General features: G+C 41.3%; 2 protein-coding genes across 9 annotated transcripts; one reads left to right on the top strand and one right to left on the bottom strand.

The window, feature by feature from the left end:
• The first annotated feature begins 10,741 nt into the window (after positions 1 to 10,741).
• MAPK8 (mitogen-activated protein kinase 8) lies at positions 10,742 to 59,492 on the top strand. 5 transcript variants are annotated; one of them, XM_052798992.1, is made up of 12 exons: positions 10,742 to 10,846; positions 36,686 to 36,852; positions 39,513 to 39,642; positions 40,923 to 40,981; positions 41,157 to 41,295; positions 46,181 to 46,346; positions 51,291 to 51,362; positions 53,359 to 53,541; positions 54,372 to 54,496; positions 55,476 to 55,539; positions 57,473 to 57,550; positions 58,553 to 59,492. In XM_052798992.1, the coding sequence occupies exons 2-12, from the start codon at positions 36,731 to 36,733 to the stop codon at positions 58,696 to 58,698; spliced, it is 1,284 nt and encodes a 427-aa protein (XP_052654952.1). In that variant the 5' UTR covers positions 10,742 to 10,846; positions 36,686 to 36,730; the 3' UTR covers positions 58,699 to 59,492. The 5 variants fall into 5 exon arrangements, with proteins under 5 accessions (XP_052654952.1, XP_052654953.1, XP_052654951.1 ...); XM_052798993.1 differs by lacking the exon at positions 10,742 to 10,846 and adding an exon at positions 10,911 to 10,933; XM_052798991.1 differs by lacking the exons at positions 10,742 to 10,846; positions 51,291 to 51,362 and adding exons at positions 21,356 to 21,380; positions 50,867 to 50,938.
• Positions 59,493 to 67,689: 8,197 nt separating this feature from the next.
• ARHGAP22 (Rho GTPase activating protein 22) lies at positions 67,690 to 225,950 on the bottom strand. Of its 4 annotated transcripts, none has more exons than XM_052798981.1 (10): positions 225,843 to 225,950; positions 206,410 to 206,609; positions 192,206 to 192,293; positions 108,657 to 108,785; positions 87,526 to 87,733; positions 83,228 to 83,360; positions 78,456 to 78,529; positions 76,472 to 76,593; positions 72,754 to 73,657; positions 67,690 to 68,446 (listed from the first exon to the last, which is right to left on the bottom strand). In XM_052798981.1, exons 1-10 carry the CDS (start codon positions 225,874 to 225,876, stop codon positions 68,218 to 68,220), a joined length of 2,121 nt encoding a protein of 706 aa, XP_052654941.1. In that variant the 5' UTR covers positions 225,877 to 225,950; the 3' UTR covers positions 67,690 to 68,217. The 4 variants fall into 4 exon arrangements, with proteins under 4 accessions (XP_052654941.1, XP_052654940.1, XP_052654942.1 ...); XM_052798980.1 differs by having other exon boundaries at positions 108,609 to 108,785; XM_052798982.1 differs by lacking the exons at positions 192,206 to 192,293; positions 206,410 to 206,609; positions 225,843 to 225,950 and adding an exon at positions 154,198 to 154,288 and having other exon boundaries at positions 108,609 to 108,785.
• Between the last annotated feature and the right edge of the window lie 17,117 nt (positions 225,951 to 243,067).

A 243,067-nucleotide genomic window follows, 5' to 3' on the forward strand; every position in this document is an offset into this window, starting at 1 on the left:
ATGGTCTAAGGCAGTGAGTGTGTCTTTTATGAGCAGCAAAGTTCTTCAGACTCAATAAACAGTGTGGATGAGATTTTGATGGGTCTGTCTGGAAGAAAAAAGAACTGAAAGAAGGGAATTTGTTTTTTTAATATTACTCAATCTCAAAAATTCTGGTTAATTATTGCAGGGTGTAGCTGTGCTCAGAGCAGGGCAAAGGGGGCTCATGGGATGCTGTAGGGCAACTGTGAGCTGGGCATAAGAAAGCGAAGAAAAAAAAACACCTTAGCAAAACAAAAGAAAGTTCTATTGGGCTTATTCAATAAGCTCTTCACATTAATTGTTCCTCCATTATTCCCAGCTCTGTTTCTCTTGGCATTCTATTTTATTCCTTCCATCTTCAAAACAGCTTTCTTTGGGTTTAAGCTAAATAGAAGCCCCTTTGCCTCCAAAAAGTCTGAATTCATTCACTTCCAAGTGTTTAAAAAAAACCCAACAAAACAAACGGAAGAAATTATCAAAATGTATGTTATGTATTGCAATGGCAAATATCCACTTTTATGATAATGTTAGTATTCAGATAGAGCAGACAAAATTTTATTTTTAAAGAAGACCCTCAAAAATTGGATGACACAACAGAAAATATGGTATCATACAAAAGGCCAAAAGCTAGAAGAAAATATTTATATCAGGCAAGCATCTCTTTTGCTGTCCATGTCTATGGTAGACACAAGTCAAGATTATTTTACCATCAGAAGCTGAAATCATCATTACTCTAGATCCTCTTACTGTTTGATTTATCAGCTGACACTCCGCCATGTTCTTCTTTATGTCTTGTCCTTCCTTGTACTGTAGGACTGTCTCCACTCCTGATTCTTGTCCTCCATAAGTGCTCTTCTGGATAGCAGTTGGAGGATCCTTCACTTTCTCCCTCCAGCTTTGTATAAGCATTCCACAAAGCTGCATTTGTTTACTCTTTCTCCCTGTAATTTGTCCCTGAGCAATGTGGTTTGCAAACGCAATTTCAGCTACAATCTTTATGCCAATGCCTCACAGATGTCTCCATTGTAGATTTCTTTCCTGACATCCAAATGAAAACCTTGGATTGTCCCTCTTTGCCTAACTTCATGCACCTAGTCATTTAAGTTCAACATGGCCCCCCAAAAGCCCTCTTATTTCCATATTTCTCACTCCTTTTTCCTTTCTTAGTCACTGTGAATGATGCCACTGTTATCCCTAGCCCATACCCTGGGTTTCACATTCAGTTTGGTCTTCTTCCTAGGTCAACCCTTCCACTGTATCTGGATCTTGACGTGTGCTTTTGAATAAAATTTACAAGCTGTGGTCTTCTTTATCTATCTTTCAACAAAATTTATTCAGGCTTTCATCATCTCAATTGCTGCAAATCCCCCTCTTCTGACACTGACAAATGCAATATTGCCTTATCCAAAATGTCACTGAAAACATCCATTTTGCTGAATTCTCACACTGGGCACATCACCCATCTTTTTGTATCCCTTCTCTGGTCCCTTTTCTTTATAGCAGCAAAATAAATCTATTTTTTTCTAAATTTGGCCTTGGTCCAAGAAGTCATAAATCTGATCTGAAGGGCAGTCTGCCAGGAATGCAGGCAGGAATAAAACTAGGTAGAAAAGTCTCACATCTGAGATGTCTCAAACAGAACATTTTGGAATCAGCAAACCATTTACTGACAAATCTTACCAACTGTGCAATAAAGACTATTTGTTGACCCTTTGCCTGTGATCACTGGGACTGATACTGCTCTTCATTTTTTGGATTCACAGATCCAAATACCAACAGATCAGCAAAAGGCTGTTGATGATAAAAAGAAACTCTGAGCACTGATGCACCTCGGGATGTGTTCAGCCTGATTGTGCAATACAGTCATGCTAGCAGGAGAAACGCACCACAGAAGTTTGTGGCTGTTCCTTCCCCAGGTAATGAGTGGGGAGGAGATAGGAAGTTATTTATAGTGGTGCATTTGTAGCTACCAGGTTTGATTTACGTAGATGTGTGTATAAAGCAGTTTGTGGAGTTAATAGGGCATGTGGCTTGTTGAATCATTTTGCTAGAAATAATGTGTTGTGTGAATATGCTCCCATTAAATCAGGTAGAAATGTTGATTTGATTAACTAATCAAAGTTCCTAAATACTTTATGCTCTATTGCTTTAAGAAAAGACTCAATCATTCTTCTCATGAACACATGGGCCCAATGCAAACTTGTGGTAGTTCTGTTGGTGTAAGCAATGGTTCCAGATTTGTGAAATCAAATTCTCACTCATGGTTCTTTCTCTATTCTAAATAGTCATTGAAAACAGCCATTTTAGAAAATTATTCACATCATATTGGTCTGAACTGAAGTAGCATTTTAGACTCATAAACTCAAAACAGACAGTATGAGAGCTTCAGTTGCATTCATTCTATTCACCTATTGAATCCTTCCTGTGTACAGATGACATGTATGTAATTGTCAAAAAGTTTATGTAACTAGATCACTATGAAGGTTAACAAGATGAAAGACTATTTATCCCAGTGAAGGAACTGCTGGATGGAGGCTTAGGATCTCCCTTATGTTCCATCCAGCTTTCTGAGAACTGGCAATGGTTAGAATCCAATTATTCTCTGACATTAATGCCTTTTCATCCCACAGAAGCTGAAGTGTGGGAAGCTCTTAAAGTTTACATAAAGGTGAGGATTATTATTTACTTCTCAGCTGACAGTGGTATAAGCAGGCTGCCAAAACTACAACCACATATCAGGCATGGGGTTTCTGTTAAACAGAGAAGACTCACAGTGCTTCTGTTAACTTTTAAATGTTTTTAGTTCAGAGTCCTGTGGAGTGGATCATAAACTGCTTGAGTTATTAGAGCTAAATGGAGATTGCTTGAGCTTTCAGAAAAAACAGGGAATCTCCCTTTTTGTTTGAGGTCTGCTCAAGTAATGTAACAGGACCTAAACACTTCTGATAGTCAACTTCCAAGCATCATCCCTATGCCCAGTATACATACAAATTAAAGTTTTATTTCCATAATGGTTTCTAAGCAGATTGGAATTGGTCCAGTCATCTATATTTAGCTTAGCAAAGTAAAATAAGGATGTGAGTCTATGCTCTTGTTCTGGTCTTTGCTGTCAGGGGTATTTCACAGCACTATCTTCTTGGGAATCACATCTGATTTGTATAGCCCTGATCTCAATTTTGAAGAAAAAGAGAAGAGGCCAATATGTAAGCAAGACGTAAAGAAAGGATCTATGTAATGAAATTAATTTCAAATTAATAGCTGAACAAACATATCCGAACAGCCTGTTTCCCATTAAGTAATAATTCCAAAGTTAATTAAAAAAAAAAACAAACAACAAACTAACTGAGAGTGGAGGTGTTTTGGGGTTTGTTTTTAAGTTTGTGTTTGAAGGGGGCAAGAAGGCAGCATAACTTACCTGCCACTCACGACAGTAACCAGTTTCCCTTAAGAACAATAGTTGGCAAAGGCTGGATCAAACCCCTGGGAGTTTCTAAATCTTTAGAAAGTTCTATGAATGGTTGAGACCCAATTAAAATACCACTTTTAATACAATCTGTTTAATTTGCTTTTGCTTCTTACGCTGCTTTTGAGATGTGATGTGAGGCAATAAAACATGAGGGGACAAGTAGCTCATGTTTGTGATACCTGATTGCAGCTCTGCTGATCCCATAAGTAATTCAAGGAGAGGCAGTATTCCTATGATACATCCTCCAATGCATCTTTCTAGGACACAGGAAGAGAAGGTGTGAAGCAAGTAATTCATGATATAAGGTACAAACTGGCACTGTTTAATGCCAAATGCTCTGAGACATAATGGAATTACTCTCTAAATAAGAACTGTAACTTCAGGCCATTAGTCTTAAGAAAGAAAGAGTGAAACTTCTTTAAAGGTTTCTGGAATATGGTGATGGAATTCCATGTGTACACTCCATGTATAGTTTCATTAAAAATAGCCTTTTTACCCAACAATGACATGGATGCTGGTTATAAGCAAAAAAAAAATCTCTTTTCTCTCTTGGAAAAGAGATTTTATATTTGGTTTGCTCTTGGCCACCACAATGAAACCGGAATACATTCAGATTTATTTGTGTATATAAGATTAACACTTTGCTTATGGAGTGAAAATTTTTCTCTACAATAGGTGAAGTGATCAAAATATATCTTCATTTCAAAACCCTAAAAGGAGTGTACATAAGTGGTCACAAGGTAATTATTCCACAATGCAGAGATGTGTGCAGGCAGCAAACTAGCACAAAGAGGTACAGTTTCACCCAAGGGGAATAATTTGCTATTGCAGTTATCCTCCTTATTCTGCCTAGTGTAGTTTGCTTAGTGCTAAGTCGTAGTATTGTGCAGTATAGTCACAACACACACTATTAATTATCTTCAAAATGCTCTGGTCAGTTCATAATAAAATACCGACTCAAAAGAGATAAAGCTAACTTGTCTATATTCCTCGACTTGCCATTTAGCTCACAGTCCCCACATTTAGTTGTTTTTCAAAACTACATTCAGAAGTTATTAGGTTTTGGATTGGGATCATCATATGGAATGCTAGATGCAACTAGCATTTAGACAGGGTGTCAGATAATTGGTGTTGACCAATTTCATTTGAAATGCAGTCATTTTCTAGCTCTTTTCAGAGATAATGTATGACACATTATCTAACATGGGAGAGGTGTTAGCGCTTCAGAGTTGAAATTAAAAAACTCTGACAACAATTGATGCACTTCTGATGTGTCTTCTTTTTTTAACCAGAAAGATGCATTGAGCAAGTTCAGGGCTGAAGAACATTGAATGTTGGCTGGAGAGAACGTAATTGAAAGTTTGCCTTCAGTATCCCCTGAGTTCAGTGCCAGAGTTGTCAGTGCTATTGTTCAGTGCAAGCTCACTAAATTTTGGTCAACTTTGAATAGTCCCATGTAACAGAAACCATGAACAGAGGATGGTACAGGGGCTTTTCCAACTATGAACACCCTATAATGACAAGGGAGAAACAGCTGATATAAAAGTCCCTATGGCCTTGTTCTGAATCCTGGAAATGCCTTTTACTCTGGAATTATTCTTAGAAAGCCAAATACAAAGTCTTCATTGATAAGGGTGCAGGAAAGGAGATCATGCTCGTCAGTATGTAATTTAGAAAGACAGGAGTGTGGTACAGATATAAGTTAGGAGTATGTTTGGCAGATTGCTGGACTAAACCCCACAGCTGAAAAGCTGCACAAATTTACAATCAATCTTTCCCCAGTAAGGAAACCACAACGACTTGGTTGTAACTTAGGTAGACTATATTGCCACAATCCAGCCCAGTGAACCCATCGTCTAATGTTGTCCTCAGATAATGCCAAACCCCAAGAACTTTTCCTGAATTTGCCCATGCAAAATTTCAGTTGAGTAGTAGTATAAAGAACACCGTATGCTGTATTAATATCAGTGTATAGAAATATGAGGCATGTGATACCATAAACATGGTTTTCTAATAGTTAAACTACACTTCTCTCCACAATTTGCAGTTGACTGAGTATGTCTAATGATTGTACATACTTTGATGCCTATTACTCGGTGTACCTATTAATATAAATTGCCTGTACATGGAATTAGGGCAGCTCAGAAAGAACTTTGTGGGATCGGCAAAGAAGGGATTAATTATATTAATGACATTTCAGAGAACACAGTTCCTTGACTCCACATACAGAAATGTCATTTTTACTGAGCTTCAGTATCCCTTAGCCATGAACATGGGCCTACCTTCATGTTCACATTTATAACCTGTCGCATGGTGCCCCATGGTGGCTGCTTGCTTTCTGTTACATTTGCTCAAGCCAGCAAGTGCTCAGTTCATTTTGTTACTACTAAAAGAAATTTTTACCCCAGTTCACGATTATTTGCTAATAGTCAGAATGCAAGTGCAAAACATTTGGCAATTACTGACTGTTTCTAGTTCCATTCAAAGAGGGAATACAAGTCCCTCCAGCTAGTTACTTGAAGTTGGTTTCATACTGCTTTTCAAGACATAATTAAATAAAAAACCCTAGCTGTTACATTTCTTTTGTTAAGTTCTTTATCTATTTCATTATTAAAATGAAACATTTCAACATCAGCTGCATTTATCAACAATTAGAATGTGTGATTCTTGGTTCATTTTTCTTTGTACACTTTTTTAGGCTGTAATATGTCAATTAATTTGGGGTTTGGTTGTAATTAGTTTCTAGCAAATTTCCATTTCACTTTGTTAGGTGAAACGCAGCTTCTGTGCCACAACCAATGGTAAAAAAATGTTTAAGAAAATATATTATTACCAAACTGCTTTGTTTATTTCACATAAACATTTGTATTACTTCTGGAATTTTCTAAAATGTTTCAAAGCCTGTGTTTTCTTTCCACATATATCTCCCTTAGCAAACAATATTTATCAATCTGTTTTCATAAGAGGACATGGATGTTGATCCTGGCTGTGACTTAATCAAGCTCTAGCGTGGAAAATCTGGGTACCCACAATTCCTGATGATCTCTTCTTGATGAAATAATTAGTGAGGTGAGGAGAGGGTTTGTTAATTTGGTTAATTTCCAGAAGGCAGCTTTCACTGCTGCAAGGTACCTAGATGCCTATGTGATGATGATATATAAACATCTAAAATAAATAAGTGATAGAATTCCAGTGGCTGCATGTTTGCACAGGTGGCTCAGCCTGAGAAGTCCCATGAAATTCCATTTTTGGCAATGCAATCTATTTAAGACTGCTTAAGGAAAGAAAGATTAGATGGTCCGTTCTTGCAAAGAAAAATTTTTAAGTACATAACTAAAAGGATTTTAAAAAAATCAGCACACGCAGTTCTTTTTTTGTCTAAATGTTGATATCCTGTAGTTACAACACATGCCTAGAATATCTTGTTTCTATTTTCAGCTTGTCTAAAAATGACTGTAGGCATAATCAGATATTTACTTGAAAAACAGCTATTGTGGTTTAAGCAGTTACCACCTTGTATCTGTTCACTACAGTCCCACTCGGCTGAAGCGTATTGAGTTACTATATGTATTATGCTAATCCATTTTGGTGCAAAAATAAATCATTACTCTTTACTGTGGATGTTTTGTGGGCAAAAATGACTACTCCATATATCTTTGGGCCTGTTATTTTATGTTATAGTTTCTAATTTTTGACATTTTGATTTTTGTGCATCAAAATTTGGGTCAGAAACTCAGATCCGTTGCCTTGACTCCAAAGATTTCAGCCTGAATGGTTTGCTTTGCAGTTTATAAACATCAATATGTTAAAACCGTGTTTACCACCAAGAGTGTGGTAATTGATAAGAACTTAATGAAAACATTAAAAAATGACAAAACTACATTTTTAATGTAATTTCATGACTGCTGAATCCAGACGTTTTAATGTGATGTTCATAAACATATTTGTATACCAATGTATGGGAGTGAGAAAGCTTGCAGTATTTTGACATAATTCAGATTTTACTGGCACTTTTTAATCAAAATATTTATAAAACACTCAACAACTGCTTATTTTAAAGCAGCAGTCCAAATCCAAGACTAACATGGACACTGAAACTGAGGAGGTAAGAGAATGATGATTAACAATTATGCGTAAGCAGAGGATGATTTTCATGCTCCAGCTTGTTCATGAACTTAATTTTGGAGCTTCTATTATTAAATAAAACTGATCATCAGATTATCCTTATGTATAAAATTCCATGTTTATTTTGGAAAGGAAAATTCAAGTTCTGAGGTTGGTAATTCCTATTATTTTGCCAAACAGACCCTTAGCAGCTTTCAGACTTTCTCATGGGCCACCATGCGCCTTTATTGTCAAACCTGTCATTGAAAATCCTGTCGAGTTATGTTGTTCTGTGGCCTCAGCAGGGCTACACTCTGAGAACCCTTACTGCAAAGACCTTGGCCCCTGCCAGGTAGCCACGCTTCCTTGTGCAGTCTTCTCTCTTCTTATTGTTCTGCAAAACTTTTTTCCCCTTCTGCTACTGATCCTCTATGAACAAATATGAATCTCCTGTATATTTGCCAATATGTTCTGTTGTAATGCATCCATACTCTTGCTCTCTACTGTATTCTTCTAATCTTTTAAGAGGTCCAGAGAAAAATGCTGGTTTTGCTGAAGTTCGTTGCAAAATACCTGTTGACTTTCATGGAGATCAGGACTTTAGTTTTGTATTTTCTTGGATATCAGTCAGGACAATCCAAAAAAGTTTCCACCCAGACATGCAATATATGAGTATAGCCGTCATGCTTGTAAGAAAATACTTCTGCAAAGCAGTTTCAAAAACAACACTATAGTGGTGCTCAATGACATTCTCAAAGTTTTATTTTCTTATATAAGGACTTGGTTTTGAAAAATTGATTATACACACAATCAAAGAAACCGTCGTCCTTACTTACAGAGGTATTATTTCAATGTCTTGTAAATTTTGCATAGTGTACAGGAACTTTACATCATATCTATCATATTATCTTTATTTTTTAAACCATTATACTGGTAAGTAGCAAATTTATGGTATGAAATTCTTTTCTTCCTTTCAGTTTTCCTTTATAGAATCTTTACATATTTTGGAGCCCCTGTTAAAATATATAATGCTCCTTCATCATGCTTTGCAATACCACCAAACCGATCTTTTTGTGTAATTTCTGCATCATTATTTCTGTTGCTTATCTGTTGCTCTACATGCAAGATGGCAATAGATGCTGATGGCATACAAGGTTGTGAGGACTAGTTTTAAAAAGTCACTTAGAAATACATCTTTGTTTAAAAGTGTCAACTTTGTAAACTATAAAATCTTAATGAGAATTTGATTATGCCCTGAAGAAGAAATGTGACAAATCTGGATCCTAAGCAAAACACCATTTTATACTTTAAAGGGACTGTTGTCCTCCTTCACTTGCAAATCTCAGTGCAGTCTTACTTCAAATGGGATGATCAGGAACAATAACCCTCCTCAAAAGTTTAGGAGTAACATCAGTGATCTGTAAAGCCACGGGTCTTGTTGCAAATAACTGAACTAGCTGAACATGATGTCACCCCACCTGTTTCTTGCTGTGCAGAGGAGACCTGAGGTTAACACTGGAGGCCTATTTGCCAATAGAAACATCTGAAGGTGCTATGACCTGCATCAGCCAAAATCAGCAGGGCTAGTTTAATCTGCTGGTGAAGATAAAAAAGACCTACCCAAATTAAATTTTGTCTGCAGTGTATTTTGGGGATTCATATCGCCCCTTCTGCCAGCTGAGCTTTGCCTTTGGCATACATAAACATGGAAGGGAATGCAATGTCTAGCTGTAATGTAACATACTGCAGCAAGAAAAAGCCTCAAAGCTAAAAACTGTCTAATTCAGTTCTGGGGCTGTCCCACGGAAACGATCAGAGGTGAGGTGGGAGGTATGTCTTAGAAATACGCTAGAGCCCGGTGGCATCTCAAGAGGACTGGGGATGGAGTCTGAGCAATAGTTGTGGTTTGGTTTTTTGTACAGATATAAAGGAAGCATCATAGATCTGCCTGTGGGGATCTGCAAAAGAACCACTTCTAACATAGGGACTGAAAATGGGCTTGCTTAAATTGAGAATTTTAAGGGCAGAGAGTGCAGAGATCTCACTAAAATGGGCATATGAGTAGTATATGGACAGCTTTATGGAAGTGAAGCTTTAAACACCAAGGTAGTGGGCAAAACTGGGATATTCTGAAACACCACCTTTACTATGTAAAAATCCATGCTTACTACAGATGGATAAAAGCTGCTAGCAGCAACAAACTCAATATAATCTTTGGCATCTTAAAAGACATGGCATAGGCCATGCAAATGTTTGACAATGAATTAAATGTGAAATGTCCGTTTTCACAGAGCCCCGTGCCTATCTGGCAGATTTTAAATATTTTTAAATACTGCTCATAAGGCCTTTTTTGTACTGTGTAGTAAAAATATACAAAGGCTTGCTTGAACCATATTGATATGGCTTCAAGGCGCTGAGGGACCTCCTTTCGTCTCCAAGCAGGGACATTCCTGGGAAAAAAATTAAAAAAAAAGACAATGATATACCAAACAAAATACTGAAAAATCAAGGAGAGATTGCCAGGTGCCAAGAGCCAAAGGCAACGGTAATGAACAACTCGAAATCCCACAAAGAGGCACTGAAGATTTAGAGGAACACCGGCGCCAAAATAGATACAGAACAAGAAAACGTTACAACACTCCAGACACCCGATAATGAGATAAAGTGCTGCCATGCCAGGCATGCAACGGGAAGCCTGGAGCTGCCAAGGCCGTGGAAGACGTCTGGAAGCAGCAGAAAAACCGATGCCAGAGCGTGGCGGCTGGGTGCCAAAGCACTGGCGGAGAGCACGAAGGCAAAGACCTGAAAAATGCCAATTTTCCATGAAAGCCCCAGCAGGAAGGGAGGCCTGGCGGAGGGGCGTAATTCAGGAAAGGAACTGCTCCAGGGGAAAGGGTGCGCAGGAGCCAGGGCGATGCTGCTGCCGGGCGGGGCTGCGCGGACCCGCCGGCAGCCGGAGCCCCGCAGCCTCGGCGGGGACCGCGTCGGGGCCGGGAGGGACCCGCCACGGCGGCGGCGCCTGGGCCCTCGGGCGAGGCCAGGCTGCGCTGAAGGGCAGCGCTGGCGCGGGGCCGAGGGCAGCGGGGCGGGCAGCGACGGCGCGGGGGCCGGGCCGGGGCGGGGCGAGCGGCGGGGGCGGGCAGCCGCGGCGGGGGCGGGCAGCCGCAGCCGCGGCGGGCGGAGCGCGGTGCGTGTGCGCGGCCCGGCCCCGGCTCATTACTCAGCGGCCGAGGCAGGAGGCGGCGGCGGGAGGCGGTGAGCGCGGCGCCCGGGGGCCGCGGCCCCGGCCCCGCTGGAGCGGCGGGCGGCGGCGGTGGGGGGAGCGGGGCCGAGCGGCGCGGGGTGCGGCGCGGGGTACGGCGCGCTACGCGGGCGAGCGGCCGCGCCGCGGGGGCGGGGCCCGGGCCCGGGCCCGGCCGCTTTGTTTACGTTTCGACGGGGCAGCGGGCCGGGAGGGAGCCGGAGGCGGCCCGTGCCCTTGCCCTTGCCCGGAGGCGGTGCGGGGCTCTCCGGTCCGGGACCTTCCGTGTCTGCTCGGCGCCGGGGGAGTGGAGGTGTCTCGGTGGATAATGGCGGGGGCCTCTTTGTTGGTGTGGCAGGAGGGGCAGGAGGCTCGGCGCGGGGCTCCTCCTCCTCCTGGGAGCGGGGGCACCCAGGGCAGGCCGGGCTGGCGTAGCCTTCCAGCCCGGGCTCCCGCTCGGCCTTCGGGGGAGGAAGGGTCTGCGGTCGAGGAGGTGGGAATGCAGCCCCGCGAGCGAGCGAGCCGCCTGGGTGGTCAACTTCCACGACCTTGCTTTTAAAAACGCCTCTTAAAGCAGACAGTACTCCTTTGGGATCATGCAACTGCTCCAGATATAGGGGCTTGGGGGAGCCCGGCAGTGTCTTTGATTCTTTTGCCTTTTAATTCGTATATTTCTTGCAAAAGGAGTGAGCTGTCTCTTTGCAGAATTTCTTTGGCTCTTTGGTTTCTCTGTGTCGTTAACAGCATCCAGTTTTACTCCTAAAGCCTGTTTCTTTATGCCTGTCTGGAGTGGTTCCACCACTGAATTTTGACCTGATGCACCGCTAACAACCTACAAATACAAATCCCACTTGATTATTTATTCTCCTCCCCCCCGCTACAATAATGGTTTTGAGCATATAGCGTGTTTCTGAATTTCAGTGTTGGACAGAACAGGCTTGCAGAAGCCTTTCAGACAATCGAAAAATCCTACATGCTTTGGCCTATCTGATAATAGAAACACAAAGGGTGTTATGCTTGTTCGGGGAAGGAAAGTATTACTTGCCTTAGGGCGTATGCATGTGGAATTGAGCAAGCTTACTCGTTGCAGCTGGGTTTTCCTTACAGGTGTGGAGACTTCTAACCAGTGATGGTCTCACAGGTCACGTGAGACTTGGTCTCACTTCTAGAGATGCCAACAAATGCACTTCTAGGGCAGAATGGTATATGACATGCATCTTTATGTGTTTGCAGGTATATCAGGATATTAAATAACTGGGAGATGGTTTAAACTCTAACATGAAGAGAAACTGGGCCAAACCTAGTTAAGGATACTGTCAAAGTGAGTTCACTGACTTAATTGAGCATTCCTTGTATATAATGGAGGGAAACTCTTAATTCTTCTGCTAGTAGTTAAGAAAAATAAATACTGAATTTCAAATAGTCCCCTCCTTTGATCTCAGTCTGTGGGGGCAGCCATCTTGTCTTTTTTCCCACTTGTTTCAAAGATGTGTAACATTGACTAGTTTGATGGTGGGATGCAGGTATGGAGTTCTGTGGAACGTGTGATGCCAGTGCAGGGACCAGACAAATTGCAGACTGCCTGTCAGATCTTGACAGTTTTCAGGGCCAGCTGGGCAAAAGTATGATAGGAGAACGGGGAGAGAAAGAAACATCAGCTGAACAAGACTAATCCAGAGTTGCAGAGGGTGTATGAAGTTTTGTCATCACCCTGAAAAAGGAATTTTGGCGGTGTCTTCCAGTGCAGAAGTTCTCAAGCTTTTTGGACCATTGTCTCGTATGAGTATTCAAGGTAATCTTGTGGGCTACCATATACTCCGTGGAGACTTTGGAAACGTTAGTAAGATGATCTAATAAGGTTCCGAGTCCTGTAGTTTTGGACTGCTTGTTCTAGGCAGAAGTAGAGTTGCCTTTTGTGTGTGTTTTTTGTGTTTTAACTTTTAACCCTGCTCTTTAGGGACCAAGGCCTTTGCTGGCTTTATAGATGTGTAGGTATAACCTCCTTTGCAAAGGCTTTAGGTAAACTTGTTATATTGGTGAATTGTTATGCAAATATTAGGCAATAAACAAGTGTTTGGAGATTCTAACAACAGAATTTATTTTCTGCCTTCTACTTACCTGAGATGAATCGAAGTGTGTATTTCATGTTTTGTTTGTTTTTTTTTAAACCATGAGCTAATGGGATAGTATTTGAGTTTATAATGCTACCTATTTATTTGTTCACTGTATATGTGTTTTCAGTTTCTTTTTCATCCTTCCTCAACTGCCTAAATTGTTTGAATGCTTATTTTTTAAAAGATGCATGGAAAGTACATGCTTAGCTCCTTATTTCTGAGGATTGATTCAGTATTCTGGACAAATACAAATGTCCTTCTTGGTAGTCTGCTGCAAAGTATGGTGTGCTATTTCTTAAACTTCGTTTCCCAGTCATCTGCCTTGGGGGGAAAAAAAAAGTGCTCTGTGTGTATATAGCTTTACTATATATTTTTAATATATATAATTTTCATTGCTGTATCACTGTGGAAATTAGACTAATCTGATTTTGATCCCAGGTTTTTAAATAAAGGCTAAATGTATTTTATTGCTGTAAATGTTTCCTTTATAAAACCCTTTAGTCCTTAATTCAAAACCTGCAGAAACAGGCTTTTGTTTATGTTTTGGAAGGATCTCTTGGATTTTGAAGGCTCTTTAAAAATCTGGTTGAGACTACTTATGTTGTTTGCCTGCTGTGAAATTCACCACAGTTTGGACATGGATTCTGAAAAACAATTTTTACTTTAAGAATCTGAGCATCTAGTTTTCCAGTCTTTCAAGAATCCCCGTGTTTAAATGGAGATGGAAATTAGTCTTTAAATTTGATAAAGGTCCTTTCTGGCTAACCTCATGAAAAGATGAGCTATATGTAGAGGCATTCATTGCTCCATTACAAGGTATATTTATATGAAAATACAGCAATAGTTGCTTTTATTTGCGTACATACTTTTTGACAGTGACTATAGTGTCAGTGAAAGATACTTGGTTGATAAAGTCCTTGAGTTTTCAGGGCAATTGTGTTTATATTTCTGTAATGTCACACCATAGTTTTGTGTTCAGTGGCTACCTTGCTTGCCTGCTTTTCCTTCTTGCCAGTTGCTGTGTGGCAAAATAGATCAAGGAGCTAACTGATCCAGCTGAAAAAAAATATTCCTCTTGGACTATTTTTCAGCCTGATTAATTCCCTTGTGTCTGAACAGCTATGCCATTGCAAGGTTGGAAGACAAGGAGGCTGCTTAGGTGGGGATTGCTATCAGTCATGCATATGCACAGAGGTATTCACAGACCAAGTAGGGGTTGCTGGAAGACTAAAGTGATGGAAGTGGGCAGACCTCTTTTATGTTGAGAAGTGCTTGTTTAAAAATCTGTTTGCAGTCTTGGTCTTCTGCTGCTGTTAGTGAAAAGCATTCTGAACAAGATGGTTATTTTGGTTTCTTGAATGCACTGTAGAGCCCAAAATGAATTGGGGATGAGTACCCATTTGTTAATGAACGTTGATGTAGAAGTTTTGAGTCTAACTTTGCATGGATGGACATCCTCTTCCAAACCTAGCTGTATTAATCATTTCAGAGCATATGTGTAGTATCAATAGTGGCTGTTAAATAAAACAATCTGGAAGCTTTTGGACTGAGGCAGGGCAGTGAGGCAGAATATGCATCCTCACAGTGCTGCTAACTGTGTTTTCCACTTTCTTTAAATACTGTGTTTGTGGAGAAGAAAATATTAACTATTTTAGGACTATATTTTATATGTAAGAATGCCAATGCTCATTTATCTTTTGTGGCGCTTCACAAATATGTAGCATTTATCTTTTAGGTTATTTTGCTTGGTAGGGGCAGCTTTTAATTCAGTGTTCAAAACTTCCCTTACTATAGCTTTTCCTAGCTTATTATTTCTCAGTAATACATGAAGTCTTCAGAAAAAAGAGCTTGAAATACCCTACTCTTTTTCTGTCCCCATTCTTATTCAAAATATGGGACTGCAGATGTAGGTCACTGAGTAGTTTCCCAAGTTGTTTGTATTTACCAGATACTTAGTGGATTTTTATTAGTTCTATTCATCTGTACAAGTTAGTCCTGTGGCAAAACTGTAGCCTTCTTAGTGAATGGTGATATTTTTAAGAAATGTGTTGTCTTAGAAGAATTTGAAGGTGATGTTGAGAAATTCATGATGACTTGGTGATGGGTGGAATAAGTTGCCAGTACATTGACTTGAAATTTTTGGGAAGTAAATAGCAGTAAGTGTAGGTATGCATGATATAACCTTTACTTAAGGGGAATTAATACTTGAATTTGAAGAATTAAGTCACAGAAAATGAAATCAAAACCAACTAGAAATGCTAGATACTTTTAAAGTGTAACTTAAGATTTCCTTGATGTAAACTTTGATGTATAAGCTCAAGGAACACACTGAGCACATGGTAGTGGGCCTCCTTTTGTGAGCTGGAAGACCCTTTCATTCTGTGTAGCATAAGGAACACTCCAGCTTGATCATACAGCCAACGGTGGATAGCAGTTTGCTTCTGCTATAGATTTTTACAAAACCTATGGGTGAGAACTCCTCCAAGAGACTGGAGCTGACTGCATCAAATTTTGAGAAAGAGATCTGTTACTGATGTTGGATCAGATCAGCGTGGAGAACTGCCCAACCAGCTGTTTATGTAGTACTGTTACCTTGACTGTTATTTATTTTGTAAAATATTTTTGTAAGGTTTTCTAAGGCCTGCATTTTTCTTGATGTGAGATAATGATCTTGGCGTACCAAGCTTGTAGCTAATAGCAACACATTTCTTCTTAACTTTAGATGCTTTTTTTTCCTTTAAGTGATTAAAAACTAATCCTTGGTTCTTTTTCTGTCCAAATTGATTGCCTGTAAGCTTGATACTAAAATAAACCTGATAGTTGTTGCCCATATTGTCACTTTTATTGTTGGATAAATGCTGCTTGATATGTGAACAGACGGGATGCTTATTAATCACTCAGTTGGATATTGTAGACTAATGCTAAAATGGTGACTGGCAGAAAATATACTTTAACTTTGTGGTCATTTGTGTTGCAAACAAAGCAAATACTGTATATGTGCTCATGTGTGTACACTTAAAATAAACAAAAAGGGCAAATGTTAATTCTACAGCGCTGCTGGAAAGCCTATTCACTGTAATTATTGATTATGAGTATTTAAAAAAAAAAATCAAAAAACAACTCTGACAACTTCCCATTAGTTAATTATATTGGCATTATACCAAGCTCTTTTTTCCACTGTAGATCTTAAAAGCATGCAGGAAAATGTCTGAACCCAATATTTACTCTTTTAATTACAAACTACGGCTAAAATGTGTGGTCCCATCATTGTTTGAAGAGACACAGACTACATTTACCTTGTACCTTAGTCTGCTGAACAAAGCCTGAAAGTCTCTAGTCTGGTGTTTTGATTGTTGTGAAATAAGAAGAATGAACATTAGGTATCATGTTTCTCACTGTGATCTCAAAGTCATGGAAATGCCTAGCTCTGTAAGCATGCATGTCTCTATGCATGTAGGTGCATAAAATGAAAATGATTCTTCTGCTGTCAATTGCTGGGAGCTGCTGACTGGGCAGCAACTCTTGCAGAAGAAGACCTGGGGCTCCTGATGAATGAGAAGCTGACCAGGAGTCAGCAGTGTGCGTCTGTAGCCCTCAAGGCTAATTACTTACTGGGCTGCATTAGAAAGCATGGCTAGCAGGTACAGGGAAGGAACTGTTCCCATCTGGGGGGTGGCTGTGAAGCTCCAGCTGCAGTGCTGCCCAGTAGATCACACATGTATGCACCCTGTGTGAGAGAGACAAACTGGAGGGAGTCCAGCACTGGGTTGCTCAGATGGTAGGGGATTGGAGCACCTGAGGGTGGAGGAGGGAATGGGTTTGCAACCTGAGGAAGAGAAGGCTAAGGGAGAATGTAATTGCTGCATTTAACCATCTTTAAGCAAGGGCTTATAGAGATGATGGAGCCACTTTCCCCTCAGAAGTATACAGTGAAAAGATGAGTCAATGGTCACAAGGCATAAGAATAGAAATTTTGGTAGGACATGAAGGGAATGTCTTGACGCATGGGAGTGGGTGAGTGCTGCACCAAGAGCCTGGAGGGGCCACAGAATCTCCATCTATGGAGACTTTCAGCTGGACAAGGTAGAGAGTAGCCTGATGTAAATACAAGTTTGAAGTTCTACCTGTTTTGAGCAGGTAGATGATCTCCAGAGGTTGCTTTCAAGCCATATTATGATTCTACTGTTTACAGATTTTTGAAATTTTATTTTCAAATTAGCTTGAGGAAGTTGGCAAAAAAAAGGCATGTTGATGTAGATAAGCAAGGCTGCTCAGAACTGCGTTAGAAGTTGTGGAGGGAGAAGTAATGAGATGTGATAAGCATCTTCATTCAAGTCTGCTGGTGGCAATACTGGCATTTTTCTACCCTCCATTGAACTTTCCAGCTGACTAGGCCAGAAGTGCTTGCAGGCTAGCATAAAGGACAAAAAAAAAGGGTATGGTACCTATCATGCCTGTGATCACTGTGATGAACAAAAAAACCTATCTCCAAAGGAACAGCCTGCAGCAAGCAGCACGGTAGCCAGCTGAAGTGTGTCCAGGTCTTGCCTTCTGTAGCGGAGGAGCATGTTGGCGGCTGCTGCTGCAAGGCTTTGATCTTCTGCTGGGTGGGTGACAGTTCCTTGCACTTAGCTGGAGTGTGGTTGCTCCAGGAAGTGGCTTCATGGAGCAAACCAGCTCTGATTTCCAATTGATTACAATACTTCATGACTGCAGAGAGGTGGTGGGACTAATAGCAGCTGGGAGAAAGAAAAAGAACCATGGCAGATCCATAAATTTTTCAGTGCTGTTGTCCTTAATGGTTGTGCTGCCTTGAGAAGACAGCATCCAGCAGCTCATTTGTTTCTGTTAATCCTTACGTATTTGTCCATTTAGTAAAGTTAACCAGGAATCTTGAGGAAAGGGAGGTGAGCAGAATAGAAAGTTACAACCCAGAGTGACTTTTGCATCTTAGCAAAGCAGCTGTCCTGGGGTTTGAACCTGTAGGTAGTTAAATATGTGAATACAGCTGCTCATGTGTGACTCTTAAGATAGAGTTGTGTGGGAAATCTGGTGTTGGGGATGGCACATCCTTGAAAGCCCTAGATATATTCTTTAATAGCTTTAATGCCTAAGATTATGTCGGAGCAAGGTTAACAGTAGTTATGATGCTTACTTGCAGGATCTCGGGTATAAGAGTACAAATGTAGTTTTGAGCATGTAATCCTAATTTCAAGTTTTACTATGGAAACGGTAAAAGTGCATACCATGGTTGATGTGCCAATCAGCGTAAATCTTTATAAATTCTTGATTGTTCATTGTGTGAATGTTTTAGATGGTGAGAAACATCCTGGTCACCTTCAGAGTAGGAAGGGTAGTAACATGATATCCTAAAAAGCTTTATTAGAAAGGTATGGGCTAGGTTCATTTGTTTCATTTAGTGCCAAAAGTGAATACTCAGGAGACACACAGTAACAGGAGGGTCCTTGTGCGGGGCAGTGGTTCATTTAATGAGCGGTGAACCCTTCCAACAGTGAGTGACTTTTCATTTGCATGGTTGCTGCAATGCAAAACTCCTTGTTGAACAATAGCTGGGGTTTCTTTTGCTGTTTTTTAAATTGAAGCATTACAAGATTGTTGTGCCACTTATGTGTCGAGATGGGGAAAAAGCCAACAGTTCAGTTTCTAATAAGATTATGTTGCACATAAAAGGATTTCATTAATACTAGCATGGCATTGTGGGGAAATCAGAAAATCTTGATGTGACTAGACCTACTTTATTCTCCCCCTTTTTTAGTTTATTTGAAATTCTTTCTTCATAGTTTTCTTCAGAAAGTTTCTCATCACAACTCTTCATGTGCATAGCCACTAGCACTAGTGTACGGTGCACAGCAGTGCTTCTGAAGGGTTTTTTTGTTCTTGTTTAAAGAATGGGAATTCTCAGACTCTTCCTAGTTTGGGAACTTCTGTCTTAGTAATTTTTTTGCTAGGACAGAACTCCAGGCACTACTGGAGTCTAAGAGAAATGGGACAACAGAACTGTTGCTGTTAGTAATGAATCCTGTAGATTGGTGTAGTTTCCTACAAACTACCTACAAAGTAAAGCATTTATTTTAAGTGTACTGCCTGCCTTCCCACCCCACTCTCAGTAAATTATTGTGCAAAGTACTGTACTGCATTACAGGAGGTATCTGTGAAGGAATTGTCAGTGCTGAGGTTCTAATATGTTTTAGAGTTTTTTGTTCCATTCTAAAGCTGTTATTACTGAGGTACTTTATGCCAAATACTTTAGACAGAATTTCATAGCACATTAATCTGCTCGTACTTAACAGATAAATGCATGAATTAGTGAAAGTAGCACATTCATAATTGGATTCTAAGTTTTTGTAACTAAGATTTAACATTAAAATGTTCTAAGATTTATGTATTTTTTTGTGGAACTATTGATGTGATTCTTAAATGTAGTTTTAAAACATTCTGAAAACTTTTTCTCCTAGCTGTTATGCAACTCCTTGCTTCCTCTAATGGTCTATAGCTATTATCTTATTCATCACTGATATTTAATGAGTATTTTAGGTCATTTGGTGTCTTTTGTTTGCTTGTGTCCTTTAAAAGAATTAAAGAATCTTTTGATCTGTTTCTTCTGCTGAAACATTTAGCTTCCATATGCTTCATCTTTCCCTACAAGAAGAGGTTAAAGAACAAGCATTTCCTCCTACCGCAGAGTAATCCTGGAATGGGATTTCACTTCTAACCTTGCGTAGATCTCACTGAAGTACTGAGTAGTATTTACTGATTTACTTTGCTGATGCTTTGCTTATTTATTCTATATTACTGCTTTGCCAGCTGTCATTGGATGGACGGAGGACTAGCATATGCAGGCAAACTTTTGTGGTATGGTTAGAATTAACAGTCCCTTAGGTAGTTAGCTGAAACAGTATAGTGCCAATACTCTCTTCTTGTGAATTTCAAGTTAGATTACGGTTAAGCTTTTTCAAGTACCTGAATAAGTTGAATGGGCCATGACATACGATTCTGCACAAAAGGGAAGTGTATAAAGCAATATGGAATAGCATTGCCTTGAATGCAGTAGTCCCAGTCATTTTGCAGGATTATGGTTTAACTGAGATTTTTAACCTGTTTTCTGGGTCCAGCAGCATGCATTCAGATTGCATTTCTGAGACAGTTTAATTGAGTACTTAAAATGGGACAGCTTTTTGAAGTCTGGCTTCACCAAATTTTCACTGATTTCAGATTTTAAGAACATTGTTTAAAAAAAAATAAAACTGGAGTGACAAATAATGCCCTGCTATAACCCTTAATATTTTAAGCCTTTTAAAAAAATGTTTCCCTTTATTTTCTCCCCATCTACTGTCCTTTTGTATAATCTTTTATTTGAAAAAGGATTAAGGAATTGGAAGATCCTTGCCTTATCCTATTATTTCTGAAAAAGAGTGTTTTGCTAATAATAGTCTTTTAATCTGCTGTCATAACAGCTTCTTTGCCAAACTGTTGAATTACACAAGTTTTCTTTTGATGGAGCCATTCTGGTTTATGATTTCTGTGGCAAAACTGACCTGCAAAAGACAGTTGGCAGTGTTACTTCGTATGTTGTGATAATAGGATTCATTATGGAACCATCTGTAGTGGAACTTCATGTGACATTACACTGAAGAAACTGTAGAGATCTCTTCTATCAAATGTAGCACAGCAGAGAGTTTGCAGAATGGTAATTTTTTTTGTAGATGTAGCACTATTCATTCTGATAATGCTTGTTCTAGAAATATGCTGCCTATTAAATCTTTCTGTGATTAATTAAAGTCACAGTTCAGAAGTCCATAAAAAAAAAATTGAGAGGAAAGGTAGGACGAGAATCTTCAGCATTAGAAATGCTAGTTTACAGGCTGTTTAATATTGCATGCAGCAGCCTATCTGCCTCTTCATTTACATCCTACTAGCTTGTGAATCTAAAACCTATTTTAAAGAGGAAGGAAGATATTTATCTTAAAGAATCTCTGCTGACGGCTAATTGCTTAAAAAAAGAATGGTTAAGAATAGAGAAACTCTGCAGTATATTCCATTACAAATACATAATTTCACTGTGCAACTTCATGTGTTGATGTCAGTGTCATATATACCCTTACCACAAAATACAAAACCCTGGAAAACTTACAGTATGGAATACCATATAGTAGCAGAGCGTCATTGTAATAAACTAAATCAGAAGTGATTTATAACTTGGTGAGGATAGGTATGTTAACTAAGTGCTATTGGCCACACATGGTGACTTTCCAGGGAGGTGCACTGGTATTGCAGAGCAGCTGTGTTGATTTACTGGTTGTGTTACAGGAACTGACTTGACCATGAGAAGTGCTGGGAGGTTCTATGTGCTGCTGTCTTACTTGTTGCTGATTTGGATAACCAGGGCTGATGTGACTATCACCAAAATCTCCTTGTAAGCCTCAGATAAACTTTGGGTGAATCTTAAACTTCATAACTCTTAGTACAGTTTTCAGGATGTTTTAAATGTTTGTATTGGTGGCTCTCTAGAGATTGCTTTGTGTTCAGAATATGTACCTTTTTAAAAAATACATTCCAGAAACAAGGAAGTCTGGATAGCACCAAGTGTTTGATATTCACAGATGATGAAGTAGTGTCAGGTTTCATCTGCCCTGCCACAAACTGGCAGACATCTCTGCTTCCTTAGAGGAGAGGGAGATGGCTGAAGGAATGGTGGATAAGCAAGCACAAATTTTCACATCTTTTCATGGAGCCGATAGCATGCATTCACTTAACGCTTCTTTCTTTCCTTGCCTTCAGGCTACTGGAAGTCTGATTTTTAGACTGTGCTATATATTTTGACTTCTCATTCTTCTGTTTTCTGAATCTTAATTTTGTTTTTTACTTCGGCTTCTCATGTTACAAAGTTAGAGCTGCTGGTGTCCAGAATGTGTTTTACCTAATTGCCAGGCAGGGCCTAAGCCAACAGCCTGTGGACAGTTTTCTTCCTTGACCAGCTGCTTTAGTGACTGTTGTGAAAGGGAGATAAAACTGAGTAACACTGAAAGTGCTGGAGGTGAGGTCAGTTATCTGACTGGTTTAGGTAATATGAGTGTGTAGAAGATAAACAGAAACATGCAGTCCTGTGTGGTTTTTTTTCCTGTGCTTTGTGGCAATCTCTTATTGTCTTTGTGCTGTTAACAGTACCTTAACTCCTCATTAATGACGACTACTATGTGCTAGTATTTTTTGTAGTGGAAGGGCTGCAGCTTATGGACTGGCTTTATGTGACAGTATTTTAGAACGTAGAGAAATTGAGGTGCAAGAATAGGAAGGTGGATTAAGTGAAATCTTCTCAATAAGACCTTTATTGATACAAAACAGAAAAACATATGTTTTGAAAAGAGAGTCACTGCAAAACTTATGGCAGTTGTGAATAATTTACTGTGTGTGTGTGCTATTTGTTACTTGGTTCTTCATTTTCCTGCTTGTGCGAGGTATGTGGTGTGTTTATCTGACTGTAAAGAATTCACTTCTCAGCTGAATTTGATTCGATATTAAACAAAACAAATGTTTTAGAAGCAGCAGAAATTATATTGATTGTCTTATTTGGATGTTTTGTAAGAGATGTTTCACAATATGAGAATTCTCTTTAGAAATGTGCGCAGCAGTTTAATACTGATTTTTATATACAGGCTACTCAAAAGTTGTGAATGCAGGTTCAGCATTTGAAGTTGGTGCTGTTGACCCCCGTTCACGAGTAGCATTTTCTTAAACCGCTTTAGAAAACATTGCTGTTTGATACTTGGTTTGCATAAATGCACGCTTTGAGTTTCTGAGGAAAATGTGATGTGGACACATTGGCCTTGCCTGCATTCCAAAGGGAGCAGTGTGTGAAATTGCTGTTGGAGCTTTGGTGGTTCTGTCTATGCCAGCTGGCCAAGCAGTGCTAGGAAATGGTTCAGCTGGAGCAGTGTTTAACAACAGGAATTGGTTTTGTGGCTTTCTACATGTTTGGATGTGATCTTACACTACCTGATTCTAGACAAATGCCCGTATCTCTGTTGTGCTAGTTACAGTCTTCATTTTGTTGCTGCCAGTCATAGGTCTTTCCTTACTGTTAAACAGCCTCTGAATTGTTAGTTACTTCTGACATTATATCAGACTGTTTGAAGTTACTTGAAACATGGAAGCGGAAAAGCTTAAGTTCCAGTTGCCTAATACAAAAATCACTGAGTGCTGCTCGCTTTCTCCAACTTCAGGTTTTCCCAGTTTCAGATTCAGCTGTTAACATTTTGGCACTGATGACTGCAACCTGTGACTAATTGCTATTTCTGGCTACCTAGTATTTGAACATAAATTGATGCAGGGAATTCAAGCACTGGTGCATAAAACATAGTGTTGAACATGATCTGTTTGAGCTCATTCCTGGTTTTATTATTAACCTTTTATTGTGGCTTGTGAAACATTTGGGGTGAGGTTCCCAAAAGGACACGCTGCTTTGTGGAAACATCTACTTTTGGCTGAAATGCCATGGTATTGATCAGATAAGTCTGACAGGAGCAGTGCTAGAGAACATGCCAGCTTCAGGTTCCTGCCTGTATGACTAATCCTGCAAATATAATCCCTAGGGGGTCCTAGCTTCAGTGACACTGCAGAACGTGTCCTCAGCCTTGGTGAAATCGCGTTGTTCGAGAGAGGACAAGGAACAGCATGGAAACGGAAAACTCAAGGGGCTGGGTTTGCTAGCAGCTGCTACTGAAGAGCTCTGCTTGGGAAGGAAGTATATTCCTCTTCCCTGGAGAAATCCTTGACTGGCTGCCAGTAGTAATTCTCCTCTCCCTTTCCTCCCTCCAAAGCAAACAAGGAAGCTCCCATGTGTTGGTGGTACTCATAGGTCAGGCTGCTTACCTGCTCTCTGCCCCTGTTCTGCAGCTGCTGTCACAGCCCCTCTGTGGGGGTCATTCACTAACTGAAGTGACTACAAGAAGGAGCAGGTAAGTTTAATTAAGATGAAAAATGAAACATGCATTTGCTATCCTTATTTGTGTATATATATACTTTTTTTTTTTTTCTTTTAAAAACTTCTAGTCTGCCCCTAAGCTGGAAGCTGACTTTCAGTAGGTGTGAAATTTTATGGAAGCATTCTGCCCCCTTCCATAACACACTGGAGTTATTTTTATTCAATGGATAACACAATGTCTGGCTTGGGCATTACAGTTAATAAAATGTGTAAATATTAGGCTGGGAAAGATTTAAATTGCAGGAAGCTCACTGAAAGTAATGGGAAAAAAAAAAAGTTGCTGGTTGTGTTTCTATGAAGAAGTTTTCTCCTTTCCTGCCCCTCAAATTCTGCTATAATAGCATTAAAGATAAAAGTTCACCCATTTTTGTGAGAGGGAAGAATAGAGGGCTGTGCCTGGGTGTCTGCTGAAGAACTTCTCTGAATGACTGAAAAGTTAACTAGCATTTAGCAGCAGCTCTGGAGATAGCCCTGGTGTCCCCCTAGAAGATTAGTTCATCCTCAGTGCGCTTGGCTTCTGGTCTCCTGCCTCTTCCTCATGACACGTTTTACAGATGGGGAAAAAAACCCGCCAAATCTTCCTCTGTTAATTCAGGCTCCTCTTTGTTGTTCTTTTTGTCTTCATATTATCCTTAGTAAATCTTAAATATGTATTTCTGCTTTGATTGCTTTGTTTTTGATTTTTAAAACTGCAGTTTTTCTTCCATAATCCAGAGTTGTAACTGGCAGTGAGAAAGATGCCTATTTCCAGGGTAGTCCAGGCTGCCTTGACATTTTTAAAGAGATACATGGGAGATGTGGTTTCTTGCCTAAGTGTGAAGTGCAAGGTCTGGAGTTCGTGAGGATTCAAGGAACTGCCTGTGCTGTAAGGAAGCACAGGAAAGCCTCTGCTGGAAGCTGGAAATGGGGGAGGTTGGCCCCAAAGCTGGACTTGCTGGAGTATAGGATGCAAGTATTTTTGAGACGGAAAAGGAAATAAGGAATGGATGGTGCATGCTGTTATGTCTGTGGAGAGAAGTGTGGGATTAGAGAGCAGAAGCAACCCAAAGACTGGAGAGATGTATGTGTTGCAAGAAGGTGGCCTGATTTAGAGCATCTGAGAGTACCTCATCTGCAAAAGGTTCTCTGAACACTGAAGTGCTGTGTGTACTTAAGCATGTAAAGTCTTAAAAATGCTTAGTTTTCTCTGTTTGAGTTCCTACCTTCAGTCACTACTAATCTGGGTGAAGACTCAAAGCACCTCACGATTCTTGAGGTCCTTTATGCTGCTTTTATACTTACATCTGGAGCTGGTGGTTGTAAGAAAGCTCCCTGTATGTGAGGTATTAGGATTATTTGTCTGTTCCAAACAAAACTGGGATTTGGGGAAAGACATCAGTTGTGGAGATTAAAATCAGATTTGTTTTGTGAGTGCCTCATTCAAGATGTGATAGCAGGTCCTTGGAATGCTCTTGTGTAGACAACATGAAGTATTGAATTTAGCAGAGTTTTAGATTTTACTAAGGGAATTTTTATTGACAACTGATAAAGAAATAAGTATAGACTTTTTATTTACCACGTTAAGAACTTAGAACAAAAAGTTGAATTTTAGATATTTTATGAGTAGCTTACAAAACTATTTTTATGTAAATATTCTTTTCCAAGCAATGTAATTTGTTGATCTTCCTTGTCAAAGGGAAGACATGCTTCCTCCTTTGCTTAGAGCCTTTTCTGCTCCCAACCATCCCACATACAGATTGTGTTGTATTTAATAGTAAAGCCAATGTTCGTTTTAATTTTATGAATTTCTTTATTTTACTTTTCTATAGATGGGAGAGGGGCCACTGTGCAGGTTTGAATTGAAATTCAGTATGGAGTGTGGGTGCTGTTGTGTGAGCCTGTGCTGTTTAAGTGGTAGACAGCTCCTTGATACTGACTGGGGCTCCAGGTGATTTTTGGAATGCAGAATTAAGTTCAGTTCATTGCAATTGCCTTCAATTAGGTGATCTTTTTATAGGAACCGTAATAAGGTGAATATTGGCCAAGAAAAGGCTGCTGGAGTGCAGAAGGGGGTGGTTTACTTCCTTGCTTGTCTTCCCCTTACTAGGTTCCTGAGATTACAGTTACTGTCTTAATATTCAGATGAGATGACAGGAATATGAAGAAAACTATACCTAGTTTTCTAGATGACTAGAAAAAGTCATCATGTGATCCGGCTGGAGCATGAGGTTAGAGCCACTATATGAACCTGTAAACTGCAACATTAAATCACTGGAAAGATTGCATTAGTATTAATGGATTTCATGCATTGTTAATTTAGGACTCTGCGTAGCTGTTTCCTGTAAAACGTACCGAGAACAGAGTTAGTTTAACAGAAAGGGCTCTAAGTCTTCCTAAGAGATTTATCAATCTGGCAATGATGTTTGCTGAACCACTGAGGTAATTTGTTGGTACAAACAGCCTATATTATAGTCTCTTAAGTTTCATTTTGCTGTTACATACTCAAAAGTGTTTTGCTTTAAAGCCATGTTTATTTTTCTATACCAAACCTGCCATCTTTTCTGAAATTACCATCTTTAGTGGAGAAAGCTGTCTATTTATTGTTAAATATTCAACAGGTTCTTGGAAATCAAGAAATTGGCTTTGAATTTTCTGTAAAAAATCAGTATTAAAAAGAAAACATGACAGTCCTGAAGTTTAAAAAAAAAAATGCATCTTAAATCTCTTGTTTTCATGCAAACCAAAGTGACTTACCCTTCTCTGTTTGAACTTGAAAGCAGTAGGCAAGTCATAACATAGAAATCTAAATGTGCCCTTGTTGCGTTTATGCAGGTTTCCCCTGCCTCAGTACTTCTCTTCTGGATGAACACTGAGATCTGGTGTCCCTCTTTGTTTTACTGAATCTGTAACTAGTGAAGTTTGACTTTGTGGTGGCCAAAAGATACGTTAAAATATGCTATATTTTAAGAAATGTACCTGCACTGCACTTCAGACCTGCGGTATGTAAGAATCACTCCGGTATATTTGTGGTTTTGTTTAATAGTTGCCTGTAGAAAATAGCTCCTGAGATCAAGCTGTAGACTTGAAATTTTGTGCTGTGCCACTCCTCCTGTGAGTGGTGTAAGCCACAGGACTACTATAATGCAGACATACATTAGATGATGTGTGAGGCACTTCCATATCAATTACGCACAAGCTAGAAACCTCATTAAACGCATGTCAACATTAGGACTAGTTTAGGCAATTGTGTGGAAGTTGTTCAACTTAAAACGATCTGATTTGTGAAGGCGTAATTTGAAAGCTATGCAAAATGTTAGGAAGATTAATCCTATAGTCAACAATAAGAATATTTCATTTTAGAATAAGCTTCAGTTTTTTCAGACATCTTTAGCATTTATAATGGTCTAGTAATATCTTGCTGCAGTGTTCACCCAGCTAACGTTAACTCCTTTTTCCGAATTCCTTACCTGCATTAGCATTTAACAGAGCTGGAAGTATTGTGAAATAAAACTTTCAGTTTCAAAGGCAGTATGGAAAAAGAAAACATTATTAAAACCACAATTACTTTTGTGAATAATTATGAATAGTTATGAAGGTAACTTTAAGAAACAGAATGCTTTTGTTCTTTCATTTCCTAAATTTGAGCCTTTGAAGCATTTGTTTTATTAAGTATCTGAAAACTGGGCTCTATTTGCAATATCCATTTAGCAGATGTCCAGAAGCCTTTAAATGTGACAGCTGAAAATTAGACAAGCATTCACAAATGTGATGCATACAAATCAGCTCTGTGTGAACTGTATTTTCACAAAGAAATTAAATAAAATTCATTCTTGCAAGAGCTTTGTATACACTGTGCATTTGTTGTGCTTTCAGTAGCAATGTGGTATATACTTGAAATACTGTTGGCTTTCTCTAGGTCAACCACAGATTCCTATAGAATATTCATTTCAATAGTGTTAGATCCCCTTCTAAATGGAGTTACTGAATCAACATTGATAGGTAGCTTATGTCATTGTAATGGTGATTGTATTACTAATTAATGTGTTAATGTATGCAATTGTTTTATTGAAAGATTGTCTTTTTCCATTTCTGTATCTCTTAACTGTCATGATTTTCATCTTTTGTCACCCTACTTCTGAGCAGCTACTGTAGTAATCTCCTTCCTTAATTATAAAACAGTTTTGCCTAGGAGCCCCCAGTCTTCAGCACACGTAGGTAGATCGCTGTCTTAGCTGGTATTTGTGTTTTACCTAAGGTATGTCTTGCCCCAAAGACTGCTGGCTTAGCATCCCAATTTTCTTCTAAGACTAAGCCCATTTATGCTTGCTCTGAGGAAAGGATTGCTTTAGAAACCATGGACATGAAACCCAAGTCTGATTCCATGCAAAACTTGTAACTAATGATGGTTGTTGCATCCTATGATTTTTCTCATTTCTTATATTATATTACATTTCAAGCTATTAGGGTATGAAAATATCTTCTCAGCTCTACTTCTTCACTGCAGTAGGAACAAACTGAATATGTATAATTTCTTACATAAAAGGATACTTAGGGTAATGTATTGTGCGCTGTAGCATGGGATGCATCCTGGATTTTCATTTCATGTTGTCTAGTAAAGGTAGGAAAAAAGCAATTAACGAGCAGTCTTAGAGACTTAGCTGAACAGAGCATATGTTTCTCCACCCTTTAAGTTGGTAGTATTCTAGCCAATTCTATTTCCATGTCCCTAGTGGGAAAATTATCTCTTGGGTTCCATTTCTTTGTCTGAAAAGAAGAGACATCTCTCAAATGTATGCTTTTTGTCAGTTTGCAATGCAACCTTTGAAGCTTTCCTGTTAATTGTTACTATCTCTAGTGAGGGAAAAGCGCAGAAGAGGTCATAAAATATTTTGTGCTCTAATGTAAACTGAGAGATCCTTTCTTCCACAAAACCTGTTCCATTTCTGTTCCTGTGTATGCCTGGAATGCATGCATTCAGGTCACTGCGTGAGAGAAGTAACATTATGCATAATTATGTGTTGTTTTTGAAGTGATCTCTAATTTAAAAAGCATAGACTTGTTGATGTGAAGGCTAGCAGGTGTGATAGCCAAGAAAATATTACTTGATAGCAGTGCTGCGCTGAAGGTAAATACTCAGATGTCTAGTTGAAAGCACATGGTTTTCCAATTAAACTCTAATTGTGGATACATAAACTTGCTGTGGTTAACTCAGGCGTACAACACTTAGGGCCCATGTGAGCTGGGCAAGTTCTTGTAATTGCCTGCTGTTTTAGCTAAACTTCTCTGAGTCCTCACGCAGATGAGCCTGGATTGATCTTAAAAGCAAAACGTGAGATTGCCCCCAAATCCAGCCATAATGACATGGTGGGTACAGGTCTGATAACCTTGTCTGTACCATAAGCTCCACATAGCCATAGTCCTCGACTGAGCCACACTGGTGCCAGCTCTAGTTTGAACACATTAAGTTCATTTACAGTTTGGAAGTATGCTGTTTAGAGTTGAAGCTCTGTTACTTTGGAGGCCCCTTTATAGCACTGTCCAGTGGTATAGATCATAGGCATAAAAAGCATTAAATAAAATGGGGTCTGGAATGAGCATCAAGTCATCTCTCTCTGCCTTCTAAAGAAATCAATTTACACACTCTGCAAAGGCAAGTTTACCAAACATATTGCTATTGTTTATATGATTTTGCATTGGGAGTTTTTTGTTTTATCTATATCTAAGTCCATCTGGCCATTTCTAAGGTTTTTAATGCACCTGCAGTAGGACTTCTTAAGTGAAAGCTTTGTGAGCAAAGGATTAGCTCATCTCTTTCCCACCCCACCTTTCTATGCCCAAACCCTCTGTTTCTCCGATATATTTAGGCTGTACTAGAAAAATATTTTAATGTATGCTGTCCATACATTGTCCTGCACCTTGATTAATAAATAGAGTGCTTTCTGTATTAGAGACAAAGTTTGATATTAGTATTAAAATACAGCATTATGTTATCTTCCAGATACCTTGAAGTCAGCTAGTTTATATAGAAGTCTTTTCGAGAAATGCTAATGTACATGCCTTTCTTTAAACAGAAGTAAATGGCAGATGTTTGCATATTTGTGTATAAACATTGCTATACATAGTTTCTTTCATTCTAAAATCTTACTGTTGTTTTAAATGTGCTTATTTTAAAGCTGGGTGAAGAAATTTGGTCAGTCTTCATTATCAGTATTATTCACTTGTGGAGGAGGAGGAGAATGGGGTGTCAGTGAAACACTTTTATAAATGTCCATACTTCTTAAGGTTAGCCATAATATTTACTTTCATAGATATATGCTACTTGTCTTTTAAAGGAGCTACAAGTTCAATGCGTCCATGTCCAAGCTTTTACAACTTAAACTTTATCAGGCTGTATAAAGGAAGTGATGAGTGGAAATTGTTGACCATCTTAAGTCTCCTGCAGGACTATTGAATTCTAGTTGCTTTTAGTGGAATCAGACTAAGACTTATGCACAGCCTTGGGGGTTCCCTAGGGGACTTTCACTGTATGAATATAGTGTTATTTCCATTTCCAACTTTTTTGTTGTGCTTCCTTGGGTAAATACTACTTATGGCAATCTGAAGAATTAGTAAGTTAATATGCCAAACCACACCTTACTACCTTAGGGTTCAGTTTTGGAGTATCCTTATCTTGAGTAGTTGCAGGCTGCCACTAAAAGGTTGCCATGTATTGAAATTTGCATAGGCAAGGTATTTTTAAGGAAAAGCACAATAGTTGATGCGTGAAAGGAAACTGAAGTGTTCTGTGGGATTCTTCCCCTGCCGACAGTTTACAGCATTCTGGCAAGTTGACAGTTAATGGGACAAATGTATTATTAGTTTCCTCATTAATAATAGAAATCTGGAGTCTGCATCCTGCCTTTCTTCCCATATGTGTTTCTGCAGAATTTCTAGAAAATGGAACAAAATGTCAAATTTCAGGCAGGCGAGTTTATCTCGTATAGCTTAATCGTATTTTAATGAAAGACTTTGCAGGCATATGTTGTGTAAGAATCTTGAAACTCTGATGGTTTCTGAATTTAGACTTAGTTTAATATTTAAAGACTTAATACTTTTGGTGTTGTGGATCTTTGAAGCTAGACTTCATAAGACTAGTCATCAGTAAATTAGCAGATAGGAAAAAATGAAGTCTTTGGCTTTCTTCTGGGAGCTGTATTTACAGAGCTGGGCAATACCAGGCACTTCTGAGGATGCTTTTGTGAGAGGTAAAGAGACAGGGAGCACAATGGGTTCTGAGCCAAGTGGGTGCAAAACGTTGGGTGGAAGTAAACTTACTTGTGAAATGAGAGGCTTACACTTTCCACGGTTGATGGACAAAACTGTGTAGAAGTTATAAGAGACTTTGAGGCAGTGGGCACAGAGGAGATGGATGTCAGGGCTGGTTCAGGCTGAGGAAGCTGTAATGGCTGGATGAAATGCTGGAGAGTTGGAGGCAAGGGCAAAGAGTATGTAAGTTCTGAGACCTCTGTCATCTGTGCTGATCTGAGCGCGTTACATCCAAGTGGCTTATTTACATCCCACAATAGCTCACTGTACAAAATGTGCAAGAAATGGCTTTTCTGAGAATTGACTTCATTTCTTCTCAAGCTGAATAAGTCAGTTTTATGCTAGAAGGGCAAGCATTTAAAAGTGAAGAGGTAGACTATACCTCTTGCTAACACAGTAGAGGCTGATAATTTTTGATGAACAGCAACATGGGGCTGCAGAAAAAGGAATGATAATTTAGATGCAAGTGGAGATAGTCCTACTTCCTCACTCCAGGATACCTCTCCCTTCTTCCTCATTTATTCAACCCCTCTCTCTTGCTATCCCTGTTTAACTGATGTCATTTCTCTATTCTATCTATTGGTGTGGGGTGCTTTGAATTCTTTCTCCGCTTCAGCCATTATTATAAGCCTATACTTCAGTCTCCTGTGAAGCTTATGGGAACAAACCTCATGGATAATGGGAGAGGAACCAACTACTATGATTCTGGTTGCATGTGCTTGAGCATATGTTTAGCTACATGAAAATTTTTCAGGCTTGTTTCTAAGTCAATTGGGCAACAGGCTAATGTATGTGTTCAGCTAATCTGTTTGGTATCTTCATCCTTCTCATGTTTTGAACTGTGCTGACTGTCAATAAATACTCTGAGGAATAGTAAACAAGAATATCCTAATCTAAAATAGACTTTTTGGGGGCGGGGGGGGTGTGCACATTGGGATGCAAGACATTACATATATTAGTCTTTAAAAAATATGACATTAAATTTGGAGTGGTGCTCCAGAGATGCTGTATGCAAATGTATATTGAAGTACGAAAACTTCCCAGTTGTATCCGAGTATTTGTTTTTCTTCTGTGTTTTGACTGCTTTTACTTGTGTTTTACACCTTGACTTGAAGTTTCTCAGGAGTTCTTTAAACTATTTTTTCAGAAAGCAGTCCCTTCCCTGAAATAGTGCCTTACTGAAAGTGCAGAAGAAGTTTGGTTTTGCTGTATGGAAGAGCAGGGCTGTCTGTTTTTACTCGCTTCCTCCTGTAAATAGTTACTGCAAAAGCAATCTTTGTACTGCAAAACCCATCTCCTCAGTCTTGCTCTTTACTCATTTCCTAGGACTTGGAAATATTGCCAAATAGTGGTCTGAGAAACTTTCAGTCTTCACTGTTTTGCAAGCCTAGTGATGTATGGGTCAAGGTAGCAGTGGGGTGTTTGAGGCATGGTTCAGGTAGGTCAGATCTCTTACCCACAGCTATTATAAAGTACATCTGTTATAAGGAGGAGTTACTCAAGTTTCATGACTAAGGGGGAAGCATTCACTGAAACTTTCTGGTAATTTATTTTGTAAAGAGTTAACTATGCATCAGCAACTAGAAGACAGGTTTTTCAACTGTCAGTAGAAAGATACAGTGCATTGTAGGCTGTTCAGTATTATTCATATGCAATGTATGGCATGTTTTTTAACAGCATTGTGAAGAGTCCAGTAGCAGGGAAAACCTTTTAAACTGTAATCTGATAGTGCTTTTATAGAATGTTATGTTTTTTCCATTTTATTTCTTTATTCTTTACTAATTGGGGTTTTTGTTTGGTTTTGTTTTGGTTTTTTTTTAATATTAAGTTGTAAGTGTCATGGCTGACATCAGTTGGTGAATTCTTCAACAGGGTAGAGGCACATTTAATTATATTTGACTGTCACTGAATCATGTCCCTCAAATACTTAGCTCATTCTTTTTTAAGTAACCGATTATAATTAAACCATTGACAGCAGGAGTTTGTAATTTGTGTGGAATTAAAATAGGAATGTAATAATTCTTGGGACTAGAAAGTTTAGCAGATTTGTTTTTTTTAATTTTCTAACTGTAACTCTTACATTGTATCACAATTCAGGGCATTTTATCTACAGTATTTTGCTTTAAGAATCTATGTTGGAATAGTTCTTTTAAAAATTTTTGAATAGCTACTTAAATAGATTTAAAATATTTGAATTTTTGAATGTAAATTTTTTTTATTGTTGAAGTAGATGTTATAGATGTTTCCTTTCTCTATTTAGGCAGTCGAAAGAAACTTTGTCTCTAACTGATTTCAAGCTTAGGGAGCAAAGCCATCGTGTACTTACTCTGAGGCTTGAAAAAGCCTAGTTAGACATATCTTCTTTAGATAAGCCTGTTTTTTTCTCTATGGGTATGAAAGGGCAGGTGAGGACACAGCTCTTTGAGAGAGGTGAGCTTGCTGTGCCTCATGCACAGCAGAGAGTGGAAGTGGCAAAACCAGAGAGTGTTGAAGAAGGGGAGACTCAGCCTGCAATGAGCGAGATGGTAGGCTGGCGCCAGGCTGGCCTCCTGCATGTTGTAGTCCTGACCAAAGCTGTCTATCAGCCAAATATTTTGGCACCAATGCTCATGTATAGGCAAAACTATTCTTCGTGCTTTCTCTTTGGCCAGTGGATAGATTCCCCATCTTCCCTGGAGGCTTTGCTTTGGGAGACACCTGCAGAATACGGGGGCACGGACCATGAGAGCATAACGCTTCATGGTGATCTCCTCTATCCATGATACAATCACGGGCTAAAGCGAAAGAGAGAATTTACATACCAAACCTTATCACAAAGTTGATTTTTTTTTAGGATCAGCATAGCTACTCTAATAGTCCAGAGTGTGGGCTTTTCAATTATGAAGCTTAGACTTAGTGTACAAATGGTTTATTATTTTTTTTTTTCAATTATCTTTGGAGCAGAGAGGGGTAGACTAATTGGTTATAGGCAGTACCTAGGTGACTGCAAAGCTAATATATTCAGAAAGGAGTGAAAGCTTTATTACAGAAAGATTACACACAGAATTCTTTTTTTTACCTTAGTAAAAATAAGCAAGGATTTCTTTTACGTGCTGATATATGCTAAAATACTATTGTGAATTATAAAATTATTAGTAAATACAAGTTTCCCAGTACGTATTGCCAAGCACATTTTACAGTATTGAACATGTAGCAAATGACAAAGCTTTAAGGCAATAAAATTTGCTTGGTAATAATACCATGTACAGTATACATGTAAAATCTGTTAATATAAAGGAATTCTCTTCTAAGAGAATAGTTTCTCAAGATCCTTTTCTTAAACTGTACTTGCTTTGTTTCACCCTTTGATCCTATGAAGTTTACCAAATTGAAAGAAAATTCAATTAAACACTTGGCTTTGACTCTTCAAAGTATTGACCTTTAAATGGGAAGGGGTCAACATTCATCTGAAGACCTTGCATGGAAAGTAGCAGTCCTTCCTGCATTTGTTTCTGAGAAATTACCTAAAGTAAAGTATTAAACTTTCATTATCTTGATGCTCATACCAAACAGCAGAGCTCTATCTACTAAGCTGTTCTGGCTAATCCTACATTGTTCAATGTCACTACATCTTAATACAGTTTTAATGGATAAACTCATTAGTACTTTTTCTCAGCTGATGATGAACAGATGTAAGATTGTGTGAATTACTGTCTTCATTCTTTGTTTTCTGTTTTCAAAATTTTTTTTGGCTGATTTCATACCTTCCACGACAAATTTTCTCTCTCCTGTTTCAGGGAGGGGGGGGTGTGTCATTATGTATTTGTTGGGCATCTTTATCCCAAAACTTTGTGTGAGTACATCTGTGAAGGAAGTGTCGAGAAAGAGGCAGTGTCCCAAGATGTGGTAATAAAAGGGATAGGGAAGAAAGAGCTGGGGATGGTATCATGTATTGCAAAGAAATGGGGCTTTTTGTCTCCCTCCAGTAAGCCTACCTCCACCCCATAGAGCTACCATTTACAGTCTGGATCCCCAGCTTGTATACAGTTTTTCCTGTGCTAGGCAACAGTTCTTGTCCATTTATGACTCCCTTATCAACTGGAGAAGGTAGCCTTTAACAATACTGCTAATGTGCTGATACAAGTTCCTTTGGTATTTAGTTAAGTCTTTGTGACAGAAACTCATTTTTTCGACAGTGTTTTGGAAAAGGGGCTTGTTTATTAGACATCTCTTTTGAGATAAATGCCAATTAAGGCAGTGTGTTTTTGATTTCTAATATATAAATAAAGATGTGTCCTTTTTAGAACTTCAGAGTGCCTTTTATTGCACCATCGTGGCTGAAATGAATACAGGTCAGCTAGTTGAAAGTGGAATTTGGTGAATTTACAGATTCTTAAAAAGAATTCTACTTGTACAACATTTGTGATTATTTGTGGAGGCTACATTTGCACTGTCTGCATTTTCAAAGCTTGTTTAAAATTTAACAAATGTATAGTGTCATGGTGTACAGAAGCTAAGAATCTGTTTGGGGCTGTTGAATAATGATATGGGAATGTATTCCTTAAGTTAGTAACAAAGGAAGACAGCATGCTGTTGCTCTTGAAGAAATGAAGGAATTTCTTCTTCTAGTCAAACAGGAATTTGCACTACTAGATAACTATTACAGCTACACCCAAAACCCATGTAAAGAGAAAATTAAAAGTGCACAGTTAACATCAAAGACAAAGGAAATGATACAGTAAAAGCCACCATGCAGTTTTATTTTTTTCTCCTGTGGACATGTGCATTGAGATGTCGCCTTTCTTTTTTTAATATGAGGGGGTTTTGGTGGAATATACAACCTCTTTTCCTACTCTTATTCTCTCTTTCCATGATAATTACTTTTATTCATAGGAGCTAGTATGTGAGATCTCTGACAAGGCCAGTTTTCCTTTTCTCGCCTAGATTGACTGTATATTTCCATATCAGTGACAGGTATTCCTAGCTGTTGTGACCAAGAGTACTTTAATGATCGCAATGTCTGGAAGACTTGTTGATGTTTTGTCACTCTTGTATTTACAGAGTCGTGCAACAACTTAGGTTGGAAGGGACCTCTGGAGAATGTCTGGTCCAAACACTGCTCCCTTGCTGCATGTGTGTGTGTGAAGGGATGGCAGCACTCTTGGAACTCTCTGGATGACATATAGCTTCCTGCCTTTTGATCTTCTCTCATTGCCCTTTTAAGATTTTTGCTACCATCCATTCATTTTTGTTTTTCTATTATTTTTGCCCTTCTAGAATCCTATCTTAGGAACATTCCTAAAAATAAAACATTTCAGACACATGCCATCTCATTCCTGTAGACATTAAAAAGAGCATACATTTGCATATGGGTCTTACTTGGGAAGTGTCTTCTGCATATCAAAGAATTTTGCCTTTTGTCAAATTACATACAGTTGTAAAATCTTAGTTTGTCAAATTTTATTTCTTTACAGGCCAGAAATAAAATTTGGATGAAGCGATCTAACTGAGCTGCCGTCATGAGTAGAAGCAAGCGTGACAACAATTTCTACAGTGTTGAAATTGGAGACTCTACTTTCACTGTATTGAAACGGTATCAAAACTTAAAACCAATAGGATCAGGAGCACAAGGGATAGTATGGTAAGGTTTCTTTAGAATTTAAATGTACTTTTAGGTTCCTTTAATAGAATTTTCTGAGTCCTTTAACTGGTTTATGTTTTTGAGTAGGAGTGTGGAGAACTACCTGTTACGTGCAAAACAGCAATAGTAATTGTTGGCTGTTTTTCCTCAGCAAGGGCTGTCACTGTTGCTTTTTGACCGTGTCCTTTCCTGCTTCCGAACTGATGCCCTTCTGTGCAAATTCATCCAGCTGTGCTGAGTCCCATAAATTAATGGAGGGAAAAAAACCTGGATAAAGAAACTAATCCTAATCCTAAGCCACACTGTTTACAGTGAAACAAAAGCCAGAAATACTCTATATAATATTTGCTGTTTATAAATGCTTTTACTTCTTGAAATGGTTTGTTGGGGGCCTGTTCTACTTAGTTTCATAATCTAAGTAGTTCTTGATACCGGTTAGTGAGCATTTGTGATGCTGACTGTCATTGTAATATGTGAATACCTGATGCAGTTTAGGAAAATGACTTGAAAATATTTCTTTGAATAAGAGCTCTGCTGTGTGGACTGAAGATTGTCTGAACGATTTAAGATTGGTGGCAACTAGCAGCTTGTAGGCACTGTTTCCTGTGCAGTGATACTGTCCCAAAGATAAATAAGCTTCCTGCGAGTTTTTTGAATGTTCAAGAGAAGGATGTAGATAGCACAGGAACTTGCAGGTTTTCCAATTTATTGTAACTCTTAAGATGCTAACCAGGGGCATAAAAATACAAAAGAAACATCAAGGAAGAGAAAGGTAGGGAAAAGCATAATCTTCTCAAGTACTTTTCCCTGTAACCTCTTTACTACCTTGCTCTTGTCTTGATCAGTGTTTAGAGAATGTGTGGTATGGGTCTGGTTTTGTTTCGTATTTGTGTTTTAGCTGGGTTAATAATAAAAAAGTGTGCTTAGTGCAAATGAAATCTTGAAGGCCAGTACTCTAGAAGGAGTTGTTTTTGAAATGGTAACTTCTGGAATTAAGATCATTTGGTCTGTAAGTAGCAGCAGCAGAAAAACTGATCTGAATTTTGTTTGCATGTGTGTTAATATAATGAGGACAGACAGTTGTTTGACTAGAGTTTGTTTACTTGCTACACAAATGCCTGCAAAAGCTTTAGATGTTTTATTATTGTCCTTCTGATTTCCAGTCATATGTTACTGCCTATTTTCCAAATTTACTACCCCTTCTAGAGCTGAAATCCAAAACCTGACCATGTAATTACTCTAGTGTCATTCTGTAATTGCTGCTAGTGGTAATTGAAACCTTTTTAGTTAAACTGCTCTGATTACCCTGAGGAGGATGGGAGTGCTCATGTGGTTAAATCTTGCCCATGTCTGGAGGAGATGGGGCGTAATTCCTGTGATTTGGGTTGGGGTTTGGGGTTTTTTTTTGTTGTTTTGTTTTGTTTTGTTTTTTAAAAACCTGATCCAACTTGATTTGGAGGATTATTAAATAGATGGCCTAAAGGCTCAACTGTATCTAGTACTGAAACAGACTCTAAGGCTACAATTATGTACTGGGGATGCCGAAGTTTAAATACTGGTACAGGAGTCCCATGTTGGCAGTCTTGCTTGGCCACCTCTTTGCTGCTCTTTCATAAGATATTCCTTATCTTGGGAGTAGGTGGGGGAAATTCCAGATAGTTGAAAATGTAAACCAAGGAAAGTTACCAGTATATGTTGTTCCCATTTTTTCTTTCTTCAATAGTGACTAGAGATTTTGATGACGTAAAAAAAAAAAAATCGTTCAAGCCTATATACTACGTAGACAACATGCTTTTTAAAGTAGCTAGTTAGATTTAGTAGGTGCTGACCATTTACTGGCAGATGTTCTTCATTAGGTTTGTGTACCATTCTTGATAAGAGACAAGAAAACAGTATTTTCCATGCTGAGGCTTTCTTAGTAACTGATAAATATTTCCTGAGTCTGCATGGTAGTCAGCTGTTGTATTACCTCTTACAGGAAACAAAATCTGTGCCTTCCTGTCATGGAAATGTGATATGGGAGTTGTCCCCAGTAACGGTCTTCATCAGTTAAACAGCCTGTGTCACCGAATCATATGACAATCTTGGCATTAGCGTGCAACAAAATGTTATTCTTTCTTTTTACCAAGTAAAAGCCAGTGATACCAAGATGTTAAAGCTTTCCTAACATTTTTTTTCATTTTATCTTGACATTGATGCTCTCATTGTCATGAGGATATTAAGCAACTGCATACGTGAAAGCATGGGACCTTTATATAACCTACTTTTGATCTCCCCTCCCTAGCTTTCAGTGTGAAGATTTTACATAAAATTGATGTGCTTTTTATGTTTGAAGTGTTTTGGATCTTTTTAGGCAGTCTGTTCTTGAGTGCCAATGAATGGCAAGAAGTCAGTATCTTTAGAGAGACACTTTAGGAAGCAGAGATCCTGCATTATTTTGTGGAGATTGTCATGTGTTAATACTTTGAAGCTGGGAAACATTTTAAATGTTGAATCGCTCAGCATACAAGAGCATTTTGCTATTACACTCCCTAAAGCTGAATAATACTGGAAATTTGGTTTATCTGCAAACATAATACAAGGTATTTGGAAAAGGTGGCAACTGCCACAGATTAAAGGACCTTGACACTGAGATGTAATAATGTTATTTTTAATTACAGTGCAGCTTATGATGCCATCCTTGAACGAAATGTTGCAATCAAGAAGTTAAGCCGACCATTTCAGAACCAAACCCATGCTAAAAGAGCCTACAGAGAGCTTGTTCTTATGAAGTGCGTTAATCACAAAAATGTGAGTGCAGTGTCCTGCTTTAAATGTTAAAGAAATAACTAGAAGGTTATTCTTTGTAAAAGTCTTAAAAGTGACTTCAGAGGATGGCATCCTTTGAAGATTATAAAGATTTTCATTGCATGGTTGTATCTCTGTGATAAGTACAGAAGGATCTTTCAGAAGAGCTATTATTGACTAATTTTAATACCTGCCCAATCTTTAAATGCCCCTTTCAAACTAAGGAAGGGAGTTGGTGTTACATTGCTATGTTTTACAAGCAGCTGGCAAATAAGAATGCCATGAGTGGTAAGTGCATCCTTGTTTCTGTTGCTACTGCTAGACAAATAGGAGAAAAAAGGCTGTATTTTTTTTTTTTTTCTTCCCCTGGTGCATGAATGAGTTAGGAATCTTGTGTTGTGACAACAGGAACTGTCTGATGCTTAAGAAGCTGTGGAGTAGACCAGACCACAGAAATGGGGAGAGAATAAGTGATAAATTTATCAGCATTGAACTACAGAAGACTGGTATTGGCCATTTTCTTCCTTCAGGCACAGCTGTGTGCAGTCTTCCTCACTTTCCCTCTTAATCCCCCTTCAGCAAGATAAAATTCCCCCTGGCTGCTAGGGAAGAAGGGAACCATAGACGACTTACTCTGTCTTTTAGCTACTTGGGAAAATTTTGTATTTTTTCTAAGACAGAGATGGTTTATATGTGGAGTCTCTGAAGGATGTTTTACCTAATAGCATAATTTGTATGATGATAAACTATTGCAAGCATGCCTGACTCTTGATGAGTAGTAGCTTGACCTGTTCCTGCACATCCCATCCATTCTTAGCAACTGGGAAATGTCCTAAAGCAGCTCCAAGAATCTGTTTTTCTCTTTGGGCGGAATTGTTGCTTTACCTCTGTCAATGGCAAAGTGGTATCTCTTAGGTAGTCTTTGTCAGTTTTTAATTTTGTTTTTCCTCATATGCAATAAAAGTCTTACCAGCTCTCTTCAAACTGAAAGTAGGAGGCAGGGGAAGACTGATTAACTGCCTTAGGTTTTAAGCTTTGAATATTATCTTGTTAATGCACACAGAGTGTCTTTAGATTATGTGATTTGTGGAGGAAAAATACTCCTCCTAATATCATTAGCATCTGTTACAGCATGTTAGGCCTGGTTGAGCCACTGAGCATCTTGAGCTTCAATGTGTACCAGGAGGTTTGCATCAGAATACTGGGCATTGGTTTTGAAATGTTGACTTTGCAACTTTGCTGTTGCTGTGGTGCAATTATACTTCCTCTCCCCCTTCCTACAGATAATCGGCCTACTGAATGTGTTCACACCACAAAAATCCCTGGAAGAATTTCAAGATGTGTAAGTCTGATTTGAACTAAAGCTGAAAATTAATTTCAAAAATACTCACGCAGAAAGATGAACAAGGGAAAGAATACAATCAAATGGCAGTATTATCTGATTATTATTCTTTTTTTTCCTCATAAATCAAATGGCAGTATTATCTGATTATTATTGGTTTTTTTTTCCTCATAAGCTACATAGTGATGGAGCTCATGGATGCAAATCTCTGCCAAGTGATTCAGATGGAGCTAGACCATGAACGAATGTCCTATCTTCTTTATCAAATGCTGTGTGGTATCAAACATCTTCATTCAGCGGGAATTATACATAGGGTAAGTGAACTTCACTGTGTATATTTTGCATTGCACCTGGTTTTGCCTTGAGTATTTAAAAGACAAAAAATTCAGAAATAGGAGCGCAAAGGGTGATTCATAGCCTGTCCCACAGGTAGAGAGAGAAAGTTGAAAGGAAATCACCACACTTACCTTTTCCCACTGTAATTCTGGAATGAATCTTTTGAATATTTGAATGATTTCATAATAATCTGCACAGAGCAAATAAAAATTTCTGCAGTGAGTTACATTACCTCCTCTAATTCTGTTAATGTTCTACTTTAGTAGTCATGACAGGAAAGAATATCTGAAAGTGCCTCTGCCTTTATTGTTTTGGTAACCAAACCTGAAATCCCATCTTTTGAAAGAACTGCCCATTTTATTTCTGCTCTTTTACTAGCAGAGTAATGAATAAATACCTGAAGCCTCCAGATAAACAGATGATGATAAAGACCTGTAAGTGGAACTTTCATACACCTGTGTGTCACAAAGCATTCACTCAGACTGCCCACAGGCAAAACTGACTACTGCTTTTTAAATGGCCTGTATGTTGCAGTCTAGTCAAGAAATTCAGAATTTAAGGTTGCCTGTTCAAGTTGAACATATCATATATATTTGTACGTAGCGTAAAGATTGCTTGAGATTGTCTAGTTGTAACTTTTCAGATACAATCTCTGCTATTTTGGGAAATTGTAAGCTTGTACAGTGCTACATTTTTCATTGTAATTTTTTTTTAGAGAGTTTTAGAAGTTTTCATTTCTGAAATGATGCAGAAGGTATGATTATTCATGTGTGATACTTTCAGTCATTACTACATAGTCTTCCTCATGGATGATGTACCCAGCAAAACAAATCACGAATGGCAATTCTGAGTGCTACGGCAGGAATTGCTATGTTAGGATGCTTGTCCAGTTCAGTAATCCACCTCATTGTGACTGGGGTGTTGAATGGCCTGCAAGCTGGATCTGGCAATATGACACTCCTGTTCAGTATGCTGGTTTTTTTCCTTCAAGGGAACTGGGACAATTGTTTGACTAGAGAATACGGTTTGAATGGCCAAACACTGCTTCCTTTTGCTCAGCTAGTTCTAGTACTCAGCTGTCTCATTCCAGTGAGGAGCTCGGGGAGGGAAGGTGAAGGCTTGCTTCTTGCATGCAGTTTGCCCTGAACTGCTGTGTTTGAAAGAGATGGATCAGGGAAGATAGGCAGAAGCATGGCCTGCAACCAGACATTGCACCCTGTGCTTCTTGGTCTGCATGTGGGCACTGAGACAGGTCAATGGGCTTCTTGCATTATTCTGGGAATGCTAGGCAAAACTAGGTTACTTCACTTACCACAGTTGTGGTATTACATTGCATATGACTGATATTATGCAGCCATTTGTGTCCTAATGCATGCACCTGAGGGATTGAAATAATGGTTTTGTACGCAGCTTCACATTTTCTGGTCTCTTCAGTACTTAGGTATGCAAGTTTAATGCTGTGGGTTTTCCTAGGTCTTTTTTATTTTTGGAAAACTGCATATTGTATGGATGTGCTAGAGTAGGTAATGTAAAAGCGTCTCATTCTGTGGATGTCAGCACAGGCAGAAGGGAGCTTCTAAAACTTCACTTGCTTCAGGGGTGGTTCGTACTCTTATAAAGCAGGCATCAAACCATTGAGCCTGTAGAAGTGACGGATAAATGTAAACATTCATACATTTATAGAAAAAAAAGTAACTACTTGGGTAGTTGTTGGGCAGGAGTAAAGACAGCTTTGAGAATAGAATTCCTGCCTCTGTAAATATGGGTGAAGTCTTTGAAATGCTTCATATTGTGCAGTAATATTAAGTACAGGGATAACCTATTCCAAAGAGACTGTAAAGACAATTGCTATGTAAATAGTAACATATGTATGCATGAATGCTTTTGAAGGACATGGGCAGATGCATTTCACTTGCATGCCTTAATGGTAGATTTCCCGCTGACAGCTTCTCAGACCTTGTTAGAAGATTAAGTGTGTTCAGGCAAAACATTTGCATTACCTACCTGCTGCATGCGTTACGCCTTTATACTTCAAGGTGTAAAGTATCAAAATCCTGTTTCTCTGTGGAACAAGTTAAACAAAATCTCAGGAGACAAGGACGGCATGCTTGAGAAGGGACATATTTCATATAAACCATGTGGCTGCAATAGTAACTGGTGATACCACTCTTCTGGGCTTTCAGCACCACTGTCCTTAATGTCTAAAGCTAATTATTTTGTTGAAATTAGTTACTCCTTAAATATAGTCTGCACGACTGTGGCTGCCTGTGAAGCATTCACACTATGAATCTAGTGTACTTCTTTAGTGTCCTCTAGAGCTTTAAGCTTTTTTTGGTGTTGGTAGTTTCACATGGTTTTTAACCGAGTTCTTCAGCTTCTAACACAGCTGCGATAATCTCAGCATCTCAGTAACTTTTTCAAAGCTTGCTGAATGACTGAAATTACAATGTGCCTGTAGCACTGGATACTAGCTGCCATAGAAATAAGTGGGTTTTTCATAGCAAACTAGGGGCACAGAACAAGGCAGAGATCAAACACAAAGAGTTTCAGACAATTTCACCTGGAAGCTGTAGAGTGCATACTTAGCTGCCACAACAGTGAATAAAGATTTGATCCTGGTAAAGAACTGACTATAGCTTTACACCAGCTCTAACAGATGTTGGCAAATGAACATTACTGTGCTCAAAGCATTTTGCAGAGATGGAGTTTCCAGCAAGTGTAGAAGTACACATACATTTATATTTCACAATCACACATTCATTTATATTTTGCAATCTGAGGAGAATGAATGATCAGCGTTGCAGAGTTGTGCCTCACTGACTTGCTGAAGGACACAAAGTGTCTCATTAGTCTTGCATGGAGGTTATGAAACATTGTATTCTGCCTGATTTTGAGCACTTAACAAAGGTGCCTAATTATGGAAGCCCGTCACACAAATCTTTCTTTAGAAAGGGAAGAGCCCATAAAAGCCATGAATTATCCTCCAGAGATGCCCTTCTCTCCCTGTCTGGTTAATGGGGAGACAGCCATGAATAATCTCTGATTTTTAGGCACTGACACTTTACATTTTTAAGGCTAGGTGAGATATCTTCTGCTATAGGTTCTGAATATGTAGAGCCTAACTAACTTGATCACTCTTATAGCTTTTGAGTCCTTTAATGTTTATGTTTATTTAATACATAACAGGTATTGGTTCTGCATAAATTTCGATGCAGTGTAAGTCAACTCTTGCCTCCATCATTTTGAAGGACAGTTCTGTATTCCGAATTACAACATGTTCCTAGGCTTCATGACAACTACATGATGTTCAGAAATTAAGGATGGACAGTACTTTGTAAGCTTTTGCTTTTTGTCCTCGTAGTGATTTTTCTCTTGCAAAGGGAGGATCTCTTAACATTTTCAGTGTTAATCCTGCAGCTTTGCGGAGGATGAGTATAGTTAATACTATGAGCATACACCTGGGATTCTGCAGTGAACATCCTCCAAATAATAGAAGTGTGCAAAAATAAAGCTGATAATGAACAGGATTGTAGCAGAATCTGAAGCGTGTGTATTAAATAGCTGGAATGCCTTATAATACTTGAATTCATTCGTGGCATTTGAGAATCTTCTAAGCCAAAGTTGTCTGCGTAGTCTTTGTGTGTGTGATTTGGAAGTGCATGTGTGAATATCTAAGTATGAAAACTTTTAATTACCCATTAAAATTCTGTTGTTCTGGAACTGGTTTTTGTGGTTTCCTCTCTGTCTTTAAGGCAGCTTTCTTAGCTTTCTGAAGAGTTTGCTGAAAGCCATACAAGTACTAATGAAAACTGCATATATCTTGCAGATAGCCACTTTTAAGTCTTTATGAAACAGTGAAAGATAGGGCTACTTATCAAATGCCTGCAGCTCCAGTGCTGGAGTCTTCTGCCACATATCAGGGTTTTCTCTCATCTTAGTAGATTGTAGGCAGAAAGGATCCAAGCCTTATCTATGTCAGCCTGTGTGCTATGAATCATTTTATGATGGCAAAGTTATACTGAAGTTACCCTGTTTGTAATATTTGCTCTGTGACATTCAGATGTGTGTAAGATCCTCCTGAGATAATGACCGAGTATGCCTGTGTAGTGTCCGTATAGATGTTGTAAAGCCAGTACTGCCAATGTGGTTTTAGGGTTCGAGTGAAGAGAATACAGTTGCCATATTTCTAAGATGATCTGAAGCTGTATCAGAGCATTTTCCACTCCAATTTAATGATTATGTTAATTTCTGGCAGTTTTTCAGTGGTGCCCTCTTGGGTTTGGTCGCCAAAATCAGTATAAAACCAAATCCTAAATGGGAAACTAAATTTGTGTGAGCATGGGGATTTCTTTCCTGTTCAGGGAAACATGTGCATTGGTTCAAAAGAGGTAATGCAGCCTCAACTAGCAAAGAAACCTTTTACTTTTTACATTCGTGTTATAATTTTAATAATTCTTGCATCAAGGTGATTATTGCATCAGATTATTTCAGCAATTGTCATGTTACTTGTGTTCTGCATCGTAGTAATAACCATTGTTCCAGCGAGCAGTTTCTAGACCTTTCCTCAGAGCTAACATTTCTTACTAACCTCAGTTTATTTCAGACATTGCTAACATATCTTGTAACACTGGTTGTGTTTTCCTTCTTTAATTGCTATATAAATCTATGAGCACAATAAGGGAATTAATTCTGTAGTCTGCTGAATGCACATGAATTAATGCAAGGGGAAAAGAAACTGCAGTTATAGCCATAAATTAGTTGTATATGTGGCGTTTAATGTTAGCAGTATTCTCTTTTAAAAATGTGAACCACAGAGTACTTTGTGCTTGTCTTAGCAGTCATGTATGATGTTTCTTTTTAAAGGATTTAAAGCCCAGTAATATAGTAGTAAAGTCAGACTGCACTTTGAAGATTCTTGACTTTGGACTGGCCAGAACTGCAGGAACTAGTTTTATGATGACGCCTTATGTAGTGACTCGTTACTACAGAGCACCAGAGGTCATCCTAGGGATGGGATACAAAGAAAACGGTCAGCAAATATAGTCTTTCTTTGGCATAGCTTTATTTTTTTGTTTGGCACACCACATTTTACATGTTAATGTTTTTTTTTTCAAGCTGTAAAAATTTTATAAATTAGCCTTGTGACCAAAATGTAGATTCTGGATACGCCAATTTGTTTGTTCAACTCAACCCATTAGAAATGTTTGCATTTAATAGGAGAAGAAATTGAGGGCCTTGTTTGTTTAAAAATTTAAATAACTTGCTTGGTAGATTAAGTTTAACTCCGGAAGAACTGGAAATATATTTTCTTAATATGTGGTATGTACCTTGATATACCTTCACCTGACTTTATTCCTGATAAGGATGTAAATTGTAATTCATCAGTAAATGTGTGTCCTAAATTTAATTTTTAAATAACTATTCAATATAGCCTTTCGGGTTGTAGGGAACTTAAAGGCTGCTGAGGAACAAACAAGCTAGAACTACCTACCATGGCATTACTTTTTATTTAAAACCAGCCTACTTTAAACCTGTCACACTAAGTTCTTAATTAATGTTGCTGAAGAAAAATTCAGCAATATACTTGAGACAAGAATGCAGAGAGTACTGTTGGGAAGCATCACAGATTCTTTGAGGTTCACGACGAATTCTAAGGAAATTTGTTTACTTTGTCCCTCTGCTTGCATGCATTTCCCTCCTTTTTATATTTGCTCTGTGGCCCTTCCCTCAGTGTATTCTACAAGAAGATAAGGAAAGGATACAGCATTTGTGGGAAACACAATGAAGTACATTGCGTCTTCTGAATGAAACAGCTAGTATCCTTTAGGAAAGCACAGTAACATGTCATTCCTGAAATTCTGTTGTAGCGGCCCCAATTCTGCTGCCATTTCGTTGATCCGCTGTCGCAGTGGTCAGTTCAGCTCACTTGGTGTTTCCACTTCAGGCAGGCACAATGCACAGAGGTCACCGTTTGCTGAAGGTATTTTAAACCCTCTATTGATTAGTCCTCCAGTAAGGCCCATGAGATGCTGTGATTCTTGAGGCTTTGGTAGCTGTCTCCTGGTGACGTGAGGCATGGCTTCTCAGGTTACTGACACAACTGGGGCTTGCTCTGCTTTTCAGGGTTCTTAATATAGTCTGCAAACTTGCCTGGCAGCTGCATACCATTACAGCAAGTGACTTCAGGTTGTGTGTAAAGGACAGCTGCTATGTGCATAGAGAGTTGATTTTGTTGTCGTTTATAAAAGCTGGGAAGAATAAGGTCTATTGGTGTTGACGATGAAAGAAGCCAGCTCAAAGGAATGAGAATAGATCTTTTTTGCAAGGCTGTGGTTTTTATTTCTGTTTGGATCATTAGTGTACATGAGAGGATATACGTTCCTTCAAAAGGCCTCCATGGTTGGCTATTTTTCCTATAATTTAGAAGTCAGAGATTGAGTGGAGCAAGCTTAAAGTTATTTTTTTTTAACTGCTAAAGTTTTGTAGAAAGCATATATTTAAGTTTGTCATTCTCTTTTTTCCCAAGACTTTACATTGGCCAGTTAAGAGACGCTAGATAAAGGAACCTAAAGCTGTAGTCTTAGTTGTGCAGCTGCCTCACAGAAGGAATTGATACAATGGAAATCACAAGTTTTCTGACTTTGCTTGCCTAGTTTACATTTTTCTCTTAAATACTAAACAATTTTGAGTTGCAAAAGTGCGAAACATTCTTTCCACGAAAACGTTGCTTAGGTTATTACTGGAGTTGAATAGATTGTGTTCTAGAGCACCCTGTCGTGCTAGTGACAATCCGGTTCCTTAAGCAAGCATGAATTGTGTTGTGCGGCAGAATATGAATAAAAAATTATTTTCATATGAAAAACTATCACGTCTTCCAAAGTCAAATACATAGTCTTTGAGTTGAGAATGACACTTTTGGAGAATGTAAAAGTAAATCTGTGGGCTGAGTCAGAAGACAATTTGCATTTCCATGTGTACTGTTGTCATTAAAAAGCTATTTACATAAACTGTTACTCTTCTCAATCACTGCCTGATGAGTTCCTCATAGTGGAGCTCCCCTGACAGGGAGGCAGGTATCAAGGATGTGCTTACAGTAAGAACCATGGGCTGTCCAGGATCCTCACCTGTTAGCATTGATGCCTATTTTAGACTTTTAAACACATAGTTAAATTAAAAGTTAACTTAGTTTTGAGTTAAATATTGAAAATTGGCAGCTAACTAATGGTTAACATCAACATTTATTTTAATTGAACAGAGTCATCTGGCAACTTTATGTCATTTCAGTGCCCTGCTGAACTTAATGTGGGAGGATTGCAATATATGTTTTGATGACTGAGATATGTACTGCAGAGTAGTATTCTTTTGGTACTATACTACGCGTATATGAAATCTTTAATTGTTTTAAACTAGCAAAGATCTCAGACAAACTGATTATAGAGTTAACTATTACATAGGTTTTAATACTGAAGGAGATGAAGCACATTTGGGTATACTACATTAAGAAACCAGGTGTTGCAAACTCAGAACTGAAGGACACCAAAACTGTTTGTGCACACATAGCTTAACATATTGAGATTTATGTGCAGTTAGGTGCATGATTATCAGGAAGGAAGCACTGAAAAGCAAGGAAAGCCCCAGACCATCTGAAAAAACTACTTTTAACTTTCCTAGTATGTACAGTGGGTTTGAACTTCATTTTCACTTGGTATTTTTTCTCTTAGCATTATAGAAAATAGTAAGTTCACTCCAAACAGGGTTTTTGAGAATAAAATACAGTCTGTATGACAAGCAGTAGATTTTTAAAAAGATTTTTTCAAATCTGTAATGAGATTTTACTCAGTCTTCTATAGAAGTATTCACAGGAGCAGTCCTCAGTGTACAAGTTAGTCTAGCTTCATAAAAAAGTTAGAGACCTGTAAAGTACAGGTTTTGTTTGATTAATGAAAGCAGCAAACCAAAACATCCCCAAATGTCACAAGTTTGGTTTTGTAGGGTGACCAGGAGAATGGTTTCCAATGTTTTTCTTCGCCTCTGATGTAATTTGTTGTCTGAGGCATGAAGGTAGGTCATTGCCTTGCATTATTTCTGTTCCCAGACTTCTCCATGCAATGATAGGTGTTGTTTTTATCATGTTGGGCACAAACTAATTACAACAGATTTGGGTATATTTTAGTTTGTGATGGCAGCAGATTGTTTTGCAGGTGAAAAAGTCAACATTCAGAATTTTATTTTAAATGTCAAATGCAAAACTTGGCTTCAAATCTTTGGGTCTTTAAGCCAAAGAATATATACTTTTCTTAAGTATTTGAAAAGAGTTTTTAAAGAAAAAACACCACTAATCATAAAATGTTGACAATAATTTTTTAAATGAACCAGGCCCTTAATTTTGACCTATTAATATGTACAACTATGATCTCCTATCATATGATTTAGATACTATTTTAGAGGAACTTGTAGATAAGGGGGAAGGAATATTTTCAGTAAGCAGCAATATTGTTTGCTTGACATTGTTGAGCTCCTTCAGAACTTTTACATATGATTTTTAGTATACAATTGTTCTCATTTAAGTCCACTTCTTATCTGCTTAATTGAAATTCCAGTGTCATGTTTGACATAAAAGTATTCATAATAATACAATTTCATTATTATGACTTCAAGAAAACTTTTGCATACAGAGTTAACAGTATCTCTGAAAGCAACCATTAAAGAAATTGGCATACCTGTAAAAGAGTAAATTTGTGCATCTTTGAGTATGTCTTCCAAGTAATTTATTTTAAGGTTATGTAGAAAATGTGTATTTCATACCAAAACAATTTGCTTTTGAGTTTTTCTTTTGTGTAAGATGTTATTTCAGCATAACTGAAGAAATATTTTTAAACAAATAATTTTAACTGAAAATCTTCTAGGAGCATACTGATATTGTCATTAACTGATCCTCTAAAATTCTAAGTGATCTTTTACTGATTGTGTTTGCTTTTTATTTAAAGAGAGAGAGATGCATGGTAATCTGATCTATAGGAAATACTTGATGGCACATTTTAATTCCTATGTAATAACCAATTAATTCTCCTCCTAAAAGTGCAAACTGTTTAGATACACAGTATTTTTAAAGGTCAGTTTATTTTGCTACTTTTAAAATTATTCCTACAACTACAATGGAATTACTTTCAAGAAATAAAGTGATCTTTGGTGCTCCGATCTAGTCTATTGCCAGAGGTAGCTTTGCAAGCCTCCGAGCTTGCAGAAGGGCTTTACTCTGCTTGATTCCTGTGTATCTCTCTCTCTCTCTCTCTCTCTCTCTCTCTCTCCTCTAGCTCTTGCTCTAGCCCTTTGTTAAACAAAAGGATGTTTTTCTGCCTTGTATTTGAGACAGTTAAAAGCTAATCCTTATATACAGTGTATTTTGAAGTGTTTTCATTGATTAATGTAAAGACTTGCTCTTCTTCCTGTGCTGTCTCTGCAGTTTATAGGATGCAGTCATGTTATGCTTCTTTTAATTTTAAATGACCGTTTGCTTTGCTTTTCCTTCTTTTTGTGCTACAAACATAGTGGATTTATGGTCTGTGGGGTGCATTATGGGCGAAATGGTTTGCCACAAAATCCTCTTTCCAGGAAGGGACTGTATCCTTGTGCTGCTGCAGCAGGTTGAATTAGTTAGGAAGTGATTAACCTTTTTATTGATGTTGTGTCATGCAAATGCATATTGTACAAGTTTGTTGTTTTTTTTTTTTATTAAATGAACATGGATTTTTCTTGTGATAAAAAAAAATTAAGAACTTCATTTATATTCAGGCTGCACCTAGCAGTAGGACATAGTCTCTGCTGGTCCTGTAGTTAGCATACATTCACCTTCACTCATTTTCATTACACACGCTTTTTATAGTCACTTCATGTGTGTGTGTGTCTAGATATTTTTATTTACTTTATTTTAATAACTATCTTTTATGTTAATATCATTGCATTTTGTTTTCAGTTGACATTTGGTCAGTTGGGTGCATCATGGGAGAAATGATCAAAGGTGGTGTTTTATTTCCTGGTACAGATCGTATCCTTACCTTTGGCCTAGGATGTAGTTGTAAAAGGTCAAAAGATACTGCAGCAATATAGTTCCAGATTAAGGTGGTTCTAATCTTTAAACTACTGGTTTTAAACTGCCTTTTCAAAATACAATTTGTAAGTTCATTATTTTGGTTCCAGGAAGCTGCAAAAATGTCTACAGTTATACCATTTAAAGCAAAACCACAACACGGCATTAATGTGTATGACTGTCTTTAGAGATTAATACTAAGCAAGATGAACAAAATACCACTTGGGCAAACAGGCTTCTTTTTCCTTTTTCCTTTTTTTCCTCTTTTTTCTTTTTCCAATTTAATATAGTGTCTATCCATTGCTTTTGGATGTTGTCACATTTAAGACAGATTTTTTTGTTGTTTTGTTTAGGTGGTGTTTTACTGGTTCACATGCATTGATTTTTGCTTTGGAGATCATTTTTATGTAATAACTTACTAATCTTTTTTAGTACCTGAGCATGTTAGCAGTTATTAGTCTTTACGTTTTGTAGGAAATGTTTACAAAAAATTCCTAACCGGCTTAATTAGTTACACTCTGGAGTTCTATATTTTTGTATGCAGAAATGATCCTGCAAACAGCTTTCAGAAATATCTGGCACTTCTGTCTTTCTATTCCATGAATGGCTCGGTGGTATCTGTATGGGTTGTCCTGTGAGCAATACTTTAGACAAAGGGTCTGCTCCATGCAAATAGAACTGAAACCTCTGGATCATTGCTGAAATTAGTGGATCGAGTTGGAGCTTGGCATCTTTTTTGTTTTACTAGTAGTTACCCTCTGTTTTTTTAGATGCCATCAGAAATCTTTCCTGCTTTTGCTGCAGGTTAACTGTTTAATAATTGATATAGTACCATTTAGGGGTGCAGATAGGGTGAAGATTTTGAGGCGCAGTGAGGAGATCCAGGGCGTCCTTACTTTCACACAGCTCTGTCATTGCATGAGCTGCACCATGCTTAGCTTTATACATCTGGTTTGATAGCATGGCTTTTCAATTTAGGCTCAGTGCCATACTATGCAAATACTTTTTTTTTCCAAGGCCTGTACTAAAGCACTGTAGAGCTTGCAAATCCTTATATAAAGGTCTGCTGTTAAGTTGTAAGAACATAAGAGGGGGCCTGCTACATCCGAGTGAAGGTTTAGGTAGCCCAGTATCCAGTCTTTGGTGGTAGCTGAAAAAAAAAAGTTGGGGAGGATACATGAATGAGATAAGCATATATAAAATTTTTTATCTGAGCTCTCTCCTAGTATCTAAGCATCTTCAACTAGGAATTCCTGAGCCAAACGTTGCTTTTTTTTATTCAGTAACATGTACTAAATTATTCTGCCGTGAATTGGTCAATCTCCCCTTTACCTTATGTAAACCTTAAGTTCCTTAAGTGTCCTTGAAACTCTTTAACTTCTGCATTCAAGTCTCTGACAAAGTTGTCATTGACCTGTGTGGGCTAAGATTTCATCCTTTGTATGCCCACTGGTGCTCAGTGTTGCATGTCGTTAGTGAGAGGTCACTAACTTGGGACTGTCTGGGACTGGGCTGAGGTATCAAGATGAGAACGAAGGACGAAGCACTTTCACAGGGTAATCCTCACAAGTGCCTTGGTGATATGTAGTAGCTTGACTACTGTGAATACGTGTTCAGATCAGGAAGTGAGTTCTTCTCCAGAACCCAAACAACGCCTTTATTTAAATTCATTTAATACATTTTGTGAGTCTTACAATTTTCTCTTGTTTCTCAGAAGTATATCTTTTGCTAATTAATTATGATTTTGAGTAAAATACATGTTGCCTTGACTATGCTATCATCAAAGTCTTGCTTTGTTTCACTGTTTTCTCTAAGAAGGTAGTCCGAATTAATGATGAACTTGATATTTTATTATAATTTTCTGTGTTCTCTCTGTTGGTTATTTCATGTGGTTTTAACATAACTTTCTAGCTGAAAAATAGACACAGTGTTTTTCTTAGCTGCATAACCTTAGATATTGATCAATGGAATAAAGTTATAGAGCAGCTAGGAACACCATGCCCTGAATTTATGAAGAAATTACAGCCTACAGTCCGAACATATGTGGAGAACAGACCTAAATATGCTGGATATAGTTTTGAAAAACTCTTTCCAGATGTCCTTTTCCCAGCTGACTCTGAACACAATAAGCTTAAAGGTAAGGTCTATCTTCTGTGTTCTGTATACTTTAAAAGTTTTAAAACTGTGATATATTGAACAGAAATGTACCTTGGTTTTGTTCACTATAAAATCATCCCACTAAGGATTTAAGTATTACAGTATTTCTATCATGGGAGTGGATGAACGTGCTGGTGTGTGCTTACCTCCACTTTCTCACTTCTCTGAAACAGCTCCTATTCTGGGGATACCTTTATAAAGAAAAGTAAATACATATATACTCCTCTCAATCACAGATGCCAACATGATTTAGAGAAGAGTGGGGGGACAGTGGAATAGAAGTTGTGTGGACAGAGCAGATCTTCTTTCTCTAGGGGTGAAAATAAAGGTTTTATATTCATAAAACATATATATCCTGTAGTTACTGAAATAACTTACTGGTTCTAAGTGTCACCTACTCAGTGGAGTCACAGACTTATCATATTTTCTGTGGCTAACAGTTTGTGACAGTTTTTCCCCCCTAAACTGTAAGAGGGGGGTAGTAGGTGTTTGCCCACTGCTATTCCAGACAAGGCTGTACTGCCAACTGAGTTATATTTCACATCAGGATGTCACACTAAGGAGCACTGTGTGCTGAAAATGTATAGTGAAACATGTCCAACCCCTTTCCCACCTGTGTTAACTCTCTTCAATTTTTTTTTTTCCCCCATCAAATGGACCACTTTCCTAAACCCCAAATTATGTGAGGATTGCACAGATATTAAACTGGAATTTGTTTGCTTCAGCTCTCCTCTCCTTATGAGCTTTGAAATACTGTATTATGTGCCCTATATATGGAACTAGTCTAAATAGAAAATTTCACTTTTGCAGCCAGTCAAGCAAGGGATTTGTTATCAAAAATGCTGGTTATAGATGCTTCTAAAAGAATCTCTGTGGATGAAGCCTTGCAGCACCCATACATCAATGTTTGGTATGATCCATCAGAAGCAGAAGCTGTAAGTTCTTGTTTTAGGTCTCTGATTAGGAAGGTACTGTACTAAAGCAAATGTGTTATGATGCTTGATATAACTGCTGAAAGAAGATTATTGCATGATCTACATATTTCACTAGAAGCTTAACTGAGCCGTAATCATTTTTATTGACATCGATAGACATGTTTATTAGAAATGGTATTAGGAGGGGGCACAAACTGAAGTACCTATATGTCTGTGTATGTGTGTGTTCATATATAATTGCATATAATCTCCTGGACATATAGTAGTGTATCTGAAATCTTTTCTATGGGGTTCTAATTTATCGAGCTTCAGTTGTTTCAGTGTGGTTTGATTGCCCTTGATAGGATTCTGAGGTATTTACTCCTGGGCAAGAGAAATATTTTCATTAGTTGTAGCAATTGATAGTACTCTTAAACTAGAAAATAAGTGTTTCACCAAAATCTTGAGTACAAGATCTTGAGCTTTCAATTATTAACAATAATGAACATAGGGATTAATTGAAAAGTTTTCTTAAAAAATCAATTTTGGGACAGTTTCAGCTTATGAGAAGTGTCAGTTTTTTAAAAGAAAGGTGGTTGGTGATGGCCCACTAAGAATAGAAAAAAATGCTTGATGTAAATGGTGCAATTAGAATTCTGCTGATCTGTAATAGCTAGAGGGAAAATATAGTAATTAACAGTAAGTAGGTAAAAAGGGCTGCTTGGGGAGGAGACTGCTGCACTTAGGAGCTCTTTTACCAGACTGTTCAGTTTCTATTTTAATTATTACAGTAATGTAAGCAAATCTGTTAATCAGAAGAACTTGAAAACATGTAGCAGCATCTAGAAAATAGGCCAAGTCCAAGTATGAGAGAATATGTGACCATGTAAATACAATCTAGTTAAATCAGGTTCATATTAAATGCTTGCTTTCATTTTTCATTTATTCTGGTTTTGTATCCCCTTTGATGGCTTTATCATGAGTTAGTTTTGTTTTTCAGCCTCCACCAAAGATACCAGATAAGCAGTTAGATGAGAGGGAGCACACAATAGAAGAATGGAAAGGTAAGAAGGGCATTTTAAGTATAATAAGGCTTTTAGGAGCAGGCTGGGCCCCAGCGATTACTGTTATTAAGGTTGTTCTGAGCAACCTAATAGTATTTACTTAAACTGCTTGGAATGGCAAGGAAATAGATCATTGCTTCACAACATCTTAATTGTTGGGACACTAAAAATTTTCCTGCGAAGGTGCTGATTAAGACCTGTTCATTTCGGTCACCTTTTGCAAACCCTAAGGCAGCATTTTTAGGGAGGGTATCCCTTCTGGACAAACTGCTACAGTTGATAAAGATGGAGGAGTTTGAGCAATGTAAGTCTGAAGTAGAAGCACTAGTCTTCAAGTGAAGAGGGTATTAGCCATAACTGTACTCTTCTAAATCAAGCAGAGGATTTAAAAGAAGAAGCCATAGGGAGTGTTAGTAATGGGTGAGATAGTGAGGTTACAGCCGGTGTGGGAGATGCTGATGGTTATCAGCTGTGGCATCCTGAGAAAGTAGCTGGGGTTGAGGTACGGAACGGACTGTAGTATGACATAAGACTTGTACCTCCAAGAGCATGATCTTTAGTGTTCAGTACTGGTTTAGTATCTATATTTCCTGGTCATATATGAGGTGCAAAATGATAAAGTATAAGGGGAATATCTTTGTTACTTGTAAAGCTTGTGCTTTGTTTTGAAATTGCTTCTAAAAGGTGTGGTATTATTGCAGAGGTTCTAGTGCTGAGAAAAAATGCAGATCCGGATTGCTCTGCAGGCTATAAATGTTGCATTTACGCAAGAATTGAGTGCATTGAGCAGTCTAATACTTTGTACTGAAAAGGTCTAGGAAGGGATATTAGACCTGTATAAACTTTTTATCCCCTGAGGAAAAAAAGCACAGAAAATGTTTCATGAATCATTAGTGACAGTTCATTGTGTTGGCTGGTAATGGACACAAGTCTGTAAAATCTAGTACTACTACGCTTTTAAGTCGCTTTCTATTAGAAACTGAGTTTTAATTGTGAAGGCAGAGATAGGGAGAATTGTGGAAATTCTCTTACCATCCTCCTTCCAAGCAAAGTTACTTCCCTTTTGAAGTGGGTGTGCTTGAGGATATTTCAAACAATATGGAGTTTACTTTTGAGACTCCCACATTCCTTGAAATTATAATTTTTAAATGTTTTTTTTCTTCCAAACTGTTTGTACGTTGCATTAGTTTGCCAGTGACAGATAAGAAGTAGTATTCCGACAGTCAGCTCTTATGAGTTGCATTTAACATGTTTAGTCCTTTTCTTCTATTGTTACTTCTGTAGATTCACAGCTGAAGTCTTTTCTGGGTAATAAGCTGCCATTAGCCTAGAAGCCTTCTGGCCAGTACACAGGGTGTATGATTGATTCATGTTACAAGCACTTCTGACCTGTTAAAGGATGAGGAACTTCTGTAACTGGAAGATTAATTTGCTGCTTTCATTTGGAGTGGCTACTTATATGCCAATATTGTATTCCATTTCATGGTGATCTGGACCTTTAGATGTTGTTGCTGAGGACATTTAGTGGCAAATGTGTGTTGGGGGGATGGCAATGCTGTTTTGGCTTGTTCCTACCTGTTCCTTTGAAGACTGCTGATCGAGTTTTATCTGTACCAAAGAAGCCATTGATAAAAAATGAGTGGTCATTAAGACTCGGTTTAACCTCAGGTCCCCAAGCAGCCTGGACAAGAGTCTTAGAGCAATGTCAATGTGTTCTCGAGAGTGCCAGGCCATTGTAGGTCCAACAGGAAAGAATTTTACATTTTTATATCACTTGCCAGTTGTTCTGTAGCCTACAGCCTGTTGTTCAAAAAAAATTCTGAAAAGTAATAAAACTATGAAATTTAAATGCACGTTTTAATAGGAGATACATTATCAAGCCGGTCTTGGGTTTGCAAATTCATTTTATGCCTTCCCTTCTCTGCATTTTCAGAGTTGATATACAAGGAAGTCATGGACTTGGAGGAGAGAACCAAGAATGGGGTTATACGTGGACAACCAGCCCCTTTAGGTTGGTTACAATAAAAGCACAGTACATTGAGTTGTAGATCAGGAGGGAGTAAAGCTGTTCAAGACATCCAAGAGTAACCTAACTCAAAAATATGGCTCTTAAATGACCAGTAACATCTTGAATTCTCTTTGAGATATTGCTTATTAGAATGAAATGTATGGGGTTGACATCTTTTTTTATTAATCTGGTAAATTCCTCTATTACTGTCCCCGCGTAACTGATGCTTCATTCATTTCAGTCCTCAAGAAGCACCTTGGTATGTACTGGTACTCTGTTGCCATAATCTGGTTAGATGTGTAGCTGGTACAGTTTCAAATAAAGCTACAACCACTACTTAGATCTATTAAGTAATGAAACAGGATTTCTAGGTTGGAAAATTGTAGAATGCTTTCAGAAACTGTTGCTGAATTTTGGAGCAAAATGTGCCCATTAACTGACTGTTGATAGGACTCCATTTGCACTGTTGAAAAATTATGGCAAAAGTTGGGCAGCTGTTGCTGATTCTGCTCAGAGTTCACTGAAGTCCAGACTCTGAAAAACCATTGCATATCTGAGATTGAATGTATGTGATGTGGCTGGACACCAGCTATTTCCCAGCTTGAAGGGGGGATCTGATGGGCAAAAAACCACACCCCTTCTTTCTGTATCAAAATACATAGATGTATTCTAGCTTTGGGTCTCAACATTTCGTAGGGTATCTTGGCTCTGGCTTTATGAAGTACTATCTCTGTTTGTGATTTTTAACCTTCAGCCATTGGCATTTACTGTAATTTGACAGGTGTTGTGCCATGTCAGTTCTGTGGTTCTTGACATACCATTCATTAAGCCCCACATTAAAGACTTGAGGGTTTTATTTACTGTGACAATGGATTAAGACGCATCTCTTCAAACTTGCCGAAACAGGGGAAAGTAATGACTACTAGGAAGAGACAGACTAATGCAAGTACTGAACCGTGCAACTGTATCTGCAACTGATTTGCTGTTTTGTTTCTCATAGCACAGGTGCAGCAATGATCAATGGCTCTCAACATCCATCTTCATCGTCATCTGTCAATGATGTGTCTTCAATGTCAACAGATCCAACATTGGCCTCTGATACAGACAGCAGTCTAGAAACCTCAGCTGGACCTCTGGGTTGCTGTAGATGACTACTTGGTCTTTTGGGGGGTGGGAGGGGGAGTCCTTTTAGTCATTAATAGGGCACCTTTAAAATTCGGTGGTATTTTTGAGTGTTTTTTCAAAAATAATCGTAGAATTCATCATAAAGTGCTGTAATTTTAAACTGTAAGTTGTGTTAAAAGCAGCCACTTTTTTTGCTGTAATTAACTGTAAGATATTAAACCTCATAATTTTTATTGTGGTTTTAAAATCTGCATATTTGCTTTACTATTATGCTGCTGATCTTTTTTTACTGAATTTGTAAGATTTGTTTTATCAAAGCACATATTAATGTTGTGGTCATTACCATATAATGAATTATTTAAGATTTTATAGGTTTTCAATTTTTTAATTAGAATTTATTCCAGATGTTTTGTTCATGATATCCTTCAAAGTTTTATGCTTGGTCATATGTCTGTGTCCAGGTGGAGGGGGAGAGAATTCAGTGCAGCCAGCTGTAGTTTTGGGCATACTACTGTGGTGCTGGCAGTGAACAAAATCCTCTTTTATTTTGGCCACTTGCCTATAACACTTCAGCAAAAGCAACAATTAATGAATTTTTTTAGAGAAACAGTATACAATCCTTTGCAAAGTAACCTCATCTGAATGGTTTTATGAACTCAAGAAAGCAAAGCATATCTTCAAAGCTGCAGAAATATCTAGCCTAACAAAGTAATGTGATGTTTTCTGCAGACTTGTGGCATGCCAAATCTTGTGATCACCATAAAACATGAGGATACTTCATGAATAATACATTGCAATGCAAATAAACTGTTTACTTCTAGCTTGTAGCCTGTTTTTGTACACACAAAGCGAAGTGTATCCGGGATGTCTAGACTGCCAAGAGGGAAAACGAATATGCTGTAGCTATACTTCCATGTAATATGTGATTTGTGGGAGTTTTGTTTCTTACTAGTTTTGTCTACTAAGGTGAGTGATTTTGGGGGTAGAAGAGGGAATGATGTGAATGCAGTAGGGGCAAAACTTCAGCTATTCTTTCTCCACCAAAAGTAACTGATTGCTAAAAACCATTAAGTGGTAGGAGAACCTCAGGATTTCTGTAGCTAATGCATTAAGTGAGCAATATATGCCATCCAAAGGAGGGAGAAGTAGTGCTGTATAAATTAATATTTATCTCTTTCATTTCACCATGAGACCAGTGTAGCAGAAATCTTAATAATGCTTCATTTTAAGTCATAAATATTCAGTAGTTTTCAGCACTGAAGCTCCAGGTTTCAATACGCTTTTTAAACAAAAGATATATTGAAATATATAGAACAGTTACTAAATAGTCATGTAAAATGGTGCTGCTCCTCACAGAAGTATTTTAACTGTTTACATTTTATATTACAGAATGATTTATGTATAACTGACTTAAGTTTATGTATGAGTTAAACAATCATTCACAATTTATTCCTTTGGAAAATGCAGATTTTTAGTGAAGCTAGGCTGTATAATTGATTGCCTTGTGTAGATGCATATTTTGTGTAGTGAATTAGAATGTGAAGAGGAATTTAAATTAGTAATGCTCACAAAAATGAGCCTTTGAAAATACAGAAGTCTTGCCAGGCACAGAGCATAAGCAAATAATATAACTGGCTACAGAGGTCATCCAGGAATGACTGATACTCTTCATTGTGGTTCCTTCTGCTTGTTGGGTTAAATAGGTATCTTTTTGAAGTTCTAATTGAAAGAGGAAAATTTGTCTTTGTAGTAAGTTTCAGAAAAATAGAAGTGATAGTAATGCTTTCAATATCTAACATGTCTTTTTAAAAAAACATACAGGGTTACAAGGAATGGTAATGTCTCAAAGATGACTAAATTGATAACTGCAGTTGTTTTCCTGGCCTGGCTAGACTGCTGGTAAGTGTTGTGTGCGTGTAATTTTGCTTTCCTCACTTGTATCTAATATTTCAATATTGCCTTTCTAAACCACATTTGTTAAGGCAATTCTTTTTACAGGATCCTGCCAAATTGTATATTACCTCAGAGTAGGCAGGGCGTGTTTGGATTCATCTAGCACCAGAACATAGAAAATCTGCTCAAGTTGAACAGAGACCAACAGAACAGTCTATTTTGTAATTTTTAATCAGAGTTTAAGCTGTGAATTAAGCCAAAATTTTTGGTCATACAACAGTACTCCATTGTTATATAGGGTCAAATGATAGTCTGGTCAACCGAGTGTAATGAAGTTAAGACTGACAAAATCAACTTCTGATGCCTGTAAGTGCTGTTAAGAACAGAATTTGGTAAATATAATTCCTATTTAAATTTATTTTGGACCCCTCTGGATTGCAGTGGTGATTGAAATATTTTGAAACTTTGAAATCATTTTTGCTATCACTTTCCAGTGTCCTAAAGAAAAATTGCTTTTAAAATGAATATTGAGTGAAACAGTTACTAGGCTATTACCACAGTGTGCTATCAATAGTACCTTCACTGAGTTCATAGCTCTAAGGAGAATTGAGCTTTTCTTCTTTTAAGGTGGGGTTAATGAATGGGCGGGACTGTCCACTGCCACCCATTGCAGTGTGAGTGAGCTATGTTTAAAGGCATTATTTCATTAAGGTCAGAGTTTTGCCTGTGGGAACCTAGAGTTCACTTTTGGCACCATCTTCATAACAGTAGTGCTTCCCCTCCCCCTGCCCCCCAGTTGCTTGCATTTTAGGCAAATTAAAGTGATGGCAAATTTCAAAGACAAGAAAATCAGATTCAGTAACCAAATTATCACAACAACATCCTAGTCTTAACTTCCCTTTTTATTTGCTGAAATATAAAAATATTTCAGAGATAGTTGTACACTGCCATAGATAAGCAAACAAATGGGTAGCTAGACTTCAGCTGTGTCTATTGTTATGTTGTTAGATCATATGCTATCTAATACACTGTACAAGTTTATCCTTAAAGTATTATTAAGCTTTATTTTCGCCTGTGATCCAAAATCTTCTCATGGCAACAGGCTTCACTAAAGTGCATGCAACTTTCCTATTCTAGGGCCGTTCCAATCCATTCGGAGTTGGTAGGGATTGAATTACAGGGAGCTGTCTGATTTCTTATGTCAGGTGAGGTTAAAAGTTGGGCAATAATAACGAGATTAATTTCTACCTTCTGTGGTCAGAGATGTGGCAGGCATCAAGGATAGAATAGTTCCTCTTCTTTTGTAGAAGTAGGTTCTTCAAGACTTTGGAATAGAATTGGGGGGGAAATTAGTACTGTTACTGTGTGCTGCATCTCTGCTCTATGAAGTTTTTTGTTGATGCAAGACAATGGGGTCAGAATTGAGGGGTTTATGTGTTAGTGTGTGTGTGAGAAGCTGGACTGCCAGAGCAATACCCATCCATTGGACAACTTCGACCGGCCTGACTGACTAGGTCACCTGTGTTGCGTTCATTCTGCTAAGCTGACCAGACATGGCACTTTTCCCTATGTTGCTGCTGTGTGGCTTGGGTTTTTAGTTTTGAAGAACTTTGCTATGCTATATGCAGTAGTATCTTTCCAGATATGAATTCCAGCTAGATACAAAGATACATCAGCATAAATTGGTGAGCCCACCCCACCAGCACAGGGGTGTGAATTTAGGGGAGGATAGGGTGAGCTGGATTTGAGGCGGCTGTGGCAGTAGCACCCTCTGCTGCCTCCGGGTCCAAGCAAGTGGAGTGTTACTGATGTGGGTTTGTTTTATGGAAGATTGCTTCTCTGAACACAGGCTATTTCGTTAGAGAGCAAAAATTAAGCACCTTGACAGGCATTTGCATGAGTATAATGCCCTGCGTTAGTGTATATGGCATTCATCTCAACATTGCATAAAGAAAAATGATCAAAAAGCTGGTACCGGAGGATAGTTCCTACCCAGCCAATGATCTGAAGCATGTGACATTATTAAATGTTTCTCACTTAAGATCATGGCGTAAAGGGGAGAAGATGGTTCATCTTACACTTGGTCTCACTGTTTCAAGTAGCTAAAGGAAGTGAATTACTGTTTCTAGATATGTTTTTATTTGCTGTTGACAGCAGTTTGTCCCTGCTGTTATATTTTATGTTCCTATCAATGTTTTGGTTCTTACATATTTAGTTTGAGGACTGGAGTTGAAGGAGAGCTGTCTGCATTTTTCAGTAGGATTAGAAAAAGGGTTTTAATGAAGAAATGTGATGACACTCTACTGCCTACCCAAATGTTCAAATCATTTAATTTAATCTTAGTTAAGGACACTGGATAAAAGTGGTATTTTAAGTGATCTCTTTCACTCCCTTCTCCTCTTCTTCAGCTATCTCTGCATTACAGAAACATGTTATAAATCAGATCACATTATGTTTCTACTTCTGCAGTTAAAAATTTAAGCTAGGTTTTCTTGAACTACCTCACACAAACTTTCTACGTTTCTTAAGTAAGCAAAGCTAACCCTTGCTATTGGAACTACACTGAATGTGAATAGAAAAATACACTTCCTTTAGAAAAATAAACCTATTGGCCAATGTTGAGACAATATCAGTAAGTATGTTTCTTATATATTTCACGTAAGATGTTCATGTGTAATATATAGCTTGTGTACAATAATGTACATCTAGAATATTGTGTTAGCTGTAAATCGGTGATTTTATTATTGTAGTCTGGTTTTGTAGGTAAAAATAGCTTACTAGTAATGTCAGCTCATCCTTTACATTTTACAAAAGGAATAATTCTTGGTAAGCTTTGCATACAGATGAATTAATTTTGTAGGCCCAATATCTAGTCTATTTTTGAGAGTTCTTTAACTTTTATTACTAAAGTTGAGAAAAAAACCCTAATTATTGTGATCATTCCTTCTGCCCCTTTTGAAGTATATTCTTAATTTTGTTTTGTCCCAAGAAATATGAAGGGGAAGATACACCATTAAAAATACTGGGGAAAACTGTAGGTTTTTTTCCTTCCCCGCATTTGATACCTTTTCCTGCTTTTCCTTTATTCCCTCCAAATAAGCTGTTGGTGGGGCATTACTGAGAACATTGTGGTTTTTTTACTCATTCATGCCATAGGTCATTACATGTGCACCACTGGAATGTATACATTGTTATCTAGTATGTCAATTGGTTATAATGATATTTTAAATAAAAAAGAAAAAAAAAAGTTTGACCACAATGCATTTAGTGTTTCTTCATTGCTAGGCCAGAATGGATTTCATATGGATTTCATGGATTTCTTCTTAATAAGGCTGCAGGTAGAGTCTTATTAGCATCAGTCCTTCCTGAGAATTCATCTGTTTTTAATGATACTTAAAGTCCTGTCTTGTGTGTGAGCTCACTTGTGGGCAACGTGACCTGTTTCTTCCATTTCTCCATTCCCGTGGGCTTTGGATGTGGCACAGACTGTAATATCGAGTGTTTTTGCAACCGCTGGGAATCCATTCATACTTCCTTGCTGCCAATTCTAGCTGCCCTCTTTCCTGGAAATACAGCTGCTGAGACCCTGCTTTGCAGGAGGTGAGCCATGGGCCATCTAGTGTATGAAAGGAGGGCCTAGTCCCTGTGCACTCAGGAAAATCCTTCTCAAAACTGAGAAGCCTGAAGGATCTGACTTCTGAAGAGCTCTTACTGGAGAGGTAACTTGGGTGCCAGGACCACTTCCTGCACTGGCACCTCTACTGTGGGGCTAAATCCTAACATAATGCATTTCATTGCCTTCATTTCCAGCAGGGTCTCAGCGTTTCTTTAAACAAAGACTCAAGATGCCCTTGAGTTGTGTTTGTCTGTGTGCTGTTATGTTGTCTTTGTGTACGTTTTTAAGGGAAAGGTACTGTGACCGTGGGCAGTACGGTGTGGCCTACTTTGTTTCTCTGGACCAGCAATTTGTGAGGTGTTCTTCTAGGACTGTGGTGAGACTCAGAAATGCCCTTGCTGCTTTGTGTAGGTTAGCATAAAGCGCAGCTGATTGATTGCTAGTAATACATTATTATAGAGCAAGGCCTGAGACAGTCTTAGCTGCCAGGGATTTGTCTGTGGGTGACTTGGGCCCGGAACTGAAACACTCCATAGCGCTGCTGGTTTGCATGGAACTTGCTAGCAAATGTAGATAATTCAATAAGCTATCATTATTAATTTTCCTTTTCATATTACAAATGCCATGGAGACATACAGAAGCTTTTGTTATTCTGTAATGCTGCTGTTTGGCTTTGGTTTGGTTTTTTTTTTTTAAGCATATGGTTGTGTTGGGTTTCTTTCACTAAAAATTTTTTGCACTTTTTTGCCTGCATAATACTGGAAGGGATGTTCCAGGCTGGGAAGATTGCACAGGTAAAGCTGTGGTAAAAATGTACCTACCTGATTCCAGGAGCCTTTTGTCATGTCTTATTAATACTAACAAACCTGTATCTTGTAAATGCTTGCTAAGAAAGCTGGCACTTTAAACTGGGGTCTGTAATAAGCAAAAGGTCTGTAAAACACAGAGTGCTCTCTTGGATCCATGAAGTTGGCAAATGAAGGGGTGGGAAAGGGAGTACAGAAACAGGAGTTAAAGCTGGGAAAGAGTGTTTCATCTTCCTCAAAGGCATAGTGTTTGATGAAGTTGTGTACAATAGCACAAGTGTGTTCCCATTTCTTGCATAATTGCCTATGATGGGGAATGAACATTATGCTCCTGTTGCTGTGCTTTAGAGTTAACATCCTACTGTGGTGCATTTTAGCATGAACTGGGTAGTTTGCAGCTTCTTGCAGGCTTTATTTACTGCAGCGGATCATCTTCAGAAGGACCCTGGAATTTATTCCTCATGAACAAGAAAATTGATGTTGCTGGACCACAACAGTCTACTGGGAAATCGTTAGTTCCATTAATTGGTTTGAGTGGATACAGTTTCATTTGTGATACTGAAAAGAAGAATTAATTTTATCCTGGATGCTCCATTAAGATTATGTAGTGCTACATAGCTGACAAGTGATCCTATCCTGGAGCTGAAGATTTGGGATAGGTGGGTTTGTTCCCCAGTTCCGCTATACATGTAGCGGTACCTAATTTTAAATACTTACAGAAGATCTAGAATTCTAGCTATGTTTGATTTCACTGAGAGTTAGCCAGCAGTCCTGTTTAGTGCTTGTTGTCTTGCATATTTGTTTTTTAGGCTCCCAGTCACCATAGCTCAGTTCCTAAGTAAGTAAGTAAGTTTGTAGTGTGCCAGAACTAAAGGGAGTAGTCTGCACTTGATTGATACAAACACACATAAATAGTCTAAGGGATGTGGGCTGTCAGGATGGGTATAGTGAATGTTACCCATGTTGGGGGTAGGAATAAAAGAGGGCATTAAAGTAAGTAACCTGGTAGCTCCTACTACTTGGATTGAACGCCTCAGTAGAAACTTCCTTTTTACCAGTCCTGATGTCTTAATTGCAGAGAATTACTTACAACCCAGTTCAGGCCACTCTGTAATATTAAGGTTTATTTTGTGATAACTAGCATGGTACTTAACGGTACCTACCCTGCTGTGCTGTTCCAGCTCAAAATCATTGTTACAACGGTTGCTGCTCACATTATGCATCTTAATGCTGCTGTTTAAAGGCCTGTCATATTCCTCGCGGGCTCACTTGTAACTATCAGTAATAATACAAAGCAGGGGCATGGAAAAAAGGCAAGGGTGATGCTGCTGCCTGCAGGTGGCAGGCTGCTCCTGCTGCACACTCTGGTACCTGCCACACTGCCTCATGCCAGGGGCAGTCAGGAATCCAGCACAGCTGGATAAAGAAGGGAAAATGTTTTGAAATTAACTGAATTAACCTATCCACATGGCTTGCTTTACCACCTTGCTTGACTTGTCTTAACCAGGAAAGATAGGTTAAAAGGGTTCTTTTTGCTCACTTTAAGTAGTTTACGTTTCTATAGGAAGGAGAAGCATTACAGTGAGGTAGAAACAAGTTAACTTCTAGATGTTGAAATTGAAATACTTGGATATCTGCAAGATGATGAGGAGAAGGTCAATACTGAAAGGTGTACTATCTGCTGGTATGTTTAAAAGCCCATTCTAAGGTTATTTCCAGACAATCAGTTATATTCTTCTCTAGTAAGAAAAGACAGATTCAGGTCATTTTTCTGCAAATACTTAAATAAAGCAAGCACCTTCACTACAGTCTATACTTTCCCTTTAGCCAGTTCATGTTGTTGTGGTACTTTTCTGTTAAAAGTCTTCTCCTCTGAGACACCTCAGCTGTCAAAGATATGTGCCAAGAAAGAGTGAGTGCTGGGCTGGCAAGTGGAGTTCAGGCTGAATCTGGTGAAACAATTTTCTGTGTGCAGGCTCTGCATGGCTCAGGGCACTACAAATGCGAGGCAGAACTTCTCAAAGTCATCCCTTGAAGGGGAAGTGAGGCCTGGCAGCTAGTTACTGGAAATTACAACTTCCTTCTAATGATTTTTCTTCAGTAGAAGTCATGAACTTAGGCTGCTGCGTTGTTTGTGATATACTTCTCCTGTCCCCTCATCTCCCTCTGAACTAACAACAAAAAAATCAACTTGTCATGAGAAATGTTACAAGGCAGCTAAGTGTAAATTGTCCCAGGAAGGTTAAAGTTAGATCCCCACCCTTCCCCCTTTATCTACAGCTCCTCCCCCCCCCCCCAATTGCACTAATTTCTCTTACCATAGGTTTTGCTATTAAAGTTTTATAGATAAAAAACCCTCTGCAGTTGGATGTGTTTTGATGATAAGAATCTTTCTTCTCCTACCTTGATGCCTGATCAGTACATATCAACTCATGAGATTTTTTTTCTTGCAGCTAATACTGCTCTATTCTTGGCTCAAAACCCCCCCAGATACCTAGGGCAAAATGTGCATATTTAAAGTTCCATGGAGTTTGTGTGGCCAATCTGATTATTAATCACATCCAGTGTTTCACAAAAATGCAACTTACTAAACTGTAACTGCTTGGTTGGTAAGGGACAATTTTAGTGAATTGTCAAGATTTTGGCATCTTCACCTTGTTTGTAGACTTTGTTTTCACGTTATCTTCATAAAATAATGCCACTTTATGGAATAAGAAATCTGAACAAACTTTATATACAAGTGGGGAGAAAAAACACCTCATTGAATCCATATGCTAAAGCACATTGAATGTGGTGCCATACTGGAATTGCCATCTTCCCAAGCGCAAGCGTAGGAGGCCCTCAGCTCCGGGTTCAGCCTGTCCATCGGTTCTGGCCATCCCACCCACTTTGCAGGACTTTCCACTGTCCTTGAGCCAGCAAAAGGATAGTGCAGTAAGTCTGAAGATGGCAGCAGTAAAGCTATGGAGACTAGTATCTTTTGATTTCTGGATAAAAAGGGTGCTCACTCTTTCTTGACAATCTGACATCTAAACTTTCAAGCATTATGTTTAGCAGTCTTTCCCAGCTGGCCCAAATACTACAGCACATGTAAAGACAATGGAGCAAGTGTCACCAAGACTATAATCACTGTAGAATAATTACTCATGATACATGAGTATACCAGAACAATGTGCAGTTTCACTGGTTTTGCCAGAACTAGAATTTTCTGTGCTGTACATCAGCTTGTTCTACTTGGGGAGTTTAGCACTTCGACTCCCAACAGTTAAACACCCTAATGTTGAAAAAAACTCTTCCATTTCCTTCTGCAGGAGGTGATTTCTCTTCTCAGCATCTTCACGAGCACGTTCAGAATTCCTCAGCTTGATCTCCAGCATCGTGTATTTCTTTCGTTCTTGGTCCAGTTCTTCTTCTAACCTAACCACTTGTTTCCTCAGGTCTGCACTTGTTTCTTCAATTCTTAAAATCAAAGGGGAGAGAGAGGGAGAAAAAAAAAAACAGAAGAGGTTTTTTAAGTGGCTGGATAAATACTGATTGATAGCTATAATAAATGTAAGTTGTTCCACTTAAGATATTTTAGTTCTAATTCTAAGGGAAGTTTTAAAGGAGGTTACTAATTGCCATTTCATTAATGTTGAGTTTAAGAGCAGAGACTCCTTGAAAGCTGGAGCCTCCTCTATTTGTATCTTGAGAAAATATGCTCAAGTCTTACAAAACAATGCTTACTTTTGGGCAGCAGACTGAATGGCTGAGGAGATTAACTAACTCCTCAGGCTGAATTCAAATATGTAATTCCACAATAATCTTTTAACCTCTGTTTTCATCTTGATACTGTGTTTCCCTATATGGATATCCAGTACAGAGGAACATCCTTGGACGTCAGGTAGGAATGAGGTCGTAGTCCTTCCTCACCATCCATTTTAGGGTATTTTCTGTAAAGTTTGTCACTGACAGTGGGGTAGGGGAATAAAAGTTTTTCATACTGTACAAGATTTTACAAACTCCAACATTTCACATGAGGAAGAATCTGGAGATTAGACCTTAAATTTATCTGTGCACAACACTCTAATGCAAGACTCAGAGCTTTTCTCTAAGGAGGTCAAAAGAACAAGGTTCATCATGTTTTTTTGATTTGAAACAAGCGCAGAAGGCACATCGCTTGCTGTCTTCCCCATCATGGTTCCTAATTGCAAGACAGAGTAGTGGTGTTAATACAGAGGAGGGAGTATATCTAGATAGGAAGTTCTGATCACTAGAATATTCAGAAAGGGTGATTTTAAAAATTAGGCTTTTCCTAGGAAAAGTGTCCCCCCTCTAACTTTAAAAAAAAAAAAAAACAACCAAAAAAACCCCAGCCACCATCTCTTAGGCTCATTGATCAGTATAATACCCAACTGTGAAGGTGGCATGCCTGGCTTCCCTGTGAAACTGTGAATGGGTTATTTTTAGACAAGGTAAATGAGATGCAACAAGGGCATGCTACAGCCTCTACAACAAAGAAGAAAAAAGGGGACATTTGTGACAGTCCCAGAAGGGTCTGAATTCCATTTTGTGACCACCAAGAGGCAATCATGCAGGCAATGCAATGCATCCCCTTAAACTGTTCCTTCACATACAGCTAAGAATGGCAATATGATAATCTCCACAACAAATTAGAAAGTCAGTCACACACAGGCACACTGATCACCAAGTCCAGCAGACCAACAGCTGCACTGATGAGAGTACACATTTCTGTTCAATGTCTGTCAAAAACTCCCCGTAGCGATGAAGGCAGACTTTTATCACTTTTATAGCTATCTTCTGTAATATAAGAGGACTCTCTTGAAGCTAGGATGCTTACCCAAACACACACCCCCTTTATAATATTTTTGTTACATCCTACAGCTCTGAGCTACCAATTAAATTTTTCCACCCCAAAGTTTAGGGGTCAGCTACAGCAGCCTAGACTAGCTGTCCATGTTCTGAATTACATAGGGTCACAGTACTTACTGCATTTCTACATATACAACATAACAGTCCTCTCCAAGGTACTTCCAGTTTCTTAAGAGTCCCAGGTGGTAAACATCAATTACTGAAACTCAACCGAGAATGCCTGATAATTATACTAACCTCAAGGGAGAAATGCTCTGGAACAGACTAGTTACAGGAAGGCCATAAAACTTGCCTCCCTCTGACTAAGAGAGAGAAAATGGGCAGTTGATGATGATAAATAACAGTTTTTCCATCAGCAAGTGTTCCTTACCTCTGCCCCAGGCGGGTACTGACTCTGCTTTCCCTCCACTTATGTATGTGCCAACAAAAAGCTCATATTCCTTCATTAAAACACGCCCAGCTACACACACTGAGTTCTGCAAACCACACAAGCACACATACAATTGTAAAGGAACTAATTATTACTTTTGGGGACTAAATTATCTTCAATAAAATAAAGCTAGTCAGGCAGCCCAAAGTTTTCCTGCTAAGCAGCCTCCCTTCTTTGCTAGTTAGTTCCTGTCTTTCTGCAGGAGCAGACTTTCATGCAGTCTCAAAAGGAACATATTTTTCACATGTAAATTGCTGCAGATGTAGTAAAAACATTGCAAAATTTTTGAGAGCTGAAAAACTTGGCTTGAAATTCTTAGACTTGACAGCAAGATCCTTCAGGCTGTAATCCTGAACAGCTGGAGTCATCTTGTTTAATACAAAAAGGCAGTGATTGCATCTTGCCTGGTTTTAAGAAACTATTAGCTCATTAGGCATTTTCCTCTTAGCTACTTTGCCCTGTGAGACCTGGCCAATTTGTAGTCCTCCCCTCCAGCCACAGTGCTCTCTGTCCCTGTCCAGCTGAAACTGCTCAACAGCTGGAATGAGGAACAGGTAGGTCTTCCTGGATGTCCCCAGTGTCAACAGCTGAAGGCCCCATTGGAACAGTTTTACTGATAAGAGGTGGAAAGCCATCTCTTCCCCTAGGCAGCAGGTGAAAATGTGCAGATACACATTTCCAAGTTTTGCACCGTGGTCTCCTTTCTGTTTATTACTCTCTATCCCTGCAACAAGGCTTGCCAGGGCAGCTGTGCAGAATTAAATGCAAGGCACATACCCTCATTGCCCTCCCATTTTGCATCAGTAGGGCACCTAAAAAAAAAACAAGCCATGGACTACCACCGTCATTCCCAAACCTTTTCCAACACACCATGCTAGCAAGTGGTGGTGGTCTCATCAGCTCTTCTACCTGGAACACAACGAGGTGGGGGTAAGCTTTTCTCCCACTCTGCGGTGTTGGGTAGAAACAGAAATGGCGACATGGCCTGATTCTCCTTCCAGCTTCACATACCAAGGCAGTGCAATGCAAGAGACAGAAAAGCTGCAGAGGCTGGCACGCCACTACCATAGGAAATCATAAAATAAAGCAGGAAGGTAGCAAGTGAAATTCCTACCTTAACAGCTAGGCCACTGGAAGCGATCACAGTTCAGAAACGTTTTTGAGAAATTACTTCAACAAAAAAGAGGCAACAAACATAGCCTGAAGCTGTGCTATACAATTTCTACAGTCATATGTGCTTTTGGTACTGTGTTTGGGAGACTGATTGGAAATTGAGGCATGTAAATGCTACCAGAGTTTTAATAATTGAAGGAGTATAACATTAACACTTAAACACACAAAAAGCTGAGAACTCAACTATTTGAAAGAAATGGGACAACAACCCTTCTTCAGTGCAAAGTACCAGTGCTGCTGAGCCCAGGCCAATGATGATTCTTCTGTATTATAACATGAAATGCAATTTTGCATATGGCTATGTATTAAAACATATCTAATTCCTTTAAGCAACAATATTTCATGTGCATATTTCCCTGAGTGCTTGCCTGAAAGTCATTCTGTTAAGCACTTGCACTCATAAAACTGAATGTACTAACTCACACAAATGAATAAATATGACTTCCTAGTTAATAATACTTTCTACTTCCTACAGCCCCTGCCCTCACATCTCTCCTGGAAACTTGAAGGAATTTTTCTGAGCACAGATCTAAAGTACAGCACCAGCAGTGGCAGTTGTGCAAGTAAACATCAGAGTGGGCAAAGAACTACACAGTTCACCTATCTGCTGTACAAGCAGCACCTTGTTGCCACTTTGAGTCAGTGCCTGGCCATACAAGCAAAGGACCGCTACAAGTACATCAAAAATCAAAAGCGAGGTTTCTAGAAGTTCAACACAAAAGGGCTGCTGAAAAAGTTGTAGTAGCTGAGATGCAGTCCCACCACCACCACCACCACAAAAAACCAAACAAAAAACAATCCAGAGAATAGTCAAGATCAGTTTCCTGAAGAATGTTTCTGTTGGGAAAAGCAGCAAGAAGCCCTCAATTTCAGACTGATTTGGTACAAATTTCAGCACCTGCACAGACCAACGGAGTTCCTTGTTGGGGCCTGACCACCCTGTGTCCCAATCCCTCCCTCCAAGGTGTTTGCTTTGCTGTTTCTCCCAGAACACTGACAAAGAGCAGACTTTGGCATTACCTGTGCAGTTCTTATTCCCAGGGAAAACATAGAAAGTGAAATATTGGAATTCCCTGTGTGACAGAAATCCCTTTTTTTTTGATCCCCTCTTAGATCAGAGAGAGAAAAGTTGGATTCAGAGAGCAGTGAGGAAAGAGCAGAACCAAATCTGCTGTCTCCCAGACCCAAATTCCAGGTCTGAGAACCTGATATGCTTGGTAGCCCACACCCACGTGCATACAGGGGTAATGCTGACAGACAACTTCCTTGTCCCCGCTGCAGATGATGTTACCTTTTGATACTAGTCTCATACTCAGTCCTCTGTTTGCTCAGTTCTGTCTTTAGCTCCACCACCAAGCTCTGTAAGGCCCTAGAGCATTTGACAGAGTCTCTGGAAGCTGCAGCCAGGTTGCTCTGTTCACTGCTGCTGCTGCTGCATGCTTCAAACCTGTCGATGCTGTTCTCCAGATCTGCAGTCTTGACCTCACTCTGAGACAGTGAGCCCTGAGTTATCCACTCGGTTTTGAGAGAGCTTAGAGCGGAAGAGTCACTGGCCCGGCAGGCTGGGCAGCTGCTGACCGAGTCCATCACGGAGATTTCACATGATGATGTAGACCACGTGGTGCTGGCCATACTGTGTGTGCTAAGGGAGAGGCTGGACGAAGGGACGTTGTCGTAAGTAGAGAGCCTCTGGGAAGAACACGAGTCTTTAACTCGTTCCCCAGAGACTGTCCGGCGGTGGCCTCGGAGGGAGTACAGTCCATTCATCAGCCAGTTCCCACTGGAGGAGAGGTTGGGGATATCTAAGGATGAGCTGCCCAGCTTTGGACTCACAGACCGTGCTCCCTGCTGGCGGAAGGAGTATTTCCATGGAGGCAGCGGCTGCACTCTTTTATTGGGGCTGGTGGCAGGCTGAGTCAATTTGCCACTGTGCTCTGAAGGAGTGTTTTTCACTGCAGGTCCGGGAGTGGCCTCTAGTGCCACAGCACTGCTAGAGGGCAAATCAGTGGGGCTGGGAACACTGTTCTCCGACCTGCTGTCCTCCCCGTCCTCCTCAGAGATCCATTCCACAGTACTGCGCTGACGCACAGGCCTGATTTCCAGCTGGCTCCCTGGCACATCTGCCTGAGGAACTGCAAAGATTCGCCCCTGTTCACTTATCAGCACTGTCATCAGGTGCTGAACTAGTGAGGTGCCTGTGGGGAGGAAACAAAAGGCAAGCAGTTGATGAGACGTGGAAGACCTCAGACGCTCACTCCCTGTCTGTGAGATGCCCTGGGAGCTCCTTGTGAGGCAGGTCTGTGGCCACCATGCACTGCAATGGGTCTGCACAAACAGCTGCTCTGGGCCTTTCTGTACAGGACTACAAGGGACAGGAATCCATTCCCTTTGCTGGAAATGGGGACTGTGAAGGATGCAGGTGTCTGGCTCATGAATGTAGCTGACTAGCAGAGTACAAATGATCACTAGCAATGATTAATAAATTGGCCTGCCTAAGGACACCATTGAGGATGACAGAGGAGGAGAACACCTAGAAAACAGGGCATGCCTGTACCACACCAAGGCATGGGGTTCAGAGCCATCATCAATCTCCGTGTTTGCATCCATGCAGGACAGCATAGCCCTGTGCAGGGATGCATGCCGGATCCTGAACGCACTAACCTGTTTGCTGGGATGGAGCACCTCTCTGCCCAGCTTCCAAAACCAGCAGGTTTCCACAACTACATTGCACCCAGTTTCATAGTCTTAACAGGCCCAGAGCTAGTGTTTATTGAAGAACCAGAAATTTCAGCTCAGGCCTTCTGCTGCACTCAGTGTATAGAGAAACTTGCAGAAAGTATGACATCTATATGATACACATGCCTGCAGAAGGTGTACAGCAAGTACAGAAAGTACTTGCAATTATTTAAATCCACAGAAATGAGTTGTCATTGTTTTCCAGTAGAGGAGTAGACCATTATGAACTAATAGAGACCACCACTTACCAAACCTAATACAAAGCACTTTCTACAAAAGAGGAAAACCTTAAAAAGAGCAAATATGTAATTCTATCTTTAAGCATCATCTGAAATAGAGAATAAGACTGACATACTCAGGGGTTCAAGATAACAGCCTGAATTTAATAACGAGGTTTCGGCCTGATAGCAAGGGGTACTGAGCTCACCTACAACTTTTATTTTATGTCTGTGAATGCAGGGTGAGAAATAAACCTCTCTGGAGATAAAGGCATTTGTAACAATTTAGCTGTCAAATGTCAGATATTTCTATTTGAAATTCATGGTTTAAATTTGAAGAGAAACACGAAGTGCTTTTTGTTAAGAACCGGCAGCAGTATTTTTCTGTATCAGTTGATTTAGCAGATCCATCTTATCCTGAATCTAAAAAAATTTTATTGAGACTCTTCCTCCTTCTCCATTATTTCTATTTAACCAATCTTCTATCCTCCACTAACAATAAAACAAAACATTATCATTGTTGTTGCTTATGAGTATAATGGTGAAGTCTAAAAATCCAGTCACTGGATCCCCATTTTTCTGCAGTTCAAGTCTGTGGTAACACAGAATTCCAGGTCAGGTCACTATAGTGTGTTTATATGATGATTAGGAGAAACTATGAGACCACAGCATCTGTGGCACCTGTGCACCTACACACAGTACAAGCACCTCTGCCACCAGCTGAACGACATAATGAAATGCCCGAGGTGAACTGAACCCAAACTTGTCGTCTGGACCAACTGAATAAAAAGCACATTGTTGGCCAAGGCTGTTAGAGTCTTATCAACACTGGCCAACTGGCCACTAGGGGAAGGCACAGCATCACACAACAGACTGAGGTTTCAGCTATCCCCACCTTTGTAATACTGAACAATCCAGCATCTGCTCCCGCACTCCCTTTTTCTCCTCCCCACATTTTTGTACCTTCCCCGCTTCAAGGGGAAGGTCTCAAATCTACCCTTAATAATATGGCCCACATCTCTGTGGCAGGCTTTGAGTCCCTGAACAACTATAGTATGCCAGGCCACGCTCTGAACTTGGCCCATTACCTTATAGTGAGTTGCCATCTGTGGGGCACACATCTGCAGTGCCTTTCAGAGGTCACTTGTGCAGAACTAAAGGCACTGCTGCTGCTAAGATGTGATAATGCTGGCATTCTGTGAAGGATTTCCATCACGCAGAACACCATGTCAGCTGTACCCTACAGCTAGGGAGCAGTGCCAGGGCTGAGTTCAGACATCCTGGGCACAGCATCTCCATCTGTGCCTCATGCTGGATGAACCCATCAATTCTTTTTGCAGGCTGGCCAAGATCCCACAAAACTTCATGCAAAGACCCTGCTAAAACCTGTATCACAGCAGCTGTGCTCCAGTGCCACCTGGGAGAGGGGCTGTATCCCAGCCCTAGTGTCAGCCAGCCAGCGATCATGCCCTGGGCATTTCCTGACGCATATGGACATAGGTTATTTTCAAGCTTCAGATTTTTATGTCCAAAATTAACAGTGATTTTCAAGTTATTCCTTAGGTTCTGTGAAGTTCTGACCCATACACAACCTGCTTAGAAGACAGCACTTCTATGACACCTAGTTATAGCCACTGTGGGACAGCAAAAACTACAGTACCTCTTTCATTGTGGACTGGATGTCCTTTAAAGGGAGCTGTCTAACCACTGAAGTGCACCAATACTAAATGGTAGCAGTTTGTTACTTAAACATGGTCCTTCTGAAGAACATTCGAGCTTTCATTTTAGCAGTGGGTTCAAAAAGAGTTCACATAACTTACAACAGGGCAGAAGCATCTCCATATGGTGGAGAAAAGAGACACTCCTAGGCCAGTAGTGAGTGGGATAACAGAGGCCAACCAGTACATATCCTCATAGGCACTGATGAAAGGGATTGCTTGACTCATTGCTGACTGTGCTCTCAAGTGATACAGCTACCAACGAATGTTGGCTTTCAGCATACTCTTACAGCTCCAAAACACAGGTGTTGTGTTATCTTACAAGAGTAGTACCTACCTTCCATCATTGTCACTGGATCTTCCATTTTGGGCCGTAATATGTTTGGTCCAAATACTGTAGCCAGGTTCTGGACACTCATCTTGTTAATGCTGGAGTGAGCCTGAACTTCATCAAGGAACCTTGAAAAGCCCCCCCAGAAAAATCAAAGGAGGAGAGGAATAAGTAAGTCACTTCTCATACTTAGACTGTAGGCATTCTGGGGCAGGAACAGTTTTGTCCTGTGTTTATACAACCCTGATTCCTGAAACGCTTCTAGGGATAACACAGCTTAGATACTCAGTAATAACCCCAGATCCCTCCTAGTGTATGAAACAAGAGAGGACAGGATGGCTTCTGCCAGAAGTACCAGCCTACCAGGGATCCAGCCTTCTACTGGGTATGAAAGGACAGATTATCATATTTTTATGGGAATTCTCCAATTACACAGATTAACTTCTGCGAGTTTTCACTTACAGATATAACAGAAGTAAAAAGACATTTCGCTCATCTCCTCGTCCTAGAACTAGAAGCCTGTGGAAAGAGCTTTGTGGCTTGAATCTAACAAAATACAGAGAAGGAGGTAGCCCAAATGCTTCTTGTGAATGCATCAGCTGGGCAAACATTGACACAAGAAAAAGACCATGCAAGCCAAAGATAGCACATAAAGAAATCCAGACAGACTGGCTATCCATATGTATAAGCTGAAAATCAGCAGAAAGTTTCTAACAATTAATGTTTTTGTAATTTGGAACAGCCTCCCAATAGGAGTTGGAGTAATAGAAAGGCTGTAACAAACACCTAAATAGCTTGTACATCATTAGCCAAGTTGTAAAAAGGACTATATGACAAGCAAACCTACAATAGCAGGAAACAGGACTCAGTGGCCACAAAAGTGAGCAGTCTCTCTGTCTGTACTCCATTTGCTAAACTATTGTTAATTTTTGGATGATTGGATGGGCTTTGGCAGGGAAAAAGTTTCCTTGTCATTCTGCACTACTTGGCAAACTTTTGAATGCTTCTACTTGCAGCATGACTTTTCTAGGCACTCCCATTTTTTCTGTGGCTTTGCCCTGTGGTGGACACTGTGCTTAGACCCCAAAATCCTCAGTTTTCTTCACAAAGACAGAAGCAAATTCTACTTGCCTTGCCTTTCCTCAGTTCTTCACTTAGAAACATGTATAATTATATTCCCCTGCCTTAGCCATTCATGTTTTGAGGTGCTCAGATATTAAAACAAATGGCTATAGAAGCACATAGTGAGGCAAAATAAATTTTTTAAAGCATTCAAAAAACACATTTCAGAAATGCTATCTGTCTGTACACTTGCGAAGGGCTTGACGTCTCTTGAATAAGTCATGGGCTTCATGTCAGTGTTTGTGTCTACTGCCTGCTCCAGATGTGCAAATCCCACTTGTCATAAAGGGACTAACTACCACAGAGACTAGAATACAACATAAAGTTCACTACATTGTATCTAGGGTAACAGTCCATTCCAGCTCCCAAAACACATTCCAGCCCACTTCGCAAAAACTGGGAGAGTCAGCAGAGAGATGAGGTGAGACAAGGCTGCGGAGTCACTGGTACTCCAAGAGGAAGCCACTCCCAACCCCACTTCCAAACCAGAGCTGAGGCCAGACGGGCTGTTCTGACTGCATCTGCTACTCAGCTTGGGTCATAAATCTTCCAGGTGCACAGTACCTGGAAAAAATGCCTTTCTTTACTGGTCTTTAAGTGCTTCTGAAATAAACAGTATAATATATGAGTATCATTCATGCATGCTGCCAAGACTGTGGGTGACAGCACTTTGCTTGGCTGATTCTCTTGGATAAACCAAGAGCTTCCTTCAGGCAGGCTGCACATTCACTTCCACATGTTTTACAGGAGCAGTAACTTACATATAAGTGATGTTTGAATATTCATACTTTCTGAGTAAATTATTTGCATATAAGACCAGCCTTACAAAACTTAGTGACTTTTCCAAGTGTTAATTAATTTCACTTACTTGCATATGTATTTAAGGAGGTTGTAGTTGGGTTGGGGCAAATTCTTCACCTGTTTAACCAGTTCCTGGGTACCCTGAGGGACAGGAAAAACAAGGAGAGCTATTAATATAAATGATGCAAAACAGACTTTCCTTCAGTACTATGAAGTCCTCTTTCCAGAGTCAAACCCCTGAACAACAGATGATGACACAAGAAGGCTTTGCTTTAAAAAAGGTGTCATCCAGTGTGTTGTGCCTTATCAAAAAGCCAGTGTCCAGAACTTGATTCAGTTCTCAAAATCAGTGGAAATCCTCCTGTGAACTTTAATGATTGATGTAGAAGTGTTCAATTAGTGAGGCCTGCTAGTCTTCAAAGTCTGCCCACTAGCATTGGTATAAATGTACCAGCAAATGTGCCTTTTCAGCACCTGGCCTATTTGAAACGTTGAGGCATTGAGTGTAGTATAAATACATTGCAGTAATGCTTAACTGAGCAGAGGAGAGTTTTTTCTTAAAAAGTCTGAACGACATTCCAATTCAACTACCTCCTTTTTAACTACTTACTTCCATTTGCAGTCATTCTGAGCTGGGACATACTTCCTCATAAAATTTCTGTCTTTACATTCAAACGTAAGATGAGACATCTGCTGGAGGAATGACTTAAAACCCTGAAGCTACTTAAATCACCTAATGAAAACCTCTGACTCAGAAGACTATTGTCCTTCCACAGTCCCAAGCACCATTTGCTTGTTCCTGTCAATGCTGCAGTCGCCCTGGAGATTTGCTTATATTTTGAGACAACTAAACCTTTTGTGGGACAATAGATACCCAAGCACATTTGGGAAAAGTGATAGCTGCTAACTAATGATGGAGGGCTGCTAACGGAGAAATTCCAGAAGCAGCTGGTTCCAAGCCAAAGAGGTGCAGTTGGACATTCATTTCAAACTTTCCTTGATTTATTAAGGACTGTTAGGGGGGGAATTCTGTTGGCCAGCCTCTTGCAAGATCTTCCTGATTTCTCTGGTCCAGACAAGTCAGAAAGATCCAGAGAGCAGTCTGTATTCCTGCCTCCATCCTTAACATCCTGAACGTATAGATACTTTTTTATTCTGTATGTCCCAGCACAAAAAGAGTCCTCTAATAAAACCCTAAAACTTAAAAACAATAAGTCCTTTTTAATTCCTTAGCTTAAAAGTTATGCTGCTTTAACAGTGACAACAATGGAGAGACCAATAAAAGACCAGTCACTTTTGAAAATCTCAATCCTCTTTTTTAAACTTCTGAAAACTTTTGAATCAAGGACAGCTGCTACTAATGTGAAAGTTAAGGTCAGCTGTTCAGGTCATCCAGCTTTCAAGTGAGGAGTTTGAACTAGAAATAGGTGAGCTAACAGACCTAATTCCCTCTTGAATTTTGCTCTGTAACCCAATTTATTTCAAGTACAGAATTCAGGATGGTATTTGGCACTGTATTTCAAGTGCTCTGAATTAAAATACCATGGCTCCACTGGATGCAAGAGGGGGCTTTGGAACAGAAACTGCAGGCAGTTGTGAACAGCTGGAAACATGACCTAAAGGTACGAGATGCTGCCTGAAAGAAAAAAAAGGTTCTAAAAATTTATCATCCGTGCTCTGTCACAATGAATCACAAACGTGGTATTACATAGAGGATATCTTCGTATTCGTCAAGGTACAAACACTTGCCAGGTTAAAAAAAGATTTCTCTCCTGCTGCAGCATTTATCAGGTCTGCCAGAGATTTGTACCCACCAACCACCTGACCAACAGATGGCAGAAGGCTGAGCCTAGTAACACCACAGGGAAAGTGTAAAGGAAAACGCAAGCTAGAAACTGCTGCATTATTAACAAATAGCACTGATTGTGCTTATGACTGCAGCCTAGCAAGCAACAGAGGCACTGCACTGTCATTCATCATGGTGTTTTGCAGTAATAACTCTTACCTCCTCGAAAATCCTGCATGTCTAATTTACCACACATGCGTGCTTTCCAAGGAGTGATCCCAAAACCAAGGATTTTGCAATGCGCGTAACAGATGAGCAACAGTTAGGAGCTTCTAGCTGAACGGGAAAACTAGCAACACTTCAGATGTTCACCCAGATTCAGACCCCCCTAAAAACTCAAAGCCACGTGCTTAGCCCACTGAACCACTGTGTGCATCTCTAGAGTACAGGCAGCAGTGAAGGCTAAAATACTACCATGTCAAGTCAGCTTGGACTCAAATGAGGTTTTAGAGATTTGAAGATCTTTCATTCATTCTTACTCTAAAATTGTTTTTCGTTTTCAATCCCTCCTCCCAGCCAGTTGGGATCAGAATCAAATCTTTTTTAATGCTGCGGTCCTGCTGAGATACCTGAGAGGCCTCAGCACAGCCCAAGGTCTCTGCTATGTTTCTGTTTGCATTCCAACACCAGAGATTAGTTGGGTGCAGAATGAAGATGAACCACAATCTGAATGAAAAATGGAAAGCTTAGGGCAGTGCTGGAGGTTTTTTTGCTGCAGACGGAGATGAGGCCAAGCGACTATCATAATAATTCCTAACTATGGTCACAATGTAGCAGCATGAGGTGCCAACAATTTTATCTGAAGACGTATTTTTTTCTTAAGTGCTTCTATTTTTATTGTGGGGGAAGGAGGGTACAAAACTAAAGAAAATTATATTTTGAGTCCCAAAGTCTAATTCAAAACTTCCAAGTGAAAAATGAAAACAAAATAGTACTTCAAATTAAAACAATAGATTGCATTTTGTTTCCAAATACTTTTTCAAAATGAAATGTTTGATTTTGAAATTCCCTGCTTATCATTTTGTGCTAAAAAATTATGGTTTCAGTGAAACCACATTTTTGAGCAGGGGGATTTTCCATAGCGGGGGTGGGGGTGGGGTGGGGGAGTCAGGCCCTACAGGCTTGGTATGACTTTGTGCTACATTGTGCTCTGCGTGCTACTGTGCATGCACAGCCTCGCCACCCTTGCTGTGTGTACTCCACCTTCCTTTCTGAAAAAGTAAACAGCCCTTTTTGAAGTACCAGATTTTCCTGACAAAAACAAATGCTTATGTTTACAACAGCAGCTTAACAAGACAACTTTGTACTATCAGCAGTACCGTATTTTTGTAAGCTTTCATGTTGGCTATTTAGTGCTCCTCATCGCCTTTCTAATACAAAGAGAGTGCTGCACTACAAGTCATTTCAGTCTGGTCTTGCTTCCACAAAACCAACACAGATGTTGCTTCCCAAACCACTGCAGCCTGTGCAGGCAAAATCAGGCAGACTACATAGTTAATAAGCTGAGCAGTGATATACAATTATGTTTACCCAACTTGGCAGTGTCTCTACTCTTGTGCAATAGTGCTTAATGGATCCAAAACTTCCCAGTCTGCACATCTTATGACCAAAATGAAATGAGCCCCACTGCCTTAGAAATGCTGCCGTTTCTTGTGAAATCAGCCATTGTGCTGTCTGTAACATAGCACCCTGCAGAGATGCCTGAGTTGACTGAGGATAAGGCAGAAAATGAGCAAGTCCTGGAGCTAGTAGCACCTGTACCTATGAAAAGACAACACTAGTGCACTGACACACTGATGTGGCTGTGCCCAGGATGCAAATGTGCATCCATGTGTGGTAATATGCTGTGTCACGTACAGAAATTTGCTTTCTCAGAGATGGCTAGAGGATACATCATATGAGTACAGGTAGTAGCAAACTTGCCTTTTATCTGTAAAAAACCGACATTACCAGATATGCTACATTTGATGCATGCAAACAAGCATCTCTCTACGGGCATCATGAAGGACTGAATCTCCCCAGAGCCTTCTGCCACTTGACCTAAAGGTGAACCCCAGGCTCTCAGTAAAGAACAGTTTTTACAATCTCCACCAGAGACAAAGATGTGAGCACACTCTTCAGGCCACACACAGAAAAGGGATGGAACTGTGGACTGTGACTTATAAGCCCTCAGGCCTTTGCTTCTTTAGCTGACACTAGTAACAACCCTTACAGCTTCTTTAAACCTCTCTTTTAGAAGGTGGCACAGTTCCACCCACATTAGACCAGATCCAACGTGCCTTTACAGTCAGCAAAGAGCTCAGGCATCACCACGAGAGGAACAATATGGATGAAACAGATCAATCAATCATATTGTAAATTATCCTGCTCCTCCCAAGCAGTGAATCAAAATTTCCATGATTGCCACAGACTTGGAGGTTTTTGTCAGCCCCTTCCCTTGCCTGGAAACCAAAGACAGGAACATCGTAAGAACATTCTGGCAAAGCATTCATAGCATTATCTCCCCCATTTTGGGATAATATCATAGCCTGCCCTTTTGTAGTGCCTCTCCTCTGAGAAATACAAAGACCATCGCACTGATCAATGTCTCACCCACCAAAACCTTTGGGGAGCAGAACATGCTGTTCTATGAAACTGAAAACACGGAAAAAGGGAGTGACTTCATACAGCTTGCTAATGAGCCAACAGCAAGGCTGGGAGAGGAACTCAGATCTCTCCTACCTTGCATCTCTTGCTGATTATGCTACAGAATGGCTTTGTTCAGCAGCAAGAAGCACCAGGCTTCAAGACTGACTTCAAAAAAGCTCCTGCTTCAAGCAGAAGCCTGTGATACTAATGCCCAATTCACAGCTTCAGGAAAATTCAGGGGAAGGTTCTCAGGAACTTCATTGATTTGAATCAGGACTGAAGAGTGATGAGAAGAAAGCTGTACTACATTGAGTCTTGGGAACAACCTTCGAGGTAGGAGGAGGCAGATTGGAAGGATCACTAACCTCTCCTTCATCTTTTGAGAGTAGCTGTCCGCAAGAAAGAAAGTCTTCGTATTTGGCAAAGGGGATGACAGGCTCTGGCAGCTCTCGAAGGTAAAGCTTCAGGAGGGATGCCACAGTGTGAACATCTGTGTTGCTGCAATAGAGAAGAGGGAAGGAAATTTAGAAACCCACAGTACCCCAAAGCTTGGTGCCTTTCACGAGGGTGCATCAAGGTCCCTCTTAGGGACAGGGACAAAGTAGGCACATGGAAGGAAGCTGTTCTACCAGATGTTTGTACTAGGCAGGAGGGTCTACCTGGGAACAAGGAAAATTTCCTACTTTGTCAAGATATAAATGCATCTCAGGCAATATAGGCAGTGGAAGGGATATGCCCATGATACTGCTTAAGGTAGGGTGGTGCTGTGGTTCCTCAGCCAATGTGGATCAGGAATGTGAGCAATACAGTCCAGGCAAGTGCACAGTGATCACTTAGCACTGACAATAGAGCTCTGCATCCTTGTGCAATCAAACATAACCTCTGATCCTCTCACTGATCCCTCCTGCCTGATACTCTCCCCAGCCAGCACCTACCTGCGTCTGATGAGCCAGGCTCCCAAGTGTCCGTCTCAATCATTCAGAAAAAAACGGAGGAAGATGTATTTCCTCCAGGCCCTCTATTGCCTTTTGGCACACTGCCCAGCTTGTGGGTCACATCTCCTCTCCCAGGCTGGGGTATCTGGCATTTCCTAGCCCATCTGTTATGCTGGGATACCAGCTTTTCTTTTCTCTCCCACTCCAGGAACTTCTTTTTCCTCTTCTCTGTCCTTTGCTTTAAGTTGGGGATGAGGTGTCAGATCCCATGATGAAGATGCACCTGGTCTTCCCTTTCCATTTCCTATCCAGCTTTTGATGCATGGCAATACCTCTCCTTCATTCCAAGTCTCCTGTTGTACGACTTAATCTTTGCAGATGATCTCCTTAAAGGTTTCAACCATTGGAAGTCTAAACAGATTCTGTCACCAGCTCCCCGCTACCTACCATTGCCCTGACAGTCTTTAAAGAACCTGAGAAAAACATGGGGCAACAGAGCTTCAAATCCTCACCTCTATCTAAAAGCTGAATCTCTTCTGCTTAGTATGTTTTTAAACATTTTTGGAACACACAGCTAAAACAGGAAAAATTACAACAGGAAGCTGCCAGCAGCTACCACTTGCTACTGATCCTGATAATGCTATTCTTATTAAACAGCTCCGCCATATTTGAGAATACCACAGTTTCGCATAGTGGTTTTCCTCAGTTGATTATGAATGCCTTAAAAATGAGGTCAGTACCCTTATTCTTTTTTATTTTTTTTAGTGTGGAGTTTCAGGCTGGGACAGTGGATATGACTATCACTCAGAAGCAGAGCCCAGAGTACAGCTTCAGGTCCGCTGGCTGCAGTTACTGTTTCATCCACAAGGCCATGTGAAATCCAGCCAAACTTTCGGTGGCATGGAAGTGCAATAGGAGCAGACTGCTGTAGATGCTTCCAAAACAGCAACACCTGGCCTTTCATAAGAATATACATATGCATTTAAAACCCAAATTGGAAAGGCAAGCCTTTTAAAAATAAATATTTTAATTATCAGTCATCACAGAGATCTGATCCTCCATGGGCAGGCAGGCTCTAGCATTTGGAACATCACTGTAGATAGAAAAGACATCTAAAAGCACTGACTGCAACTAGGAAAAAGAAAGGATATTCCTTTCACTGCACCTGATTTGGAAACAAGCATATGGATTTTGCACTTGCAGAAAATACTTGCTGCTGCCTAGGTATCCTAGGCCATACATGGATAGTTTTAGTTGCACATAGAGAAAATAATTCTTGCTAGGAAGAGAAGCATTTCACTTAGCCAGGGTGGAACTCCCTCTCCCTCATCGCTGTCTGTGACTATACATATCAGAGAGGAGAAAGTTGGGCCTACAAGTGGCAGTGGACATGGTGGAAAGAGCAACAGGCAATGACTGGGGGGCCCACAACTGTCACACTACTCGGGTACCCCTAGGCTTGCCTCCTTTAATTCTGTACTGAACCTTCAGTTATCACATTTCAAATCAACTACCCAAAAGGCAGGCATTCCTTCATGGAGATCTTTACTGCCTCTGTTAAAGGTGAGACTTAGCACTGATCTATTTATCCAGTACAAATGCCTATGGAAATAAAGGTGCTTTCTGCTTTAAAAATGCTGGGGGAAGGCTTGGCTTGTCTTCATAACAATGAAGTTAGTATGGATTAGACTAAAGTAAAACATGAAAGTGAAACTGTCATTCCTAATTAATTCCTTCCATAGATACTCCTGTTCCAGAATATGAGCATTTTCCAAAATAACTTTGTTCAATTCCACACGAACTAAGATAATTCTAATTCTGAATTAGAACGCCCAGACATTCAGTTAAAAATACAAAGGTTTTGTTTAAGAGATGATGAAGTGAGACAATCTGATGATTTCAAACTTTATTTTTTCATGAAAATATCTCTAAATATTTGACACTTTCATTTAGGGAGCAAATACTGACTGTGGTTAAGAATCAAAGAAAGGAGGATGGGTGATCTGGGAAGCTGAGGGGAGGGAAGAATTAGAAGAATGTTCCAAATAAACTCTAAGGATATATATACTTCCCAGGATGAGACCAAACACTGTGCTGCCCATACAGCAGAGTGCTAGCTCTTCCTGCAGCAGTAGGCAGGGACGCTATTGGCAATGTCGAGGCTGGCTGCAGGTCCAGGGGAAGTGACCTCCTAGGTTAATGTGCTGGCAATATACCAGATGCTGCCTGCATCACCTGGGAAAGTGGTGCCAGTGAGTTCTGGCAAGAAACGGAGCCAGGTCTCCAAGCCAAGATCCCAGATCTGATCCCACTTCTGGACCTGTGACAGAGATCAGGCCAGATCTATACAATGGCCTTGGATCCAAATATCCCTGGAGTTCCAGGTCTCTGTTAGGGTCAAGGCCCATTTCTCAAAGCATTGTTTAGGTTAGCACAACGCCAACCTTCACTCTGGGTAGCGTGTACATATGAGAGAGGGAAGGAAATGTTAGTTGCAGAGTACGGACAGGATTTGGCTGCAAGGGCCCCGAGAGCATCTGCCCTCTTGATGATTTGATTCCCTGGGCTCAGGGCCAACGTAGAGATAGCACAGCTGAGCGTTGTTCCCCTTCCCTTGCTGACCTTGGACTAAGCACTCCGAGCCAGGGCCGACACTCTTCCCATGGGAGCCGATACTAAGCTAAGCCTCTACTGTTTATCCTGTGTCTGAGCTACAACTCCCACTGCCTCACTGCCATGTCTGTGCCTGGCTACAGATCCTGTTGATCTGGACCTGGACCCTGACTCATGGACGGCCTACCTTCCCTGATCTTGGACCTGCCTTGTCACTATGGACTTGCCTGGTGATCACTGGACTGTGTCACTGCCTCTGCCAGCCTTGTTACCACACTTGGCTCCTGGCTCACCTTGCTTTGCGGAGCAGCTGGCCCTTGCTCCTCCCTGACATTGGCATGGTCAGTAGGACAAAAAGGCAGCTATAGCATGTCTTTGTACCAGGCAAGGAGTGATTACGGCAACATTTTTATACTGGGAAGAAAAATGCAAAATTGCTATTTTTATTTCAGAAACATTTGACTCAAGTTTTGTTGAAAATCAAAATATTTTCAAAATCAAAAGATCAGTTTTGAAATAAATGTTCCATCTCAGCTGCTGAAATTGTAGACCAAAAAAAAAAAAATTTGGCCAAGAATTCTTCTGGGGTCAGAAAGTGCTTTGTTATGACATGCTGACCAATTCTATACATAGCACATATAACAGCCAGTGAAGATGTGTGAGATGGTGGTGACTATTCTGAAACCTGGTGACGAAGAGGCGAGATATTGCCCCTGGGCAGATCTGCTGTGGCTGCTGCAAGGGAGAACGCAACATCTGAAAGCAGTAGAACACCTAGTTCACCTCTGTCATATCCATTTCTACGGTGGGATCCCACCAACTGCTGAGCATGCCGCACCCAAACCTAGCATTGCATTTCATTCAACATGTGCTTAAGCTGAAACACTAGAGTAGCCCCACCTAGATTAATGGGCTCAATTTCTCCCTCTGCTCAAACACTTAGCTGAATGAAGGCCTCGGCACCCAACACCATGCAGGAGAAAGCCCCAGCGGCACTTTAAGAGAACGATGGTGTGGAAAGAACATGTAAAACTAGGATAGCCACTGCAAGGCTATTCCTGCCAGATTTTACATGCCACAGGCAAACCAGCCTGTATTTGGTGATGTCAACTCACCTGTCAAAAAGGGGCTTCTCTCCACAGTCAAAAGAATCCTGCAGATCTTTGACAAGGTTGGCTTGGCCAGGCATTCGAAAGAGCCCCTCCTCTGTAAGACCTCGCTCACGAATAAAATCCACACACTGTTCCACCAGCAGTGGGGCCAAGCGCTGGCCATACTTCCTCTCGTACTGTACGGTGTCCTCCAATCGCTGTCCAAAGATCCCTGTCAACAGAGAGCAAGAGAGACAGCTGGGTGTCAGCTTAAACTCTTTTTGAGCTATTGCTCAGTGCATACAGTGAGGGAAACTTTCACATGGAGGGGGTGAACATGTGTGAAGGTCCAGTTTCTAACAGACTCAGAAGAATAAAATTATTTTTAAAACTAAGAATTACATGCCAAGTGACTTTTTTCCTTAAGTGCTTCAAACTGTCGTCTGCCCTAAGCCAGTTTATATCTCATTATACACAAGGAAGGTGGGGTTAAGATTATGTTCATGGTTATCTGCAGCTGTGCAGAATCTGGATTAAGCAATTATACTTCCATTGCACGTTCTGTCCCAAGAATGCCAAAACATAGGCTACATTGACTTTATGGGACACGATTCCTCTCTGCACGCACCTACCTCTTAGCTGTCACACAGTTACCCTTCATTACTTTGCAGCTGCCCAGCCCAACAGGTAGCAATCCCGCTAGCAGGAGATTGCTAACATGACAGAATACAGTTGTCAACATTAAAACTAGCTATTGTGAAAATGGCCCACCATCCTGCAAGCTTTTCATTTCTATTTCTTTTGCTTTAAATAAAATTGCTGAATGAAAATTAAAGCACAGAGTAAAACACATGCAAAATACATTGCACTGCCCTTCCTACTAAAACATGTGTGCTGTACTTCTTGCACCTTGAAAATATCAGAAGCACCAGATGCTCTAAAAACAGACTGGCCTAATTAACTCTTAAGTCAGATCTATTACGTATCACCAAGTATGAAGCACTGTCTCTCTCTCTGGGGAAACTGGAGTTCCTGGTCTATACCAGCTGCTGAATGCCACTATTAGTACCAGATCTTTTCAACAACACAGAAGGGGCTCAGGCTGTAAGACCCAGAGGTCTCAGTTCAATCCCTGCCACTAGGAGACGACTCCATCTAAAAGGACAGCTACTGAGTTGTGTTCCGAAACCCTAATTCTAGCACCTTGCAAGGTGTGGTGGAATCAGGGAGGATAGCATCTAAGTTAACCATATTTTGGTAATAAGAATTCAGTGAGAGAGAGAATCCCAGAATCTACTCAATTTCAGATGAGACCAGACGATAGCAGATAGGAAATTCTATTCAAAGATTTCTCAAAGCAACAGGAAGCTTTCTACTGATACCGAAGAGCTTTGGATCATGCATTCAGCGCTTAGTTAATCCTGCTGGTCTGAAAAAAAAGCAGCATGCAATACTGAAGTTACACTGTGTTTACAACCAATAGCCAGAAGCAGTGTTTAATGGATGCATGCATGTGCTTATACCAGGCCAGGGAATTTGGTCATTTCTTAAGGCTCTACTTACCTTCCTGCTAGTAACCACATTTTCCATTTTTATTTTAGTCCTATATTCATGGGAAGCTGATAACTCCTGGCAGGAAGTTTCCTAACCACCATTCACTGTCCCTCATGGGACACATCATGTCAAACCATACCTGCTTTCTATATTCAGTCCAACCCTGCTGAATCCTCAGTGAAACAAACCTTTCACTACCAGTTTCAACTCCCTGAATGAAACACGCAAGAAGGATCCTGAAGTCCAATTTCATTTTCCTGCCAGTTTGTTATACATCAGAAGACAGAAACCTTCCTTACACCCCAGCCTACGCAACTGCATTACGGTATCAGAGCTGGAGGGCCATGAAGAGTCTTGAAGGAAATTCCCTCCTTATCCTGGCAGGAAGGCATGCCCTGGAGCATGGGAGTGATTTATCTTTATCACTGGAAATATTGCTTTTCTTGCAGAGGAAAGATTTTACTAGTTCTTGTTTCTAATCTGTTTGAATTTTCACTGAGATGGGTGTCTCTGAAGTCACATTCTAGGACAGGGAATCTCTTCCTGCTTTTGCACAGGTTGCTTTGTAATCTCATCATGTAATCCTTGCTGTCATGATGGGGCACAGCAGAACTGCTTGGTATGTGGGGCTCAGCATTGTCCAAGGATTTCCGGGGCACTTACAGCCATGAAAGAACAAGCTTTTCAGCCCAGTTTCTCAGATAACTTCCAAATCCAGATCACAGCTGAAAAAGTGAAGTCTCCGTGGCCTGTTCATCTCAGCCTCTCTGCTGATCCTGCTCACAGGGGAGTAACTCGCAACACTACATATCATAGAAATACACACAGGAATGATCCAGGTAACAAGAGTTGCAAGCTACAGTACAGGCCCTTCAGCTGTGAAAAGCTGAGCAGAAACATGTGTCCTGTCTAACCTCCCTCATGCTATTCTGCTAGTGACCATTTCTGCCTCTTCCTCTGACCTCAATGTTTGATCCTGGGCCACAGGCCAATGCAAACCAAGGTCCTTCAGCATTAGTTATGGCAAGCTTGGGTCAGACCTCAAGCTGTGCACCTTAGAGACAAAAAACCTCCATATCCTATCATCAATCTCTGAGCCAGGCTTCCTCCCACCAAACCCATCTATTTCCTTAAAATGATACATGGCATTGACTCTTCTAGATGCAAGACAGAGAGGTTTAGGGAGGTCAGGCTGTGGTGGATGTCAGGGCAATTACAGGATAGCAGCCCTGTTTTCTCAAATCTCTACTTGTTGAATCACAGCCCTGCTTCCTAAAGGGCCTGTCTAGAGAAGGCTCTGGGAAAGAGGTAAATGCTCCGCATTCCCCAGGTATAGAGCACAGAGAGAATGTTTTTCCAGAAGCTCATGTTCTGGTGTTCTAGACTTAACTCAGAGCAAGGACTAAAGCAGTGCCAGACACACATGTATGCAAGCACACAGAGAACAACTGCACACATTATCTCCACTTGCAGTGTGAAGCTTTATCTACATTTCCCTAGCTTTGGCTGGTCTATGGCCAGCAACATGCTCTAATACATTTCAGGCAATATCAGTCCTTGCCTTCGCAGTCAATTTGGATCACAACAGCAGTAGCTTTCTGTAAGTACAATCAACCCATCAGTGACTCCTGGGTAACAAGTTGACTGCAGCCACACACAGACCACTGATACAGTGGTTAAGGAATGTGACCCTAAGATAACAGTGATAGAAGGGTGACCTGCTTTGAGATTCAGAAGGAGCAGCAGATGGACCTTTCACAAGCACAGTATTAACATTACTATGGGTGTCTGCTGCAGAACCAGATGCTGGGGACCCTGTCTTTCCCCCTTCTTCAGGCATGGAGGTTGGTAACACCTTTTTCTCCTGGATGGAAACAGCGATCTTCGGAGGAAACAAAGGCACTGTAATATTCTTCTACTGCAATACTGCTCATCTCCCTTCACACCATTTCAAATAGGTAACAAGAAAAATCAGCCATGAAACCAAGACTGACATGAGTGACGATGAAGCTGATCTACCTATCATATGATGAGTGAAAGGAGCTAGCACAAGCATGGGTTTCTTCTTGTGTGACAGTGTGTGCCGAAAGGCTGTGTAGGTGAGATCACACAGCCCTCATGGGTAATTTTTTGCTGAGGGGAAGAAAAGACCCTGAAGCCATTGCCAGGGTGAAAGACTTCTCTCAGCCCAGCTCTCTTGGCTGCCTCCCACCTTAGTTTGGCAGCCCAACTCCAATTGCAGATCTATGTTTTCTCTTTCCTTCAAACCTGAACCCTAATCTTCCAGGGAAGCACTAGAAAAGGTCACCAAGCATCACGCAGACAAAATATTTCACCCAAGCCAAATCTATTTGTAACTGCAACTTCCCTTTGCAGCCCCAATTACACTGCAGCTCTATGCTTTTTCTTTCTCTCTATGCTAGCCCTAATTTTTTTTGCTGAGCTGTAGACAAGGACCCCCCCAGCCGCTGCTTAGAAGAAAGACTGCTCCCAGACCAAGTCTTTTGGCAGTAAGAGCATTAGGGCTGGGGTTTAGAGAGAGAAAGCACAGAGCTGCAGTTAGAGTGAGGCTGGAAAGTTGGCCTTGGAGAAATTGTTCATCTGTGCAGTGGCTGCAGAGCTTGTCCATGGCTTAGAAAAGGAAATTAGTGTTAGGGTTCAGAGAAGGAGCAAGCTAAGAGCTGTCTTTGGAGTGGGGCTGGAAAGGGACTGTCAAAGGCAAGTTAGAGTTGCTAACAGTTCTGGGCTTGTGGAAATCTTTCATCTGGGCATCTGCTGGGGGGCCTTGATGAAGTCTACCCTCAGGAAAATTACCTCTAGGGCTCTCACAGCTACACTGACAAGAGACATAGCAGATGCACTTACTTCAGTCTCCCAGGGCTAAACAGGGCAGACTGAGGAGGTGGTGTCCTGCTAGCTCTGTAAAGCTCATTTCACTTCAGCTAGGTCTCAGAAGGGCTTGTAAAACTGATGTTGTAAAATGTCCCTGAAACTACCAGGATATCACAGCATCGCCAAGCTAGACAAGGACTGCCCTGCCTTGCAAGGAAAAGCTAATATGGAGCCAGTCACACACAGCCTCATCTGCTGGCTCCTCAAGGCACAGGCCTGTTTTTAATCACTGGGGCCTGCAGCTCAGGCTGAACTTGGCAGCGGTTCACTCCATTTGATGATCCTGCTGGAAGACATTAAAGTTTTTCTCTTCATTCAGAAGGGGAGCCAGTGCCATCCAGTCACACAGAGTTAGGCTGGAAATAAAGCCAAAGCTACTAGCAACCCAAGCGTTAACTTTCCTTGTCATATCCTTATCTATAGCTAGGCCCTTTTGTTTGGTTTCAAAGCAGAAAAAAACCCAGCAGGCCTGGGACCACATCCTTAATCTCAGAAAGATTCAAGAGATACTAAAAAAACTGGGCTAGCAGAGCTACAGAATTTCTTTCCTCTACTGCAACAAGCTGCCACTGTTCTTTAAAGATTTAGGTGGCTCTTTGTGGAAAAAGCGAGCCAGGAATGATGTACTAAGACACAGACAGGCTCTCTGTCCTGGCCTAAATAGCTCACCCACCAGCTCCAGGCATACAAAGCCTATACATTCAGCTATGCTGTCCAGACACGCAGTGCGCAGGAAAAATATATGCTCCCTGCTTCATTTTTCCTCATGAGAGCTCTGATTTCAACCAAAATAAACTAAAGACAGAGATAATAAAGTCAGTTTTTGAGTAGATTTTCTTTACGGGGAGGACTGAGGACTCCGTATGTGCTTAAAGTGGGAAAAGTCCAGACACACCTACGTCAGCTGTATGTACAGCTTAGTACACACACGTTAAAAGATGTGCTGGAAGATAATCAGGCACACACCTGGATGCTGCTATACAGCAGTACATACACCCGCGCATGCATGTGGTGCCTCACAGACAGGCAGTTTACGGATGCAAAGACTGTGTACGTGCTCACCTGCACAGGTAAGTGTCTGCTTTTACCTTCCCACATTCGTGCTTAGGCTCCCATTTATCTGTCCCTCTCACACATGAAAGCACTGAGAAAAAATCATGGGCAGACATTCAGAAATGCATATGCTTCCACAGCACAAAACACATACAAACCTATAACTCTTGTTTTCCCTCCCCTGGCCCACCCAAGCACATACTATGTGGATTACTGCAGCAGCAATTGAAAAAGGAGTTCCATGTTAGGAGCTGTACATGCCTAAGAAAAGATAGTCTCTAACAACTAAACAATCCGGCCAGACAAAGCATGCAAGAACAGGGGAAAGGAAAGGAAGTGACAGATAATTAGGAATCAAGAGAAACTGATGAAGTAACTTGCCCAAGGTCACACAAACGGGTCTGTGGTAGAACCTGGTGTCTTCTGATCCCATTCCCCACAAAGAGCAGCCTCCATATACTGGGAGCTGAGTGCTCTCAGCCACATACAGCCATTTAAATATTCTATGTAACAGCAAACAGAAACAAACCTCCCCAGAACTATCTTTAAATGCTAGCTCGACATCCGGTAGTATTTTGGCCATAGACTGGATCCTTCCCACTCTTTCCCACTTTGTAAAGCCAGATGCTTTTTTAGATTCTTAGCTTCTGTCTGAGGCTAACCTCAAATATCTGCTTTTCATCTAGGAAAAGAAAACCATATACAAATCTAAACTCTGGAAAATCATCTCATACCTCTCGTTCTTGTGCAGCACTCCGCTACATGACAGGCGCTGAGCTTCAAGCAGAAACCAGGCAGTGTCAGACAGCAGGAGCGGCAGAGAAAGAAAGTCCTGACTTCAGGCATCAGACACATTCTGAGTCCCAGCACTGGCAGCTTTCCATTCACCCAGCGCTACAGAGCGGAGAGCAGCCGATCTGCCCTGGGAGATAATCTCAGCAGCACATCTGGTCTTAGCTCCGCAACTCAGCATTAATTATGACTTGTGCAGAAAGCATTTGAAATATCCAATGAGATGCAGAGCTCCCCAGCTCCCTCCGCATGGGGAAGGAGAGAGGAGAAAGACAGGCAGGTAGGGTCTTGCCCACCCTCGAAGCTGCCGCCAATGTAAACAGCAGCTAAGTATGGGTCACAAGTTTTAACAAAGGCATCCCCCATCGGCTCTGTAATATATTCATGCTCTAATTGCTTGTCAGATCTATTCTAGATAGCTGGAAAAGCTGAGCAACAGTTGCTGTCTGCATGCCACGCTCTGGATCCCTTCCTGATACAGGCAATGTTAGTTGTGCTGCAGGCAACCTGGTGCCCTGGTCTGGCCTCTGATCTGCTTGCAAAGCACCAGAAGCAGAAACCTCATTTTGGAGGGGAACATCCCCCCACCTTAGCCTTAGTGTGCTCTGAGAGCATCTTCACAGCTCTGAGACATGTTGGAAAGTTTTACACAGCTTAGGAAAAGCTACAGTCTTTGATCTGTGCAGGTTTTTGTGCTTACAGCCTCTGCTTTAGCCCTTTACAGAGAAGTTGCCTGATAATGAATACCTCAGCTGAATAACTGGTAGAGGAAGGAACTACAAGCTCCTTACATGTGAATCAATCCCGAGGACTCACTTGCAGGAAAACATTCACCCCCCCGGCTCCTGCTCTCAGGGTAAGAAGCCTGTATTTAAGAAAAACACTTATCACACAATGCCCCATGCAGTTATACAGAGGCCAGCCCTCCATCCCATTTATAAAATGCACTCATGACTACAGATCTGCAGGAATCACCACCCAAAACTTTTGCACCAAGCTTCTGGGGATTTTTATCAAGCTTGGCTAACTTCATCTCCCTCTACAGGAGAGGGGAGAAAAAAAAAAGTTATCCCTGTCTGCAGCCACTCATCTGCTTCTGTTATTAAAATATCATGTCTGTGGTCACTGTATAGACCACACTCATCTGAACTTAGTGGCCCACCACTTCCTTAGCTACAGTTTGGCTCAGTTTGAACACACATGTCAAAGAAGATACTGACCCAGTAGTCAAGCTCTGAGATTGCAGTCACTGAGACAGTGTTGTCCTGCAACTCAGGAAACTTGGGATCAAACTCTGTCTCTACATTCTCTGTTTTGATCAAAAGCTCCTGAAGAAATGACTGTCTCTCACTACAGGTGAAGGCAGTACCAGGATCGAAAGCTCCAGTTCTTGAATGGCAAGGTAGTAAGGTATTCCTTAGCTATTCAAGGTATACCTCGAGAAGCAAGGTATTGCACAACTAGACACCAGAATCCCAGACAATACACTAGACAGTATTTAAAGCCCACTAAAGAATATTTGGAAAGCGATGGAGATCCTTAAACAAAAGGCACAAATGCAATCCAGGGTATTCTTCACCCTTTTATTATCCTCTCTTCCCTTGTGGTGAACACAGCAGGCTGCAGGTTGGGGAGAGACTGCCCACAGTGCTAACTGGTGAGCAGGACCAATCCTCTTCTGAACGGCTGAGACACCATCAGGATTTTTGGCACTATTCCCTGGAACAATGCCTCAAAATGTGTCATGTCTGCTAAAAACATTATGGAGCCTAGGACTCAATGTTTGGGATGGGAGCCCAGGAGATAGAAAATGCAGACTTTTATTCTTCCATTCAGTTCTCCATTTCTGTTTTCTGTCTCTCAAAACACAAGAACAAGGAGGTATCCAATGAAATAGAATGTCATGTTGTTTAACATGGATATTGTTATACCCAAAGTATAATTAACCCGTGAAATTCACAGCCTCTCTATGGCCAAGGACACAGCATGACTCAAAGCATGATTAGACTTCAGCATAGCTTGTAATACTGTGAGTAGTACAAGAGATGACGAAGACAATGTAAACTCTTCTCCAAAGAAAGTGCAAACACAGCTCTCTGGTGAGAGAAAAAAGCAGGAGCACATGCTTGCTTGCTCACATGAGCATCACAACGAAAGCATAAAATGGCAGCTGCTTCAGTGTTGTTCCCTACACATGGTAACTCTGCAGTTATAGGTGTCCTGTGAGAAGAATGCAACATTGTGCTGCGTATCTACACACTCCACAGTTAACACCTATTTCCTTGTATGAAACAATTCTCAATCCTTTTCAAAGCATTGTGTTAAAAATCATGACTTAGACCACAGAATATGATGAGATTGGAATAAAAATCACTATATATATATTTAATTTGTCTTCTGTGTTTTGAATTTCCAGGTCACACTTGGATCCTGCTTTCTCTGTTAACTACATTTCTCAAAAATGAAATCCAAGATTCACACATAATCACTGGATTGCAGGGGCTGCAGACTCCAGAAGTATACTTGATACTGCAAGAATAGCAATAAAATCCAGAGAGCTGGCCACATTGCCTATAAACTACCACCAAAATTTTCACCTGGAGATCTCCCCATACACATGTGCCAAGGAGAGAAGAGGTAATGGAGACTCAACTCCCTCTTTCCCCATTGGTGTCAATTTGTTTAACTGTAGAGAAGTTTACCACTGAGCAGCTCTTATTTTCCTAAAGAAGAACTTGGGTTTCTAAAAGTGTTTAGTGAGTAAATCCCCCATGATCTTGCTGCTGGGGAGCTGGAGGCATTTTCTTTCCTGGTGTCATTGTATGGAGAGAGTCCTAGTAATATTCTGATGAGCTAGAACCACTGCAGTTATTCTGCTGCAGGTACCAGAACAGGGAGAAAGCATCCTGCCCGTACATGTCACTACAAGCCTTGAGACTGGCTGGGAAGTTCACTAAAGCTCGCACAACTTCTGAAAATCCAGGCATGTCTCAGGCTTGGCATCTACCTCAGGTCAAATTCAGTCTTGAATCTGGTAGCAACAGACAGGAATGGTGAACTCGCATGAACTCAGAAAAGATTCCTCCTCATCTCTGATTGTGAGCAAACTTGTTGGCTTGCACAGCTCTAGCAAGTGCCCATAGGGTGTGGGTATTTTTAGACACTGGCTTAGAGTATTAGCTAATATACAGGTATACTCAAGCGGACCTGTCTGAGGGAGCTCAGATCTAGGAAACTGCTTCGTCTATTTGTACAGAAAGGGCCTAGCATTAAAGTTAGAATCAGAGCTGAAGTTCCCTAATTTTCAAGTAAATTAAGCCTTGTACAGACTCATTTTTTAACCCAGGCAAACATGGGCACTCCTTGTATCTGTTGAAAGTTGGCAGTGAAACGGCTACAGGTGATCAGTCACAGGGCTGAACCCAGCAGGAAGGACTTCAACAGTATGTTCCCCGTATAGAAAGTTTCCCTTCCAGTTTCCTCCCTCTCCAAACATTTTGGACAGATCCTTCTCTGAACAAAATGCTGTCCGCACACACCTCCCCTGCTCTGGGTTGGGGTCTTAACCTTTACTGGTAAAATGAAATCTTTTGAGAATAAACAGGCTTCAGCTTACTGGCTGATAAACCAGTTCACCCTGGGTTAAAGGGTTAGCAAATAGCTATGTTCATCCTTCTATCACAGTAGATTCTTCCTAACTTTTGTGAGGTGTCTTCCCATCTCTCTAAATTATGTCAAGAAATGAACTGACTGAGCAGCACTATAAATTACCCTGCTGTGGACTCTGACCAGTTTATGCTCTAAATGGAGACTGTAACTATTTGCTCACAGAGAAAAGATGATAGAGACCTAAAACATCACTTAACCACAGCATTCTGAATTCAGAGCCAAACCCCTGTGTTCATTGGTCTATTTCTCTCTAAACAAAGGCAAGAAATGTTTAGAGAACTAAACATCAAGAGCAACAAAAAGTGCCTTTTAGCAAGCAGTGATCTGGACAAACGTGCCCTGGAAAACCTCTTGCTCCCCACAACACAAGAACATCTTTTACAGAACTTTTTATTTACTGACTCTTGCACATGCCTGTCTACATTTAATAGATAGGTTCCATAGATGTGACTGAAGCTATGTCTGTAGAAAGCATCTGACCAGCAGATCTTCTCTTTCAAGTGTGCTGCATGTTGATGCCCCCACTGTACAGAAAAGTTTTAAAAAAATTCTGGGTGTTAGTTTGTAAAAAACAGTTATGACATAGTATAATTGTTGCCACCAGTATCTCATCACTAGAGAAGGATGACAATTCCAGCTGTGGGTTCAAATGCAAGGATCACAGAGTCTGAAACCTGTTGCTGATCCTCATCTCTAATACAGAATGAAATGAGCCACCTGGAGTTCTGGCCATCCTGGAACCTGGCAGGGCCTGTGATCTAGATTCACAACCAAAAATTAGAAGACCAGCCCCTTTTGTCCATTCAGAAAACTGAACAAGCTTATGTCCTCAAGCCTTCCCATGTCCCAAGCCTGAGAGGCTGATAACCTAAGAACAATCAGTCACTGAGAAGCAGGCAGGATCAACATTGAACACATGGGTGCTTATCCAAATCAAAATTCATCATAAATACCTCTGTCAATCTGTAACCTGCAATTGTAAAACTCACTACTAGGTAAATTGTATATGGTTTCAGCTTGTTGTTTCCTCAAACTCAATCAATGATGAAAATCTGTTAGCTAACTCCCACACATTTACCTTTATCCTCCACTATCCAACTAAATCCTCAGTCAATATAAAGCATAACTTATACCTTCACCACCCAAGCATAAGGTCATGGTCTAAGTTCTAGCAACAGCTGAACCTGACTGGCTGTGCTCGGGGAGGGGGTGGCATTTAGCTCCAATTTGTAAAATGGATAAAACATTTCAGTAAATCTGATAGCCTTTCAGGAACACTTCTAGAAGAAGTCAAGGGCTGCATATGTTCCCTTCCCTGACCTGCAACTCAGAAGGTAGGAAGGGGAAACTGCAAGCCTGATTACGTGATGATGGAGAAGAAAAAAGGAGCAACTGTAGGGAGTAGAAGGGTAACCTTTAGAAAAGAAATAGGAAAAGAGAGACAGGGTGAATTTCTTTGTTCTCAGCTCCTAAATGGTTAAAATTGCAACTTGCAAGGAGCAGGCTACCATTCCCCTTCAGTAAGCACATATCCTCATAACATTCATCAAAGGACTAATACAGAGAAATTAAAATACTTGCCTGCAAGCTGAGAAACACCACAGGAACATGTTTGTCCCATTAATCATACACTGCCAGGACGTGCAGTGAGAACCATCAGTGTTTTAAAGACTGTCAGCTCTCAAACATCAAGCATGAATCTAATGATTACAGGAAAGGTCTCACTGAGAAACCACAGTGTAGGAGGCAGTACTGGTCAGACTATGTACTACAGGCAGTAGCCACCAACAATATAACAAATGCACAGCCACTATCACCTCTCCATGGCACTTAACTAGCTGAAGAGAAGAGGAAAAAAATTTGTTATTGAAGCAAACACAAGCCCCACCATATTTCATGTAAAGCTGGATTGCTCTTAGCAATACAAGGTATATGAAGCTAATGACTCCCTCCAGAACTTTTTCTTTGATAGCCCAGGTGGACTGATCTTCTATGAACCCATCTAATTCTATTTTGAATCCATTTATTATTTTTGTTTCCACATCTGGTGACAGTGAGTTTCATAATTTAATTGTGCACTGCATGAAACACTTTTTTTCTTGGTTCAAACCTCATGATTGTGCACTGTTCAAATCCTCCTTACATTTGTAATTTCATGCATCAGACCTTCCTGCACTCTCCTCTTTTCCAAGACCCTTTTCAAAGTCATTTTTTTGAGGAAAGGGCTTAAGTTGGATAGCTTTTACATCTTAATTGCTTACACAACCTCTGGAGTACAAGACCAATTCAGGGCAGAGCTTGTATTAAAAATTTTACCCTGAGCTTGAAAAACCTTTCCTAGCACAAATTTCATCCAAATGGAAACATTCCCATGTGATGTTTCATTTTATCAGGCCAGCATTTACCAACCAAAAAACATTTCATCAAGCAAATCCCATGAAAAGCTTCACCCTGCTCACCGGCAAATGTAATAGAAGTCATTTCTAGTTGTCGTTTTTCTCTATCTGCTATCTAGTTGAGCAGAGGCACTGAGAAGGATTCTTGCTCAGCTACCTGTCATTCCCCAGCTCTGGATGCCTGCTCTTTGGTGCCCAGGAGTGTCCACACTAACAAAGTACTACAAATTCATTCACCTGATGCCAAATGGCATCATCCTTCAGAAGCCACTGGAACTAAGCTGGTTAATGACAGCTGGAGATACAGCATTACAGTGCAGAACTTCGGCTGCTGCCTGGAGTTTTTGAAACCAGTAGCGGGGGACTTGCCCCTCTGACAAGCCCTGACACAGCACTCCAAGAACACCTATTTCTGCTCTGTGATGGCCAGGGTACTGCATGGTCTCCACTCAGAGACCAGATAAGCTTGGGCACTGGTACTGAATGTCACTTAAGGCCTTTAGCCAGTAGCTTTAAAAATGAAATAAATGTGAGGAGTGAACTAAAGAGATGTGAAAGTTATGAATTTTATATAGAGGGGAGCAGCCATCTAACTTCTAAAGGTAGGATCTTCAAAAGTCAGTAAAGAACACCTTTTGCCCTTGACATGCTTTAGCTTTGCTTTTAGTTTTACACCCTTCCATCAACTATTTATACACTGTGATAAGATCCACTCTGAACTTTCTCTCCTCCAGGCTAAACAATCCTAGCCTTCTCAGCTTCTCTTCGTATTTCACTTGCCGCAATCCTTTAATCATCTTAGTGGCCTTTTGCTGGACTCACTCCAGTAAGCCCACATCCTTCTTGTCCTGGGGAGCCCAGAACTGGACAAAGCACTTGTGCTGGCTTTGGCTGGGGTAGAGTTAATTTTCTTCACAGTAGCTAGAATGGGGCTATGTTTTGGATATGTGCTGAAAACAGTGTTGATAATTCAGGGATGCTTTCATCACTGCTGAGCAGTGCTTAGACAAAGTCAAGGCCTTTTCTACTTTTTACACCACCCCACCAGTGAGTAGGCTGGGGGAGCACAAGAAGTTGGGAGGCGACACAGCTGGCCCCAACTGACCAAAGGGATACTCCATACCATATGATGTCATGCTCAGCATATAAAGCTGGGGGAATAAGAAGGAAGGGGGGGGACGTTCGGATTGATGGCGTTTGTCTTCCCAAGTAACCATTACATGCGATGGAGCTCTGCTTTCCTGGAGATGGCTGAACACCTGCCTGCCAATGGGAAGTGGTGAATGAATTCCTTCTTTTGCTTTGCCTGCATGCACGGCTTTTGCTTCACCTATTAAACTGTCTTTACCTCTGCCCATGAGTTTTCTCACTTTGACCCTTCCCATTCTCTTCCCCATCCCACTGGCAGGGAAGTGAGCGAGTGGCTGGGTGGTGCTTAGTTGCCAGCTGGGGTTAAAACCACGACAGCACTCCAGACGTGGTCTTACTAGTGCTGAGGGGAAGGCTCACCTCCCTCAGCATGCTGGCAATGCTCTTCCTAATGCAGCCCAGGAATCTGTTGGCATTCTTTGCCACAAGGGTGCATTGCTGGCTCATGTTCAACTTGTTATCCAACAGCATCCCAGGTGCTTCTCTGCAAAGCTACTTTCCAGCTAGTCAGCTCCCAGCATGTACTGTTGCCTAGGTTTATTCATCCCCAGGTACAGGACTTTGCATTACTCTGTTGAACTTCATGGGGTTCCTGTCCACTCATTTCTCCAGCCTGTTGAGGCCCCTCTGAATGATGGCACAACCATGTGATGCACCAACCATTCCTCCCAATATCATCTGCAAGCTTGCTGAGGGTGTCCCATTATCCAGGTCATTAATGAAGCTGTTAAACAGTACTGGCCCCAGTATCAGCCCCTGGAGTGTACCACTAATGACTGACCGTCAAGATGGACTTTGGGCTGCCGATCACAATCCTTTGAATGCAGCAGTTCAGCCAGTTTTCAATACACCTTACTGTCTATTCATCTGGTCTGTACTTTATGAATTTGTAAAGGAGGATATTACAGGACACAGTGCTGAAAGCCTTACTAAAGACAAACAATAATCACTGCTGTTCCGTCATCCACCATTTTATCATAGAAGGCTATCAGGTTGGTCAAGCAGGACTTCCCCTTCATAAATCCATGCTGACTACTCCCAGTCACCTTTTTGACCTCAGTATGTTTGGAAATTATTTCTGGGTTTGTTTGCTCCATCACCTTCCCAGCAACAGAGGTGAGGCTGACCAGCCTGTAGTTCCCTAGGTCCTCCTTCTTGCCCTTCTTGCAGATAGGAGTCTTCAGGGACCTCCCCCAACCACCATGTCTTTTCAAAGATTATCAAGACTGGCCTCACCAGTGGCCAGCTCCCTCAGCACTTGTGGATGCATCCCATCAGGTCCCATGGACTTGGGTATATCCATTTTCTTTAAATGTTCTCTAACCTGATCATCCTCTACTGAGGAGAAGCATTCCTTGCTCCAGGCTTTCCCACTGGCTTCAGGGGCTGGGGAATGATGAAGACAAACCTTACCAGTAAAGTCTGAGGTGAAAAAGGCATTAAGGACCTTGCCCTTTTTTATGCCCTTTGTCATCAGGTCTCCTGCCTCTTTCAGTAGTCTGTCCATATTTTCCCTGGTCTTCATGTTGTTGATATGCCTGAAGAAGCCTTTCTTGTTGCCCTTCACAGCCCCCACCAGATTCAACTCGAGGTGGGCTTTAGCTTTCCTAAGTCCATTCCTGCATGTTCAGACAGTTTCTCTATATTCCTCTTAGGTCACCTGTCCCTGCTTCCACTTCTTCTATGCTTCCTTTTTAGGTATGAGCTTTGTCAGGAGCTCCTTGTTCATCCATGCAGGCCTCCTGCCACCTTTCTGTGGTTTCCTGCAGATGGGGGAGGACTGTTCTTGAGCTTGGAGGAAGCAATCCTTGAAAATCAATGAGATCTCTAGGACGCCTCTTTTCTCCAGGACCATATTCATGGGATTCTTCCAAGCATATCCCTGAGAAGGCTGAAGTCTTTTCTCCTCGGGTCCAGGGTTGCGATCCTTCTATTTGCCTTGCTGAATGATGCCTTCAGAGCAGCTCTTTTACAGATAGTCATTGGAACCTCAGGCAAGTTACTTGATTGCTCAATACCTCAGATTCCTCCTTTACAAAAAATGAGGACAATAGCCTTTGCCTACTTCAAGGCTGCGTCATGTCGGTAAAATATGTTGGTCATAAAGCAGTAATAGAAGTCCCAAATATATCTGACAGAGATAAGCTAGAAAAAATAACTTAATCAGATCTCAGAAACAGATCTTAAAACTTTCTCTGTTGTAAGCAGTTTCGGCAGCAAGATCCACTCCTAACTTTAGTTCTAACTCTGTGTCTCAGTTTCTATACCCACAAGTGTAGTCTCTGCTTGTGATACCTTTGCCTGGGGCAAGGCTAACCACTACCTCCTCACAGGTGATTCATGCATCCCCTAGTCCTGGGCAGATATCTGAACTCATAACACCCATCATCTTTCTTTTCATCTTCCCTTAGCTGGGCCCATCTCCCAGCATGAGACAACACTGAAGAGCAAACACTGATAAGCTGCATTAGGCACCAGCCATCTCTGCGCAGAGATAACGGCACATATCAGGCATAACAAACACCCAGTGTCACTCCCCACACACCTGTGGGAGCCTGCACAAAGGAAGCCCACCCTGCCACGTAGTGAAAGGGATCCTCTTGGCCCAGCCAGGAATCCTACTTCAGACTGCCACTGTGGGGGAGCCCTCCAGCAAGACAGGGAGCAAAAAGCTCCTCTCTGTCTTCACACTGGGCAGATAACAGAAGCCACCTACCTCTTCTTCATTACAGTGGTATCTTAGCATCTTAAATTCACTGATATGATTCTATGCTCATGATGCTCTTTCTGGAAAATCCCCATCTTACAGGTGAAGAAATTAAACCTCAGACTCCCAAGACTTAACATCATATCCTAGCTCCTAAACAGTCTGGCATCCTGGTGGACATGCATCTAATACCAATACCTGACCCTTCAAAACAATCATGTTTTGCTCTCATGCAGATGTTATCTGAAAGACATTTACTCATCTAAAACAGGATCCCTAACTAGGCCTATGTAGGGCTATTCTTCCATTACCCATAATGACATTAAGCCAGGTATTAAATTATACCTCAGAGACTTGTCCCCTAGTTTGCAGCTCTCCCCTAATACAAGACATGGTCTGCACAGGGCCCTTGTTGCCAGCAAAAACATTCTCTGCACAGTTTTGTTGGCAGAAGAAAAAGAATCCACACATCATGGTTTATCTTTATGGAGAAGAGGACTGGAATTAATGATAGCAGAGTGGCTTCCTCAGTGGACACTTCTTCAGAGGCCACCAGTTAAAAAGTGACTATTGCTCCTGAACAGAGAAACCACTTGTGGAGCTCTTGCAGAGCAATTACTTTGTCACAGGGTAAAGCTCTCCATGTTTGCCTAAGGGAAGCACATCCCTTCCAACTGCTTCACCTCCCCTCCATCAGAAGGAACTGATGAAAGCTTGGGATGAGGAGGAAGAGAAATTAGGATAAAGTAATGGAGAAAGAAAGGGGCTGTGACATGCATTTCTGGCAGAGGAGCAAGGAACTGCTCATAGCAAGAAATAATACGTAAACAAAAGAAAACACACACAAACATAACACCAGATTAACACAGAATGATTCTGTCCCCATGCAGTGCTGGTCGTGTGCTGAGCTGTGAGAAAGAGTTATGCCACTCGGCTTTCAAATCAGGCACCGAAAACCTCGGCTTTTGTACCTCATGGCCCAAAATTCAGTCCTAGACACAGTATGTTTTACATCTGATGCAAGACAAAAAAGCCCACTGAGAGGTGAACAGATGGAAAGAGATTTCCTTAAAGTAGCTGTATTTCTTCACCCTAGAAGTACAGCCCCTCTGTACATGTACAGAGTGAAGAATGACCTCCTCTCCCCGCGACTACACCAAACACTTTCAGTGCATCCACCTACAAAGGACACTGGCAGGCTCACTCTCACCCAAGCCTATGGCCACAAATCCTTTGCACTATGGCACTGCTACAAGCTGCAGCTGCAGAACTGCGTGACTGTAGGGCACAGAGGGACTCTCCAGATAAACTTTCAGTGATGTAAACTCAGAGCAAAATTTGTTCGTCATGGAGGTAAGAAGGATCATAGGGAACAGTTTTAATCACCCTCTGCCAGAATGTGTTCCAAACCTCACTTTTATCAAGCCACTGTGACAAACTCTATTCTTAAGGACATGAACAAAACATACAGAGCACTCTCAAATCTCAGTTTACAAAATCTTCTGCTCTGAATGAGATAGACTAGATTCAAGAATTCAGGAGCCTGAAACTCAGGGAAACTTGTTAGAAATTACTTTCCCCATAAACAAGACAGCTCTTCTTCAAAACACTTAGGAACTCTAGGATTTTATTTTAAGGCCACATTTGAAGTTTATTTCAAAGCACACATTCCACATGGTTTTTAAGCCTGAATGTGTCTCCTATTAACAATTTGGGACCTTCAGCAGCTTTGGGGAGTTTTCTGTTTTAAGAAGCCTTTGCTTTTCACCTTTAACCACAGTTCATGTGCCCGCATCAACACGTAAGAAGATACCCTCAACCTTTTTGATTTATGTTTTTTCAATACATCAGCAAAGATTAAAGTGTGGCTAAGCCTCCCCTTTTATCTTGGCATAATTCATTTTTATACCATATCAACCTTCTCCAGGGCTGGATATTTACATACTAATAATGAAGCCTGCTTTTTAATTCCTCCCCCCATCCCTTTAGCTTCATGTATTAAAAAGTGTCGATAGATAAGACTTGGCTCTCAAATTAGTGGTGGTAGCAAAGCAGAGTTCAAATTATTCAATTAAAGCACAGAGACAGCTATGTTTACTGTCCTCCCACATTGGAGCTGAGCTGGGATTTCACTCAGAGAAATTGCCCTGCTCTGATTCTGATGGAGGAGGAGTAGGTTTGATCATTTCCCCAAACCAGCTAAAACCATTTGGAAACAATGGTTTGAACACCTTAACTATTTCCTAGTTATTGACATTCCTATAAATACTTTGTGAAGTGCAAAGAGACTGAGGATACAGCTCCATTGTTTCTTTAAGCCAATTTATGTGTGGGTTGCACTCAGAATGAACAAGCATGCTCTCTTCCACCCCATTATCTCTCCTTCACCCCGTCAACTCTCCCCACTGTCCTCATTGTGTTGGAACTACTAGTCCTGCAGCTGCACAGCTAGCAGGGCCAGGGAGACAATCCACCTACTAACTAATCCTCCTCGCTTCTTTTTCCTGCCAGGTCATTTCCTACTGCGCAGCTGCATAACCACTACTATTAGCAGAATGAAACGTCGTGGGAACACATGGTTGCAAGGTGGGAAGAGACCAGTCCTGACAGCAGCTAGCACTTCAGTCAGCTCAGAGAAGCAATGAAACCATAGCATAAGAATCTGTTCATGCAGCTTTGACTACAAAGAATACATAGCCAAGCTAGCTTTAGACTGATGCATCTGAGTATTAGGGCAGAGAGCTCAGGCCAGGCTGACCGCCCAGGATGCACCCATGTTCTTGGGCAGTTTTTATCCACAGAGAGAGGAAAAACATCAATACACAATTGCAATTCTTTCCAACTCTGCAAACAGCAGTGCTTCTCTTCTACAGGGCTTAAGCCAGCTCTCACCAACAGCCAAAACAGCCTTTACATTGACATTGATGGAACCAGATCAAATCTGCAGTATGTAAAATAGCAACAAACAGCAGCTGCTGTATTCCCCCCTGCACTGCCCTACTCCCACATTCTCATGATTTTGTTCCATGTTTTTTTGATATCTCATAAAGCCCAAGTTCCTGGAATCAAATGCAATAGTAAGAGTATCTGCCTTATTTAAAGGAAAGCCAAAATGTTATCCAATAGCTCTGCAGAGAAGTTTAGAGGTACAGAAGAAGAGCAGATTAATTAGGACAACACTGCCCCCATAAAGAAACAAACAAACAAAAAGAAATCCAACCCTATCTTTATGCCATCCTCATGTGTTTGTTTTCAAAAACTTAGGATTTATAATTATTTATCATTCTAATACTTTAAAAAAGATGCTTGCTCTAGAACTATTCCAAGAGACTGACAAAACATGAACACTAACAAAGAAGCCAAATTTGCATTGATACCAGCAGTGCTGACAACACCACACCCTAAAGGAGGTGGCTGTTGCTGGAACGTGTACCATTTGTCATGACTGAATGTTTCCTTTTTCCTCACAGTATTTATTTGATGCAGATAGCAAAGCTGTAAAATACACACTATAAGATCAACTACAAATGGCCACAGAAATACCACCTCTGAGATTCTGAGACTTCTGATGGAGGAACTGCAGGGACCTGCAGTGAGCTCAGAGTCTAAAAGACCCTTCACTGTGGACTGGACTTGAGAAGGAAAGCAAAACAAGCACACACTCATGTTTGAGGAGAAATCATGGTAGACCAGTTTCTACTAGTGAAAAGGGCTTGTTCCTCCCACAGCACAACAGCATCACACACAGCCTCAGAATCAAGTACAAGCTGCCTTTTGTACGTACACCCTTTCTGCTAAGTGAAAGAAGGACCTAGGAAAAAATTACATCATCAGTAGAGATTGTACCTCCTCCAGACAAACCAAATGCTGCTACACAGAGACTCAAAATCATAAGAGTCACTCAAAAGAAAAAAAAACAAAAACAAATAAAACCCACCAGGACAAAAGTTATTACTGTTATTACCCACTGTTTAGTGGGTCTTAGTGACCTTGTGGTATTTGAGCCTCCCTTAATTGCATCAAGGTCACTATTTCCTCCCCTAGATCCAGGAAAACTAGTAACTTCATTTCAGCAAAAGTAATTGTATTACCTAACCCTTATCTGGCACTTTTTTATCTGTACCTCTCAAAAGAGGTTGATATCACTATCTGCACACGATAACACTATTTGCATGAACTTCATCAGTAGCACACACAAGTCACTTCAAAGCATAGAGTGTCCAGTACAAAGCCAGTAGCTGCTGTCACCAACAGTGAACTGAGAAGAAAACATCTGTGAACCCTGTGCTAAAGCACAAAACCACCTCCTATCTAATCTACTGACTTGAGAATTTGAAGATTGTGGTATAATATCAACGCTGAGAGTCTGGATTTTTTGTTCATTTTAACTACAGGAATTGTCAACAGCTGTATTACCTTATAGGTGTTTGTTCACTCAGCCTGACCCTGTTGTTCTTCCTCATGCTACACCCCCACTGAAGCCAGTGGAAGCTTTGCCTTCTCAACTGGGCCCTACATTAGCTGGATGAAAAGTTCTGCTGCCTCTGGCTGTACAGAGGTTAAAGATAGGCATCTGCCTTTCTGGTAGAAAATTGAGATAACTGGACACACTCCTTTATGTCCATAAGGATAAGAAAGGTCCACAGAAGAGTTGATAATTAGCTGTAAAAAACAGAGTACTGACAATAGTGATATGATTATTATTGCCACCCATTTCTGAGTCAGTTATACAGTTTGGATGTGCCCTCCCCCTCCCATTCCCTTCCATCCCCTGGCAAAAAAAATCAACCCAATCCCCTTGCTGCAAAACACTTCAGACAATCAAGAGCTTATCTAGGCATCTCAGTGATTTTACAGTGTTACACGTATCCTAGTATCACAAGAATATGTTTTACCTTGAGGCAAATGTTTTAATTTATGTGCATGTGAGCTATTTGCAATACCTCCACCAAATGGAGCCCATATAACCCGTCGGATAGCTTTCACCCAATCTTCCATTTCATTCTGGGAATTAGCCATGAGCAGGAAAGCCTCATGATTGACAGGTATCTTTTCCCGGTCCCCCGCACCACCTGAAAGACAGAATACAAATCTCTTTTAGCATCTAGTTCAGAAGAGAGCAACCAATGTTTAAAACCACCAAAAGTCTGGGTCAAAATGATGAAAAAATGATGAAATTATTATTTTAATTGAGCAGTTTTACACATAATTCCTACTCATGTGCTGCAGCACCCACAAAGCACAGGTTGGTAGAAGATCAAAGCAGAAATGCAAAATGTGCATTTCCAGTGTGGGAACCTGGAAATTGGTTATTGCTGGGACAGCAGGTACAACAAGTGAAAGTGCAGGCTGTAGGACCCTACAGGAAGAGTATGAAATGAATTCCACATACCTGTGCTGAGGTATTGAGAGACTATTACCCCAAAGGGGGACCAAGTGAATCACAAGACATTTTAGCGCTTGAGATGCAGAAGTCACAAGATCATCATCCACTTTCCACAAGTCCCTGGCAATTTCTAGTCTCAATACAGAAAGAGACCCATTCTGATATTGGATCCAATTCAGAAGGAACATTTTGAAGAGGAGTTAAGACTTGGGGATATGAATCTGACTATCCCACTTGAATTAAGAACTTTAGGAGCTGTTAACATTGGCACGCAATATTTCAGGAAAGTAGTGACCAGAATATCAAATGCATAGAATATCAAATGCACCCAAGCTGTCATATACATCTGTCACTTGTGGATACTCCAAGACTTACATTTTCGCCCTTCTTTTCCCATTTTCTTTGTAGGTCAGCACCCACTTCAGTCAGTTTAAATCTTTCTCTCATCCCTCATTTTATGTTCCAGAGCCAGATACAACCTAATGAGGACTGCATAAACATGTAAAAGCTTTATTGGAGCAGCCTTTGTATAAAAAGGCTACTGATCCTGTCCAACACAGCAGCTGCATCACTAGCGCTCTAGAGCTTCTCCATCACCATGGAAACTGCCTTTGGCTTTGCTACGGAGATAACAACTTAGCCGTTGTGTCACTGTCATTTCCACGCTTACAGGGCTTTCAGTACCTACTGGCAAGCTAAAGCTGCCAGCCAGTGCTGAGCAGCTGAGATTGCCTGTCCATGGAATTCAGAGATAAGAGCAGGACGATGGTATGCTGTGGTTTCTGCAGAACTGATTTAGTGTACACAGAACGTGTGCCTCCTAAATCCTCGCTAATCTGTGGAAAGGAGCAAGCTGGAAGCTGCCTGCAAGCCAAGGAAGTACTTTTACTTACTATTAATTGTTTCCTGGCCTAGACACACTCATGGATCATACACTGATTTGCAAAACAAAACGGGTAAAATGAGATGTGTTGGGAAGGATTTTGTGGCTCTCTGAGATGCAATTCACTGAACTGAGAAACTGAGGCAGTCTTTCAGTAAAGAAGAGAGACCACAGCCACCTGAGACTAGGCATGCAGCTTAAGAAACAAAAGCCACGATGCTTTTTCCCCACATGTATCCAAATTCTGCTTCTTTCCTCATAGCATCCTCTCAGACAGTCTCCCATTTTTAATTTACTGAGTGATTCACATTCTTTAAGATGTATGAAGCAGGACAGCTCTCTAGCTCAAGGCTAGGATGCAGGCATCTGAATAGAACAATGCTCTACCATACTCCACTGCAAGGAGGACATACTTCATCCTTTACATACAGAACTGTCAGAGCAGGAAATCACAGTCTGTGAAACTCCTGTCACAGCCTAATTCTTTTACCAACATAGTCAGCCTTATGGTGAAAGCAGAGGTCACGAGGTCTAATTCTTGTACCTTACCTGGCAGACATATTGCCGTGCCCTTTCACATCTTACAGGAGATACGATAGCAAGAAAGGGGCTTTTCACAGTCCTCCGCACACATCAGAAACAGGGGTTCAGGATCTGGCAGATAGATGGCCTGAGCTCAAGCTAGCTCTTCAAAGGAACGAAACAGTCTCAAAAAAAAAATCTACTGTGTGGGTCACATCACCAGTAATCAACTGAGCTTGGTCAAGGTAAAACATAGATCCTGTTCTTAAATTTAAGGTACCCAGCTGAGTTCTTGCCCACCCAAGCCATGAAGGACAAGACCAGAATCTTAGCTTAGAATTAATTACAGACTGCAAATTTAGTCAGAACAGCTAAACTAACCCATACAAAGATTACCATATGAAGCATAATAAACAGAGAAGGATGAAGATGACTTCTTACTGGACTTCTGCAGAAATGGTGTCTCAGCATCTTCCCACTGAATCGCTGTACCACAGGGACTTGACTACAACTCCCCTTCCCTTAAGATGTTACTTTGGACCAGCCAGCTGCCTTCTAAACCTTCACGGGCCTTTTTCACACAAGCATTTAGGGAAAAAACATTTATACTTCTATTTGAGTATGTAAAAAGTAAAAACAGGATGGGGGAAAAAAAAATTCCTGTACATGCTAGAGACTCTGCCAAAAACTACATACAGCTCCTCCGTGGTTGGCTTTCCCCACTGCAACTTTAAATAGGAGCAAGGTCATGACCCTACAAGCTGCCTGTGGGAGAGTTAGTAGTGACTAGTCACATAAGTACAAGCAAATGAAGACAACTCGATGCATGGAGGCTAGTTTAGAAACAAGAATGCACTTCAGAATTGCTTCTTAGAGAAAGCCTCCTATGTTAGCTTGACACAAATACGCAGTGGCAGAGCATGCAGACCCACTTATAAACGAAATTTTTTTTTTAAATAACATTTTAATCATGTTCCTTTCCACACATGGCTGGTTCCTTTCACTACATCCTTGAGGCAACAAGCAGAAGTAGAGTTCCCTAAAGGGCAGAGTTCAGACATGTCTCTACGTTGTTGTAACATTCAACAGGTTTTGAGTCTCAGTAGTCACAAGAATGAGAAACAGCCAAATTCAAATACATAGTTCTTCTTAAAAAAAAACCAAGGAAACAATGCCACATACACCTTCTTCAGAAGTCCAGAATTCTACCTGAAATTCACAGATGCTTTCCTTTCCTGGGCTCAAACCCAAACCAGGATCTTGTTACGGGTTTAGGATTTGAGTTGGCAACACAAACACTGTATCAATTCAAACACCCTAGTCTTTAGGAACTGTTTCAGGAAAACGACTTTAAACCTTCCTGCCTAGAAACACTTTGATATGGAGTCTTAGTTTTGTCTCTCACAGCAATATGAAGCGAGCATTCAGATACTGCATTCAAACATCTTCTCTACCACTAACAGAGCTCCAGCCCTTACTATGGTTGCTGTTAGACTCTAGCCCTGAAGCACACAAGTGCTACTTCTGCTGCACAAATCAAACAGAGCTCTGGCTACTCAGCACCATGACAGGGAGGAACACTCTGCTAACGATTTCAAACACAGACAAGGGCTTTTCATTCCCTTGAACAGAACTTCTCACTCATCTTTAATCAAGCTCCTATACAAGCAAGACTGGCCCTCAGAGACAAACTCTGCATAGCTCAGGATTGCCACAGGCAGACATTCCAGTCCTTCTGCTCAAAGCTGCTTTCATCTCCACACCAGAAAAAAAATAAAACTGTCCGCAAACACAAACAGAGTGCAAGCACCTCAGTAGATGTGGCAGAAGCAGGGGGCTTAAGTTTGGGGATGAACAGTCCACCTGCTTCAGCATTAACTTATGACCAGGGCATCCTGCATTCAATCACCTGCTCTGCTGCAGATTTCCAGCGTACGTTGGACAAGATGCACTGGATTCCATCCCTATCCATAAAGCAAGTTGGCAGCACTACTTGCCTCCCTCCCAGGTGCACAGAAACTGAACAACTTCAAGACCAGGAAAGGTGATGGCAACCATACAAGTACTTCCAGTAAATGTAATAGCCTAGAAAGATTAAGGGACTTGTTTTGTTACTGCTTACCATCAGAAGGGCTGCAGGTCCCAGCTGACTTCAGTGCTTTGCCACCCCTGTCTCAAGGTATCTTTGTCAAGTTGCTTTACATACACTGGTAGGTATCTTTGCCTGAAGGGAACAGCATAGCTGCAGGCCCCTAGCTGCATTGCATGAATGCTCTCTCTGCCAGGCCCAGACTAGTTAAAGCTGGCAGAATTGCTCTCATATGCTGTCTGCTCATGTGGTTTGTGCAACTGCATTTCATATGGCCTTGGAGCCATCTGCTGCTGATGTCAGCTGTATAGCATTCACCTCAGAATAACATGCCACCTTCTAATCCTTAATAACAGTCCTCCTTTTAGCTCTCCCCTATGCCCCACAACAGGGAAGATTAAATACTGAAAGACTGGGGCTAAGTGACTTGCTGAAGGTCAGATGGAGAGCTGCGACAGCAGCAGGAATCACAATCCACATTTCAAAGCCCTATTTACTGAAAATTCTTCCTTTTGACCATCCTTAGTCTGGTATGCGTTCACTGGAAATTGCAAAACATAAGGCTGCCATTATGCTGTATTTACGTGTCTTGCGCTGTGTTCCTGCTCAAAGAACCTGTAACAGACATTCAGTTGCATCTCTTCCTTTACACAGCTGTTTCCAACGAGGAAACACGGCAATTTTTTGTTTGCCTTGAACTTCATTCACTCAAGCTTAACCTTCTTAAGATCAACATTTGTGAAACCAAGCCTTAGATCCCCTTTGTCTGTATGGAAACAGAAGTTCAGGGGGAACAGGACTGGACTTCCTAATAGGAGATGTTCCTGCCCCATTGCACGTAAAAGGAGGAACTTTTCTATTCTCAAGTAAAGCTGCTGTCAGGTTCTGCTGAAGTTGGCAGCTTCTTTTTTTGTTCAGACCATTTCCCTTTCTTCCACCCCCCCATCTCGTTTGCCTTTCACCCATTTCTTGCATCATTCTGCTTACTGATGTGCTTGTGTATTGTCATTGTATCAACTCTACTGAAAATTTACACAATTACAAAGGCTTGCATGTGTGTATATATTTACATGTTTGTATTGCTTTGGTGTGGATAGTAGAGTGGTATTTTCAGTAAGAGTGAAATTTAGTTGGCCATGTGCACGCTGCTGCAGCAAGTAGGGAGGCAAATGGCAGTTCAAGGCTGAATTATGAAAGGGGTGGCTGGTGGGTAACGCAAGGCCCAGCTGACATGTTTGCCCTCAGTACTAAAGCAAGTAGTGACAGGAAGCCTTTGATAGCAGACAAGCAGCAACAAAGATCTTGACAAATGGACAAAAACTAGCACCCACAGCTGAAAAGAACAATTGCAATGATTCATCTTTCCTGACCTGCTCTTCATGATTGTCTTAAAGGTATCAGATTCAGGGCTCCAAGATCTCCCCGACAATGAAAGAAGGTGAAAAATGAGGTAGATTAATTCTGTCAAGATTAAGGGCAGCTTTATTAGGGGGACTCTTTCTTTGCACAGCAGGAAAAAAACCAAACCAAAACAAAAACAAAAAACAAAACCCCAGTCTTAAACTTTGGATTATGAAAAGAGACAAAAGAAATATTAGTGAGTAAGCAAAAGGTCATTAAAAGTGCTTGGAATAATCACTTGAAACCTAATTCCATTTCTTCGATCATTGATTCTGGCTAATGCTGAACCTCTATCCTGAGCACTCTCCCCCGCAACCAGAGTTTTCCAAGAACCTGAATGCTAGAGATAGACCCTGTCTATCATACCTGAATCTTAGGTTAACTTGCCATCAGCATGCAGTTTAAACTTGACTACAACCAATAACAACTCTACTGCTTTTCTGCTGTTTTTTCCAGATGATCCTTTAACAGAAGGGAAAACTTGCTGTGAATACAAAACTGATCTTGAAATGCTCCATTTAGGCTACTTGAGAACAGAAAAAACAGCAAGAAAAATCTGTAGTAGTCAAGGAGTGACAGATAAAAATAAGGAAAACTGACAGGCTCTACAAGGGTATGATCAGTGAATAATTGAGCAGTACAGTAAACATTGATGTGTGCTTGCCATGATTTTTGTATTTGTATCTTATCTATATCCACCCACCCATCTATCTATATATGGGATATCCAAGTTGGAAGTTGATTTGGAAGCTGAGAGAGTAAACTCATGATCACACTTTAAAAAGCTTACAAAATTAAGAAAAAAATGAGGTTTGGGGATTTAGTATCATACGGAGCGAAAATAAAAGAAACAAGCTTTGAATCAAAAGAAATTTATTATGTCTCAGTTCCAATGGACAACATACTGGCAATTTTTTCCTAAAGAAACATGCACCTTTGTAGGTGAAGGGTGTTTTACTTCCACAGTTTGGAAGGAGTTTGAGGGGATTCTAACATTCAACTTTCATTGGTTGTGTCAATGAGGAAAGTGAAATTTTAAATACCTTTTATTGTACTAAGTTCAGCTCAAATTGACATGGTTCAGATTTTCTTAGGGCAGGATTTACAAGCAGGCACTAAAATCTCATTGACTTTTCAGTCAAATGTAATGCCTAATTTCCTTAAATGCTTTTCAATCCACCAGGTTTAATGATAGTTATAAGTAGAAGATGATAAAATTTTCAACTAAAAGTCCTCGCAGAGGATTTCTGTGAGTCCCTAAATGATTTTTAGATCCCAGATCTCAGACCTCATCCCAGAGAATAAAGCAAAGGCAGGCAAACACTCTAAAGCCACTGCCATCTATGAACTAATCCAAAGGCCCTGTGATCTGTTCTCCCCTCCCATGCCTTCTGTGGTTTCAGACACCATTAAAGTGCTTTTAAAAAGCACCAACAAAGAGATTAGACCTCAGAACTGTGGTTTCTTATACAAAAATTCTGACAAGATTTAACATGAACAGAGGCACTACAGCTTCTCTGTACTGGTACACAGACTACAGAAAACCCTTAAAAACCTAAGGCTAGTGCTCTATTTCAGTTGTCAGGATCAAGTGTATGATTACTAAAACTATATGCAAGAAATGAAGATTTGGTTTAATCTTTGGCCTTTATACATAAAAATTGTATCAGGTTAGTTTGACTCTCCTTCCTGGAGATGCCTTTCTTGATAATGTGTGTGACCTGTATTACTCTAGATTTATCTATCAATTAAACTGAAGAACTGGTTAATGCTACCAATCAGTTTAAATAAACCAAAACCTTGAAAATAAACAAACCCATATTCCAGGTAGGTGATGTCACACTCCAGAAATTATGGCAAACAGAAAAAAAGATGCAAGATAAGAGGAAGGGAAAAAAACAATTTCAAGTACTCTTAAAGGAAAAGCAAGTAGCATTGTACACAAATGCCACCTTGAACACGTGCTTATAAAACCTGCTTACACATGTGTTCAGTGCTTTGTAATGTTTAAGTCTACATAAGCTGATTTATTTTTTTTTTTTTAATGTGCTTTATCTGCCTTAGGCTGAACTGTGAGAAGTTTCAGTAAAAAAGGTTCAGTCATTTTTAAGTTACACTTCTGGCATTAAAACATATTTATTGTAATAGTACTCCAATGCTCTCATGCCTCCTTGTTTTCAATTATTTGACATTTCAGAGAGGAGACTACTATGCTGCCTGGGATGTGCTGCTCACTGTGGCCATAAAGTACAGTTTAACTTGGCTAAGGTGAATTCACAACTGTGGGAAGGCCACTCCTACTGCAGCAGCCCAATATTTAGGGCTGAGATGAGCCCAGGTATAATATGCAGCTGCTAAGTACATTACCTTTTTTCAAGGACATAACAACTCCCTTGTACCAACACAGCTCAGGCACCATTCCCTCCAGCTTCTGCCCACAATTACTTTGCCCCATAAAAGGAACAGCCATTAACAATGATCACGCTGCTGCCTCCCTAACTAAAGAGGTTTCAGGAGCCTGTGAAACGTGCCCCCAACTCTGTATAGTATCCCTACAAGCAAGCTGTATTGTTATTGCTTTGGGTTTTGTATCAGCTTCTGCTAGCTAGCAGCAAGAGATGAAATCTCTCCAACGTGGTCACAGCTAGTTTAGGATGCCAGCAGAACTATTCCAAAGAGGAATCGATCAACAATAACTAACATGAGGAGCAACTACTACACCAGCAATTGCTAGGAGCTCTATGACACCACTTCGCCAGTGCGTTTCATACTGAGTGTGAATTCTAGAGTTCTGATACTCTAATTATGTCCAACAATGCCTCAGGGGTTAGACTGTCAAGTGACAGTTTTCTCAATTAAACCCTTGTGGCTCTTGACTCAAATGTTTCCTGATAGGGGGTTACTGTGGAAACTGAACACGTTCACTTCAAAACCTAGATCATAACAGAGATAGCAGCAGCTTCTTAGGTGGAGCTCTCGGTGTGCAATGGCACGGTCACTGCCTCTGATGGCAGTATCTGCTGACAAAGTAGAGAAATTCAGGGTATGGTGTTGCCTCTGCTGACACCAACACTGTTTTGCCTGCCAGGCAACAGGTATCTGCCACCTTGGCACCAGCTTGTCACTGGAAAAACAAAGTTCCTACTGGAAAAGAACCTGAAGGTGTTGGGAGCCCAGGCTTAGTTGTGGTTCAGCTTCTTCATTTGCACAAACTTGAGCCCCAGAGCTCACAAACCTTTCCTTCAAAATCTACCTGGCAGGTCACCAGCTCTTAGGGAGCTGTTCACCTCATGAAGTGTCTGCCTTAGAATGACAAAAGGACAACTTCTGTCCCTCTCTACAGGTGTGCTGGAACACAAAAGAAGACCCTAACCTTGCAACAAAAATCAACTCTGTGGTGATGATGGCAAGTAGGGATGACAAAGGAGAGAAAGAAAAGGTTGCACAGCTTTTTGCCCAGCATGTTTCATAGACAGCCTTGTAGCAACAGCAGGCTCCTTTTCCTTACCCTCCTTTCTTTCACTTCACAAAACTAACCCTTGCAGTGTTTCCTCAATGTCTTTCAAATCTAGAAAGTTACAATGAGCCTAGCTCTTAATAGTGTTGCAGCATGGAACTGTCTGGGCTATGCAGAGCTCCTGGTCATTTCACTGTCCTCTGGTTTGGATGGAAAGGAAATGAATTTTTCTCAGGCCAGCAGAAGCCACACACTCACAGGGAAGCGATTCAGGCCAGCCCACTGGCAGAAGCTGTGTGCCTGCCCCTACAGGGCACACTGCAGGAGAGATCTAAATTAAGGCAACTATGAATTTGAGGGTACAAAAAAAAGTTACAAACGTATGTACGAAAGACTCGGAAAATAGTGGCAAAGCAGGCCACACGTTTCCATGTGGTTCTTCAAAGCAGCAAGTGCTCAACACTTCTGAGGAATGTATCAAATTATATATTCCAACTGTGGTTATGTTTACATGCTATTATAAGGGAGGAAATTCCTTCCTGACCAAAGATGATGATACTTCATGCTTTGAAATATCTGAATGAAAATGACTGGATAATTTTTATGCATTACCATGCAACCACAGGCAATTTTCTAATTCTCATAAATTTCCTCAAATCTTTAACATTGAAGACAAGAATTGAGGGAAATTTTAAATCCTGACAAGAAATTACTTATCATGACATCAGAATGGTAAAGTCTGATCTATTTTTCTTTAATAATTTCATACTGGAGAGATAATATCCAACTTCTGCATTCTTCTGGAACTGTTATGCTCACATTTTCCAGGTCTGCTCACTGATAGGAACCAAGTGGTTCTCATGCCTTCTAAATAAGTCTCTCTACAACTGTCTTCTCCTCCTTGACCCTCATAAGCCCATTTTTAATTCCCCCCGTACCTAGTCCACCATGAAACCAAAGACATCCTCACTGTATTTTTAAAGGACTACATGTCTCCCATCTTAGCCAATGCCCTGGACTTTCAACTAAGGAGAATGGAAGTGAAGCCATCTGCTGCTACAACTTAGGCTGTACAGACCAGAGCTTTTAGCTGAGCCTGTAAAGACTCTGATTCTCTGTAGACTGAATACAGAGTTCCGTAGAAAGTCAAGCCAACCAATTACAAACATTATTATTTTCTTCAGTGAAGTGACTGAAGCTTTACAAGCAGTTTTGGCAGCAGCAAATAAATGAACTATCATTAAGGACTCAACAGTTGCAGACTTTGTTTTCACAAAAATGAAGTTATTTGTTGCATTAATGCAGAAAAGGGATTGAAATGCAAAAGAATATATACTGCAGGCCTTTGGGAATGTGTTGGCAAATTTGGAAAAAACCCTTGCCAGTATTAATGATAAGACAATGTAGATGGAAGTACTACTGTTCTAAATCCAAACTTGAGAGCTCACGGATATTCTGATCCAAGTCCATTAGTCTTGTTATAGTTTGCACAGAATAGTTTTATAGCAGTCTCCTCCTGTATCTGGCTATGCATTGGGTAACCAATGAATCTTCTAAACATGACTGTGTAACACAGCACTCTTCACTGTGCAACAGTGCTCTTTGGCAAAAAGGAAAGTTCATACTTGTCACTTGGGCTCAGCACTGTGGCTGCTCAGAACACAACCAGGAATGGCTAATAGACTCAAGGTTGCGCCGATGCAAAAAGTGGGGCCCTCAATTCTTTGCACTTTAGGACAGCTGTCAGTGAACCGCTAGCAGAACAATGCCTAGAAAAATCAATTCTAATTCTCTCCACCCATTGGCAATGGACAAATTCCTCCCAGTTAACAGCATTATCAGAAAGTCCATAAAAGTTCCTTTGAAGTGGTTAACCATTAGCAGATGTAACCTCACTTTTCAAAAACATGCTGATTTAGATCAGATTTAAACAACAAATGAAAAGATCCTGTTAGGTAAACAGCTCATCCTGAGAGACATCTTCAGCTGGTGGACTTATTCCCACTGAAATTCAAGGGACTGCTGTACAGAATGCTTTTCTCTGAGACTCAATGGATTTCCCAGCAGAAGTCCAGTCTGCAGCATTCACTGCCACTATAGCATACTCAAATACTACAGATGTACCCTTCCATTGCATCCTATCCCATCTTGCTGCTTGTATGTCTCCTCCACGACAGGCCAAAGGCCTGCACCTAGGTAGTGTCTCTTCTGACAAGTTAAGATATTCACCTTTACATTGTAGAGGCAGACAATAAAGCTCAGGTGCATATCATTAGAGTCCACAGCGCAGTTCAGGATGACTGCTTGTAGAAGCACGTTTATAGTTTGGGACTATTCACTATTTTCATTGCGCACAGCAGAACTGCCTCAAGCATTGCCTTGCAAGCTTCCACTCCCACAGCACAGAAAGCTCACCAGCACCAACGCAATCAGCCACTGACCTGTTGCTGTCCAGCTCCTCCAGACAACAGCAACCTGCTTCTGAGCTGGTACAACCTTTCCTATCTGTACATCTCAGTACTCATGGACTGGAGCAAACTCCAGTAAAGTGACATCCTTCCTGCAGAAATCCTTGAATGTCTGCTAGTCTTCCTAGATCTGCATGGCACTGTAGTCTAAGTATTCTGTCCTGGTAGTCTACCTCCAGAATGGTTAGCTGGCAGAAGGCAAATCCTTGCATTTGAAAACCTGGATCAGGTTAGAAAACCTCCACTACACCAGCATGCACAGCCTCTTAGCAAAGCACACTGACACCTACTAAGGGCTACACTATACTGCCAGAAGGTCCTTCAAACCATCTTATGCTCTTTGATAGTTTACAGTCTTTGTCATGCTTCAAGCAAAGGCTGCTGACCAAAGCTAGATCACAGTCCTAGCCAGATAGAGTCTCTTTACTAACAAGGCAAACTAAAACAATTTCCACAAAGGAGCACAGAAAGGAGACAAATGCTCAGGAGACATTACAACTCACAGGAATGTGCCCCAAAATTCCTGAAGTCCCACACAGGTAAGTACAGCAACCAAGTGTGATAGTGTAACTTTCTCCTGGTGTGACAGTGCATTTGCAGCATGGATGTTCACACTGGCTAGCCAAACTCTAAATACACTCCAGTTATCTCTAGAGCAAGAAAAGTTACCTTATGAAAAATCTCCACTTTTCCTAAGCTTAGAATCAAGTACCAGATAAAGGGACAGAGCAGGTTTACCACATGCAGTTTACACATGCCAGTTTAGGACCCACATATTCCGGGGAAACCCAGCCACCAATGTATTTTATGATGTTCAAATACAGAAGATGAAGTTCTTATCCCATGGAACAAAAAAGCTTTGCTCAATGCACATTGTGATATACCACAGATACATTTAGCCCAGTTGGTCCACTAAGAAAAATGAGAGCAGGAAATAGGGCACATGAATCTGCCTTGTGAGCCTCCTCCCTCTCGTCACCCTGCTCCTCTCTTGAGAGCACAGAACTGTATGCACCTATCGCAGGCAGCATGTGTTATAAGAATTTTTGTCTTTGCAGTGAAAGGCAGGATAACAGCCAGAAACCAGGATCTGCTCAGCCAATGACATGGTATATTAAAAAGCCTTCCAGCTTCTGTTTCAAAACAAAGAAATCTTGACAAGCCTGAAGCCAGCTGCTGCTGCCAGCAGCATGCTGCCTTCCTTACCTTGGGGACACCTGCTGAGCTGCTGCCTGTTTAATATTACATTAAAACAGCAGCTTTCCAGATAATGAATTATATATCTGCAGTGAAGCTGTGGTACGCAGGAAGCTGGGGAGGACAAGGTTTGGAAATGGAAGAACCATTTGGGTTAATGGTCTGCAAGGCTGGGGGGGGGGGGGCGAGGAATCACTGATGGCTTTATGATTTGTCTGAGCCCCAGTCAGGTAACAGAGGGAATCGGGGGAGCATGGGAAGTGCCTCCTTCTCCTCCCTTCCCCATTTTTTACTGACAACAATCAGGTAAGTTTGAAAGTCCCTAAAAGGGCATACAAATCTAAGGTGAGGGGAAAAAAATGACAGAGCTATAAGCCTGCATGGCTTGTGACTGCAGCCTGTTTTACTGTCCTAGCATTAAAGACACAGAATATTACCTTTTACCATTATTTTTGTTTAAATGGTCCACAGTGTGAAAGCAAGAACCCAACACAGCAGTAAACTATTGCCTTGAAAGTCTGATCTCTGTCAGTTAACTCTCTTTAAGAGAGAACTCAATCTATAGTCTCTGAAGCAAATCTGCAAGCCACTTGCCAGACACAGCTCCTCCATCCAGCCTTCCAGAAAGGAGATTTAATAGTTCTCTTGCCTTGTATAATTTAAGTTAGATGATCAGGGTACCTAGGCACGAAACCATTACACAAAAATGATCATAAGGAGTGAGCATATATGCAAATGCATAGTCAAACATCTGTAAGCCTTAAATGCTCCTGTTTGCAGATATTCTAATCCTGTCCATGTTAGAGTCTAAATATGAGTGAAGGCTGATTCTAAGGAGGCAGCAGATGGTAAAAAGACTTATCCTAAGATCAGCTTCATCCAGTCCAGTTCTGTTACTTCTCTGTCCAATTAAAAATGTCCAACACAGCTCAGACTGCCTTTTTCAGGTAAGGAATAGTCACACCACAGTAACTGCAAAACAATCTTATGACAAGTATATGCAAGTGAAAGTGATTTCAGAGTATGCTCTAGCTATGAACAAATAAATTAAAAGAACTCAAAAAAGACGTTCCATTGCTGGAATATGCTTGTCACATAGAACTAAACATTAGTGGTTCCGGGGAACAGGCACAGAGAGGTTAAAATTACTTTCCAAGGTTATATTGCGCATCAATGGGGAAATGCTTTCGCTGCATTAAAAAGCCTTCAAATTCCATAGTGAGAAATTCCTACATACCAGTGGAGAACTGAGATACAAAGGCACTCAATGATTTCCAGTATGATACCGACTAGCAACTAGCAGAGCCAGGAATGAAAAACAGAACTACCACATTCAGGCACCCTGGATTAATCAAACATTGATTCTCATAAAGCAAGCAATACTGTTTGGAAGGTCAGTCGTGTGCAACTGCAAAGGCAGTGCCTGCCCTAGAAAGCAAAGAATGAGAAAGAACAAGCTGAACAGCATGAAGATGTTCCCCCAGCACAGGAGAGAAAGCAGGCCACTTTCTTACCAAAGCAGTGCTCTCAAAACGGGAAAGCCACATTAGAAATAGGAGCGTATTGCGTCCCAAAAAGCTGTTCCTTCGCTCGGCAGCCCCAGTGGTTGCCTGGCACCTCCTCTATTTGGAGAGGTTTAACCGGCGAGCTGAAGTCACCGCTCTCTCAGCAGCATACACATGGCTCATTGAAAGGCACAGCAGTGTGTTGGCCAGCTCTGCCTCTCGAGCACTACGCTTCTTGGCAGCGCTGGCCTCTCTGGCTGCTGAAGCCCAGAGCCCTGTGGAGAGTGGCCTGGATCCCACAAAAGCCTAGATAGTGGTTGGATAAAGCCCCAGTTCCACTCAGATTTTAATACTGATGGGGGAGATTTGCACCAGAGCCACATGGCTCTTCAAGTCATTTGTTGAACGACAGACATGTCTCTGTGGTGCCCTGCCAGCTCCTTTCACATCTCCAGGCCCATGGAGTCCAGCACACTGTTTCCTGGAGTCTCCGACCGCTCAAAGCAGGAGAGTATACAGCCAGGATCCAGACTGCCTGTGGGCTCATCCTCTACTCAAATGCCTTGCTTTGATCCCAGATACCTCACTGCAACATGTTTGCACCTTGCTGCAACTGAAAGCTATGGCATTAATTTCTTTTGTAGGGGTTTGTAAGATTGATTTCTAGTGGAGCAAACAGTCCTAGAAAATAACACTCTTACCAGCTCAAGGGGTAACATAGTTATCCAGCCCCCTTTTCTGCCTCATCATGAAGCTTTTGTTTTATTTTCTGCACTGGAGCATCCACTAGGTATGTGGATAAGGAGTTTAATAAAACACAAAGGGTCAGGTCACACTGCCTGGGCTTCAGAGCTGGAAGTAAAGCAACACACCACCTCAATTCCTAGGTCCATCTAATGGACCTAGGTCCATCTAAACCTCCCTGCTAGATTGAACTGGTGATGTATGGTTGACTGGACAAAGTATTAACATAAGAACAAAATCACAATGGCCCCTTTTCAACGCGACTGTCATAGGTGCAGAGCATCTTCATCTCCAGTCCTGGCCCTTATTCCCCTCAAACCACAGTGTTGTATGGATTGGATGCTTCCTTTCACTGAGGTAGCCTCTCTCAGCTTCCCTAATGCATATAAAACTGCCCACCCTGTGAGCACATCAGAGGAGAAAAACAATCAGGCGCAGACAGAAAGGAGCAGGAGAGGCAACAGAGCTCAGGCCCAAATCCTGCCTTTAGCATGACCAGCCCTGGATGTCCACACAGACAGAAGCTCTGAGCATACTAAAAGCAGACACTGAAAGTCTCATAGGTCAACATCATGCAAAAATGACCTAGTCGGCAGCCATCAGATATCCTGAGGTTGCTGGGTGTGGGCTACTCTTCTCAGGCAGCAGCTAACAGACTCCCTCCCAGGAGTGGCAGCCACATCACTTGTCTGCTGCACATGGCATTTTCCCCAGCAGCTCTGTTTGCTGAACACAAAGAGTGAGCCCACAACATTAAAGAACACCCCCCTCCTTTGAAGCTGAGATTGTTTGGCTTGCCTGGCTACAAACTAAAACTGTGCCTTAATCATCCAGCTTTGAAGTCCTGTAAATCTACAGCTGCAGCAAAGTAAGGACCACTTGGCAATAAAACATTCATTATTAATTTTTTTGTATTAAAGAGGAAAAGGCTTTGCTGGAGCTGAAACTTTCTTTTTCCCCACTAGAAATCAAGAAGCAGGTGAAAAACCAATGGTGACTTGCCAGATCAGAGACAATTCTGACTGTATGACATTTTATAGCCCAATTTTGAGTAGTGTTGAGCTAGTGCTCAGTGAATGGCCAAAGGAAAACAGAAATTTTATTGTAGGAAGGCATATGAGAGAACAGTGGGTTTTAACAACAGACTGCAGAGGTTGATAAATGTTCTTCGTTGTTTTGATGCTTTACTTAAGCTGGGGGTGGAGGGGAGTGTAACTGATAGGAATTTGATGGTGCTAGGTAACAGGAGAAATAAAGGAGCCCTTACTTGTATCTTCCAGAATCTGCTGTAGGTTTTACCAGAGGGTAAGAGTAGGCTGAGGATACATCACCAAATGAGACCTGAAGGAAACCTCCACAGGCACAACAGTCTGCAAAGCAAAGGATGTACAGCAAGAGAGAACATTGTACTTCAGCTCAGCTGTTTCATTTCAGGGGTGTCTGGAAGCTCTCTCAACCCCCACAAAACCAAAGAGAGAATTAATCCAAAATGCAGTGTTGCCTGGCCTAGAATACCAGTGAGAAGATAAAATGGAGCACGGTGAGAATAAAGCTCAACTGGGGAGAAACAGGCTTCACCTACAACTTGGTACATTGTCCAAAGAGCTAAGAGGCAAAACCCTGCACTGCCTGGGATTTCAGGCTGTAAGACTTTGGAGAATCAGGTCCCAGTTCCCAGCTCTGCTGGCCACTTCCTGCATTAATCTGGACAAGTTCCCTCTCAGGCTGCATCAGGAGTGTTTACCTGGGACTTTTCTCTCCCATGTGACCAATATTTCTGGCCATGAACTTGTCCACAGCCCAGCTCCTGTCCCTAGGCCATGTGAACCTGTAGGAAGGAGATCATACAAAAACCTCACTGCTCTTGCTGGCTTGCTCCTTCCCTGTTCAGAGACACAGAGAAGAACAGCAAGGACAGATCCCTTGGAGCCTGTGGCTACTATAGTTTTTATGCAACTGCACTTTTGATGCTATGCCTAGGACACTCTGTAATCATCTAATGCCTTTTAATGACCACATTTACTTACTGGGAAGGATCTCCTTACTCAGACCACAGTAAAAACCTCTGCAAATGAAGTGCTTTCTGGAAGGGAGCTAGAAGGGATTGCCTCAAGTAACTGGATGGAAAGTGGTTCAAAAACTGGCAGGAGTCCAGGCTCTACAAAGCAAGATTAGCAACAGGTTGATGTTAAACAGCTCGTGGAGATGCCCAGCTACCTCAGCACTCCCCACTCAAATACATAGGTTCTCCCTTCATGCTTTGGCACTTCCCTTCCCAGAATGTCCTGGAAGCAAGAGGAGAAAGGTTAGCACAGAGCAGAAGAGGCATCACAAGGAAGCAGGATCCCTACCCTGCTAATGTGCCTGAAGCAGGAGGTATTCTGGACAGCTAGATGGATTTCACAGATCAGATATATTTTGGCAGAAGCAGGCTCAGAGAGGCAACACCCTCTACCCTCTTTGGTGTACCAAGATGCTTTTAGGGAAAAGCTATTTGGAGTGTTCAGTCAGCTGAAAATTTTCACATTGGTAGTGACTCACTAAGAATACAACTGCTTGCTGTTGGCTGAGCTTTCCTCAGTCATCTCTTAAAGGCCCAGGTTATGCTCATGTTGATTCTGGTCTTAAATGGTCACTTCATAGCCCCCTCTTGCTTGCATAGGCTTTGCACCAAGCTACTGCTCCCAGTTCCTCACTGCCTTCCTATGCGTGCAAGACTTTCTTGCAAGGCTGAGCCCTAGGGCTAGGCAAATCACAGCCACTGCACTGTGGCACCGACCGTGGCTCCCAGCAGATGCAGCACCACCAAGTCTAGGCCTGTAGCCACAGCTCCTGCCCCTGCCTGCTGCTTCTGGAGACTTAGCCCCCTCCCATGCCAGCACAGCATCTGCCCGCACAAGTGGGAATGCCAAATCATAGCAAGGCAGCAACAAGGATCAGCTGACTAGGCAAAGGATTGAGCAGTGAGTGACTGCTCCCCACCTTCAACCTGTAACCTTTAGAGGGTCACACTGAACCATGCTGGATGTCTAAAGCTGGGCTCCAACCCTAAAGTGGCTGCTGTGCATCTAATAAATCACAGCTTCTTGCCACAGAGGGGCAGGTATCGAGCAGGATGCACACAGCCTGCTCTCGTAGCAGGCATCAGGGCTGGGCGAGTTTACCTTCAGGTGCACCTGTCAGAATAGCCTTACCTTTCCTGGCTGTACCACCAGCCCTTTCCTGCAATGCCTTCCACAGACGGAGGTAAGGCAGACACCTTTCCTTAGTATCTGTCTAGAGAGACAATCCTACCGTGGCATATGCTATAAGGGAAAGAAGCACTGGTCAGCTGAGTGCCCCTAGCAGATGAGCAAAACAAGGGAGCAAAAATTGTTCTATGCCCCCTTGTAAAGTGGCATATATATGTACACACATACAACTCTAAAAAAGAACTTAGCAAAACCAAATAAAGATTTCAATTAAAATCTTTTCTCCTTCTTTCTAATAAAAACTTTGCTGACATGACTCTATCCTTAAGAATTCCTGAATGATTGTGTAAATCTGTGTACATGCGCACACATTTTGCTCAACAAAATACCAAAAAATTGGTACCAGCAGCTACAGGTCAACTTAACTCAGTTCTCACACCCCAACTGCTAGTTCTTGTTGTGCAATCCCCTTCTAAAATAGGAACCCAGTAGGAAACACAAAGGTAGGTTAAAGAAAGCAAATTTCCATTTCTTCAAAACCTTTTCTTCAACTTTAAACCTGTGATGAAAACCTATCCAATTCTACCTTTTAGCTATGCCTTAGAAACAATTCATACTCAAACAAGGAGTTTGGAAAATGCACATATAATGCTTAGCCAAGTAAGCAAGTCAGATTCCTTAGATCCCCTGGAATTGATGCATGTCCCAGCTACAAGAAATCACTGCCGTTCGCCTTTATGAAAAACCCACATCTGGACTGCTGGCTAGATAACAAATGTCACAATAAAGACACATGCAATGGAACAAGAAAAATACAAGCAATGTGTTTCTCTATTAGGAGTTTATTATGTTGTCAATTTTTATAACGCTAGAGGCAAACTACTCTCATTAAGAGTTTTACATCTACCTGGAGGTAGAACAATCACATTTCCTGGAAAAGCCCACACAGCCATTCTCAAAGCAAACCTCACAACAGTGAGCTGAAAATCTACGTGGAATCATGCACTCAGGTAACCCTACATAGGAAAGATGCTAAGAGGAAATATGCTTTTCCGTCACTTGGTATGATTTATTTTAAGTTATTATTTCAGTGCAGATTTTTTTAAAATGTTCCTTTCAGACAAAAGAAACAAAAATACTAGAGCATTACTCAGCTGCCTACCTAAACTTATCTGGAAAACAAATATATACAGTCATTCTGTTGCTGTTTTGTTCTGTATTAGGAATTCCATCCCTGTGCAAAACATATGCTCCATGTTTAAAGGGTTAAACATTCTCTCGCTTAGTCGGCTTTACTGAATGTGAAATGCGAGATAACAACATACACTGTATCTTGAACCAAAAATGCACACAGCATAATAAAACCCCCCGTGCTAACCGACCAGCAGTATGAATAGATCCATTCCCACTGCTTGTTAATTCAAAATAAATTCTTTACTGTGATTTAAAGCAAAACAGACAACACTAAACACAGCAAAAATATCATGACTTACCCTTTCGGAGACACTTGCTTTTCTTAAGATATTTGGCAGTAAAAAACGGCATGGCTGCAACACTAAGGTTTCAGCCAAAGCTGACCTTTTATTACCAAGTGCTGAAAGCAAAATGACTGGACCAAAGAGAGAAAGCAAATTATTATACCAGATCTTTAAAATGCTCAATGATGAGCAAAGGGAATTCAGAGTGGGATAAAGTATGTCAAGTTGCACGGTGGGGATTGCAGATATCTTTCTGCTCATTAGCACTGCTGTTCTGAGTTATTTAAAGTGTGCTCGGGGGAAATGAGGACAATTTCCATGACAATATGTACAGTATCATATAAGGAGGAAACATTTTTTTCAGGCAGAACTTCTGCATTACTCAGCTGCCACAGCAACTAGCAATATGTTGAGAAGGGAAGAAGAAAACACATCAGGTTTGGATAACGTAAAAAACCTGATTCTATTAACCAGTTCTTGTCTAGAGTAGAAACTGTATCACTATAAACCTCTTATGTCAAGTCATCGGGCTATCCACTCATTTTCTTCTTAGGCACTTCCGGAAAAAAGGAAGCCTTGCTAAGCAGTTAAAGAAATCATCAGGAGGTTTTTATTCCAGACAGTCATCCCACTACCCTATGCCTCAGTTTCCCTGTCTTTCAAATGGGATGACGATATGGCCATGCTTGTATTGGTAAAAATCTTTGAGGCTTTTGGGTAGTAGGTACTAAAAGAACAAGTGCTTAACCCCATTGCTTTGCCCTCCATGATTACGGCTGTTTATTTTCCCCTCACTCTGCCATGCTGCTTTTAAGACCAAAGGCCACCTAAAAATCTCTTGCTTTTAGTCAGCCAAGATGATCTGATCTGGAAATTCAGCCCTATTCTTGTTGATTCTGCTGCCTCTCTGGAAAACTTAAGACAGTTTTGTACAGACTTCATATCCTTTGTAATTCCATAAAGTTGGGACAGTACATTTAATGGCAATGACATTTATCCACATACGCTTCCTCCTAGTTATCTACCTCTAATTCACTCAACCACAGCATATTGCTTGGGCAGGCAACACCTCAACCCTCACTCGTTGGAATATAAAGGACAATGCCAGAAATTTGACTATGCAATCTTGGGCACATCAGTTTCTCTATGCCTCAAGTCTTCCCATGTATAATGACTAGAAGATGGGACTCACTCTTTTAAAAGCTCATGGACTTGTAATGGAAAACACGTAAAAGCAAAAGATCTATACTTCCATGGGTGCTTTAGCTCTTGGCTTTTACTGCTTCCAGCCTTTGGGATACTGCCAAGTCATCACTGCACGGAGGTGCAAGTAGGCCGTTACCTGAAAGGGAGAACATTTACAACCTACAACCAATAACCTATTGACTGGCTGGATTTGAAGTCAGCTTTGTAGACCAGCAAACTAAGTGATCCAAATGAAACTCAAACTATTCTTATGAAGTAAAAGACTACACAATTCTATAATGAAGACTGTATAAACTAGGGGTATGCTCTGCAAGGTAGAAAGCTAATAGCAGGGCCTTTTCTTGAATAATTTGTTGTCAGTGCACAAATATATATTTTTTTTTAGGAAAGCCACGTTTCATGCTCGAGGTAAATCCATTCAGCATGCAATCTGAAAAACTTCACCATAGTTTAGTATTCATAAATCCTGCAATGCTCAATAGGATACCACCATACAAAAAAAAAAATAAAACAAAGCAAAACAAAACCAAGTCTCTGCTCTATCATTGACAGTTTGTAAATCAGCTGGCAAGCTTTCAGACACACAAAGAATTCTTCCATAGCAAACTTCAAGCTAAGCTCTGGTTAACTTAATCACATTAACCTGTTTGAGCAGAAGGGTACTTAAGCATATATGGAGCAGAGAGGAACAATAGAAAGGAAAGAGGTGAGAAAAGAGTCCATATGAGTCAGTGACACAGGCAATTGCCACCTGTGAACCACTGCAGGCTGTGGATTGGACTTGGGGAATTCACATGATCTTGGAATGGACGGCCAAGCTAGTTACTGCACTGCCCTTGGAGATGGCCCAGTACCATCTGCTTCAGAAGCTGGAAAAATCTTGCACACGTTAATGTGCATGTACCTACTACATCTGTTCCATCCATGATCAGACTGGCACACATCTCTCCCCCAAAGACTGGGGGACACCACTATGTGTGAGTATGGAAGGAACTGGCCTAGCAAAACCTATCTACACCATTTTTAATCTGGAATCAATGCCTGATCCTAATCTTATGTCATCAAAGACAGCTCAAACTTTCTCCCAGGTCTAACACAATTTATGGCCTCACAAATCCTTCCACAGATATCTGGAAACTTTTGGGTGGGGCGAGCACTTTCCATCACTGCTAATTCCTTCCAGAAGACCCCAAACAAAGATTTACACCAGAATCTGGTTATTTTGAAAGAGAAACTCAGCAGTCAGGATGAACTCTCTGAGTTCATCCCTGAACCTCATGACACTTCCTCCTGCTGTCACTGTGTGGTACATGGGAAAAGATGTCATGCCCAAACAGCCCTTGGAACATCCCCTTTATCCTCCAACTTCCTCTTGCGAGCAGATATGCCCCCCACACAGTGACACACCAGGCGGGAGTTTCTGCCGAAGTCAGTCTGCCTTTTTTGCTCACAGTAAATTAAAAAAAAAAAAAAAAAAAGAAATACCCAGTAAAACCCAGCACTACAAGGGAATTCCCTTCTCTGCCAGTTTAACACAGGGTCAAATTTAGACTAATGCAGTAATGCCTTCCAGCTGCCTAAGAATCTGGCCCTTTAATGACCTTGCACAAAACCCTACTGCTTTTAACTCCAGTATCCCTATATTCTGCCTCATTTCCAACTCACTCTGCCCTTGGAGCTAAAAGCAGAGGTTGCCCTCCTGTTAGACTTGCAATTTCCAGCGATAACTTTGAACTTAAGCAAACAAACATTTGTGTCTCTCATCCAGGGTAATGAAACACAGGCTCCTTCTCTTTCACTCCCCACCTCCTACTGTCACAACCTACTTTGAGGAACTCTAAGACCTTGTATCTTCATGATGGGGGAACTGTTTATTCTTTATCCTTTAGTATTTTTCTGTTGCTCAGGCATAGCTTTCTTTAGCCAGCCCTCCAAACAGACAGAGATCAGGTGAAAATTTCTATCCTGACAAAAATCTGCAGACACCAAGAGTAGACTGAATTGGATCAAAACACTTAAAACGTTATCATTCAGCCAGCTTTCAGTCCGCTTCCTTTAGTAATGCTTTTAGAAAGGACTAGATACAAGCAGGACTGCAAGAAATCTAAATATTTTTCTGTTATGTATCATCACTCCAAAAACGCATTAACACATAGTTATCAGGTCCTTCCTCTTCTGATCCTCCTCCTTCCCCCAACTTCAGATCCCAGTTCACAAACAGAAACTGACTGCAGAGTTCACGGAGCACAATCTGTGCCCTTAGCAGCAGGCTGGCTAGTGCAGAGAAGAGCACCGATGACTCTTAATACTGCATTTTCTGTAACAAGGTTCAGTATCAGGTTCCAAAATGCTTTACTAAGAAAGTCAGCATCATCTTCCTCATCTTACAGATGGGAATTGGAGAAAGGGATCATGACTTCTGTACAATCACCACAAGATTACAAAAGGGAATAAGAGGGGGATTTTTCTGAATGTGAGTGATCAGCATATAGTATTTTGGTTCCCCTTCTCTTCTCCTGTGGCCCAAGAGGATTTTACCACCTTAGAGGAACAGTGGAGTGACTGACAACAGACATGAAAACTGCTGCTTTCTATTAAAGGTCGTTAGTTGTGGCCACATGTTAGAATTTTCCACTGAATTACAGCCTTGTGGGACTTTCTACTGTTATTTCCCACCTGGGCAAAGTCAGCATGAAACTCAAGAGAAAAAGGCAGTGAGACTCTACCTTACTGTTAAAGCAACTGATCACAGCCTATGTGATAAGACTACATGGCTCTTATAGCCCTTGAATGCAGGGGATGCCAGTGACTGGTGGGAAGGAGGAGGAGCGGAGGTGGAGCAGTTGCCCTCCATCACCCAGTAACATGATGCTCTAGAGTGGCAGGCAATGGAGAAGCAGGCACTCCTTCCCTAACTCCACCACCATGTCCAGGCTGGAAAGGGCCAAGGCTCTGCAGCCCAACGTGGTAAACGAGCAGGCAGGTGGCTGTCAGAGGATGGCATGGCCACATGCCAGGCAAAAGCTGCTGTGCTATACAAGCCCTGACACAGGAGGGATACAAGATGACTGCAGTAATACTCAGCCCAGCCTGCTGCCATACCCCCAACTTCTATTTTATCAGATGGAGAAAGCATGCACTCAGGGTACCCATTTAAAAAGATTTCTCTCCCCACCCAAAGTGACCAGGAAAGATTTCCATCTGCTGCTGATTGGGCTGATAAAAGCAGCCTTTTTTCCTTTCAGCAGTTTAGAACTCAGCCTGCCCTAAAACAAGTAGGGTCATTTTAGTCTGTGACCACATACATAAATTGTATCTGCAGAACAAAGGAATCTCAGGTCAATTAAAAAGATCCTGTGGCTACAATATTCTTCTGGGAAGATGCCATCTACATATGCTTATTACAGCCAAATAAATCCCACCCCCTCACTTGCCTCGAGCAAGTAATTGTCTTTCAAAGCAAGCAAAATAATTATTTTTCCAACATACTTGTCATCATTAATTATGGCCAGAATAGCCAAGTAGGAGCTCATGCCCGGGCTTTTAAATGCTTGTAGCTAGTTAGCATGGCTGCCTGTAACTTTACAGCTTTTTTTTCAGTGTTAACATTAACATACTATGGCTTCATTAAATCAAGGCACTCACTGATGAGCTAAGTATGATTCATCTGCAGAACACTAAGACCCTTCATGCTTATCTGTCCCATAGCAAAAATGGGGTTTAATTTATGCCTACACTATGGGTATATTCAAGCACCGCTGGCTGTATTCCTACCATCACATTCAAGCAAACATGTTCCAATGAAGAAAAGATTTTCACGAAGACTGGAGTTTGCAGGAATTAAATGCCAGAAGTCCACTGAGTTAGAGGCATGTTACTTCTCTACTGGCCACCTTTGCAAAGCTCTGTGGCATTAGTCTGTGAACATGTGATATTAACTTCCTAAAAACCAGAATGCAAACTTTGACCTGGCTCCCATACTTCTCCCTGAGCCAAGTCTCCCACTGAAGTTGATGGGACTTTCCCTGCATAAAGGCTACAGAATTTGCCCTACTATTTTTTTTCTAGTTTAGCAGGGTAGGGGGTGGGAGGGGAAGAGATGCTATTTCCCTAGTATGTCTCTGTATTTCTTTATTCTGCTTACCAGGACCATTCTAAACTCCCTAAGCTGAAGAGGGTGATGTGTTGAAAAGCCACTTGACATAGAAGATTACAATGTAGTGTGCAGTCCACTGATAGCTTCCAGAAGGCATTTTTATCTTAATTGATTTTTAAATGACATGTTTCTAAAGTAACAGTGACTTTTGTTTGTCAACCAGCCTGCACACAATCTGGCTTCTGAATCATTGCCACTCCAGGCATTCACAAATTTCAGGTCACCCCACCAAAATCAGGAGACTGGCTTCCAACCAATGGGAATTTTTCATTATTATTTATCTTCTGTTTTCTGAGCCTTTACAGATCCTACTTGGATCTTTATTTTAAGTCCACAAGCAGTAAGAGACTTACTTTTTATTACTGGAAGCTACAAGTTTTACATAATCATAGTATTCAGAATTAGGGCTTATTATGTGTTTCCCCTTAAGAGGCAGAGCATATGAATTCAGGCCTACATATTTCTGAATGGGAAACCCCACAGCCTTGTTACATTTTTCTTAATTCACTTTGGAAATGAAATAAATTAAATTATGTAGGTACCTAAACCAAAATGAGGACAGAAATGTACCTATAGCACTAACATAGCAGAACAGGACAAAGTGGTAAGTCTACAGTGCCTAGTTAAAAGATACTGATACAGCAAACTGATTCAGTAACACATTTTTACTGCTGGAACTGAGTGCAAAGCATGGCTTTTAGTGACACATAGGGGACAGAATAAATCCCTGTAAACCTGCAAGCATTATGAGAGCAGGGAAGGAGCCTTTCCTTATGTCCTCAGCACAGGAAATAGGTGCAATTTTGCTTCTAGTCCTACTAGCAAAAAAGTTTAGCAGACACCTGTCCTCTCCACCACAAACAGGATAATGAAAATTAAGACAAGGACAGAAAGATGGGAGCCAAACAGAAAGACCGCACATGCAACATAAGCTAGCAGCACAGCTTCTGTGGGGTATCCTTACCAGCAGCTCCAGAACCACTGGGTACAATCCCCTGACAATCCCCTCCAGCACTGCTAGTAACAGAGGGTCACAACCTTGCCCCAAGTGTGCAATCAAGAGGATGAAAGCCCCCAGGCACCAGTTAAGGGAAAAGTTTCTTTTTCTCCCCAGAGTAAGCTCTGATTTTCATCCTCATTACTGAATTGCCACTCCACAGTCCCTCAAGCATACATAATGCAACACAGCAATGCCAGTCTCACCATGCAAACCTCCCCAGGCTTTTATAGGGGCAAGGGGAAAGAAGAATAAAATGGTAAAATGCAAATCAGCCACATACTGAATTTCAAGGCTGCCTTTAATTACAATTTATTCCTGTATCTCTGGTGTTGGGAGCACTGCTCTAAGCAAGCCACACTGGTAAAGAGTCCTGATCATCTTGTTAAGCTCATTCAAGCACATTATATCTGCCTTGGCAATTCACTGGCTCCAAATGGAATCTGAATTCTAGGCTACAATCAGGCTGAAGTACCAAGGTACTATATACTTCAGTATTTCTATTTTCACATCCCTCCATTGGGCAGAGACTGAGACAGAACTTCTCTTTCATGTAAAAATGTGAGGAAATGGAAACAGCGCAGGTTCCCTGTAAGACTCCTAAACCATGGATGTGCTTTCTTTAAGGGTTACACTGCTGCTTGCCTGTGACCTGCAGCCCTTTAGTCCTGCACTGAGGCCAGGATTTCTTCTGTTTGGATGGTGCCTCCTCAGAGCAGTGACTTGACAGTTAACTTTCTGTTTTCCCTTTCTCTCTACCAGAGCTGACAGCAGGTAATCACCTTCTTTTCAGAACTGGCTATTACAACAGTAATTGTCCCAACTAAAATACAGGCCTACTCAGTCAAACAAAAGCTGCCTATATTTCAAGGTGCAGAGTGGAAATAGAGTCATGACACTGGGCCAAATTCTCAGCAGGTGGAAGTCAATCAGCTCTAATGATGTCAGCAAAGCCTAATTTATCCTCAGCTGAGGGTCTGGCCCCACTTCTTTCCTGTGCACAACCACAGCTGAGAGCTTTAGGCCTGCTAACTGAGCTCCAGGGCTAGACTTATACTAGGAGCTTTTCCAGTGATACCAGAGATATATCAGTACACAGATTGAAGCATCATTCTAGTACGCCTTCAGCTTAGGCTAACAAAGCTGCAGATTTGCTACTGTAACACATCCTGTAGTTCACACTGAACAAAAACCTCATGTGAAGACAGGTAACTGATACCTAACTGCATTGGCAGAGTGTCTGCTAAGGCAGCTATGTTGACCAGAGAGCACATCTGTTCTCCCCTCAACCAGTTAGGAGTGTGTAACATACATTTGGCTTCAGATCGGTGCAACTAGAGAAATTTAACTACACTGCTACCTACAGAAGCATCTCCACAATAGAACAGAGCCAGAAGAAATGGAAGCTGTATTTCAAGGAGATTAGAACAGTTTTTTAATTCTGTACAAATGGGTTTGGCCTAAATTAAAACCTCTCAAAACATTACATTTTGCATAAAGTATTTCAACATTTTTCCTGATAAATATGTTTCTGATCTAAAAGCTGATCTACAGCAAAAGAAAAGCTTAGGCAAAAGCAGTAAGTGCAAAAATAAACTAAAAACATTTGGTTTGGGAGTCAGCAAATTGTCTTGGGATGACCCAAAATGAATTTTTTGTTGTTGCTTTGCTGAAAACTAATTTGAACTTCTCTGTCTGATTTTCCCCAGGAAGCCTAACCCACTATCTTCCCCCAGATTTCCTCCCCGAGACCATTACTTTCCTAGGAAAAAAAAAAAAAAAAAAAAATAGAAAACCCCAAACAACAAGAACAAAAATCTTTCACTTTTTTCAGTGGTATCTAGATTAAGCTCTAAAAGTCCCTCTGTTCAGAAAGGGCCCTGCAGCTGCAGCTGACTGTTACAGGGGCTCAGACAGCTCCTTTCCCAGTGGAGTATGAGATGGAGAGCAGGAGACATTTGCACCTCTGTGCTCTGAAGAGCTTTGATTCATCAACATGCACCAGCTAAACATTTCACACCACTAGCCTCGTTGATAAGGACTGTCACAGCATCTTCATCACTCCTCTACTGTACACAGCCCATAGGTGTGACTACTCTGAATTTGCATTACCTTGCTTTACTGATTTGTCTGTAGGGAGTGAAATGTAGTCTCTCCACCTTTCATATTGAATATGGTAGATGCGAGGCTTGATGCACTATGCAAATTCACCACCATTTTGCTTTATACTGCACACTGACTCCTCCAAGTTTCTCTCCCCCACTGCATCGCAGAAAACCATCCCAACATACCTGAAGCCAATGCAGTGATACACACTCAAAAACATTTGAAGAGCCAGGAATTGAGATGTTAACTCTGAAACCCAGTAATGGCAGTGCAAATATCCTTATCTAACAGATTAAGATGATTTATTGCTAATCACTTGCACACAAACATCCCAAGCAATATGCTTAGCCCCCATCACCATAAATCACCAGCTGCACCATGATGATCTCTATTTTAAAGTGGGGACAACTGCTCCCTACAGCTGCCAAAAATGATGTTTTTCTACTACAGTACTCCTTCAAAGACTGAGAATTAAATAGTTAGAGAAATCATTATTGATTAGATCTGATAACAAGGCATCAATAGCTTATGTCAAGCATATAATGCAGCCCCAGGGCAGGGAGGGAGGGGGATGCAGTCTCAGGATGGAGGATGGACCAGAGCAGGGGGTATGCAAAAGCCTCACACATTTCAGGCTATATAGCACTTGCTCAAAAGAGTTGGATCCCATGGGCTTATCTAACATACTGGAAAACTGGACCCAGCTGGGATCACCTTGATTCACAAGTGCAACCCCCAGTATCAGTGGTAAACAAATGGTTTAGTTCAGGATGTATCACACACCCCACAATCCTGCAAGCTAAAACAAATTTCAGAACATTTATGTAAACTTGAGACTTTAATTAAAACAAAGAAACAAAACTATAACACAGAAGAATAGCCATATTCAGTCAGATCAGAGTTGGATGTATAGGGAGAAGGCATAGAAAAAGCACAAGTAGAGAATAGGTTTTTCTGCTGTTGTATATAGTATATACACATCTGTACATTATAGCTGTATGTAACAGCTACCAACAGACTTGTTATCCCATTCTGAAGCTGTTTAGGCTTTAGCTCCTGTAATAAGCTATGGTAATGAGAGCTGCAATTTAATCGTGAACTGTTAAGAAAAAAAATTCCTTTTGTTCATTTTAAAAACAGGAATTCTGGTAATTTAAGTGATCCTAGCTGCTGTGTTATGAATAGTCCTGAATAATTAATTATTCCCTTTTTGTTTTGCCCATACTGTTCAGAGTTATATCCAGTTCTATTGTACCCACTTCTCAATCATCTCTTCTCATGATCTAGGAAGTTTCTTCCTGCATGGAAGCCATCCATACACCTGAAACTATTCCTGTCGCTCTTAATTCTGGTTTGTCCCTTTTGGGGATTGTTGCAATAGAGTAGGGGACATCAAGAATATGATCAAAGTCCTAAATCTATTTTCCAGGAGGACATATCTCTGTTGAGTAAAAGCGGACAGATGACCCTAGGAAATGGGTTACTGAAGTCATTGTCAGAAAGAAAGCATCTCTAATTGCATAACCGAAGGTATTTTCTCTAATTTTTAAATGGATGCAAAGCTGTCAATAAATCTCCAGCCACGTCTTGTTGTGTCACAGAACAGACATGCTGCTATGGGACTTGGATGAGGCTTGGGGCACAAAACCCAGGACTGACTGTAAATTTGCAGATGAAAGAGGCAGCCCCCTACAAGCTCAGCTTACTCAAGTTAGCAGTGCTATACTAACTCTTGTCTGTTGAGCACCATACCTGTGACAAAAGTGTGCAGGGCAGCATCGGAAATTCAAGTTAACTGTTTCTTTTACAGTGTGCTCTCCTAAATGCCCGTTTTTGCTTTATGTTTTTATGAACTACTTCTAGATTTTCCATTTTCTTATTTAGGAGTTGTATGCATGGGACAGGAGCTTAGTGAAAGTGGAATGAAAACGGCCCTCAACATGCACAATGAATGTAGGAAAAGCTTCTGATATTCAATACAAACATTACAGCAATGATGACTAATGCACTCTCACTGGAGAAGCTAGACCCTCAGTAAATGTGGGCAGAAAGAGTAATAACATCAATAGCAGCTTATTCTTGCATTTCAGACTCTGGAACTGCCTCGCAGAGTTTGATGATCTTCCCCAGGACACCAGCATGTTGCTGGTGTTGAGGTGGAGAAGGGAAACAAGACATTTCCTCTTTATCTAGATTTTTTGCTTTGCTGTTTCTTCCCCATTCCTGCAGTATATGTGTACAGTGCGGTTTCAGAGTACAGCACTAGCATGTCTGCATTTTCAGTCCTAGCACTCATGGCTTTGATCCATCAGTGGCTATTTTTAGGAGCTCTAAACAGGCTGCTGCAGCCAAACAGTGTGAGAACACTTTCTGGAGTCATCTTGTATCCTTAGATCTTTTTTGATATGCTAATTAGAGCAACACTGAGCAGTATATTGGCTGAGAATGCTTCAGACTTTTCCTATTTTGATGCACATTTAACAGGATGCCTCACTGTACAGCAGCTGACAGTGCACAACAGACATGCTGTCACACACTGCCTATCCACTACGCATGGTCAAGAGCCATTACGGAAGCTACTGCTCAGCGACAGCCACCTTTCCTAAAACTGTGTCCACAGCACTGCCACAAAAGGAGCAGGCAACAATATTGCTCTGGATCAGACCAGCAAGCCTAAGCAGCCATATCATGGTAATCCACTGAGCAAGAGAAGTGAGGTTAAAAACTGACATTGCCTGACTTCCCTGTGCAACTCTTGCTTAAGTGCAGCATTTTGCATTACTGCCAGACTGGGAACACTGCTTCCTCTTATGGCTGCCCAGCATCATCCATTGTAAGACTCCTTCAAGATGCCTGTAATTTTGCCAAAACACAACTGTTTTGCACAGGGTTGCCTGTGTCTCGCAGGCTGGCCAGCTCACCCTGGGCAGTAAGGGCTGCCTTGTCTGGGATGGATCCGCCACCCCAACCTGATCCTGATGGCTGCCCAAGTTTTTCTGTCCTGGTGGAAAGCAGTCAAGTGAATTCTGCTAAGAGTCTGACTGGGTTGCCTAGGGAAGGGAGCTGGGGAAGGGAGAGCATCTCTGCAGCTGATCCTTCTGAGATGGTAATGTGAGCAGGAGATAAAGCCTTCTCACCTGCCACTCCATCTGAATTAGCTTTCAGGTCTTTTCTGCTGTCCTCTAAAGCACTACCTTTTTCCTCAGCACTTTCCTTTACAGTCCTTCCCCCAGACTGACTCCTTAAGGCCAGTGGCTAATTCCAAGTCTGGGAACTCTGGGAGACCTACCTAGTATTTGGCCCACTCCATCCAGGACCTGAGAAAACAGAGCTAAGATTGCTGGTCGGCCCTGCAGGACCTCATACAATACTTCTAATAATTAGGCTTCCTAATTTTGCTGTAATGACCTCACACACGTGACAGCGGGTTTGCTGGGTAGACATCAAACTGTGTTCCATACCTGGCACTAACTCTACCTTAAAGGAGAATCAGGGGTTGACAGTCCCTTAGAATGCTGGGATCAAGCTTACATTACCATTAAGTGCAAAATTTCCAGTTAACTATAAAGCTTAAAGTTATCATAATCTATATTTTACAAGCAGGCATAAAAAGAAAGAGCAATAATCCACATAATTACTGGCCGGAGCCAGACTCCTCCTCCAAGCAAGAATATAAGTAATAGGAAGAGAACTAACCACTAATCAACAGGAAGATGGTAAAAAATGGATTTCAGAGACAGTGTTGGTTTATAAAGGGCAAAGTATTCCAGACAAAATGGATTGGGTTGCTACAATGAGACTGTAAAACAAGCAAAGAAGTGCAGCAGGGGCAACATGCTTGGATTTCATTCCAGTACCATAGCCTATGGCTCGTGAATTCCTTAGTACAGTAACTCAAGTTATCTGGAACACGAACACTGCCAGAGGGACTCAAAACTCAGAAGGGCTTCTCAAAAATGCATTATCATAGCACGCAGCGTACTAAACTTGAGCAGGGATATGCAATAGCCAGCAGCAGAGTAGGAAGCTCAGAGAGAAGAGGCCAGTTCCGCTCTGAACTAGAACATGGTTTTGTTCCCTTTGCCGTAGCTCCCCATATGCGAAATAGTGAAGATGACAACTTCTGATTTCTGTCTTGCCTAACATGGCAGAGGTTCCACAACAATTAATGCTGGCTCTAAGCTACCAAATCACTTAATAAGGCATGACTGAGCTAGATCAGGCATGGACACAATCACATTTCTGTCAAGTTAGCAAAAGCACACAATAGAGAGTTTACATCAGCTTTATGCCAGCTGCAGGAGAAAAGATACCTAATCCAACATAAAATCGGAATGATATAAGCAGACCATATCTCAGTCGAAACAAAGTTTGCTGGTTTACAGCCGGGGGGGATGTCTTTTTTTTTTTTTTTTTAATAAATTTGAAACATCAAAATGAATTTATATCAGAACAGTGCTTTGTATCACACGGCTACATGTTTGGTACTAACAGCTCTAAAAATCACGTTAAACTCTTGAAAGAGCCTCGGACTGTCAACCCTTCAGTAGAAGGTAAATCTCTCATCACAATACACACAGTATGAGGCTCTAGTCTCAGCTGTGCTTCAGGTCTTGTTTCTAGATTTTTGTTCGCATCACAATCTACTCCATTTAGAGGCATCCAACATTTGTCTCTCCCTAGAGAACACAACTTGTAATGTTTTATTTAGCATTCAGATAATATCTTCATAAAGATCTGTGAGTAGAAAAGTGTAAGAGCATGTGAAGATAGTAAAAGTGTTGCAAACTGCAGTGACAGAAGTAGAACAAAGTATCCTAGATAGGTTATGAAAATAGAAATAATCACAGGAGATTAAAAACAGTGTATTATGTGAAAACAATGTGTACGTTATGGAAAAATGAATCCTGGCAACAATGAGAGATGACAGGGAATGGCTAATTACAAAAGAATTTGTACGCGATAAAAGCAGCAAAGAAAGCACGGTTTGGGCTGCAAAATAAGAGACCTCACATCATCAATCCTCTTCCAATACATTACATGGCTCTGTGAACTTGTCATACAGTTACCTGCTGTATGCCCAGCTGAACACCTTCCCAGTTTCATGGCCAGGACTCTTTCCGTGCCATTCTCATCTGAATTAAGTAATTTTACTAAAACTGTAAAAAGCTTAATTTCTGTGAAAAACAGATTTCTGTCAAAGTTTTAGTTTTCAACAAAATTACTAGGTGACTAGGATTGGAGATCTACCTATGAAAAAGCAAGGTTACAGTAAAATTGTTACTGGCTGTCTGTTACTACACAGCCTATACGCAGGCTAACGTAAACACAGTTTGGCAAGGCTATCATAACTACATATGTGACTGAGAACCAATTCTACCCCTTCTTCCTGCACATATACCATATAGTTTTTTTATAAACTACTGCTTTCGAGTGTGCTGAGTTGCTATTCGCCAGGCAGGCAGTTCTGGAGTTGTCACCAGCAGGTATAAACCTTACTGTCCCGCACTGGCACACATTTCTTAATGCTGTTCACATTTCTCTGAGATTTCCTGTAAATCTATCCATTTATATTGTAAATATAAATGCATATTCTGCAATGGGATCTGATAACTCAGCATTACATCTACAACACTATCCAGAAATAACCCAGAGAACACTATGCAAACCTCAAACCGTGGAGAATATACAATAGGAACAGTTCAGGTTGACCCACATCCTGAACAGCATTATCATGTCTGTCTCAAGCATTTTCCCTACGGTACTGCATGGCTTCAAGACAAGAAAGTGAGCAGAAAAACAAGCAGGTGATGCAGAACTTATTAGAAGGGATGTGAAAACATCACAGGCCCATGCTGCTAACAGTAAGTCAGAAAAAAAATCCAAAGCAGTCTGAAAGCCAACAACCTAGAGCACCAAAGGCCAAAGCTGTAAGGAGAAAGGGTTAGCTGGTCCTTTCTTTCATGAGTCTGCTAGGACCTTTAGTTCCTGCAAGTTCTCTCCCACCATAAGCATTTTGGGCTTATATGGGAAAACAACAGAACAGAACAATAACGATTCGATATGGAATTCATCTTTTCCCCCACCTCCCATCTGCTCCCCACCTGCAGGGAACCCTTGCTAGAAGTCACAACAACAGTTGCTCGTCTCTGTAGCCTCTCCAGCTGGATTTGTGTTATTAGCAGTGAGGCACACACACTTCCTAATCAACTTTATTAAAACCATTCATTACAACATATACGCACCACTTGCATGTTTATGACAAAAATGAACCTCAAAGGCTCAATTCCTACAATATTAACAAATCAGTGTGGTGCAACAAACAAATCTGTTTTTCCTGGTAAAAGCAAGATTGCCTCTTGAGTCACAGTTAAAGAGACTGACTCACCTTCTCACTGCTGGTTTAAGATTAAATCTATTCTGGTCTCATATTCTAGCAGCCTTACTTCATCTACACACCTCATTGCTTGTGAGTTGATTCTGCTTTCCCAATATCCTTGTACGGTAAGGAATGCAGTGTAAATCAAATAATTGACTACTGATGTCTACGGCTTCATTGAATGAGTGTTTTTTTAACTTCCCTGTCCCTTAAAACTTTAATAGTGTTTACCCCCAAACTTATTTGGCTGCCATTATGTCTAATCTCAGTCAAATACCCTTACAGTCAATTCCTTTCATCCTTCTCACTTATGTGTTTATATAAAATATAGATGTCTATTTTTAACTCTACATAGAAATATATTTCAGTTTTAAGAGCTGTGTTGAATGCTGTATTCCACTGAGCCAGGAAGGAGTGGTCCTTCTAAGAGATGTGAATTATTATGTTTCTAGGTAAGTGGTAAACACGTGCTACCTACTGTCTGGATGGACAATGGCCATTGCCATCACAGAAGCTGATGGGGCAGTTAACATTTCTGCCCAAATAGCACTAAAACTGAATTCCTCATTAAGTTACAAATAGCAGGAACTCTCTGGATCTTCTTAGAAACTATTTAAAATATAGGGGGGCAAATGCTACTATTTGTTGAGAAGTAAATACATTCTTTTATCCTAATGTCTCTATAGGGCTTAGATACTTTTCAGGGTAGCTGGCAAACCTAACAAAACTTTCCATTCCCACAGGTGCGGCAATCCCAAATTGGCTCAGAGGATCTCTCAACTTGAGCAGCCCAGCACAGGAATTGGGGATAGCCAAGAAGCAATGAGGCTGCCTCTGCTAAGCTGCATGGTCTGCTTTAGGAGCTTGCAATTCAGGGTGTCAAGATACCTCTCAGGAGGAAGCATGAACACGCAGCGTGTCACGGAGAGTCCACAACGGATCCACACCCTGGGTCTCAGGCCCTTCCATCCTCCTTGGGCTAGACTTTTAATGTTATTTATAGAGCCTCACCAGCAGCAGTCTAAGGATAACATAACAGCCGTTCAATGATGTAGGCAACCACATCCATATGTCATTCATCCATGTACTGAAGCTAGGGGTTTTCAAGGATTTGCAGTTAGACAGGGTCACAACAACAGATCCAGGACATACCAAAAGACACAGTTTCATTTTTTTCATCAGAACAATCCTCTCCAATCCCATAACCAATTCTAGATCAACAAAAAGGCCTCTTCATTAATCTGAAATTTGTCCCTTCTAGGTGAAAAATCACCCATACAATTTCCACCCATTCAAAGAGATATGGAAAATAACATTTAAAAATAAAGTTAAAATTGTTTCCCCGTTCTTTTAACACAAACAATTACCTGAACTTGCAGCAGTCCACGGAGTAATTTCAGTCTTTACAATTCTTTCTCTTAATCCAACTCTGATGATAATGTTCTTTTTGATGACAAGATAAACCTAGACATTCTTTGGACACACAGAGGGAAATCCTAGCAATGACACTTCATGTGCCTTGGATACCCTCTGCTCCCAACTCCAACACCCAAAGACATACCTGCGCTGAAAAGAACAGTAGTTACATGGGCTGAGCATTTCAAATTGATACCTAAGGAAGCCCAGCTTGAGTCATCTCATTCACTAACCACAGCTGTTGCAAGCAAGTCCCTAAAAGCTCCCCAATGATGTAGGGGCAGCAATGGGATTAGAACCTGGTAGGTAAACATCTCCTGGAGACAGCAACCTAACCCCTCTATCCACCCCAGCTTCCTCGCTTCCGTCTCAGCTGTCTCAAGTTCCTCAAGCACCACAAGTGGAGTGGGAATAGCTGAAAGAAAGAGAATGAAAAATAAACTAAGTGATCTCTATTAGTAACAGCTGATAATGAGACAGAGCAGGTCAGGACCAGGAGAGTGAGAAAGGGCAGGCTAGGCCTCAGCATGCCAACAAGGGCTTTACATTCTGAGAAAGAAACTTGGAATTAAGTACACTGCAAAATAAATCCCAGTCATTTCTGAATCTTTCTCTCATGGCTGCAGTTCCAATGTGAATCTCTGCCCACAACAACATATCTGGCTTTCAGCCAAAGATTTGAAAGTCACTATGATCTTTTTTCCCCTGCTCCCTAGCCATCCATAATTTTTAAGCATTCCCACAGCCGTGAAAGAAACGATAGCTTGGAGGGGGCAATGCTTGGGTACCCAGAGGCTGCTCTCTCACATTTGCTCACAGCTGGAATTCTTCATGGTCTTTGGCACAATCCCTTGCTACCACCTCAGCTGCCAGGCTGCCCTTTGAATGGGCACAGCTATCTGAATAGTTTCAGAATTATTTCTAATTGGACAAATACTGGATTTTCCCACAAGCTCACATAAAAATGGGCAGCTGTTTCCATGTGGGAAAAAAAAAAAAGTAGCAAGTCTATTTGGAGTAGACGTTCATAATTCAAACAGATGAATATTACAGGCTTCATTTTATGAAGCATAGGCTGCATCTCAACCATCTTGAGGACATGACACAATTTTCTGTATTCAAATGCCCCTTACCTCACAAAACTAACCACTGCGAAGTTCAGTTTGTGGTACTAGAGTTGCTGAGTGTGTGGTGAGCTCTTGGAGAGGCAAGGGCAGCAGCCAGGAGTCACAGTGGTCTCCTATCTGCCCAGTTGTTTAGCATGGGAACTACCTGAGGTTCACAGTCTCCCTCTGCCTGATGTAAAACCAAAACACAAACGCAGTAACTCAGTGGTCCTCACCCATTCACCTAGTATGGGACAAATCGCCTCTTCTAGTGGCCCTTAAGCATTGTACCTGCCCCCCCCATGTCATTAGAGCTCTGTCATGACAGGTAGGTGTCACACAACACAACAGGGACAGGTGACATCTCGTGAGGGGATGTACATGTATAGAGTCAAATGCAGGTGTTCCCTGCACTTTCCAAAACATTGCCAGATGTGTCCTTATTGCATGCATAGGAGCTGTTAGAACTTTATTCACCTGAAAGATCTACTTTGTTCACATGCTGGGGAAAAAAATCTATGGAGCCTCTGGGTAGGAGCACAGCAGGGACAGGACTACCAGAATAATCCCTCCAGCCCTCGACCCACTTCCTGCCCACATCTGAAGAACCACCAACAAACAGGACGGGAGGGGAATGTTCTGGCCTGTGTGGTGTATGCTTGGCATCCCTGCATTAATCTTTTTGAAACCTCAGGCTGTCCTTACAGTTTTAAAAAGCTGTAAATACAGGATGAAATGCCCTAAATTAATATGCCTGCCTAAACTGTGCAGATTTTACTTTGGCTGAAGTGGATTTCCCCCCCTCAGTTTTCAGGAAACAACTAAATTCAACTTGCTCGTTTACATACCACTGCTACTGTGCAATTTGCCCCCTCAGATAATGCCTCAAACTTTGCCTCTCTCAGCTTAGTCTATGAACATAATGCCTGAGATGCACTGAGGTATGGCTAATAACACCATCACTGAAACAGCTGACACAGATGCCACAGTTAAAATTTTGGCCTTACCAGAACCCCATTGTGTCATACCAAATATAGAGCCATGGTGGAAATAGAGTCACAGTAGTGACTAAAGATGTTCACCAAGTCTGGGCTACAAAGTGCTGGGTGCTGTCTAAACATGCAGCTGGCAGTCTCCACTGTCTACAAGATAGAAGTAACAACTGGTTGAGACAAACAACAACTAAAAATAGCCTAAGGAGGGAGTGGTAGCTAATGAGGATGTGCGTGGCTTTTTCAGACCACAGCAAGAGATGGTCCATGCCCTGCAGAGTTTATCATCATAACAGACTAGAGAACAGGCAGGCAGGGAATTGCAGACAGACAAAGGGAGCAGTGTGTTCACAGTCACGCAATAGGCATCAATAGAGCCAGGAGAAAGAACTCATATTGCTCCGTTCTGTGCCACGCACCATCCACTATGCACAACATGAACCTGCCTGTCCTGGTTTCCACTGGGATAGAGTTAATTTTCTTTCTAGTAGCTGGTATAGAATATGTTTTGCATTCAGTATGAGAAGAATGTTGATAACACACTGATGTTTTTAGTTGTTGCTAAGTAGTGTTTATACCAAGTCAAGGATTTTTCAGCTCCTCATGCCCAGCCAGCAAGAAGGCTGGAGTGGCACAAGAAGTTGGGAGGGGACACAGCCAGGACAGCTGACCCAACTGGCCAAACAGGTATTCCATACCATGTGATGTCATGCCCAGTATATGGCTGGGGGTGGGCAGATCACTGCTCAGGAGCTAACTGGGCATTGGTCGGCAAGTGGTGAGCCATTGTATTGTGCATCACTTGTTTTGTATATTCCAGTTCTATTATTATTATTGTCATTTTATTATCATAATTATTATTTTCTTCTTTTCTTTCCTATTAAACTGTTCTTATCTCAACCCACGAGTTTTACTTTTTTCTCTCCTGATTCTCTCCCCCATCCCACCAAGTGGCTGCATGGTGCTAAGTTGCTGGCTCGGGTTAAACCACGATACTGCCACACACAAATATACACATTCCCAGCAGTTCTACTTGCTGCTTTATATTCCACCCACCTCAGATGAGCTGAGGAGTGTGTGCAATTAACTTTTGCAGATGCCTTTCACGGACTCTGCAAGTTAATCACCATACTAGGGGATTAGAAAGTATCTCTGCTAAGCTTATTATCAAAGGAAAAAGAAAAAAAGAGTTTTATGAAACAAAATAACTGATTGAGACATCTATTATAACCACATCTGCAGCAAGGAGAAGAAAGCAAAACAAAAGACAGCTTTAGGCTAGCTATTTCTTGACTTTAAAGTGCTGATTCTTATAGTGTTAATATTCAATCACTTGTTTGGTGGATTTTATAAAATAAAAAAATAAACCTAGAAAATGTTATCCCTGAAGACCAAGTGAAAAGCTGAAGATTGGGTAAAACCTGAACTGGTAGGAGAATGAGCTTACAATGCAAAATCCCATTATGAAACACTTAGAGCTTGTCAATACTCACTTTTATACAGATTTAACTAAATTGACATAAAAACCAATGCAGTTAAATAGATGTAGCCCTTCAGCATAACTAAAGTCAGAGTACATTAAATGTATATCAGCATGACTTGGTTGGATAGTGAATTAACTAAAAATCAATATCCATTTAGTTAAATGGGTTTAGTAATAGAGTGCCAACCAGACACAAGCAATGATGAATTCTAACTGTTGACGTTATTTCTTCCCTGGGCTCCAAGCCCTAGCTCCAGCACTATGACTGACTCGCTGAATAAATTAGTCTGCAAGTTTGATTCTTAGTGATGTACATCTCAAGCTGAAATATAATCACAATTCATTCAAGAACCACTGGCAACACTGATTAGGCAAGGCTAGACTTTGACCATCTCTAGCATTTGTGCTTTCCAGTAAGTATGGGCATAGTGATAGGAGGAGTTCAGCTCCGAAAATCTCTCTATCCCTTTGTGGGGCCTAAAATGAAGACGTGAGCAGAACCGTCACAGTGCAGTTTCCTCTCTCTGGCGTTCTCATGCTCTCCCTCTTGTGGCAAAAGAGACTCACTTTTTTCCTTCAAAAAAAGCAAAACCTTCAATACACAACTTTCTGCATGAGCCGGCACACATTGCTGAGTCAACACGGAAGAAAAAAACAAAATCTGTTACAAAACAAAACAGAGGCTCTGTACTACCTCTTCTTTTCATTTGCAATAGTGACACTTGCATCAGCTGAAGTAGTGACACCAGAAATCTGAGATCCCACCACATCACCTCCTTTCTTTATAGCTATGGTTTTAAAGCACCTCCTTTGATACTCGTATTTGCCCCATCATGACTGTCTTGTAAACAGCATTCACTGTCATGTAAAGCTCATTCTCTTGTAAGCTTTTATCTCTTTATCAGGAGTGAGATTTACCTATACAGAAAAACAGCGGCAGCTGAGTAAAGATGTTAGGAAAGTGGGAAACAGAGGGACCAAAGGCCATTCTCTGCATGCAGCTGCAGAGAACAGACCAGAGTACTGCCATCAGTCCTGTTCACTCTGTTGCCAAGCAATTGAAAACAGGGATCCATGAACCAAATCCAGTTTCAGCATCCATGAAGTCTCAGAAAATGGGATTTTAAGAACCATGACATGTCAACACCTGTAATAATGGTCTTTCATGACACACATTTCAAAAGAAAAATTAGTATGTCCTCTCAAAGGTTACATTACACCCGCTCTGTTTCCAACCCAATTTTGTATTAGCTACATCCAATGTCAACTCCCCTCAATTAGGCACATTCATTATTCAAGCTAATCCAACATGCCCTTGAGAACAGGGATTAGGAAACAAGGGTATCACTACAGGGACAGACATATCTTTAAGTGACTGCAGCTTTAAACAGTCTACAGATGGTTGAGTCAGGCCAAAAGACTGAAAATAAAATTTATCCCCCAGATCCCAGATATAGTCTAGTCAGTGTAGCACATTTTTATGCTCAAGAACAAACTAACAACATGTTACTTCTAATTACAACAATTTTTTTCTACTGCCCACAGTTTACAGCCTTCATGCTATGTGTGAACTTTTTCTTCTAAAAAGCTGTATTATAACATCCAATTTCCTTAAAATGTTTTTCAAATGAGTATCAAAGTGAAAGCAAGCAATCCAATGTAAATAACCCAATGAGGACTATTAGCTGGATACAGAATTTTAACCATGAAGGTTCACTGAAAGAATTAAATAAAGCAGACAAGAATAGAATACCACAGGCGTAACTACTTCATACTTTCCTTCTCTTATTTAATGTTTAGGCACTAAATATTCACACTGTTAATCCAGAGGTCTCCCCATAAGAATGGAATGTCATTACAGTAGCAGACCTTACATTCTCACACAGTGTATAGGAAAGCTTCAGTACAAGCAAACAGCATGAGAATCATGTGCAAATTAAACACTTGATGATACCCTACTTTAAGGTCAGAAATTGCAAGCCCGGGCAGTCATGAGAGATACCTAGGAAGATCTAGGTCCTACATACAGGTAAGAACTGTCCTTAAGGATGCAGAAAACAAGCCCAGCACAATGCTAGGAAGAGCTGTACTGCTGCAGCTGCTGACTCCCAACGTAGTGAGCAAGCAATGCCTGAGCATTTGCAAGTGTCCAGTCTAACATGTGTATAAACTAAGAGGCAACCACTCTGTTAGAAATAATAGTTGAAGCCTAGGAAGATTTTAAACCAGTGCAGGAGAGAACCTTAGTGGAAACAGGAATTTAGTACCACAGGAACAGTACACCGGGGCAGAGCCCTTCTTTCATTGCCATATAAAGACTTCCTAATTTGTCACTCTGGACTTACTAGATCTAGCCTTTAGCATAATTTTTATATTCTCTGATTACCTTAACTAGTTTGATCTAGAGCTTGTAGTCAGTTTTGGACACTGAGGTGAAAAGTTCACTGCTATATACAACATACTTATCCTTTTCCCACGTGTTGTGTCTTCAACACTTCTTTTTTTGCCTAACTTGGGCTAAAAGCCTTAACTTCTAAGCAGAGTTTATAATGTATTCTTTACTTTTACATCCCTCCATTTTTTTCCAGCATTTTAAAATTGTTATTTATTTACACAGTCATTTCCTATTTACTTTATAAATTGCATGTTTCTTTGGCATCTGTGCTAAGCATAATGGGGCTGTAGGTGATGACTAGGGTCCTTCAGTAATGCTAAATCTACATTCTCAGAGAGTCCTTTTGATGAAGGCTTGCTGGATTTGGAGCAAACCTTGAAAGTCATCCTTTTCAAATGGTGCATGGTGTGCTGGTCCTATCTACCCTCAAAGCCACTACAAACTACACAGCAGAAGGAGAACGCATACCCATTGACAAGTATTGCTAAGAAAGTTTGCCTCCTAGAACGGCTACAGGTAGAGCTTCAACTTGTAGTTCAACAATTAATGCTTTAAATAAATTCTGTTAAACACATCTTGATCATAACATTGTGATAGGTTCCAAATGTTTGACCTTTTTCAAATCAGTAACAAGCTAAGAACTAGGGTTTCAACACCAAAGTTTCACCTCCTCACCATGGATGCTAAAGGGGAAAAAAAAAAAAAATCTCTGGCAGAAATCAGCAGTCTGATTCCTCTGATCATGAACCACTACCAGTTCTGTCCAATTAATCATGACAACAGGTATTTGCATATACACCATTCAGCCAGCCCATTAGGATAACATCAATAAAATCACAGTTAGTTAGCACTCACATGGCACTTTAAATTACCCAGATGCAGTAACTGATTAAGAAGTAAGAGAAACTGTAAAGTGAAAGCAGTCCATACATTTTAGGTGACCAGATACTAGAACCTGAGAATTTGTTGGGTTCCCCCCCCCCCCCCCGCCCTCCACAAATCCAACTGCAAAGGCAAAGTGGATTAGCAGTTAGCAGCAGAAAGAACATACCTCTTCCTTAATGGGACAGCGTAAAATCTACCTACATTAGCACACTGTGAGCAGGCTGACGCACAACACCAAGCACCACCTCACAGCACTAGTCTGACTTTGCTCTGCAAGTCCTTTACAACATTGTCAGTACTGCCAAGGGCTGAAGATGCTTTATGTGCAAAACAACTTGTGCTGCCCCTTCAACTATGCCCATCCTAGGGGGACACTTTGGATGACAGAATTTATGTACTCTCCTTAAACAGTGCCTCATTTCAATAAGCAGCAGCTCTAGAGGAGCATTATGGTTACTGACCTTGGCTTTCCCTGGAAACAAAGCATTAAAAGGATAAAAATACCCCAAAGAGGCTATCCCTACTCAAAGCAATCCAAACAGGCTCCTACTTGAAAGTGACTTTCAAACAAACCAGAATAATACATGTTAGCACTAAGGATAGTGAGCCCATTCAAAAGCAGCATCTACTTTTTTGGAATACCTCCTGCACGTTTAGATGAGTCTGGAAAGATAGATATGATTACTTTCATCTGTACTGGGGCAATGTCTCTATGCCCTCGTATCACTGAGAAATTACCATAAAACTAAAGCGAAGGTCTTTGCCTCAAAGAAACAGACAAGAACAGAGGTGGCTCTTGCAGCGCACACACAACAACTAAGTGAAAACACTGAAGTTATGGTCAGACCATCTACTCAGCACATCTTCAGGAGTTACCAGCCCTTACCTAGTAGTCCCCATTTTTAAGGGAGATGCATTAACACACCATTGCATATTCTTCAGCTCACGCATTTTACTTTGCATTTCCACCAGATAGAGGTACATCCATAAGTTATCATACCACCATAGAGGATGAAATTTTAAGATGCATTAACTTGATAGCCAGTGATCACAGAGCTCTATCCTACTAGTAACAGCAGAACAAAAAGTTTACCTGAAAAGAGAATAGATTTTGTGATGATTACAATAAAAGAGAACTGAGGAGGGATTATATTGCCACCTCACTTTCCTCTTATTTTTAAAAGAGCTCATCATGTCAAGATGAGAAAACAGAGGTGCTGAAAGCTTTGACAAAAGAGCTTGAATTCTGCATAGGGAGTAAAGAAGTAAAAAGTTGCATCTGACACACTGGAGAAAGAATGCAAAGGGGAGAATGGAAGTGACCAAGCAGCAGAAGACACAGGTCCCTTGAGCAGCTGCCACTTTCCGACACCAATTCTAACCATTCTTCCAAATCCATGAAAGGCAATAAAGATTTTTTTTTTTTCCTCTAAAGACAATGAGATCTGGCCTTCTGCCAAGAGCAACAACCCATGGGGCAAGATTTGGATTCCATCCTCCCAACAAACACACCATCTTCCTCACTATACTGTCCTGCAGAGAAGACCCTCCTCCACATGAGGAGAGCATCAGAGACTTCACATATGCTTTTATACATCCTCTGTTTGTGCTTCCTACACTAGGAAGCTTTTTCCTTTGTTTTGGACAAACCAAAGGATAAAAATAGAGATGCTCTCTAACATCAAGCAGACACATCCATTTGTAGAAACAGAATGGCTACTTTGAAGCTGCCACTCATGTATTGCAGTAGGTAGAGAAATGCTAGCAACAGCAAGAGGAAAAGGCATTTGCATGGCTTATTTAGGGTATGAACTGGTTCTATGCCATTCTTGACATGCTGCACAAAATGAAACAGAGTATTTGGCTTGCAAATATAAACCTGACCCTGATGATGATGTGGTGTTAATGTCTGTAATGTTCAGCGTAGACTAAATAGCTATAAGTATCTCAGGGGAATTTTATAGGTATGGCTATACTTTAGGGTTGCAATGGGCAAAGTTATGATATAAAATTACATCTCCTCCTTGTAACATATTCTAAGCTGGACCTCAAATACTGTGTGTCTCAGGCTTTCCAGTTCATTTGCATGAATTCAAATTCCATTCCAGTTCAAACCTGTACAAGCAACCTTTTCTAGACCCACAAGCAGAATTTGCCTCCCCTCCATTTTCTGAGGCTCATCCTCTTCTAGTGATGCAGAAAGCACCAAAATGCACACAAGGCAAAAACATATTTTAACGCATTATTTAGCCATTTCTGAAAGTTCTCATGGCTGCTGAATTCTGTACGGCAACCAGGACTACCTCTGCACACACCTCACAAAACATCAAGTCCCCTCATGTGGTAGTAATTATGAAACTCCCTGAGGAGTAGACCTTGATGGATGCTTCAGTTGAAAGCTATTATCTAGTTCATATTGATTCCAATTAGCAATTAGGTTTTGGAACAGAACAACACGTCTGCCAGAACAGAAAACTACTGGGACTATTACTCTTAGAGATCTGACCAGACACAATGTCCTGACACTGGATGAGGCTGTCAGAACTGGCTCCCCCTTGGGAGGAACCTATACAAGGAAATCATCCCTCCCCTCACCCCCCCACCCAATCACACATTAAGGGAGATTCTCCTTTCTATGATTATTTTTAATCCAGATTACCAGGCCTCATATCCCTGGCTTTGATGATGACCATGACATTTATTCATATGAAGAGTATTCACTATAGAATCAGTATTGAACACTAGCCAACACCACAGCTGAAAGGGTGTATCTTTTAGGAAATTGCCACCAAAATATCAATCCCTCCCCTGCGGATTGCACACTGGCTGCTGAGACTGGTATGCCCTCCCAACTCATCATCAAGCCATACTGTCTCACTGGGAACTAAGCAGTAATAGCTGGCAACTGCTGCCTTAACAATGGCTTTCACTTAAGACTGAGGATAGATCTCATCTATTGTGCTACTAAATGACACAGGTTTGGACCAGTAAACTCTACCTTCTGGGGTGATGACTACGGCATCCCAATGTTCTATGGCTTACCTGGATGGCTAACAGCAGCAGAGGTTTTGTCAAGAAGCCACATGAACAGATCATTTCATGCCATGCACACCGGTTCTGCTCAGTTCCAAACCTGGACTGATGCAATTAGATTGAAAGAAGCTAAAAGGGAAGAGGTGGAGTAAAACCCACTGTGCTACAAGCCTCTGGATCTGTTCTTAAGCTATACTTAAATGCCTTATTGAGCTCACTAAGTGGCATTAGCTTCAGGGACTGCCACCTAGCCTGATGGTATTAAACTATTACTCCTCAGAGCCATATTACACCTTAACCCAGAAAGGATTTTTATGCACAGTATGAAGGAAATTAAAAACCGGACAAAGGCAAATTATTTCAGGAGGTTTTCACTTCAATGCAAAACCTTCCCAGTGTTCCAGGACAAAAGGACACCAAGACCCCTGCAGCATTGCTGCTATTTAAGGAGAATTGTCTCAGTATATTTCATTTAATCAAAACTTATCCCACACATTCACCCTGTGAATGAACAGTCTGTGCACCTTTTGATTCTCGAAGACAGCAAAGAGACTTGTTTAGATTAGTCTGCATAAGTCTTCATTGATTCCTCTCTCCTCTGGGGCTTCTGCATTCCTTCAACTGAACAGACGGAAACAGACCTGCATTGTCACCCAGCAAAGCATAAGATGAAGACATCTATCAGTATTGCATTTAAACACTATTTTTCTGGACAGACTACTGAATGTTGATCTATGCTGGCAGACAGGAATCCCAAGTTTTCTCCCACAGTCTTCCAAAGGCATGTCACACAACTTTTGAGTGTGTCACTTGGTTTTCAGAGCTGCCATGTCCTCCTATCTCCCACTGACTTCAGTGGGTGTTGTGAACTGCATTTCTGAAGGTCAGTCCTTTAACTGCTCAGTGTCTCAGCGACCTCACCTGTAAAATAGGAATAGATTAGACCTGTACTCCAGCTGAATTATTCCTGAACACTGTAGTAATGTGCAACATCATTTATTTTCTACCTTTATGTTGCTCTGAATCAATGAAGCACTCAACAACTCCAGATTTACAACTGCTCCATGAGGTCTCTTCAAGCAATGCAGCTCTGGAAATCCAAGTTATTGTTCTAGCTGTCTGTGCCACGAAATTCACCAGCAGTCGTAGGGTAATCACCCCAGTTAAAATATACAACAAAATAGGTCCTGCTGGGACCCGAATCTGAACTACACTAGGTGATGACATTTGGGTGGTGCTCAGTGTTAGTAAGGCTATTCCATTCTTAGACTAGGTGATTCTTAGATAATCCAACACTTAATATGTAACTGGACTAACAGATCAAGGTCTCCAAAACAGACTTTTCTTTGAAGAAGTAGTGCCCATTAGCGGACTTGAGATATCACACTCCCTGGCTCAAATCCCAGCTGACCAAATTACATTATTGGTCTCTGCCTCAGTTTTCCTTTCTGCAAAATACAGACAATACATTTACAGAAATGGAGCTATTTTTACTGAACTCCGGCTAACAAAAGACCAGAGGAGGCAAAGTCGCCTGTACTTCCACAAGTGGCCAGGCTGTATCTAGGCAACAACAGGTTAACACTGTTCAGCAGAGCAGCCTCCAAGAGTAGTAGATAGCAAGCAGCACTTTTACCATCACTGCAGCTGGGCTGGCTTCAATAAAGAAGAAAACTGCTCTTTAATAAGAAAAAAAGTTAACTTCCATGAGGAGCTAGGAAGAACCAGTGGAAGAACTGACAGTTCAGTAAACAGGAGCAGTATTCCCCTTGTGCCACCACAAGATCAACAACAGATCTTTTGAGGCACCAAACTAAAAAGAAAAGAAAAAAAAATAGACTAAACAAAACTCCACAAAATTTATGATTCAAAGGTATTGTACATTCCTACCACTAGCAAGACTATCCAGAATGATCACTTCACTATAACAACAGACATTTTGCAGAAATATTGAAACATCTTTTCCAGAGCTTAAGTTATCTCTAGCTGTTAAAGACATGATAAAACCTAGTGTAGGGGTAGATTAGCTCCCACCTGCTGCTGCAGACCCCAGTCACTTCAGAGACAGCTGGTGCTAGCCACTGTCAGAGACAGAACACCACATCTTGGGTCAGATCCAGTCTAGCAACTGCTTCATTCTCAGAAAGAGAAAACAACAGACTTAAATAATTTGATAACTAACAGCTCAGCAAGGGTTCTGTCCAGGGAAACTGAACTGTCAGTGAAAACAGGCCTTGATCATGCTTTGTTTTAGCCATTGTCAGAGAAAGGCTACTGCTGCCGAGATTTCTTCAAGTATGATGTTCCTCCTGTTTTAGATAATTCAGAAAGGAGTATTGAGAGCAGGAGATTAGAGGTGCGTAAATCAGCTTCAAAGTCATGAAATCAGAGTACACTTCTGTTCAGCAGAAACCACAAACTTCCAAAGGTTTACTTGTATTCCTCTATTCAAATGTTTGTTGCTCAATTCTACACTACCAACCACTTACCTACAGCATCAGAGAAACAAAAGAGAACGATTCTTAAGACTTCCCTGGACTAGCCAAGTCTGCCAGTAACACCAGCTTGGGTCTCTGACAGGTTGAACAACTCAGTGTGGATAAATAATTGGGATGCTGTGAGAGAGAGGAATGACCTGATTAATTAAGACCACCATGAATTCACATGGGTGGCTTAGTAGTATACAGTCAAAAGGATAGAGTTGTGGGGGACTAGAATGGGTGATGCCAACAGACTCACAAGGCTGCTGTCGTGTGAGGCAGTAAAGCAAGTTTTAGGGCAGTTTCCATTATATCAGAAAACACTCCAGTTGCACAGTGCAAAACAAGGGTGCCAATTCTGTCTGCCATATTCAGATGTACTAAAATGTTATGAAATGGTAAACTTCTCTTGAAGATTTTATGTCAGAACAGGCACAGTCTACTCCCACAGACAATACAAGGCATAAAGTGCCACCATAAAACCCTACTGTGTGCTCTACCTTATCCAATATAAACACTGATGAATTGGTCCTATGGATCAGGATCACATTTATACTACCAGGTGATCTAGCAACACATATCTGGTATTAATAAGCATGGAACCAGGATGCTTAAAAGCAGTAATTCACAAAGCATCTCACCAGCAGCATGCTCAGGGACCCTTTCCAGCCCCCTAAATAGCTGCCTAAAAAGCCTCTCAACTAGTCTAGTCCCCTTGCTTCAAGAGGAGAATTCAAGTCTCACTCTCCCTTGTGTGTTTCTCCTATACTAAAGTCCCTCTCTACCATACATATGCCAATACTGGGTCTCCAGAATCAAAATTGGAAGGAAGTTACAATACAAAATAGAAACATATAGTAAGGCTCTAAGTCAATGCCACTATCAGCAGGCTCAAAACTGCCCAAGTCTGTCTCTGGCTCAGACTGGTAAACCCCTGACAAGGACATCTAAGAGCCCCTTCACATTGCTGCTGTTTTCAAGCAGATTCCCCTCATTTCCTTGGACTCTTATTCTCCTCCCTACAGTGATGGTTGAACTATTTTTTTTCCTCCCAAGGGAGAGCCTAGATGCCTGTCCCTTGAATTGCTTACAGCCAGGCTGGACAAAGCACGTGAGGATATGCTGCGGGGGAACAATACCACATATGATTTCTCAGCATTCCCAAGAGCTGCAGACAGAAAGGGATTGATGGAGCCAAAGTCCTCCCTCCCACCGTCCTTCAGTCCGACTCTTTGCTCCAGAGGGGTGTCTGACCCAGTGGGCTAATCAGCAAGGCACACACATTGGCGCGCACAGATTTTCCCACACAGAAAGATAAAACACTGATTTTTCAAAGCATTAGTTCAAGAGCTAGACACAAAATGCCTACATGCTTTGGGCAATGGGAGCAAAGCCCCTGCTTCCACCTTTTTAGACGTGCTTAAGTGGTTTAACTACAGGAAGATGGTGCCCCTCCATATGGGAAGGAAACCAGTCCTCACAGAGCATGAGATGACAGTGGTGAAGTGGAAGGTTCATCCAGGGGTTTTCCTTAAGGGACTGACCACTCTGTCTCTCACCCTAGCATCTCCCTTTGTACCCAGAGCAGCTCTAGGTGAAAGCATCTTTGGCAGAATGCTGTGATGGGAAGCAAACTGGACATACCACGCCCCGTACTTATTTCCTACCAGAGCCCTGGAGTACCTTGCTGAATGTCACTGAGGGCTGTCTGGGCTATGCGCGATAGCGACTGCCACAGAACAAGGAAGGCTCCATCCCCAAAAGCAAGTGCGGTTACTGCTGACAGTACAGCTAAGAGGGATAAGGGTCCAAGATTAAAAAAAAGACCACTGTTCTGAAAGTGAGGGGACAAGCATTAGAGAGTCCAATGGTAAAATTTAAATAAGCCCACCCTAAAAAAACCCCCCAAAAGTACAGCTAGAAAGTGTGAGGACATAACATCAAGCTCAATAGACAGACCTGAGTTTAGCAGTATGGTATAAGGGTTTTCACTGATTACACAGATAGGGTGCTGGGTGCTGGCTGCATACACTGGATTCAAAGAATCAGTGAAAGGAATGGGGATTACGAGCATGAGCACGCAGACAGCTTCCTGAGCACGTAACACCCTAGAGCGTGAGACGTAGAACACTTCAGAGCAGAAAACAGCCCTGCTGTTGTCCATCTTCAGTATATTTAAGGAAATTACTTCAGGAGTTTGTTTTTTGTTTTTTTGTTTTTTTTTTCTTTTTAAAGCATACGAACAAGATTACTTAAATAACACACCCAATACACATAATCGAAACCACCTTCTTAAGCCTTGGATGTTGGCAGATCACTCAAAACAATGAGTAAAAACATCCTTACATTATTTTATTTCTTAAGTTTCATATCCATTTTTTATAACTTAGAAGCAGGTTTGTAGCCCCTTGTATTTTTTGTTCCATTTACCTATATTAAAACCATTGTCTCAAACACGTCTGAAATACCCTCTAAGGAGTTGGTGCTGAGCCAGCTATAACCAACTCATCATGCCTTCAACAGTATTTTCAAATGTTTAACGTATCTAAGAATAAAATTCCAAGAAATTTTATACGGGCAGATCTCTGAAACTGACTTTTTTTTACCTATGTTCTCAACACTTGCTACATATAAACATGCATAAATGGTGTCTTCCCAAAAATGAATAGACAGAATCATTTATTATGTTGGCACTTGGGCGAGGAGGGGCAGGACGCAGGGAAGGACTGACTTTCTCAACCATTTTCACAAGTCATAACTATCAAATCTTACCAATGCTTCATCAGAGAAGTCAAAGAAACTTCTCTAAAATAAGAGATAATTTCTTGCTATCATCAGATATTCAAAAAAGTTCACAAGAATATTGGTAACAAGAAAAAGTAAGCTTTTATTCTTATTCTGCTCTCCAGTGTTTACTCTGATTTTTTTCAAAACCTTTCAATATTTAGTACAAATTTCCCTAGGATAAGGCATAAGCGTATAAAGCTTTCATCTCCACAGTGAGCTTTACAAAGAATTATAAATGGTTAAAGATAGGGAGCAAAATGGCATGATCACATTTACAACCACAACGCTTTGCAGCAAATAAAGAATAAAAAAAGAATATATTCTAGATTGCCTACCATTGCTAAAATGAGCAGTTACTGGTATGTTATTATATTTCTTCATGTATTACTTGACTGCCATGCCATAACACATTTACTCATACAACATACAATCTCATAGCCTTATGACAATAATGTAGTTCCCATTATGACAGTATCTGAGCATATCACAATCTTCAGTGTTCAATCTCAATCCCAGGCATTATCAGCTGTCTTCCACAAATAAAGAACTGAGGCCTTACAGGACTAAGCAACTGGCTTGGAGTCAGAACGATGACTGAGGCAAAGCAGGGTACTAAACTTAGGTCTCCCAAACCAGCGTTCTGACCATCGGACTTCCTTAGATTCTCTTACCCTCTACGTTCTACTCTTTATCCACAGCATCTCAATGGCAAGAACATAAGAGAAAAGGCCATGGTGATACATGGTCTTTTTCATTTCTCATTCTGATGGCAGCAGTTCACTAAGGAGTCACTGCATATCCCAGCAACCTCATAAAAACAGGACACTCAGTAGAAAAGACTTTACAGTCTATGGAGATAACTTAATGACTTCCCCTGCCAACTGCACTTCTGATTTATGTTTTGATAAACAAAAGGTTCTGGGAGACAAGATTATCCCATCATAGGTACTGCTAGGATACTGCCATAGCCACTTAAACTGGAGAAGTGTGTCTGCTGCTCATCCAACAATAAAACATTAAACAAGGTTGGGGGGGGGGGGGGGAATAATCCTTCATACAGGCATTTTTTTCTCTCATCCTCATGAAACCAGTAGCAGAGCCCAATCAACTTGGTTGGTAACGGCTAACTCACAGTAAATGACCAACTCACAGTTGGTCCTGCTACAGGGACACATGGCCAAGAGAAGCCGTATCTGAAACTACTGGGAAGCAATGGTTGTACCTTGTACTCCCGGGTACCGCAGAGGCCTCAATTGCTAGCTCAGTGTCACACGTTATTAACGAACTGGCATATACATTACACTTCCTAGCTGAAGTGTAATGGCCTTTTTATAGATTTGTTAGAAGTGAGTTAATTTAAAAGGAGATTTTCAAATAGCTCATCTCATTCATTTCTCAACTCCCCACCAAATTCACTTGCTCAGTTCATTAAACCTGCCAACATAGCATGACTGAATGTCCATTTCTACTCAGAGATGTTACCATGCTTTGAAAGTTTAGAGAGAACATTTTTGCTGCAAAGGCTGTGGGAGGGCAGAAAGCCTCTCCTGCAACCCCAGCTGCTCCCAAAACAGTACTGAGATTCATCAGCTTTGCTCTTTCAGGACCCGGTCCTCCCAAAGGCTTACTCAAATCACTTAGTTATTGTCCAAGCCTCTGCCAGAGAAAGCACACTGTGAACTCTCTCTCCTTACTACCAACTTTTTAAGACAAGAAATTCCCATAAAAGCAAGAGGACAGTCCTGTCTACGGGATCAAGCTATGGCAAACTCCAGTCCATTTTCTCAAGTAGCATCTACCAACTGTAGAATAGAAAATGCAGCCATGGGGTCACCCACACAGTACACAGCTGCTGTAATGTTTTATATGACATGCCCTCTTCTTGGTAAAAACAAGTTTAATGACTTATTCCTTTCAGAAGCACACTGATTACATCAGAGCTGCAAAATGTACCTTTCAGACTGCTGTTCCACTGCCTAGACTGAGGCAACTACTGAAATTAAAGTCACCAGTAAAACAGGTAAGTGTTAAAGTAGTAAAATGAAGAGCCTATCTGCTACTACGAAGTATCCCACAAATCAGAACAGTTCCTGAACTTTTTTTCATGATACTTAAAAAAAGGAAAAATAATTATTAGACCTTTCATACTATAACACCACCTATTGTTCTCCCATTCTCCCCTTGTGCTACCTTTAATAGCTAGTTTTTATGCTTTAAAACATAGATTTGTTGGAACACAAACTACCATCTTGTTTCAAAGTGCTGATTCCAGTATCACGGGCCCCAAAAGCTGTTGATTCACAGAGGATTTTTATTTGCATTTGGTCCAAACTTCTTGGATAATCCAAATATTAGCGATGGAAAAAAGCACTGACTTAAGTCCTATTCTATTCAAATGCTGGAAAAGCCTGCCTTATGGAAATGGTTTGGCAAGGTGTGTATGGACGGTGTTCCCATTTTAAAGCAACGTTCTTTCTTATATGGAATGCATTGCCATATAACTACCTAGATTATACCATAAGACAACTTTCTGAAAGTCTAAACAAGATGCTCAAAGTCTTAGATACTATCATTCTTTAAAAACATTGTTGCCTGGTTTTGTTGCTAGATTTATACTTGCTAATAATGCTAACATTATACTTCCTGAGAATAAATAAAAATCAACAAAATAGCATTGCTTATTATTCCAATCAACATTCAACAGAGGGTTTGGTTTTGTTTTGTTAAAATAGTCACATCCCTACACCCGGTCAGTAACTGATCTGAAAGACCCTTTGGTTATAGCAGCTACTCACAGCACCGTGATCACCTGCAACAGATGCGAGGCATCCACTGTTAACATTTGAACAAACTATCAAATATCAATTACAGTAAAACCAGTTGATAACAACATGCATAGCTGTTTTCAACATAGGAAATGGAAGCATTAACTCCAAGTCAACAAGCATGTGCAAGAAGTTTTGACAAGACTGTCATTCACAGGCTGCAACACAAACAAGGTTGTTTTGTACAATGCCCTTTGTTGACTGATACCTGCAGCAGTTAGCAGGCTACAGCAAGCCTAGAGGCCATTTCCCGGAATGTCTTGAGGGAAGCAGCAGGTGAGACACCACCAACATACCCTCAGCAACATTTTGACTTGCATAGGTAAGATCTGCCCTGCTTTCAGTCACTCATGGCTTGCTTGTTTGGGGAAGAAAGATCAGTTTTTTCACACTCCCCCAGAAGGCGGCAGGGGACCCCAGCAGTGCTGAACCTTGCTCAGCACTGCCCGCAACTGCTCCATGAGCAGGTCCAGGTACCCAAACACAGGTTCCATTACTGTTATTTCAGTCTGAGACTTGTGCCTGGCATACAGATTATGGTTTGTGTTTTAGTTATTTGGAAAAAATAAAGAAAGAAAAAAGAAAGCCTGCTACGCCAGCTTCTAACCACCATGTTACTCCAAACACCGCCTCTTTGCTCAGTTCTCACATACTGCTGTATAGGATTCTTCTCCACATCATACGCTGGTTAAAAAACTCAGACAGCTCATTTGCTTCATTTATATGAACTGAACGAGTTCTGCATCAACTCAATGAGCAATAGCTTATTATTTACCTGTATTTGCTTTCAAGAATACTATTAGTTACCAACATAGCAACATAAATGCTCCAGACCAAATTGGATATGTGGGCTAGAAAAGAGAATGGACATGAAATATCTAACCTGCTTTGATCTCCAATTGCTCAGTTATTTATAAGAGTGCATGCTAGGTACTGAGCACTTTTGCAGCAGGAAACATAGCAGAATCGCTGTGCTCACCACACAACGTAAGCCTCCATCCTTTGTTTAAAGTGACACTTTAGGCCTCAAAAGTATTGTCTGGTGGATCTTTCTTCTAGCAAAAACCCCAGACACACAAGCCTGTTTTCCCAACTTTACTGTTTCACTGACTTTTTCAGATACAGGACAAAATCACAAGTGACAGAACTAAATACTAAATTTCAGCAGTTTTTTAATTAAGTGTTTTTTTGTTAAGGGAGATTAGGACAGAATACTTGAACATTGATTTTTCAAATCCAAATTAAATATCTGAGTTTTTAAGAAAAGTTTAGACTAGGTGATGCTTTTGAATTTTTCTTTAAAAAAGTTAACTGTCTCTAATCTGAAGTAAAATGTTTCTATGTAGATTAAATAATTGATTCCATGTCCCCAATGAAAATGTGTATTTTTTGAGTCACTGAAATTTTACCACACTGTCATATCAGGCTGACTCAAAAAAGTTTTTAAAAGAATACAGGAACGCAACAGTGTAAACAACAAGTTATTCTCAATACTTTCATCAGGAAACTTGAATTAATTTTCTCATTCTCCTGAGTATTTGCTGGGTAGCATTTGCCAAGTCACTCTCTTTCCCTGTACCATAAAATGAAGATAATGGGGAAAAAAAATAAAGCTTGCCTTGTTTAGCTTTTTAGTAGGATGAACCACAAACCAAAAAATGTAACTGTTGCAGAAAGGCAACTCATTCTGAAATTTATTAACAGAACCAGCAGATTTTCTGCTGTCTTCTCTGTCCTGGTGAGGCTTCACCTAGCATGGTAAGCCAGGTTTGGAGACCAGAAGTGTGGACAGACATACCAGAGAGGATCAGCAAAACAGTAAGAATGACAGATTTAGAATAAATCTCATAGAAAAGATGGAAAACAGTGGGTTTGCTTAGTCTAAAGAGACTGAAGTAGGTATTTCTGATAGTCTCACAGTACGCTAACAGCTGTCACTGAGAAATAAACCTTAACAAAAGATTCATGTAGGCTTTAGGAGAGAGCTTTTGCTATTAGTGCTGGCTGAAGAAGCCGAATAGAAAACTTAGTTGTTGTGGAATCTTCATTAGAAGTTCAAGACCCTGCTGTACGTCAGTTGTCCAAGATGGTGTACATGCATGTAATTTGGTCTGAGCACAGAAGTTGGATAAGATGACCTCTTGTAGTAATTCTTACAGCCCCATATTTCCATACCAACACTTAGTCGGCATCTTTGAGTTTTGGGGGGTTTTTTGGCTGGTTCGTTTTTAAATATTCACATCAACCACTACCTTTCACTTGGGCTCTGGCCTCTGTTGTTGCTTGTTGGCCCTAAAGATACAAAGTATAAGTGAGTGTATTACCACACAAGATGCAGCTACCAACACAGCCAGTGCTCTAAGAATTTACTTCAAATGTTTCAGCCAGCAAGTTGAGTAAAACATGTCCAAATCTAGCACACTGCACACCTCTCTAGATATAACCACCCAACATTCCAAATTCAAAACAAAACCCCCTTGATAATGACTTTCATATACCGTGGGTGACAACTGCTTGCATAGGATTAGGTACTCCTGAACTTTTGTAGATATTTTGGTAAAGGCCACAATTAGGAAAAAAGTCAGTATTCCATGAAACCTCAATTCCTGTCATAGCTGTGATATGCTGCAAGCATCAGCTCTCAAAACAGTATAGCTCAGGCTGTCAAACAAAACCCAAATAACCTAAAAGTCTGCTTCTACACATGGAAACTAATCTGTGGATCTGGTTAGCTAGAGTGGGATCTGAAGAACAGAAACACTTTCTACCAGTGCTTCATATGTTGAACTATATCCCCAGGCCAAAACTTCATGGAGAAAATTGAGCAAATTAATAGTAGATAAAGCTGCATCAGCCAGAGAACCTCTAAGCTCAGCATACTAATGGGCATTAAATACCAAACGGTATCTAAAGAGCATCTGGACAGTTGGTATTTCTACAATAACCATTAACAGGATGGCCCATAGGAAATGATAATTGTCTAGCAGTCTGAAACCTGCATGTACCATGTCTTCAGCTGGCTTCTTGAACAAGTTACTTTATTTTCCTTATTTCTCTGTGCCTCAGTTTGCCTACTGTAATTATTATTATTTTTTTAATATATATGAATTTAACTCTTGCAAAGCCACTCATGGAGACCTCTGTATGAGATACTCTAGATAAAAGCTAGATGAATCCTTGGTCATGGATGGAGAGTACCTAAGTATTCTCTAGGTACAGACCTCTATAATGTCTTTTTATTTTTTAAGTCAGCATTTTCATAAAATTAACCCCTTGGAAAAGAATTGGCAATGTTAGCTTCAAGAAGCCTTTCCCACAGCACATTTAATTATACAACATTTAATTAAATGACAGCTGGTTTGTACACCTCATCAAGTCCCAAGAACAATGAACAAAAGTTCTACCCATGGTAGGATGACAGGCTGAAAGCCCTTATGTATAAGGGCTTAGATGGACACCATATTTAGGAGAAAAGAGAACACAGTACATAAAACAAGTTGGAGAAAGGAGTGCACATCCCATTTCATGCAGTTTAGGAAGCTTTCCTGTTACGAGTGAGTGATGTGGTAACAGAGAGCAGAAGCAATGTCACTGCAGGGGTCCATGCTGCCTTTACGAGCTTTCTCACTGTGAGAGCCTGAAATTAGACCAACAAGTAACAAGACTCTGTTGACAGTAAATACAAGCCAGATGTTATCAAATCTTCAGGTGTTAGCTTCAGTTGTGTACAGATTAAACGCAGCAGGCAGTTTAACCTATAAAAGGCAGTTCATTGAAGGGGCACTGATGCTGTTTGCTAAGGAAAGAACTGCTTAAGCTTCTCAGCTGATGTAGCGGTTATACATTAAAAGCCTCTGTGCAGCTACCCTCCACAGAGCTGTATTCCATAGGTCCCTGTTTTTATATACAGGCATTGATCCACTGCTTTGCTGAATGTCAGCAGCCCCATTTCTGGTTTTGGCCCCATGTTTCCTGTCCTGCCAGGTTGTATCCCACTCCAGTTAATACGCCATGTGCTCGTTCTTGGAGGACGGGGTCCAACATCACACAAAGTTAACATTTACTTCCCTGGGTAAAGGTGACAACCAAAAGTAGTCAGCACTTTTGGGTGCAAAGTATTAATTTTATGGGAAGATATAAACCTCTCTTTTTTTAATTGAAACTTATGCTTCCAAGTTACAGAAATCAAAAACTGTAGAAATACAACTTTTGATTAAAAAGTCATTTAATGAAGTGTTTCAACAAAAGAATTGCAACTAGTTCTGCTTAGCAATCAGCCAATATCTTCCATGATCAGTCAAAAAAACAGACTGTGAATCAGGCAAGAGACCAAACATATGATCAAGCCTTTGAAATGCTATCAGTAGATTTCCTTCCTCTTTGGAGCATAAGTAGTACAGACCATAAAGGTTAACAGTACTAACTACTAGCTCTGCTGTGTTAGGTCAAAGGTTAGTGTTTGCTTTCAGTGACAGAACCACTCACAGAAAAATGTTCTAGATGAGTAATAATTGACCAGATGACTTCAGGATAATCTTTCTTCTTAAAACAAATCTCTCAACTTCTCAAATTTCTAGTTAATTTTTGAATTTCAGAAAAATAACCAAAGAAGTCTCCCACACGCCCCAAGACATACCCTCCAAATATCACCCTTGTTAGCTATAGGTACATGGAAAAATGAAGAGGAAGCACATTTGAGTGCACACCAGAGAACACCAGCTGGAGACCCGTGCAGGTGACATCCTCCTCCATACTCACTGAGAGAATCCAATTCATTTTTTCCTACATTTTGGAAGAGATTGTGAATTCCTCCTTTATCTCCTTTGTTACATCTTGGGTTTTCAAAAAGGATGTAGAATGCTCAGAAGACTCCCAAGTCCTTTTTGCTACTATGGTTATCATGTAAACTGATCACCTTGTTGAAATGAGGAATGAGTTCACATACTAACTTTATATACCTTCCCACCCAACACAGGCTGTTCTTACAGTGCTTAGGTCCCACCACACAAAGGAAAGAACTGTTTCTCATAGGAAGGAAAGTGTGCAAAATAATAAGCACACAAGTTTATTCATACATATACTTTCTCATCTGGGAACTGCATAATTCTAAAATACCGTAACTGTGCTACTGTGTGCTTCACATGACTGCACAGCTTAGCAAACTGTCCATGGAAGAAACAAGTGTACTAGATTATGGTCAAAACCTACTCAATAGTCCTAGTGAGAACTCATGCTGGTCTTCTGTTAGAAGGTATCCTTACAGTTACTATGGAGGCTGAAAAAGAATCCAGAAAAATAAGTAGATAGAAGCAGCAATTTAATCTTTTTTTTTTTTTTTTAAACAGGAAAATTAGTTCCTTAACTCTGAGGTAGTATCATGAACCCTAAGACGACATTTCTAAAGTGTTTCAATATCACAGACTGGAAGATACTGAATAAGTTTTATACGCATTATAAACAATAGACTTCTGAAGTATGGTCTTCTCCTAAAGCCTTACCCTTTCTGTTCCTACAGTGGAATATATTAAGATCATCCAACAGATGCAAATGACTTTTTCAAGACTTCCTTTTCTATTCCTTTTACACAAAGAACAACCATCACCAAAAAACCTAGCTAGCTTTTGTGTCTCAGATAAACCCCATTTTCCCAGTGTTCCCTGTCTTACAAGCCCTACACAACTTGCACCTTCTTAAGCACAAAATCATAACAGAAAGCATGCCTTGGCAGCTGGCATCAAACCAGATTAAAAGGGCAAAAATTGTTTGGCTGAAAACTTGAGCTCTTTTCCATCCTTCAAGTTTGCCCCATTTTGGAATCTACTGGTATTCAAGTCACTTTTTACCACAGCAAACACAATGTGGGTCTCCCTAGGAGAGCTAAATTGAGCAGCCCAAATTGATGACCAGTCTAAAGAAAGTAGAGGAAATATTTACTTACAATCTTGATTACATTGCATCACTGGAAAGTCACCAGGGATCTTTACAACACTACAGTGCAAGATTTTTTTTGGATCATCTGATTGGGAACAACTGCCAGTGTAAGAAATACCAAGAAAAGAAATACAATCACTCTGAAACAAGCAAGCTCAGGAAATAGGAAAGTGTATATAATCAACCATAGCACATAGAAAAGACTGTCCCACCAGCTTCATGTTCCAGTCAGGTCCAGGCTAGTAGGAGTTGAGAGTACTACTGGGTGAGGTGGAAGGAGGACTTTATTTCTAGTTCCATTCCAATTCCTAACTGCAATCATGTTCTTCTCCCACCTTCTAATCTCAGCACACAGTAAGTCACTGAATCTGAAGGAGAGGGTAAAGGGACAATTCAGCATTCCTGCCCAGGAATCTGGTACTTTCTAGACAGTAGGATAATTCTACTACAGAGACAGAAGTAGGTGGGTGGGTGGGGATGACAACACTCCAACTCCATTCTGGCCTTAAAAAAAAAGCAAATATCCCTAAACTCCCACCCCCTTATTAAGCTTGTCCCTGCTAGCTGCAGATAACCAGCTGTGTTCAGGAAGACTAACACTTCAGCCTGCCAGTTCTTCTGAGAAATCAGAATCTACTTATCAGTTAGCCCTATCTGTGCCTGATGTGCTAAAAGCCTATCAAGACTAAAAGCTAACAGGGCAAATGCAATAACCCAAAACATATTGTTATCAGTACCTTGGTCCCCAGCCACACCTCTCCTCCCACATCTGCCAAAAGTATTCCCACAGCAGAGCAGGACTAGTTGAAGCTCATGGGCAGAAGGCCAGCGCAACAATAGCCTAAACCATTCTCTAAAGCCACGCAACAGTAGCCTAAACCATTCTCTAAAGCCACGTACAAAGACTTTTGTGAAATCATGCCACAGGAGCAAATGAGTGAAAAAACTTCCACTGAGGCCATAGAAAAAATGGTGCGAAAGCAGCATTGGCAATCCCAATCAGTGACTTGTCTACATATTTTAAAAATCTAGGAGTATCTGAAAAGCACTGGAAAATAAACTTAGTGCTTTAAAGGGGCCTACGCCAAGCACCAAGGAACAAATGAGTTTCAGCAGCATCATACAAAGCCAAATTTGGTCCCAATTAAGAATACAAATCACAGCTTGGCACTTCAGGCCTTCCCGCACAGTGACTGACCAGCGAGACAGGGCACAGACTTTTTACCTCGCTGATCATATTCACACCAACAGCAAAGTTGTATTAAACTTGAGATTTATTAAGTTTTATGTGGATGGAGGCACATGACCTTTATGAAACAAACTTCAACCTTCTACATGGGTTAAAAGAATCAACCAGAGGAAAGATTTATACCATTACACAGGACTGACTTAGAAATGTATTTTCAGAATAAGTAAAAAAATCATGGCAGGGCCTTTAATGGGCTACCCTTGAAAGAAGTCCTCAAAATGTTTGTTAGTATTACATACTCAGATTTTGGAAGATTTAGTGGCCACATGGTTCTGCAGACAAAGTACAGCTTAACACAGATACCTCTCTCAACCATACCAATTCTCAGAGAATGGTGTGGCTTCACCAGCGTTGGCAGGTTTACCCAAATGTGCAAAGCTGACACAAATATACTTTGTTCTTTCAAGCCTGAACGCAATATGCTAGCTGAAACACCCACTGTTTGTAGAAGCTCTCCCCAAGAAGATAAATACAATTTCACTCAAGTGAATGAGGTGACTGGATTTATGCCAGGAACTGGGACAAATGCTTTTTGATAATCCCCAATTTAAGCCTCCCTTCCTCAACAAATTAAGAACAGAAGCAAATGAAAAAAAACCCCATGGTATTTCCAATCCAAAATTCAGGGGTATTTTGCTCAAACTGTTTTTCCTGAGCCCATCTCTAAGAGGAAGAGTAAGATACTGGCATCAGGTGCTACTCTGAGAATATGGGCATAGTCAACTCAGTAACAGACTGAAATACTAGATACACCGTTACCTGACCTTTCCTACTCCTGACATATCTCCTGAAAGGGAAAATTCATTTCAGTGTTTATCTCTAATATAACTGATATTGATATCACCTCAGATCAGCATGCTTTTCATTTAGCTTTATTTTTATACTGCATTCTTTAACTTCACAAAGCTTACGTATATTGATAAACTTTACCCCGATACAACTGCGATGCAGACAACAGCCTCATATTCACCAGATTCCCACGAATGTGTTTATTTCACCTTTGTCTCAAAACTAAAATGTATGTGCTAAGTTGCTACAATTTTTGGAATCGTACTTTCAGTGTAGTAATTATAAGGGTGCACTTTGCCTTCCTGAACTTTTGCACAAGAAATAACTTACTTTTTTTTTTCCCTCCTGTTTTCTCTGGTATCCAACTTCAGAGGATTTTTGATTACTGAAAGAAAATTATCTTCAGTTGTCAAAAAGTTAAAACATTTAAGAGTTCATTTTACAAACTCCAACCAAGCATGTTAACGTTTTTGAACATTATTCTTAAAAGGAGATCACTTCCTACCGAGAAAAGGTACACTTCTCTTTGGGCTCACACATCACCTGTTCTTAGAGCTCCTGAATCCAAACTACAAACTTTCAGCAAAGCAAACAGGATGTCAGCAGCAGATCCCAAAAGGTAAACCTATGCAGCTGTCACCTTGGGAGTAACTAACAATCCGTATGGAGACAGAAGAATTACAGTAGCTTCACGTGGGTCAGAGACACTGCCTCTGTGCCTCCTATACCAGCCTCTTCTAGACTCCTGGGAGCTCGACCCTTCGGCAAGTATTCACGTCTGTCAGGACGTAGAACAGGTGAGGAACGACTCTGTCAGCTAATCCTATTGCCACACTAACAACCTTTCTGAAAAAGATACCACCACTCCCCCTCCCACCAAGCTTCACTTGTTAGTAGAGAAAAAGAAGAAATGATGAATTGTGTTTTAAGCATCAGATCACACCCAGAGATAATTTTTAGGTTTTGTTGTCGGGGTTTTTTTGTTTGGGCTTTTTTCCGTTTGTTTTGGTGGTTTGTTTTATTTTTTTAAATTAACCACAGAAGAAGCGACGGCACCTTCCGAAGGACTAGAGACTGAACACCGAACACAGGGAATAAACGGCTTCGCTTCCCGTTCCACTTTGTCCTGTTGGAGCAGACGGCAGTTCAGACCGCCGCCGCGGCCCGGGCTGCAGAAGCAGCCGGCCGGCGGGTCCCGAGCCGCGCTCCCCCGGCGCTGCCAGCCGGCACCGCCCGGCCGCCCCGCCGGGACGGGAGACAGCGCGGGAAGGAGAGGGGCCGCCGCCTCGGTTTCCCCGTCACCTTGGAGGGGGCAGGTAGTTACCTCTGGGCTCCTCACCGCAGCCTTTGCAGCAACGTAGCCCCATGGCAGGTGACAGCGTCCCCCTCGCAGCCCCGGCAAGCCCGCTCCCTGCCAGGCGGGGCCGCCGCCAGCCTCCCGGGTAGCGGGGGCTGCCGGGCCCGGGCTCCCAACAGGCTACACGCAGGGGGCAACGGCAGGTTGGGGCGCTGGGGCTCCCCGCCTTCGTCGCCCGTATTTCTAGCCGGCCTTGGGGCAGACCTCAGCGCTTCACGGCTCTCTCCTCCCGTTAAACTTCACCGGCTTATTAATTACACTCACCCTTTTGACGGGGCGAGAGCCACCAGAGGCTGCTTTATGTGAGTGGCAGATGCTCCCTCTCAGATGGCCGGAGGGCATCAGACACCAAACGTAAATCTTCAGTGTGCATAAAAAGATACTGGGAAAAGTATCCCTTGCAAAATTATGTCAGCACAGGACAGGGTCGTGTCGTATGCCCTCCCCCCAAAAGAGTAAACACTTCACCATGTATCTCTGGTTGTCTCTGCAGAGATCCTAAGGACTGAGAGTTACAGGGACCTTGCATTCTTGCAAAGGTCAGCGTTGCTCTAGCAATATTCAGAAGGCTTGTTTAAACACTTACTTCTAATTGCATTAACCTAACTAAATCACTAGCCACAACAACAAGATAAGAGTTTTGTTTTGGGATAAGGAAAGAACAACAGCCCTAGAACAGATGTTTGCTGGTTCTCTGATCATTCAGTGTTTGTTTTCCAGACCCCACAGCACTTAACTTAAACCAGCAGGGACCCGGCTTATTGAAGACCCACTGCCCAGAAGCAGCAATGCCCTAAGCATTGCAGCATAGTCACATAGCTTTGTTTTATTCAGCAACTCGCAGGCAAACGGGGTGCCTTTGTAAAGCTTGCATCAAGTGTTGAGTTAGATGTTACAAGACAGAGACTGAATTATAAAGTCTTTTCCAGGTTGGGCACCGCAGAAGAGAATGCCCTGACAGCAGTATGCAATGCACAAAAATTAGAGTGCGGGTAGAAGGGGAGAGAGATACACAAAGAGAAGTTTGGGGGGTGGGGGAGCGGGCGTGGTAACTAGGAGCTATATCATTAAATATAGTTCAAATACCAGAAACAGCCTGAACCTGAGGCCTGATGAGAATCTCCAGCTTCTGCTCCCATACATAGCCCAGCCTCTTGAGATCAAACCAATTCTTCAGACTGGACTTCCAGGATAGAAACTGAATAAAACGAAAGATAGATTTCTACTGGGTCTCCCATCATCTAAAAAATAGGGCTATGATAATGTGCTACAAAGAACATTCAGCTGTTACTGCACACTTGAGCCATCCCAGATTATGAGCATTCACTAGCACAAAAACCAAACCAAACCCCAATCCCACAGAGGATGGAAGACGGACAGGGCAGCAAAACTTTTCCATCACCATCAAACATGTTAGAGGAAACTCAAGATATTCTTGCAAGAGAGCTGACGGAAATCCAGTGTACTGGCTTTGCTGGTACCAACTTTTTCCTCTTGGAAAGAGGCATGAGAACTTATCTCAGTTGTTTTGTTGAGCCTCTAAACTTGTCAAACACCACCAATAGTTTGTAGCTACTCAGAAATCATCTCTTGTGAAAATTGCTACCTTCCCCTTGTAAAGCAGCAGATACTTCTCCTTCTTCTTGGCTAGAGGGTGACCTGATCTCAGAGAAGAGGCACATAAACCACCTGCTTGAGTGGCTGGCCACTCTCCTGGCAACACCCCTCCATTTCATACAAAGCAAACTCCAGAGAGCCCCCAGCAGGGGTAAGATTTGCACATTCTGGAAAACTCACACAAAGTGTTTACTAATGATGCTCTCAGATTAGCGGTAGGTAAAAATGTGTGGAGGGAGCACCCCACTCTCCAGCTGTTCCAGCCTGGCAGCCAAGTCAGCTCCATGGGGATTGTTACTAGATGCTACACCTCAGAGCAACCCCTCAGACTACCTAAAAGTTGCTGAAATTCAAGCATTTAAGAAGTTTTAGGACTACTATGTACATCACCTCACATTGACAGATAGAGGCTGCTGTGGGGTTACGCTCATGCTTCTTTTAAACAATCAAGCTGACAGTTTCAGTTAAGCTTGTCATGAATTTTTGCATTTCTATTACTGAAACATTACAATTCTAAGCTCTCTTTATTTTCACAAAGTACTTGGAAAGCTGACAAAAAAGTTTGTCCTCCCTTTTGATTATGTTACATTACGTGAGGGAATTAAATGGTCCCAGATGAAAATAGCTGAGATTCATTTACTGCAATAACCATCACCATGTATTTAAGAGAATAATCTTCAGATGCGTTCATTGCAAGAGGGACACAGAGCCTCTGATGTCCTTACCACACCGACATAACGGGACATTACCCAAGAGTATCACTACATAAAATGGAGTTAAAGAGCACTTAGCCCTTCCCTCACTTTTGCTCTGGATGGCAATAATTACAGTGAAGTGCAGCAATAAAACAAGCCAATATTGACAGCTTTCAGAAAGCCATCCAAAGTTTGCATATGCGTGGACCATCCATGCTTTCAATTTCACAGAAAAATATAAATTTTATCCAAAACACAGTAGTTCTTCAGCACTGGTTTATTAAAAATGGATGATTCATTTAAGGAAAATCTTCACTGTATTGGTGACCTTGATATATGTTTGTGTCAGAGGTTTGAGTGAAAGACTTTGGAATACACTCAGGAAACACAAAGCCCTGGGGAGGGGGAAATCATCTCTGTAGCTAAAGAGTTGTTCATTGATAATTCCATCAAAGAAGTGGGAGTGGGAATGTAGGAATAATTCACTGATTAAATGTATGGGATTAAGTACAGAGACCTAATCTGTAGTAAAGTAAAACACTATAATCACCATCACTTTCATAAAACCTCCTTATGACCTGAAAAAAATCCATATAAGCAACATAAGCTACGACATACATGCTGTACATACCCTCAGTGCACTTTGCAGATCATCTGTCATTTAGCTTTAGAGGGCACACATTTTGCTTCTTAAAACTTAAGCCAATACGTGTCTGTTGTCAAACATGCTGCCAGTCCAGATACTGCCAGACAGAAGCAGCTAGCAGAAGCAGCATCTAGCAGGAGAACAGGCCAGCAAAGTACATCAATACAAACCAGACACCTTACAGGGGAGGAGGGGACCCCAGGGAGTGGAGGCGCAGGAAGCCGTTTTGAGATAGCTGGGCAATGTTTGGGAGATGCAGAAGCCAGAGCTGTCGTCCCATGGGAAATTCAAGATTCTTCAATGATTTCTCTTTTGAATGCAGTCAGGCCCAGGCAGATCATCTCAGAAGTCTGCTAATGAAGGTAAGAGTGCAGAACTGCCACTCAGATCTTTTGCCTAAATATAAAGGCAACCCTAGAAACTCTCATTCTAGACCCTAACACATTGATTGTCTGATACAGATACAAACTCTGCTCCTGAAGGGTTTGAAGGCTTAACACAAGACAATATCACAGAGATAGCCAAACCTGTCTGCATCAAACAAAATTAAGGTTTTATAAATTTTTTTAATATTATATAAAATGTATTTATATTTACACACACTGAAAATTTCAAGTAGGTATTAGCTTATTCCTACAATAAAAGTTGGTTATGCTTGCACTTTTCCAGCAACAAAACCCACTTACTCTGCAGTAAGATTCTCTGAGACTCGTTATCTGTTAATATACATAACTCATTCTGTACAGCAGGAGCTGTTCAAAGTGGGATTTCTGTAATTCTTAACAATTTGACCTTTTAGATCTATGGTTAAAACCATGCATGTCTTCTCCTTAAACTGTACATACCAACTTTAGACTAAGATTTATAAAATCAGGAGCCCAGAGTTCATGTCTAAATCTTGATTTCAATTACTAAGCAATTGCCTGATCTTTCAAAAACACCAAGTAATTAGCAGGTCTCTGTGAAATGAACTGGTGCAGACCGAGTGCCCTAAGTTTTTCCGAATAACCAATATACTTTGCACATTTTTTCTCCAGCCATAGCTCTCAGCTTCACCGTCTGAAATTCTTGATTTACAGTTTATACTCCCTCCCATTTCTTAAGAAATACAAGAGTGTATTGGCTGCCACTGAAAAGGAAAGCTGGCTGCTAAACACTGTCATGCGAATGATGAACTTTCCTATTTAAGGACCAAGCTGAAGATCTGGAAACCAGAGGTTAAGATTTCAGTTAAGCCAACCACTTTTATTTGGGGGTGGGGGGTGAGTGTGATTAAAAAAAAAATGCAAGAGAGTAGAGAAATATGGTATTCTATTTCAGTGATTCATTCCAGATGTGACAGCTCACTGATGGCTGAAGGTATTTATTTTTCATTCCCTTACTAGGAAGCAAATGGTTTTTGTGGTTCCCAAATGTATCAGAGTTGCATCTCTAGAGCAAATGTTGCTTTTCATACTTTTAGACACAAGGCAGGGATTACAAAGTTTGGGGTTTTTTTTCCCCTCACCACCCCCCCCCCAAAAGCACAAACTGGTCTGAAGAACACAAATGTTGGCAACACCTTGCATCACTAATATGAAAACAGGTGAACTGTTTCATAGGGAATGGATCTGAGCTAGCTAGTACAAAGCAGATGCACTTGTGAAAAGCTGACAATTTTTACTAATACCCATGTTCAAAATCCAGGAGAATATGTTAAAATTTTCAAGTTTGGCCAACAAAAGCTTGTTTTGTCTGAACTGCAAAGTTATTTATACTATGAGCTTCCCCATACTGTTCAAAAATCTAAAAGTCAAGGAGCTGGTAAACTACAGACTTCCTCTTCAGAAGTTAGAGGCTTTCTAAAATGGCAAGTTTGCTTTTTATGAGAAATTTGATTTAACCTGGATTATTCCCTTACTTGATTACCAAAACACATGGTGAAGCTCAAGTAAAAGTGACTTGCCAGGCCCCAGTGGGAACACCCTGTGACTCTCCACAGAATCCTAATAGTCATTGGATCTCAGGAAGAAAAGAGAATATTTTGGCAATGTAATAACACAGGTAGAAGAATACATTACAGTCAAGTCTTAGTTTGTATATCTCTAAATACTGTAACTCCCTTAAAGACCTACTTCACCTCTTATAAGAGCCTAAAACTAGAAAGTGAGTTTTCTGGGCTACTATTTAGTAATAAACTGACATGCTACCTCCCTCAAGGCTTCTTTCCTGTGAGATCAGAGAAGTCTAAACCATCCTCCCCTGACAAGCCCCTGCCTCCATTATCCCCTGCCCCTAAAAGCCCAACCCTCCAAATACACACTTCTAATGCCTTTAATATAAACTGTGAAGGAAATGTTTTTGCAAACTCCAGTTCTCCGGGCTGGTAAGACTCTGAAAAATAACCTGCTGAGAAAAGAATCAGACCTTCATGGTTTAAAGGAACAATTTAGAGTTCATCTATTCCTCATGGAAGACATTGGCACAGAAGAACATGAGTTGGATGTAGATAAATCACTAGACTGTATGAGCGGTAGGTACTGCATGGAAATACACATTTTGTACTCGCACATTGCCTTTTCCCAAGTGATATAACACCTCATTCCCATTACCCAGGCTAGGCTAGGCTTATAATATGGCACAGTTCTGTTAAGAAAGGGCTTATGAGCTTAAAAAAAAAAAAAAAAAGGCATTTTAAAACACAAGATTAAGAGTCACCTAACTGTTTGGTCAGGAACAATATTTCAGAACATAAAATAATTTGCACTGGCATTTTGACTTTTTTTTCCATAGCACTAACCATATTTTAAAGAGAGATTCCCAGGTGTCCACCTTCTTTATTCCTTCCATTCAAATAACGACTCTGCAACCTAAAGCACTTGTTGAAATGAAAAAGGAATCCCATGAATTCTGATGGACCATCTGTTGTATGTGAAAAGCTCACAGCTTCCTAAGCAAATTCAAACCAGAAGAATTTTAGGTGCAAGCATCAACAAAGGAAGAAAGCTTGGAAGTAAACTCCAATATACCTTTAGCCACACCATGCTAGAGAGTAAATCCCCAGGTCTTTGTTTTGGGGGCATTAGCAAGCTCTTAGGGTTCTGGCATTGAAGTACCAAGGAAGCATGAAAAATCCCTGACTAGTCAGCCTTACCCATGGGCAAAGTCCCTTTATAGTGAATCTTTTGCACCTGGTCCTGGCAAAGCTGATGTCCTTACTGTTCCATTTTTGTTGGTAGAAAGACAATGCGTGCCCTGATTAAAGGAGAGCGCTAGGACAGCTCTTACTGCTGTGCTTTCATTGCTTTCAGCAGCAGGTGAGCACACTGGCTGACATCAGTAACTCTTACCTGGCACCACACACTAGTTCTCATTGGTGGCCATGCATCCATAGCTGCTCTTGCACACTTCACACTGACTTAGAGCCCAAAGGGGAAGATCAGCTAAGCACACAGATTATAAGCAGCACAGTTTTATTGCAAGTATCTGAAAGCATCTTTAAACTGCTGTAAAAACAAGAACCCTTTCCTAACAGATCCCAGTGTACACAGAGAGCCAACAGCCTACTATTAACATATGCAAGTTCTTACACTTACTAACTTCAAAGAACCATTGCTTCTAGAAGAGAAAGGAGGATCTGCTTTGGCTCACAGACACACAACTCTTCACCAATTGAAGAATCTTGAGATAACGGCAAAAAGGTCTGAGAGGGATAGGAAATATCTGGACTCCTACAGGCTGGGATGCCTTTGCGGAGGTGATTAAGAAACAACTCCTTATGTGTAGCTTAATCATGCTTTCATCAAAGTTCCTGAGACCAAAGCAGAACCCTGTGGTGGTATTAGCATTACAGCTGAAGGCAGAACTGTGCTTTCCAAGAGGAAATAGCTGTGACCTCAAAGTACTGCTAGGGGAGAACACTGAATTCCCTCTCACTGCTCCTCCCCAATCTTTATGTATTCCCTTCAGTAAGACAGTCACCCTACAGATCCACAGCCATATTTATGACACCTTCCACAGACCTCCACCAGCTTCACAGAGGCAATATTTCTCTTACCAAACATGATCATAGGCACAATATTTCCATTTGTACTAACTTTCACTATTCTCTGCTATAAGGTGTTTGGGTCACAGAGCTAACTAAAAGTAGGATGTGTCCTTTCATGCTCTGCAGTGTCAGCAACACATGACACTGATGATCCATGTTCAAGACCTATAAGGACATAGGGACAGAAATAAGTTGCTGAACCCTGGTCTGTCCACTCAAAACAGACCACAGGAAATTTAGTCGGGAAAAGATCTTCTGCTGAACCCTCCCAGAAGGCATCATTTTGACTCTCCGATTCATGTACAAACCACATGGTCTCAAAGCAGAGCCTTTATGGCCTCTGCAGAGTGGGAAGATTCTCACAGCAGCATAGCTAGAAGGCTGCTAATCTTTGTAGACACTTATATTTGTGTTAAGAAAAGTAATCTTCCTCCATGTTACACTAATATGCCAGTACAGGCTTTCTTTTGACATAATTATACCAGTACAGCATTCCTAATGTGGACGAGGCTCTTCATCTCTCAAGTTAGCAGCTGCCAGTGTGCTGATAAATCCTCATATTAAAATCCACAACTCCAAATCCAGGAAAGCGACACAATTTGTACAATTACCCTTCAATGCAAAGAATGTATGGTTGGTTATAACAGTCTTTTCTCATGGCCTCACAGACACTCCCTTTTAACACTGTATACTTTTTATTTCATAGCTCTTTTCTTTGTTATCTCAAATTCCTCCTGCCCCCTCCCCCAAATTTTTATAGGCGTCAGACAGCTGGTGATTAAAAACAAGCCCTAGAACTAACAACAATGCTTCATCAGTTCAGCATTATATATAGCATCTCTGGTACCACATGGAGGCATGGATATCAACATCTTCTTAAATGGACTTCAATTAGATGAGCAATAGTTTATGGATGTACAATACACTGCCTAATCCTGCAGTTAAATACATATTTCTCCTCTGGCTGAGATTCAAAGCCAGACGCTGAAAGAACTCATATGCACTGGGCTGTGCACCTGCAAGAACAGAGATAGAAGACACAAACTTAGAGAAAGTAAACATTTAGAGTCTGTTAAAAGGAAGAGTTCTATAATTACAGGTGACCTGAACTTTGTCTTCCTAATGGAAGAAATCAGATCCATTTCAATTAGAGTGCTTGAAGAAAATTAGGAAGATTAAGTTTATCAGAATGTGCTACACTAAACAGAACACAGTCCTAATTCCAGCTGCCTCACTGTTTTTATACAACAGTACCTTTAGCAGGGCCCCTGTGATGGGCACCGCAGAGACACTGTGAAGCTTATATTAAACTTATGAGAATAAAGTTGTTGTAATGCCACTAAATTCAACACAGATTAGCCACACTTCTGTAAGTGTTCTCAGCGCTCAGGATATCAAGCTCCTTTTAAAATCTTCTTGAAAAGAAGATGGAAAACATTAGTGCAAAATACAGCTTTTTCAGCTTGTAGTCATAAGGAGCACTTTTCAAGATCTGGTATTTTACACTTGTTTAGAAACAGACTGCTAAAATAATAAAACCAATGTAATTTCTAGTGTCACTAATATAAACACAGAACTTGAGTTCTTTACTGGCATAGCTCAGGTCTAGTAATACAGTGCAATGTAAAATTAAAAATGGTATGGCATCCTCTGCACAACAGAGGATACATCTAGGCATACTTATGCATGCCCCATAAGGGATGCTATACCTAGGTAACTAGCACAGGGAGTTAAAACTATTCCTGGTGTGTGTGGGTATGTGTGTGTGTGGGGTGAAATTATCAACAGAAAAGTGAAACACAGCCATGCTGGTTAACATAAAGCTCTTGGGAAGGAAGAATTGCTTCCAGTGTCCTGAAATGCATGTAAATCCAATACCCAAGCATCTACAGGATCCTATCTGATAGAAGAGCTTGTATCACATAAAATCCCACACATTGCAGACATGCCAAAGATTCCACATCCATCCCTTGCTTAATACATTTCTTTGAACAACAGGAACTGATGACTGATATTCTTACAATTTATTAATTTTAAAACAAACAAAATGAATTCCTTAGTTTCCCACTCTACTTGACAGGGACACTCTGAAGTAATAAAATTGCACATTTCATTTTTTATGTGATTAGTGTCGGTATTTCTCTTGGCTATACCAGGGAAATGGAATTGTTCTGCTTGTTTCATGTTTTACCATTTTCATGTTTTACCATTTTCATGTTGCACTTGTTCTTCAGAGCCTGCATTTTCAACAGTTCAGATCTCAGACCAATTTGTTTCCCTGCACTAACCTGCATCTTTTAAAATTTATTCATAAACATCAAGCCCAAGAGGGACCCATGTGATGACACAGTCTGAGTTCCTGCATAACACAAGAGAATCTTATGAGCAAGTTCACAGTCAGGCATATATTTTGTGAGCAACCAAGTTGATAGGACCCTACTCAGGGGTAAGGCTAAGGACAGGCATGTGTGTAGGATAAGAATTGGAAAATCATTAAAAAGAAGCATATAAGTCACTTCAATACCCCAGCCTTCCTCCCCCCCTCATCATACCTAATCAGTACTTTGGAAATACTTAAAGTAGCACAGGAAGGCTAAAGAAGCTTTTACAATGTAACATTAAGTTCTTGTTACTTTATAGCATGATGACTTACCTAAAGTATAAATCTTAAGTGTTATGCCCGAGGCAATACATCTTTGCCATATTTCCTCCTCCTCCTTATGAGGTTTGGAAAGCCCAGTGCAACCTGGTTCTCAGTGATAGTACGCTAGTTATCCCTAAAGCATTTCAGACAAACACAGAGTGGGTTTTGCCTGTGAACCCTCACAGCCGTTTGACAGCGGGCCAGCTACCACTTCAAACTGGCATCAGTGCATCATTCAAAGACACAGTTTCATAAACACCCCAGATAGCAGTTTCCCAATTATAATTCCTTTTGGATGCTGGAGCAGCACATTATCAGCTTTGCCTCCATTGCCCCACATACCTTTGTGTGGGCTGTGTGAAAAGGAAATATGTTTTATTTTTCTTACCTATGCTCCCCAGAGTGACTTCCAGCTGGTATTTTCAAGTCAGCATATTATATTGCGCAGTTAAGCTACCAGCACTAACAGGTACCTCAACAGCATCAGTGGTACAGCCTTGCAGGACTGTCAGTAGATAGTGTGTTTTTGGATGATGGTTCCCTCTCTACCCTTTAGATAAGGGTTTCTTTAAAAAATGTGTCAGAATTCCCTTCTGGAACAGTCTGGGGAGCAAATATTTCAGTTTCGTTCACTTATCTGCCACCCTTCATTGGTTTAGAGACCAGTCCTGCTTCTTGTCCTCTTTTCAGCAAGTACAATGTGACTGATGCAGTTTCAGAGTGTGTGTGTCTATATTCTGCATAGCCTTCACCTGCTGCACACACCACAGAAATCAAATCCACAGCATCTCAAAGCAGGCAGGAAGTCAGAGTAAGCCCACGAGTCATTAAATGCTGTAGATGTTACAGCAGTTCTTTAATGACAACAGCAGGAGCACAGCAGGTACGCAAGAAATTCAGTTACTGCTCCCTGTCCACAAAATTTTACATTTAGAAACAAAGACATGTTTTCTTTATTCTTGCTATTATAAAGCATGAACTCTGCAAGCAGATACATACATCCACTGACAGGTTCGGGATCCACAGAGTATTAAAAATAAAATTAACGACCTCAACAAAGAATCATCATCTATCCATCCAAAATTCAGCAATTTACTTCTAGTATCAGAGCTAAAGAAACTGCACTCAGCAGACATGCTGACCCTTAAAAAGCTCAAGTACAGAAGATAAAGAGGAAAGCAGTCCCTGGGAACACTGAAGGGAAAGAGTGAGCAACACTGACTGCATCTCCAGCTCACACAACCAATACAACCCTGCAAATTAATCTGAAGTGTATTCTATCTGTAATTTAACATGACTGTATCAGATCAGCTAGGGACAAGAATTAACCCACTGAACTGCACAAGGCAAATCAGAAGAACTTCAAATAAAGGGCCCAATCCCACATGACTTAGAGATCAACTCACCTCAGTAAGACTATTGAGCTGATAAAACATTTGCGGAGCAGGCACCTATAAGCAGTAAACCTCCTTTTAGCTTGATGCTTTCTTTCTTCATGCTGATGTTGACCTCTAATACTTATTTTTACTACAGCTAGAATTTGCTGTGTGCTATGAACTACATTGCCATATATCATGTGCCTTATTTTATTTTACTTCATCATGCTAACCTACTAAACTAGAGTACTTTTTTAGCCTCAGGGATCCCAAATATTACATAAATCTTGTGGAGAATTCATCCATCCTTATTGCAAATGGGAACACAGCTGCTTCTGGGGCTGAAAAAAGCTTAACCTGCAACAGCAGCACCAGAGCACACAAACTGCAAGACAGCACTGAGAACTTGATGTTTCACAAATTAGCAAGAAATATAGGGAACGTACTATATAACTGATTATGTTGACATTTTGATAAGTATATCTTTATGGAACAAAGCTGTTCTTGCACAGAAATGCTTAAAAAAAATATCTCTACTAACCACACATGCCTTAGGGCTTAATGTATTATCGTTAAGGCAGAATACTCAATAGTAGAGCTTACTCTGGAACAGCTCAGCAGGAAGAATTCAAAATCTTACCTAATTTACACTAAAAAGCCTACCTGTTGGGATCAAATGATGCCTTGTACATTCCAGCAACAACGTGCCATCATCTTATAGAGCCACCTTTCTATACCCAAAGGGCAGCCTACACAAAATGCTATGCAGACAATTTGACTTGGAGGAATACAATGGGTTAAAGAGAGTTGCTCAAGAACAGTCAGAGATTGTCTTAATGATCTGCACCAGCAGAAAAAGCTATTCATGAAACTCCTTAAGCCTTATGCTCCTTTCCCAGCAGACCTCATGCTGTTGCAATTGAAGCTGTAAAAAACAGCATTCTTGTTGAAAGCCAGCACATACATTAAAGACAGCTAGGTGCTACTGATCAGGGATCAGGTGCAGAGCTTCTCCTGGAGATGCAAATTCCAGGATAGCAGAACACATATGCTGTCACAGCCCATTTCCAGGCCTACGTTCAACTGCCCAGGGCCCTAGAGCACTAAGGGATGTAGACAGTATAACTTGGGAGTAGATCAAACACTTCTAATGAAACAAAGGCAGGATCTTGTTTATTTCATGAAGTAGGATCTTTGCCTGCCAAATGCAAACATAAGCCTTGGGCATTGCATACACTAGGGAAAAAAAACCAAAGCAAAAAGCAATTTACAGGCTGCAGGTGCCTCCTGATGCCCTTCAAGATGTTTTAAGTTGATAACATAAGGTAAGCCAAAACATTCTTAACTATCAGAGAGCCTCATAGCCCTCAGGGCGAAAGTGGAGCCTAGTAACCTTTCTGTGCAGAAGTCTGGATGCAGTCTGAAGACCTTCACCAGCAATGAGTCATTACCTTAAGCAGACAATAATGTATTGGTCAAGTTGTAGGGATACACCACTGGAGTGAACACAACACTGTTGTAATCAGTAAGGTTACATGAATTCAGAGGGCAAAGTTCAGTCCCTTTTTTCATGTCCTCTTTTCAGAAGCATTCAGTGACACGGTACCGTCAACTATTCAGGGAAAGTATGGATCAAGAGATCAGTAGCAGAGATGCCTTGCTTGCAGAAGATTTGAGTTGTTAGTGTCTAACATCTGCATGAGGGAAACAAAAGCCTCCATTAACTTACTCAAATAATAGTTGTTCAACTCAAATCCATTTATTTAAGCCTAGAAATATTGGCAGCTGATTCATACTTCTGTTGATGCTAAATGAAGTTGTCAAGGTCTGGACAGGCCACAAAGACTATGTTTTCAGCTGGACAAAAGAATTTCAGTGGAATTAGGAAAGCAGTTACCCTGAGGAAGACAATTAGTATCTTTTGGTCTTTCTGGCAGGTCCCTAAAGAGCAATGCAGTGGGAGATTTGATCAAACTCCTTCACCCCCACACCCAGATGGAAGACACAAATGCCAATTCATTAAAACTGGGAAAGTCTGAAGATATATATTTTGAAAAATAAGTTTAAATCAGGCTCAGAAAGGGGGAGGGGAAAAACAGTCAGACAGATGCCACAAAAATAGCCAGTAACCCCTGGGTCGGTAGGTTAACCCGAAATAGTGGAGGCCTAGGTTCAAGCGGCTTCCCCACACAGTCATTATTGTACATGTCTATATAAAACATGCTTTGCTCTTCCATAACAAATAAATCTTGTTTTCATCTTAAGATAAAATGGGCAAACAATTTGAACTTGAATGTTTTCAAAGACTGTTGATTTTGGCACCTGTTACAGCGGCAGAAAGCATTCAATTCCTTATATCTTGTGGGTTTAGACAAAGACGCTCATAGCAGGGCAAATCTGCAGAAATGCATGCAATACTATATTCTGTCTACAGAGCACAGTGTTAACTTCAAAGGCTGGGCAATAACATTGTTAGGGAACTCTTGCTTGCTGATTTGCTTTTGAGGAGACACCAACGAACAATAAAGAGTGGCCAATTTCCTCTTACAGGATGAACTCACACTCCTCAAGTGATTCAAGACATATGCCATAACTGACAGCAAGTGTCCAAGCACAAGGTGGAAAGAACCAGCACCATCTAGTGCTCAGGAGCAGACAGAGCAAGCAGTACATATGGAAAAATGCATCAACAATTTTTAGGCATGAAGTACAGGATACACACTTCCAAGGACACTCAGGCTGCACTTACCTTGCACGTAAAAAGAGACACTGCAGCTGCCAGAAGCCAAGCAGATGTGCCTGTCATTATCTTAGTGCTAAGACTGCATTACCTTGAAGGTCTTCAACTGTGAGAGACTGAAAGAGTTAATGTCTCAAACACTGTGGTGGGGCAAGTTCTGCTTAAAGATAAACCCTGCACAGCAAGGAGCCGAGGTGAAAAACCCATCAGCTCAGACATCAGCAACAGGAGGGGGAGGGCGTGCTGGAGGGTGCACAGGTCCCTGTTCTGATAAGCTGTTCTGATACAAAGATCAAACAATGGCCACGTCTACAGGGAAGGAGAAGTTATACCACAAATGACCCCCAAGCCCAAAGGCTCACAAACTGCTCATTAGCCTGAAGAGTTCGGGTGCCCACCTGAAGGAGGGGCAAGGATGATAAAAGGACACAAACTGAAGCCCCGGGTGTGCAAGCCCACCAGGACTGGACCCATCAGCTGACTGGACCAACGCTGGACCCAGGACTGGTGAAATCTCTCTCTTCCTTTTTCTCTGTCGTCTTCTCTCTTTCCTTTTCCTTTTCCACAATCCCTACACCTCATCCATTTCAAGACATAAACCACTGACCAAATCTGAGACTAAGAGTGGATCCAGCTGCCCCTGGGCCCTTCTCTGAGGAGGAATCTAGAAAGCAAGGGGGTCTGCTCTGAACCTCGTGACTCAACAGGAGGGATCTCCTCATTCCCTGAATTGATGTATATGGTTACCCTGGGTTACACGGTTTACAGCAGCAGTCTTATGCCGATTCCTGTTGTGAGAATCCCTGCCACCTACTACCATGCCTCCCCGGTTCAGTTTGCTTCTGTCATGAATAAAATCTTTAACTGATTGTTTGGTGTCATTTCACCTTAATTTAGCCCAAGGGAATTTCAAATTAACCACGACGCCCTGGTCTGTCCAGTATGGGTCATGACATCAACCCAAGCCATAAGGTAATAATAAACAGTTTCCAGAGACTGTGACTGCAAAGGCAGCATCCAATTTTATCATTCTGGGCACTCCTTTGGAAAGACAGCTCAGAGAAGATATTTTAGGTCTCTCCCTCCTTAAAAAATGGCAAGTCTATCTCATGTTGCAAGACAGTTATCACTTTTAGTGATATACAAATATTTGCATGCCCTCAGCTACACTCCAGACACCCAGAAGCGTTAAACACAGATCAGACAGTGCCCTCCACTGCAAACCCAAGACCATCAATCTTCTCCTGCAGGTCAATGCAATGCCATGGACACTCTGATGTCTACAGCTCTCACTTGCTAAGTGTTTCCACAGCGCACTGCTGAAACTACATCATCTCATTCTTTCTAGTAGGACCCAAAACTACTTTATTTTGCTGCTATTTCCCTAGTCAATATGCCGAGTGCTAAATCCCAGAAACCTAAATAAAACCCTCAGATATCAACATCATCGTGTATTCAGATACGCACAGTCACTTATCAGCTGTAGAATTCAGGAGAAAATTTAATTATCAGTGGCAAACTCAGTTTCCTGCTGTTAGTAAGAATTGCCATTTGCATTGAATAATAGAGAGCATGGAATGATTTTTAATGTCTGAATTTCTAATTTCCCCTCCAGGTATTTCAGTTACACACCATCTCAACAGGAACTGATATATAAAGGCCACAAAAATAACTTAACTGGTGTTGATCACCTGGGACACAGAAGCATAGCCCAGACTGCTTTGTAGGAATCATTCAACCTACTGGGACAAGACAAACAAGCTGCCACTCCAGCTGCTCTGTAAGACACTACCAATGACACTGATGGACTTCCTACAGAGCAAGTAGTCAACAGCTACTGTCCCTGTAAGAGTCTGGACTCCCACCTTCTGATTCTGCCTTTTTCTACTTGTTGTATAGCACAAACAAGGCAGTAAAATAACTTCTACATAAACCCTGCACAGAAGTTCCTGGATGAGGCATTTTACTGTGCCCCAGCCTAACTTCTGGCAGAATGCAACCACTATTCCAACTTTCAAGGAGTCGCTATTGAATGCGGGTCCCTTTCATAAGGACAAGCTGCCTATATTGAGCTCAGTATTTATAATTGAAGGGCATGCCACAGAGCTCTGACTTCTAAAGTTTTGAAAATTATCTTCTACATGTGAATCAAGCATAGGCAGTCACCTTTGCTCTGGCTGAGCCTGCAAAAAGCCTGAGACAACAGTTCTGAACAGGACTGAACTACCTCACTAAAGAGGGGGCTGGCGGCATTACACAACTGGAACACAAAAACCAACCTGAAGGTGCAGTTTTCATCAAGCTTAGTTGGATCGACCTGAAGTCCAACTGGTTTGAAAACTGTTTTATCCAGTCATAAGAGCTGAAGTGAGAAATGTGATTAGATATTGGAAGAAGCCAAGAGGTAAGGGGGAAAGCAAGATCAACCCCTTCAGCAGCAGTTTCCAGTGAAATCAAATTAAACTTATCACAAAACTGCACTCTTATTTTCACAGAAAGACCCAGCTAAGAGCTACCACTGTTGACCTCAGCAGAAAGCACTGTGGCAAGAAACAGGAACTAGCTGTCATCAGTGATAAGGAGGCACCAAGATGCGTACCATGAATTTTGGTCAGGAATTTTTCAGCAAGGCTGCTTTCAACCATAACATATCAGTTTGTTGAAATAGAAAAGGGCACATTTTCTTTGGACAAGAGCATTACTCTAGGATGATTTCACAGTAAAAAATGAAGCAAAACCATCTTTCCCAGAAAAAACAACACCATAGTAGTCACTAAGGGTACTTGCCCACTACGCAAGTGACAGATTCAGGTTCCTGGTCTAAACCCAGTGGAACAGAAACTTGGGTCTCCTGCATCACAGGAGAGGATGTTAGCCAAAGAGGTACCATGTAATCCGTAGAAAATTTCTTGTTCATGTTTCTATCTTTCCACTCTTACTCTCCCTGAAAAGATCAATTGAATCCGTTCTGAAGCAGAATAGAAGAATCTTCTTAAATGTCACCAAGTTTTCTACAAACCAAAGCTATTCTCCTATCAGTTGGTAATAACCCTTGCCATACCTAAAGACAACACTTTTCACCTCCTAACTTCTGAACCTTTTTACCACTCCAGTCCTTGACTCTGTAAACCTCACTGTATCAGAGAATTATCTCTGACTCTGCAGAGAAACTTGAGCATCTCATCTAATAGTGCTGCAAAGACCAGAGAATAAAACTAGGCAGACTATTGGCCACTGGGCATTAAAAGCATCAGCTTCCTAAAAGGTGAGACCTCAGGAGCATTTAAGCCATCAATATTCCTTAAGACATTCTCAGAGATCAATCCCTGTGCTTCTTACACACTGTATTACACCACTCTGAAATGCACTGTGACCCCAGGCTAATGCATGGTTGCCTTGTTGCCCCTAGTAATCAGTCAGCTGCTGTTCCTGTTACCAGATTTGGACTCCTCTTCCAAGCAACAGACAGTGGTTACTTCTATCCAGAAATACCATCTGCTGTGTGGTGATTACCCCAAATGGTTAAAGCTTTGCACCTGACCTCAAACTACCCTGATAATTTTTATAAAAACATCCCCCCCCACCTGCTAATGTACACTGGAACATGAGATCAACTTGAGCCTGCAGCTTACCCTGCCATTCCACTTTGAACTTCACTAGCTGTGAGGGATGAAAGCATGAATGGGTTAAAAAGGGTCCAGAAATGTACATAGTTTCCCCAGAACAGAGGATAGAGAACATCTCTGCCAAAGGAAGTATTTCAGGAAGTCCTGCCACCAGATCTAACACTAGTTTGACTGTAGAACTGTTCTGCAGTCTCTCATGTCCCTAGTTAACCCTTCTCCCAGCTGCACTATACAGCTTAGAAATGAACTTGATGAAACATGAATAATACACAATGCCCATCATTAGTTCTTGTTACTCAGCAGAAAATCAATACATGCTCTGTTACAGCGCAGGACATGCTGTTACTCTAGTCCCTGTGCTCTGAGGAAGCAGTTCCCACAGCCAAGCTTTACACAGCCTGCAGCAGGGGAAAGGTGGGATGATCGCAGCAACAAGGATGCTGAAGGCCTTGGCTATTGATGACAAAATAGGTTTTTGGAGGTAACTGGTACCACAAACTTTAGAAAGCTTTGGACATTTCACTGCTGGGAGATCTCAGCCTCTCCTTTTTGCCAGATAAGCTGGTATCAGGACACTGTGGGAACATTTTAGGAATGCTGCACTCTTGTTCTTAATTCTGTTAGTTAAAGCTCTGCTGCTTACAAGCATGGTAAAATCCCATATCTATATTTACAGCTATGTACCTGTATTCACAAGATCCCTAACTTAGTTAAGACAACTAAAAAAAAAAATCTCATCATCCTGATAGAAACTATATAGTCCTAGTTTACAGTGGGAGAACTGAGGCACAATTAGGCAGAGATATGATCATGGCCATATATCCAACACAGGGGAAAACAGGAAGTCATGGAAAATAATTATTTGGGTCCTGCAAGATCATTTGTGCTCACCCTCTTGCCTGGCATCCACTTAAGAGCTGTTCACTATGTCGGTGTTCTGCAGGCTGGCAACCACGCAGAAAAGAGTCATTTCAGAACACGTGCGAAAAAGAAAAGGCATTTATGCCAAAACCAGCACAGAATAAGTGTACTGTGAACAGAATGGGGAACTCTTCAGGCCAGATTCTCCAGTGACGTCTGTGCCGAGTCACATTCTGTATTGACTGGCTATTTATAGCCTTTTTCAGTACTTGCTATCCACGTAGCAACTAAACTTGCTACAAACGTGAATGGATTTAGCTCTACAAGGCAGGGAAACCATCCCAATTTTGCAGGCAGGACAGTAGTGCACTAAGATTGAATTGTTTTCCCAGGGAACACAGAGAAGGGCAATGTCAAAACCACAAGCTGAACATGGATGTCCTGGGATTCGCAATTATGCTGCGAACAGTGTCACTTTTTTCCACCCTTCCAGGTAGCCTCTTTCAAGTAACCACATGGCATTGCTTTACCAACTCCGCTGAAGCAACAGCTACCTGCAGTTCATGACAATTCTTTTGCAGCCTACAGTAACATAACCTGACAGGTTGGGCAAGAAGTGAAGAATGACTGTTTTCCCACCTGGAACCAGAGAACAAACTCAAATCTGCAGGTAACTCAACCAAGCCAGTCTGTGGCTCAGTTAATTATCTCAGATCACTACCAGAACACATGGGATCATCCACAATCACAACAATCCAAGTGCTTTCACATCCCAGGTCCACAGTCCTTTTACAACAGTATGGTGCACAATCTTTGGAAAACAGTGCAGAAGATGTGTCACATTCAAACAGTGAATGCCACTTCCTAGGAGATCTTCCATGCAAGCAACACTGAGACCAATGCCCTGCTGTTTGTGGGGCCCTGCCTATGAGGGCACAGTGCAGGATAAGAAAGAAGAGCCATTAATAGATAGTGTGCAGTGATAAGGAAGAGAAACCAAAAATAAATCTCTTCTCCCCGAGCAGCTTCCTGTCTGTCAAACAGAATGCTGTGACTGAGTTATTGTAAACCCCCACCTGCTGGTGTAATTGAAAACCTTGCAACACTGCCTGTTCTCCCACTGCCTGATACTGTGTCAAGAGGTCTGTGCAACACAGGCATTTTAAGCCAGCCTGATCAGGGGGTAAGAAATACCCCAAAGACACAGGTAAAAGCACACCTGCCTCAACAGTAACATTCAACTACAGGAACAAGTGTTCACTGTGTTATCCATTCCATTTAAAAAGAGAGAGGGGGAGCGCGTGGGGGCGAGTGCGTGGGAGGGAGCGCGAGGTAGCCTAATGTAATTACTTTTATCTACCCTATCAACACCACCAACACTGTGGGAAAACAAACAATACTAAGAAGCATGGACAGGTAGTCCATGCAGGAGAAACTGGCCATGAAGTAAAGCATGACTGAGTCGGTGCACTCACATAATTTTTACCATAGTCATGTTTGTCTCCCTCCTTGTTTCCAGAAACTCAGTCTTCACATAATGCGAGATAGCTCTGGAAGGACTAACCCAGTTCATCTTTCTCACTCCTCTGATCTAACACCGCTAATGGTGCAACAGCTTTCTCTGTAGATCCGGCCACCTGAAACTACCTCTAAAATATACTGCATTCAAATCTATGTACAGGGACGGTCCTCTCCCAACTACAATCAGAACTGAATAAAGCGAATACAATTGTTCCGTATGCTGCAACAGGGAAGTTAACTCTAAATATACCCTGAAGATACCAAGCCAGTCCACAGGAAGCATTTACACAGCAGCTAAAAGGTTTTCAAAGGTTTTACATTAAGACTATGTTGACAGATCATTAGATTTTCTACCTAACAAAATTTCAACCTCTCTTCCATAGCAGGTCATCTATTGTCTTAAACCTTTTATCCAAAAGTGAAACATTTTGAAACTTTTTTCTTCCCCACCCCGAATTGAAAGAAATTAGATCCAGATACTGCACACCCCTTTTCTGTAAGTTCTGTGCTGTGCTCTGTGTTAGCTTCTCCCATAACAACCAGAAAACCACATCAGCTTGGGAGACCCCACAGCACTCCAGGCAAGGAGCCCCCTCCAAACAGAAAAGTCAAGGAGCATTATGCATCTCAACTACAATTTTCATGAGGTACCACAGCAGCAGTTATATCTAAAACAAAGAACACCAAGTAGCCTGTCAACTTTCGTTTCCCAGTCTCTCTAGATAATCTGTCTAGTGTATCAGAATGCTAAGAAGTTAAGTGATTAGTACAGTTCAATTATAATTAATGACAACCGATGGGAATGAGATGATGTTATGTTGAAAGTACAAGGAAATGCTGGCCTACCTGGGGCAATTTCAAAGAGATGTTTCCCTGGTTCATCGGGATTAGGTGGCAGCTCATTCACCTGATTGCCTTGCAGTACTATCAAACCCTGTAAGGGACACAAACACCAGTGAAAGGGGAAAGGCCATGAAGAGTAAGGAAAAGAAGATAAACATGACACATATAGGAAATTTAAGCCCCACTCTTCCACTGAGCCCATCTCCTTTCCACCCTTCTGAGCAAGAAAGATTGAGCTGGTCATGAACCTGCCTCACCTGTCCTTTCTCTCACACTGGACACTTCTGGTCAAATAATCTTTCCTCTGGAATAACAATACTCTGAGCACGCATAGGTGACTCTCCTTGGTTTCCATTACTCATTGACCTTTGCGAAAGTTTCATCTCACATTACATCTACTCTTCCTTCACCCTTTAATTTCTTGTTGCAACCTGCAGCAATGAGGTGGCTAAAGTTCTATTTCTAAATCTTTATTTCTGCAAATGAAGAAAATGGCCTGTTTTCCAGAGATTCTCAGTGCACAGAAGTTCCCAGGGAGATACTGGAGGAGAGCAGCTGATTCAGGTTTGCAAGGCAATGGGACCAATCCAAGAGACTATAGTTTCCCTAGCAAGAAATCTGAGCCCCTTTACTTCCCAAGTTCAAATGCTGCCAGAATTCAGATTCATTTTCACCTTGACCCTAAGCACAATTAACACAATGTATTCCAGTTCGGGAATTCTGCATAGCTGGTGGCATAGTATCTTCAGAATGAACAAAATCATCTTTATCTATAGAAATGCTGAAAAAGAGATCACAGGAAGCTCTTGTCCAGTAACACAGGTGGAACAAGAATGAACACACTGTTTGGACCTCATTGTTTCTCCACTTTTTTTAGTTTAATCTTTGACATTTTAAAGGGTTTCCAGCTAACATTCTTTAGGACATACACACAATAAGAGAGATAAAAGGCAGTAAGAACCGGGACTCCCAGGAGTTAGAGCCACGAAGACTGAACTGCCCTGGAATGCAAGCTGGGTCCAAACCATCATTTTTGCTGAGCAGAAAGAGAAGAAAGAAGTTGTTTCAGTCAGTTGTTTCCACACATATTTCTAGTAAACATGCACAGTTACATTCTCTCCAACCAGTCTGGCAACAGCCAAATCCAAGACATATTGGAGCATCATAACATTTGTAATCAAAACAAATACCAGTTACACTCTTTGTCAGCATCCAGATCCAAATTACTGAGTAATACAATTAGTGTTTCATGAGACAGACAATCCAGGATTTCAACTGATAGAAGACAACCCATCACATGACCTTTGCCATCTTCTCCATAAAATAGAGAAGCCAGTTGTGTTATTTTTCGTTACATCTGTTATGGCATAAACTTCCCTGGCTTTGTCCCTTGGTAATACATTTTCCTACAGATGCTTTGTTTGGAGAAACCACTGTAATAAACCAAGGAGCCAGCTTGTATTAAATGTAAATGAATTAAGTTTTACTCTTTTCTTTGAACATAGAACATTCAAAAACTATTACAAATAAATTACCACAACAGTAATGCTTAAGATAGAAAATACTTCAGCTAGGAAATAAGCTCCGAGTCATAGAGGTTTACAAGTTCGCATTCCAGTTCTGACAACCCACCCTATTTAAATGACTTGCTGCTTTGAAAGTATCTGTTCATCGCAGACTGAAAGTGTCTCACAAGTACTCAAATCTGTTCTTCGCAAAACAGAACTCAACCTGCCATGTTACTACAGATTCAGCAACCTGCTTCCATGTTTTGCCATCCCTCAGTGGCATCAGGCTATAGACCTGCATTTAGTTCCTTTTGACAAGCCAGATCAACATTCTAGAGCCCTGTCATCCAGAACTCATGAAACTCTACTCCAGTTAATCACATATTGCAGGTCAGTGCATAGTCAAAAGGTAGAAATGCAAGACACCCTGAATTTGAGTATTCATAGTTGTATTGGTTTTGTGTGGCAAGGTTTTGGTAGCAGGGGGGGTTACAGGGGTGGCTTCTGTAAGAAGCTGCTGGAAGCTTCCCCTGTGTTTGAGAGAGCCCTTACCAGCCGGCTCTAAGACGGACCCACCGCCGGCCAAGCCAATCAGCGATAGTGGTAACGCCTCTGTGATAACATTTTTAAGAAGGAAAAAAACTTGGGACGGAGGTATTCGGCAGCCGGAGAGAGGAGTGAGAACATGTAAGAGAAATAACCCTGTGGACACCAAGGTCAGTGAAGAAGGAGGGGGAGGAGATGCTCCAGGCGCCGGAGCAGAGATTCCCCTGCAGCCCGTGGGGAAGACCATGGTGAGGCAGGCTGTCCCCCTGCAGTCCATGGAGGTCCACGGTGGAGCAGATATCCACCTGCAGCCCGTGGAGGACCCCACGCCGGAGCAGGTGGGTTCCCGAAGGAGACTGTGACCCCATGGGAACCCCGCGCTGGAGCAGGTTCCTGGCAGGACCTGCGGATCTGTGGAGAGAGGAGCCCACGGAGCAGGTTTTCTGGCAGGACTTGTGACCCCATGGGGGGCCCACGCTGGAGCAGTCTGTGCCTGAAGGACTGCACACCGTGGAAAGGACCCATGCTGGAGCAGTTCGTGAAGAACTACAGCCCGTGGGAAGGACCCACGTTGGAGAAGTTCGTGGAGGACTGTCTCCCGTGGGTGGGACCCCACGCTGGAGCAGGGGAAGAGTGTGATGAGTCCTCCCCCTGAGGAGGATGAAGCGGCAGAAAATAACGTGTGATGAACTGACCGTAAACCCCATCCCCGTCCCCCTGTGCCGCTGGGGGGTTGGTAGAGAATCCGGGAGTGAAGTTGTGCCCGGGAAGAATGGAGGGGTGGAGGGAAGGTGTTCTGAGATTTGGTTTTATTTCTCATTACCCTACTCCAGTTGATTTGTAATAAATCGAGTTAATTTTCCCCAAACTGAGTCTGTTTTGCTCATGACGGTAATTGGTGAGTGATCTCTCCTATCCTTATCTCGACCCACAAGCTCTTTGTTATATTTTCTCTCCCCTGTCCAGCTGAGAAGGAGGGGGAGTGATAGAACGGCTCTGGTGGGCACCTGGCGTCCAGCCAGGGTTAACCCATCACAATAGTCTATAGAACAACAAATATTACTCTATATCCAACAGATCTGCATCACCATCCCAGTGTTGCTAGGTTCAGCAATTAAAAAATTAAAAAATTAAAAAAAAAAAAAAAAATCAAAAAATAAAAGTTCCAGAAGCAAAATTACCCTGACCACATTGCATATATGCTGAATGTTCAACAGTGTGGACTATTACTGATCCATTTACAGAATGTAAAAGCAAAAACGATCATGAAAAAACCCCAAACGAAACACTCTGAAACAAGTCAGATTTTGCATTGAAGCATTCAGTTTAGCTATCCTTGGTTTTGCTTTGAGGAAATTGTGTATTTACATTTCTATCTCAATTTTGTTTCCTTGCATTTAAAAAAATAAAAATTCTGTGCTTCATGTAACAGCAAAAGATGGGATTGGATGTGTTGTAGCATATTGTAAAGTTCTTCATAACACATTTGAGAAATCAAGATTTGAAAGGGGAAAGAAAAACCTGAATGATGACAGCAGGGACAGCTCAGAAGAGCCAGAGGAGTTCAGCCAAACTCTGCAAGGGGCCAAAGCCAGCACCTGCTAGCTCCACAAAGCATCCTAGAGGGGAAGAGTAAAGTGTTAAAGTGGACATTATATATTTCTGTGTGCATTCTGTCCACAAAAAACAACAGCTGCCTGATGCTGGTAGCTAGAGCAATCTGGGAGCAGAGCATTCTGAAACCAGTGAAAGACTATTAAATACTCCTGGTTCTAGGCTACTCAGCCCAGAAATTTATTATTTGCCAGGAGATACAATAAGAAGGAAAAACATGGAAGATAGAAGTCAACTTTTATTTGAAAAAAGGAAAAAAGGCAATCAAAAGAGATATTAAACAGAAAGCTACACATGCTATCCAGCAGTACCTTCCCCTGTGCCCCATTCTGCAATAGGCTGTGCAGCCCAAAACAGCATCATGCAGCCCCACTGGGCAGACATTTGTCTCCTTTCCTGCTGCAGTCCCTGCAAAATATGGATGTTGCAACTTGCACAGGTGCTCTTCTCCAGGAGCAAGGAAGGAGAAGGGTTGGACCTGAATGACACTCTCCTTCCTCCCTTTCCTCTACTGAAGGAAACAAGGAGCATTGCCCACCAGAATGCCAGAGCAGAGCTGCTGTGCCTATGTGGTCAGCTGGGGAGTGGGTAAAGGGCTGAACTAGATGAGGATGGGGCATATAGGCAGAGAAGTACCTCTCTGCAGTGTAACCTCCACCATGAAGTCCCAGCTTCTAAGTAAGATCAGATCACCTGTGGAACAGGAATTTCTAAATGGATCAAGTCTCCCCTTCCACATAACTCTGACCCCTTGTCTAAAAGGACAAAGTACTTTTGATATCAGCATCCTGGAAAATTAAAGCGATACCATCAATTACTACCATAGCTAAACTGTCTTCTCCCAGAAAGCAAAGAGCAAATTTCCCAAGCATATCTCCCAAGCAAATTAAAGCTCTGTGCACAGTGCAACTCATGAGATTCATGCGAAGTAGAGGTAGTCTCATGGAACATTTTGTCAGCCAGGAACAAGGACCAAGCAGTGATCAAGTGAACACAGCATTATTTTCAAAGACAGGACCCTGAACCTTGCTTTTACCCAAGCAGCCTCAAATTTTGGCTTGAGCAGGAAGATTGCTTTTCTCAGTCTGGTTTCTATCAGGTAGTTCTCTGAAACAAAAATGGTTTAACTGGATGTACTAAGAGGTCCATTCTCCCTCTGCATCTCTTCTTCATACTGAACGCACAAGTTTTAAAGTAGTTTCATAGCATTCTCCTAAGGACACCATATTCAAGAGGTAAAATGATCAAAAAAACCTGTTAAATGTAAGCATCTGCTTGCTTTACCACAGACCAAAGTTCCCAGAAGAGAGGTGAGAAAAAGAAGTAGCTCCTATGTCAACCTGAGGCTGAAGCACAAGGGAAGGCACATGGATAGATGGAAGTGTCACAATTCTTTGTTTTGTCTTTAAAAAAGCTTCTTTATGAAAAACAGACCCTGAAGTTTTAATACTGCACACAGAAATTCAAACCCTTTCCGCTTCTAGGAGTATATGGAACGTCCCTAGGGAAATGGTGAAATGGCAGCACAAGCAGAAGAAAAATAAAATATCTAAGTTGCACAATTGAAACCAGAAAGGATTTCAGAATAGCTTAAGACAAGAATGCCAAGAAGCCACAACAAAGGACCCTGAAAAAAATCACAAAGTTGGCTAAAAAAAAAAAAAAAAAAAAGAGCTCTTAAGGTAATTTTGTTGGTTTAACTTAAATTTGGTGGTTTTGCATTCTCAGCTGTAAATTTACATTTTCAGGTCATTATCTTATTAACAGAAGCTAGAATTGTACATATAGCAATAAAAACTAATATGGTATCAGTTGATTCCAGCTGATTAGACTTTCAGAGCTTCAGGTACCACTTGAAAGCTGGCAATAGCTATTTTCTGTCAGAAGATGTAATCCTCTTAAATGCTAACAGCTGCTTTTCTTTGGGGACTAATTTACATTTTGCAGAAAGAAAAGTTGTTAAAGAGACAGCAACTCACTCTATCTCTTCCTTTAAGGTACAGTCCTCTCTTAAGAAGCCCTCCAAGCAAATCCAGCCAGTCTCAAAATGGGCAGTGCCTACAATCCAGCACAAAATAAAAGTTAGGCCTTCCTTATCCATTAGTACAAGGCAAGCATAAATCCCCATTTGAAACAGTTACCTAAACCTCAAATTTATAATCAAGCAGAACTCAGGACCCTGAATCAAGCCCTGTGTTACTCCAGAAAAAGGCACTTTTTTGTGGAGGGTTCTTTCCCTAAGCATGCATTAGTAAACTTGGCAAATACATAAAATCAGGTCACACATATTTTAGGCAAAACCCAATGATATATAAGCTAGCTTTTTGCTATTTTATAGCATGGAATGGTGAAGATGTACAGCAGTACATACAGACCAGGAGATTCAGAATGTATTTACAGTGAAGAAGAACAGGAGCAGTTCACAGAAAAGTGCTGTCATACTAAAGAGTTTCAGAAAGCCCATCTTTCTGCAGGAAACTGAAGTCAGTGATGAAGTCAAAAGGTTAAACCAAAACCTCACAATGCAGTGCCTTCCAGAAGTTGTAATTTGCATGCCTCAGGTCACCCTTCTCCTGAAACAAAACTAAGCAAATGGACCTTCTCCATGCTTGATGCATCATATGGTACAATGTCACCTGCCCCCCTTCAGTGACACACACCTTTGGTACACAAGGGTGATGTTTACTCTAGAAGAGATTAGAGAGGCATAAATTGCTTGAACTAACACGCTAAAGCATTTCCCAGTCAGAATACATTTCCTTTTTGATCCTTTTCAGAACATATTCAATTTCATATATTCTGTAGAAAGCTCTCATTGAAGTGACTTGTTTCTTATTCTCATTCTCATTTTAACCAGCTTTGATGAAATGGAGAAGAGGAAGTTCACTGTGTAGCAGAGCTCATTTAAAAAAACAAAACAACAAACAAAAACCAAACAAACCCCCACAGAAACACAACCACAGGCACAGGACAGTGGAAAGAATGCAGGACCTGCTGCAGCCACAGTGGCAATGGGGACCATACACCAGTAGAGCTACTTTGTCCTTACCAGTGTGCACCTCTTTCAGCTGTGCAATGAAGTTGCAACAAGTTGAGCTGATCACATAACAACTGGAAGAAGAGTAGGGAAATAAGAGAACTAGAAGAATGATTTTTCAGAAAGATAAATTGAGGGATGCTCACTCTACCTATAAAAGCAAGAAAACCCTGCAACCTAGACCCATCTCTGGTAAGTATTTTTAGGTCATAGGTGTATATATAGCAAAGATCTTCAGATCAGCTTCTTGCACATTTCTCTCCACACGTGAGCAAATCGTGCTGAGCTCTTCTATCTTATATAACCAGTCCTTTTAGGGGACAAAACGCTTCTCCAGAGGGTAACGGAGTACCTAGCTCACAGCTGTCCAATCTGTCTGGCACAGAGCTGACAAGGTAGAAAAAAAACCCAATTCATCTTAGCAGGGAGGGTGTATCAGTTCTGACAGTTGCTGTCACTGGTAGAAAGCCATTACTAAATTTAAACAGATTGATGCGTCCTTGTCTAGCAGCCACTCAGACTGCATTAGCAATCTTGCTTGGGAAGTAAATTAATGATGGATTAAATCAGTTTAAATACCCCAAGGTCTAACTTGATATATGCCAAAGCATGCCCCAGAAATAAACTTCAATTCATGACTACATTATTCCCCCCTCCCTCCCTCAGGCCTTGGGAGCCTGAGATGGCTGAACAGCTCAAGGGGCGGGCAGTAGGTTACAGACCTTCCAGTAAGCCAGAGGTTCAAATCCAATTTTTGATGATAGCATCACTTTGCTCCCTTTTGGGGCCTTGGTGCTTTGAGGGAGAATCTTAAGAGGACAAGTGTTCATACCTTAAAGGTATTACTGTAGTCCTCCCTAAAAAGACCAATTGAGAAGCCCTGCCCTGTACCAGGCTCTGGTAAAGAAAAGCTGTGATACAGGAAACGTTAAGTGGAAAGCTTCCTTTTCTTGACTGAGTCCTTCGACAAACACAATTGGTACCAGAACACTGATCATCCTAATTGTCATACCATTTCCTTTAACACAGCACTTCAGTCACTGTTACAGATGTTTACAAGATGGGAGGGGGGCTCAAATCTGCCCTCAGGTATGCATTTCTGAATTCAGGCCAAGGACAATAAACTGACTACATGAACATCTTGATTTTAGCTGAACATGGAAAGAAATTTCTGCAACAGCTTTATACCAATGCATTATCTCTGACCCCGAATTCTAAGGATCAAATAGCCCAAGGTAACCCACAACCAGACTTAGCCTTTGTCTCAGTGAAAGAGATAGAAGTCAAATTGCCTCATATTTGAAGCAGGCTAAGGATAGACCCCACAGTTCAACTGGTAAGTCAATTGTTGTCTCAGATCCTCACATCTCAGGCCAGGAATAGAGCGCAAAATGACAGAGGAAGCTTTCCTAGGTGTTTGTGAAGAACTTTCCCACAGCTACACAAAAATGAACTTGTAGAAGAGCTCCCTTACCTCTGTTGTTCATCATCTAGACACTCAATAATAGTTGTGTCAACAATAGACAAAAAAGGTGACTTGCTGGCCAGCAGACATTCCTGCATCAGCTATACTCAAGACTTCTTTGAAACCTCAAGGGCCAAAAAGCCAACCTGTCACTCCAGCCACAGCAAATGATCCTTTCCAGAGACTCATTCTCAAACTGGCACTTTGGATCACAAAGTAGATCTACTGTGCCACAGGACATACCCAACTACAAGTTTGCTGCATTATGCCAATCTAACAACTAAGTTGTCTGCATCACAATTCTTCTGTCTATAAGATACTGACAATGTCCCTGTAACTGCAGCTGCTTCCACAAAAGGAACCTAAGCCTATAGAATTAGTTCAAGATCTTGGAAAAAGAGTCGTATAAATAAAAAGGTGCTATTTTTTTTTTTTCAAAGAGAATTTGCATCTAAGTTATATTTGAATGGCAGAAGAATGAAGACTATTGCATCCAAACCCATCACTGGAGATGTACTCTGCATATTTCAGGCTGGAGAAATGTCAGAACAGCTACGCTGGTGTCAGTGGTTGAGAGGAACAACCACTGAATATTTTAAAGATGGAAACCAGCTGGAGAAGTAGTGAAGGCTAAGAATACAATTTTCTTTTCCCCTCTCTCACTCCATAGGAACGTCAACACTAGCCTTTTTTCTGGAAGCATCATGTTAATTAAAGCCACTGAGCAATATGGAGGGGAAAAAAAAAAAAAAGAAAAATACAGTATTAACAACATGTAGTAGTTAACCATGGATGCACTGAGCTCACTCATTTTCAAGAAAAGTTACTTGACTTGTTATCATTTAAGCCCATGCACTTCTTACTACAATCAGTTAACATCCTGATACTTGCAAAATTACTGCTATGCAATCACTTCTCCACTCCAAGTGACAGGAAAAGGGTCTGTTCTTAGACCACTGGAAAAAAGTTTAAGGATCTGGCATTCCTGAGCTTCATCAATATCTGAGAACACTATAAATAAAACAGCCACTTTCTGGAGCTGTGTAAGCTTCAGACTGTTCTGTAGATTTTAAGGGCAGAAGAGATTAGCAGGATATCTAGCCTGAGCTACCACTAATGCACTAGCAACCCTGCTCTTTTTGCTGGTTTACATTCTTCCTAGGCTCAGAGCAAATATTAACATTCTGCGTACTTTATACTTTTTTGAAAGAAAGGAAGAAGTGAATGCAGATTCTGAGAGAAAAAAAACAACTCACACCTTAATATTCATCTCTCCTGTGTTCTTGACACTCTCAGATTTCCACCTCTCCAAATAGAAAGAAAAACCTTACTTCCTTCTCAAGTAAGATTCCACCTGAATTTATGCAACGGTCCATTTTTGTCACAGTGCATTTTTTTGGAAAAGAATGGGAAGTTTCTCACTAACACTACTGGAACTAGATTGTGTTTGGGGGAACATTTTGTGAATAGCAGCCCTTAAAAAATTCTAAAGTCAGTACTGGGAAATGAACGGCAGATTTCCAAAGCTGAATACATGTCAAGAAACCTCTAAACTAAGGCTGTAACAGATTTCTGTATTTTTTTCAGTCAAGGTATACCTACAAATCACACTGGACCAGAGGGTTACAGGAGCACCTAAAGGTATGAGTAACAGCAACAGTCCAGCCTGCATATTGCTGATGGAGTAGATGGAACACTTGGTATTTCAAAGATTTTCCAGGTGTTGGCTGTCTGTTTCTGCTGGGAAAAAAACCAAACCAAAACAAAATCCTCTTCATTAGCAGCTAATAATCTCCACAATAACTTGAAGAAGGATGAAATTCCAGTCTGTTTCATATGTTAGTACAGCTTTGCTCCTTCACCGTGCAAAGCGCACCCTAGATTGGAAAAAGAAAACAGCCTGCCACTAGGTGGATTTTACTGACAAGAAATGCTCAGAAAACTTGTGGATAGTCTGAGAGGACAGAGATGTGCAGGCTCGTGCAGACCCATTGGAGAAGAGGGAAAAATGTCAAAATGTCCCACTATTACTAGGTATTAACTAACAGCTAATTAATTCCCATTACCAACCTCAATGAGTATTCTCCAGGTACCCAGTGTAATGAATAAAAATGTTCACTGAGTTTGTGTCTTATGACCCCCCTTCATATTACACATGCAGCTGCCTTGGTACTCTCACTTCTCCTTTTGAGTGTCCCATTATAAAGTCTGTTATGTGGAGATCACATTGTTGTTACCTCTGTTCACTGACTAGAATAGAGTCTGTTCTAATCCTCTAGTAGGCTCTCCAGGTAGTGCCACAGAACAGAGTGTCAGGGCTCAGTTCCTGTCCCCTACCTACTGAAAAGGTAAAACTGTGGAAGGACACAAAGTAGGAGGGTACTTAGCAAAGTTCATACCGAGTGGTTTATCTAGAACAGTTGTGAGTTTTAAAATGGAGGAAAAACAAGTCAACAGAACAGAATAAACTTTCAGTACTCTTCCCTCCAATCCTATTGTCCTACATTTTGACTTCGAAGTTCACTGAAATTAGAAGACACGCTGAAGGCATTCCGAAGATAACAGGAAAACACTGGAAAGGGAACATGATAAAGTTGCAGATGCATCACAAATTATTCCAAAATGGTACAGAAAACTATCATATACAACATCATCTTTAGAGTCCAGTGGCTAGAACACATTCTAGAAAATTCTGCTGTTTTCTAGAGTGCAAAATTCAAGCCCACTGCAGATGCACTAAAGCATTTTATCATACCAAGTCAATACTGAAAGAAAGGTTAATGAATTAGCTGCAGAGTAACTTCTGTTCCCCTGGAAATTGGGGAGAAGCGCATGCTACCTCCTATCCTGGGAATAGGAACAAACCCAAAGCTACTTTAAAAACCCACAAATATATTGACAGACTTAGTAGGAGCATCAAAAGCTCTTTGCAGGTCAGTCCTCCCTTCCCCCTTTCCTCATGGGGGCACCTGAGAAAGTACTCAAGAAAAGCAACGGCTGCAAGTTCACCCTCTAACCTTTGGCACAGAACTCAGTCTGATAGAGTGGACCGTGCAACTACAACTATGTCATATGGCACACAAACACACACACCTTCAACAGTACTCAACCCATTAAGACCACAGAATAACTCCTCTTCACTCCAGTAAGTCTATGCCATTCTCCTGTCATTAGATTACAGCTCCATCTTTTCAGCATTATTTTCAAGGAAGGAATATCTACAATTCCCTCTATGGACCTGGAAGCACAGGTTTTCATAAAAATGGGCAACACAACATCCATAAACAAAAAGACATTGTTTAGGGTTTCTCTTTTGAAACATTATGGCATAAATCTCACTCGACTCTGCCAGATAAACAATAAGAATATGACCCTCTTCCAGAATACACATAAATAATCAAGTAGGCAGAAGATCAATGGGAATTTTAGTGAAGCTATTGATTTAGTTTTTGCACACAAGCTTTCAGGCCATACTTAACATTTAAAACAAAGATTTAAAAGAAGCATGAGTATCTTTGGAGCTGAAGGAAGTTAGGGATTAATATCAACTGATGAAAATATCTACATGGCCTGTAACAAAGATCTCCCAGGGCCACAGCTGTCTTCCTAAGCCATGTGGGCATTCCTGTACCATTGTCCCTTCATTCCAGAGAATCCCAAGCAATAGCTATCTACAGGTTCCAAAAGTACATTTCACCTGTGGGATGCATACAGTCCTAGCTGAAGTCGATGTGAATCCTAGTTTGCAACTGTTACAAGAATAGTCAGGACATGGTCCTGTATCACCCTATACAAATTAGCTTCCCCCAGTGATAAATGTACAGCAACCCTGTCGCCCAAAAGGGACAGGGTTAAAGAAATCCTTTCCAACATGACTACCTGAGGCAGCTCCTTCCTCGTCACATTCACTGATACAGTTCAGAAGTGCCCAGCTCTCCCCATGCGCTGTATAGGAAGATAAGGTGCTTGTCTTAAAAGTGCAAAATCCAGCTGTTTCTTGCAGAGTCCTGAGCAACAACAGGTTACATCATCGAGTTCAAGCCTCTCTAGCCTTCACACAGCACGCTATCCATAATGATGGACCAAATTCCTGATTAGGTAAGTGCAAGACGTAAGATGCAGCCAACATCCTCGTGCATCTACCATGCATGTGTCAGGCTCATAGGGGGAAATTCACTTCCGTTCTCACTCTACAATGAAATTTATGTGTAAGAGTTAAGCACGCAGCTGTATCAAGCAGTTTAATAATAGGCTATAATGAGTGTGTGGATGGTGATGATATTACACAGGCTGTCTGTCACTCTGTAATGCTTGTACTGACTCATCAGGAGACAGCAGTACAGGGACACTGTCTGGCTTATTCAGTTATATTCCCTCTGTTCAATGACTCCGGTTAGAGGCCTGGCAGTCAAAACAATGACTACTTGAAATATGCTGCATAATATACTACAGCAACTAGGAAAGCCCTTAGCTCAGATGCTGCAAGAATATTTTACAGGTGTATTGAAGAACTTGAATAAGAAATTCTTCATCTCAGCTGTAAGCTTTGTCCCATCCTGTAGCACAGCACACACCCCCACTAAATGCTGTAGATATAGAATGGTCAGAGAAACAGAAAATCATCTTGAATTTAGTGCCAGGTCCAGACTGACAATTGCGAATGTCCTCTGCTCTGCATTTACCCTAGGTGCAGGAACACTGTCCTCTGAGAGCTTCTTTTAGAGAAACATATTTAATTGTAAGAAATTGGTGCTAGACCAGCAATACACTCACAAAAAGCAGGTGAGGCAGCAAGAAGTTAGTAAAAAATTCCATTAATTAATATTTGGCTTGAGAGACATACTTGTGCACTGTTCACTTTATTAAAAACTGTTTAAAATCTTCGCTACCAAAAAGTTGCAACTTAAAGACTTTGTGTGCCCATGGGAATGTTGCATGGTGACTGCCTACTATCCTTTATCACCAGCAAACTGCCCTACAGCTACTTGGCACATAGTTATTTACAATCTCCGAAGTCTTCTGTAAGAATAATCGTGCTTTGGAAAGCTTTCTTGCACACATTTGTCCCATGGACAAACTGATAACAGCTGATCTAAACTTACCATTTTAAGTAGCCCTACTGTGGTTCAATTTATTCAATTAACATTTAGTGGTTGGTATTAAATTATCTAACCAGTAGCTGACCTCTTCTCTCTTTGCTAGCTCCTAAACATTCTCATCCTCTCCCTTTTCTCTGTCCATTTTCTTTCCACAGTCTACTTTAGGATGGTTCTATGACACTGTCCAATACATATTGCACAGCAGGACTTAACCAGTGGTTTCCACCAGGAAAAGCGTTCTTCTTTTTCATTCATGCTCCATAAAGTCTAAAAGTTTTGATAAAGGCAAACTTCAGACAATTTAATTTTGTAGAAGGTCACATTGTGCCCCAGTCTGTTAAATTAGTTTTTGCTGTCAGACACGTACTCCTTCTTCCAGACACAGACAGCACATGGCCTTGCGTAAATTCTTTCTCCTCAAAATTTACATAGAAAAGCAGTAACTCCCAGGTGTATATAAAACACACTAAAACACATATTACAGCCCATTCAAGTCCTGCATGCTCACATATAACAAAACCTACATACTCTACCCACACAAGCTAGCCCTAAGCAGCTGGCTCACCTCTGCTTAACAATGGATTATTTGGGAGATAATGAGTCCCAGCTGACTAAGCAAGGTTTTTCACTCCTACCTCAGCAATCTGGAACTCCATAGTTCTTCCTGTCAAACTCCAGTCTCATAGATGACCATACTAAGATTTGGAGGTCAGCATGCCCTAGTGGGTAAATAAACACCTTCCAAACTTCTCCCAAGCTCTACTACTTGTCTGGGTAGTAGCTAAGTCTCCTTGCAATGTCTCTTGCCTTTGAACCTCCTTAAGTGTGTATGGTTTTGGCTAGGACAGAGAGCAACTGAAATGAGCTGTCAATCAAAGCAGTGACTGTGACCCACACAGAAGTCACAACCAATATGCCCTACAGTTCTCTAGTCATACCTGAGGTTTAGTTTCCTCTTCATCCTTATAATAGAAGAGCTGGTCCCCACGCAGCACAAACCACCGCTGCTGCCAGTTCTTCATAATGCTCCTTTGTTTCTTCAGCCAGCCACACTTGAGCACACGCTCTTGAGGGTTTGGAGAAGAAGGTCTGGAGGGAGGCCCAATCTGTTCACCCATCACCAAACTCTTTGACCGGGCTGAAAAAGCAATTACAGAGTAAATGAAACAAAGAAATAAGGATAAGAACACACAGAGAGGCTAAATAACTGTTACATACTTTCTTCTCAGACATGGACAGACCATTACATGCATGCTCCCTCTTCGAGTACATACATGTTTTTCAGGGCGTACACTCAAGTTCATGACAGTCAAACACAAGGCAAACATCAACCTTTTGGTACTGCTCACTCCAGCAACCTTCTAAGTGACTTGATACCTCCACTAAGGCTCCACTGCTCATACTGCCTTTCTTTGTGGCAAGTCATTACTGCCTGCCAGCTCTACAAGGGAATAATGATATTGCTCTCTCCTAAAGGGATATTTACCCAATGGGGATGTGTAAGTGTGGTGAGGGGGGACAGAAAAGAAGGAAGGAAAGAGTATAAGAAAATATTTTCACTCCACACACTACCACTACTGGGGTGATTAGCCAGTGAAACCAGCTGCCGCAGGGAAAAAAAATTCAAAACAAAGAAAAATTCAAAAAGGGATGTGTCGCATATAGATAACATAGCTATCCAGAATGATTAAAGTCACCTTGTTCTTCAGGGCTTTCTGACATTGAAGCAGAAAAACACAACAGAAATAAAAAAAGATAAAATAGAGAGAAAAAAACCCCATGTAAATCTCAGGAAAGGCTTCAGAATAAGTTTATCGCCCCTTCCTTCCTCCTCTTCTCCCACATGCCTGCAGTAAGAGTACTGAAGCTTGGGGCATTTAAAGCTAGTCTGGAGTAGCAGATAATGATTATATATTGCAGGCAGCAAGCCAGTCCTCTAGAATGGATAGGTTAGATGACCTCATAGGTCTTTTCCACCTCCACTTCCTTTGGATTTATGAAGTATCTTGTAATAATAGTTGTTTAGTATCTCATGTCATTTTCCTTTGTTAATGCTAACATGATCCCGTTCCTTCCCCTTTTCTACATTCAGCTAACTTAAAGCACAATTTATAATTGCCCACTTGAAACAGGGCTACAGATTACAGGCCAGTACCAGTAAATCTACATCACTGATGTCTTACATTAACACTGTAAACTGCTGCAGCTAAAAAACAGGCAAACTTCTTATTCAGGGATCCCTGATACACTACAGCTAAGTCAGCCTGTCACAACAAAGGGCAACCCTCTGCCTCTCAAAGTACTGTCTAGTTTTGCCTCTTTTGGGTTCAGACAATTAAAACATATGGCCTTGATGTTACCACCTAACTCTGGTGCCTCACCACACAGTGATGGAACTGACAACATATGCCAAAGAAAGAAAAATAAAGTGGAGGTAGTGGTTGGGGAATGAAAAAAAAAAAAAAAAAAATCACAATAGCAACATTAAACTTGATCCTATTTCTTCTCTTTCATGAAGCAAACTGCAATAGAAGGAGAGGCAGGTAACGGACTGAGGTCAGATCTTTGGAGAGCCTCCTCAGTGTAATCTAGTGAGGGAAAAATCACATTCATGTCTGTGATATAATCTACTTTGACCTTCCCCATAACCTAGCAGTCAGGCCATCATGTTCTGCTTCATAAAGAAATATAAACCCAGCACTTTTACACACTAAACACTTCTATCAGTGGAGGGCAGATCTGAATGGTACCACATCATCCATTACCAAAAAGTCTCAGTGACAGCAACCTCCACTTCTATGGTATCATATACTTCCTCCTCACCCAGGCTTAAAAATCCACTCACCTTTCCCGTAACCATCCAGTAGGCACTCAGACTGGCCCCCGACTTCCCAGTTTTATAGGCAGAAGGTAGCATCACTTTGTTAATCTTAAATTTCAGACTCAGTGAAAGCCCTGTCTGACAGGCAGAAGGGATTTTTTTTTTTTCCATTTCTCTGAACTGCTAAGGTAAGTTCTGCTACTCTCAACAGAACTGTGAATAACAGGTTTTGCCTTGTGCCTCAATCAAGAGAAATTAGGTTTCAACCTATAACCATTTCCTGCTGCAAGAAATTAAAGTTTTATTTTGGTTTTAGTTTCACTTTACAATTTAATTTAAAAGTTTAAATGTTATAAGAAGTCCTGATGCAGTATCATAGCTTTTTCAGAATAACACTTCTCTTATTTTTAACTGAAATACCTTGCTGAATTTAACCTGAGCACATATACAGCATTAGTCCTACATTAGTGAAGTTTACCAGCAAACTTTGGACTCGCTTAAGCAATCCAGCAGTCCTCAATTCTGATTTTTATGTAGCCAAAACAATTAAAAAAAAAATCTTAATACAGAATTCCCTTAAAATCAGGCTTTGATGTATCCTGGCTTATTCTCTAAGTTTACCCACTCTAGTCTGAGCTCTCACAGACAGGCATTTTCATTCCAACAAAATATATAAAGAACAGCTTTTCACCATGAAGCCAAGAACCTTATGCCTTAATATATCCCTTTCTGGCAACACAGTGCCCTCTAGCAGATGATTACAAAACATACCAGAACAACTTCATCTCCTCCCCCCGCCCCTCACCACTGCCAAGAAATGGTGGATCCTATTTCATATGCGTGTAGTAAGAAAACAATCTTTTCACATTTAAATCTCTACTGCAGAGGCCCATAAGGATTTAGCTGAAGGAACCGCCTCTGCCCTGTCCCAGGCCACATTTTACAACAAGGACCAAGATCCTGTCCCAGATTCTTTTCCACATTCACGTTACAATGTATGTTATTACAAGAACAAATATCCCAGGAATTTGCTTCTCCAAATGGAACTATGATGTTTCTTAGGCAACATCTTGGCTATTAACCTAACCAATTAGTCTAATAATACCAAAATCTATACTTCAGTAAGCACCTCAGCACTCTACAGATTAAATGTGCAACTCCTAGCAGTTTCCAGTTTTCCTGACTTGCATATAGCTACGTAAACCCTCTCCTACTTCACATCTCCTCCTAAAAAGAAGTTAGATTTATTTAACTGGAAATCTGCTACCTTTATTTTAACTTCTATATCAACACAGACCTCACAAAAAAACATCAAACATCTAGCTTTTGAATAACCCTAAGTATGTTATCTCTTACTTCCGTTCACACACCCTTTGGTGTTATTTGTACTTCTACCTAGTAATTACTTAGAGTGAAGAGTTAAGGCTTTCGTGATTGGCCGCTGGAGAATGTATATCTTCATATTTTTATTTTAAGCAGCACCATGTCTTAGTTGCAATGGTTGTTAATTCTTCATGCTGTCTTAGATTTCTATTTCCTTAGAGTTTCTAGTCATGACTATAATAGTTAATTTTATTAGGGAGATACTTAGCAACCTCATCTGTAAGTCAACAACATGGATCAGATAGAAATGTTTAGCTGGCTGTTAACAGCATTGATGTTTATATTGCATGCTCCACAGAATACAATAATTGCATAGAGGTCAGAAGGAAACTTTTCACAGATGAGCACAGCCTGCTTTTAAAGCAGCAGGTATCTCACACTACTTGGATCAAAATATCTGCTTTGATAATCTGACCCAGTACATCAAGCCCCTGATTCTTAACGGTAGATACGTACACTTAGTGCTCATCTATTTGACAGAATTAAGGAATTGGCAGAGCATAAGGAAGAAAACAAATCAATAAATCACTCACGACAACTCAGCAAGTACTTTACACGCTCGAGTTCTGATCCAGTAATGCCTTTTCAATACCACTCAGTTTGGTTTTGCTCTTCACTTTTTCATTAACTGATTATTGATTCAGCCATACACATAAGTTCTAAACAGAAATCACTGTAGAAAGGATTCAAGCTCTCCTTGGAAAAAGGTTTAGGATTCATTTGCATAGCACAGCAGTACTGAAATGCCAACTACAGCACATACCCACTCAGAAGCAGGGAAACAAGGCAATTACAGCACAGTAAGATTACAACAGACCAGGCAGACCCATATCCTCACTGGCCCCACAGGTGGCACTAACAATGAGGCAAGCCTGTTTTGGGGGATGGCAAATCATTAGAAGGCAAGAACCAGAATTGCAGACCTTGAAAATACTCCTGTGACCAGAAGCGACACCGGCATATGGAAGTTCTCATATCTAGATGAAGATGGGAGGAGGAATATGAAGCAAAGGCAGCAGGGTGACAATCAACGCCCATTGTGCAAATGCCCGGGCTACACTAAATAAGCTCCCCGTCCAAAAACCCACATTTGATTGCCATGTCTTTAATAGTAAACTCAAAGATTATCCTAAGGACCAGATGGACCAAATCAGATGGGGCCATGCTGCCATTCCTTACAGAGATAGCAATCCCTATCCCCATCCCAACTCAGCCCTGTCTAAAGCTACTATTTTTCCATTTCTCTTCCTTGCCCCATTAACAGAGCACCATACACTTCTACAAGACTTCCCCTGCAACCCAGACCTGCCTCCAAGCAACATGCACATTCCTGTTCTCATCACATCTATTTTCTACCCTAAGCATGCACATAACAAGAGACAACTTCTTCTCTTCCCTATCCATACTATCCCCCTTTCCTGAACTCAATACTGCCTGGCAACATTATACAATCTCTTCTGCTCTCTTTCTGCTGCTCACAGCTCTGAACATCACTACAGGTCTGAGCAATCAATAAGTACCTACTTAAATCAGGGACATGAAAATCAAGCAAGTCAATGCAACTCAATATCAATTAAAGTTGTAATCTTTTGAAGTTTCATAGGCAGTTAGCTTAAATCAATATAGCCATTATAATTGATGCTGGCTGACAAACTGTCCTACAGTGAAGGCACTTTGCTCTAGTGTTTCTTCAGTCTAATGACATAGTGACACTACGTATTATTTCTGATATACTGTTTGTTTAAAATTAAGTTAAAAACTAGCCACAAAGGGAAGTGGCTTCACATACTATAAACAATATTCTCAGTTGTTTTATTTAATTCAAACTTTGCCTCAAAAATGGATGCACTGAAAACACAAGAGTCACATGCCTTAGAAAAAGATACTGCATGTCCTTTCACCAAATCATAGGGAATAAAATACTTGGTTTAGATTTATTTTCTGTGTCTATTACACATTTGTGTTTGGATTTGATTGCTAAGATAGCACAGCCAGTGAGCACAAATGAAACCAAGACACTTCCTCAGCACAGTCTGAGAATTTAGAATCTTGAAACACAATAAGCAAAGAAATTAAAGGCAGAATGTCTGAAGTGGTTGGTGATGAGATGTGTTTAGGCAACTGGAAGGATATCAGTTACAAGAAACTGGCAAGGGCTTTGAGTTCCCTCAAGCCAAATAGAGTAGCAATCTGTATAGAGACAAAAGGGTGCTGCTACACAGCCACGTGGCTGCTCACATGTTGTGACCTGGAAGACACCACATTCAGAAACACTACCACAGGAGCAGGTTGTGCTCCATTACTTCTATTCAATAAAGCCACACCTGTCTATACTGAACATTTTATAGACCAAGACAATGTGCTGTGTTCTACTTCTTTACCTTGGTTTGTTTTTCTTTTAGCCGAAATAAAAATATGAAAGGATGTTTTGCTCTAGAAAATCATTCTTCATGGCCACCCACCAGATATTGCTGAAGAAAATGAAAGGAAAAATAAATGGGTCTGGAAACCCATAGCTTTTTCCAAGAGAAACCATACATGCATTATACTGGAAGCAGTTCTGTAACCTTGCTGCCCAACTGAAGAAAAAGCAAGGAGACAATTGGCTTTACATATGTTTGTCTAGTAACCTGTATTTTCTGCAATGGTTGGGGTACCAGACTGCACATACCAAAGCAGGTAGGCTTGCCAAGAAAAGATTCTGACAGTCTGAAGGAAGGATCTGTTTGTACAAATGTTTACTTGATATTAGCTTCCTACGAGAACAACTGCATTCCTGAAGGCTACTTCATAAATCTGAAATCCAACATAAACTAGCATAATTTCACTCTCAGACGAGGGATAAGTGCTGTTAGAAACTGGCTGTACATACAGGGTAAAATACCTTTCAGTCCTTACCTGAAGGGCAGAAACTTTGATTATAGATATTTACATACAGGTAAGACACATTCTGTTAAAAAAAAAAAAATCCAACCAAACAAAAAAATCCCACACCAACCGCACAGACAGCCTTTTGAGCAGAAAGAGCAAAGAGATGGATGACAGAAGATCTAACTAACAAGGTAATGACTAAAAAGCACATTTCAGCTACAGAGCGCAGCTATGGCCAAAGAATTTGAGCCAGCCTGAAGGATTCTGACAAGAAATAAACTATACACTGTAGCAGAAGATGCATCGGCATCCCCAAAAAGGAGCCCAAATGGATTGGGAAACTAAGACTTGTTCACGAAGGAGCACCCTGTCTCCAGAACACAGGTTCATCCCCTCTCAGAACTCCTAAGACCAATAGCTGAGGGTTCTGCTTTCAAGATGTTTTCTATTTTACAAAGTTGTTATCTCCTATCTCTTTTGCACTGCCTCATCATTCACTGGTCATTCACCAGCAAAAAAGAAAGAGAAGGGAACTGCACGTGCACCAAGGAGTTCTGAAGAATAAAACTAGACTGCATGAATTCTCCATACCAGCATGTTTTAAGAATGGGTACAGTGACAGTACCTGGCAGAACGGGAGGCAAGATTTCCTGCTAGCTAGCAGGTTAACACGCTCGAACAACACTGTTGTACTACACATACCGCATCTGGTACTGAAAGCTGTGTGGCCCTGCCATGCCATAAGCTCAGGCAGAGCAACACACATTTAAAGTTGCCTGTAGCCTTTCCAGAGTCATCAGAGCTGGCTCCAATCTTTGCCTCAATCCTCAATAAGCATGCAGCATTTCCTTCATAGAACATGTAGAAAAACTACACCTGTTTTCCACTTACAGTGGTATTACAGCATTTACAGAACACGGTCAGAACCAAGAGGCAAAGACACACTAGTTTGAGGGCAGTTGCTTCCTGACTGGCATGAAGAAATTAATCTTGGTCTTCTTTGTAGTGTTCAAGGTAACAGCCATGACCTTTCACCACCTTAGAAATGGTATAGTCAGCTCTGTATAAGGCATGTTCTAAATCAGAAAAATAATTTTATACTCCAGTGACCTGTGCAATATGACCATAAAAGCCACTTTACTGATCAGAGTTACTTTGCAAAAGTATGCAGGTAGCACACCTAAACAAGGCAGTGGGGGGGATCAGGCTGAAGGAAGACAAGAATCAGCTTCAAACTTAGTTATCTTTTAGAACGACACAAAGGTTCAAGGTTTCTATGAAATATGCTAACAGATAACCTGGTAACATCTTGTCTTTGTTGCATCAAAGAACACACATCCAGTAGCACACACTGATACACATTAATGCAGGGCCTTTCCACAAGTCAAGGAAAACTCATGTCTATTTGATAATTAATGCAACCCACCCCACACAATGAAAAAAACCCCCACATAGTCAGTGGGATAATTTAGCCCTTTACTCCTGAAGAACAATTTACATTCGTCTTCAAACTATTGTTACAAATTCATGGCATCTTGGACTCCAGATCAGATAAGGATTTTGGCAATCCATCACTGCTATCATATAGGTAAAGGGGCATTGGTTTGTTGGTTGACCTTTCACTCCAGCTCCGGAGACCTCATTGACCTCTGGACACTTCTGACCTATTTTACAAAGAAGTCGCAAACTTATTTTGCTGTCACCAGCAGCAAGATGACCAGCAGGTCTCAACTCCACAGAATCATCATTTAAAGAGTTTAACCTTGTATTTTCAAATTGATTTGAATTACTGCCTCAGGTTGTGGGAATATGCGGGGGGTTTGGCACCTGCCAATGAATAAACCTTAAATTCCGCAGGTAACCTGCCACCAGCTGTTCACAAGAGTGCCCTATAAATACATAAAGCCATGCCAGCCTTATCAAACAACTAGCATTAGATCATGGATAATTGCCAAGATGGAAGGATGACGGCTTGATTCTTTCTGCTACAACAGACCAACCTACTGATTTACCACCTAGTAAAGTGAAACACTTTATTCTAAAAAGCACAATGAATTGTGGGAAACCACTGAGAACTGTCAGCATTCAGATGAGGTAGCCTGCATCTTCTGTGCAGAGCTGGGGAATTTGGCTAGGTCTATATTACAAAGTAGTACAGCACACTGGGTGGAACAAGTAGGGAGGAACAGCTGGTACCACAGACCTACCATCTACACAACACTTATTTCAGGGATTTTATTTGGATTGACTATAGAAGCATACTGCACACAGAGCACATTTTCACTCAGAAGTAATCCAAGACTATGCTAAAACCAACCAAAGCACAGTAGGTAAGAAAGATCAGGAGATCTGCTTCAAAAGCATGCCATTGATCCAAACCAAAATGGATGCTTACGTAGACAACCAGAACCCCTCCAAATGAAGACAATGGACAGCATCCGCCTACTGACCCAGTAGCTTAAGCTAAGGACAGAGGCACACACTTGGTAGAACAGACAGTAGATAGTGATGGTTTTAGATATTGTAGTAGTGACTAGTAATTATAACTGTCTTCATTGAAGAGTTTAAATCTTAGCTGTTGAACCCAGCTGTTCCCATCTCTGGTTTTACTGCTCCCAGTGTATCTGAAGTAGCAGCATGGCTGCATCTGTACAGCGTGAATAAAAATGCATACAGAACAGGTAAGAGAAACTATTGCAAAGTAGTCTGTGATAGGACAAGAAATAAAGACATCATTCATTTAACACCCTAACTACTGGCTCTTTATTTCTCAATAGATGATACCACACTGAGGGGTGCAATGCTTATGCCTTCCTTTCAGTATCAGCCATTTTGCTACAGCAAAAACCCCAAACTCACGCAGCAGTATGAGTTAGCTTCTCTATGACAGAGTGCACAAAATACATTAGAGCACAACCATTCAAATTTGCCTTCATCGTGTTCCCAACTTTTTCTTCACTAACAGTGGCCTCCTCTCCCTCCTAAAAATAGAAGTATGAAGTAGATTTGCATAGCTTGCTGCAGGTCATATTTTAAGCATGCCATTTAGCATGGCTTTCTCCAAGTCAATGAATATAAACACAAAAGGCAAGGAACAACAAGGTGATACTCTGTACTCCTGAGGCAAGGTTAAAGAACTACAAGCTCCATGAATTGAACGCTAGTCACTCAAGTAAAACTCACATGCTTCATTTATTTGTTAGGTACTGAAAGGGACACACAGAAGCTGGAAGCCAGTTCAGTATAGATTTATGCTGATCTACACCAATAGACAGCAGGTTCAGGTCAGCTTCAATACCAAGAAAGATTAAATAATTTTTATTCTTTTTTTTTTTTTTTTTTTTACTTTTTTTTTTTTTGGAGGGGTGTGTATCAAGGATATTCTTACCTCCTCTTCTTGCTGACCATGAGTAAGCTCTGTAACCAGCAGGTCAGAGCCCCAAATTCAACCTGCTACGTTCTTTGTTATTGCAAAATCAGAGTTACAGACCATATTGACAGGCCGCCCAAGTACAGAAACCTGCTCCCAGCAAAAGACTGCCTTTTAATTTTCAGGTCCCTTTATCTGCACCATCCTCTGATAGTTCCCAGCTGGATCCACTGCAGACTATTCAGAGGATAGATCAGCTCTTAGGTCATAGCCATTTGGTGTGCTGCTTTAAAGCATGTCCACTTGTCACACAGAGTGGACTACAAAACCATCTAGCAAACCCAAGCACCAGCTTTCCACTCCCATTGAACCTGGGCAGAATCTCTTGAAAGCTGTACATCTTCTCCACCTGGTTGGTTAGAAGTGCCCACCTGACAAGCACTGCTGAAGGCATCTCTGCTGCTGGCAAAGCTCTGGAGTTCCATGGGCGACCTCGCTGAGCTACAGCTCACTGCTGCCAGAAGAGGGAAGTCTTACTCCCTTCTCCCTACACCCACACTGCTTTTTCCTTCTGCTGATAGACCCAGCCTTATATTCCTACACTTCACTGACAAAGTGAGACCGTTTTATAAGAATAGGTACTCACTGGAATGGCAGAAAGTTATCTCAGAGCTTTTTCCTTCCTGCTACTTTAGTGAGTCAAATCGGGTCACAGAAGGAAGACTGAATGAATACCTTGTACTCCCTCTGAAATCAGCAAAAGCCTCTTGTAATCCTCCCCACAGGTTTGGCTTTAAGACTTAATTTTTAATAGCCTTCCCAGCCATAGTGGACTGAGGAGCAAACAAAAAATGCTGACCATGATAACATTCAGATTGGAGCTGGGACTGTACCCCGAGCTCATACCACATCAAGTACTGTGGAGTCCCGGTCAATACCGCAGCTCTTCAGCACTACAGATGTAGCACAAAAGTAGGTCTACTGCAGTGTAACAACTCAAGCTAGTCATAGGCCCTCCAGTCACCCATGTGTTTATAATAAATACTAATGCCTGTGCCATGCCAAGCACATGGTCCATATTATTCAGACATTGCAGTGGCTGCTAGTATCACTAGCATCTTACGCTGATGTTATGAGCACCGAAGATGTTTGTCTGCCACACACCATGGGATATCACTTCCCAAAATTATTCTGGACTGAAAAAATAATCAAGAGTACAGAAAACTTTGTCAAGGCCTTTTGCCAGCAACTGGCTGTAAGACTGAAGTGATATCATGGATTGACCACTTTCACTGATAAACTTGCCCGAATTCAGCCATAACATTACATTTCTCTTGTTTCCCTCATTCAAACATCAGGAAGGTATTAATTCCTACCCTACTTCTCAGGGCATAGTATTGAGCTAACAGTTCACCTGTTTGTACCCATTTTCAATGTGCAAACAAAGCCTGTTTCCTTCTCTGTACAACAGGTGGCTATGTGACTTGCTCTACTGCTAGGGTTGATTTGGGGGACACAGGCAGAAGAAATCCAGGCATTCTTACTTCTACATTAATTCATACTCTGAACCTAAGCACCCAACTTAGATTATTTAGCCATAAGTATCTGTAACAAGATGTTGCGCATTAATAAGGTAAGGGTGGCTCCTCCTAAGCAGGAGGTCTGCACAGGATTAAGTATTAACTCTGCACCTATAGTTCCCCCAAAGAGACCATGATCGACCCAATCCTTTCCCCTGCAAATGAATCGGTTCTCACCTTAGAACCAACGTATACAGCTTCCTTGTCAATTAGCTCCTTGTACCATAGGTTTGTTCTTTAAACTTCGATACCAGTTCACAGGATGACTATCTTACTGAAGCATAAATAATTCTTAACACCTGCATTTAAGAGGAAGGATATTACAAGTAACTTTTTTTCAACTGCAAGCAAAGACCTAGTATCTCTGCTCTTTAGCTCTTCATAAAGACCAATTTACTGCCTTTTGGGTACAAGGGACACACAGAAAAGCTCTGTGGAAGGAACACACATTAGAAGGACTGTCAGCAGCAGCTTTCCCCTCCCATCTTAGTTTTAAATACCTTAAACACACACAGGCCTGGGCAGAGTCTAGGCATAGATCCTTTCCTATTCCAACTCACCAGATAGCTCATACTGCAGCCTCATCAAGGGGTTTCCCCTCCCCACCACAGTCTGCAAGTGCCTTCACTGTTGCCTCAAACTACCTCTGCCCATAATCTACGGAGCTGGAGAAAACAAATTAAGCCATTTATGCTGTTGCGCTTGCCTATCAGCTACCATGAATGTAAATGGAAAGGCGGCAAGGAAAAAAAGTCATTCTGGTAGTAACCTTGCAACGAAGAGGAATACATATATATAGGCACTAAAAATAGCAGGTGACTGTCCTTTCAGGAGAGAGCTGCTAGCTTTTGTGGTGCTTTCACTGTGCTCTTCACAACCCTGACAGTTTCACCCTGTACTCATTCAGTAGGTGTTTTACAAGTAATTAGATAGCCTATGGCTTTTTCATTTTTTAATATTTAATTAATTCCCTCCCCACAAGTTCTCTTCCCAGCAGTCCAGTTACCCTTTGAGCTGAATTACTGCTCTTTCTCAAGGCCCTGCCCTTCCCCAGGAGGCAAGACCATGGCTTGTTATTTCAAGTTCAGATTGCCTGTGCTTAATAAGGTGGTGTGTGCCTGCAAACTTTTCAGGGCTTTTTCTAAGGAGAGTGATTTCCTGCCTGAGCCTTCAGGCAGGGACAGAAAGCTGCCACTGCCAAGAGCAGCACTTAATTCAGCACACACTGTGAATCCTATGTGGAAAGAGAGGGGCATCTCTACAGACATGAGAGGATTAAACCTTTGAGTAGCCTGGGTCCTTCTTCACAGGACACACCACAAAGCAAGAGTGGGAATCTGAACCTATCTCTGGAGGAATCCCACAAGTATCACTTTCTTGACCCCTTCTGTATATGCACATGGCCACTGAACCAGGACAACAGAGACAAAGTAATTACAGCACACAGCCCATAGTACAGCTCACTGCTGCACACCCCTGCACCAAAGCAGCACAGTGCCAGGAGACTGACCTGATACCAAGGGGCAGAAGTAATTCCCTGCTTCGTTCAGCTCCCTAGGGCTGGACATGGCGAGAGGGACGCTCAGCTCCCTCCTTGTTCGCTTCTCCCCCACACTTTACCCTCTAGTCTGGGCCTATACCTTCCCACTGCCTTCAGGGCGCTTAATCCAGCAGTGCACCAGCTCCAGCCCCAATACCTCCCTCCACAGCCGCTGTACCATTGCTTTAGGATTTTAAACTCAACTCGGCAGCTTTATCTCACGTTCGTAGAAAGCAAAAATATGAAACCAGCCCAGACCCACACCATAGGCAGGGTCACCTCCACCCTCCCCAGTGACTCACAGACTCCTTCCTCCACCAGCTCACAAACTGTGAGCCATAAACAAAATCACATTTACCAGCACTTCACCCTAGCCTTTTACCCACATACCTTTCTAGCGCACAACTCCTGAAAATACCTCTTCTGCCTCAGAGAATCACTCATTTAAGGAAGGGGTTAGTGAGCCTTCCCCTTGCAGCTGGGCTCCTCGTTAATGGTGGCTCTGCCATGCCAGCTGCAGCTAGTCACACTGATTGCTCCCTGCCCCAGGGGCTGGTGTGCTCCCACCGATGTTGGTGGGCTTTCGGGGGCTGAAGGAAATGTTCGGAGGAGTTCACAGCTCCAGGGCTGTTTACTTTGGTTCCAGGAGGAAGAAGCTGGGTGTTACTTGCCTGGTAAGCTGGAGGTGCCAAGGTGCTGGCCTCCCACATGCTCCAGGATAGCTGTGTGCACAATCAGCCCCTCAAACCAGAGCTGCAGCATGAGGCTGTGGAGGCATTGGCGCTCCTTTTTGCAGCGCTAAGAGGCTGCAGGTGCTAAGCTGTGGTTTGGTGAGGGGAACTAGACACATGGGAGAGTTCCCCTTTTGACTTTCACTGGCCAGTGAAAGGGGAGCTCTTCACACAGCATGATTTTGAACGGAATACAGCCAGAGGAGCTGCCTGCACTGAGCAGTCTCTGAGGTCCAGGACTTGCTCCAGCAGCGTGGTGCTGGTCTCTGCTGGAATTGGGGCGAAGGTGCCACCAGTTCTCCCCTAATGCCAGAGGAAAATAGAAACATGACAGTGAACTGCTGTTGTGCATGAGGCAGCAGGATTGCCTCCTCTCTGTGGAGGGCTTGGACAACAGCCAGAAGCTGGAGGGTTGATGCCTCAGCAAACAGAGCAGTCTGAGCATACTTAGAACTGTTTGGCTGCCTCTGGGTCTCTGTGAAATGTCTTTATTTCACTGTTCCTAATCTTTTCTCTGCCATGTCCTTTTTCACAAACTGAGTTGCACACTGTTTCTTTTTCTCCTTTTTGTTGGAGTCTCCTTTAACCACTGTTTTTTTTTCCCTTGATGGACCTCATCTCAGCTCTGCCTGTTGTACAGATTGTCCTGCTACCTGTGCCTGCTGCTGGGCTTGTGAGGTTGCCTCTTAGATGAGGTCCAACTCCTGGAACCTGAAGTGTGTCAGTGATACTGAAGAATTATTAACTGGCCAGCCCAAATATGACTCTGAACAAGCAGCATCTTTTAACAGTCAGAGGTCACCTTCACTGGTCTAAAAATGCCTAATTCCCGTTTCCTTAGATGTCATTCATCATCATCAAAGCTGATTCCTGAGCCTGGCAAACTCAGGATAGATGAGAACTCCTGAAAGCCATGACTGGTTGATAGCCTGCTGCTGTGATTAAGACTGTCTTGAAGAAGTGATTAATAATGTCATTTCCTTTAGACAAGGAATCTCTAGAGGGATGACCCCAATCACCCTGTGTTTCTGGTAGAGAAAAAAAGTTCCTAGAGGCATCCCCCACAATTTCATACTGTTCATCCTATTATGCTGATACCCTCCACTGGTGAGTTCTTAAGGAGGCAGATGTGTTCTGATGACAGAAAATGGCCAGTGAAAAGCTGTTGAATAAGAAGGAAGGATAATCCAGTATTTTTTCACATACACTGAACTTTGGGAAACTCGTTTCAAGCCCTGGCTCTGCCTTGGACTTTGTATGTGGCCTAGGGTTTTTCCCTAGTCCACAGAATGTAAAGGTTATCCATGAAATGTGGCATGTGCAAAGGTAAATAAATTTTGAATTGTTAAGTTCTGAGATACTATGGTAGTGAATTGTTGGCCACCTAAGTAATGGATTAACATAAAATTATCAGTTCTGAATACAAATGTGTTGTGACTCTGACAACTTCGGAGATGTCTGAGTTAGCAAATAGTGCAGATCATTAGGAGTGGATCTGTTAGTTAATGGCAGGGAACTAATATCCATCCTACATATGCATTTCAGGGGGCTCTGTTCTCGACTAGTTCTGTTCTGATCCTATGGACTGAATACCCGTCAGTGGCGGGAGAGTGGCTGCAGAGGTGCACTCCTGAAAATATCTTCCCACCTAGTTTAATCCAAAAGGAATTCTAGTTTGTTTATTCTGAGACTCCTTCATGACATAACCAAAGTGCAATAAGTGAGGAGAATTAGATATGTTTCAGAAGCCCACTTCTAACCCTAAAATGCTCATGTAGATTCCAAAGTGTACTACTATAATTCTCATAACTTGCTTTTGTATTGAATAATATACTTTCAGTCTGCAGAATTAAGGAAGTCCAGATTTCTACTGATTACTGCCTTATATTCTTCTATTTCCTCAAACTTGCATAGTGCTGTCTCTTCATCTTCCTCAAATACCCAGTTCCTTCCACATCCCCAACAACCCAATACATTCTACATCCCTTAGCTTTTTGGCTGACTTGAATATATGTGTCCTCTTACAGGACAGCCAGTATGTGTCTCGGATGGTCAGTTGGGCATTATCTTTCAGAATATACATTTCTGTTGAGCACTATGTGACAGTTTTCCCTAGGTGTACAGATGTGGTTGTCTTTCCTCTGTCCTGTCACCAATTTTCTTTGAGTTTATAGGAGTCAAATATATTTTGACACTCCTTTTCTGCTTTCAAATCTGGTTGGATTTAGCCAAGCAGCTCAAAAATTGTTAGGACAGAGACAGATGGAGAAATTATGCAATCATATATCCTTACTGCCATAAGAAAGCAGTTAAAATAGAGGGTATTTGTGCTCCTGTAATCACACAGCACTTTCATTAAAAATATAATGACACCATTGCAAAGGCATTGAATACTAAAACTTAGCTGTCCTCACTGCAAGCAAGTGATGCTTACATTGTAAATGTGCACACTCCCAGAGGGCTGTAATAGTACTTTACCCTCTAAAGTCCCTCCTGGCAGCATTAGTATACACCATCCTTAGAAACTTTTAAAATATGCTAAAGCCCACTTTTCATTAAAATTGAATTATGACAAGTTTCAGAGAAGGAAAAAAGAGAGAGGGAAATAACTGTTCTACTACAGCCATGTGAAGGATACCTGAGGTAAAACCAGTTCATCTGCAGCAGGCTAGCTAGCCAAAATGTCTCCCATCACTTTTTCCAGGCTCTAAGTTTTAATTAAACAAACAAAAGTTTCATTATTATGACTGTGAAGAAAATTTTCAACATACTGTAACATATGTATGAGCATGCCGCAAACAGCAATAATAGGTCAGAGAAGTGCAGACAATTCCATAATGTCAGACACCCATTAGTACAAAGTCCCTGTAAGGAAAGAAGGTTTATTCTTAGTGCCTATACAACTGAGACAGACTGTGCTGAAGACACGAATATTGTAAAGAATCTATCATTTCAGCAGGCTAACTCTCTCACTATAGAGGGCAATCCCATCACACCACTTATTAAAAAACAAATGCATAAGCTTGTAGTCAGTCCAGCTTCCATTTCCTAGCACATTTAAATGCAACTGGGCAGGTATAACTTGTTTGAGACTTTTCACACCAAGGAGCAAATGCTTTGTTTCATTTTTTTCATCTCTTAAAAACAATGAAACAAAAATGCATTCCTTGAGACTGAAGGATGTAGTCTGAAAACTGCTTTCCCTGCTCTCCATACTGAAAGTTCTTTTGCCTCCACTCTGGAAGGCAGTATTTCTATGCCCCATGACATAGAAAGAATTTGAAAATAGATGTTTTCCATTGCAGTCACTTATTTCAGAATCCTGGACTCTGCCAACTGCTGTCCATAAAACACTGTAGATGAAAAAATAATGCAAAATCCATTCAGGCCTAGATGGGATGAATGATTTTCCAGAAGGCCCATTTATGCACATTAAGATTTTCAGTCTGTGAGATTTTACGCCTTCCTAGGTCTTATGAAAACATAATGTACCTCTGAACGCATTTTTCTCAGTTGCAGATGTGAGCTTGCTGATGGAACGGCAAGGACTACATTACACTTGACAGTTACCTCTAATAAGGCAAATTATCTTTGTTCTCTACCATGCCTTTCACAAATATTAAGAACTACACCCCAGATGTCAGGCTCAAGTCCAGACTCAGCATTTGCAAAAGCCTGAATGTCTTTAAACCCAGGAGCTTTCTTAAGGACCATCCACAAGTCAAACAAAAAGGACAGCATCAGATGTCACAAGTGAAGTTTTAAAGGTACATTCTCAGTAGAGATTTGGAAATACAAGGGGAGCTGATAGAGCATTCCTATTTGCACAGATGCAGTGATGCTGAAGCAAAGAGCTGGACATGCACACAAGGTGGTTTGGGTAATTCAACCACAAGAAATCTATACCAAATACATGAACATGCCTAGGTTCAGCTTTATTGCTGCCTCCTATCACACTCAAGTGAAATCACAGGCTGTACCCAGAGTATCCTTCCTTGTCCCTTCTCTTCATTCTGTCTGCTCAGAGAAGTCACACTGCCTCCCTTACACAGCTAAGTCCTCAATGGCAGAGCTAACAGCCGCTACTCTGAGAAGTCAGCCAAGGTCACACAGAAGCTTGCAGCAGATCTCCTGCCCTTGTTGATGCTTACTACCAGCAGCAGATTCTTGGCAGCCTTCTCAATACTTTGCTTGCCCATCATATACCACCTGAACCTTCATTAGCAATCCCAACGGAGAGTCCAGGGAGCATGAACAAGGTGGGACACTTACCTTCAAGAAGCATTCAGCATCTTCAGCACTGCCTGTTTACAGCTCCTGTGAACAAGAACTATAGAAAAACCTTGCAGGATTAGGTCCTACTTGGTAACCTTTGTAAGAGGTTAACCAGTGCTTTGCCATGGCATTGCAAAAGTAGGAAAATTCATGAAGTTTCAAAAGCTGCCAAGTCAGCTCTTTTCATGAGTTCTAAATTCACTCAGAAATAAACCTACCACTGCACAGTTAATGAACCAAACAGAACAAGCCCTGAGAAAATGAGATATACTGCTATAAATTGAAATTGAATCACAAAGGTAAACTACAGTTTGTACCCCAAGGAGCAGTAGCCCACAGAGATCTAGAATAATATCTGTCCCATAACTAGACTTCAATATATATTAATATACAACTTACTGTCTTCCAGATGAATTGAAGAAAGTGGAAGAATGACAGGCATGCAATTGTGAAAGCTTGTGTTCCTTGCTCTGACACAAACTTACTGTACCACTCTAGTTGCATCGTTTAGCTTGTCTCATCAGAGCTGTAATAGCCCACAGGAATGCTGGATAACAAATATATTAAAGACTGGAAGAAGATTAGACACCCCTTAGAAGGGGGATGGCAAAGAGACAGCACCTACGAAAGACTTGCTGAACTTCTACAAAATTGTGTAACTAAAAAAAAATAAGTACATATGACTTTACTGTGGGTGAGGCTGTACATATCTGATCCTGACACCTCCAGATGGCAGGAAGCTTCTTCCTTCCAAGATACTAACAGCTATTTAATGGGCTGTTGGTATTCTAAGGACTGTTTAGCATGTAATACTGCTTTTATATATATGATGCAATGTGACATTCAGCTGGAAGTATCTGTCTCAGAATCACAGCAGTTAGAACCAGTGACAGTTTCCTATTTTATAATGCTGGCATGGCTGAAGAAAAACCTATTCTTCACATACTCTTCTGACTGCATCTGCTTTTGCTCCTAAATTACATTAATCTAGCCTCTGTTTCCAACAGGCGGGAAGACAGCCCTCTGAGACTGCCATTAGGCTGCGAATGTCAACGATGCTCAACAAATGCCATGTCAAACGAGGAACTGGTGCTGCAGCAGATCACACCGCCAGAGCATCTCTGCCAGGGAAGCTGGAGTGGAGACACCGAATGTGCCCAGCCCCAGCCGATCGCTTTACAAACACTGCCTACTACACCTCGCAGATCTGAACGGCTGCTCAAAGCAGCTGTTGCAGACCCGGGGCAGGTTTTCCTTCCCTCCTTTGTCTTGCCCACAGCTCACACAGAACGACTTTCCCCACCTCCTGCTTCCAGCCCTGGAGGGATAACGTGCTACAGCAAACCGCTTCTCCAAGATGCTGCAGGTAAACTTGTCACAACTGTCTCCGGCTGTTAGAATGAATTTCAGCACTAGAAACACAGCATCAGCAACCACCCCAGGGGTGCAAAGGCTCCGTCGAGTCCCAGGACGGAGTACAATTTTTGAATTATCCCTGCTGCTCAGCCCTGACATTGCAGACCACGTTGGTGGGCACAAGCATGGGTCCCGACCTCCTACGCTTCATTCTCCCCGAACCTCTGCAAGCGCCGCTCCCTCCCGCTACCCTCCCGGGGGCCGGCTTCGGCCAGCGGGGCAGCAGCCTCGCTCTGCCGGGGGGCGGCCACTGCAGCTCGGGGGGCACTCCGGGGGCACTCCGCGGGCAGCGCTGGAGGCTCTCCGCCACCGCCGGCAAGTTTCCCCGTGCAGGCAGCCGGTCCCCTTCCCCGCAACGCGAGGCGCACGGGAAGGCACACTCACCTCTCCTGGCCTGCCTGATCTTGGGGCTCAGCATGCTCCCGGCTGGGCGCACCGCTGCCGGCAGCCTCACCGACTGGCCACGGACACGGCCCCGGCCACAGTCCCGGCCCCGGCTGCCGCCCCGCGCATCGCCGCGCCCGCCGCTCTCCGCTCCAACGCCGTTTCGCTCCACTTCCAGCTCTGGCTCGGGGGCGACGCTTCACATGGGGCTAAATAAACCCTAATGCATTATTTATCCGGCCTCGAATTAATTCCCATCCAAACTAGGCATTAAGTGCCTCGGTAATTACTGTCGATAAATCACTAGCACGCAGACTCGAGGGCTGGACCTGGCTCCTTCTGCTAATTGGCCATGCATCAGTGTTATTAATATGCCTCTTTCAGGGAGCAGCGCTGATCCCGCACTCCCCCTCCGCATCTTCCTCTGGTCGCGCTCAACAGATGCTTTGACTCGACAAGGATCAGATCAGGAGCTGAATCTCTCCAAGCCCGAGCCGGGGGGGGGAAAGGGCACGAAGCACACACCGAGAAGCTTGCGCATCTGATTAAGGTTGTGCGTTCAGGAAATACCAAGTGCGCTGGTCCAGAGGGCTGCCTGCTGAGCACTGCATCCCTCCCGGGGAGGTATTCCGGTAAGAGCCGGGTTGCTGAGAGAGAAGCGACCCACTGCTCTCTGCAAGGAAGAAAAATGTCTCTTGCCTGCACTGACAGCCCGGCGGAATGGGCACAGGGGAATGCCATCACTCCATTTTAGCACCCATCATTTTTATTTGTACTCCTTGCTAAGCTCTCTCTCACCTCTCCCTGGGTGGGAGGCAAAGTCTGCAGTCAGTAACGGGGGGGGGGGGGGAAGAGGGGAGGACAAACATTTTATGAAACAGTTAGATACTATTAAATAGTATCTATAAACTATAAATAGATACTTGGGTGAAAATTGAATCCGAGTAATCGGCACATCCTGCCCCTGGGCTGCTCTTAGCACAACCTCCTTCCTCACCATCCCCATTTCCCTAGCAGGTTCTTCTGCAGTGTAGAAAAGGGGGTAAATACTTCCCTAGCAACATGCATGCCCTGCAGTATCACCCTGCAGGTTTGTATTGCTGAGTTGCATTGACAAAAAGCATCTGAGATTGGCAGCTTCCTCCTCTGCCAGGAAGATCCGTCATACTGAATACTGGCCATCAAGTCATATCTCCAATAGTGGAAGAGGTTCTCTGGCCCTTTACAGAGGCTGTACTTCTCAATGTGCAGGCTGCAGCAATGGCTAAGATGTTTTGGACCTTTAGCTGCTTTAGCTGCTGGTGGAACCAGCTACTTAGAAGTGATTGTAAATCACTGAGTTCATGGTGGCCGTCCCAGATTTACACACTTATAAATGAGACTAGAAGTGGCATCTGAACAGTTGTCTCTCTTCTGAATACACAGGTTCCTGCAGTCATCTCCCCACTAATCATCTGTATTAGCTGGGCTTCAGCACAGTGAAGAGTAGCTAACTGGTGATCCCTTGGCCAACAAGCTTAGCAAGCATCCTGATACTGTGAGTAAGCCAGCAAGAACATCAGCAGAGGGAAGTTATGCTTCTGCCTTTCTGCCCAATGTCAGTCCCTGGATCAAAAAGTCACTCCTACCAATCATTTAACAGAAGTCTTTCTCTCTCCATGTTTTTAGGATTACTTGTCTGCTTTGATGCTGTTTATACACATCATTTTGCAGTTTGAGCAGGAAGCCAAAAGGTGTATATAGTAAAACATGACAAGAGATAAAGTTAACTGAACTTTTAACCTCATGGGAAACATGGGACACTTCATCCTGCTAAATCACTTCCCATGAAAGCTTATTTCCCCTCTGGGGAAAGACATTATATAGGGACCTATACAAATAATTATCATGTTCATGGGTAAAATGAAAACATTCAAACAATTAACAGCCAAGTTCAATGCTAAATGCTAACTTTGAAGGTTCGGGGGTTAAATAAAAAAGTACTCAGTATAAAGAGGAACATTCAATTTGATCCTGTTTGAAATGTTTTGCTTTGACTTAAACATTTTCAGCCCTTCTTAAAACAATTTTCAGTAGAGAAACTTTTTTTTTTTTTTTAAGTTGGAAATTTCCTATTTTTTCCCACAGCTTAAACACAATAAATTCAGACCTGAATTTTTCAGATGTGCTCTTTGGGGCAAATAAACTATTTGTCGGGGGGGAAAATAAAAAAGCTATAACAAAACGCCAGCTGAGAGAGAAAAGAAATCACCTCCAGCAAGTGGTTTCATGCTAGCTGCAATGCCCTGACAATTTAAAGAAGTACTGCCTGAAAGAAACACTGAGAATAGCTCCAATAGAAAGGTAGCCTAGCAAGTGTCTAGAAGGAACCAGACTCTATGGGAATGTTTAATCCCTGAAGCTTGTGTACTGAACTACTTGGACTGAGCAGGATAATTAGGACAACATATCTCAATGGTTTGTATTTACCTTAATTCTCCTGTGAGTTTCACAGCCCCTTCCCATCCCACAGCTAGTTTCTCAGGGCGTGTGTTCCTCAGCTGTACTGACCCCACAGAACCACCTCCCACAGGGGCCCTGCCCATGGAGTAGGGCTGGGAATGCATTTTTTCTGTAGCCCAAGTCAGCTCTTCACCTGCATCTGTCCCACACCACTGCCAGCTGCCCCTTCAACATACATACCTAGCAAGAGGCTTTTTGAACATATACCCTTCTATATGAAAAGCCCATATGTAAAAGGTGACAGAGCTCAGAGTAGTCCGTGGTGATGCAGGAGGGAAAAAAGGTTGAGTAATGGCTGATTTAACTTATTCTCCCTACATCAGGTTTTGTCTGACTCAGATGTTGCTTCCAAATGGCAATGGTATTGATGACTTCAATTGCTTGTGGAGGACAGTAATTGCAATCTGAAGAGTACATAATTGAAGTATACTGAAGTTCATCTGGTAGTTCATCTAGGGACAATTATTTCAGTGCAGTAATTTTACTTGAAGGATTGTAAAGACGTGAAGAAAGAAGGAATAATCTGTGAAAGTTTTACTTTGCTGTATTTGCGTCAGATCTCTCCCTGAATATGCAGTCACATAGTAGAAAAAAGGGATCCTAGTTTAGCCCAGTCCAACCGGGAATATATTAGCCCCATATTTCATTGCTAAATTAAAGCTAGTAAGTACAGGGGTGATAGAACTGAGGAAAATAGAGATACAGTTCTGACACTTGTTGTCCCCTCTCACCTAGCAAAAGTATCCTCGAGGGGAGTTTGAAAACACCCTGATAAGAGAATTTAGACAGAAGTGCTAGAAAAGGCATCTGGGTAGGCTCCCCAGCTTGAGAGTACCCGAAGTTGTGTGCTGAGCCTCAGACTGAATCCTTGCACCAGCAATTCCGAGTAATGTCTGCCTGCTGCTTCACAACACGATTCATCTGTGTCCTTGCTATGAAAACCTAGGATAATGATACCAGAAAAATTCTTGCATAGAGGTGCAGAAGGAGTTGTAGTGGAATCACAGCAAGCAGCAGAGTCATTCTTGCACCTAAGCACACTCTGCAAAGACTATAGAAACTTATGTTGTGGCCCTGAAGTGCATTAATAGCCTTAACAGCCCTGATCAGCCTCACATGGCCACTACCCACACCCTCTGCCCATAGGCCCAGGAGCTCCACTTAAGCCCAGGCTTGGGGCTTTATTTCCAGCCTGAGCTGTCTTGTAGGAATATTGATCTCTAGCTCAGCTGTACTGATGTATGGGTCTTGATTGTGATCTGTGGACTGTTTTCTCAGCTTGACCTTGTACCTCCCTTGTTGCTGTGGATCTACCTAACAATTGCTAGATTGTGTCTGATAGTGGTAACTTTCATCCAACCTAATTCTGACTGAGCTGTGCGTGGTTTTCCTCACTTGACCCTAGACCTGCTTCATCATCATGAATGTGTTTGATGATCTGGACTCCTGATTGAACTTGACCATTGTTTCTAAGTCTTTCTTCCTTATCTCACTCAGGTACTGTGGGGACTATGCCCTACACTGTTGTGCTGTCCCTCCCTTTCCTTTAGGGAGCAAATAGCCATTGCTGGTCATCCCATTCCAGAGCTAGGCTAAGGTGGCCTAATTTAGCAGGCTTCTCAGAGAGACTTAGGAAGCTGCTGGGCTGTAGGCAATAAGACTTTTATGACTGAGTGACCTAAGGCAAGAGGAGCATTCCTGATGGCTTGAGATACCAATGTCAAGGTGTGTACCAGTTGTTGGAAACCACTGCTCTCATGGTTATCTCTCTCTGCTTGTCCAAATCCAGAATGGTAGTCTATCATGGACCACTAAGCATCTACAAGGCTAGAAAATAGAAATCAGCTGACTAACCAAGTACTAGAGAAGTGCTACTATCTGTCTTGTATAAGAATCTAAAAATAAACGTGCTCATTAATTATCTGCTGCCTGTTCGGAACATAGAAAAACTCTTCTGTATATCACAAGTGTTTACCATTGATGGCTAAGTACACATAATGAAGGAAGGTCATGTGGCCTAGGGATTAGAAAACTTAAGGAGAGTGGGGAGGCATAGCCTCCAGCCTTAATGCCAACTGATTTCCCATGGCTACAAGCAGGATATTCAGTCCCAGATCCCATCCAACTCCATGCAGTGTTTTGGGACCTGGGACTGGCAAGTGCTATCTAAATGCAAAGGATGATAATAAGTTAGTGCAGCAGGGACACTCACAGAAGATATGATTCATCTGTTGGCGCCAAGGCTGATGGCTGGAGGCTATGAAACATGTTGGGTGCTTGAGACGAAAGAGTGCGTGGGCTAGTGAAGTTGCTGAATCTCTGTGGGGGAGTTGAATGGATCTCTGTTTCCCCAGGCTGCGCACATAGCATGCTGTCACCTACCAATTATTACACGGCATATCCTTTTTTCCTCCTCCTCATCTTCTGCTTCCACATGCAGGCCAAGGACTTGTTGTAACTAGCTGATTGATGTATTTTCTTTACTCATCAGCAAGATGCATCTGGATCAAAGCCCAAGATCTAATCACCCCGGACTTTGGCACCATTGAAATCCAGATCCAGTTTATTTAGATTGCAACTTTGGTTACAATCTGTTCTCATATGGTATAAAATGGAGTTGATGGAAAAGGGTCCAAAGAAACAAGAAGGTGTACATTTCGAGATGAATAACCGCAGCAGCATTGCCTCTGCAAGGCAAGCTAGAATAATTATGTATACAGGAACTGTGGGAATTCTGCTGAAGAAGATTTGGCATATATTGACAACTTTTCAAGTATCTAATGACCAGAAGGAATTTCAGTTTGATATGACCCTTTCTTCCAGGCTAAGTGATCACCAGTTCAAACCTCTTGATGATGATGCCATCTGGTTTTCCAGGTGAAAAGGGCCACTGGTCTTTCAGCTGCCAGTAACCAGTGGTTTTACTGACAGTCTTAGGAGACAGAGCAAGAAATATCCGGACCATGAAGAGAGAATTCTTCTATTCTCCTTTTGAGATGGCCTCTCTAGTACCAGGTAAGCTGATGTTGCAGTATGGAGAAGGCTGTGCAGGTGTTCTAGAGCAGCTCTGAAACAACTGGATGCTCAAAAGTATTTTTGAGAAAAATTAATAGTTCAGGAGAAGTTTTAGTTCAGGGATTATCTAAGGCCAAAAGATAAGAAATGGAGCAATTTCTTTAGGTTTGGCTGAAAATTAAGAAAATGCATAAGCCTAATGGCATCTTGGGCTTCCCAGGGGTAATGCTTCCTGGAGGAGGCAGTGAATATGCCAAACACATCAAGACTCCTAAGAGAGGACAGAACTATGATCTGATGGAATTACATTCAGGAATGCGGGATAAGGTGGAGACTGTAAACAAAAATTATTTTGAATGTTTTACAGAGTGAAACTAGGCAATTTCTGGGTTTCTTTATAATTCTTTTACAGTCACTGTTCCTTCCCATCTAGTCACGTTCCACAAATAGGTCAGGAGTAATTAAGCTTTGATTTCAGGATGTAAGAGTGAATCTCTAGACAGCAGCTACAGCTGGAGAGAAGGCTATAACACAGCTATTGTAGACTTCAGTGGGGCAAGAAACTTACCAAGCAGTGATACTGCTGGCAGCCAAAGATGGCTTTTATTTTTTCTCCTCTGCAGTGATGAACATGCACAAAGTGTACCTATGTCCCTGAAAGATCTCTCCTACTATTGTAGCAAATACCTGAAAATCATTTGACTTTATTCAGAAGAGTGCCCTGTGAGTAGGAAGAATAGGTATTTTACTTAAGTGACCTGCAAAAGCACTTTGAGAATTGTATGCTGTTGTTCATAGTAGATAAAGAAAGCTTGACTTAGTGTTTTCTTTCCCTTTTTTTGTTTATACTTGACAAACATCAGAGATGTTGAAGTGCCCTTTCTGGTTTTGTCATAAATAGTGATCTCTGACCATGTCGAGGGTGTGCCCTATACTGAGAAGCAAAAACTTTAACAGAAATTTCTGACTTTCAAGAAGTTATTAGGCAGTGCAAGAGGTGACAAAAGAATGGCTAGACAATTCTGAATGATCTGATAAAGATTTCCAACTTTTTTTTGTGACGCACCTTCATACATTGGAGGCGGGCAAGACTTAGATTATGACTGTAAAAACTTTCTTAAAAACAACACATCTCTTATAAATTCAAAGATTCTAGACTTCTCTAAACTTTATAAGCAATGGGACAAAGCATGTTCCTAGTTCTTATTTAATTTTATATATTTTCTGTTCAGTACTAGTCTTTGTGGTATCATCCTTATTACACCAAGAGCAACATCAGGAATGGAGATTATATGCCCCCTTAAATCCCAGAAATTCTCTTGCTATTGCAGTATTCCTAAACATGCCTGCAAGCAAAGTTTTCTTCAGTAATGAAGGCAAACATAGGCTTACTGAAACAGGGTGGCTCCAAGTCTTGCATCTCATTTGCCTTTCACAGGGTAAGGAGATAAATTACATACAGAATGGATACTAGTTGTATGGACAACCAGTGCCTACCTTAAATTTGTGCCTAGATGATAGCTTTATTAATGAGGCAGACAGAAATGTTTTTATCTTTGCAAAATCTACTGGAGACACCCCAGAGCAGATCAGAGATTTTGAATTATTTTTTTCTGCTCCATACAAGGTCTAGTAGATGTTTTCCAATCTGAAACAGAATGGCAATGACACTGTAACTTGTGTCTCATAGCCAGATAATATACTGAGTAACATAATTAAGGTACATACAAACAAATTGTTCCCAAGTGGTACTTGGCTTGAAATCTGTTTCACATCTGAATAAGGGCTACTCAGATGGTTGAAGACTAGGGTGCATCACCTACAATGAAGGCTTGAGGGAGACAGACTTGCTTAATCTGGCAAAGAGGCTAATGGGGGGATCTAATAGCAACCCAGGACTAGTTAAAGGACAGTTTCAAAGTCTATGAAACCAAATACTTCTTGGTAGTGGCACATGCTAAAACAAAAAGCAATTCTCCCAAGTTTCAGCTTAGAAATTCAGATTGGAGCCTAGGAAAAACTTTTTCACCAGGAGGGTGGTGCAGCACTGGGGCAGATACCCACAGAGCAGGTGAGACCTCGGTCTTCAAAGGTTTTCAAGATTGCTAGATTAGCTTGGTTTTGGTGCTAGCTTTGCTCCAAACAGAAGGCTGGCCTAAGTAACCTCCAGAGGTCCCTTCCATCCAGCATTTTTGTGAGTCTGTCCAAAAGCCTATTTTCTGCTGCTATAGCTGTTGGTCTAACAAAATGCTACTTTTCTCTCCAACCCTTGCCTCACTATCACTTTCAGATCATTATGGGTCTAACAGGGCTGCTACTGCAGTCAAACCTTTCAAATCAGGGAAATGGCAGCTGAAGGTCTTCCCTTCATCATTGCCTTTTTCAAATGGATGATTCTTCTCAGAAATTCTCTATGAAATGAATTCTGATTTTCCCTGAACCTGATTTCCTGATTCCAGTACAGAAAAACATTTAAAGGCTTAACTTAAACCATGAGAGACTACTCACATGCTTCACATCAAAATACATGGTTAACTGACCTGCTGGATGAGAATTTATTGGAGTAGTTCACGTTGTTTGGATTTTGCATTATGTAAGCAAAGCATAGAGCCTCAAACTTTGAAGGAAGCTACATGATCAAGTCCCAGTTAACTGTGCTGTCCAGCCCAGGTCTCTGATTCTGATTGCATTATCTACACAGTTATGCCTCCAGTTGTATCCTGACATCAGTCTGCTCTCACTCAGATCTCCCAACAAAATTTGTCCGTTTGAGTTTCTCTGACGTTCCTGGGACAGGTGGGTTGTGAAAGCCTGGAGAAATTACTGATTTTTCCCTTGTTCATCTGTTCCTCTACACGCCAGACCTTCCCTGCACCTTTGAGAACAGTGGCAGCAATATATCCTTTAGTCAGGAGCTGCAGGACCTCATGAATCAGCCACATTAAAACACGGTAACCTGGGCAATCACTTATCCTATCTGTCATCTATGGGCCTAGAAGAAATGAGGTCCTTGACTCAGAGGAGATAAAGAAATGCATTATTTAAAACTTAAATGCTATCTCTGCAGAATGGATTTTTTTTTTTCTTTTAGTGGCAGGAACCAAAGAGCAGTGCACGCATATTTTAGACACTGGGGACTGAGGCTGGCATCCTCAGGAACGTACCTCCTCCTGCTGTCTCAGGGAAAAATAAGTCATTTAGGCAGATCTGATTCAAAATGAAACTAGGGTGAAAACTGGAGGCTAGGTGAAAAATGAAGGGAGCTAAAAATTTCAAATGTGCTGTTATTTTAACACTGACCCATTTTTCTTCTGTTTCAAATCATTTTAAGCAGAGGGGGAGAAAATAATGAAATTAAAATAGAGTTGTAATTATTAATGACTTCTGGACTTGGGATTTGGAAGCCCAGGTAATATCTGTGGCTCTGACACTGGCTAGCAATGTGGCCCTGGGTATGTCCTTCCAATTCTTAATGTCACTGTTTCCAGCCTGCAAAATGGAGATTGTAATACTGACCTCTGTGATAAACTTTTCATGATGTATGGAAGAAAAATGCCCAATAAAATGGGTTTAATATATGTAATATTACTTATTAAGTAAAAATGTGACCTGAAAATTTCTTCCTGTAAATATTTTTGCATCAAAATGTAACACAAAAATGTGAAAAGCATTTTTGTTTTTTAAATAATGATGTCAGGATTTCCATGGGGTAAAAAAAATAACTTATGCATCACAGTCTTTTAAAATCAGCATTCAGTTTAGAGCAGATAAAATCATAATAAAAGTGGTCCTAATTTTGGTAGTCAGCATCGTGTTTACAAGGATACTTGTTTCCTGGAAGATGACAAATACTTCTTCCCTTTCCCTGCCCCAGTATTAATATGTGGAGCAGACTTATTTGGACTATGCAACTGTGTATTTATACAGATGTCTTCTCAGATACGATCTTCTGTGGAGGTTGTCCACTCATAGCAGCTGCAACGTAATGAGTCTGCATAGAGATACTTAATTTGAAAATCAGAAATTTGTAGCACCAAAAAACCCCCATGGTTCTAAATGCTTAGCAAGACAGTTCCTAACCTTGTGTTTCTGCAGGGAATTTATAGCTTGGGAAAAAAACATGTACTGAAAAGTTCTATATTACTGGATTTACAGAGACAGAACTGAACTGTTCATTGAAGTTGTATGAATAGGAATTTTTTTGTTTAAAAACAATGAAATAACCCTCTAAAAATTATTAACTCCCCACAAATAACATTTGTCTTGAGATATTCTGGTTTATGTTATGCTTTATTTAGCCTTACTAATATTTTTGTTCAATGTTTAAATGAAAAATGCCTTTTCAAAACAGAACATCAACTAGTTTAATTTTGAAAGTATTGAAAAAACCGCCTTCTATTAAATAACCCTTATTCTTTTTCCTTTGCCAAAGCTGACCCAATTTACAAGTAATTTGCTTCCCCCCAAAAGTCCATTTTTCATTCACAATCTTTTATCTACTCTGCTACATGCAGACACTTTTATAATCTGTGCCCTAGAGTGAGAGGGTCAAAGTAGACCACTGTTTTCCAAGTGGCTTCTCTGCTGGGTGCCCAACTGAAACCTGTCCATTCCAGAGGCTGGTGGGAGTATGAAAACGTAATCCTATAAATGCTCAAATTGCTGAAAGTAAAAAAACAGGAAAGTAAGTCGTTATATTTTGTGCTGTGATACTCTCCTGTCTCATCATTTAAGATAGACTGAGGAAAAGAAATGGAAGCTGCAATTATAACATGAATTGTGTACCTGCGCTATATATGATTTCTGCTGTCTCATGTTAACAGCAGACCTTGAAAGCCCTTCTGTCGTACTGCCACCTGGTGACGCTCAGAGAGGAAGGTGCCAACACAAAAGATGCTCAGAATTAAGGCTGCCCATGTTACTGCTGAGACCCACAAACCAGATAATGTCTGGAGCTCGGGCAGAAGCTACAAGGCTGTAAAGTATAGTTTTGTATTTATGGTCTGTATGGACAAAATAGGTGTGTGGGAAAGGAAGAGTTCTGAATATCTCTGGCAGGAATGCCTGTATTGGGCAAAGGCAGGCTGTTTGAATTTTTCATCTTTATTCTCATCTCACTGGAGAAAATGATATGAAATAAAAATAGAAAATAAAAGTTGAATGGAAATGAAAGAGGATAAGAACTTAAATAGAAACAAAAATACCACTAGAGCCTGGCATGTCTACATTAAGTATTTAGTCATACATTTGTCATCTGTGCATTTAGGATGGATTTTAAGATGGATTCAATCTCTGAGTTACTTCTTCAGTTGTGCAGAATAAAACACAAGCCATGGGACTGACTTTGACCAATTTTTTTTCACTGGTAATTCTGCCAATGATCTGAACACAGGGTCTGGTACTAGTTTGTTGCTACATAGCTGGCATGAAGGGGACAAACCTTGCAGATTGCATTCTGAATGTATGTTGGTCCCAAACTTTTACAAGGTAGACTTCTGCTTCCTTCAAGTTAGAGACACCTGCACATTCCTCTAAGCAAAGTGTAGTGACCAATGCACTGAGATACAAAACAATTATTTAAGTTTTACCTCATGACTGGTGTCTGGTTTTCAGACAGCTTAACAACTCTTGTTACTGAATAAGCCTTCTTAGACCTCCATGCAAAGCCTGCCATTCACATTTCTCTGCCTACAGAGAGACAATTCTTCCAGGCAGAGGCAGACCTAGAGACCCTGTGTCGGAACTGGCATCCTAACACACAGCCTTGCAGAAGGAATTTGCCGGTTTGTCAGTTCTGAGCCACTGCTCTCCAGCCCTGGAAAGGTATCACAGCAAAAGGGACTCCGATCTGACACACAGCCGCTGAGGAGCCTGTTGCACTTCCCTCTCGTAGTGAGCCTCTCTGCAAGGTAACTACTGCATTCTTTTACCAGTTCCTCCTTTACTCCATGTGGTAGCAGCCTCTGCTTCAAATGTGAAAGCTGTGCTTTCAAGTTCTGCTGAATACACTGAGCTCACAAACGATCATGCACCCAATGACTAGTTTCTTTTTGCTCTACTTTGCTTTTTTAACAAAGTATTTCTACGTGTTTAGTGCTAGGGTTTAATTTCATTACCTCTCTGCTGAGCAGCAGCAGCAATTTTGTATATCCTTACAGGTCAAGTTCCTAGCACAAAAGAAAACACTAATGTAGAATCTTGCTATAAATTTAAGTAGAGGTTAAGGAGATTTTTCTTATTATTTATCAGCCTAGAACAGTCATCTGAACACTCTAAAAGCAGTCCTTTCCTAGGAAAAAAGGAAACTACAGTCCCCAGGGAAGCTACTCAGCTTCAAGAATTGATTTTTATACTAGAGTATACCAGGTAGCAAAACTAATGCTTTCATCAGTTTGAGCCCATTCCTTCTGTCCAGAATTTTGTATGACATGGCACAGGCTAGCAACAAAATGCAATTGGAGTAATTAGTTCTGTAAATATGGAATTAGAGGGGAAGATACATGAGTCAAGTTCAGAGAGCTAGAAGAATATTTGTAGAAAAGCCAGGCTTATCCATGAATAGGGTGTTACAGCTCATTAAGCATGCTTATTAGCTATTTGAAGGTACCTGAGTAGTTAACACTGTGGGAAAGGAGCCTTCCTGGGTACATTCAGAGTCTCTCTGGTAGTGCAGCTGTATTGGGTCTGGCTGAGATGGAGTTAATTCTCCCTATAGCAGCCCTAGTAGTGCTGTGCTCTGCATCGGTAGCTAGAAAGGTGTTGATAACACACCAGTGTTTTGGCTACTGCTGAGCAGTGCTGGCACAGCATCAAGGCTGTGTCTTCAACATTTTCACCCCCCTCAACGGCAGGCTGGGGCTGGGCAAGATCTGGGCAGGGGATGTAGCCAGGACAGCTGACCTAAACTAACCAAACAGATATTCCATACCATATGATGTCAGCTCAGCTACAAAAGCTAAGTAAAGGGAGATGGGGGCATTTTTGTCTTCCGGAGCAACCACTACGCGTTCTGAAGCCCTGCTTCCCAGGAAGTGGCCAGACATCGCCTGCTGATGGGAAGCAGAGAATAGTATAATTTGTTTTTCTTCGCTTTCGCGCACAACCTTTGCTTTCACTTTATTAAACTGTCCTTATCTTGACCCACGAGCCTTTTCTTATATTTTCTCTCCCCTGTCCAGCTGAGGAGGGCAAGTGATAGAGCAGCTTTGGTGGGCACCTAGTGCCCAGCCAGGGTCAACCTACCACAGTAGCTTACAGAAGAGCAAGGTCACAGGAGCAGGAGTTTATAAATAGACTTGGGAGCTGCAAAAGGAAAAATAATAGTAGTTAGTATGAGGCACATCAAAGATGGAAAAACGTCTGCTCTCATACTTGTGTTGCAAGGATTTTGCTTAATTTGTTTAGGCTGAACTTCGAGCTCCCTGTTTCCTCTAAGATGCTGATGAGAGTTGCTGTAGCCTGTGCAAGCTACACAACACCCTTGCAGAGAGTGAAAGGGGCATGTTAAACAGGAACTGGGACCAATTTCTGACACTTAAGAAAGTGGTGTTTTCTGCAGAGGTTTTGGTCCTTCTTTTGCAGAGAGAGTGAAAAGAGTAAATCTTCCAAGAAAATAGGTCTTGGTCAATAAGTGTTTATGTAATTATACCTTGTGCTTTTTGTCTAAGGCTGTGTCTGAGAGTGGTATTTTCCGATAAGCGCTCTGTGTTAAAGTCTACCTTTCTATTTTGTAAGTATTTGTAAAAATTTTCCTGCAGAACTTCTGTATCATGATCCTTTCATTTGACAGCTTTCGAGTTGATCATGAAAACAATGAATTCCTGTGTATCCTGTAGTAGAAAGTTAATCTGAGGTACAGGAGGGGCGAGAAATGGTATGCCATTATATTTTGCATTAGCCTGTCAACTTCCTCAATCTCATTAGACTAACATGCCTTCTAGTGTGGAGATCATGTGTTCAGTCAAGCTGCCTTAAAAATTTTCCTGAACAACACTTTGCTATTCAGTAGGTGGCATTTAATCAAAATAGCAGCTTCCCAGAGGAACTTTCATATTTGATGCTTTTTTCTTCTGGGGAAAAAAAAAAGATTCTGTTCATTTGATCAAGATGTTTGGGTCTGACAGTTTCAAACAAGAATGTTTTCACTTTTGTTACAAACCAATTTTTAAATGTGGCTTCTTTTTTCTTGTGTTATTAAAAGTTGATACTGTTTTACTGACTCTGGAATAATTTTGGTGGCATTTAGTTAAGCACAGAATTTAAAAAAAATATAGTTTAAAATTATTTAGGACATTTCTGTGATTATATAGTCCAGTGACTGCCCCCCCCGCCCTACTACTTTTAAAGGAGCCAAAAAAGATGAGCAAAGGGTGGAGGGGGGGCTGTCAAGCAGCAGACTTACACAGCAAGTATAAGGGTTCATAGGAAACTACTTCAGGACTGCACAGACTGGAAAAGCCTGAAAACCACTGCTCCAGTCTGACCTCTAAGATGCACGCTATTAGATATACTTTGGTTCATTCCTGTTTAAACAACAAAAGCATTGGAAGAAATCCCGTTTTGATTTATAGATTTTTGTTGATGGAGGGAATTTGTTCCAATTTCCAATGAAATGTTTTGAAATAGCAGAATTTCATGTGACCAATTGTCCTTATCACGTAACACTGCTACTACTGATCAAACCCTACCAGTGCCAAGGTGCAGGCTGGATGCCGGGAGGCACAGAGGACTGGTTGCAGGCTGCCTGGCCTTGCTCCGGCGGAAACACCAGGGCAAGGAAATGGTATCCCTTTCCTGAGACATGTTAGGAGCTTGACTCCAGCACGAACACTGCAAACTGCCCTGTCTTTTTACAGCCCAGCAGTCATGGTGTCAAAGTAGTCAGTGGTGTTACCAGACCTCCAGACCCGGACTAAGAGTGCTTAGGAAACGTTGCCTCGCAGATATGCTGTATGTCTTTACCAGCTACCAGTGTCGTGGTTTCACCAGCATGAGCTCCATTTAATTTAAAGCTGAAATTTAGTTATCTGTGCAGGTATAAAAATATGCAAGTTACTTTACGATCTGCATAGTGTGGCCATGCATCAGCACATGACGCCTTATTTTCCTCAGATGTGGTGGTGGTGTGGCCTGGGGGCTGCAGGCCTGGGTGGTAAGGCTGCCTCTCGAGGGCCTTGGCCCAGTTTGTGGCTGCCTGGCAGCACCAGCAGAAGCTGGCTTTTACTTCCCACCTCCCAAGAGCTCTGCCTTCCCAGGAAAACCCGGCCAAAGAGGTGGGGTGGCCTTCCCTGCCGCTCCAGGCCTCCCCTGTGTGTGTGCCAGAGGGAGAGGAGCTGAGCTGTTCAAGCTCACAGTCCTGCGGCTTTTCACTTTGTAGCCCGCTGCTTTCACTTCTTTGGGAAGATTTGCTGAAGGAGCTGAGCACCTCCTTTATTGCAGATTTCAAGGTTTGCTGAGAAAAACGATGAGTGAAAATGATGTTTAAGCAGGTGGATTAAATTTTTGCCTTGCCTTTCTCTGCGGTGTCCCTGTCAGCTTCTGTTCTACTGTTGAAAAGAGGGGAGGAAAACGAAACACAGCCGCTTCCCTTTATGATGTTAAATAAATGAAAAATGATTTGATGAACATTTTTTAATCAACATTCTTTTTGTCAAGAAAAAAAAAAAAGATAGCTGGATTTTAGCAGGAAAGGTGAAGAGTAGAAAAAAACCTGCAGCTAACTGAACTTCTGGACACTGCAGTGTTGAAAGGGACATGCATTTAATTGGCTTTTTTTCTAAATTGAAAGTTATGAATGTGCAGCAGAAAAATGTATTGTCTCAGCAAAATCAGCTGCATTTTATTTCTTATGTCTACAAGGAGAGAAACTTGCTGAAGGGAGAAATACAGGCTTTTCGGCAAAGCTCCATCCCATTTGGGTTTGCAAGTTGGGCTGAACTATCAGCCCCTCAGGCAATGGCAACTGAACAGCAATTGCCAGAGGACATGTTTGCTCTTGGTGTAATCAGTCGGCCAATTTGGTGAATCTAATGCAACTGAAACATACTGCAAGTTGGGTTTCTGGAGAAACCTGCAGTAGCTGACCTCCAGCCTCAAGCTGGAGAAATGCTGCGCTTCTAGCTGTTCTGGACCGCTAAGATACCTCCATGTGGGTGGTATTAATGTAAAGGCATGAAACAGGGTTTTTCCACTTGTGTGTGGAGGTTGGAGTGGCAAAGAGAAGAGAAGTATAATAAGAATCAACATAGGGGACATTATTTGATGCTGTGAGACAGGTGGACCTTGTAGTTATCTCCAGATCCTTGCCTCAGGAAGCCTGGTGTATGTCCTCTCAGGCAGGACATCTTATCTCCACTGGGCTTTGCATGATCTACTTAAGAGTGCTGCCCCTATCAGATGGCGCTTTCCAGTCAGTGTTGGTAGAGCTAGCTCCTGGGTCCAGGAAGTTATTAGTGCCCTTTCCAGAAACCTTAAACCAAGATGAGGATTCCTTTGAATTAGGTGCCCTGTACAGAGATGCAAATGCAAATATGTGGGAAACATGCCTTTTTTTTTTTTTTCCTATGAGATTGGGGGAAAAAGGACGAAGAAAGGAAAGATTTTTCTCTCCATTTTTGTAGGTGGAGGCACATTGCAAGGGGTCATTAATATAAAGAGCCCAAACTGACAAAGAGAGTTGTGGCACTGTCTCCTACTACATTAGCTATTAGCTTCTCTTTACCCCTTGGAGTTATTTTTACTGCAGATAATTTGGTTACAGCTGTTTTGCTCCAGTGAAGCAGGAGGGCATGTTGAAACTCTGGACTTTCAGCCCCATCAGCAGTTAGTGTAGAATGAAAAAGAGAAATGGTGCTTCCTCTGCCATGTGGATTAGAAATCTACTAATGACTGTGTGGCTGCTTGAGTCCTGACAGCATCTAGTGAGGGGGGCACCACTGGATAGGGAAGGCTCCTGGGAAATAAACCTCTCTGATAAAACAGCATGGAAGGGCTACTGCAAATGATGTTCTGTTTTGTGGTTTTAAACTGACACTAAAAGGGTGGAAATGGAGCACATTTAGGCTTGTTTCTGAGTTAGGAAAGGGAAAACAATGTTGGCTAGGTTCCAACTGGGAAGGTATTGTCCAATATGTGAACGGCCTAAAGCAGAAAAGTAGCAGATGTGTAGGCACAGCCTTTTGCAGGCTGTGTGAGCTTGCTCAGCCTGTGCTCAGAGCTGCCCAGAGGCCTCGCAGCCATGTTGGTGCAGCACTGAGCTCAGCCAGACCTGTGCGTGTCTCAGTGGAGCTCACTAAACTGGCCAAATGTGACATTCACTGGAGCTGCCCTGGGTGTGGGTAGCTCAGTGTGAACTTGCACCTGCTTGGAAAACACCCTGTAGATACTTAGTTTAGCTAATGCTTTCCAAAACCTGATCAACTTAAGGCTACTGTCTGTACAGATTAGAGTGCAATATTTTCTTCAGGATTTTCCTCAGTATATTTCTCTTTGCAGCAAAGCTACAGAGCTGCTTAATTCCTGGTATAATCTGTAAAGGGGTGAACTAAACCCATGGTTTTGCTGCTGCCTCTATTGTTGATCTTTCTTTCAATAAATACACTTCCACAGTAAGGGACGAGAACAATCCTCTGGGACTGTTCTATGCCAGAAGCATTGCTGCATCGAGGTCCCTGCAGTATATGGGCAATCGCTGTCCTGTCTTATTACTT

Source organism: Harpia harpyja, chromosome 10 (genome assembly GCF_026419915.1).
Source record: "Harpia harpyja isolate bHarHar1 chromosome 10, bHarHar1 primary haplotype, whole genome shotgun sequence".
NCBI classification, from domain to species: Eukaryota; Metazoa; Chordata; class Aves; order Accipitriformes; family Accipitridae; genus Harpia; species Harpia harpyja.

Bases quoted from the DNA above. Each gene is read 5' to 3' on its own strand.
- MAPK8 (XM_052798992.1), top strand. From the start codon at position 36,731: ATGAGTAGAAGCAAGCGTGACAACAATTTCTACAGTGTTGAAATTGGA. The intron at 41,296-46,180 runs GTAAGTGAACTT...TTCTTTTTAAAG, and splicing joins CAGCGGGAATTATACATAGG to GATTTAAAGCCCAGTAATAT. The intron at 51,363-53,358 runs GTATCCTTACCT...GCATAACCTTAG, and splicing joins TTTATTTCCTGGTACAGATC to ATATTGATCAATGGAATAAA.
- ARHGAP22 (XM_052798980.1), bottom strand. From the start codon at position 225,876: ATGCTGAGCCCCAAGATCAGGCAGGCCAGGAGAG. The intron at 206,610-225,842 runs GTGAGTGTGCCT...TTGCTTTTTCAG, and splicing joins GATCAGGCAGGCCAGGAGAG to CCCGGTCAAAGAGTTTGGTG. The intron at 83,361-87,525 runs GTGAGTTGACAT...TCTCTATTGCAG, and splicing joins GAGAAGCCCCTTTTTGACAG to CAACACAGATGTTCACACTG.